General features: G+C 43.1%; 1 protein-coding gene across 1 annotated transcript; it reads right to left on the reverse strand.

Moving 5' to 3' along the window:
- Positions 1–11,040: 11,040 nt before the first annotated feature.
- On the reverse strand, positions 11,041–235,392 carry LOC124711394 (mucin-2-like). Its single transcript, XM_047241444.1, has 4 exons — positions 235,362–235,392; positions 105,415–105,468; positions 35,615–37,012; positions 11,041–14,288 (listed from the first exon to the last, which is right to left on the reverse strand). The coding sequence occupies exons 3-4, from the start codon at positions 36,995–36,997 to the stop codon at positions 12,321–12,323; spliced, it is 3,351 nt and encodes a 1,116-aa protein (XP_047097400.1). The 5' UTR covers positions 36,998–37,012; positions 105,415–105,468; positions 235,362–235,392; the 3' UTR covers positions 11,041–12,320.
- Between the last annotated feature and the right edge of the window lie 52,966 nt (positions 235,393–288,358).

A 288,358-nucleotide genomic window follows, 5' to 3' on the forward strand; every position in this document is an offset into this window, starting at 1 on the left:
AGGCAGAAATCTTGTGACAGATCTGGATGAGCTAGTATTGGCGCGTTAAGTAGCGATTCTTTCAAAGAATTGAATTGCAACTGTGCTTGTTCGTCCCAGTTCCAAAGTATTTTTTCCAGTGAGAGAACAAAGTTTTGGTGTAACAAGAATTTGCATGTTCAGAAAACGACGGTAAAAATTTACGAGACCTAGAAAACTGCGGACTTGTCTTTTTGTGGATGGAACTGGAATGGCTCTGATTGCTTCTAACTTTTCAGGATCCGGCTGAATACCTTCAGAAGAAATAATATGTCCCAGAAACCTCACCTTTGACCTACCGAATTCAGACTTTTCCAAGTTAACTGTAATTCCAGATTCTGCAAAAATACGTAACAAACTGTTGAGGATGCGATTATGTTGTTCCCATGGAGCTTATGCTATTAGAATATCGTCCACATATAAGGTGATGTGACGTTTTAAGAACTCAGGTAATATGGAATTTAGCCCGCGAATGAATGCTGCCGAAGAAATGTTCAAACCAAAAAGAAGTTTCCGAAACTGATAACAAACGCCGAAACAAAGGAAAGCTGTGTATTTTCTACATTCTGGATGTAGTTCGATCTGATAAAAGCTGGACCTGAGATCGATAGAAGATAACACTTTTACACCATTAAAATTTTGAAGCAGTTCTTCTAACGTTTGCGGCTTGTCTGTTTCAGGAATGATGATAGTATTGATTTGTCTCGAATCTAAGACAAGCCTGATCGATCCATTTTTCTTCTCAACAACATGTAATGGATTGTTGTATGAGCTTACTGCAGGCTCAATAATGCCCTCATCAAGCATAGATTGTATTTCTGTTCTAACACAGTCCCTATAATGTGCTGGAATTACGTATGGTCTAACACAAAATTTAGTATGCTCACGAACACGAAATTGGTATTGAAATCCCTTGATTGTTCCTGTTTTGTGAGTAAAAACTGTGGAATGTGCTTGCAAAATCTCAAAAAGGTCCTGCCTATCAGTGTCATTACAATTCTCAATTGTTTGAATTTTATTCTGAATTAACTTATTAGTGTCAAATGCGCCGTCGATATCATCCCTGTCAGTACTTTCAGAGTGATTGTTAGTGTCAAGTTCCGTCGAAAATTCCGAACTGTTGTCTAACAGGAGGTAAAGCCGATTAATTTCTTCGTCATGGTTTGAGAGCCAATCTTCAAATTTCAAAGCTACTGACTTACCTTCTTTTTCTAAAATTATTTCAGCATCGTGAAAGTTTAAGATTGCTTTGTATTCATTCAAAAAGTCTACTCCCAGTATAATTTCCGTCGACAATAATGGAACAATAAGGAAGTTCATAGAGAAGCTGTGGCTTTGACAAAAGAATTCTAAGTTGGTTTGTTGGCGTACATCTACACTTTTTCCCAAGATTGCACCTTGTAATTTAATCTTACGTAACGGAAGTGTGGGGCAATCGTTCGATTTGTTGCATTTGGTAAAGGCTGTTTCACTGATTACTGAAATCGGACTGCCAGAGTCAAGTACTGCCGTAAATTTTACGTCATTTACTGTAATGTGAATCACAGGATATGCAATGTTGTTATGTTTTACGTCATGTTCTTGGAGTAAGATGTCCCTAATGTCTTCCATTTTTACGTAATTACTAGCTACGGCAGCTGCGTCGTTAGTGTCATACGTACGTTTTGTGGCTGCCAGCGGTATGAGTCATTGCCTATTGTCTCTTTGTTGGCGCGCGTCGTTATTGGGGTTTGGAGACCTAACTTCTACAAATTCACCTTGTCGAGAGGGCCCTGCCCTGTTTAAATCCCGCCAGTTCTGATGCAATTCAGGTCTGTCGTTACGATCACATCGTCTGTCCTCATGTCAGTAGTTCCTGTAGTTTCTTTCTTGTCGATTAAGTGGTGGAGAATTTCTCCCTGAATCGTAATTGCGCGCTGGACCGTTGCGTCTAAAGTTATTCTGTCTCCCTTGATAACAATTATTTTGGTTCCCAAATTGTCTGTTTCTCTGATTGTCTCTGTGATAGTCACTACCGCGGAGAGGTGATCTTTCCCTGTAATTATTACTACTCTGCCAACGGTTGTCGTACGGGCGGTGTCTGTTTTGGTCACGATATGTGTTGTGAGAATAGCCTTGTCGTGTCCAGTTATTATTTCTTTCATCGCGGAATTGTGACAGATGTGACCTGTAATTGTTGTGCTCCTGTTTCCGCGTTCCCCGATTGTCAGTGTCAATTTCCAGTTCTTGTAAGAGCCCCTGAAAAGCTTCAATGTCGTCTTTGCAACGTCCTGCCAAAATAATATGTCGTAAATGTTCAGGTAATTTGATTAAGCAAATGCGGATGAGTTCTGAGGGGCTGTATGGGTTTGACAGGTACTGATTCTTGTGCAACATGTCTTCAAAATATTTGACAAGACTGGAAAATGCAGATTGTTCGAAATGTTTCATCATTATGACGCTATGTTTTACTCGGTCTTGTGTAGCTTGAGACCAATATGATGAGAGGAAGGCATGATAAAAATCTCCTTCATTGTGGCAATCCTGAATGACCGATCGCATTCTTACAGCTGGTTCATTCTCCAAGTAGCCACACATAAATTCAAACCTGTGCTCCAATGACCAGTTGGGAGGAAAACAATGAGAGAATTGATGGAGCCACGCTTGTGGATGAATGTCGTTGCCAGAATTCTTAAATGTTTTGTATTTACGTGTAGTAATGAACAGCTTATAGTCAAAATCATCGTGTCGGCGAGTAGCATATCGGTCATTGTTACGTCGTGTCGGTGGTTCCATCTCAAAATTCGGTGCACCTTGCCAATTTCTCTCATAATTTCCGAAATGCCCTGTGTTATTATTTTGTGGCTTTTCCGTATTTCTAAGTTCCTCTACCCGTGTTGGAGTGCGAGTGTCCTCTGAAATATGAAATTTTTGTATTACTTGTGCCAACTGATCTTGTACTTCCCGGATTTCTCTTTTGTATTGCGCATTGATTTTGATTTTGTTTGAATTTGTTAATTTTTTCATACTCTTCTGTGTCAGTGATGGCTACAGGTCTTGTGTCATTCAGATCATCATCTACCTTTGCAGATAAGTTAGTGAACTAATCCGAAAGTTCGGCTACTTTCTCCAATAGTGTACTTATTTCCTCCGTGTGTTTTTCTCAACCAAGTTTCAGAGTGTCCATTTGTGTTGAAATCGTATCTACTGTGTCCTTTAAGTTTTCTTGAGTTTTTGCAAGTTGCGTGACCGTATCGTAGATGCAACTGAGTCAATTTTAGCTTGCGAGGTGTCGTGATTTTCATGAACAATAGTTTGCAGTTCTTTTATGGCTGCTTCGTGATTCTGTAATGCATTTTCATGACGCGAAAAAATAGGTTGGAAATGGTCACAAATTTGTGTTTTTACGTCATTACAGACTTTTTGACATTTCGATTCGATTTTATGTAACTCAGTAGTTAAATCTTCACGTGTTTGTTCAAGTGTGGTGTCTAACTTTTGAAGATTCTGTTCCATTGTGTCTAACTTTTGCAGATTTTGTTTCATTGTGTCTAACTTTTGAATCTTTTGCTGTGTTTGTCTCTGATTTTGTTCCATTTGCTGCATTAGCTGTAATAACAATGCATTAGTGTCTGGAATCTGTTCCTCTACACTTTTCGGCAGCGCATTTGCACCGGCAACATTCACATTTTGATAAGCAGAAAATGTGTCTTGACTTATTTGAGAAAACGGTGAGGACGCAAAACCTGAATCTACAGTATTTGCAAAATTGTGTCCTGTCATTTCGGATTCCTGAGGCGAGCTGTTGCCGAGCGATCGATCGATAATGCTTCCCTGTTCACTAATTGCTTCACTGCCTACGCCATTGTTTGCCGCCCGCTCCATTTCCCTATGCACAATTACCAAATTACTGTGTTGAACATTAGTTAATTCATTACACGGTGGGGCTGACACACTGCTTTCGTCTTCACTGTCATTTCTCAGTTTACTTTGGAGCCTAGTATTACGTTTTTCACACGCCATTATTGTCACAATATTTCACACGACAACACAGAAAAACACAATTTGAAGAGCAAAATAGGGGAACACATTAACATAGCACTGAAAATAATATCTAGTTAATTGCAAGCGCAGCTGCGAAATACTTGGTGCAAATCTACATGCATGCCACAACTGTTTTACTGTACAAGAATGAAAAACTACAACTACAAAGGAAATTCTCTCCACAATTATGCGCTAGCAATAAACAAAGGCTGCACTAATTGCACAAACCACAAGAAGAAATCAGAAGATTCCAGTGAGGTATCCTTGGCTAAGGGTCGACATATGAAACTTCCCCTTAGAACAATTATACACGACTGTCCTTAAACTGATACACAATATTTTTTAGCGCAACGCAATCTGACTTTCAAAAATCCCTACAAAAGAATGGCCCTGACTAACATTAAACTATACCTTTCAGAAATCACTTACCCTTCAAAAATCTTCATTACTCGAACTACTGCAATACAGCGAGCGCCACTACTGCCAGCTAAATGAAAGATTCAAACTATGGAAGGCACTAACTACTGATAGGGATAGTTTTCAAATGAAAGATATTAATAGAGAACAAACAATGTATTTACCTTAATAGTCATAATATATACATCAGTTCATGACAAATTACAAAACTCCGCCATCTCTCTCCCCACATCCACCACTGAAGGCGGCTCACCTCCAACTGCGCAACGCTACGCGCTGTTAACATCCAGCTGCCGCTGCCCAACACTACAATGGCAGACAACAGTGCAAACTAGCCACAGACTGCACACAGCACAGCCAGTGATTTTCATACAGAGCTACGTGGCGTTACCAATATAATACCCTAACAGCCTACTTCCACGGTAACTTAGTACTTCGTCATTTGTACTCGTACTATATTTCCTACCGACTTTTGAATGAATAACAGTTTATTTGGCAGTGACCTATAATGTGTTAAATCATGCGGAGTGTTAAAGTCTGAAGACAACATCACAGTTTTTTATCAGGTTGCCGGCCGCGGTGGCAGTGCGGTTCTAGGCGCTCCAGTCCGGAGCAGCGCTGCTGCTACGGTCGCAGGTTCGAATCCTGCCTCGGGCATGGGTATGTGTGATGTCCTTAGGTTACTTAGGTTTAAGTAGTTCTAAGTTGTAGGGGACTGATGACCACAGCAGTTGAGTTCCATAGTGCTCAGAGCCATTTTAACCATTTTCTCAGGTTTCCCGTCGACTACGCCAAAAGGATGGTGGTAGTGGGGAGGGGGGGGGGTGGTAGGGGGTACAGATTAAGAAATATATTGCTGAGCGTACAACTAAATCCATGTTTGAGCCCTAAGTCATGACACCGATTGTCCTACGGCAAAATTTTATCAAATCTCTAGCTCTCAAATCATGTGTATGACTCTCAAAGCAGGGAGGTCACTTTATCCCATGTTGATTTACTGAACTGCTTTCCAGTAACCATTATTATTCTGCAAGGCAATTGTTTTAACGGAATTAGTCCATTTTCCTTTTACAGTAGGTACGTAATTTTTTTCTTGTATGACTGTTCAAACTCCTGAGTGGAGTGGGAGAAGTAACGTCGAATGGCGTATCCATAAACTATGATAGGAATTGTCGCCACTGTTCAAGAGGGCTGTATAACACATTCCATTTGAATCAACCACCCTGATTCAACTTGATATTTTGTTATTAGTGATCAGATTAGGTCTCATAAAATCAACTACCTATTTGTATATGTCATCTGTGAAAACCATTCTCGATCCTTATTTTGTCAAACTAATGAAACTAATATTCCTTTCTTCTTCTTCTACGAGAACATGTGATACAACTTTGTATCATTCCTGCAACTCACATTCTGTGTTAAATAATAATCCGGTTTGAACTGATTCCTCCTTGTTTTGGTAGTATTGTATAAAAACCTCCGTTCCCGTACTAATGATTTTTGTTTCGTATAATGTTAGTCTGTAAATTAGTGAAAGTAGTCATTTCGGTGACGGGATGATCACGCGTCATAAGCGTGCTATCGTTTGCCCAGTTCAACGTTTGTTAAGTCGGACCTGCTGCGTGTTTTTTAAACGAAGTCCAATTGTGATCATTATTATCATACAAAATTAACTGTTTACGTTAACGACTTGCCACCCAGCTCCCTGCTTTCCAACAACGGCTGCTAAGCTTGAATCAAATGGTTCAAATGGCTCTGAGCACTATGGGACTCAACATCTGTGGTCATCAGTCCCCTAGAACTTAGAACTACTTAAACCTAACCTAAGGACATCACACACATCGATGCCCGAGGCAGGATTCGAACCTGCGACCGTCGCAGTCGCGTGGTTCCAGAGTGTAGCGCCTAGAAGCGATTCATGAGTTCCAAAGTCCTACATCAGTTCAGCTAGCACACTAATTGCGCATAAGAAGAATATGGAACCACAGTGGAGGAGCTCCTCACAAGCCACACATGCAGTCCCTGCTAAGCGATGCTTGAGGCAGTGTATCTGTCGACCCAATTGGGCAGTGAATTTGGAGAGATAATTTACACTATACCACGTGGCAGTCCGATGGGAAGGTTTGGATTTACCATATTTCTTGAAGACTTTACCTTCAATCATTTGAAGCGCCCAAAGGAAGTGGTTCTAGGGTATGGGTATTTTCTTTCCGTGATTACGATGTCTTCCTTTGTTGTGTTGGAAACGGTATAGGCGGAATGATATGAATAGATTTTATACATTGTGCACTGTTTGCCATCTAGGAACAGTTCGAGGAAGATGACTGTAGCAGCACGACAGTGCTCCCTGGCATAAAGTCGCATTTGTAAGGTAATAATTTATGAGCAGTATCATTCCCGAAATGGACTGGCCTGCCTATAGTTCCGACGTGAAATCTTTGGGATGACAAAGAACACTAACTACACTCTAGCGCTCAACATGACTGTCTTGTCTTTTTTAGGTTCTTTAGAAAGACTAGGCCATTCTTCCACAGAGAAACTAATGAAGGATGTCATTACATGTTTCTTATCCCCGCAATACAGCCTATACGTGCCATTTACCCGCTGATTAAGCTGGAGTCCACGCTACACCTTACCTCCCCTCCAACCCCCATGCCACCGTCACAACTTGAACATGCGCTGTACAAGCCACTAGTTCGTCCGCGTCTGGAATACGCTTCCGTTGTCTGGGGTAAAACAGTAGATACTAACACCAAGAGATTAAAATAGTTAAGAACACGTCCTTGACGCTTACCTAACACGTGCCAAGAGACTTTCCGCCGAGAGTCCTTGCCGAGATAAGCTGAGTCTCCCTTCACCATCTCTGCAGACGTTATCAACATATCACTCTTATATTCTACACAAAAACGAGATGGTCAGAGAAGCAGTTATTGAGTAGTAAAATCTACCGCAATGCCCGCCCGCCCGGTTGGCCGTGCGGTGTAACGCACAGCTTTCCGGGCGGGAAGGAGCGCCTGGTCCCCGACACGAATCTGCCCGCCGGGTTTGTGTCGAGGTCCGGAGAACTGGCCAGTCTGTGGATGGTTTTTAGGCAGTTTTCCATCTGCTTCGGCGAATGCGGGCTGGTTCCCCTTATTCCGCCTCAGTTAACACTATGTCGGCCATTGTTGCGCAAACACGTTCTCCACGTACGCGTACACCACCATTACTCTTGCACGCAAACATAGGGGTTACACTCGTCTGGTGTGAGACGTTCCCCGGGGGGGTCCACCGGGGGCCGAACCGCACAGTAACCCTGGGTTCAGTGTGGGGCGGTGGAGGGGTGAAGTGGACTGCGGTAGTCGTCGTGGGGTTGTGGACCACTGCGGCTGCGGCGGGGACGGAGTCTCTCCGTCGTTTCTAGGTCCCCGGTTAACATTCAATACAATACGACCCCCCAATGCCCGATCGAGCTGAGACCTTCTCAGCAGACATTAACTGCAAACATACCAAATGAAGTACAAAAACCCCTACACCAGTAGGCGCAATAATATGGAGAAGACAACACAAACAACTACACAGTGATATTTGGAACCAAAGCCCTAGGAGTTGATGAACTGCTTCATTCCACCGCACAATGATCCAATGATGCCAAGGATTCGGTTGTTTTCCTCCTACATCAACGTGTGTAATAAAATACCCTGTAAGCCTAGTAATTTTTATTGTTATGCATCGTGATACTCCTAATTCCCAAGGAAGCGAAACTAGCAGATTGCTAAATAGTGAAACAAGATGTCAGTTTCAATGGAAAAGCTCAGCTTACACACGAAAATGGCTTCCTTTAAGCAACCGAGAGACACACCAGGCTTCGAATCTCGAAGTGTGAGAAAAACCGAAGTCGTAGTGGGGTAGCGATAATAGTCTATACGGATACACTGCGAGTCGTGAATAAAAGGAAGTTAGTATACACGAACGCCACTGCTACTCAGCCAAGTAGCTCGCCAGCTGGCATCACGAGTCCGAGTGCACCGCGGACCACTCCTCCCAGCAAGGGAACATCCGTGGCAGTGGCGGGAACCGAACCCGCGTCCTACTCATGGCAGCCATCTGCGCTTACCGCTAAGCTACAAGGGCGGACTGAGAGATCGTATACAACAAACGATGTATGGAGCGAGACGATAAGCAACACATACTTTAGGGAATCTAACGTAATCTTGGTGAGGGTTGTACTTCGCAAGTGGCTCCGCCCACTTCACACTGCGAGCGGTTCCTCAAGTCAGTATAGCAGAATAAGCTAGCCAGCGAGTCCATTTCCTTGAGACTGTTGTTAACCAGCGGGAATGTAGTACGTTCAGTTGCCGTACTGAGAAACCTTTCAAAACAATATTCTGACGAGTAACGAACGACGTTGTTTTTTTTTAAGTAAGTACCGTTTTGAAATATAAAAAGACGTGCTAATATATCTCAAAAATTTTATTTTTACATGGAAGCCTGTACCTTAATCTACTTTTCTACATAATTTGCGTCAATATTGAGGCACTTGTCATAACGTTGTACCAGTTTTTTACTACCCTCCTCATAGTAGTCTGCCGCCTAACTTGTTAACTACTGCACAGCTTTTTGGGACAGAAAAGGAGTATTGCTTCTGGAATTTCTGCCTCGAAATGAGGCAATCAATGCAAACAAAAGATGTGGCAAGTTGAGCAAGGGCATCCTCCGTACAGCCCCGATCTTGCGCCCAGTGACTACCATCTGTTCCTGTCCTTGAAGAAACACCTGGGCGGTCAGCGTCTTCAAGACGATGACGAAGTCAAAACAGAGGTGATGCAGTGATTAACAAGTCAGGCGGCAGACTTCTATGACGAGGGTATTCAAAAACTGGTACAACGTTATGACAAGTGCCTCAATATTGACGGAAATTATGTAGAAAAGTAGATTAAGGCACAGGCTTTCATGTAAAATGGTTCAAATGGCTCTGAGCACTATGGGACGTAGCATCTATGGTCATCAGTCCCCTAGAACTTAGAACTACTTAAACCTAACTAACCTAAGGACAGCACACAACACCTACTCATCACGAGGCCTTTATGTAAAATTAAAATTATTGAGATATCTTAGCACGCCTTTTTTTAATTTCAAAATGGGGCTTACTTAAAAAACACGTGTCGTACCTTAAGGAAATGGAAGGATAATTTTGCTTTAACTTTCGGCGACATCATCATTATTAGAACCGGAGTACAAGCTCGGGCTATATCAACCATGGGGAAGGAAGTCGGTTGCGCCCTTTCAGTAGTATTCCCAAGTGAAGGGTCGTATTCCAGTGCCAATAATTTATTTCGTTCATAGCATTTTGGGTTCCAGAAGGTCTGGGAATACCATTTACATATTTTTTTATGAAATGTAGAATCCTTAATCTACCTAACGTCACCAGTAGGTGATTTTTGTGATGCGACCAAACCACCGAAGCATTTAACTGTGTAGGTGATGATTATATCTTTAAAAACTTTAAATTTAATTTACTTACTGGTTGTATAAGTAACACTTTACTCTGCAGGATCTATTGAAAGACTGCTACCGAGTAAATTCGGTTGGAAGGACAATGTTACTCTTTAAAACAAAACAATCACGAATGGTACCCCACCGTGTTCAGTTTCACTCCCTATGCAGGGTGTCCCACCCAGCAGTATCATCTACAAGAACACTGTTAACTTTTATGTGAGTGGAAAGTGGTCCAGATAAAGACTGATTTCTAAATCTTTGCGTGCTTATTCTACCGAATATCACTTCAGTGACATTCAAGAAAGCTCCAGCAATTATTTTCATTTTTTACAGTGGCTATGGTGACTATGGAATTTTTCAGCAGAAAAGAGTCTATGAGGCTGATTCAGTAGTCTAACTGTTTTGCAAAAATATCGACAGTTATCGAGATAAATTACATGGAATAACATGATTTCTATGCTGTTAGTACTGCCGTTTGAATGGCTTGTGTGTTTGAAGTTTAGCCTCTTCTCCGTCTGCAGTGGCAAAAAAATAAGGTACCATTAACCTCAGCGGGGCTTCTTAATATGAAGAGTTAATTTGCGATTGAAGGGAACTGTAATCTCCACAGCCACAACATTGAAGAGGCAAATTACCTCCAATCCTTACCATTAGTGCTATCAGTGATCCAGAAAGCTATTCAACATACAAACTCAAAAGCTGTTGGACTTCCTTAAAATATCATCAAATGTCAGATAGGTAGACACGTAGAAACGAAGATTTCAAATCCAGACTGAGCTTTGTGGATAACTCCTTTCCATAGACTAATTTTTGATTAAAGACTTGTTAGCTGTATAAGCTGTATAAATGTCTTCGGTTTCTGTGTTGAAACGAAGTTTGTTTCCTTAGGAACATGAGGAGTAACTAAAATTAATATGCACTTTTGTATGAAAAGCATTGTGATGTTTAGTAATCTCTTAAGATTCAGCTCGCAGACGTACTCTGCTCGATCACTTCAATAGAAATAAAGACATTATCTGTTGAACATAGATTTCACGAATGAGTTAACAGGAACCTTTGTGGAACTAAATGTGCTTTATTTATCACAAATTACGAGTTTGCTAAAGTTAACATGCCTTCATAATGTACATAATTATAGTGAATAATGTACTGACATGATGCAGTTATTGTTACAATATTTACATTTCATTTGTATATACATGGTAACTACAATAAAGTCTTATGAGTACAGATAAAGGAAGATATTAAAGTGTAATCTCTGTCAAACACAACTACTGAAACTGTACTGAAACTATTCAGAGCATTAGACAAGTAAGGGAATGTTCATTTAGAAAAAAAAAGCATGAAGAATTCGATTAACATCCAATCCCTTCCAGTAGTGTTTCTCCCCATTCACAAAAAATTGTATTTCAATAGCCTGTTCTGTTCGCAACTATAATGAACACTTATTTTAGTTGATTTTATCATCCGTCCTTTGTAGAACATGGTCCAGACATCCATTACCAAATTCCAAAATTCCATAACTACAAATACACTATTGGGAATACTTCAGCAAGAAAACTCCTAAATACTAAATACATAATTAAATTTAAAATGTCATTCGTCACATTTTCAGTAAACATTAGAGCTACAGGAATTAGCTAGAGTTCTCGTCGTAGATGGTGGAGGATCCTTACAAATGAATCTTTTTGCTCCTGATCTAACTGAAAGCAATCTGTATGATATAGTTAAACGCTCTCCATACAGCTACAATTAGTAAAAAGTGAAAAATATGCTGCGGACAGAAATCTTATAAATTAATGTACATTTGACATGGAGGTGGCTCACTTATGTTTTAAAGATGTCACTTTTTTCCTATGCTGAATGAATCGTGCGCTAGTACGGTAAAGCTTAAGCTTCAGTCATCGTGGCTTCACATTGTGGTTTATAAATACGGGTTGTCACTCTGAAAGTGATATTAATCTCAGTTTTATAATGCAGATTCCTTTACTGGGCCTTTTACACTTTACTTGAATCTGGTTTCGACTTTCAGTTTCGACACTGCAATGGAACCTGAAAATCTGTATGAGAGGAAAAAAAACTGTCGCAGAACATAAAGAAAACAGATACTTTCCATTGTAATTTTATGTTCTTCATTTTGTGTGACATGGCGCTCATATTGAACAAAGTGTTGGGCACTGAGATAATAGTGTAGATGAATTGGACGCGTGAAAGTCACCTGTAATACGAAATCAGCATTGAGTAGCTGTACTCTTAGCTGGTTACGCTGTCACATTTTTTGCCTAGGTCACATAGCTTACATCACCAGATATTCTTGAGAATAATATCCAAGAAGCTACGAGGAACTATATACGTATTTCACTCGCATGTCCAACGATTGTTTGTTAGGCCACCGTCTGCGCCCATGACCATCTCGAGGGTTGGCTGTCGCTACTTGAGGAGTGTACCAACGGCGTTTCAGAGCTTTGGCGATCGCCGGTGACATCATCAGTACTAGAATCACTTGCTGCACTCAGCGTGTCCCTCTTTATACCTGCACCAACAGACTGACGAGATTTTGCAATCGAACGGATGTCGTTGGCTCTTTCTTCTTGGAAATATTGAGCTGTTGGGAATATGTTTCTCTGTTGTAAAGATAAACTATTGCGAAGTGAATCCCCAGGGTATTGGAGAGGGGCGGCAGGTTTGGGATACAAGTAACCGACCACATCTTGCTGTTGAGCTGCTGCTGGAAGTGCTTCATCAAATGTGCGTGGCTTCTCCTGCGAGTATCGACCTTCACTGCCTGCTTTCACAGATCTGGAAGCATCTGAAGAGGGAAGCGCCAGGGTGGCAGAGCTGAGGAACGACCCAGCTCCTTCCAGCGGCGAGCTTCCCGAGCGTGGTGACCCTCCTGCTATACCTGGAATCCTTCTCGGAGTTCCAGAGGTCTGTGGTCGCCCGTCGAAACGCCGCCTTGGCTTAGTCGGCTCACAGAGGAAGCTGTGGAATGGATCATCACAGATGTTACCACTATGGTGGTGATGGTGGTGATCGTGGTGGTCGTGCCCGTGCTCTTCGGTGTTATCTGGGAGCACGCGGGCGTCGTCGTTCTGGGCTGCGGCCGGCTGGACGTCATTGTCACCAGGGGCTGTAGTGGATCTTAAGGTCGATGAAGGCGGGCGAAAAGTGGGAACGCGCTCCGCCTGAGCTGGAGTGTTAGCCAATGGAGCGAATGCAAATGGCTGCGGTTTCGTTGCCGCAGTTTCTAGGCATTTCCCACCCAACTTCACACATGATGTGACTGGCTGTGAGTTGGATGCAGCCGGGCTGGGTCTCTCTTGAGGTCTAGAACCAGAAACTGCCGTCGTTGTTGGCCTGATCTGAGGTGTCGGTAATCTGTTGAAAAAATCAGGTGGCACTGCAGGTTTTGAAGGCGGCACTGTTCTTGTTGAGTATGCTACGTTAGATCTGGGACTTGAATCCTCCACTATATATGGTCGTGGCTCTTTGTGGAGCACATTCTGTGGACCTGGATCACTCACGGTCGTCAATAGATTAGATGCTGCTTGTTCCGAACGGTATCTAGGGAACTGTGGCGATATGATGGGCAATGTAGCGATAGTCGGTCGAGGTATGGCTCTTCCCTGGCTGTGGCAAGGAGGAGTGGGGCTTGTCGTTTGTACCGTATCACTTTCAGTTGTCGTTGGAAGTCTTTGAGAAGCTGTTTGATGCTGAGGAAATTGTGAGTATTTATTCTGTATAGAGGGTGTAGGTTTCCTTCGTTGTTGAGGAGGAGAAGTTGTGAGTGGTGAGACACTCGATGTGAAAGACTGTCTAGCTGCCGGAGTAGAAAGACTGCTGGAGGAGACGAAGTTTCCTGGAGGTGGGATGGCAGTAGCCTTGACGAATGTACTGTCTCCCACGAATGAAAGTCCATCCACCCGCGCTCTGTCTGGCGACGATCCGGCTGGAAGGAGCGGCGGTTGCGGAAGCCGACCATAGACCTTCCGTCGTTTGCTGGTGTCAACCTTCTGGCACAGGAAGCTGTGGAAGGGGTCGCTGCAGAGATCCCTGCCCTCATGGTGGTGATGGTGGTGGCCAGCGTCGTCAATCGGCCGTGGTACTGCCACTGCAGGGGCATCCTGTGCTGCCTGAGGCTCGATCACAGGACCACTCACCACTGTTGTAGGTTTTGGGGTCGTAGCTGGTGGCTGCGTTGTGAGCGGCTTCCTCGACGGAGGGGCTGTTGTGGTTGACGCCCTGATCGTAGTGGAAGTCGTCGTCGTAGCGGTAGATCTCTGGGGCTGACGCTTGGGTTCCCCTTGTGTGGTCACTAATGGCGGCGGTGTTGCTTTCCGTGGCGCCGGCAGCTGCAACAAGTAGACCAAATTTACATCAGTATTTATATACACTGCCGGTGGTGTTTTAGATACTCGCTACTTGTGTAAAAGAATATTACTTTGAACAAATCTGCTGACGTAATACATGAGGTGTGTCTCCTCAGCATAGCTTTGAAAACCAATAGTGCCACCCGAAATAAGTTACAAAGGGTGGACAAAAATACGGAAACGCAACACATTACTACACTACTAGCCATTAAAATTGCAACACCACGAAGATGACGTGCTACAGCCGCGAAATTTAACCGACAGGAAGAACATGCTGTGATATGCAAATGATTAGCTTTTCAGAGCATTCACACAAGGTTGGTGCCGGTGACGACACCTACAACGTCCTGACATGAGGAAAGTTTCCAACCAATTTCCCATACACAAACAGCAGTTGACCTGCATTGACTGGTGAAATGTTATTGTGATGCCTCGTGTAAGGAGAAGAAATGCGTACCATCACGTTTCCGACTTTGATAAAGGTCGGATTGTAGCCAATCGCGATTGCGGTTTATCGTATCGCGACACTGCTACTCGCGTTGGTCGAGATCCAATGACTGTTAGCAGAATATGGAATCGGTGAGTTCAAAAGGGTAATACGGAACGCCGTGCTGGACCCCAACGGCCTCGTATATCTAGCAGTCGAGACGTCAGGCATCTTATCCGCATGACTGTAACGGATCGTGCAGCCACGTCTCGATCCCTGAGTCAACAGATGGGGACGTTTGCAAGACAACAACCGTCTCCAAGAACAGTTCGACGACGTTTCCAGCAGCATGAACTATCAGCTCGGAGACCGTGGCTGCGGTTACTCTTGACGCTGCATCACAGACAGGAGCGCCTGCGCTGGTGTACTCAACGACGAACCTGGGAGCACCAATGCAAAACGTCATTTTTTGAGATGAATCCAGGCTATGTTTACAGCATAATGATGATCGCATCCGTGTTTGGCGAAATGACGGTGAATGCACATTGGAAGCGTGTATTCGTCATCGCCATATCGCCATACTGGCGTATCACCCAACGTGATGGTATGGGGTGCCATTGGTTATACGTGTCGGTTACGTCTTGTTCGCATTGACGGTACTTTGAACAGTGGACGTTACATTTCAGATCTGTTACGATCCGTGGCCCTACCCTTCATACGATTCCTGCGAAACCCTACATTTCAGCAGGATAATGCACGACCGAATTTTGCAGGTCCTGTACGTTCCTTTCTAGATACAGAAAATGTTCGACTGCTGCCCTGGCCAGCACATTCTCCAGATCTCCACCAATTGAAAACGTCTGGTCAATGGTGGCCGAGCAACTGGCTCGTCACAATACGCCAGCCACTACTCTTGATGAACTGTGGTATCGTGTTGAAGCTGCATGGGCAGCTGTACCTGTACACGCTTATCAAGCTCTGTTTGACTCAACGCCCAGGCGTATCAAGGCCGTTATTACGGCCAGAGGTGGTTGTCCTGGGTACTGATTTCTCTGGATCTGTGACCCAGATGTAATCACATGTCAGTTCTTGTATAATATATTTGTCCAATGAATACCCGTTTGTCATCTGCATTTCTTCTTGGTGTAGCAATTTTAATGGCCAGTAGTGTATGTCTAATAATTACTGTGTAGGCAACCCGTTGGCATTCAAAATAGCTTCTTCGAAATGCATAAATACGGGTTCGTTGTGGTTTTCAACGGAATATTGTTTCGTTCTTCCTGCAAAATAGCGGCAAGTTCAGGTAAGGATGATGTAGGTGGACGAAGATCACTCATCCTTCTCTCCAAAGTTGACCGCAAATGCTCGGTAATTCTGCGATCGACTGCTGTGGTAGCCAGATTATATTCAAAAATTCATCCTCGTGCTCAAGAGCTGGTCGATGAGCTGTGTGAACACGGACACTGTCGTCTTCGAACACAACGATAGGGAACAAACATTGTACCGTGGAATGGCCATTACTAACTAAAATGGTCACGTAATTTTTAACAGTAAAGCGATCTTACAAAGTGACCATGGGGCCTATGTAATGTCACGACATGGGTGCCCTAGTCACCAATCGAACCCCGCCATGAGACATAAATTCAGCCAGAGGTAGGAAACATTGTGAAACAATATTCACACGAACAAACGAGTTTCTTCCTTTGCTTCCTAGCCCAGGTTCCATGGCTTCGACATGTTTTCATGGGACGGGTATTTGCATCACTGATGACTGGTTTTGGAATTCCCACTCGTGCTGCAGCTCCCCGTTTGTGGGACCCCCTCCCTATTTCGGTGCTGACAGCAGAATGCGACGTTCTGTTCTGCAGTGGTTTTTCCAGTGGCCGTCCTCTTATTTCTCGTCATAATCGTCTTGAATGCCACTCTGTCATGATCACTCAACATCCATTTCCGTCGCGTTGTGACATGGCTGGTGATGATTTTCAGATTTTCCTGTCCGCAGTAGAAATCTTCGGTATGGTACCTGTTGAAACAGCAAATACTGCAGCCACTTTGGTTACAGAAGCAGCCGCCGTAACAACAGCAACAGTTTTCCCAAGACAGAACTCACTAGGTCCGACATAACGCACTCACAACTACACATAACATTGTTCTGACCACCACTGACTCCTACAGCGCATTGAGCACATTGCGCAGGTGCCTCTCATGGTATAGTACAACAGCGCAGCCTGCAGGCTCGGCTAAAACATGCATTTACGGTCAAGACTGCATTTCTCTTTGGTGTTTCCACACTTTTGTCCAACCTCTGTACAATCCAGGCAGCACTCGATGTGATAGACCGATTTGGCGCACGAGCTGTATCATTCATAAGCTATAGAAGAGTGGGAATTCTGCTCGTATTAAGTCCAGATGTTGACGCTGCGTAACGTGACGTCTGTGTGCCGTAGATGTGTCACCACACGGGTGATAACGTTCTATGGAGGCGACTCTCGCAATGTAATATATGGTATAACCTGGGATAAAAGTTAACGGTGTAAAGGCAACTGAAAATGCGCTTCAAGGCTGTATCCACACAGCCGGGATACGAAGGCATTTTAAGAGAAGCTTATCGAACTAGCCTCCACCTTTATTATGATAGTGATGTTTGACGCCTATAGCGTCCTAACACAGGTTCATGGACTGAAAACGCCGCCGCCTCCAATTGGTCACTCTGAAGTCATAAGACTGCTCACATCACCGTGGCTGCTTCACCTACTCCTGTATTGAGTCTCGCCTGTTTATAATTCTATCTTTATGCCACTATTTACATTCTTACTTTTTATTCAACTCGCCTCACATTCATATGTCATGCATTCAGGCTTATTTTAAATCGTCTTTCATTTCCATATAATGTCGTAGACTATATTGTGTCACGTAGAAAGCTGTGTAGCCGCCCATAACTGCGAAACCGTTGCCAGTGCAGGATTATGCTCGCGAACAGACATCTCGGTTATGTCCCACAAACGCACGACGGAGTTGGTGTTGGACTGTCTGGGTGTCCAAATAAACCGTTCGAATTGTCCAGAATGATCTTGAAACCAGTCACGAGCAATTACAGCCCGGTGACAGGGCGCACTGTCATCCATAAAAAAAAAATGCATCTTTGTCTGGGAACATGAAGTCCACGAATGGCTGCAATAGGCCTCCAAGTGTCCGAACATATCCATTTCCAGTCAATGACTTGTTCAGCTGGACTAGAGGACCCAGTCAATTCCATGTAAACACAGCCCACACAGTTATAGAGCCACCACCAGCCTGCACAGTGCCGATCCTCTCGGTCGTTAGGTGAAGGCCGTTGACCACTGCGTTGTTCCTGCCTGAAATTTGGTGTTCTCGGCACACTATTGACACTTTGGATTTCAGAATATTGAATTCCCGAACGATTTCCTAAATGGAATGTTCCATGCGTCCAGCTGCAACTACCATTCCGCGTTCAAAGTTTGTTAACTTCCGTCGTGCTGCCGTAATCACGCCAATAACATTTTCGCATGAATCACCTGATTACATAGGACAGCCCTGCCAATGCACTGCCTTTTATACCTTGCGTACGTGATACTACCGCTGTCTCTATATGTGCATATCTCTATCTCATGTCTTTTGTCACCTCACTGAGTGTAGGTACAATGTCAACTGTCTGTAGCTGCTGCTTTACTAGTGCCGATCTTTGTAAACTTCATATAATGTAAAGATAAGAGCTTCATACTGTACTTTTGTTCTGTTATGTACTGGCTACGCCAGTTTGTGGCGATATTGGAAGTTGTAGGTAGCTTATTAATTTTATCCTCACATTTCATATTCATTTTCTTGTTTTTATAAATCCATTGACTATTATTGTTTATATTTTCCCGTTTTTGCATATGATGATTGGTGCAAACCCGAACCATTAACCAATTTTAATAAGCTATCGTATAACAGCGACACAGAATTCCACAATCTCCTCAGAAGGTTCCAACGACCTCATTTCGTGTTCAAATGTGAAATTGATACTGGAGGGAAAAGTACATTAGTGGAAAGATTTGTTGATGAATTCGCTGTTCTGGAAATGGATAAGAATTAAAGAACTTGCACAATGGAGAGGCCACTTGCAGAATAAAAGATATGGACTGCTAGTAAACCGATGAATGGAGAAATTATTAAAGGAAACGAGGTCATAAGAGACAGAGCACCAGCTTCATTTGTTTCAAGAATGGGGAATGAAATTAACCGTGACCTTTTTGAAGGATGTATGCTTGCAAATGTCTTAAGTGATTTAGTGGGTCGTGGAAATCTTGAGTGGATGAGCGTCTGGGGTTCTGAATCTATGCCACCACGAATGAGAGTTCAGTGTGCTGACCACTACGTCACCAACAAAAACCATAAAATCATTTTAAGGTTGATAGAAAACCAACAATCGCTGACGTATGTATCAACAGCTCATCTTAACATCAAACCAGCATAAGATGGCATATTTTAGATCCACAGTGAATCGCCTACACAAAATTCGACTTGAACCAGACCAAAAAGAAAAAAAAATCAGTCTCATTAAAACCGTAGCCTTCGACAATGAATACAGTTTTCTCATGATAGACAAATTACCACAAAAAATCCAAAAACCTTCAGTCAGCAAAGCTACACACCTGACAGCCATGCAACTAACACAAGACACAGTAACAAACAGCAAAAACAGTATTCCACTAACTTTCTCAGGGAACATATCTCATAAAATAAGCTATCTATTTAAAAACATAAACAAGCTTCCACAAAAACAAACTCCAGCAGTTAGCAGTTCATAACTTAAAGAATAACAACCCCTCATACAAACTCATGGCATATACAAACTCAGCTGTCAAAGGTGACCCTCTTACTATATAGGACAAACTGGAAGAAACATTGCGACTCGATTCAGAGATCATGCAGACGCCATATGTTTGAACAACATTTCAAAATCCACACTTGCCTTGCACACAACAATCATGGAATAAAGAGCACTGAAGACCATGTACAAATGGCTCAAATGGCTCTGAGCACTATGCAACTTAACTTCTGAGGTCATCAGTCGCCTAGAACTTAGAACTAATTAAACCTAACTAACCTAAGGACATCACACACATCCACGCCCGAGGCAGGATTCGAACCTGCGACCGTAGCGGTCTCTCGGCTCCAGACTGTAGCGCCTAAAACCGCACGGCCACTCCGGCCGGCTATATACAAGTATTACACATGCTGAGAAAGGTAGCTTTATGCATTTGTTTGAGGGGAGATAAATATATGTACATAAAAGCGAATCACCACAAAATCTCCTCAATGAACAAATCGAGTTAGCCAGTGTTTCCAATTTAACGTAAAAAAGTTGTAATATTTATATATGCACGTCCATGCCAAATCATTTATTGTGACTTCAATGTATGCCATAATATATCCATAGTTATTATTTGTGTACATCTGGTCTTATCATTTACTTTGGTTCCAATGTATACTATAATATTTACGTGATTGCACTGCAACAACACTTTATAACTAACTGCTTCATTTGTTTATGTTAATTTTAATCATTTCTCTTTCAGTGTGACTCGTAAGTAATGTAATATTATCAGTGTGTAAATTTCTACTATGTACATAACGAAATACCTCTGAGACTTAAAGCCTTTGGCATTGTTACGGTTGTAATGTCGCTATCTTTGTATACATACCTCTATGTGATGAAACTTCTTAGTGTATGAGTGGTGTTTTACATTATGTGCATACATATACTTAAAAAGTGCTCTATATAGTTTTCGCTGCTGCAAGATGATAAGCAGCCGGCACTGGAACATAACGGCGCGAATTCGTCATCGTAAGTAATCGAAACATCTTCCCTTTGATAATTTTTGTACATGAGTTAAAATCGTTGTGAGGCACAATTACAGTTAAAAAGGCATTGTCTCACATCTTGTATTGGTTGTAGGACACCAACACCCCAACGACATTTCGTCTGTTAGGGAAATAAAAGGCGAAATCTAATGTAAAACGTGAACTAGTCGTCTGAAAATGAACCTGTCCGTTTGAAACCGGTAGCAGTGCAGTTTAAATAAATAAATAGCACTGTAAGAAGTGGCTGGTTGCTGCAATCGTCTACGTATGTAAGAGTCAAACTACATTACGTCACCTCGCTCGGTGAAAATACTGAAAGGCAGAAGAAATGCTAGTTACGAATTTAACTTCGAAGTGGCGACCCAAGAAGTAGACTAAAAGGGAAAACTTGGTAAGTGCCTGAGCACTGTTTGCCAGAAACTCCGCTCAGTGGAAGACGAGCAAAATAAGCAAACACGTATCTAGTCTTGTCAGTAGCTATTCGATAGTTTGAGAGATAACGACTCTCAAAGTTTCTTACGTAATTTAGGTGCCACTAAGCGCGCGAGAAACTCAGCCGAGCTGGTGGCACAGTAGCAAGCGTCACGGTTTCTCGCTTTCTGCGTCCCGTGTTCGAAACCTGGTTATTGTTTTTACTTAATTTATATTTTTCATGTATTTACTCATGTCCGCAGAGGACCGGTAGTTGAGGAAAGGATAAAATCATGTTGGATTTGGAGACAAGAAATAGGTGAGTATGACATTGCCATTTCGATGGTAGTGTTATGTACAACGTCGCTAGTTCTAGGACAAGGAACGGCGAGTGCGACTTCAAATTTGTTATGGCCCCTAATCATTTCATTTTAACAACTCTGAACAGGCTAAAAACGTGTTATCTACGTGATACATCAACAACAGACAATTTTCATTGCATTACAACCTGGAAATTTTTTTTTACATGAAACTCAATTTTAAACTTAAATGTAACGGTGAGGTTGTTGTTGATAAGAACTCTCATAGTCAAGCAGCGAGGGTAGATGATGTAGTGTGGAGTCTGAGATTGGTAACAGTAATGAACCCTCAGATTCAGTTCCAATGGAAAATACTGATGTGAATTATGTTTTGGTGACTCAACAGCCCACTACGAATGATTCTCCCGTTGGATACGTTCTTGATCATCACTTAATTCATCAGTATTTGATACTGATGTACTGAAAAAAGATTAGTAAATTGAACGCGAACAGGCACGAATTGAACGGTACAGTCAACAGAAACACGCATGATCTAGACCCAAACACGCTCTAATTAACGGAAATTAAAGACATAATACAGGATGTGACGCGGTATTTATTACCAAATTTTAAAATGGAGTTTCCAGAATCGACAGAGAATTATAATTCCTTTGATTGGCTTAAAAACAACATAAGCTAATGCAATCCGAGATGGCTCGATATCAAACCCAGTTATTTCTGCCCCAAAATGAAGTTGAAAGGGTTTCTGTATCAAATTTAGCTCCCTCGCCGTTTCTCCAAAACCACGCGCAAGAATTCTGAGATGGTACATCTGGAAAAGTAACTATCGATCTCGGTCGCCGTTCTCATCCTACACAGCTAGTTCTATGACCTTGATGAAGTCTATGCAAACACCGAGCGACGTGGAGCAGTGTTCAGAAAATGTGCCCGTACTCGGAAGTACGGCGCCTCAGGTCTTCACTCGGCCTTCCTGCTTGATATTTTGCGCGGTTTCCATACACTGCTTAAGGTAAATACCGAGATGGTTCCTCTGAAATGTACACATTCTATTTCAGTAGCCATCATGCCACAGTCCGAGTTCGTGATCAGTCTCCAATCACCTCGACGTCGACGGAACGTAAAATTCTAACCATCCCTGCTTCCATCATTCCACGTCGATGGAGTTTTAATGCCTGACCTGTGGTCGGAGGTATAGCGAACGTGACAGTAAATTGCCGATTATGTTGTAGTTCTTACAATACGGTTCCCTTAAACAGAGCTGTCCGGTTTTTTGATTCCAATAAAACACTTCAATGTCATGCCTCTATTTCTCTTCTTTTGGATACGGTCGACGCCGTTACGTTCTCTTACACTGATGCGTATCAATGGAAACCGGCCTGTCGAGCAACGATATAACAAAATGCCGGAATTCCATCCCTCAGACTGATTCTGAAAATAGCGACATGTAACAGGCGAAACCTAATTAAAATGTCAGGAATCGTTCACGAATGAAATTTCAACTGCGCTGTGAGATGGGTGCATGGAGGTAGCTGACAAAGGAATTTTACAACAGGACGTATTGAAAACGTACCGGAATTTTTTTCCACTCCGAAAATACATGCAGCCAAACGCACTGTGGGGCTTTTCACAATTAAAACGTCTTCCAGCCATTTTGAGATAAATTGGAAGTCGCGTGAGCGTAACCGAGGTTCAGAAGCATTACAGAAATGAGAATCCGCTCCGTAGACCATTAAAATGGTGACAGAATGACATCCACTTGTAGTAGATTTCAGACTGACATTATATACACTGAACATGTGGATATGCAGTAGATCAGCACTGTAAGGCAATAATAGAAAGCATGTCGCAGAAATGTCATCTACAATCTGTACTTAATGAGAGACTGGTGACTATATGATAAAGTAGTCCAGTAACCGACGTTGCCCTGGTATGTATTTATTACAATCTTCTTTTAATCCATCTCGTCCATTTTCCTCTATCTATGTCCTCCTTCCCCAGTCTGTGTACATCTTCTCATCCTCCTCTCTCTGTCCAAGTGCTCCTCTCCTCTCTCTGTCCATCTGCTGCTTCCCTTCTCTCCGTCCATCACCTCATTCTTCCCTCTATCTCTTCCTCGACCTTCCATCTCCACCTTCACAGTAAGTAAATTCCTCGTCCCCCTCTCCTTTCCATCTCCTCCACCCGCTCCCCCTATTAATCACCTCATCCCATCAATCTGTTTCCATCTCCTCCTCTCTCCTCTCTCTAACCATCTCATCCTCTCCCCATTCTCTGTCCATTTCATTCTCCCCCTTTCTCTGCCCTCCTCCCTGCCATCTGTATCCGCCTATGTCCTCTAAATTAAGACAATATGCATATGCGGCAGTCTTTCAAGCGTCTCATTGTTTATGACGCAGTACCTTCTAAACTGTCTTTCGTACAATGATGTGATTTAGCAGGTACATTCAGTGATAAGTGTGAATACTGTCTAAAAAATGTCTCCTGGATACATTAGTTACAAGGAAGTAGTGGAACAAAACGTTTGGAGGCGATGTGGAACATACTGGGTGGTTATAAAGTGCAAGTATTCAAATGGCTCTAAGCACTATCGGACTGAACATCTGACGTCATCAGTCCCCTATACTTGGAACTACGGCCAGCCGGAGTGGCCGAGCGGTTCTAGGCGCTACAGTCTGGAGCCGCGCGACCGCTTCGGTCGTTGGCTCGAATCCTGCCTCGGGCATGGATGTGTGTGATGTCCTTAGGTTAGTTAGGTTTAAGTAGTCTAAGATCTAGGGGACTGATGACCACAGCAGTTAAGTCCCATAGTGCTCAGAGCCATTTGAATCATTTGATTTAGAACTACGTAAACCGAACTAACCTAAGGACATCACACACATTCAAGCCCGAGGCAGGATTCGGACCTGCGACCGTAGCAGCAGCGCGGTTCCGGACTGAAGAAAGTGCAAGTATTCACAAAGGTTCAGAGTGGGTTGTAATTAAGTATGGCAGCGAAACTTGGTAGATTTGCGAATGCGTTAATGTGAAACCGATTTATGCTAGGAAAAAAACTGGTCCCAGTTTTGGAACCTGGTGCAAATATGGCGCTGTGGATGCAAGAAAGACAAACTGAAATGTTTCCATACGCAACGGATTAGGCACGGGACATGGATAGAAAACGTCAAACAAGAGAAAGGCATAATGCTGATAATTTTATTAACCGTTATGGGTTGTCAAACGACAGGACGGATGTCGTAGCGTCAAACAAACGGTGTACAATGCCAGATTTGGCACCTGGTGGCAAAAATTGCCACTATTTTTTTTTCAGGTTAAATCGGTTCCACATTAATGCGTTAGAATATATGCCAAGTTATACGATAGCTGCAACACTCTCTGCGCCCCCGTAAACAGCTGCATTTTAATTATAACCGTCCATTACATTCGTAAATCAATTTTTATAATATGTATGGATTCTAATGTTGTTTGTTTGTGAGAACGTCTTATTATCATGTACGAAGGACGAACGCTTGTCAGCACGTACTGGAATTCGTTACTGGCAAGATAAGTCATGCAGGAGGATCTTACAGACATAGTATATTTCGACCGTCGCCCATACTCATGTGAGAGGGACATACAAACAAACTTCCTTGGTGATGTAAGCAACTGCCTGGTCGGGATGATATCACAAATTGGTTTCACAGAGAGTACACTCTTGAGGCACTGAGACGCCGAACGAGTTGGCGCAGTGGTTAGCAGACTGAATTAACATTCGGAAGGACGATGGATAAAATTCGTGTCGAGTTATTCACATCTATATTTTCAGTGATTTCCCTAAAGCCCTCCAGGTAAATGCTTTGATGCTTATTTTGAAAGGGTAAGGCCGAGTTTCTTGCCCTATAGTTCAATAATGTGCTCTTGTTTCCCATATATAACGACTCATTGTTGGCGAGACGTTAAATCCTAGTCTTGCTTCCTTCTGTGTTGGTCCCATTCTTATCTTGTATTTATCGCGAAGATCTCGCCTAGTGCAAAATCCCAATCGACAACAAGAAAGCGCAAGTGATTCCTACACTGTCGTGAGGTGCTTCCTAACATTGTTCAAAAATGGCTCTGAGCACTATGGGACTTAACATCTTAGGTCATCAGTCCCCTAGAACTTAGAACTACTTAAACCTAACTAACCTAAGGACATCACACAACACCCAGCCATCACGAGGCAGAGAAAATCCCTGACCCCGCCGGGAATCGAACCCGGGAACCCGGGCGTGGGAAGCGAGAACGCTACCGCACGACCACGAGATGCGGGCTCCTAACATTGTGTCGGATCACCTTTTGCCTGGTGTAGTGCAGGAACTCGACGTGACATGGACACTGCAGAACAAGCGAGCAGTGTCCGCGATATTGCCGACCATAATTGCGGATTGTTGCCGGAGTGGTATTCTGCGCACAAACCGACCTTCAGACGAAGTCCCATAAATGTTCGAAGCCTATCATGTAGGGCGACTTAGGTGGCCAAATCATTCGCTCGAATTCTCCAGAATGTTCTTCAAACACATCGCGAGCAATTGTGATCCGGTGAAGTTCATAAATGGCTGTAAATGGCCTCCAAGTAGCCTCGCATAACCATTTCCAATCAATGATCGGTTTAGTTGGGTCAGACGACCCATTCCATTCCGTGTAAACACAGCCTACATCAGTATGGAGCCGTCACCAGCTTGCACAGTGTCTTGTTGACAACTTGGGTCTATGACTTCGTTGGGTCTGTGCCACACTCGCAACCAACCACCTGCTCGTACCACCTAAAATCTGACCAAGTCTCGGTTTACCAGTCGTCTAGGGTCCAAATAATATAGTCGCGTCTCAGGAGAGCAACTGCAGTCGATGACGTACTGTTCGCAAAGGAACTTGCTCTTTAAAGCCGAATTACGCCACACTGTCTTAACTGATACATTCATCGTGCATCTAATATTGATTTCTGTGGTTATTTAATGCATTGTTGTTTGTCTGTTACCACTGACTACGCAAAAGCCACTGCTCTCGGTCGTTAAGTGAAGGATGTCGTCCACTGCGTTGTCCGTGATGATGGGTAATGCCCGTAATCTGATATTCTCGACACACTCTTGACGCTCTAAATCTCTGAAAATTGAATTCCCTGACGATTTCCTAAATGGAATGCGCCACGCATCTAGCACGAGCAAACATTCCGATTCGAAGTCTGTTAATTCCCATCGTGCGGCCTTGATCACGTAGAATATCTTTTCGTTCGATTCACCTGAGTAGAAATGTGAGCTTCACCAAAGCGTGCCCTTTTATATCTCCTGTACGCGATAACACCACCATCGGTGTATGTGTATATCGCTATCCCACGACTTTTGTCTCCTCAGAGTAGGACAAAATCTCTAGTTGATGTGATGAATGGCAGCTAGCTCTAAGTATAGAATAAAGTAACTTAATTCCGATGACTAGGAAAAACAGTCCCTGAACGTTTCAACACAATGATAGTGGCTGGCTGTTTGACTCAGTCACGTCAATTAAATGCGTGGATGAAACGTTGAAAAGGTGTATGCAATTCAACAAATACTTGAGATTGGTATCAGGGAAGTAAATGATCGATTCATTGGGAGACCGCTAGAAAAGTGTAGCTCATCTGCAAAAGTGCCCACGTGTGGATCACTAGTACAACCCATTATAGAGCACGGCTCAAGTGTTTGGGATCCTCACAAAATCGGACTAAATAAAGATATCGTAACAGTCAGAGGCGTCTGCTACGTTTGTTAGCGGTAGGTTCTGTCAACACGTGACTATTATGGGTATTATCAGTGAACTCAAAGGGAAATCCCTGGAAGCATTTCGTTATCGCCTTAGGCATGATAATGAGTTTTTAGTGTTTCCAAATTTTTGTCGTCCCCTTGTATATACCCATGTGTCACGGACTTTCTGGAGGGTGGACGTTGCCATATTGTACCCATCATCAAAATACGCTCCCAGTAATTGGTGCGTAGGTATATGTACACACTGAGTAAATAGCACGACCAACTGTGAACCGTATGTGTTACGTTTCTGACGTGTTGAGACGAATGGCTATGCCTTGTCTCAGAGACATCGTTATCTTTCAACAAGGTAGTGCAAGACCGTGCTATGCTTGTGCCATGCTGACCTGCATACGGTGTTCGACTAGTATCTTGATCAGTAGTTTCTCTAGTACCATTCGTCACGAACTACTGTTGATGAACCTTGGCAGAGAGCTGGATCAGCAATCGAATGACGTACCCTTTACTTCGTCTTGATGTACAGTGGACTAAGATCCATTGTTGTCACAAGCCGTGGCCACTCATGTATTTTGCCTACTGTATCGCATACTTCGAACTTTCATTATTTACTGTCATTCTTCGTATTGAAACATTAACGGCTAGCAATGTAATTTACAACTAAGGACACAACCAGCATCTATATATTTTTTTGTTTTATTTCTTGCAAAACGTTTTCCTCTCTCCGCTTCAAGCTTACAGAGAAGGAGCTGCCTGTAAACTATTGGTCCACTGAATCAGGGACACCTAATTCCTACTGCTTCTTTTCGTTTTGTCAGCACAGGACCAAATTAATTTCCAGTATTGTTTCATTCTGATACTTTGTTCCCTTCTTTGCGCTTCGTCCCATGCAGATTTTGCGCTGGGTATAATTCTGGGGAGCGACCGTAACGGTCGCGCGGTTCCAGACTGTAGCGCCTAGAACCGCTCGGCCACCCAGGCCGGCCAGCCTGAATATTTTAATTTGAAGTCACCCTGTTGTAAATCTCTGTTTCTCGTTTTGCCATTTCTTCCATATACCTTCTTACCTCCTGGATGCAGCATACTTTGGTTCTTCTACTGACAAAATTGTATTATCTGATGTGTCATATTCTCCATGTCCATACTAACGATGTGTCCAAGGAACATGGTCTTTGTTTTCTTGATGATACCCGAGATTTCCTCTGCGAGAGTACACAGATCTTTGTTAGATCGCGTTTCTTATTAGCTAGCTCCTGTTCTTCGAGGTCCCAATATCCACCTTTGGTTCCATAAGCTCTAACCTTTTAAGTCATACTGTTCTTGCAAGGCGCAGACTTTTAGGAGGCTGTTATAAGCCTTCAGGGTGGGTCATTGTCTGGTAATATCTCAGATTTACAGTTATCGAAATATTCTTTTTATTGTAGATATTGTCATTTCACTTGCTGCTCCTAGTGCTTCTCTTTCTGTCAGCCCAATTTCCGTCTACTACATCAGGTTTTTAAACATCTCTGTCTTTCGAATTTTTTCCCTTCTATTGTCATCCACCAGCGAGATGCCTTCATGTTCTTCATATTCTGTGCATTCTCTCGACGTTTTCTGCAGACCTGCTGTAGCGCAACCACTATTTTTTGGGCCCTGTTATGAAACTAGTACCTTCGCCACAGCAGTTGTGAGAAGCCTTCGAATCCGGTAGAGCCAAAACACTCTCATGGCAGATGCTGCAACCGGCCTTTTTACACACTGCGAGCCGAGCAGGGTAGAGAATTGGAATTCCGATAACACAGCAAGAGGGCAAGGCTACAGCAGGACCGGCTGGTCGGTTTCCTCATCCTCGAGTGACAGACGTGTTACGCCGTACGTGGTTAGAAACAGTCCATTGCAACAACAACTGAGCACCTAACCTGTATAAGTACGCACCAGTTCTAACAGTGGGTGTTACAGTCAGGTAGCACCAGTCACGAGAAGCGTACTAGGCCATGCGATGGGGCCGTATGGTTCTGCATGCAGCCATCGATGGTTTGGGCCTTCACCACCAACGACCCTACTGCAGGCTCTGAGTCCGCCTTCTTGCAGTTGGCGCCATCACACAGATGAGTCATTTCCGATTCCATTTGACCACAGCAGACATCTGCCCTGGAGGGCAGCAGTTCCAGACCAGCGGTCCTAGAAAGCCGTTTCTCTCCTAGGCCTTTATCGATGTCCTGCTTAGTTATTTAGCTAGCTACATCTTCCATAGACAATTTGAACGAGTCCACTATCGAAATATTACGGAACGAGTCACTTTACAGAACATGTATACATGTTTACTGATAATATTAATGTGCAAATTATTATTTTTAGTCGCAACTATTCAACTACCCTTACTTCTTTACCATTTTTTTTTTTTTCTCACTATTCCTCAGTGGAATAGGTGCAGTGTACGAGAAACGATTTTAAATTAGATTTAAATTTTGTTACGCTACCTGTTGGCCGTTTTATATTATTGGACAAATGTTCAAAAAATATCCGAAACCAACCATCAGCTCTTACTAACTGCAATCGGGACTCATCTAACCCGTCCACGTCTTTCCAGTCGTCTATGGTCTAACTGATATGGTCACAAGCAGAGATGAAGCGCCGCCCGCGGTGGTCAAGCGGTTCCAGGCGCTCAGTCCGGAACCGCGCGACTGCTACGGTCGCAGGTTCGAATCCTGCCTCGGGCATGGATGTGTGTGATGTCCTTAGGTTAGTTAGTTTCAAGTAGTTCTAAGTTCTAGGGGACTGATGACCACAGCAGTTAAGTCCCATAGTGCTCAGAGCCATTTGAACCATTTTTAGAGGTGAAGCGCTGCAGGCAACGTCGTGCTGTTAGCAAAGGCATTCGTGTAAATTGGCTGCTGCAATACTGCCATAGACCATTGCTCTAACGGATACTTTCACCGTACGTCCAACATCGATTTCTGCAGTTACTTACCCAGTATTACCTGTCTATTAGCACTGACAATTCTAGGCGAACACCGCTGCTCTCGCCCGTTAGGTGAAGGCCGCCTACCTTTGCATTGTACGTGCTAAGAGATATGCCTGAAATTTGGTATTCTCGAAACACTCTTGACACCATGGATCTCCGAAGATTTAATTTCCATGGAAAGTCCCATGAGTCTAGCTCCAACTACCATTCCTCATTCAGAGTCTGTTAACTCCCATCGTGCGACCGTAATCACGTCCGACACCTGAGTATAAATTTCAGCTCTAGCAGTGCTCTGCTCTTTTACAACTTGTGCTCGCGACACTACCTCCATGTGCACATCGCTATCTCAAGAGGTTTGTTACCTCAGTGCAGATGTAGGCTGGTGCAGCAACTAACCCTCCTAAGCCGTTGCGGGCATCCCGGTGCCAAGAGACTTATCTCGCAAGGGTGAGCTCCGCTTCTGTAGGCAGAAATCCTGTGCGATAATTACAGCGGACTTATGCGGTGCTGCTACGCCTTGTCGCAAGCAGGCGCGCCATGCATAGCCGCTGCACATGCTGGTGCGCGGCTCGGAGCGCCAGCATTCCTCTGGGCTCTGACGTCAAATGTCGCCTCTAGCCGCCCCCTGGCCACAGTGGTCATCCACGTGCTGCTCTCACCACTGCCCAAAAGGGATAGTCATCTTAGCAAAGCTGCTGCGAGTTTCGTACAAGAGTATGAATAAAGTGTCCGACTAATGATGCTGTTTTCATGCGTTATCAACAGCCAACATCCTGACAACGGACCACCACTGCCACCATAGAGGCATTCTACTCCGGGCTCCTATGCCGCTTGTCTCTTAGTAGGATAATTTGATTAACCTCCTTTTGTAATCGTTCCGATAATATCACTTTGTCCGTGGAAGCCAGATAATCAATAAGTATTCCTACTTTCTTGTATTCCAGTATTATATCCACTCCTGTGGTTTCTCATTACCACTCCTTTATCACCTTACCGAGAATACTGTTAAAAAAAGTAGGAACGAAGATTAGGATATAACATACCGTCAGCATTGAGATTATTAGGGACGGAACACCACCTCGTATTGTTTCGAGGATGGTGAAGGAAATCGTGCGTGTCGTTTCAAAAGAACCATCTCCTGTAAATCGCTTAGTACTTTAAGACAAATTTTGATACTTTTTCCGAAGTAATTCTACGTGTATATTGTAAATAACTGTATTCTACGGTGGTATGATTTACGTAAGGTGTAATGTTTGTCTAAGGGTAAGCATATGATAAGGAGCTAGAGTTACTGGTTTGTTTCATATTTCAACATATATTGTTGTACTTACTTTTTCCTTTATGATTTATGACAACTATAGTTGTGTACTCTTATCCCCATCCTCAGGCCAACCTCAACATACGCTTGTCACTAGCTGATTCACTCTAGTTCCTGCATGATGTCTGCACTTGTTGACAGGCTTCTTTATAACATTTTTGCACAGGCATTATGAACCACAAATAGGCATTTGCGAGTTCTTATTGCATTAACGGACACATTATTGAATTACTTATTGTTCTTGTAATTTTGTAGGATCATAGCAATATTCTGCGTGAATCTCATTATTTGTAGTCCCAAATAGTTCCTTTGTTATAAACATGTACCATTTTTACCTTCAAAATCGGAATTTTTTTAAACTTTTCGTCCTTAGTTTGAATATTCCTACCTGACTTCTACTTAGTTGCGGTATATATTTTTGCTTAGCTTTTTGAAGAAGGGCACTGCATGTTTGAAACCGCGTAAAAAATTAAATTTCTTTTATGAAAGTGGCTCTTGATTATTTCGTTATATCTATATATACAGGGTGAGTCACCTAACGTTACCGCTGGATATATTTCGTAAACCACATCAAATACTGACGAACCGATTCCACAGACCGAACGTGAGGAGAGGGGCTGGTGTAATTGTTTAATACAAACCATACAAAAATGCTCGGAGGTACGTTTTTTAACACAAACCTAAGTTTTTTTAAATGGAACCACGTTAGTTTTGTTAGCACATCTGAACATATAAACATATAACTTTGTGATTCAGTATGACGTTCACGCGCATTCTGCTGTGTTGGCGAAGTATTTGCTTCGGTAGTTTAAGCGAAAAGTTTTCGAACAGCGCCTTATAGCCGGGGCTTGGCTCGAAATAATTACCATCTTTTTCCAAAGTTGGACGATTTCTTGCATAAAAAACTATACTGCAGTGACAGTGAATTGAAAGTGGAGATTAGTGACTGGTTCGACATCTTAGTGGCTACTGAATATCCAGAAGACATGTGAAACCCAGTGGAGTTCTAAGATAAATGTTTAAATTTGAACTGCGGCTACATAGAGAAGCAGCTATCAAGATGCAGACTTGCATCAGAAGACAGTGTGAAAACCTTAAGGCATCCAGAACACAGGCACATATCAGGTTACGATGTAAACCATGCTATAGACGAGAATACAGAAAATAAGATTAAGAAAATAAATCAATAAGCGGTGTGATAAATAAAACATTCTAAAGCAAGATAAGGAAGATAACAAAAGTATTAGGTCTACAACTCTGCTTCCGCCGTTTTGCAATAGATGGCAGTAGCGGCAATTGGTGGTGCAGGTGATGGCCATACAATAAGTTTAGACATTTGAAAACATAACGCCATTAAAATATTAGCCGATTTGTGATTGTATCAGAAAGCTATTCTAGATTGAATACGTCAGCTTACGTGCCCTGATATCGTCATTTACGGGAAGTTTTAGTTTTCTGTTTTAATATGAAGATATCTGCGGCTGAGGCTCATAAAATCCTGGGTAAGACTCAAGTTGCGCGAATTACAAGCGAAAAAACCTGCAGACATTTCCTTCACGGCTTCGAGAGTGGTGGTCTTGACGTGAAGACGGACGTGGCGGTGGAAAAGAGAAGGTTTTCGATGCTACTGAAACCGACGGAAAAAATCGGAGTGAATGCTTACCGGAAACAATTGATGCGTTTGAGCCGAGCGGTGAAAGACATGCGGCCACATACTGCATCAGATATGAGAAGATGATTTTGTGGAATTACAGTGCTCGACAATGTGTTGCAAAATCCGTCGAAAGACACTTGGAAACGTTGAAATTGGGAGTCCTACCTTACCCACCATATTCTCCAGGTAATGCCCCCCCCCTCCCCCCGACTAGCACCTTTTTAGATTAACGGCACACGGTCTCGCTGACCAGCACTTCCGGCCACATGAACAAGTGTAAAATTTGATCGACTCATGTATCTTCTAAAAAGACACGCGGTTCTTTCCCCGCGGGATTTAATGTTGCCTGTAAGATGGGAGAAAGTAGTGGGTAGCGATAGGAAGTATTTTGAATAGTGAAGTTTTTGCACGTTTTTCGAAATAGTCTCAAACTTCGAGAAAAAACGGCGAAGGCAAAGTTGTAGACCTAATAAGAATACTAACATTTTACAAACCTGTCGCTACATATGTACTGCTGTATGTGAGACACGGATCCGTAAAGGAAAGTGATAAAAGTAATTTACAGGCAGAAGAAATAAGATTTCTCAGGAACGTTAAAGGTGCTACCACTGACGACCATATAATAAACGTGTATTTTAGAAATCAGGAACTCATAAGAGCAATGAAAATATTGAAGGAAATAAAACATTATTGAAAAATCACACCCAAAGGATGAGTCTAGAGAGGATACCACGAATGCTAGGTCATGCCTTGTCAGCAGAGATAAACGAGGGACATAGGAAGACGCAGATACAGATGGCAGTAAATAGTAAAGACCGAAAAGGCACGGGAGGCTAAACTTTGAAATAGGGAAGTAGAAGAAAATCTGTGGATAGAGAAGCACTCCAATTTCGTTAATGACATTGTGCTCTATGTAGATACCGTTCTTGATTCGAAGAACGTCAATATGTCGATTCGAAATGCGTGCGTAACGAAGAACAAAATTACACTTTTGGAATCTGTTTATTTGGTTGCCTTCTTGCTGTCATAAAGTTAATTTAATGGGATAATATGGAGCACACAATTCGCTTACAGGTTCTTGCACGCCTACCGCCTCGTGATTGCTCTCTTCAACTACGCCACGACGCGAAAACGAATCGAAACCTGCGGAAATACCCTCTCCACTGATGTCTTTGTTTTATTTTTGTACCGTCGTCTTCTGGAACAGAGAAGACATTTATGAATAATACCGTACGCTGTAAAACAAATTTGTTTCAACATCGTGCAACTCCGAGGGTTCTTGACCGGTTACTTTAAAATTGTGACACAACATTGGAAGATAATACGATATATATATATATATATGGATGTCTATGTGTGCATGAGTGTGTGTGTGTGTGTGTAAATTTTTTAGATTTTTGTAACAACGTTTCCCTATTATCAAATTTATATACATTTATGTATTACGTACATAAAAAATAGGTAAATAAAAACAGGCCCGTATACCGATGGATACAGATTGAAACTGTGTGCCGGGCCGAGACTCGAACTCGGGACCTTTGCCTTTCGCTGTTCTGTCTGAGGTACCCAAGCACGACTCACGCGCAGTCCTCACACCTTCACTTCTGACAGTACCTCGTCTCCTACAATTTGCCATTTGGGACATACACTTTTCTACACAAGCACAAACTTGGATGCTTGTTTCTTCGAAATCTCAAATCTCCAAAGATTCTTCATGCATTGCTGTAAAATTTTGACTCAACGTTGCATTCGAGTACTCAAGTGTTTTTATATCCCCACTGGCATAACACCGGTTATGTATGTAATTCGTATGTAATAAAAGCGGGAAACGTTATAAAAATGTAAATATTGGTTTGCTCAGAATCGTTAATCTCCTAATGTTCTCGACCGAGTGCATTGAAATTTTGACAAAACGCTGAATTTCTGACACGGACGTGTTTCAGGTACTGCGTTCTTTAATATTTGTATGTATCTAATTAGTACGATTAATAAATAGTGAACGTTCTTAGCAAACAGCGAAATTGTGCTTATGGCTTATTGGCTTATGATCAGAATACTATTGCAGGATTTGGATTATCAGTAAGTGCAAACAATGCTTAAGGTCAGAGAGGGGAACGGGAGATGGAAAGAGGGATGGGAGGAAATGCACATAGGAAACGCGAAGGAGGAGATGGACAGAAACAGGGGGCAGCAGGAGATGTACAGAGGCTGGGGGAAGAAGATGGACAGGGGGAGGAGGTAGGACGTGGTGGACGTAGAGAAGGGGGAACAGAGAGGGCAAGATGAAGTGGAAAGAAAGAGGGGCAAGGAGTAAATGGACAAAGAAGGTTGTAGAGTTGATGGACAGAGAGAGGGGGAAGTAGGAGGAGACGGACAAAGAAATGGGGAAGGGGATACGGACAGAGACAGGGGGACAAGGAGATTACGACGTGTATCCAGTGCCCACGCTTATTAGAAACCCGCGCTTTCTCTTTTCTTCCTTTTCCATTTAAGCAGACTGAGCCACAACTACCACTGAATAGAAATGTTGGGGGAAACAACCTTTCGTTCAATAGTGAATTATCTTGGTTTTTCCACCGTTTCTAGTGAAGTAGAGTTGCGCGCTCTGATACGTACACTGGCGGCACTTATGAAGGAGCTGTCCCCCTCTATGGGCTGGGCGGGCAACACCTTCCTCCTACTCGACGCCGCCTGGGGCTTCTTGCAGAGGAAGCTGTGGAAGGCGTGGCTGCAGCTGTCCGCCTCTGACCAGGAGGACGACTTGGGTGGCGCGACCACTGCAGGTTCTGGGGCTGCAGCCAGTGGCTCCAGTGCCCGTGGAGAGGGACGCGGGGTCGTCGGCCTCTGCGTAGTGGTAGTAGTCGTAGTAGTAGTAGTAGTGGTAGTGGTTGTAGCAGCAGAAGGCTTCCCTGTGATGTGAAACCGCTGGGGCGCTGCGACTTTCTCTGGGCTGACGAAGGTCGCATCGACGCTGGAGCTGGCGCTGTGGTCGGCGCCGCAGGTGCAGCCGGGTGGATGGTTGGGCAGTATGGCAAGTCTGGCAGACTCGAAGGTCGCCGATGGCTGTGGTGACGGTTCGGCGAAGACGCTACTGGGCGAAGGAGTGGTGGTTGTTGAACTCGTTGTGGTGTGCGAGGAGCAGTTGGTAGGGTCGTGAATGGCAGGTGCAGGTCTTCGCTCCTCGAAAGAAGGGTAAGAGGTTCTCTCTGGAGAAGGTGGTGGCACTCGGCTGAGTGACGACGATAAAGCCGATGGAGAAGCTACTTTAAGAGTCGTCTCTGAAGTACAGTTGTGGTCGCTAGTTTCTTTCTTGATATCATTTGGAAGGGAAAATTTCTGAGGAGTATACAGTTGGCGGAACGATACTACTGACGGAGCTGGTTTACTGTCTTTGATTACTGCAGGTGGGGACGTAAGTCGCGGTCGGACTTCCAGTGTAGCGTGAGATGTGCAGTTCAGATGCTGGGATGGTAACGCATTTTCAGACGGTGGCCTGAGTCTAGACGGCTGCAGGAAAGTCGCCTGGAACTGGGGGTTCGGCGGAAGGGGAGGCGACGTCGACGTAGGCGGCAGCGTTCTCGGTAAGGGTTCGGGCAGCAAGCGAGACGGCAGCTGGAACGTCGCCGCTGGAGCTGGAGGTGGAGCAGGCGCCGGTGCCGCCCCCGGCCTGCGACGCCGGCCGGGACGGCCGCAGAGGAAGGAGTGGAAGGAGTGACTGCACTGCTCGGCGGTCTCGTCGTCCGCCGCCCGCGGGGGCAGCAGCAGAGAGCCGTCCGGCGCCGCCGCCGCCGCCAGCGCCACGTCTGCCTGGGAAGACGCCTGCGGCTCCTCCGCCTGCGGCGGCAGGTAGCCCTGCGGGGGCAGGTAGGACCGGCGGACGTCGATGTCGGGGTCATCGTCCAGAGGCAGCAGCTGCGGCGCTGCAGAGGCTGCGGCGACCGCCAGCACCAGCAGCGGTAGTGAAAGCGGCGGGCGGAGGTGGCGCCCGTGGTCCGCCATGTTCCTAACCTGAAACTGGTGACACAAAAGATCTTTAGTCACGGTTGTTTGTTACGGGGTGTTTCAACATGAATGTATAGGTTTTAAGCCATTGTAGCATATATTAAACTACAGGCCATTAAAATTGCTACACCACGAAGATCACGTGCTACAGACGCGAAATTTAACCGACAGGAAGAAGGTGCTGTAATATGCGAATGATTAGCTTTTCAGACCATTCTCAGCTGGCGACACCTACAACGTGCTGATATGAGGAAAATTTGCTACCGATTTTTCATACACAAACAGCAGTCGACCAGCGTTGCCTGGTGAAACGTTCTTGTGATGCCTCGTGTAAGGAGGAGAAATGGGTACCATCACGTTTCCGTCTATGATAAAGGTCGGATTGTAGCCTATCGCGATTGCAGTTTATCGTTCAGGAGGGTAATACGGAACGCCGTGCTGGATCCCAACGGCCTCGTATCACTAGCAGTCGAGATGACAGGTATCTTATCCGCATGGCTGTAACGGATCGTGCAGCCACGTCTCGATCCCTGAGTCAACAGATGGGGACGTTTGCAAGAGAACAACCATCTCCACGAACAGTTCGACGACGTTTCCAGCAGCATGAACTATCAGCTCTGAGACCATGGCAGCAGTTACCCTTGACGCTGCATCACAGACAGGAGCGCCTGCGATGGTGTACTCAACGACGAATGGCAAAACGTCATTTTTTCGGATGAATGCAGGTTCTGTTTAAAGCATCATGATGGTCGCATCCGTGTTTGGCGACACCGCGCGAACGCACATTGGACGCGTGTATTCGTCATCGCCATATTGGCGTATCACCTGGCGTGATGGTATGGTTACACGTCTCGGTCACCTCTTGTTCGCATTGACGGCACTTTGAACAGTGGACGTTACATTTCAGATGCGTTACGACCCGTGGCTCTACCCTTCATTCCATCTCTGCGGAACCCAACATTTCAGCAGGATAATATACGACCGCATGTTGTCTAACATTCTGCGTGGTCTTTGTTTGTTCTAAGTCGTGTCTCCCTTCCGCTTTCGCGCAACGGCACTCTGGGCGTGTTTTTTAGGGAATTGACTAGTTTGAACCAGGCACCTGTTGCTGGTAAGGAGACGCCAGACCACACATGTCATGTAGAGTTCAGATGAGTTCAGTGAGACTAGCGATGATATAACCAAATACTTAATGATTTCAGCGTCAGCTCCACTGCACTCCCTGTAAAAGAATGTTAATCCTAACTAAATTTAGTGGAAGAGGTTCTAGGCTTTCCTATTTTTAGTTATCTGGTAAAATAACGTCGAAAAAGCAGTTAAGTTTACCATTGGAAATTTTATTCTACTCACAAAACATTGTTTATAAATTGCACTATTGATAAAAGGAAGTGTTTTAATACAGGATGTTAAAAACCAACTGCGTTCAACAAAAATGTGAACGAATATTCTCTGAATGGGTTTCCCAGTTCTACAATGGATCAAAGGAATACCTATGCCACATCACATCTATAATCTAGGTTTAAATTAAGTTTCACAAAAGAGAAAACTATCAAAATGGTCTACAGTGACCCTCAATCATCTTTAATTACTTATCTAACTTGTCGTAAATTACAGTGGCTGATGTGGCTTCTCAATAATTATATAACAGAAAAATCATCGCGTTTCAGATTTTTACTTCAAGTGGCAACTGTGAACCCCATGAGCTTTAATTGACGATCGACACTAGTATTACGCAAAAAGGGGGTGTAACAGATGAGACTTCTGCAGTTCTGAGTGAAGCTTTATGCACTGTTATGAGGCATCGCGTGCGTTCATTACCTTGTCGTTGGCTAGGTAGTGTCAGGGGGCGTCGGTCTTCACAGCTCCGCGCACCTCGCCGACTCTGAAGCAACTCCTTTCTAACTTCTCCTTACTACAATTTACCGAAGTTGGTTAAAAAAAACTGTCTGGCTGTGTTTTCATCAGACCAATCATGGTCTCAATGTTAACCTTAAGCTCCGCCTACAAAAATTCTGTCTATCCAATGAGAAACGTTATACTTTTCGTGGTGGGGCAATGTTTTTAACGTTTGCAACGTAACAGAGACGCGAAAAAGTCTCACGCTAAAACTTGCAGCTGGTGTGGCCCTTTTAGTGTTATCGTAAGATCAATACTGTTCTTCTGGAGGGCTCTATCTTTTAACATGGGCTGGGGGTGATCCTGTCGGTTACGTTTCGTGGTGGGGCAATGTTTTTAACGTTTGCAACGTAGCAGAGACGCGAAAAAGTCTCACGCTAAAACTTGCGGCTGGTTTGGCACTAAGTGTTATCGTAAGATCTACACTGTTCTTCTGGAGGGCTCTAGCTCTTAACATGGGCTGGGGGGTGGTCCTGTAGGTTAGCTGGCAACCTGGGTGTCCGTCCCTTATCGTAGGGCCTTCTAGCTTAACACGGTTCTGCTCTCGGCTTCTGTTCTCGTTTCTCCCCTCGGAACTGCGTCTGTCTCACGGTGGAAAGGAATGACATGCATTTAGGCATTCTTGTGTTAGTCTGTGATATTCCATTTGCTCACTCGTTACTCGTATTACTTTGGTTAATTTAATGTCACGATTTATTCGGAGCTATGTGACATACTACTGGATTTGCTTATCATGTCAGGGTTTTCATGGAAGGTGTTGGATTTGCCAGACACCTTACAGTTGCAGGTCCTTTACGGGCCTTTCTGGATACAGAAAATGTTGGACTGCTGCCCTGTTTGTTCTGAGTACTGATTTCTCTGGATCTATGCACCCAAATTGCGTCAAAATGTAGTCAAATGTCAGTTCTAGTGTAATATATTTGCCCAATGAGTACCCTTTTATTATCTGAATTTCTTCTTGGTGTATCAATTTTAATGGACAGTAGTGTACATTCATCTAATAATTATAGATAATACACCAAATGAAAGAGAAACACAAACAGTTTTTCTTACAATTATTCAGTGTGAACACCTATCACACATCGAATCGATAAACGAGTTTTTCCGAAACCTTGATCAATGCGTCAGGAGTAACTGTTGCAATAACACTGTTCCAAAATTCGGACAGACCATCTGGTATTGGAGGCTCGTACACATGATCGCGTCAGATCGTGTGTGAACGTGGAGGTCATGCATAAAGTGCTGTGTCAACCGGCCCCTTGCGCCCAATCCACCGGTCGGATACAACGTCGTTTAACCAGTCTCGTAATGAGCTATGGCAGTGAGGCGGCGCACCATCTTGTGTGTTGTTCAGCTTCCTTCCATTGAGACACGGGCCATGGCTGTAGCACATCAAGATAAGAAACATCAGTTACAGTTGATTCACTGAAAAAGAAAGGCCCATAAACTTTCCGGGGGGATACTTCTTTGTGTAAGTGTGAAAGTCTCGCACTGGTTCAACACGTTTTTCGGTCACTCTTTGTCATTCCATACTCTTCCCATTGCGCACAGGTATACTAACATAACTGTTTGAGTTGATGTTTCATTTGGTGTATTATTTACAATTGTAACTTGAGTGTAATAAATGCTACAAGGCCTTAAGACCGGCATGTTCATTTTGAAACATCCTGTATTTATTAGGTTGGTCCATAATTCCATAGCCCTATTGTTTTGCTTGATGGTATTCCGTTTCCTATGGGTTTATTTACCGGTCGTCATTTTCTATTTCTAGTTCACTATTACTGTTTGAGTTTTCCTATTGTCATTTTGTCAATTGGAGATTGTAGGTGGAGCTGTGGGTGCTAGAATATGGAGTGACAAGTGGAGAAATCGGGACATCTGCGACACATTTTTCTGTTCGATTTCAGTAGAGGGCTGACAGCAGCCGATGCAGCCAGAAATATTTGCGCCGTAATGGAGATAATGCTATTGGACAGAGCACGGCAATAAAATGGTTTTCTCGTTCCGAGCTTTATGGCATTAGTGACTCATGTTTAGAAAGATCGTCCAGATTTGATGTAGATTGTTTAAAAGCGTTAATCCCCAGTAATCCACGTCAGTATACTCGATAACTGCTGAATGTGATGATCTTTAATCATTCCAGCATCGTGCGACTTTTTCAGGCTATGAGAAAGGTTCAAAAATCGGGTGTGTGGGTACCACATGCTCTAAGCCAAAACCACAGAGACCAGCGGGTGGCCATATAGGTGTATGCTTCTCTGTTTTCTCGTCATCAGTTGCCTCCTAAACAACAACGACCTTTCCTATCCTGTATCGTTACGAGAAATGACATCTTTTCGCAAACAGAACGAAAAGAAAGGAATGGCAGAGCTCAAACAAAGTAGCAACTCCCCTTAAAAAAAAAAGAATCTGCGAGCATAGGCTGGAGAAAATATTATCCATCTGATGGAACAGCGGTGGTGTGGTGAACTACGAATTACTTCCCCAAGTTGTAGCCATCACTGCTGACATTTATTGTCGACAACTGAGACGTCTTGTAGAAGCAATCCAAGAACAACGAACAGTAAGTCTGCATGAAGCGATGCTGCTACATTATAATAGTGAAGACCATACTATTGATGACTAATCCGCTATGTGTAACTCTTATGTGTATCTGTTATGTTTATTAAAATTACGGAAATTCATTCCGAACCTATGCAATAAAATACTAGTTAGCTCTAGGGTAAGGGGAAACACAATGGGCCATTTGTTGTTGTTGAGGACTTCAGCCCGAAAACTCGTTTCATGCAGCTCTCCATGCTACCCTGTCCTGGGCAAGCCTAGTCATCTCTGAACAACTATGGCAACCTACATCCATTTAATCTCATTACCGTAATCAAGCCTTGGTCTCCCTATACAATTCTTATCCCCCACACCTCTGTCCCTTACCAGATAAACGATTCCTTGCTGCTTCACCACTTGTTTTGTCAATTGATCTCTTCTTTTACTCAACTAGCGGTATAAGTTTTTTCCCGCAATTCGGTTCAGTATCTTCTCAACAGTTTTTCGATCTGCCCGCTTAATCTGCAACAGTCTTGTGTTACACTACATTTCAAAAACTTCTGCATCTTTCTTGCCTGTGTTGTTTATCGTCCACACTTCCACACAAGCGTACACTCCATACATATCCCTTCAGAAAAGACGTAACAAATTCCTCTTGTTCAAAAATAATTTTCCTGCTACAGCCTGTCTGCACTTTATATCCTCTCTACTTTTTCCATCATCAGTTATTTCGCTACAAATGTGGTAAAACATATCTACACTTTTCGTGTCTCAACCCCTAATCTAATTCCTTCAGCATTGCCTGGTTTTCCTCGACAGAATTCTGTCATCTTCCTTTTAATTTTTCATCTTTCATCTTCAAATCTATTTTCAAGTTACTACCCGTTCTATTCAACTTCTCTCACAAGTTCTTTACATCTCTGACAGAATTACAGTGTCATAGACTATGCTCAAAGGTTATATTTCTTCTCCCTGAACTTATATTTCCTTTCCATATTTTATCTTGGTTCTCTCAACTGCTTGCAGTGAATAACAACATATTGAATGACATCAGTGATAGGACGTAACCCAGTTTCATTTCCTTCGGAACCATGCGTTCCCTTTCATGCCCAATATTCTGTCAGCAATTCGTGTCAGTATTCTAAGGCCATCAATTATAAAACTGATGATCCTGTAGTATTCACACCTGTCAGCACCTACCTCACTGTGTTCCCTTTCTTGCTTTGCTTAGCACTAGCTTTCCATATGAGTTCTTATATTCATAAAGAGCTACTTCTCTTTTCTCCGAAGGCCTCTTTAACTTTCCTGCCGGAGGTATCTGCCTTTCTCGAAGTAACACATGCTTCTACAGCCCCCCTCTAGTCGTCTAGCCATACCTCCTTAGTCAAATTACACTTTTTCAATCACGTTCTTTGGCGTCTGTATTCTCTTTCGTTTATTTGATGTGCTACATTTTCATATTTACATCCTTCCGTTAACTAAATTCAGTATACCCTGTGTACTCCAAGGATTTCTAATAGTCTTTGTCTTTCTGGTATTTTACCTTTTGCTGCTTTCAGTATTTCATCTTTGAAAGGAGGATCATTACGCAACGATTGACTGAAACAAAGAAACGGAATACTTTTGCGTAATTGCTTGTTTCAATTCACCTAGGCGCCATCTCCTTAATTTCCAATGTTTCTGCAGTATCTTCAGTTTCAATCTGCAGTTTATAACCAATAAATGTCCACATCTGGCCATCAAAATGCCTTACATTTCAAAATCTAGTTTCAAGATTACCAGTCTGAAAACTTCTAATGCCTTCAGGTCAATGATTAAATTATGCTCAATAAAAATTCTATCAACCAGCTTCCTCTTTCATACCCTTCCCAAAATCCCCTTTCTCCCATTATTTTTTGATCTCTTCTTTATCGTTTTATCGAATTCCAACCGCCCTTCACAATGAAGTTTTGTTACCCTTTATGCATATTCTTGTGTATGGACTACGTAATTTTTTCCCCAATGGAGGCTGCCGCTGAGAACGTAACTATTAATTTCGAGAAGTTAATGATCACTTACGAAACATTACTGATTGTAACCAAATGGGTGCGAGAGGAGAGTGAAAGAGATAAGTGGAGAGGAAAGGTGATATCTCCGGGGGGGGGGATTCAATCATCGTATCTCGCCGAGTTCCGTAGCATATTTTTCTTGAATAATTCGAAAATTACGTCCTCTAGCGAAAGCGCATCCCAGAACAAAATATGGCTAAATTAAATTTCCTACAAAAAATGAAAACCTGTTCATTTTTTGTGTAGGACTAATACTTCGGACATATCAAGCGATAGATTATGAAAATCTAGCGCCTGGTGTTTGAACACGTTGCGGGTTGCATAAAACCTATAAGTAGCGGCAGCTGAATCACCCTTCTTAGTAATATTATGAACAATAACATGGATTACTTAAGCCCATCGGAAAAGTTTGACATTAGGCGACTGGTCGGAGACCGCCAGATGTTCCTGGATTAGGGTTGTACCAACGCCGGCTGAAGGCCTGTAACAGTTTTTTAACAGATCAAAGGGATCTGTTAACAAGAGGAGCGAGTCGGCTTCTGGTACTGCGCTGCACTGAGCGTTCCGTTTGCTCTCAAAGTAAACCGTTAAAAACAAGTGGCTAAACGTGGAGCGACACAGGGATTCATCATAATTGCAAATGTTCGGAAGAATAAACGTCAAGGGCTTCACGAGCTCAAACGTTAGCTGCCGAATACGTAAACATAATAACCGTGAGGGGAAATTTGCTTCCGAAAACACAGACCGGCGAGATTTATCAGCCTGCAGCATTTTCCTCGCAGAAGGTCTGTAGACGGTTCTACGATACATGTGGATGTAACTACGAGGGTCACTCGAAAGGAAATGCACACCATTTTTTTAAAATCCATCTTTTATTCTACATGTTTGAAAGTATTACAGTGTGCAGATACATCCTTTAGGAACAATATTTTCATTTCTCCAGATAATTTCCATCCCTCTCAACTGCCTCACGCCATCTTGGAACCAGCGCCTGCATACCCGCACGGTAAAATTCTGGACCAACCTGTTGGAACCACTTGTTGGCAGCGTGCACAAGGGAGTCATCATGTTCAAACCTTGTTCCACGAAGAGAGTCTTTCAGTTTACCAAAGAGATGATAGTCACATGGAGCCAGGTCAGGACTGTAAGGCGGGTCTATCAGTGTTGTCCCTCCGAGTTTTGTGACTGACATATGACCGTGCATTGTCGTGCAATAGCAAAACATCCTGCTTTTGCCGATGTGGTCGAACACGATTCAGTCGAGCTTGAAGATTCTTCAGTGTCGTCACATATGGATCAGAATTTATAGTGGTTCCACTTGGCATGATGTCCACAATCAAGAGTCCTTCTGAATCGAAAGACACTGTAGCCATAACTTTTCCAGCAGAAGGTGTGGTTTTGAATTTTTTTTCTTGGGTGAATTTGCATGATGCCACTCCACTGATTGTCTCTTCGTCTCTGGTGAAAAATGGTGAAGCCATGTTCCATCACCTGTCACGATTCTTCCCAGAAATTCATCTTCTCCATTCTCGTACTCTTCCAAAAGTTCGCTACATATCGCTTTTCTTGTTTCTTTGTGAGCCACTGTCAACATCCTGGGAACCCACCTGGCACAAACCTTTTTTAACGGCAACACTTTCAGTATTCTGCAAACACTTCCTTCCCCTATCCCAACGTAGCGTGACAATACGTTCACTGTGATGCGTCTGTCAGCAGTCACCAGTTCGTTAACTCTCTGCACATTGTCTGGAGTGTGTGCAGTACGAGGCCTGCCGCTGCGAGGACAATCCTCAATACTGCCGTGCCCACTTTCATCACGTAACCTGCTTGCCCACCGACTAACTGTACTGCGATCGACAGCAGCATCTCTATACACATTTTTCAACTTCTTGTGGATGTTTCCCACTGTCTCGTTTTCACAGCACAGGAATTCTATGACAGCACGTTGCTTCTAACGAACGTCAAGTGTAGCAGCCATCGTGAAGACATGCTGTGACGGCGCCACTCACAGGAACATGTTGAACTAAGTTTGAAAACAAGCGGGAAAGATGTATCTACGCACAGCAAAACTTTCACACATGCAGAATTAAAACTGTATTTTCACAAAAATGGTGTGCATTTCTTTTGGAGTGACCCTCGTACATTAAAAAATCTTGTTAGAAACGTCAACGTTCACACTCTGCGAATTATTGTGAAGTGAATGAAGGTATATTTTTGTATCAAACTTTTAGAGTTTTCAAGTTCCGATTGAGAATGGGGAGTGGAATGAATGGTTTCTACTATTCTGTGCAAGGTTTTAACCGTCATTATATCTGTATCCTCTCTGCAGGGCAGATACGTTGGAAACTGAAGATCACTCGTACTTTCTCCTTGGAAAGACGCTGACAATAACTTTTTAAGAGGATTTTCGGTGGAAACACGGCGCCTTTTCTCGAATATATCCCAATTAACGAACTTAAAATAATGAATCTTGTAATACACAACAATCCTCCACGATTCTTTCCAATAATACAAAACCAATATCAGTTATTTAGGGTTTATTTTTAGGCAACCAGTTTCGACTTTACATTAAGTCATCTTCAGGCTCGCATAAATGGAGTAACTTTCATGTTACAAAACACAGCAGCACTGTAACTGGTCTCATGAAGATTAATAATCTTCACGAGGCCAGTTACAGTGCTGCTGCGTTTTTTAACACAAAAGCTACTCGATTTAAGCAGGTCTGAAGATGACTTAATGTAAAGTCGAAACTGGTAGCCTAAAAATAAACCCTAAATAACTGCTATTGTTATTGTATTATTGGAAATTGAGTAGCCGTAGTCCCACACGCCAGACAGAGAATGGAGTTACATTCTTTCCCATACGGACAGTGCGAATAGATTATATTTACTACAGCGGACAATAGACACTAAAACATTCTTGCTACGTTCCGTGTACGTGGAACAGTAAGAATCCATAATAAATGGTACAAGAGGAAGTACCCTCTGCCATGCACTTCAGAGTCGTTAGCAGTGTACGGATATAGATGCAGATGTAGATTTGGTTAAGATTTTTTCAAAATATCTGTTAGACTAAAACTAGCCTGTGTCCATATTTTGTATACGCTAGATGTCATCTGATAGTCCGACCTGATAGGAGTCTCATGAAATTGAGTAGGGCCGGCTGTAGAGGTGCCTCCGTTCCACAGTAAACAAGCTACAGTTTCCCAGTATCCTAGCAACGGATATTGGTCTCCATTTTCCATACCTACAGCTGACGCATTGTATTCTTTCACGTCGGACGTCTACATATTGTTACTACCAAACAGTTCATAACATGAGATTCTCTGAGTTATCCTAAAGCAAAACAACTTTTTTACGTTTCTTAACATTAACAGCTTTGCATATATCTATATTCAGAACCAGTTCCTAATCTTTGTGGGAGAATAATGTTTCCTTGACTCTATCTGCATATTATTGCAGTATTAACTGAATGTAGTTTCCTCCCGCGTAACGTATCAGGTACCACAAGTCTCACATTGCAAGTAATACTATCCATATATATATTACTAACACTATCAGAAAGATTCTATTTTACAGCCTTGAACTACACCACATTTTATTTCGGCTTTCTCTAGATGTCCCTCCAGTGAGGAAAACTTGCTGTTTCCAGTGTGTCAAATACTAGATTTATCGTTCAGATTAATTTGTGCCTGTATTAAAATATATTCTGAGATCAAACAATGATGAGGTGGCATTTTGATTTTCTAGTGTGCCTGCAGTTCTGAGTAGAAGAATATTGAAAGGACGGATGTGTCTTATCCATCACGTTACTGAATTTTTATAAGTCGATGTTGCTTTACGTCCGTGGGTGTAGATGTGAAATTCTTACCACACGTGACTCCTGGGTGGTGCTAAGAAGGCAACTAAACTGGCAGCCTTACAATCTTTCTGGATCTCGTGGCTATTCGAGAAGCGCATAACCGAGAGGAAACGTAATCACATCAAAAGCCCTTCTCAGGGCCAAGCCTCTAGGAAACTTGGAACAAGTATTAAAATATGCCAATTGAACATTGAGTGCATTAGTGAAACCAAATGGCAAATTCTTCAAAAGTTATTGACTAAGCACAACATTGATATGGTTCTCCTACAGAAAACCCTCACAGATAATGAAGATCAACTACGCTCCAGAAGGAAAATAGCAGGATACGATATCATTTGTGCCGGCCGGGGTGGCCGAGCGGTTCTAGGCTCTTCAAACTGGAACCGAGCGACCGCTACGGTCGCAGGTTCGAAACCTGCCTCGGGCATGGATGTGTGTGATGTCCTTATGTTAGTTAGGTTTAAGTAATTCTAAGTTGTAGCGGACTGACGACCTCAGATGTTAAGTCCCATAGTGCCCAGAGCCATTTGAACCATTTTTTTCATATCATTCGTGCAACATACCACCATGCCTATGGAGTAACCACATACGTCAAAAATAAAATTGAGAACGCTCACCTGCTATTCACTTCCAAAATGACAATGTCCACTTTGTGATAATCAAAATATGTGGTCAATATGTAACATTTGCAAACCACAAGAATCCGCATGGCCAGCAGATGTTCTCCCGCAGTCTTTGTAGGGGACTTTAACAGCCACCACACGCAATGGAGATACAGAATAACTGATATAAATGGCGAAGCGTTAGCAAACTGGGCAGAAGAAAACCACATCATTTTCGATGCTAAAGATCGTGGTTCGTTCAGATCAGCAGCTTGGAAACGAGAGTATGACCCAGATCTATGCTTTGTCACAGCTGATGAAATTCACCAGCTGGTCAACAAAATCCGAAATCTTCTGCCAGATTTCCCTCACAGTCAACATCGTCGAGTCCTAGTAAAAATTGGCACAAGTATTCCATTGTTAACCTCAACTCCTCGACCCAGATGGAACGTACAAAAAGCGGATTGGAAAGCTTACTCTGAAGACCACGATAAAAGCCTGGGATGGATCCGTCCATCTGCTGATAGCTATAAAAGATTTGTGGGAGCAGTCATCACTACAGCAAAAAAGCACATACCTAGAGGATACCGCAAAGAATACATTCCAGGCTGGGATGAGAAATGTGAGGAACTGTATAATGACTTCCAAAGCAGCGGTGACAGAGGAATGGCAGATGATCTCATACATAGCCTTGATACTGCACGACGACAGAAGTGGAAGGAAGCTATTCACGCTATGGACTATAAAGCATCCAACAGTAAAGCATGGTCCCTGCTTCGAAAAGTAAGAGGAGCCAGCCGTATCACTCGAGAAGAAAACCCCACAACACCTAACAAAATTGCTTTGCACATTGTTAAAACATCTAAAGGGGTAAACCACCGAGAGACAACAAAACGCATTAAACGTGAACTTAGAAAGCTAAAAGCAACAGCCAGTGTTGACACTAAATATTCATGGCACATCACCCCCGAAGAGATCTCGGCAGCAATAAAGGACACAAAACCACGTAAAGCCCAAGGCTCAGATGACATACTCCCAGAGGTTCTTCTCAGTTCTGGCAAACATACGAATAAATGGTTAGCAAAGTTCTTCACATCACAACTGCAGCAGGAAACATACTCCTAGAACTTAAACTTGCCAAGATAATTGCCCCCCTCAAGCCAGGTTAACCAGGAAATCTTCCGCAAAACTACCGGCCCATAGCACTGCTTAGCATGGTGTACAATCTTCTGGAACGAGTACTACTTAACAGGATAGGTCAGACATCCCAGTAGAACAAGCCGGCTTTCGTCCCAACCGAAGATGTGCAGACCAAGTCCTGACCCTTACAATACATATTGAAGCAGGATTCCAAAAGAAATTAAAAAGATTTGTGGCTTCCATTGACTTGTCAGCAGCCTATGATACCGTCTGGAGACAAGGCCTACTCTATAAACTGATGAAAATAATTCCCTGTTAAAAAGTAACAAAGGTTATTGGTAACATGGATGGTAACAAAGGATACCTGGTCGTCATGAGAAACAAAGTTAGTAGCCAGAAATTCCTTCAAAATGGCTTACCTCAAGGCTCTGTATTAGCCCCACTGCTTTTCAGCCTATACCTTGCTAACATTCCAAAAAAATGGCTCTGAGCGCTATGGGACTCAACTGCTGAGGCCATTAGTCCCCTAGAACTTAGAACTAGTTAAACCTAAGTAACCTAAGGACATCACAAACATCCATGCCCAAGGCAGGATTCGAACCTGCGACCATAGCGGTCTTGCGGTTCCAGACTGCTGCGCCTTTAACCGCACGGCCACTTCGGCCGGCGCTAACGTTCCAGAAACAGCTTGTAGGAAAATTGGCTACGCTGATGACTGGGCTATTGCAACAAGGCACACCGATTTTGATACAATAGAAGAAACCGTGTCATCCGATCTGCCTGCCCTGGCAGCATACTTCCGTAAATGGAGGCTTAGGCCTAACGCCACGAAGTCTAACTTGCTTCCACCTCAATAAAAGAGAAGCCAAATCTCTGGAAGTACACCTACACGACACACGATTCAACCACTAGATACCTAGGGGTCACGTTAGACAGAACATTGTCATCTAAATCCCACCTTACAAAAGCAGCTACCAAGGTGAGAAAAGAAAAAACAGCCTCACCCATAAACTCTGAGGAACCACCTGGGGATCAACTACAACAACCCTGAGGACGTCTGCGCTGTGCTTGGTATACTCTGCTGCGGGGTACTGCGCACCAGTAAGGCTGAACAGTAGTCATGTGAACAAAATCGATGTCGAACTTAACAACACAATGCGCATTATTTCAGGAAACGTTAAATCTACACCTAACATATGGTTACCTGTCATGAGTCGTATACCATCCCCAAAAATACGACGAGGAGCCGTCTTGGTCAGGGAATACAACAATATCGAAGAGAACCCTGAACTACCGCTACACATTGATGTACCTGATCTGAGTATCAAGAGACTTCGTTCAAGACATCCTCCTCTTGCTCTCGACAGTCTCATTGGGTCTGACACAACTACTGGAGAAGAGAATGGCTCCAAAATGCCCTAACAACTTGCCACCTAATGCCATGTATTACTGAGGCTGCTCCTTGGTTTCGTCAGCCCTGTAAGATCTGGTCAACTTTGAACCGACTAAGAACTAGGCATGGAAGATGTGCTGACTTACTCTTCAAATGGGGATTGCTGTCTTCGCCAGCGCATAACCAGACCATCCAACAAATCAGAGAAGAATGCAGTGCTAAAGTGTTCAATGGGGACTTTTAAGAATTTCTCATGGCATCCAAAAAATCCATTGAATGTATACAAAGACTAGATGTTTGTCTGTGAATATGAGTAATGTTATGTAATCTAGAATAGCTTTACCCAATCCTGAAATGTACTTAAATTCCATACGCTAAATAAAATAAAACTCAATCTTTACATGAAGCAAGCAGTAATGAATACCAAGCGGTAAGATGAAAATACTTAAAACTGAGAGAGAGTAAATAAGGATTTGACATTTGACTGTGACACTTCAATTCTATAACGGGTGGTAAAGAGTTAGATCAGTTGAATGGAATGGAAAGCGCCTTCAAAACTAATTATATGGTGGACATCAACGAAAGTTAAGTAAGGTAAATGAAGTGTACCCGAATTATTTTAGATTATTCTAGGTGTAAATGAATAATGGATGCAAATTTCTACTTGGGCATAAATATAGGGAACATGAAATGCAGACTGGCAATGACAAGAACGCGAATCACAAGAAAAGAAAACAAGGTTAACATCGGATGTGAACATTAAATTTTAATATTAGAAACGTAGAGCACCAGGTTCTGGCCAAAGATATCCTGGGTTCAGTGCTGGGTACGAAGGAAGATTATTCCACAACACCTCCAAGACAGCCCCAGACACAGTTAGCCTGCTATCCCTTTGAGTACCAGCAATGTTTCCTGTGTTTGGGGGACGGGTGATGGAAAGGGGGGGGGGGGGGGAAGAATATGAAAGGTGGCTCGGGTAATGGGCTCGTCATTTTCCCCATCCAGTGCATAGCAAATAAAGGGTTAAAGGGTTGTTCTCTACATGCAGTCAGGCCAGGAACCCATTGGTGGGGTTGAGCGCCACAGACATTACCTTTGATATTACTGAATCTTTTCTGAAACAATTTGTCTACAGCAGGAATGGTGAAGAATAAAGTTTACGTGCTGCGTCTTGGCTCATATGCGATAACAGTCAACCTGGATGCATACATCCCATGCCGCGAGGCCACGTTGACTGAGCTTGAGGATGGGGAAGAGGACGAAACTGCGAATGCTCCATATTAAAGTGGCAATGCAGTCACACTCCACGTGGCTTGGTTTTATATTCCTCAATAAGTTACGTTGTTGTTGTTGTTGTTGTGGTCTTCAGTCCTGAGACTGTTTTGATGCAGCTCTCCATGCTACTCTATCCTGTGCAAGCTTCTTCATACCCCAGTACCTACTGCAGCCTACATGCTTCTGAATCTGCTTAGTGTATTCATCTCTTGGTCTCCCTCTACGATTTATACCCTCCACGCTGCCCTCCAGTTCTAAATTGGTGATCCCTTGATGCCTCAGAACTGTCCTACCAACCGATCCCTTCTTCTAGTCAAGTTGTGCCACAAATTCCTCTTCTCCCCAATTCTATTCAATACCTCCTCATTAGTTACGTGATCTACCCATCTAATCTTCAGCATTCTTCTGTAGCACCACATTTCGAAAGCTTCTATTCTCTTCTAGTCTAAACTATTTATCGGCCATGTTTCACCTCCATACATGGCTACACTCCATACAAATACTTTCAGAAACGACTTCCTGACACTTAAATCAATGCGCGATGTTAACAAATTTATCTTCTTCAGAAACGCTTTCCTTGCCATTGCCAGTCTACATTTTATATCCTCTCTACTTCGACCATCATCAGTTAGTTTGCTCCCCAAATAGCAAAACTCCTTTAGTACTTTAAGTGTCTCATTTCCTAATCTAATTCCCTCAGCATCACCCGACTTTATTCGACTACATTCCATTATCCGCGTTTTGCTTTTGTTGATGTTCATCTTATACCCTCCTTTCAAGACACTGTCCATTCCGTTCAACTGCTCTTTCAAGTCCTTTGCTGTCTCTGACAGAATTACAATGCCACCGGCGAACCTCAAAGTTTTTATTTCTTCTCCATAGGTTTTAATACCTACTCCGAAATTTTCCTTTGTTTCCTTTACTGCTTGCTCAATATACAGATTGAATAGCACGACTCACTTCCTTCCCAACCACTGCCTCCCTTTCATGTCCCTGGACTCTTATAACTGCCATCTGGTTTCTGCGCAAATTGTAAATAGCCTTTCGCTCCCTGTATTTTACCCCTGCCACCTTCAGAATTTGAAGGAGAGTATTGCAGTCAGCATTGTCAAAAGCTTTCTCTAAGTCTACAAATGCTAGAAACGAAGGTTTGCCTTTCCTTAATCTTTCTTCTAAGATAAGTCGTAGGGTCGGTATTGCCTCACGTGTTCCAACATTTCTACGGAATCCAAACTGATCTTCCCCGAAGTCGGCTTCTACCAGTTTTTCCATTCGTCTGTAAAGAATTCGCTGTAGTATTTTGCAGCTGTGACTTATTAAACTGATAGTCGGTAATTTTCACATCTGTCAACAACTGCTTTCTTTGGGATTGGAATTATTATATTCTCCTTGAAGTCTGAGCGAAAGTCACCTGTCTCATACATCTTGCTCACGAGTTTTGTCAGGACTGGCTCTCCCAAGGCTGTCAATAGTTCTAATGGAATGTTGTCTACTCCCGGGGCCATGTTTCGACTTAGGTCTTTCAGTGCTCTGTCAAACTCTTCACGCCGTATCATATCTCCCATTTCATCTTTATCTACCTCCTCTTCCATTTCCATAATATTGTCCTCAAGAACATCGCCTCTATATAGAACCTCTATATACTCCTCCACCTTTCTGCTTTCCCTTCTTTGCTTAGTACTGGGTTTCCATCTGAGCTCTTGATATTCATGTAAGTGGTTCACTTTTCTCCAAAGGTCTCTTTAATTTTCCTGTAGGCAGTATCTATCTTACCCCTCGTGAGATAAGCCTCTACATCCTTACATTTGTCCTCTAGCTATCCTTGCTTAGCCATTTTGCAATTCCTGTTGCTCTCATTTTTGAGATGTTTATATTCCTTTTTGCCTGCTTCACTTACTGCTTTGTTGTATTTTCTTCTTTCATCAATTAAATTCAGTATCTCTTCTGTTACCCAAGGATTTCTACTAGCCCTCGTCTTTTTATCTACTTGATCCTCTGCTGCCTTCACTATTTCATTCCTCAAAGCTACCCATTCTTCTTCTACTGTATTTCCTTCCCCCATTCCTGTCAATTGTTTCCTTATGCTCTCCCTGAAACTCTGTAGAACCTCTGGTTCTTTCAGTTTATCCAGATCCAATCTCCTTAAATTCCCACCTTTTTGCAGTTTCTTCAGTTTTAATCTACAGTTCATAACCAATAGATTGTGGTCAGAGTCCACATCTGCCCCTGGAAATGTCTTACAATTTAAGATCTGGTTCCTAAATCTATGCCTTATCATTGTATAATCCATCTGAAACCTTCTAATATCTCCAGGGTTCTTCTATGTATACAACCTTCTTTCATGATTCTTGAACCAAGTGTTAGCTATGATTAAGTTATGCTCTGTGCAAAGTTCTACCAGGCGGCTTCCTCTTTCATTTCTTAGCCCCAATCCATACTCACCTACTACGTTTCGTTCTCTTCCTTTTCCTACTGTCGAATTCCAGTCACCCATGACTATTAAATTATCGTCTCCCTTCACTACCTGAATAATTTCTTTTATCTCATCACACATTTCATCAATTTCTTCATAATCTGCAGAGCTAGTTGGCATATAAACTTGTACTACTGTAGTAGGCGTGGGCTTCGTGTCTATCTTGGCTACAATAATGCGTTCACTATGCTGTTTATAGTAGCTTACCCGCACTCCTATTTTTTTATTCATTAATTAACTTATTCCTGCATTACCCCTATTTGATTTTGTATTTATAACTCTGTATTCACCTGACCAAAAGTCTTGTTCCTCCTGCCACCGAACTTCACTAATTCCTACTAGATCTAACTTTAACCTATCCATTTCCCTTTTTAAATTTTCTGACCTACCTGGTCGATTAAGGGATCTGACATTCCACGCTCCGATTCGTAGAACAATAAGTTATATTACAAACAAAAGAAATTTTTAGTAGTATTTAATTATTTTTGGCTGAAGGCATAATATAATTTTTATCTAGTACAAACTATCCACAAGCCAACAGACGTAGACAGTTTCACAGAGTTTCGCATTTTTTTCGCCACAGGATCTTGACTCATTTAGGTTCATAGTCGGAAAAAGATCTTTCACACATATGTGTTTGTTGTAAGCAGTAGATACTACTTTTTCTGGCCACAATTGTGGAACTGTGGGTTTTTTTATTGCTTTGGGTGAAGTTTCATCAAAACTAGAACACGTGAACTATTAGTTCACTTTATTAAATAAATGAATAAAAGTTGTAGCTAACTGTGACACGTCTTCTTTGCCACAAGAGCGCTTGATGATATGAAACTGTCAGTGACGATAGAAGCATCACTTGATCCACTAACTAACAAATTGCTCCCTTGAAGTACAATGTTCGACATCTACAACAGTATAGTTTCATATGGAAGATTAACAACTCCTTGGTCCTATACTACGATGCTGACTCCTTTAGATGACACGAACCGAGGCAGAGCGTTTGCATGCTCGACACCATATTCATCTCAGTGTGAAGGCGCTGCCACGCTGTGGAGGAGGAGTGCTCTTCTGGAGTACCTCCTATTAGCTGTTCTGGATTGCAGCAAGCACTCGCTAGTGCCTATGGTATCGATCCACGTTGCTGATTCTGGTGTGGCACTGCGATACCGCAGCGCTGATGGTAATACTGCAGCTCTTCTGAAACCTCATTATGGAGATGTGAAAACTCTGTCTGAGGAATTACATTGCAGATCATCCAGTTACATTTGCTTATGCACCGGAGCGCTATCGAATGAAATAGAAAATGGTCTCAAAAAGAGCTCAAAAACAAATATGACTGGCAATGTCTTCAACATTTTTAGGAAACTATCGTCGTAATTCTTTCAGCACCTCAGTGAAGTCTTCAAGCCTTGTGTTTCTTTAACGTCAGCGAACTTAGAGAAGTCCACTGTGTTTGTTAGAAATTTTCTTTCCTACAGCGCAGTTTTCTTTTCAAATGTATCCCCATCATACCAAAGTAAGTTATAGCCCACCTTGCAGTGTTTGACTGCCGTCGGTGTGCAGTTAAATCTACTTATAATTCACAGTCTGCAGTCCATTCCGGATATTCTAACTTTAGTTCCTGCATTCCTTTCTTCTTCATAAACTCAACAACAGTGCGTTTTAAATCGAAAAATCTTTCCAAGCATGCAGCTTGACTTAATCAACGTACTTTGCAGTAATACGTAGTGTCTCCATACTCTTTGTTTTGTTCCATCGGAAATTATTGGAGCTGGCAGTGGGATAATGCGTGCAACTTCAGAAATTTTGCTATTCGTACCATTAACTTCTCAATGTGCTCCAAGATAGCCAATCTAGTCCAGACTTTTTCTTGATGTACAAAAGAATAAATGCAGTGTGTCGATTGTTGTGTTTCTTTGCTCTTTAGTTGTCAATTTAATTGTTAAATTCTTTCTACTTGGCTTTTCATACCGTTTCATAGAAAATTTGCAGTACCCGTCGATTATGTAACAGCGTAATATATGCTGAGAAAACTTATCCCACCTGATGATAAATTCTTCTCGGGTTATCAACCGAGAGCCGGCCGGAGTGGCCGAGCGGTTCTAGGCGCTACAGTCTGGAACCGCGCGACCGCTACGGTCGCAGGTTCGAAACCTGCCTCGGGCATGGATGTGTGTGATGTCCTTAGGTTAGTTAGGTTTAAGTAGTTCTAAGTTCTAGGGGACTGATGACCTCAGAAGTTAAGTCCCATAGTGCTCAGAGCTTTTTGAACCATTCATCAACCGGCTGGTGGCGTCATCTGGTCGCAACTTTTCTATGAGTTTCGTACGCATCATCTTCTGGTGAAGGTGATGGGTATGAAGGTGATGGGTACGAAACTAATCGAAACGTTGCGAAAAAACGACGCCACCACTCGGCTGATAAACCGAGAAGTATTCATCATTGGAATACGCCGAGAAAGACTGCAATCGCATATACTCATTCCATCTCTCTACAGTCACTCTCATTCGTCATTAAAGACTTGTGAAGACAGATAAGTATATTGTTTCTATTTGTCCAAATAGCCTCCGGACCTGTGAACGACTTTAATATGACGAACGAATAGCGTTGGGTAAACAACACGATTCTGCCGAACAAAAGAAAGAAACTGACACTCAGCAACGCTAAATGAAACGCTGCGCTGTACCTGGTACTTCAGAGAATGACGGAGCACAGCTCTTATTAATCTACTGCTCCACAAGTGAAAATATCAACAGCCAGAGAGAATACTCCGAATGAATCTAAACAAGAGGGACTACTAACGCAGTACCACAAATGGTTACGTTTCAATTTTTGCCACCGGTACTCCTAAGAATCGTCATCTTATTCTAAAATATGTATTTCTTAGAATAGCGGCTTTTTTTTTATTATTTAGAAATAAACATTAACAGTCACAACCTCAAGAAACTGCTTTTTTTTAATAAGGTTAACGATTTCGATCTGTTTTAGACCATCTTCAGACCAACCTCCATAATTTCGGATGGTGGCGGTCAAAGGACCAGTTAGCGTTCTTGGAGACATCCTGCTCCTTTCACCGCCACTGTCTACCATCATGGTAGTAGGTCTGAAAATCGTCTAAAACAGACCAAAACTGGTTAACTCACAGAAAAGGAGTGTTTTTGCAGTTGTGACTGTTCATGTTCATTTTTTTAAAAATTGTATGTTCGAATGAAACAGCCCTTATTGGTCTCCAGCAAATGATATCGTCATTTGTGACATTTGGTCATCACGGAACAAGCTACTTTTTCACAAAGACCAATACTGCACCGTCCAACTTCTTACATGGTACAGGTTAGGTGCTAGCAAACTAGGGCGGCATATAACCTAACAGTGCTGACTCAGATGGAGTGTTGCAAGCGACAGTCATACTATGGATGCCACCGTGTCGACTGCCGTTGTGACTGAACACATGCTTCTTGCTACGGTGAGGGGCATAGCGGACTAACGACAAATGTAATGGCGGTACTGGTGGGTGTGTCACTTCTGCTGAGTCATTATCTTTTTAAATAATTTTATGGTTGTAACACTGACGACACCTATATTTGATACTGAATGGTGAAGGCTATTGCTGTGTATGTTGTATCTGAAGTACCACTGCGCTGAGCCCGTCTGATTCCAAAATGCGCTAGTAGATTTCGCGAAGATGAGGGATTGGAGATGTGTGTATATTTTAAGTGGGCAAACTTGTGCTTGGTGTTTCGTGCGTGTGTTATTGGACCTAAAGTAGCGCGTAAGGGTTAACTTCGGCCATTTGTGAGAAGCTTCCAGTGGTTCGTGTCCTAATTTTGAATGAGAATGTGGGGCGAAGTTTGTGTTCTGATTAAAATATTGTGTATTTGCCCTGCGTAAATGATGTGCTGGCCTGAAAGGTCATTCCTGTACATGTTGGTGACGTGACTGCCAGCGCCTGAGATAACACGGAAAACTTTGAAGATATTGCAGTCGTGTTAGTGCTGTGTCTGCCGCCATAGAGAGCACTTCCGAGCCATACAAGATGACCGGAAGCATGAGCCAACGCCAGAAGAGGAGTTTGCACTGAATGGTTGATCCGTCACTTTTCAGGAGGGGATACAACTCACAGAAGAGTGCGCAGACTTTGTTTGCTGCAGTGGTGAGGTGCTTGTTCCAAGTCAGTCGTCGATCTGTTTCAAGGCCCACGTATGTTACCGAATTTCTCCATATCAATTCTCCGTCGTTAGTGGTGATCTGACGATCAGAGAGCTTGATTTTGGCGGTAAAATACATCGCCCTGCACTTTGTGGGGTTGACTTAATCTTCTGTAGACTATACCACTGCGTGATCTTGTACAGGTATTGTTGCAGGTTGCTGTTTATCCGGCAGACGCTGCGACTGCTTTTCTATATGGCATAGGGAGCAATGTTTCCACAGGATGTCCATAATTAAAGTTGCAGTTTCAAAACGCTGTACAAAGAGAACCACTGCTCAGAATGACGTCAAATTTGAACAGCATGTTACTGATGCATGGGTAAACGTCATGGAAGAAAATAAATTTAATATTTTAACGAAAATTTGTCCGATAGATGCCGCAGTAAGCATTAGAATGTGCACGTCACCAGACATGCTGCACACGGCTGTTCCCCAATTTGCGTCCGAGATGCCCAGCATGGTTGTCTCCATGAGGGATCGCGCACTGCTTGTAAAGCTATTTTAGAGGAACGGCGAGTGTGCGCCAGTAGCTCGGCAGAAGTTCCAGTCACTCAAATGTATTAAAAAAGGCATTGTTCCGATGTCTGCTAAGCCATTTGGCAGCAGGGAGAAAACAGTTGATCCGACGTCTGTCGAAGACTTGGCCACAGCATTGCAGTAGGGGTCGAGTGATGGTGTGAAAACATACTGTGAACGGGGACGTGCCTGCGTGCTCGGTTCATAAAATCCTACGAAATATCCTGCATTGCTACCATGCAAAATCATCCACATACAGGAGACGTTCGCTGTGGAATTTCTTGCTTGCGTGGAAGTGGGCAATGAATGTTCATGGAACATTCGGTGGACGAAGAAAGACCGTTTACATCTCCCCAAGGTCACTGGATTGCAAAATATAGGCAACAGAAAATCCACCCACGCATAAATGGTACCACTTCAATCTGCAAAGGTGAGCCTTTGGTGCGGGGTGACGGCATAGTTTATGTTAGGGACGTATTTTTTCGTGGAGATCAGTCCTGTGGGTCCTATCAGCTGTACCGTGAGTGGTAAATGCTACGAGAGTCTTTTGCGCACCAACGTCATTCCAACCCTTCAACAGCGTGGATGTGTGTTTGCGGTTCTTTTCATGCAAGATGGCACTCCTGCGGACACTGTACAGCCAGTGAAGCGGCTGCTGCAGAGTCATTTCGGAAATGCAAGAGAGTATCAGCCACCATTTCCCTACAACGTAGTCCACTAGATCACCAGATTTTAACCATTATGACTTCTGGTTGTGCGGTTATTTGAAAAATGTTGTATTGAACGCTCCATTTACGAACGTAACCCAGTCTGAACGTGACCCCGTCTGTTGTGAAACATTCAGTTTCTCCATTTCAACTCAGTGCAAAAGTTGGTGGACATTCTGCTGAACTCGAGATAGTCTCGCGACAGTTAGAAACCGATGTCATTTGCTTTCTAAGCTGTTAAAAACCGATGTAATTTTGCTTTTTATGCGGTTTTTGGCTCCAGGAAACTTAAAAACCGATGTCTTTTTTGCTTTTAATGTGGTTTTCAGCCTTAGGAAAATGAAAAACTGATTCTTGCCATCCGTTGTGGTAGGACCTTGCCGTGGGTGTTGGGCTTACGTGCAGAGATGCACACTGAACAGTTTGGTTGGTGTAATGTGCAGCTCAAACAGTAGCTGTCGTATTGCGGTTTGTCATTTGTAGCTTACACTACTTACATTAACATGCTGACAGCGCCATCTATTCCTAATTTTTACTTTGTTCCATGACGTTTTCGTCTGCGTCGATAACATTGTGTTCAAATTTGACGTCATTCTGAACAGTGGTTCTCTTTCTACAGCGTTTTGAAACTGGAACTTGAGTTATGGCCCCATATATTTCTACATTTTCAATACTAACACAACCTCAAATGTCATCAAATGTTGTGGACCTTCTTGCATCCATGATTTCTGTAACGTCATTCACCACATGGGTACTAAAAGAAATCCGATAAAATTTGGGTATACGATAAATCGCACAAATCTAAGTGCTGTCAATTCGACTAAATACCCGGGAATTACAATTACGAGCAACTTAAATTGGAAACACCACATAGATAATTCTGTGGGGAAGGCGAAACAGAGACTACGCTTTGTTGGCAGAATACTTAGAAGATGCGACAAATCCACTGAAGAGACAGCCTACATTACACTTGTCCGTCCTCTTTTAGAATACTGCTGCGCGATGTGGGGTCCTTACCAGGTAGTATTGACGGAGGACATCGAAAAAGTGCAAAGAAGGGCAGCTTGTTTCGTGTTATCGCGCAATAGTGGTGAGAGTGTCACTGATATGATACACGAGTTGGGGTGGCAGTCACTGGAACAAAGGCGGTTTTCTTTGCAGCGAGATCTATTTACGAAATTTCAATCACCAACTTTCTCTTCCGAATGCGAAAATAGTTTGTGGACATCCACGCACGTAGGGATAAATGATCATCATAGTAAAATAACAGAGATCAGAGCTCGAACGGAAAGATTTACGTGTTCCTTTTTTCCACGCGCTATTCGAGAGTGGAATGGTAGAGAAGTGGTATGAAAATGGTGCGATGAATCCTCTGCCAGGCATTTGCGTGAGAATTGCAGAGTAACCATTTAGATGTAGATGTATTGTTACAGGGAGCACGTGTGGTCACAAGGAAGTACTGATCGGTTTATGCGACTAACGCACACCGTCATGTGGGCTCTACAGTTCAGTATCCTGAAGCAGCGTCGTGAGACATAATGAGAAGTTAATTAAGAAACGAGCGACGAAATCAAAGTGCAACCCATGTCCGTTTAATTGAAAGTCTTGTACCAGCATGTCAGTCAGGAAACATTCTGTGGAAGAATGGTGCAACAAGGTGCACACTAAAACAGTGTACCGAAGGAGGCTCAGAGAGTCAGTGATTACATATTACCCGAAAATAACACACATTCTGATGTCATTCTTGAATTTTTCCCAGCATGAAAAGTATGCGATGAAGTTTCAGGATTGCAGCCAGAAAACATCGACTTCCCGCCTCGATATTTCGCCTGACAACCATTCAGCCATCTTCTGGTGAGTATTTTGCTTTGGAGGTTGCTAGTTCATGTCGCTACCTTCATACCAAAAATAGGCGCAGAGGTGCACGCGCAAAGGCAGCCCCTACATGAGCGACGTCTGTCGAGCAACGCGGTTCGAATACTGCTCCATATGGAGAGCAGGCCCATGAGGGATGTCGTACTACATGCAGGCTCTCTTACGGAATGCCCACTTGTGGAATTAAAATTCAGATGTCACAAATAATAAAATTAAATTGGTCATAAAATGTTTTCTTTCTGAAGAAACTGCAAAAATCACCGGGTCCTACGTCTTATCCAGTTGAAAGCCGCTATCACGGAAGGTCTTGCCGCAAACGTATTTCCACCGGTTCCTTAACAATTGGATCCCAGAAGGATCTCGGCGAGGCCAAGATTTTCGTGGATGAACAATCCATGGGATGTCCTGTGGAGGTACGATGGACCGCTATAGCTGACTTACTGGGCTGCGAAAGGTGAGTGTGCCCATCATAGTCACCGGATATTCCATGCCCTGTAGGCGTCGTCCAACCAATGTAGGCTTTGCCACACTGACAAAATGTTCGGTAGATTCCACCCTTCTGCAACACGAGATCGTCCTTTGCCGAAACGAGAGGTTCAAAATGTTCAAATGTGTGTGAAATCTTATGTGACTTAACTGCTAAAGTCATCAGTCCCTAAGCTTACACATTACTTAACCTAAATTATCCTAAGGACAAACACACACACCCATGCCCGAGGGAGGACTCGAACCTCCGCCGGGACCAGGCGCGCGAAACGAGAGGAGCGCGAGTCTTAAAAGGTGGGCGAATGATTACTGTAATATGACGTTTTCTTCAGATTCTGCCTAACTTTGACGATATAGAAGTATTGCCGACGTGCAGGAGGAAAGCCCTAGACTTAAACTTGTAATCTGGTAGTCAGGGAGAGGCAGGATAAGGCAACGATAGTGTATAGGGCTATAATCAGCTACCGTTGGCTACAGTATCCACATACACTTTATTTGAAGAAATAACTTTCAACAATCATTTTACAAGATTATACTACACTGATAGCTGAAGGCCTTATGAAGAAGAAATTCAAAAAAGTTTTTGTCGGCTGAAGGCCACAAGCAACTTCAGAATACTCAACAGCTGAAGGCCTGAATTACAAGTGAGGAAGGCAGTTACAAATTATGTCCATTATAATTATCCGGGCTGTTATGCCGTGGTCGGTTGATGAATTCTGAGGTGATTCCCAACGTTTCGTCTCCGACTGCGGGTCAGTAGCGAGCCAGTCTGTGTGTTGGACCTTCCATCAAGCTACGGCCCCCTTGAAGATGTCTCCCGCAGTCGGAGACGAAACGTTGGGAATCACCTCAGAATTCATCAACCGACCACGGCATAACAGCCCGGATAATTATAATGGACATGATATTTCCGGCTGTGAAAGTTTACATTTTAGTTACACATTAACAAATACTAAGACATTTTCTTCTTAAACAATCAAAACTGTTACAAGCTATAGTAACGGCTGAAGGCCTCATTAAGAAATAATTGCAAATTATTTGTCGGCTGAAGGCCGCAAGCAATGTTACACATGATCAACGGCTGAGGGCCTGATAAAAAAATAAATAAAATTAAAAAAAAATTATTCGTCGCCTGAGGGCCACAAGCAATTTCGGAATACTCAACGGCTGAAGCCTGAATTACAAGTGAGGACCGCAATTACACGTTAAAAATACAAAAACCCTTTTAAAGAACCTTAACAAACTGTAACAAGCTATAGTCTCGGCTGAAGGCCTTATCAAGACAGAATTGAAAATTATTTGTCGGCTGAAAGCCACAAGCAGTTCAAATGGCTCTGAGCACTGTGGGACTTAACATCTGAGGTCATCAGTTCCCTAGAACTTAGAACTGCTTAAACATAACTAACCTAAGGACATCACACACAGCCATGCCCGAGGCAGGATTCGAACCTGCGACCGTAGCGATCGCACGGTTCCAGACTGAAGCGCCTAGAGCCGCTCGGCCACCCACAAGCAGTGTTACAAACAATTAACGGCTGAAGGCCTGAATTACAAGTGAGGAAGGCAACTACACGATATAACCTTAGGGCAAATTTTAAACAATTATGACAATTTGACTAAGTAAGACGCAGTGATCCACAAACAGTGCTCTCTGGATCGACCTGAGGAAGGTGACTACAGCTGTGTAAGTGGTGAGACAGACAGCCAAGACTAATGTTCACCTAAGGAGGGCAACTCAAACTAGAGACAGCTTAAACGCCGGTCATCCTTCTTAGCGAATCCACCTAACGCCAGATAACCAGTACAACGATGGAATAATTCAGGCGAGAGCAAAGTGACAGACAGCACTGCATCTCCAGAATCCGGTGTTTAAAACACCAACCGGCAGAAGGAATCACTATAACCCAGGTAGACAAGGAAAATAAATATCCATACCCCAATCAAGGAAGCTGTCAAATTACAACCATGTCGGACAGCCTCGGCAAGATGAGGAAAAGTACACTTCCGCAAAATACGCTAACCTGCAGGGCAGGTAACTGGGGAGTTAGCGGCCACTAGGCAGTAAGATACCGCTGGTTGCACTTCAGCAATAATAACACTAAATCCAAACTAACATCAAGCAGCAGAAGGCCAATCTGACAGACTCCACTTGTTGCGGTCGGTCTCACCGACCCTGGGAGCATCAACACGCAAATAACAGTGAGGTCTAAAACAGTGGAGGTTTCACTACTGGATAAGGTTCATTCAACTTCAAACGTCATGGCTTCGGTCGTCGGCTACAGCCTCTCGGTGCCACAGCTCCTGCACGCCGCCAGCAGTCCCGGCCTGCCCTAGCGCTGCGGACCTCCTAACTGTTACATCCGAGGCCGAACTGCCTGACACACACGACGACCCGGAAATACTAACCGTGGCACCAAAGATAGTACCACAGTACTGGCTACCGATAACGGCTGCTGCTGCCACTCGCGGACAAACAATACAAGCAAACTCAGTAGCGCCGTTAACACAAGAAGGAAACGATACGCCACTACCGCTATTACAAGACGCCAAGATATGAACGGCAAGAACGCGAGACTCGCGCGCCTCAAAACTGTTCCTTCTCCACTTCTTCTTGTGGGTGGCCACGTTTCTTCTTCGTTAAAGCCGTGCTGACCTGACGTGAAGAGTACGCATTATGTTTGAACACTGATTGTAGGTGCTCCACCTCCTTCACGAGGCTGTCTCCATTGCGCGGTGCACCAACGTTCGAAGGATGCCCATAGTCTGCGACGGGTGGTGGTAATTAGATGGCTGATATGTGTGGGTTTCTCCGCACCTAATTTTGGTATAAATGTAGCAACATGAATTAGCAACCTCCAGTGCAAAAAGTAGCCTGAAGATGGCTGAAGATGGTAGCGCTCCTACCACTCTGGTTTACCAGTTTGCTTTCTCCTTCACATCCGCTACTCCATGCTCTGCGCTCGTAGGTAGCACACCGCGCCTCGCACACGTCTACCATGGCGGTCGGGGTCACAGTACCAAGTGTAAGTATCCTGGAATCCTTTGTATATTTCTCTACCAAGGCAGTCGTCCGTAGCACTTTTTAGTGTCACTTTCGCATTAACATAGGCTTCACAGCACCTAGCCCGATCGGTGGTTTTGAAATGTTTTTAAAAATTTTGAAATTTTTTGTTTCTTGTGTGTATTCCTAAGTGTAAAAATTTCCTCCCGCCACTTGCTATTTTCAGTACGACACCTGAAGATGAACGTATAAGAGCCCGAAACCGGTCGTGTGATAATAAAAGAACATTACAACTGTAGCGGTATTTTCAGTCTTTGGTATAATGCTCAGTTGCGGATGTTCCTCCAACAGGGCCAGCCGCTGTGGCCGAGTGGTTCTAGGCGCTTCAGACCGGAACCGCGCTGCTGCTACGGTCGCAAGTTCGCATCCTGCCTCGGGCATGGATGTGTGTGATGTCCTTAGGTTGCTTAGGTTTAAGTAGTTCTAAGTCTAGGGGATTGATGACCTCAGATGCTAAGTGCCACAGTGCTTAGAGCCATTTGAACCTCCAACAGGATTGTTTGGGCCAGTTTTTTAACCACACTGTATATAAACTGTTATTGTTTGTTTCAACATTGTGTTTGCACCAAAGAAGAAAAGCTTCAAGGTTGCGTAGACTTCGCCAGACGTGCACAGTAGCAGCAGTAATATGGGTGCAGTGAAAAGAACAGCGCTCGTGGGAACGGTGAGTGCAGTGAAAAGAATAGCGACATCCGTGCGGTCCGCCTAGCTAGCCATTACGATGCAGGCGACATGATACAGAGCACGACGAAATGCGCCTGTGATGACAAACGCATACGGAGAACCACGCGCAACAGCAGCAGAGAAAGCCCGGTACATGCAAAACGCGTTAGGCGACCCCGGCCAGCGCCGCTACAATGCGTAGTCTGTCACAGAAATGGTACTCATACATTCCCGAGCATGCACTTGACACATCCTACTGTTCCGTATTTAACTCAAATTCCATGAATTTACGTTGCACATCAGGACGGAAGAAGGGTTGCCACTTTCGGCAGAACAAGGGGCATGCATCCAAGTATACTATGAACTCACTGGAGGCCCAAGTATCTACAAAATGCAAATAACCGAAGAGGCAGAAAATAGTTTCGAGCATCATATCTACTTTTCCTTATTAAATCTAAAATGACAATAGAGTAATTTAGTCGTCGTACGTAACCCCTGCTGAGAGGATATTTTACGTATTGGAACATGTCTTGCTTTGAGAGAATTTCCGTCAACCTCAGCCGGAAATCGGCTATATTGCCCGTTCAACTGGACGACGCTATCCAATGATCTAAAGCCTTCTGTGTCCTGACGTCATTTCCCGCAATTTCACATAGAGGAGACACTTAGTCCTGTCAGACACAAAATAAGTTCTGCAACGCTCTAAGTAAGGTAGAACCAATAGCAAGCAAGAACTGTCCCTGCGTCACAAATAGAAAACATACCGATTTGTTTTGTCCAGTAGAAGCCGATATTCGGTGTTATACGTTATACCCTATGAATAAATGATATTTCTAAGCATCAGCACATTGAATGTCCCGAACGAATCGTTATTGGGAAGATTTTTAGTAATAAATGACAGGAAACGTCATATTTCTGTTTAAGGAATTTTCGTATTTAGGTACTTTCACAGTATATTTCGCATGTTATGAAAGATTTTTTTAATTCCACGACACATTGAAGATTAATGAAAAAGTTTCACTATTGTTAGGATTTTTATAATTAAATGTCAGATAATAATATTTCGTTGATTAAAGGCTTTAGAATGCTGTAAGATACAGTACGTGAATGATAGAATCGGCGTTAGAGAGTAGTACAGTTGATTAAGGTGCCACACTAACAAATGGTGGAGGATCCGTGTGTTGATATATACAAAACCTTCTTTTCATGTTCGTTTTGTAGAGGGTTGTGAGACTTCCCTATGAAAATGTCTGTAATATTTGACGTTATGTAAATATAAGTGTGCCTTCTGTCAAGAGGTAGTTTGTTCGTTTTGGTGGACTTTTTTGTGCAGATGTTCGTACTAGCTGAACATGTATCTTTTCTTTTTGTCTTCATCCTACACGGACGTAGAAGTTTTTATTTACGAATACGACTAACAAAACAACATGACTAGCATGTAGTCAAGAAAGGAAATGTACGTTTTAATAGATCTAACACAGGAATTCCAATTTCTCGAAACACTGTACGGTTCGATAGACAAATAAAGCTGACAACTGCCACTGGACAGCGCAAAATCACGTTAACCAGCTTGTGCCGTGTGCCAGTGGCGCCTTTAATCGTGACGTCAGATATCCTGTCTGTGTGCATGTCAACATTAGCTGCCTTGCGCCGACAGCTTAACTCACAACAGTAAACAGAGATTTTATAATTAAACGAACAGCAGTGATAACCAGTCTGTCTGCAAAAGGCCGTAATTATGGCATGATGTCACCTTATCTGAACTGGTATTGACTTGTTCTACATGTGTGTGACACGCCTAGAACTAGTCAACAATCATTCATCGTCTTAGGAAAGTTTCTATCACGCCTGAGATATGAATGGACAAGGCGTGTTCATAAGCGATATCTGTAAATTAGAGCTACATGTTCCTTCCTACCATTACCACCGTCCCATCAAGTGATCTTAATCACCATGTTTATTGCTGTAGATGATATCACAACATGTCGTGTGTTGTACGATTGATTGCTTAGGCCGATATTCGGTTACATATTTCAGATTTTTATCATGCTGTCTGTGTTAGTCACATACAGCTACAGTATGTGATTAAAAGCATCAAGACACACCCAAATACATACATTTTTCAATTAGGTGCATTGTGCTGCCAGGTACTCCATATCAGTGACCTCAGTAGTCATTAGAGATCGTGAGAGAGGAAAATGGTGCCCTCCACAAAACTCCAGGACTTCGAACGTGGTCAGGTGATTGGCTGTCACTTGTGTCACACATTTGTACGCGAGATTTCCACTCTCTTAAATATACCTAGGTCCACTGTTTCCGATGTGATAGGGAAGTGAAAAGGTGAAGGGACACCTACAGTACAAAAGCGTGCAGGCCGACCGCGTCTGTTGACTGACAGAGACAGCCGACAGTTGAAGAGGATCGAAATGTGTAATAGGCACACATCTATCCAGACCATCACACAGGAATTCCAAACTGTATCAGTATCCACTGCAAGTACTATGACAGTTAGGCGGGAGGTGAGAATACTTGGATTTCATGGTCGAGCGGCTGCTCAAAAGCCACACATCATGCTGGTAAATGCCAAACGACGCCTCACTTGGTGTAAGGTATCTTTCAACACGATCGAGCACCTGCCTGTTCATAATGCGCAGCCTGTGGCGGAGTGATTACACGACAATAACATCCTTGCAATGGACTGACCTGCACAGAGTCCTGGCCTGAATCCTATAGAACACCTTTGGGATGTACTGGAAGACCGACTTCGTGCCTGGCCTCACCGACCTACATCGATATCTCTCCTCAGTGAAGCACTCCATCAAGAATGTTCTACCGTTCCTGATTGAACGTATGCCTGTGAGAGTGTAAGTTGTCAGCAAGGCTAAGGGTGGGCCAACACCATACTGAATTCCAGCACTACCGATGGAGGGCGCTAGTAACTTGTAAGTCATTTTCAGCCAGGTGTCCGGATACTTTTCTTCATATAATGTAGATGCGTAGAAGGTGAAGACATTTTACTGAGAATCTCGTGTCTTGAAACTCTTTTGAAGCGTATGAAAGGTGTATAATAACTACTTAGGAACCTGTAACTTTACATGGGAAGTTGTGGAACCACATGTATCAAATTGTTGACAACTATCTACATAGCACAGCAATGTTTAATCAAATGCTTCAAATGGCTCTGAGTTCTATGGCACTTAACATCTGAGGTCATCAGTCCCTAGAACGTAGTACTACTTAAACCTAACTAACCTAAGGACACCACACACATCCATGCCCGAGGCAGGATTCGAACCTGCGACCGTAGCAGTCGCGCGGTTCTAGACTGAAGCGCCCAGAACCGTTCGGTCACACCGACCGGCATGTTTAATGAATCGAACGATTTTAGTAGATTTTTTGAAGCACAGTTATCTTTCTAAGCACTCAAAGTTTCATTCCGTTTCATTTCAAAAGTAACTGATCTGTTACATGTTGATCGTTCCACAGTGCTGCACATGGAAATCTGACAAATACATGCATGTAATCTAAATTTTGTGAAATATTACGTGATTCAGCACAATTGGGAGAAATTGGCTTACTACTTATTAAATATGTTTGTTTTGGTATACAAAACAGTCCCACATCATTCAACGACTCAATTGGCTGAAAAAGTAATTTATGTTGCCTGTGGGCTTGAAGTTTATAAATATGATGAAGTTCGTGGAAGATTATGACAACCCACCCAATACAGCAGCGTCACCTGGTTGAGGAATGACTCCTAGTTAGACACGTGCACGGTGCATGAAATATCAGTGAGCGAGCTGTCTTTGTGTAGAAGGGGCAGGTTGAGCGATGTATCTGCTTTTGACCCTGGGCAGGTTTTGATGGCTCAGACACTTGGCACGAGTATTTCAGTAACTGTACAAAAACCTGTCGGATTTTCGAGGAGTTCTGTGGTGAGTGTCTTCAAACACGTGGCGAAATCAAGGTGAAACCACGTCCAGACGTCGTGGGGTTTGGGGGCCCCCATTCATTACAGATGTCGGACGTCTAGGATCGGCAGGCTGGTACAATACGACAGGTGGCGAATTGTAGCGAAACTAGCATCAGACTTTAATGCTGGGCTGATTATAAGTGTGTCCAGACACACAGTGTACCGAACACTCCTAACGATTGGACTACGCAGCCGGCGGCCATGCAGGTACCAATGTGAACCTGGCGACATCGGAAACTACGACCGAAATGGACACGTGACCATCACCACTGCACATTGGTGCAGTGGCATAGCGTTGCATGGTCTGCTGTATCCCGATACTTTGTTCATCTTGCCGATGGTAAGGAACGAATCCGCCGCCTTCCAGGGGAACAGCTCCTTGACATCTGTACTGTGGGACGGAGACAAGCTGGCAGCGGCTCCATTACGCTCTGGGGAACCAGTTTACCTAGTGGTGCTCGTGCAATACACCATGACGGCCAGGGAGTATCGTACAAAAGTTGCTGGCCATGTACAACCTTTCATAACGATCATTTTTCCCGACGGCAGTGATATTTTTCAACAAGATAATGCGCCATTTCACAAGGACTGTAGTGGAGTGGTTCCAGGAACACAGTAACGAGTTCCAGTTGATATGCTGGTTTCCAGTTTCGTCAGATCTGAACCCAATCGAACATATCAGGGATGTGATTCAACAAGGTGTCAGAGTCCATCACCCCTCCCCTGAATTTATGGAAATTAGGCACCTTGTGTGTGCAGATGTGGTGTCAACTGCCTCCAGTGACCTACCAAGGTCTCATTGCTTCAATGTCACGAAGCGTCGCCACTGTTATTTGTACCAACTTTGGGCATACCGCCGGCCGGTGTGGCCGTGCGGTTCTAGGTGCTTCAGTCTGGAACCACGTGACCGCTACGGTCGCAGGTTCGAATCCTGCCTCGGGCATGGATGTGTCTGATGTCCTTAGGTTAGTTAGGTTTAAGTAGTTCTACGTTCTAGGGGACAGATGACCACAAATGTTAAGTCCCATAGTGCTCAGAGCCATTTGAACCATGTTTTTGTGGGCATACCGGCTATTAAGTTGGTGATCATAACCTGGCTGATAAGTGTATATTCTGGAGCTGATAGTCACAAAACCATTATGTTTCCAGAAATGCGCTTATTTCTTGTGTCAGTGCCAGTCTGTGACATATGACGAAATGAAACCATGATCTAAATATATTTTCGAATCAGTTACGATATTAAGGTTACACAATTTCTAATGACATAAGGAAGTGTTAACATATTTTAGGGTCGGAATAAGATAACTGGAAATTTAATAATCAGTTGCACACTTTTAAACTCTAACTTCGCAATAAAAGTAGATGGTATGCTTGCAGTCTGATTTACAGTTTCGTTTCAGACTGTCGTACCCGTTTATGTACAGCTCAGGATTAAAAAGAGGTACCAGAAATGGAATTTCATTGCTGCAGCACCTCGACTGGTCGCGCTTGCAGTGCTGTAAAACTGTCTCAGCGGCTGCACGGGCGGCTAACCTATTACGCCAACTGTTACATTTTAACATCGCCCGCTGGGTCGGCAAGATGCGCGGAATTGCACCGCTGGCTGTGATGCCCGCGTCCACGATTTGCCTTCGTGTTTGCTGCCGGCACGCGGGATGGAAATTATCGGCCATACGTGTCTGACGCAGTTAGCTGCGCTCGGATTCTCGAAGCATTTGCGCCGGGATCCGGCTGGAAGTAATGACAGTGTATAGCCACTGTCCCCTGTCTGCTGAAAACAATTTGTTTGCTAGCCGTGCGAATATTCATCACACATCGCGTTTTTTAAAGTAACTGAGTCAATTTGAGTGGCGTGGGGTGAGCAACTTTTTGAATCGGTCGAAATTAGAGAAGCGAAGCAGTAACCAATATGAGACACGAGCATTAGCTGAAACGTAAAGAAACTAATCAATAATACATGTGGATATATTACGGTAATGGGCCTACTAGAGAAGTGGCATTATGATTACGAGTGCAGCAAACAATTGAAAGTAACAGTAGCAAGGGAGAAATGAGGAAATTCAATTATTCATATACGACGTTTCAAGTTAATTTAAAACAAATTTTACTAATTTAAATCAAAGTGCGGAGTAAAAATGTTTATACAAAAAATTTAATCATATCTGTCGGAAGTAGCGCTATCCGTGAAAGTTATATTGGAACAATAGTCAAGACTGTGAGAGCGAATTTGATCTGGTAGCCTGAGATGTCTGACAAATAAACAATGAGTTATTTAGAAACCTTACTCGTTATGAATACTACAGTACAGATCATTTTACTAATACTGATGGTTTGAATAGTGTTATTATTCATGATCCGGTTGCGATTAAACCGAATCAAGACACCAGGTTGGGGCTACACAGTCTTTAAATTGTTTTATCCTTCTCGTATGCCGGCCGCAGTGATCGAGCGGTTCTAGGCGCTACAGTCTAGACCCGCGCGACCGCTACGGTCGCAGGTTCGAATCCTGCCTCGGGCATGAATGTGTGTGATGTTCCTAGGTTAGTTAGGTTTAAATAGTTCTTAGTTCTAGGGGACTGATGACCTCAGAAGTTAAGTCCCATAGTGCTCAGAGCCATTTTTTGAACCTTCTCATATTTACTGTACAAGAGCTCTATCCTCGAAACAAATAAATTACATTTGCTTGAAGTAAACTTGCGACCGACAGTAAATTTGATATGTAGAAAAGAGACACCGGGCGTGGGATTAAAAAATGTTAAATTGCTATTAACAGGGATAAAATATTATTTTAACTCTCTTTGTTCGAATAGTTACACGCGAGAACTTCTGACAATTAGTTTGATGTCTTACACATGCAACCAGATGACTGTAATAATATTCAGAAAAATAAAATAAAGACTGGCTTATAAATATTAAACCAAAGAGGCAGTTGTGCTGGTAACTACAAAAACGTCTCTGGTCAACAGTAAATAATTCACGGCAGAAAATCTTTCAAATCGTTTGATACGTTCTGTATTAAATTGTATGTTTATGTTGTTTCCCATACAAACTATGAAATATTAGTAACGTACTTGCCTGCGCAAAAACAGGAAAAAAATTGTAAAACTCAGTCTTCATGGTAAAGGGTCCTCTTACTGAGATAATCTATCTGAAAGCGGGAAAAAACTTTTGATAACTTGTCTAGTTATACATCATTAACGACGGTGTTTGCTAACATTCATGATATAAATGGTAATATAGAATTACAAATGCAGACGACTCCGCGAATCACAATCAACGCGTTGTCTCCATCACAGTTACCAGATCAGTCACATTCTAGTACACTACGTCTTTGTCCTCTCCCACAGCAGTCATTGCCTTGAACAAATTTTCTCTCATATTCTTCAAAAAATTAAAAACAATCATGAAGTTTCTGACGTCTAAACTACGATTACGTCGTTGCTAAAGGCATCGAAATTTCTTAATCATCACATTCTTCCGGAGTGCAATCCTACGCCAAAGACTTATGGGAGGAAGTCTAGCTGCTGTATGCCTCAACTTTATATACGATTAGTCAGCTACTTCATAAGTTATATTCACAGAACGTCTGGAGTACGGAATAACAACTTACTTCATTTTTCATATCAGTCACGGTTCCGCCCAGTAGGTGCTAGTAGGTAGTAGATGTAGAAAAGAACGAATAACTTTGTCCCACCAGTCTGGCGTTTCTGTGAATTAATATTTTCTCTTACTTCAAATTAAATAGAAATATAGATCGTTAACCATAAATGAATGGCCCCTCACTGGACACAACGAGATATCCTGTTGAATATTTGATCCTATGGAATAACACAAAACGACAAAACGTTAATTAAAACTTTATCTCTACTGATAGATTGCTTTCTTTTTCAAGTAGTGAAACAATAAACATGACACTTCGGCTACTTTTGCGAACACCTTTGGGATACGCCGGCTACATGACATCATGACATTAGGCAGGTGTAGCAGTTCCTTTGGCACTTCAGTGTATTTTAGCTGGCGTTCCCAGTATAACGATGCTTCTGTTTGAATATACGCTTGTGAAAAATAATCGATAGTTGTTTTACATAATTCTGGTTATACTGCAATATCTTCCTCGATTTACACCACTCCTACTTCGATTACCTCAAAATCTTTCTATGATTTAAAGCTATTTTTCTGTTATCAACTATGTATTTCAACAAACTGATAACCGTATTAGTGGATGGCTACGTAGCTGTCAAAAAAATAGAATCCGGTGCGCAAATTTTTTATTCAAGTTATTTGAGATTAATTATCTTTTACAAAAATTTTTCTATCGAGGGATTCGGTAGAAGAGTTTTCCTATTGGACAGATACGTACTGAATCCTTGTGACATTTTATTACATGGACAGGGAGTTCCTAGATGCAATCAATCTGTTGTAATATCTCCATAACACACATAGTGGTATGGAATGATCACACTTAAGTCATGGTTGTCAGTCATTTAGTAACATTTAAAAAACAAATCACTGTTTCAGGTTTATTTACTACACTACTGGCCATTAAAATTGCTACACCAAGAAGAAATGCAGATGATGAACGGGTGTTCATTGGACAATTATATTATACTGGAACTAACATGTGATTACATTTTCAAGCAATTTCGGTGCATAGATCCTGAGAAATCAGTACCCAGAACAACCACCTCTGGCCGTAATAACGGCCTTGATACGCCTGGGCATTGAGTCAAACAGAGCTTGGATGACGTGTACAGGTACAGCTGCCCATGCAGCTTCAACAGGATACTACAGTTCATCAAGAGTAGTGACTGGCGTATTATGACGAACTACTTCCTCGGCCACCATTGACCGGACGTTTTCAATTGGTGAGAGATCTGGAGAATGTGCTGGACAGGGCAGCAGTCGAGCATTTTCTGTATCCAGAAAGGCCCGTACAGGACCAGCAACATGCGGTCGTGCATTATCCTGCTGAAATGTAGGATTTCGCAGGGATCGAATGAAGGGTAGAGCCACGAGCCGTAACATATCTGAAATGTAACGTCCACTGTTCAAAGTGCCGTCAATGCGAACAAGAGGTGACAGAGACGTGTAACCAATGGCAACCCATACCATCAAGCCGGGTAGTACGCCAGTATGGCGATGACGAATACACGCTTCCAGTATGCGTTCACCGCGATGTCGCCAAACACGGATGCGACCATCATGATGCCAGCCAGTGTGGCCACGCGGTTAAAGGCGCTTCAGTCTGGAACCGCTCGACCACTACGGTCGCAGGTTCGAGTCCTGCCTCGGGCATGGATGTGTGTGATGTCCTTAGGTTAGTTAGGTTTAAGTAGTTTTAAGTTCTAGGGGCTGATGACCTCAGATGTTAAGTCCCACAGTGCTCAGAGCCATTTGAACCATTTTTTGAACCATCATGATGCTGTAAACAGAACCTGTATTCATCCGAAAAAATGACGTTTAGCCATTCGTGCACCCAGGTTCGTCGTTGAGTACACCATCGCAGGCGCTCCTGTCTGTGATGCAGCGTCAAGGGTAACCGCAGCCATGGTCTCCGAGCTGGTGGTCCCTACTGCTGCAAACGTCGTCGAACTATTCGTGCAGATGGTTGTTGCCTTGCATAAGATGCCTATCATCTCGACTGCTAGTGATACGAGGCCGTTGGGGTCCAGCACGGCGTTCCGTATTACCCTCCTGAACCCACCGATTCCATATTCTGCTAACAGTCACTGAATCTCCACCAACGCGAGCAGCAATGTCACGATACGATAAACCGCAATCGCGATAGGCTGCAATCCGACCTTTATCAAAGTCGGAAACGTGATGGTACGCATTTCTCCTCCTTACACGAGGCATCACAAGAACGTTTCGCCACGCAACGCTGGTCAACTGCTGTTTGTGTATTAGAAGTCGGTTGGAAACTTTCCTCACGTCAGCACGTTGTAGGTGTCGCCACCGGCGCCAACCTTGTGTGAATGCTCTGAAAAGCTAATCATTTGCATATCACAGCATCTTCTTCCTGTCGGTTCAATTTCGCATCTGTAGCACGTCATCTTCGTGGTGTAGCAATTTTAATGGCCAGTAGTGTATCTGTAACGCTGTTCAGTTCTCCATCGTCTTCGTACCTTTTTGCCAGTTTTCAAGCAGTGTATAAAATTCTTTACTGTGCTAAATAGAAAACGAAGATTTGCGGCGAATAAAGTTTAAAGAAATGTATTATACTTCCCTTTAATAACGGCAAAGAACTTCTCTCACAAAACTAATTTTCGAGTTCGCATTTGCGGTATATTTTTATTTAAAAACAGTAAACTTGAAACTTATGATAACGCAATCATTTCTAAATAGGTTACACATTGTTAAATTTTGTAAACAGTTTTGTAATTCAGGTCTGCTTGCTCCTTGAATGACTTCAAAGTAAAATTCACAAAAGCAGTTATTTGGTTATTAATCAATACAATGGCTCCAGAGTTTGTCATTGCTGCAACCACAAGAACATCCGGTTATTTGAATTTGACTTACAACGGAACTCTACTGCAATAGTTCCATGGAGAAGAATGTTATAATCTCCCTAAAAATATTATTTGCCGGTAATCACTGTGCTGTGAAATAGTTTTGGAGATACTCACTTAACTAATGGCACAAAAAGCTAATTGATAAACTATACAATATCGTGACTGCTTATCGAAAGTATATGGCACAATTAGTCACATTAAAAACAAGATAAAAGACAAAAATGTGTGATAAGTACACATAACCTCACCAAATTCTGGAAAACATAACCGCTGTTCTTGTGAGAGATGAGTTTGTGGGGCACAATCCAGAGAAAGGCAATTTGTAATAAAAAGTTTAAGAAGAAGTCGGTATACAAGTATTTGAAACAACAGCAATTAGTGGTACTAAGAGCGACCAGAACTAAAAGTGGAAGATCGTCAGCACAGGACAATTCTGAGAATGGGAAAAAGGAACATAGCTACTGAAAATAACCGGCCGGAAATTTCTCTTTACGTTAACGTGCGCACGGTGTTACTTGGATTCACTCAACACCTGGCTCTGTGACGGATAGTTCTTGATTAATTCATTTGAACCACCGCTCTGACGTACTCTGCCGTGTCTGAGACTAGCAGTCAGCTAGAACACCGCGCAATATCCGGTTCTGCATCCTATTACGACCGCTTTCCAGCCGCTGAGTTTTCAAGGACACGAGATCGCGTTAAGGAGTTTCCTCGTATTCTGGATATTAGAGCAATGCTGCACCTGTTTGATCTCCGCGGAACAAGGTTCCTTTTCCTACCCTGTCGTAACGTCAACAGCATTTCTAAGCTAATTAATGTTGTTCCGCAACATTTAGCATTTGTAATGACGTCGGCCTCTGTGGCCGAGCGGTTCTAGGCGCTTCAGCCCGGAACCGCGCTGCTGCTGCAGTCGCAGGTTCGAATCCAACCTCGGGCGTGGATGTGTGTAATATCCTTAGGTTGGTTACGTTTAAGTAGTTTTAAGTCTAGGGGACTGATGACCTCAGATGTTAAGTCCCATAGTGCTTGGAGCCAATTGAACCGGTTTTGAACTGTAAAGACGATGTTCCATGTAGGCAGCTCTGTTCATGAGGCTCAAATAACAGGTTAAATATAGTGACCATGGATATGCAGAAATAATTTTTTTCTGTTATATTACCAATACTGCGACAAGTTTTTAATGTGTGATGCGTCAGAAAATTTGCATGCAGTTTTGAGTTGAAGGACACGAGATCTGACTGCGCGGAGACAGAATGTGTGGAAACAAAGTGCGAAGGCTTATATAGGCGAGTGTATTTTTCCTCTCTTTTGATAATAAGTCTCGCCACAAGAACCATGGGTGACTGATACCGAAAAACAAGTTCATTTACAAAAGTGAAAATTAAAAGCAAGTAAGTGGTAAAACTGTTCATACGGGACGGTTGTCGGTAAACAGATTGGATATTTATAGAATGAAATTTTCACTCTACAGCGGAGTGTGAGCTGATATGAAACTTCCTGGCAGATTAAAACTGTGTACCGGACCGAAACTCAATCTCGGTACCTTTGCCTTTCGCGGGCAAGTGCTCTACCAACTGAGCTACCCAAGCACGACTCACGCCCCGTCCTCACAGCTTTAATTCCGCCAGTACCTCGTCTCCTACCTTCCAAACTTCACAGAAGCTCTCCTGCGAACCTTGCAGAACTAGCACTCCTGGATGAAAGGATATTGCAGAGACATGGCTTAGCCACAGCCTTGGGGATGTTTCTAGAAGGAAATTTTCACTCTACAGCGGAGTGTGCGCTGATATGAAACTTCCTGGCAGATTAAAACTGTGTACCGGACCGAGATTCGAACTCTGGACCTTTGCCTCTCGCGGGCAAGTGCTCTACCAAGTGCTCAGATTGGATATTTAGTTGTGCTACCATAAATGTATTTTACTGTTTCTGTGTCTTAATCGTTCCTTACGTCAGTCTGTAAAGACAGAAATCTTTGGTGAGCACTCGGTTGTCCGTCTGCCTGTTGGTCTCTCTGTCTGTCAGGATCCCTCTTTCTCACGAAACGGTAGACGTACCAAGATGAAATGTAATTAAAATACCAAGATCCATAGTTGCTTGGTAGTGTAAAACTTTTAAGCTTCTGATACTTGCATTCGAAAGATATGGCCATTTATGTCACAGAGTTTGATGCTCGAAAACTCACTCGTCAAAACCAATAGAGTACTAGCCGTTGACCTAGAAATTTCGCGAGAAGCGAAGATTCACATTACAAGTAAAGGAAAAAAATCCTAAAATCTTAATTTGTAATTATATCACATAAATAATATTTTTTTCCCATTTTTATCCGTCTGCCTGTTTGTCCGTCTGCCGGCCGGAGTGGCCGAGCTGTTCTAGGCGCTGCAGTCTCGAGCCGCGCAACCGCTGCGGTCGCAAGTTCGAATCCTGCCTCGGGCATGGATGTGTGTGATGTCCTTATGTTAGTTAGGTTTAAGTAGTTCTAAGTTCTAGGGGACTGATGACCTCAGACGTTAAGTGCCATAGTGCTCAGAACCATTTGAACCATTTGTTTGTCCGTCTGTTAAGATCCCTTGTTCGCAGTGGCGGGTAGGGGTACCTCTCTATCAAGTTGAAATATATATCAGACACTGACGTCTACGGTCCCTCGATGGTGTAGAAGCTTCTCAGTCAATGTAATCAAAAGATACAGCCACTTATGTCATATATTTTGATTCGCCCAAACTGACTCATCAGCACCTATAAATGAGCTGTCTATATAATTAATTAAGTTGGTATGTAATACCTACTCACATTTAGTTTTTTATATCTAAAAACGAATACTTGGTACAAAACGTCTGGCAGATTAACAGGCGTTTTCGAATTCTAACACCTACCGCAGATGGTTAAGAGACATGAGCGTTCCGAATACAAATGACTACAGGCACGACCAGCATATGTTAGGAAACTTCACGTATTCGACAGCTACTGGCCGCAGTGTCTTACAATCTGCAGGAAATTTGTTCCATCTTGTAAATTTCAATGCTGAACTCTGTGATGCGCCAATCAATCACCTTTCCAAGGCTAATGTTTTCAAAAAGCAACTCCAAAAATAGTCATGATAAACCGGCAGCGTACAGGATTAAATAATTTGAAATGAGTAAAGATTTTGTATCATTTGTCGCAACGGAAGTTTCAATAATATCGCTGTTTCTTGTGGGTATCGTACATGTTTTAGTTAAGAGTAGAGCTTCATAAAGATCCTGAACATTCGTAAGTTCTTACGTATCGTATTTTTTGAATGGAGTAAGGTGGGAACGTAGCTCCAGATATTCTACAGGATAGAGTTTGAAGATGTCGCATCTGGTTCTCTACATCTGCAATTTCTCCTTGGAAATCACTGCCTGAGTCTTTTGGACAACAAACAAATATCTGAAAGTGATTACTGCCAGTCCGATGTAGTTGTCTCAGACGCAGTAATCTCCCTCTGTTCTGCGGAAAACTGAGTCAAGAGCGTGTAATCTAAAAGATTTCGTACACAGCATCACAAACTTCAAAGAATTTGTCATTGAAACATTCTCCGCTCTTTATAAGCGGAATATGTTTTGTCATACAAACGTCCAGCCTGTAACGTAAGTACTTTTCAGTATAGCATGTGTTACGTTACGCATTTTAAGCAATTGTCTATTGCGTAATCCATTTTCCAGAGACTTCCTAGAAAATATACCTCTGGTGTGTGTGTGTGTGTGTGTGTGTGTGTGTGCGTGTGTGTGTGTGTGTGGTGTATATTCTACAACCGTCTACAACCGTTCGATACAGTTGACTGCACAATACACATTGTAGGCTATATGTTTAAAATGAGCTAAATATAGCTAGCGATTCAAATTATTTTGTCTCTCAATGCGATGACAGTTAATTACCAGCCGCTAAAATATGACTAGCAACGGCCTCATTCATATATCGCGACGAGTGATGCTAATTGCTTTAAGTACTTGTTCAAAGTTCGGAAATTAATTCCGTAGGGATTATCAGCAGTATTAGCAACTAAAATATTGTCGAATGTGCCATCTGTATGAACAAGCCGTAAATACATCGGCCACTTAAATCCGGATGGTTATTACGCACCGAGGCTTTTCATAATTAATGTGTATTTAGAAATCAACATCAGGTAGTAACTTTAGGCATGAAGACTCAATTACTTGGTGTTTCTGGTTTTCTTACTAATGTTCGCTTCGTCACTGATGTTTACAATCACTGATAGTAAAGTACACGAAATATTACCCAGCTGTTTAGCAACTTGTACCAAATAGCTTCGGAATAAACACAGTACTCGCCAATTGAACTATTAAGTTTCAACAGTTCCATGTGCTCCATACAGGCAGGTAAACAGTGCAGACCATTCATTATATGTTCCCATCGAAAAAACAACGTTACAACAACTAAATGAATTTAACAGGAAAATAAGTTGAGGAACGGGGCTCTGTGGCATGATTAGTGTATTAGGACATCAGTTAAAAGACATAAATGCTGTTCCCGTAGTGACTGCTACCAGATCGTAACTTGGGAGGTCCCATTGCCTCAAAGTGTAGCGTGGCCAGGTATGTATTATTCAGTCCGTTACTACTCCCTGATGCTCAGACAATGGTATAAACCTGCGTTGAATCTCTATAGCTACATGACTATACAGCTATTCATGCTTCAGTGACTGGCAGTGTGTTCGCTCTAATTATCTACTGCTCCTCTCTCGATGAGCGCGTGGGAAATCCAAACACTTAAACCCTTGCATGAAAACTGTAATTTCTCTTATTTTATTACAATAACTATTCTCCGTATGTAAGTGGTAGCCAAAAAATATTTTCGCATTCGGAGGAGAACATTGGAGTTGGAAATTTCGTGACAGGACCCCACCGCAACGAGAAGCTCAATTGCTTTCACTATCGCCACCCTAAATCGCGTATTATATTCGTGAAACTCTCTCCATAATTTCACGATAATGCGAAACGAGCTACACTTCTTAGAACTTTTTCGACGTCCGTCGTCAATCCTATCTGGTAAGGATGTCATGCCTCAGAGCAATATTACAGCAGAGGACGGGCAACGGTAGTGTAAGCAGTCTTTTTATTAGACGTGTTGCGTCTTCTAGGTGTTTTGCCAATAAAACGCTGTCTCTGATTTGCCTTCCCAACAACATTATCTATTCGGTCGTTCCAATTTGTTTGGAGCTGTAATTCCTACGTATTTAGTTGAACTGACAGCCTGTAACTTTATGTGATTCATCGTGTGACCAAACGTTTAATCTTAAACTCTTCATGGGCTATAAAAGCAAGTTCTGGAACACCATAATCTCGGATTTCTGAGTGAAGTACAATGTCTGACAAAAAAAAATATGGTGGGGAGGAGGAAGCGGAATGAAACTTCAGATTCAAAGAGCATGCAACGCTACGTAAGTGTTTATAAAATGGAATCAGTCACAAAGAAACTGGGTGTATGAGCCTACTTGTCCGTAGGGCATTGAACCCCTCTGGCATAGATGAACGCACTGTCGTCTGGAAATGATAAAGATTTTGTTGCCCCTCTTGCACATTAAATAGCCATTAACAGCCGCTTCGACACTTTTGATTAGACAGATTAGAACGCTGCATGACAGCTTATCTTTTTCTGCGAGCCTTTTTTCATTTATTGTTATTATTATTATTATTATTATTTTATCGTTGCACTAGTAAAGGCCCGTGGGGTAGTTTATAATCCTCTGATGTCTGTTTAACTTTGACCCCGAAGTCGCAGAATACCCTCTGTGCAGGGGATGGGAAACTGTAGACTGAGAAATCCATGATACATCTAATATACAACGGTATCGATTCGACCGCAACATCTGAACTAACGGGAACAGCTGCAGTACGGAGAGCGCCACGGCAGCGGACGTGCTGTGGCAGCCACAACCGCAACTTGCTGTAAGCCACAGGACACACGCCATTCAATACCCCTGATCGCCGCTTCGGTCGCAGGTTCGAATCCTGCCTCGGCATGGATGTGTGTGGTGTCCTTAGGTTAGTTAGGCTTAAGTAGTTCTAAGTTCTAGGGGACTGATGACCTCTGAAGTTAAGTCCCATAGCGCTCAGAGCAATTTGAACCATTTGAACGCCTGATCGCGGAGGGCATGGTGGCTGTGAGGTCGGCGAAAGTGGTAGTAAGAGTGCCTCGCCTTCGTTTCGCTTCTGTTCACATGCAGTGTTCCGACTTGACGCTCCATGGTGACCTTCACTGTACTTGAAAGCGGGCTACAGATCTTATTCGACGACATTGTGCCTCTCTTTCTCCCGACTTCACCATCCCGCATGGTATCACAGTGGTAAAAAACTGGACTCACATTAAGAGCATGGACGTTCAAAGCCTCGCCCAGACACAGAAATACAGGTTTCCTGTAACCTCCTTAAATCGCTACGTGGCAACCATTTGAAACATAACATGGCTGGCGTCCTTCCTCATCAGAGCTGGTTCTCCGATCGATTTCTATACGTTTCCAAAAGTTAAAGATTATCTTCGAGGAGTTCAGTTTGATAGTGATGTAGGAATGCAGGAAGAGATGAGGCTGTTACTCTTTCAGTAGCATATCAACAAACTGGTCTCTCATTAGGAGAGATGTCTTCTTCGCCAGGGTGGCTATATTGGGGAACAAAGATGTAGAGATGAAGAATAAAGACACAGAATGTTAATAATGTCGGTTTTATTTAAAAAGCTTTGAGAGTTTTTGTTGTGTTGGCAGAAGAGCCAACACTGTGTTACGAAGGGAGGCCGAAATGCACGCGCTTTAGCTCACGCAGGCTGGCGTGATGAGGGAAGTACTATACCGACGTGAGGCCTGAACATGCCAAGGAATTACAATTCAGAAAGTGGACTTAATTAGTTTGATACTTAACTTTAATCCATTAATGATGAACGTCGCTCTTGACGGTACATGGTTAACAATATTATCTTTTCAGAATACATTTTGAAGAATATGGCGCCTTGCTAGGTCGTAGCAAATGACGTAGCTGAAGGCTATGCTAAACAGTCGTCTCTGTAAATGAGAGCGTATGTAGACAGTGAACCATCACTAGCAAAGTCGGCTGTACAACTGGGGCGAGCGCTAGGGAGTCTATCTAGACTAGACTTGCCGTGTGGCGGCTCTTGGTCTGCAATCACTGATAGTGGCGGCACGCGGGTCCGACGTATACTAACGGACCGCGGCCGATTTAAAGGCTACCACCTAGCAAGTGTGGTGTCTGGCGGTGACACCACAGTTTTCACATAAGAAAATCGGACGGATTATTTTTCAGCACGCCCTTGTACAAAGACCATCACTGTCTTCTGTGTGCTGACTTCAAAAGAACCAGCCTGGTACTGACCTTACAACGTGGGTACACCAAACACCTTTGTTGCTTGTGCAAACGGATCAGTCGAGCAAAGATCAATGGCGCCGGAAAGGAAAACCACTCCGATCATCCGTCTCCTGGCTCATGAATGTCAAACATGAGCCGCTTGTAGAACGTTATAAAATACGGCTCCCTCCATAGCTCATTAAATTAGGTAAGAATGGTACTGCCTTCAAATATATCTGTACAACATTTACAAGCACGAGCTATGGAAACCTTGCACCTAACATACTACTGGACCCCACATAAGAAAGTTAATGTACGATCCACAGTTTGAGAATATCACGGCAACATTCGGAAATACTGAAATCTGTCTGGCTTACAATATGGGTCCACAGTACAAGGAAATGTTTCACGGACTTCTGGAAAACTTGAAAGTTTATGGTTGCAACATGAGTGCTAAGTTTCATTTTTTACCGGGTCGCATTGACCGTTTCCCTCACAATATTGTTTGCACTGATGAACGTGGTGAACTCTTTCACCAAAAGTTAAAGGGCATAAAAAAAGTTATTGAGGTTGGTCCGTTAATATGACGGTCTACTGTCGTTGGACTGTGGATAGAGACACCGCCCCTAGATACGGTTATGACAGATGGCTAGGTGAAAAAGCTCTTCTTTAAACAGTTGAAAACTGAGTGTACCGTTTGTTTCTTGAAAGATGTTAACAGTTGTGAACTAATTTGTAGGAATTAATATGATACACTGTATATGAAGTATAACTAAACAGCCGGCCTGAGTGGCCGTGCGGTTCTAGGGGCTACAGTATGGAACCGCGTGACCGCTACGGTCGCAGGTTCGAATCCTGCCTCGGGAATGGATGAGTGTGATGTCCTTAGGCTAGTTAGGTTTAAGTAGTTCTAAGTTCTAGGGGACTGATGACCACAGCAGTTAAGTCCCATAGTGCTCAGAGCCATATAACTAAACAGATGTGCGACTGCATAAATTATTGCCCTCATTTCCAAGAAAATGTGACGTGATGGCGAGAAACTGATAACATATTTGCTTTCAGCGACCCAAAAGTATGAGGAAACGTTATTCGGAAACAAAACTTCACTTAAAAAATTTTAAAATGCACAGTTGGGTTGCAACTCCTCTTTTCCATGTGGGCCACACACTACACGCATACCCTGCACTTTGTAGCAAGAACCTATGACAATAAAACTGACACATCTAATCAGATTAGCTGAAATACACTCTAAAACAAAACAAAAACTACTCACTACGAAGGAGTCATCGCTAGATGTGATGTATATTTACAAACATACAAATAACTGAAATTTCAGAAAAAACTGGATAATTTATTCAGGAGAAAGGGCTTCACAAATTGAGCTAGTCCATAACGCACAGCTCCGCCTCTAGCTCTTATGCAAAAAGTTATTCGGCTTGACACTGATTGACAGAGTTTTGGATGTCCTCTTGAGCAATATCGTGCCACATTCCGTCCCATTGGTGCCTTAGATTGTTAAAATCCCAAGTTAACTGCAGGACCCTGCCCATAATGTTCCACACGTTCTCATCTGGAGAGAGACCAGCGCCCTTGTCGGATTTGGCAAGCACGAAGAGAAGCAGTTGAAACTCGCGTCATTTACAGGCGGGCATTATCTTGCTGAAAGTTAAGCCCGTGACTGCTTGCCACTAAAGACAGCAAGACGAGACTCAGAATCTCATCGACATCATTGTGCTGTAGGGGTGCAGCAGATGACAACAAAAAGGATCCTGTTATGAAAAGAAGTGGGACCCCAGAGCATCACACCCAGTTGACAGTATCTGTGGCGCGCGACAGTCACGTTGGCATCTCACTGCTTTACTGGGTGCCTCCAGACGCTTCTTCAGACTGTAATCCCGTTGACTGAATTTTCAGTGATGAGTCCCGCTTTGCACTGAACGCTGAACCCCAACGGCTAGCAAAGACGTGTGTGGAGACGCCCTGGAGAGCAGTGGGCTACCAACCTACTGTCTCCTGCCACACGGCGCAACAACCAGGAGCTATGGCATGAGACGCTATTCCTTTTCATAGCAGGATCCCTTTGATTGTCATTCACGGCACTCTCACAGCACACTGGTACGTCGACGATTCTCCAAGCCCCGTTTTGCTACCCTTCATGACAAGCCATTCTGGGTTTATATTTCAGCAAAATAATTCCCGCCCACACACGACGAGAGTTCCTCCTGCTTCTCTTCGTACTGCCAAACTCTGCCTTCGCCAGTAAGGGCGCCGGTTCTCACCCCAGCTGAGAACGTCTGGATCATTACGGTCGAGGCCCTCAAACCAGATCGGGATTTGGACGATACACCGCGCCAAGTGAACAGAATTTGACTCGATGTCCATCAGCAAGACATTCAACAACTCTGTCAATCAATGCGCAGCTGCTTACATAAGAGCCACAGGTGGACCAATGCGATTTAATTAGCTGAATTTGTCAAGCTCTTCCAACGAAACGTCTGACAGTTGTACTACCGTACACTGACCATCGCTCTCCAACTTATTTCGTTTCCTATTTCCGTTCCTTTTTTTCTATATTTAATTCTGTATGTCCATGACCTAGTCACCATTTTAGATTGAAACCAACTTTAATCTACCACAAATGCTTCTTAAGAACTGTAAAAACGTCTTGTTTTAAAATTTCCTGACACGTTAAAACTGTGCCGGTTGGAATCGATCCAGGGACGTAGAATGTATTCAGTCTTGTGTTACAGATCAGTACACTTATTTTGTCAGAAAGTTTACAAGCGGCTTACACTCAAATACAGAGTGAATCTGCCACCTTGATTCTGGTTTAAAATGTGATTTATTCAAGAGGAGGCTACTGAATGGTAGTATACGGGGGAAACTTAACGCTGAATCAGCGCACTCTATTGCACAATGTAGACTTATGATTCGAGTTCGGCGCAACCGTAGAATAAATTTGTTATATCCTAGCCAGTAATGCCACCCGAGCCCGCTGCCGAAAGGTTGGCAGCATCAAAGTCCGGACGCCGTCCGCATAAGCAGCGCCAGCGAGACAGGAAATCGCCGCAAGTCTGCGCGCGCCACCGCTGGCTTCTGGGTTCTTAAGCGCTGGAGTCGTGAGCGCCAGGACAGTTCTGTATTCGCCGCTCAGTTGTATACTCGCCACCGAATTGTGTACTTGCTGGTCAGTTGTGTGTTCATCGCAGCAGAGTTGTTGTTTGTCGTCAGCCGACGCTGACCTAGCCGCTCCGACTCGAACTAGACAGATTTCTGTAGACACGGAGTTCACTACTGTGTTTCTGTATCTTCGTTATTAAAGATAAGAAACGACTTTTATTTAATCAGAGTGTTTGGGTTTTCATCTTTCTGTTCACTGTTCCAGCGGACCGGTCAGCCCGCTATTAAAAGTGTGGCGGTGACTTCGTAAGCCGTTTCTACAGCGAATTGTTTGTCGCTACGAACACCGCCACAAAAAAATTATTTAAGCAGAGCGTGCTTCCGATCCACGGATCTCTGGGTTATGGGTCCAGCACGCTTCCACTGCGCCACCCTACTACGCGTACACGGGCTGCCTCTTGAGCAACTGACAAGCGACACTTGGATGTGTTGTTAGCGTCCTATATTTGACTGTGTAAAACCTGCTACTGCCTTCTGCTTGACTTGGCTTAGCTCTTACTGGCGTCCCGCCACGGCTTTAGAAGAACTGCACTAATAGCTGTACAAAAATACGTAAAAACCATCAGAAGACTATGTCTGAACATAAATGAAAATGCCAGCCAATCCTATAGGTTGCGGCAAGTTTCATTCGCGGTCGGACAGTGTTCTGTGTAATAGCGCGTCGCGTGCATTATGTAGCAGCTACGTGTTCAAATTGTTGGCGCTCGTACGATGACTTATTTTCGTAATCAAGATGGATGAATGGTTTGCCGTTTCAAAAGGCACAACATCGAAGATTAATAGCACATACAGGGAAAGCATGAAAAACGTCATCCGCTGTCACAACGCGAACGAAAGTTTGTGTTGATTGATCGTGACGAACGATCATTGAAATGATTGTGACGCAAAGTAAGCGAAAGGCAGCTGCAAAAGACAATCAATCTTGTTTTCGCGGGCCCTGTCACCACCGAAACAACACAAAGGGGCCTGCATAGGATGGAAATTGCAGGTCGAACTAGAATTCCAGAACCGCACGGCACGGATGCAAAGGCTCGTAACAGCAAAAAGTGCAGCCGAAGCCATAAAACCGGATTTTGGAGCATTGGAAGAAAGTTATTAAGCCGAATGAGTCTTCTTTCCTATTGTCTAAAACGTCTGGCCGATATTACTTTCAGAGAAACGTGGTGGTGATTCGGTGATGACCTGGGCAGCCACATCGTAGTATTTCATGGGTCCATTGGGTACTCTGCAAAGTCATATTACTGCTAAGTTATTCGGCCATTTTGGCTGATCAGTTCCATCCCATGGCAGAAGGTTAGCTCACACGGCTCTCATCGTCCAGTACTTAGCTTTTTGAGCACTAGGACGACAGTCACTATAACTAAAAATTATTGAGCCTATGTGGTTTACTTTGGAGACGAGAGTGTATAATTACTACCCATCTCTATCATTGCTACCTGTTCTAGGCAGAGTTTTACAGAAAGAATGGTATAAGATGTCTTCGAAAACGAAACTGGACCTGTAAATTGATCAGCCAGAACAGTACACCTACCAAATAGCCGGGATGTCCCCCTTTGACAGCGGCCTTCTTAGGGGACTGGCATCACATCTGCACACACGAGTCACCTAATTTCCTTAAATTCCTGGTATGGGGGCGTGACCTCTGACGCCACGTTCAATTACTTGCCGTGCGTGTTCGATCGGGTACAGGTGTGTACGTGGTCTGCAGCCAGTGTACGATACTCCTTGGCCGTCATGCTGCCTTGCGCGACTACCACATGACACATGAATGTTCCCCAGACTATAATGGAGCCACCGCCAGGTTGGCTCCGTCCCGCGGTACAGATGTCAAGGAGCTGCTCCCCTGGAAGATGACGGATTCTCACTCTCCAAATGGGATGATGAAGAAGTTACCAGGATTTATCAGACTACGCAATGCTCTGCCACTTCGCTAACGTTGAGTGCCGATGGTCACATGCCCATTTCAGTCGTAGTTGGCGATGTCATGGTGTTAACATTGGCAGGTACATGAGTCGCCGGCTTTGGAAGCCCATCATTAGGAGTGTTCGCTACACTATGTATTCAGACAAACATTTACTCTGCACACTATTAAACTCTGGTGTTAGTTCAGCCACAGTTCGCCACCTGCCCTGCTGTATCAGTCTGCCCAGACCACGAGGCCTGACAGACATAGTGGGGGGTGGCCGCCCAACCCCACGACGTGTGGACGTGGCTTAACCTTGGTTATGTCACGAATTGAAGACACGCACTACACCACTCCTCGAACACCCGAGAAAATCGTGCAGTTTCCGAAATGCTCGTGCCTAGCCTCCGGGCCATGACAGTCTGTCCACGGTCAGACTCCAATGGATCGCGGCTTCCCCATTCTACACAGGAACAGCACTCTCATTGATACTACATACACCGTGCGTGTGTGTGACCAGCAGTCATTCGTCGCCAGGTGACGCTGCTATCGCCTGGATGGGTTTATGTCGATAGTTTGTCATGGCTTATAACTTTCCGGTTGATCAGGCCATTTATCCAATCCGAGACGATTTGAATTCCAACGGTTTTCCTACACCATATTAAGTAATTGCTGTTTTTGGTGCTTCTATATATTTGTCAACTACCTGAAGTTACCAATTCATTCATTGAAAACTTTAGGCTGTTCCCATCCTTGCTACAAACATTTCTAAGTTTAGAGTTAAGTGAAAGAGTGTTCGAGCATGTTCACATCTAATTTGGCATTTTTTTTTCATGGGAGGTACAGACATTAGCCACAATTTGGGCACTGAAACAATTTAACGGCGAAAGTTGAAAATTCCTGACGGAATGGGTTCCTGCTTTACGCGAGTGGTCGGCATAACCGTGCGGCCATCCGAACACGCTTCACATCAAAACAAAATTCTCAACTTATCGCTTGCTGCTAAGCAGCCTCCCTGTCCGTTTAGCTCAATGTCCAGTTGCGGCTGTCGTCGCTAGTTCCTTCGAAATATTGATAGTTACGGCTGCTGTATCAAAAATAGCCGGCAGAGCACACACTGCACATACACTGTAATTCATTTGGGCAATCAATCATTACTGTGATCTACATGGACTACATGACTGTGTCTCTGATGTTTTATACGAAATTCCACGTGTTAAGTAATAGAAACAACTATCGTAAAAATGCTGAGTAATATATTGCTGTTATAACTTTCAAAGTCACGTATCCTTGTGCACATCTGGTTATGTTCAGGTGGTATAGTAACAAAATCTCGTGAGTGTCAGCCCGATAAACAGATATTTTTCTTTTGTTTTATAGTAGAAGTGATCATACGAATCAGGGGCAGTAGTAACCGATATCAATAGCTACGTCACATTCCACATTAGTATTTTTGTATGTTCCCTACATCACTTAGTCGAATGCTGAAGTAACTTCTGATGTCGTCAAAAATGAACAGCCGCCTTGAGATCCAGTGCACGGTCCAGTATTAAATCCTAAAAAGCAAGAAGAAAAATTACCTATTTGTTTTGAAATTTCATATATATTCTGAAAACTATAAGCAAACTGCTAGTACTTTCCAGTGAACAATGTTTTTGTAGTGTTCCCTATCATGATACTCTGTTTGTTACTGAACAAACAAGTGTTTAAATATATTTTTGATAATGATGAACCTTCTCTTACTCGTACAGGGAAATGACAAGACGTCTATATTGTCGACAAGAGTTCCTCGGTCCAAAGTGGCCAGGCCAAAGTTAACTGGATGGTTATCGGTCGCAGGTGCGCCAAACTGCGTCTACCATGGGCTGTGAGGTTCGGTCCTCATAGAAGACTAACATTATAACCAAGCGGGTAGGCGGTGAAACTGTGAGCTCGACATCAGAGAGAACGAGTTACAGTTTACGTAACGAGATAATGGCATTTACTTCCTTATTATCGAAGTTGAAGCGTGCGGATACTTGATAAGGTGATTTACGCTCAATTTCAGTACCACTTTGAGAAGCTCTCTCCTCGCAAATGTCAGGAAATACGTGACACAAAGCACGGAAACTGCCTTGAGAGAGAGAGTGACTGAATGTAGGGAAAAATCGTGTGGTGTAAGGCAGATGAGATTCAGCATTGCTGAAATATTTTAGACTGTATTAGGCCTGTATTAAATGTACATAATTTTCTAAATACTGGCTATCGGACGAGTAGAAACGTAACGGACAATTAGTTAACAATAGCACACCAGTGATGTAATTATCTCATGGTGGGTTTTTATAAGGGTCAACTACTCTCACACGTGCAAAACACTGTTATGATATTACCCTCGTTGCTATTCACTCGTAATAAATAGGTGTAGCCTCTTACTCCTAAAGTACAATTCTTCTACGAGAGATCTTTGTTGTTACCAATTGCATTAATGACAATGATATTTACAACGGGTATTATTCCATAAATAAATGCACAGGTATCAAAAAGAGCTGTAAAAGTGTACCTGGCCTTCTGCACGACGGTAGTTCTCAAAGTAGCCTACATCTACCTCCGTCGCCTCTCCAGCCGTGCTACCTGTGCGGCTATTGGCCATGTTAGTTTTTACGCTCATTAATGCACGCTGATGACGGGGTAAGAGTAGGAGAAAATCCACGGCAGGGCTCACGTGTCTTATAATACCATGGCATCATTATGATCCTACCGCAGGTGTGGGGCTTATTTATATGGGCTGAAATCAAGCCCCTTAAGGCCTCTTCACACACGTTAGTGACGCGACAATCCCGTGATTGGCTGGTCACTACACCGGTCGTAATGCCACAGTGACTCTCCTTTCATAGCGGTCGGAGTTTCTTCCAGGGCGCGTGGCAGTGCACTTGGGGGGCTGGGATGGCGAAGTCTCGGACCTCGACCTCACGCTGATCGCTATGATTCTGCATGAAGAAGAAGAAGAAGAAGAAGAAGAGGAGAAGGAGGAAATCGGAAGTGGGTTCATCAGGCGTGGAACAACAGGTGAAGAGAAGGGAAATTTGCCACAGTGAATTGACGGCCGATGCAACAAAGTTTTATGAATATTTCAGAATGTCAGAAAATTCATTCCTGTTACTATTGGAATTTCACCTAAAACGCAAAACGCACACTGGAGAAAAACTGTAACACTAAGAGATCGGTTCACCATTTGCTTGAGATTACACTTTGACAGTTGATTGGTAATTAAAAATATGAAATCAACATCCATCATTATTGGCTTCTGTTGTATATTTTAGAGTGCATTCTTCTGTTTCGCGCGGTACTGATTGATTACCGCTTAAGCAACTTCTGAAATCTTCGTTTGTTAAATCCCTGCTGTCTACTTTTTTTCAGATGTTGGGCTACTGGGGATGCGCTAAACACGATTCCATTTAGTTATAGCACGGGGCATAGCACGGGTCACAAGATCGTACGAGAAACCTGCAAGACTCACAGACAATATGATGGAGGAATTGGTGTGGAAGAACATTGTTGAGGATTTTTATGAAATGTGGCATTTTTATGAACTCTATAGGGGATATGGACGGGCAACACGTTTCTATTTAGGCTCCTTCCAACACTGGATCATTGTTTTTTAATTACACAAAGACATTCTCCATAACTTTGTTCCCCCTTGTAGACGCTCAGACTTACTATGTTGCACTGATTTCAGGACATATGAAAAGACAATGTTACAGCTAGAGCCAGCACGCTGAAACAATAAGATTTCGGCTATCTGTCATCCTTTCTAAATTTTTTATTGGCAGTTCTAGATTGTATTGCAAATCAATGCATTACATGCATTGGTCAAAAGTGATAGTCGTAGAATGATATTTTCACTCTACAGTAGGGTGTCCATTCGTCCCGTTTTTCCCGGGACAGTCCCGATTTTTACCAAAATGTCCCGCTGTCCCGAAAGTTAGTTTGGGTGCGCTCAAATGTCCCGTTTTTTTTATGATTCCGCTGGGCTGGAGTATTTTGCGCTACTGGTTGTTTGACTTGCTCTTAACTGCGCAATTATTTACGCTAGGAAGCGTGTGACGACTTTCAGCATAGCCCAAACATGTACCGAACTGTCTAAAATCGCAAGTAATTTTAAACACGCTATAGGTTACGAATACAACGAAGATTCTTCTCTTCTAAATCGATCCACTGAATCCGTCCTTTCGGTCCAGAGATACTCTACACCACTGATACTTGCTCTCTGGCTTTCGTCACCATACTGTTAATGTTTTGCACTGTGCAATCACTGTTTCATTATGCCAAAACGAAAGTGTAATTTTAACAGCAATATAAAAAGCGAGTTTCCTTTTACCACTTGTAGTGGAGAAACTGTAGAATGTACGTTGTGCAGATCAAAATTTGCTATTGGTCATGGTGGAAGGTCTGACATAGTGAATCTCATTAGGACGAAGAAACATTGCATGAGTGATCAAACGAAAAGAGCAAATAAATGCTTGAGTGACTACGATGTAAACTTAAAATCAGTAACAGAAATGGATAGTTAGGTGGCAGCACAAGAAGCTTCGTTTGCATACCACAGTGCAATGCATAACCATAGCTTTAAGTCAATGGACTGTACTACAGCAGTTGTTAAAGTTTCCAATCCTAAATTCACATGTGGATACAAAAAATATAATGCAATCATTTCAAATGTTATTGCACCGTATGCAGCTCAGCAGGTTTTAGATGAACTGAAAAGTGATCGAATCATTTCTGTAATGATTGATTCATCGAATCATCTGGATTTGAAGTTAGTTCCTCTCCTGTTCAGGTATTTTCACCTTGAAAATGGCATCACGGTGAAAGTGCTCGAATTGGTTAATTTAGCTGGAGAAACTTCAGATTTACTTCAGAATTATGTGCTGGAGGTTTTAAAGAAATATGATCTTGTGGGAAAGGTGATTGCAATTTCTGCAGATAACACTAACACCAATTTTGGTGGTAAGCAGAGGAAAGGAAAAAACAATTTATTCTATAAAGTGCAACAGAACACAGTGAATAATATAGTACGTGTTGGCTGTCCAGCACATGTGGTGCACAATTCCTTACAAACTGGCTGAGATTGCCTACCCATCGACTGCCAATTAATTGTAAACAAAATCTACCAGCATTTCCACATATATACAGTAACGGTTGAATCTCTGAAGTCATTCTGTAAGTTTACTGAAACTGAATACAAAACTGTACTTGGCACAGCAAGACAAGGTGGCTATCTCTGCTACCAGCATTGCAAACAACTGTAGAGATATTTCCTGCTTTGAAATCATATTTCATTTCCCTTGATGTGTCCTGTTATCCTTAAACAATTCTTTGATAACCCTGTGTCTGCTGTTCTTCTACATTTTCTTGTTATTCAACTAAAACCTTTCTCCACAACAGTTAAATGTATTGAGAAACAAGAAATCACAATAGTGGAAGTTTATCAAGAAATAAACAAATTATTGGGCAAATTACAATGTAGAAAATCTGAAAGATTTCTGACATCCTTTGTACATGAGACCCTAAGAAAGCTGGAAGAAGAGGGTGAAATTACTGTAGAACAATTTCATATTTATGCTGACATCTTCTATGACTCTTGCATTTAGTAGTGGTTAGCACACTGGACTCGCATTCGGGAGGACGACGGTTAAATCCCGCGTCTGGCCATCCTGATTTAGGTTTTCCGTGATTTCCCTAAATTGCTCCAGGCAAATGCTGGGTTGGTTCCTTTGAAAGGGCACAGCCGACTTCTTTTCCTGTCATCCGATGAGACCGATGACCTCGCTGTTTCACCTCTTCCCCCAAACAACCCCAACTCTTGCATTGAGTGTATTAAAGAATGGAGTTTACCATTTCTCACACCTTTTAAAGCATTTGACTGGGTTAATACTGAAAAGGAGCAGCTATAGTGAAAGGATATTCAGGACTGTTGATGAAGACGAACTGTTCGATGAATTTTCATGTGCACAGAACTTCATAAAAAGTGAAGAAGGAGACAAAGATAGTGTTAGTGCAACGTGGTGTAAAATATTTGCTTATTTCAAAAGTAAAAACATTAACATGAAAAACATGATTCATTTGGTGGAGTTTTGTCTGGCAATTCGTGTGTCAAATGCAGGTGTGGAACGTGTGTTTTCGTTAGTAACCTCTTTGCGGTCATATGAAAAAAACAGAATGTGAGGGTCTTGCTCGTTGTCAAAACACACTTCAATGGTGTATCGTGTACTGACTTTTATGATACAATTTCCAACGAAAATGCACTTCTTGATAAAGTACATAAAAGTGAAAAGTACGGTTATAGTGTGGCAGAATAATTGTAAAAAGTGATTTGGAATCATCTGAGTGCACGTTGTAAAGGTAAACTTGCATGTGTATTAAATTTAGTCAATAAAATATTTATGCCCCGTTTTATTCTTCATTGTCCCAGGTTTTTCTCTAATTTATTTTAAATGTCCCCTTTTTCAATGAAAATGAAATGGACCTACTCTACACCGGAGTGTACGCTGATATGAATCTTCGTGGCAGATTAAAACTGTGTGCCGGACCTAGACTCAAATTCGGGAACTTTGCCTTTCGTGGGCAAGTGCTTTACCAACTGAGCTACACAAGCACGACTCACGCCCCGTCCTCACAGCTTTAATTCCACCAGTACCTCGTCTCCTACCTTCCAAACTTCACAGAAGCTCTCCCGTGAAGCTTGCAGAACTAGCTCTCCTGGAAGAAAGGTTTTTTTTTTTTTTTGGTCATCAGTCTGCTGACTGGTTTGATGCGGCCCGCCACGAATTCCTTTCCTGTGCTAACCTCTTCATTTCAGAGTAGCACTCGCAACCTACGTCCTCAATTATTTGCTTGACGTATTGCAATCTCTGTCTTCCTCTACAGTTTTTGCCCTCTACAGCTCCCTCTAGTACCATGGAAGTCATTCCCTCATGTCTTAGCAGATGTTCTATCATCCTGTCCCTTCTCCTTATCAGTGTTTTCCACATATTCCTTTCCTCTCCGATTCTGCGTAGAACCTCCTCATTCCTTACCTTATTAGTCCACCTAATTTTCAACGTTCGTCTATAGCACCACATCTCAAATGCTTCGATTCTCTTCTGTTCCGGTTTTCCCACAGTCCATGTTTCACTACCATACAATGCTGCACTCCAGACGTATATCCTCAGAAATTTCTTCCTCAAATTAAGGCCGATATTTGATATTAGTAGACTCCTCTTGGCCAGAAATGCCTTTTTTGCCATAGCGAGTCTGCTTTTGATGTCCTCCTTGCTCCGTCCGTCATTGGTTATTTTACTGCCTAGGTAGCAGAATTCCTTAACTTCATTGACATCGTGACCATCAATCCTGATGTTAAGTTTCTCGCTGTTCTCATTTCTACTACTTCTCATTACCTTCGTCTTTCTCCGATTTACTCTCAAACCATACTGTGTACTCATTAGACTGTTCATTCCGTTCAGCAGATCATTTCATTCTTCTTCACTTTCACTCAGGATAGCAATGTCATCAGCGAATCGTATCATTGATATCCTTTCACCTTGTATTTTAATTCCACTCCTGAACCTTTCTTTTATTTCCATCATTGCTTCCTCGATGTACAGATTGAAGAGTAGGGGCGAAAGGCTACAGCCTTGTCTTACACCCTTCTTAATACGAGCACTTCGTTCTTGATCGTCCACTCTTATTATTCCCTCTTGGTTGTTGTACATATTGTATATGACCCGTCTCTCCCTATAGTTTACCCCTACTTTTTTCAGAATCTCGAACAGCTTGTACCATTTTTTATTGTCAAACGCTTTTTCCAGGTCGACAAATCCTATGAAAGTGTCTTGAGTTTTCTTTAGCCTTGCTTCCATTATTAGCCGTAACGTCAGAATTGCCTCTCTCGTCCCTTTACTTTTCCTAAAGCCAAACTGATCGTCACCTAGCGCATTCTCAATTTTCTTTTCCATTCTTCTGTATATTCTTCTTGTAAGCAGCTTCGATGCATGAGCAGTTAAGCTGATTGTGCGATAATTCTCGCACTTGTCAGCTCTTGCCATCTTCGGAATTGTGTGGATGATGCTTTTCCGAAAGTCAGATGGTATGTCGCCAGACTCATATATTCTACACACCAACGTGAATAGTCGTTTTGTTGCCACTTCCCCCAATGATTTTGGAAATTCTGATGGAATGTTATCTATCCCTTCTGCCTTATTTGACCGTAAGTCCTCCAAAGCTCTTTTAAATTCCGATGGTAATACTGGATCCCCTATCTCTACTAAATCGACTCCTGTTTCTTCTTCTATCACATCAGACAAATCTTCACCCTCATAGAGGCTTTCAATGTATTCTTTCCACCTATCTGCTCTCTCCTCTGCATTTAACAGTGGAATTCCCGTTGCACTCTTAATGTTACCACCGTTGCTTTTAATGTCACCAAAGGTTGTTTTGACTTTCCTGTATGCTGAGTCTGTCCTTCCGACAATCATATCTTTTTCGATGTCTTCACATTTTTCCTGCAGCCATTTCGTCTTAGCTTCCCTGCACTTCCTATTTATTTCATTCCTCAGCGACTTGTATTTCTGTATTCCTGATTTTCCCGGAACATGCTTGTACTTCCTCCTTTCATCAATCAACTGAAGTATTTCTTCTGTTACCCATGGTTTCTTCGCAGCTACCTTCTTTGTACCTATGTTTTCCTTCCCAACCTCTGTGAAGGCCCTTTTTAGAGATGTCCATTCCTCTTCAACTGTACTGCCTACTGCGCTATTCCTTATTGCTGTATCTATAGCGTTAGAGAATTTCAAACGTATCTCGTCATTCCTTAGTACTTCCGTATCCCACTTCTTTGCGTATTGATTCTTCCTGACTAATGTCTTGAACTTCAGCCTACTCTTCATCACTACTATATTGTGATCTGAGTCTATATCTGCTCCTGGTTACGCCTTACAATCCAGTATCTGATTTCGGAATCTCTGTCTGACCATGATGTAATCTAATTGAAATCTTCCCGTATCTCCCGGCCCTTTCCAAGTATACCTCCTCCTCTTGTGATTCTTGAACAGGGTATTCGCTATTAATAGCTGAAACTTCTTACAGAACTCAATTAGTCTTTCTCCTCTTTCATTCGTTGTCCCAAGCCCATACTCTCCTGTAACCTTTACTTCTACTCCTACCCCTACAACTGCATCCAGTCGCCCATGACTATTAAATTTTCGTCCCCCTTTACATACTGCATTACCCTTTCAATATTCTCATACACTTTCTCTATCTGTTCATCTTCAGCTTGCGACGTCGGCATGTATACCTGAACTATCGTTGTCGGTGCTGGTCTCCTGTCGATTCTGATTAGAACAACCCGGTCACTGAACTGTTCACAGTAACACACCCTCTGCCCTACCTTCCTATTCATAACGAATCCTACACCTGTTATACCATTTCCTGCTGCTGTTGATATTACCCGATACTCATCTGACCAGAAATCCATGTCTTCTTTCCACTACACTTCACTGACCCCTACTATATCTAGATTGATCCTTTGCATTTCCCTTTTCAGATTTTCTAGTTTCCCTTCCACGTTCAAGCTTCTGACATTCCACGCCCCGACTCGTAGAACGTTATCCTTTCGTTGATTATTCAATCTTTTTCCCATGGGAACCTCCCCCTTGGCAGTCCCCTCCCGGAGATCCGAATGGGGGACTATTCCGGAATCTTTTGCCAATGGAGAGATCATCATGACACTTCTTCAATTACAGGCCACATGTCCTATGGATACACGTTACGTGTCTTTAATTCAGTGGTTTCCATTGCCTTCTGCATCCTCATGTCGTTGATCATTGCTGATTCTTCCGCCTTTAGGGGCAATTTCCCACCCCTAGGACAAGAGAGTGCCCTGAACCTCTATCAGCTCCTCCGCCCTCTTTGACAAGGCCGTTGGCAGAATGAGGCTGACTTCTTATGCCGGAAGTCTTCGTTCGCCAATGCTGATTATTTATCAAAATTTGGGCAGTGACGGGGATCGAACCCGGGACCGAAGACGTTTTTCATTATTTTTTTTCTTTTTTTTTAAATCAAATTTCTTTTTCCTTTAAGAACAAATTATGAAGAATAAATAAGGAAAAGTTTTTTTTTTCAAAAGAAAACAAAGACTCCAATTATACTTGTTTCTCCTTCCAGTAAACAAAAATGAGTCTCCTTCGTCTTGTTGTCGAAGAAGCAATCTTTTGGAACAAAAAAAGAAAAAAAGTTTCTCAAAGCCAAAATCAAATTTCTTTTTTCCTTTAAGAACAAATTATGAGGAATAATTAAGAAAAAGTGTTTTTTTTTTTTTTGTTAGTTAAAGTTGTCGTGCGACTGGTAGTTAAAGTCCAGTTCTGACAGGAGCTCCTGAAGTGTATCCGCCTACAGCATGCCAGCTCGTCCAAACGTGTCTTCTCATGGCGTAGGCGTGGGTTCTGGGTAGCAGATCTATTCAGTTCGGTTCGGTTTATACAGTTTTCAGCTTCTCAGGGCTCGGACGTTCCAGCTACTAGGTGGGTCATCGAAAGTGCTCCGTAAGAAATTGGAAAAATATTGTTTATAGCGTGGGTTGTGTATCAGGACGCAGTGTCGTTCGTTGAGATAAGTCCAATATCCTAGCGTAGACTTGTCGCCAGAAGTAAAAAGCGGATCGTCTGGCCACAGATCCAATTCACAGAGTGAGTTTTGGCGGAGGGGTAGAAAGTCTTATCGGGGTACAAAAGCATGTGGACGTCGATCTGAGCCGATGTCTGGCGAGTAAGAAACGCCAAAATTCGCCGCGCAAGTGTCCATACGTCGAAAGCTGTGCCACAATGGAACCGGTGGACATCCGTGTCATCCACTCCACAGTGGGTGCAAAGGGGTGAATCGGCGAGATGGATGCGGTGCAGTCGTTCTCGGTTAACTTGTTTGCCATTCACGGTGATGTACCACGCTGATTGAACGTCTGATTCAAGAAAACGCGCATGGATCGCCTTCCATATGTGTCACCACACGTACTGTGAATACTTGCGTTCGATGGGGTTGGACGGGCGGCACTGTTGTAACAATTCGGAGACTGTTTTCGTGAGGTACAAACGTTTAAGTGGTAAGGACCGGTACATATAACTGAACCCCAGGAAAAATCGTTGGATGTAATAAAAGGGGGTTGGAATGGTCGATACCAGTACTGGGGCGGACAAGGAGGCCGGTGCAAAGTTATGAAGCAGGAGGCTAGTAAGGCTCTGCGGGCAACGATGCCAAAGTTTTAGTTGGGAGCTGACGTATAGTGCCTTGACACGAGTCGGCGCGTGGATGAGTCCCACCCCGCCACGATCTCGTGGCAGTGCAAGGGATTTATACTGCACCTTGAATAACATCCCCGAGCTGACGAAGGAGCCGAAAGCCATCAACAGTCGTCGCTCCAGGAGGTTTGGGACTGGTAGTACTTGAGCCACGTGTGGTATACGGGAAGCATGATACATGTTCACGTATTGCGCGCCTTGGATAACGTCGAGAGCTCGTAGCCGGTGATCTGCGAGATTTGCTCTGATTGTCTGTAGCAAGCGTCTATCATTGATAGTCGCTGAGCGGCGCGGGTCTGCTGTGAAATCAAGTCCAAGACACCGTATGGTGGCGGCGACACTAAGGGGAGCAGCGCATCCCTCCGGCAAGCCCTCACCAATGAGCAGGACATTGGATTTGGACACGTTGAGGCAGCTCCCCGAAGCTTCGCCGTAAGTCGCCACCTATGTCAGTGCTGCTCGTACTTCATCTTCACTGCGCAGATATAGTACTATGTCGTCTGCGTAGGCTGTACAACAAAAACGGTGGCCTTGCACAGCCATGCCTTCCAAACGTTGGCGCTGGAGCAGGGATTCCAAGGCGAAAGCATACAAAATCATGGAAAGAGGGCAGCCTTGTCGTACAGATCGTGCGATGACCAGGGACGGTGTAAGGCGACCATTGTACATGATTTTAGAGGTTGCACTACTCAACAGGCGCATAATCACTGTGACAATACCGCCAGGAAAACCCATATGCTGAAGAACTGTCCGTAAATAGAAGTGGTCAACACGGTCGAAAGCCTGGCTAAAGTCCAGTGAAGCCAAGGCGCCAGGGAGACGCTGATAATGCGCTAATGCTATCATGTCTCTGTAACGGCAAAGGGCCGTACGGATGTTGTTGTCGCCTCCTAGGGAAGTCTGGTCGCAGGATGTAACGTAACGTGCGACCTTCTTGAGTCGTGATGCCAGTAGCCGTGTGAATATTTTCATGTCGCTGTTGAGCAAAGTAATTGGTCGATAGTCCTGGATCCTCGATGACCCGCGCGGTTTATGTACGGGGATAATAATGCCTTCTAGAAAGGCGCTCGGGACCACTGTCATCGGTGACATCAGCTCTTGTGCGATTGCCGTCCGCGTGGAAGCCAACAAATAGTGAAAACGTTTATGAAATTCGATGGGTATACCGTCAGGTCCAGGAGATCTGTTATCGGAACCCGCCTTGATAGCATCTACCACTTCATCTGTGGTTACGTCGTCTTGGAGGTCATGCACTGCATCCTCCGGAAGAGTGTTCGTAGTAAGCTGAGCGACTTCTGTGATCAGAGCTGCAGAATGCGGTACGGCTGCGTATAGCCCGGCAAAATGAGCATGGAGAGTACGACCGATGCTTTGTTGGGTGTCGTGCCGGCGCCCTTCCACATCAGTGAGGACTTGGATCAGAACTCGTCGTCGTCGTTGTCTTTCCTGAAGGAGGTGGTACATCGACGGACATTCTTGAGGGATGCGATTAGAAGCTCGAGAACGGACTACAGTGCCTTCCAAGTTACGCCGCATGATCAAGGAAATCTGCGCCTTCGTGCGATGGACCATCGACTGCCGGGCTGGCGAGAAAGGCATCGTCGTACAGCCACGGAGAATGGTGTAGTAGAAGTGCAGGGTATGAGTTTGCCACGCCTTTAATTCCTTCCCATAACTCATCAGAGTCTTCCTGAGGGTCGGCTTTGCACAAGAGAGCCACCATGATAAGGTGGAGTCATAGGCTTCGATGGTGGCAGCGTGCCCACGCTTCTTCGACCAAACGGCGACAGTCGGAGGAGGTCAGGTGAGCGACATTGAGTTTCCACAAACCACGACTATGCCACACTTGCTGTCGGGCGAGAGTGACGTCACAGAGGTACGCATCATGGTCTGAAAAGGACAAGGGCCAGACTTCCGCATGACGTGTGCCATCAGCAAGGGAGCGGGTAACGTAGATGCGATCTATGCGGCTTGACGAGTGAGCGGTGTAGAATGTATAGCCCGATTGAATTCCGTGGAGCTTCTTCCATGTGTCAACAAGTCGTAGACGGTCGATGACCACTGAGAGAGATGCACAAGGGGAATGTCGCGGGAGTTGGTCGGCGGGTTCTTGTGTCGAGTTAAAATCCCCACCGAGTACCAAATCGTCCTGCGGACCGGTGAAGAGGGGTGTGACGCTTTCGGCAAAAAAAGTTTGTCGGTCATGACGGCGGCCAGTGCCGGACGGAGCGTAGATATTAATAATACGCACGCCGAACTGTGTGAGGGCCATACCTCGCGCAGTGGGGAGGTAGATGACGTCCTCTGCAGGGAGTCCGTCGCGTAGCAGGATGGCGACGCCGCTACCGGTATCGGATGCGGGGGAAACATGCGCGTTGTATCCGGTGGGAACTAGGAAGTCAGCCACAAACACCTCTTGTAAGAGTGCTATATCCACATCCGCAGAGTAAATAGTGTCCCTGAACATGGCCAGTTTATGGGGGGCACGAATGGTGGCAAGATTCATCGTGGCGATACGATATTGCTGTGTACGGCCACCCTCAGTATTTGCAGAACGTGCGGTAGAAGTAGCCGGCAGGTGGAGACCCGCCGGTGGTCCCCCAGTGGTGCTTATTACTGGCGAGGCGCCAGCCCCAGTGTCGCCGAGGTGGACTCCTGCGCAGACACGCCGGCAGCCTGTTCCACTTCTTCTTCAACGTCATCGGCCCAGGAAGCTGACAACGTGGACATGTGACGGTCACGTACTTCCGGAACGGGTGTTGTGGATTCCGCAACATGAGTGGCAGGGGGACCGCCGTCATCATTCGTTGACAACGGCGAGGACACGTCCCTGGCTGGGAGAGTAGGCGTCACAGGAGGGGCGCCTGTTGTTGCCACATCGCGTGACTGGACGCAATGTGGGAGATCACCGTCAGACATCAGATCGGCATCTCGCGGGGCCGTCTGAGAAAGGGCGTCATCGGAAGGCGTTCGTCGTCGTTTCCTGTGTTTGTGAGGCGACCGTTGTTTTGTGATGTGGCCTTCTGAATCAGAATGTGGTCGCCCGTCGTCGGACGCCGAACCCGTCTGGACAAAGGCAGACGTCGGCACGACACGGACGTCGACGTCCATGGTTCCAACAGGAACATCAGTTTCGGTCTGCAACCCGGACGGTCCTGAAGCGAGCACTGGAGGCGACGCCGTGTTTGTGTCCTCGGCGCGTTGTGCTGCGGCGGGTGGCGTTGACGATGCTGCTGGCGCAATCGAGATTGGTACGACGGGGTCCTGTGCAACCTTGGCGTAGGTGATGGGTAAGGACGTGACCGTCGAAGCCTGGGTCTCTTCACGTAACGGCGTCTGTATTAAACAGCGGTGTAAGCATTCGGAACGCACATGTCCCTCCTGGCCACATCCTGCGCACGTTCGTGGCTGTCCATCGTACATGACGATGGCCCTCACACCGCCAATCAGCAGGTATGATGGGACATGTTTCGTCAGCTCAATTTTTATTTGCCGGATGCCATTTAATACGGGGTAGGTCGTAAATGTTTGCCACTTCTCCGCGACGTGACCCAAGACGGTGCCATATGGTTGGAAAGCGGCAATGACCACATCCTGAGGCACCTCGAACGGGAGCTCAAACACCCGTAATGTCCGGAGACCGAATCCAGCATGGGCGACTGTGACAGCACCCATATGTCCATCAGAGTGTTTAAATTTCAGTCCGGTAGCATGACGGTGAATGATGTCATTGCAAATTTCCTCCGTCGACATCTTGATGTAGACAACACTTCCAGTGATGGAAAAATGTAGGCCGATTACGTCCTGGGGATTCAAACATAGATCCTCACGTATGAACTGTTCGACTTCGAAAGCTCTAGGTCGTGGATGTTCGGCCTGAAACGTTACTTTGATCGTTGCACGGCGTTACGAGTGGCCATGGTGTACGTTAGTACTGGACTCGATAGATACAAACACCGCGACGCGGAAGTAAACACCGCCGAGAGCGGAGCGTCACACGGCGCACGGAGCAGCTCCGCACGCTAGCACGGCTGCGAGCCGGCTGACATTTTGGATCAAAGACGCTACCCCTGTACCACGGGTTTTATAGCGGAGACATATCCTTTCTTCCAGGAATGCTAGTTCTCCAAGGTTCGCAGGACAGCTTCTGTGAATTTTGGAAGGTAGGAGACCAGGTACTGGCGGAATTAAAGCGTGAGCTGTGCTTGGGTAGCTCAGTTGGTGGAGCACTTGTCCGCGAAAGGCAAAGGTCCCGACTTCGAGTCTCGATCCGGCACACAGTTTTAATCTGCCAGGAAGTTTCAAAAATGATAGTGCATTTAGAATAGCTAGTTTCTAGCTGAAATCTAGATCTGCCAATAAAAAAAATTGAAAAGGACGACTGATAGCTGAAATCTATTATTTACAAGTCAATATAACAGTCGCTGAGGGGAGCAGCATTCTGAATGGAAGGTAACCTGAATAAGATTTTACTTAGCTAGTAGTATTCACTGATGTAAAATCAGAAATACACATGTAGGTATTTATTAGTTTCTTTACTTCTCCTCCAATTTTATTCCAGAGTGTATTCTTCGACTCTGTGTTCATGCACTTTTTTGGGATTGAAAGGACCATACAACATATGAGAGTTGCACACTATTTCACTAAGTTTTTCGTCATTCATCTTTATGACGATAAACTGCTACACGGCAACACAACACCTCCGTGAAGTGAAAAACATCGGCGGCAAAAAATACGGCGATCGCGGTACGACGTCGGCGAGAGCATTGTTTTTAGTGTCAGGTTGCGCCACGGGTGAGTGTGAAAACTGTCCTTTAAAGTCGTATAACAACACTTTCGGACACGTCGACGGTAAAACTGGCCAGCCCATACACTAGTAACAGCCCCATTCCGAGACGAAGACGTAATCTTCGACGGTTGCAGTGCACGAGGTCGGCATCTGGAGTGAACTGAACTTCGGGTCTGGTTCTAGCCCCTAAATAGCTGTCTCCAGCCAGTCAGATTTCGGCATAGTGATACTTCCTGCAGGCCGTGGCTTGAGCTCCCCCTGCAGGAAGTAGTGCTCGGAATGTCTGTCTCCATTATCTTGTGTGTAAATAGCCGTTGATTACCATGGTGTTTTTGGGTACGCTTTTGGCCATAGACAACCTCGTCCTCTGTAGTGTTATATGGGTTGCCGGCCCTCAGGGGCTACCTTTGCTCTGGTATAACATTTCTAATGTGGGCATCAAATTTAACTTTGTTTCATACAACCAATAGTAATGATTAAAAATATGTTTGGAATAAAATATCATGATTGAGTAGTTGTTAATTAACATTTACATTTGCTAACAAATATGGAACTAAAAGGGAAGTACAGGTTATCTGCTAGAGAGATCTTAAACCGTGAATTTATGATTGTAAAACGAAAATGGTGCTGGCGGTACTGCACGCAAAATGATCGCCAACAGCATAAAATAAGATACTTACTGCAAGTGAATTCGCTGAAGAAAGTCTCACAGTAAGGTGGCTGTGGTCGGAAGCCTGCAACAGCAGAAAGAACAGGCTGTAGTGTGAAACATCTGGACAGCCAGAAGATAATGCCTGTTTATATTTGGTCAAATACTCTAGCACTTTATTGTCGTTGCACTGGCGGAATTTTAAATATCTTTAACGACTGTGAAGCAATTATAGTCACTATGACCACATAAATTAAGAATTTAATAATGTCTTTTAAGCATTCCCAGTAGGCCCCTATTCTCAATTGAAGAAGATCCATCTTACACCATCAAACATTTTTCAAATCATAAAATTTTATAATCAGTTACTGTAGCCATAATTATATTATACCAAAGTACAAACAGTTAAAGATCAAATAGAGTTCGAAGATAACGAAAGTACCTGGATAGATTAATCAAACAATTTCTCAGATACACGAAAATAAGTCACTGTATTCAAACACACAAACCCTAAACCAAAAAATGAATCAAATCCATATCATAGCATATCAATTAAACAAGCCTGCTGCACCGGTACTCACTTTCATCACGGAAAAGAGACGAATGCTAATGGCAACCAATAAAATACGACTTAGGCACAACAAAAACTGCAGACCTCAAAATTCGCCTTACAAACCAGCAAGACAAAAAATATATACACATATACACCTCTTCTGTCAAAGAGTTGTCAATTTTAAAAACAAAACGCTAAATGTTAACGAAGAACAGGTATTAGCAAAAGGTTTAGAACCAAATGCAGCCCTGTAACAAATGAACAACAGCTAGAAATCTAAGTACTAACGTAAATACAGGGTTACTAGACTATTAAAAACAGAGAAACACCAACTAAAAAGAAAAACCTTGAAATTAAAAATAATTGTCATCAACTAAAACTTGAAAATCTTAAGAAGAAATCGCAAGCAGATAATGCAACTGTAACAAAATCCGGCAAAAACAATACTGCAGTTCTTACAGCAGCAAAAGAATACGTAGAGAAATAGAGGAATTCAACAGCAAAACAACATAAAGATGTTAAAACGCAGTTCAAAAAACTGATTTCAAGTACAGTATGTTAAAAACACTCTTCAAAACGTAGTGCGTACATTTTCAGACAGAGGGAAACAGAGACTTGTTCAAAAAAGTCCAAGACACGCAACACGAGATGCCAGTCCAGAATCGTAACAACTTCTACACACCTAACGCTAAGTGCAAACACTGTTCGCCAAATATTGTAAAACTGAAAATTATGGGATAGTAAGAAATAACACTAACCTAATAATGGTGATATAAACACTCATTTTTAGTAGCTTCATTGATGAATTTCAGACGCTTTTAGAAATTGTGAAGTACCAGTGGTTGACTATGGTTACACAAATTTAAAATGTGATCTTTAAAAAGTTCTACTGCACCTCTTAGACATTTTTAAATTATAATAAATAGTACGTTTGTACACCTCAGAATGGAACTAGTATAATTTATTGTTTATTTGAACTCAAGACATAGATACGTGATTGTCATGGAACACTATGTAATAAAAATGAAGAACTGCTTTTAATTTATTCATTAAATTCCTTGAAACATAATTATCACTTGCAGAATCGTCTTCTTGCAAATAAGACAGTACTGGAGCAGTTGACAGAAAAATTCAAATAACGTCCGTTATCTCACGTAACTTTTGGTATGTAAGGTATTTGAAATAATTTGAGGACTTCCTGTGAAGGAAATAGACAAACTGGAAATGATGGCTGTGTATACATTAAACAGGAAAAAGAATGCAGAGAATCTGTGAAAGGTTCTTTGAACATATCTGCGTGATATCGCCGCTGTTTTCAGTAAGGAAAATTGGAATTCAGCTAGAAGCAGCCGCCATGAATCTTTCTGTTGTTTATTCACCATTCACTGTCATTTGCAATGTGAGGTCTCGATTACAGTACACAGAGAGCGTTGAAGCAAGAGGCACAAAGCATTAATGCTGTTGTTCTCTGCAGACTAACAGGAAGCGGAAAGTTCTGGCCCTGAGGTCTTAAAATCAGAGTACTCCTAAAATATAGTGCCGCCTTTGTACTCAAAAACTACTCGTTTGGTCCTCATCGAATCATAATTACTTTCGTACAATGGGGCTCATTTTCGGAATGAGACACACAATACGAGATGCCAGTCCAGAATCATAACAACTTCTACACACCTAACGTCAAGTGCAAACACTGCTCACCCTATACTGTAAAATTGAAAATTATAGGATAGTAAAAAATAACAATGTCTGCAAATGTAATTTATTTTTTCAGCGGATATGTGACTACAGATTGTCACGAAAATTTTATGTTTAAAGTACGGTGTGCATTCAAAGTATACTTACATTGCGTACAAACAAACACACAAATATTATCCATTTAATCCTATAGCAGGTGGGCGAAACTAATACAGCGTCCTTAAAATTTGGTATGGAAAATCATAATACTAAGAAATAACTAATTCATAATCAACATTTCCGAAAGATAGTTCAGCAAATTTGCACTGAAGTCACAGAATTAGTCGACAATGTTGCGTTTTCTGAGTAGCTGTCGACGACAACTAAATACACAGGAAATTCAATAAAAGCAATGTGAAAATGTCTGGAGTGCCTCCAGCAATTTAAATATTGTTGAACATTTTAAAATTTTCTGTCAAATGGAATACTCAAGGAAATTTCAGACTCGCAGCTAGGCGTCGATCACTGTGAAAGATTGCCTGGTGGCGAGCTGAAACTAGTCCCCCTGATTTGAATAAGGCCTGTATCCCACAATGTTGTGAAGATACATATCACACCCAGGAACTGTCACTCTCAATGTCATGCAAAAGGTTGGCAGAATGCGTAAGAATCTTCCTGGAACTGTCTTTATCGACAATTCATAGGTTGACCCTCCTTACATTATATTGGATAATCTCTCCCAAAAATGTGTTTAAGTACAGGCTTTCCTAAGTGGTTCTATAAATTATTAAAATGATAGCTAGATTTAGTATTATAATGATATTTATTGATTTAAGGCACAAATGAATCAAAACTTCAGATACTGTGACAATGCATAACTACTCGAATATATGATAAGTACAACAGGCTTCCATGAGTAATTAGTTGCCACAGTTGAAATGGGTGCCTATCAGTTGATTGTAGCTCCATTTCCTCTTCATGAGGGGGCTGATTATTCTAACAGATAGCTAATTGCCTAACTTGTGGCTATTGATCGAGTAACTGGACTCAACTATAAGATTCCACATGCAAATTAGACCTGCTTTGGGCACTGTGTGGGCAGGCGTGGTATAGAGGGCCATCAAATTAACTGAGTCTCTGCTTTTCGGGGGCTGCCAAATACTTTACCAAACTCCGTGCTCGATTCGTGTGGATTCAGCTATCAGCGATGGGCTGCACTGCAAACTGCAATGAGAACTAATCATAACGTGCTGGTTTTTTCGGCCTGCGTCTTCATTAATTAAAACTCCCTCTCTAAGAGCCAACGGCCTCTTAGCCCGGAAGTTTTAATTAATGCAGTCAGAACTGCTGACCACACCAAAGATCTGCAGCCATGGGCAATATTCCAATTAGATGCGATATCGAACCCGAGTTATGCTGATCCCCGAAACGTTTCTCTCCACAAAGTCCTAAAAAATTATAATACGCCGATCCCACTAAGCCCACCTCCCTCAATGTTGCTCGATGCCAGATCTAAGCCCAATCACAAGTGTACAAAACGCCATACACCATCCCTCCAAAACACCACGAAAAATCTTACTCAAATTGAAACATTTTCCGCCAAAAGCTAGGGGTGCCTTATTACATCCACAAGCGTCACGCACCGTCCGGAAATTAACTTGCTTCTTTTAACTGTACACGGAAGACTGCGGTGTGGGAAGCACAACTGACATAGCAAAATACAGTGTGTACGTGCGACGCCTGCTTCTCCGACGCCTCGGTGTCACCCAGCTTCGATTCCAGGAACGCAATAATACAAAAGCCCATCCGTTCTGGCCCAGGAGCGTACTGGTAGATTCCAATCAAATCCACACTGGCTTCCCTCCGCGCGAGAGAACACTAAGGGCCCATCGACCACTATTGTCATCAGGACCCGACCTTCCTGGAACCCAGTTGGCCCGGCCGCGTGCATCTCTGCCTAGCACGCCTCTCCTACACCGAAAGTACACCAGCGGATCTTTGAAAATAGTGAATGTATCGAGACCCGTCAATCGATTTAACTGGAGCAGTGAGTAAATACAGTCGTTGCTATTCAGTCACTTTCATATAAACATCCCTTCCCCCTCCTCCCTCCCCCCGCCCCCAAGACAGAGTAATTAACGAAAATAACTGAGAGAGGACAAGCTTAAGGGGTTTTTCGTCTCTCAGCTGTACCTCACGATTTACGATTGGTCACCTGCCACTCATCCTCAGGTGATCCATCGAAAACTGATGGAGACACCTCTCATCCCGCAGTTTATTATTTGAAAGCTTCTCCTCCTTCATGCAGTGCACAGGAACCTCTCTTTGCAGAGATGGCAGCATTACGAAATCTCTGACGTGAGCCTATATAGTGCTACTGAACTCCGATAACAGCAATGCAACAATACATGTTATCTCATAGTCTGTGCGCCCGGGCTCTTCCTCCCGTGGTGGCACATTGGAGTGTGAGTTATAGTGTGAGAGGACTCTCTGTCCTCCCCTTGTTTCCACTCACAATAACTGGACGGAACAAGTTGTCTGGTATGAGTGTTTATTACATTAAACGTTACAACTTGCACAGGCAGCGCGCCGACTGCGGCTCCTGGCTTAGTTGGAAGACATACACGCCCGTCCGCTACGGGGTCTCGCAGCTACCTGCTCGGCCGTTACAACGGCTAATCCTACCTGCGTGCACAAAGGACCTGGGAGATCCACTTCTGCACGTAGGTTGCAAAGTCTCTCGACAGGGAGCAGACTATACTGGACAGTCTGACCTGTCCAGTTTGAAGCTGTCACTAGATGGCAGTTGGGATGAGTAGCAGACTCCAGAGTCTGTATTTGCACCAGATGGAGAAGATGATTCTCTCTAAAGGAAGATTAATTCCGACCCTACAGTACAGGAGCAACAGAAAAGTTAACTCCTACCCATTACGTCAAGAGATCGCTATGTGGTTAATATCACATACTTGCATGCCACCCAGACAGTATGATCATTCAAAAATTCGTAACAGTGGATGTAGATTTGGTAAGCAACATTGAGTCGCTCAAATACGATCTAGCATCCTTGCTGAGGCCATTGATGGGGAAATACCTCATATATGTAACTAGGCTGTCTCTATCAGTAGACTGGAACCTCACGGTCTAAGAAGTGAAGATTGTTTCTTAGCTTTGAGATAATGAGTTTTTACTAATATCTCTTTCACAGTATCTATGGCATCAATTTCAGACAGGCTTCACTTCTGTATATCAGCACACTCCTCCTTCAAACTACTTTATGTTCAACCAAGAATTTTCTGAGCAGGCCGACAGGGTCGACACGTGTAGCCCTGTTCCAGTACTGGTGCCCAACTTAGTTACTGGGGAGGTAAGAGCACTGGAATCAGTGACCCTGGAAACAACTCTAATAAGAAGGTTTACAGACGATCCTTTCATAGTGTGGACTCATGCAGAAGTTGAACTGATGTGGTTTTACGACTTATCAACTCCATTCGTGAGAACATTCAGTTCACTATGGAAACAGATAAAAACAGTTGTCTGCCTTTCCTGGACCTATTAATTATACGGAAGAATGGTAGCTCTTTTGGTCATTCTATTTATTTTAACCCTTTCGATCACGAATTATTTTTTCCTGAAAAAAAAAACATGGCTTTGCCATCCAGTCCTTCGAATTAAATTATGAATTTTCGCATGTATAAAATATTCCGTGGTGCCCACCAAGGGGGGATACAACGCGTCCCTAAATGAGGACAATGTGTTCAAGTGGGTGTAGTATAAGTCGAAAACACTAAGTATTTTATTTGATTTTTATTTCATCAAAATACATAAATTACAAAAAGCTTACTTAATGATTGTATACATAAACTACTCTTTTGCCCTTGTGAAGAATGATAATCAAAGAAACATTTTTTCTATCCCGATGTAATTGATTGTCACATTTTACACAATAAAATTTGGTTTTGCCTTTCCAACCCGGTTTCCTGCACCTATCAAACGATTGTTTGTCACTGACCACCGGAAGATGCTCAACGTTGACCAAACGAACATCAGCTTCGGGACGAACTTCCACAGTGACTCGTTTTGAAGTACTTGGGGATGGCATTGGACTCTGACTAGTGGGACGCCCACTTTTCTTGGCAGCTGGCTTATCTATTTTTGTCAGTAGTTTGACCACACTTGCCCTAAAGTGAAACAAATCAAGTGTCTTATTTTTAGTAACATCTATTTCTGATGCATTTTTCTTGTACTCAGTCCATGCATTTACACATGCAATATCAACTGCATGAACAAGCATGGCTGCCGAAAATCGTGTTTGGTTTCAAAAGCAGCTAACTGCATGTTGTCACCGGGTGTAAAGCCCGCTAAATGCCCAATAGGCGTGGCTGTCGCCATGCCATGTCCGGACGCAAAGCACGTGAACAGACATCAGACTTACGAATCTGGACATTGAAAGCTACCTTTCAGGCTGTTACGATTAGAATGAGTATTTTTCTAATACAGCTTTAGGTTGGGTGCGCTGTAACAAAATCGTACGCAACAATAACATTCTCGCTGCCAATGCATTGTCGTTTGGATGGGAAGAGTGTTTCGTGATTATCTCAGTGTCACTTATCGCGCAGTTAGAGGTCTTTGGGTCTAGGCTACTCAGCTTACAGCATACCGTTTGGTATAAAACGTCTAACATTACCTCCATCATTATTCCCTTGTTCACATTTATCGCCAGGATCATCGGATAGATCATCAGTTCCAAATGAATGAAGATGCTCTATAACTTCTTCTTCTGTAAGTGGCCTTCATCTGTCTTAGACTCGGGGCGTTGTGAAATCACCGTAAGATGACTGAAGACAGCGAAATAATGTTCTAAATTTATATGCAAATACAACCTTTCAATCACAATGTCCTCATTTGGAGACGTGTATAAAGTTATAAATACGTTATTTACCTTTCGTTCTTACATGATGACGCCATGACCGAAAGTGTTAAACCCACTTACACCGCCGCAAACTATGAGCGTGCTTAAAGTAAATGCACTCAATGATCACACAGATCCAAACAGATTTGTCTGCAGAGATAGCCGTTCTAAATCAGTACTCAGGGAAAATTTATATTTTACTCGGCAGAATAACAGGGCACTATCAATTAAATCAGCAAACCGGGAAGTGAGTAATAAGTGACTCTGGACAAACCCTCCTACCTTTTCTCCTCCTTGTTCTCAATATTTCGTTCAAAATATCCAGCACCTTGGAGGAAATATAAATGTGGAAGTATACTGCTCGCCAAAATGTGGAATACCCAGACGATATGGGCGGCAGTCGTGTAACTTCGTACGTGTACACACTGTCAGCAGGTGCGCTAATAAATAGAGTTCTGACAGGTAGAACTTCCACTAGAGTGTCTTTAGTATTGTTATCAGGTCAGGTAGGACACATAAATGGCGTGAGCAGCGTCAGACGCTAACGGAACGCTGTGAAAGCACTGTAATACCATGTACAAGTGTGAGACGCCGGTAGACTTTGAGACCTCGTTACGGGCCTCTATTTCGCCGTCAGGTCTATTCGTATTTATCAACATTTTAATGCATTTGGAAGGGAGAGTGGCTCGATATTGGACTGCATGGGTATGCGACGGCAGGCAACTCGTTGTCAATATTCCGGTCGGCCACATCGGACCACCACAACAGTATGTAACCAAATTGTGCACATGCCTTTGCCCAGGAATGGACTCCCTGCAAAAATAAGTGTCGTTCCTCCCCATTGGTTGGAGAGTAGAAGAAGCCAGAATAGGGAATTGCCATACCATGAGTGGTCTAGAGTAGACTCCTCAACACAAATTGTAGCATTTAGAAGGGACTGCTGATGAATGACACCGTATTGTATTCTGTGATGAATTGCAGATCTGTTCTACCTCAGATCATCAATGTCGACGAGTTTTGGTGGGATATAGCTCTAGGTGTCATGGTGTAGAAGACACTGGTTATGACTTCAGGTCATGGCTGATAGTGATTGAGGGAAACCTGGTGACATAATCGTACCTCAGGGCATCGTGGGTCCTCATGTGTAACTTCTCATGCGACGGTATTGTGGTGACATTTTTCAACAGGACAGCGCTAGTCCACACATGGGACGTGTCTCTATGAACTGTCTACGTAATGTTCAACTAGTCCTGTAGCCAGGAAGATCCCCAGTTCTATCGCCAACTTTAAACGGATGCAAAATCCCCATACTGGCGATATTTTACAGAAGCTCGAAAGTTAGCGCGGACTTCAATGCGAAATGCTTATAATGGTTTCCACAACGAAAATCCACAGAAAATCCAGAGAGATTCTGGTCGTAAGTGAAGTATGCTAACGGCAAGACACAATCAATGCCTTCTCTGCGCGATAGCAATGGAGATACTATCGAAGATAGTGCTGCCAAAGCAGAGTTACTAAACACAGCCTTCCGAAATGCCTTCACAAAAGAAGACGAAGTAAATATTCCAGAATTCTAATCACGAACAACTGCCAACTCGAGTAACGTAGAAGTAAATATCCTCTGAGTAGTGAAGCAACTCAAATCACTTAATAAAAGCAAGTCATCTGGTCCAGACTGTATACCAGTTAGGTCCCTTTCAGAATATGCTGATGCATTAGCTCCATACTTTACAATCATATACAACCGTTCGCTCGATGAAAGATCCGTACCCAAAGACTGAAAAGTTGCACAACTCACACCAATATTCAAGAAAGGTACTAGGAGTAATCCACTTAATTACAGGCCCATATCATTAACTTCGATATGCAATAGGGTTCTGGAAAATACATTGTGTTCGAACATTATGAATTACCTCGAAGGAAACGGTCTATTGACATACAGTCAGCATGGGTTTAGAAAGCATCGTTCTTGTAGAACACAACTAGCTCTTTATTCGCATGAAGTGTTGAGTGCTATTGACAAGGGATTTCAGATCGATTCCGTATTTCTGGATTTCCGGAAGGCTTTTGATACTGTACCACATATGCAGCTTATAGTGAAATTGCCTGCTTATGGTATATCGTCTCAGTTATGTGACTGGAGTTGTGACTTCCTGTCAGAGAGGCCATAGTTCGTAGTAACTGACGGAAAGTCATCGAGTAAAACAGGAGTGATTTCTGGCGATCCCCAAGGAAGTGTTATAGGCCCTTTGCTATTCCTTATCTATATAAACGATTTGGGAGAAAATCTGAGCAATCCAATCACGTATAGCGCGCGGAAAGAACGAGCACCTACATATTTCTGTAGCATGGCTGACAGTCCAAATCATAGGCACATTGTAAGAGCGCGGCATCATCTTTTTGAGATTCATTCCTAACGACCCGTGAAAATACTCATGGCTGCAAATTTGATGATCCGCGATATCGGTTACAATTTGGATAATGCGTGAATCCCCATCCTTTCGACGGTATGGGAGAATGCCTACAGCCACGGCTAGCGACAGCTCAGGGAACAGCTGAGATCCACAAGTCCACCAAAGATGGCGCTACCCTCTGGGTAGTATGGTCATTTTGTCATCACGTTCATAATGCTTGCGCAGAGTATACACAACGCGCTGATACACTGCTCGATCTATTTTTCAAAGAAAGTAATTTTTATAGAGTCATCACTACTTTTTTGGAGCTCAGAACCAACAAGTCAGAAGAACGTAAAACTAATTAAGTTATGCGCTCCCGCCGGAGATTCGAGTCCTCCCTCGGGCATGGGTGTGTTTGTTGTTCTTACCATAAGTTAGTGTAAATCAGATTAAGTAGTGTTTAAGTCTAGGGACCGATGACCTCAGCAGTTTTTTCCCTTAGAAATTCTCACACATTTGAACTAATTAAGTCATGCATTATAACTTTGACGGTATGCAGATGTTATGCACCTGCTTCAACGAAGTGAATTACGTTAGTTACAAATGTATGAATGTTTTCATTAATGGACCAGATGAAAGTGAGCGGTAACTATGGAATCACTATTCTTCCCGTGGACACAGCCGAAAGAGGAACTTTGCTCTGTCTCCGAGTGCAGATGGCGCATTTTCATATAAAGTAAAATTAATATTATTAAAGACCAAAATGAATGACTTGGAGCTTAAATTAGTCTATCATTTACTGGCTGCCTAGAAACATGTTTGCCGACTAATTACACCCACACCTAAACCTAAATAAGTTTCTACTATACTATTCCAGATTTCCCACAATCCTCGAAGCTCCGATACATCCATGTGGGTGGCAACTGCTTTTTTAAAATAGTTTTCCGCAATTCTATTTTATTCATACTTACCAGTCTCTGCAATGAAGCTAACTACATTACTGTACAGTAACCTACATTAACCCCCACCCCCCTTCCGGGCTACGGGAGTCCTTGAGTCCACGCATTCCCATGTGTGTAGCCATTTCTTTTCTGGTATTTTTCCTTAGTCATATTTTATTCGTGCCAAACGTTTTGTACTGTGGAGGTAACAGCTCTATTTACTGCAATGCGAGGCTAAACAGCAGTGGTCTTAGCCCACTATTTCCGGCATTGAAACTGAGTTTATTTTGCGATTTCTCTCTCTGTGACTCTAGCAAAATCAGAGTCGTAGCAGACCTCCCGCTAGTTCTTCATTAGACAACATTTTTTTCAGAAATTAATGATCTGTGAATCCGATATATCGATATTCAGAAAGGATCGTATCTACCCTCGCTGAATCGTAAAATGATATCGATATGTCGTGTTACGGACACTAAAAATGTCAGCTGCACATTGTAAATATACTGCTGGTTTTAGATCTGTATATTTAAGTACTGATTTGTCATTAGATATTTTGAACATCAACAAGCTCACTGCCTGCTTATCCCCCCTTAGAGAAAGAATTGGATGGAAAAGGATGCATATACACGCTTGGCGATAACCACTTTGCTAACGATGGTAACTGCATGTAAGTTGCACAATCAAAGGTGTCCGACAGCTCCGTCGTTCGATTTCATCACATATCGAATTTGTCTGGAACACTGCATGCCGACTTCCCTATTTTTTCCCATTTTTGCAAATGCCACCGACATAGCAATTCTATTGTCCAAATTGCGTGGTAAAGTTAAACGTTGTAGTTTCTGTTGGTAGCGCCGATTACGTCAGCATATCCCCTCAACGTCTCCGGCCACGGCAGAAACCAGTCTTGTCATTTACATTATAGTCATCTCTCTCACCAACTGTTTTTGAAGAATGTCGATGTGAAGAAATAGCAGGTCAGTTGCGTAAAAAATTGTTTTTTGACATAACGGGTGTACTGTTTCTTCATATCGGAAATGTTGTTGTTCTACTGACATGGCCACCCCCCCCTCCCCCACCACCACCACCACCACCACCACCACCACTCCCACCCAAGTGCAATCAGACTTTTTCTTTGTGCCACCTATACAATTGCCCACACAATCAAAGAGAAAGACTGGACGTGATAGGAGCTCTAAAAGTAGTAAGACTCCTTCACACAGTGAATGTATAATTATTTTTCACCACGGTTTCAGAAGAACAATTTCATGTATTTGCCAAAAACTGCGAAAAAAATATATAGTAAAACAAAAATGTAGACACGCGATATTGTGATTTGGGTAGCGATATATTGATATACAGAGTAAAAGAAACAGCGCCGATATGTATCGATACTTTTCCAAACATATCGATGTATCGTTTCTTTCAACAGCACCAGATGGAGCAATTTTCAAAGAGAGCGCGTAACTCGACAGAGGTCGCTCATATAGCGGCTGCCTCTGCAGATGCGTCTTCACACCTGTTTTTGGTTTAAGGGCAGAGACGTCAATTAGTAACTGCCAGTGCAAAAACTCACCTGAAGATGGCTGGATGGTTGTCACCCGAAATATCGTGGCAGGAAGTCGATGTTATCCGGCTGTAATCATGAAACGTCATTCCATAGCCTGCCATGTATTTGTTTGCGCTTCGTCCAATATTCTTCGCACTGCCTCTTAATGCAGGTGCATTGTTTTGGTTTTACCATCGCCGTAGATCACGGTTAGAACAGATTGTGGTCCAACAAGTGGAGTCGTCGCACCTGGTCTTGGCCAGCTAATCAGCTGGTTCATTGCCACAAATTCCAGAGTGACCACGGACCCATGGTAAGTTTATCATGCCGCTTTCCCATAATTTTACAAGAGTTTCACGGCATTCTCCAACGATGTCGTTCCACACACTGGTAGGGATATGGGAGCTGGGTTATCTGAATGAATGTTGATGTCACGATCTTCGTAGCACCGACGCAGATTCTCCTCCGTGCACTCTCTGATAACACATGATGCCCCCTGCAATACCGTGTCCAGGTGCCTAGAGAGACTGCTGTTTGTAGACTAAGCTGAACCCGGTGTACTGCAGCCCCAGCGCCTGCATCTATTTTCGACCCGTCAGTGATAGAGACTACGTTCCCTTCACGATGAAGTGGTTCGTGTTTACTCTGCTCCCTACTTTCGACTGCTACCTTGAAAAGTTTATTGCAGCTGCTGGGTTATTATTTTGTCAACTAGAATTTTTCCGACTTTTCCTATGTTTTCCACGTTCACTATGTTGTCATATTTTCAGTTTCCAGTTTTTAACCTGTATTCCCTTGCCGCTGCCTCCATTCTAACCGAAAGGTCTCCATCCGATCAGTTGGTTTACAGTTAATTCCACAATCAGGCGAACCTCTGTACCATCCCAAGCTCCTTAGCAGCCACCTACTGTCTACCTTATTCCACTGCAACGTAAGCACCACAAATTATCATAAGCATTATTACAACCGGTGACTGATATGTTATTACATCCTACTCGATGAATATTATTAGGATATGGACTATGAGTTTATGAAACGTCCCCTTTTGAACAATTATACAAGACTGTGCTTAAACTGACCCACAATATTTTAGCGCAACGCAATCTGACTTTCTATAATCCCTACAAAAGAATGGCCCTGACTAACATTAACCTATACCTTTCACAAATCACTTACCTCACAAAAATCTTCATTACTCGAACTACTGCAATACAGCGAGCGCCACTACCGCCAGCTAAATAAAAGATTCAAACTACGGAAGGCACTAACGACTGATAGGCGTATTTAGCAAATGAAAGATTTTGATAGAGAACAAATGATGTATTTACCTTAATAGTCATAATATATATAGCAGTTCATGACATCCAGTCTTACAAATTTCAAAACTCCGCCATCTGTCTCCCCACATCCACCACTGCTGGCGGCTCACCTCCAACTGCGCAACGCTATGCGCTGTTAACATCCAGCTGCCCAACACTACAATGGTAGATATTCCAACAACAATGCAAACCAGCCACAGACTGCACACGGCACATACAGAGCGCTACGTGGCGTTACCAATATAAAAACTTAAACAGCCTACATACAACTTGTTAATGGATGCTCTAAGCCTCAAGTAGTGTCAGTCAAGCTCACTGAACTTGCTCCTAATACTCGGGAATGCGCAGTACACCGGCCTTGCAATGCTTCTAGTGAGCTGGTCAGGCTGCTATTCGCCTAATCTCCAGACTCATAGCAGTCTGTTATTAGAAATAGGAGATCCTTTGTTGTCGAGTACTCGTCATATCATTCACTTCCCAACCAATATGAAGCTGCCCTGTAACATGCCATGATACCCGACCGACATATATAGAGAATAACCGGTTAGTCGTCAAAAAGTGAAACACGAGAGGCACCAACGAGCCTCAGGAATACGCTATGATGTATTCGTCATGATATTGCTCTGCAGCTCTCCAGTCGAATCTGATGCTCCCTGACACTAGCAGCGAAGCCCGCAAACGCCTTGAAGATAGGTTCCTGATATGAAGGCAGATAGTGCGATGATTTATAGTCAGCAGTGCCAGCACGGCAGTCTTATACGTAATTTTGACCTCTTCCTGAGTAACGGGTTTTACGCGTTCTAGAAACATCGTCTTTCTGCTGAAGAAGAGTGCCTAGATATTCGTAAACAGTGCAACGTTGTGTGGTGTTCCCTCAATTATCAGGGATAGATTTCTTATGAGAGAGAGTCTTCCTTTCAGAAGTATGAACGTAGATTGCTGGACAGCTACAGCCAGTTTATACACATGCATAACCGCTGCATGTGCACGTGTGGTCTTCACTCGGAGGTCTGGTTTCTTTCTCATGTTTCACCCTGGAGTTCGCCCACACAACTATTAGGAAGTCAGCCGCATACGCAACACCTTCAAAAGTGTCTAGTCTGTCAAACAAATATAGATTCCGAACGATCGACATCTTATGAAGAGCTGGCTACAACCCTTTTTGATTACACTGATCTGCTTCACACACCTTGCCACTGACGCAACTAAATATGGGAAGAGTAATTTTCATCTGAAAATTATTTGTGTTACCTGTAACAGATATTTCCGTATGCGTAAAAAAGTCGCCTGTGTGTGTGTTCACACTACGCTGTTTTAGTGAACTCAGTAAATTAGTCTAGTACGTTGTTGACATAATGGTCCCATACTTATAAAATTTGTGGTAAACTGACTGACGACAGAGAGTGAACGTTTTGGGTTGCCTTCATAGATATTTGAACAGAGTATATGGAACTGCTTATTGTTCTTAAAGGCAGAATTCTGAAAAATAAAACTAGGTTTAGTATACAGTGACAAGCGTAAACAAAATCCCATAGTTCTTACAGTACACTGTAAGAAATAAAAGAATATAAAATAAAAACTACGACGCACGAAGAAGGAATTACCTCAATAGGACGGAATTCGATAAATGTGACGCACATGTACAGACAGACGAATGATTATAATTTCTGTAGAAAACTGGATGATTTATTTAACAGAAAGAGCTTCACGAAATGACCAAGTCAATAACGCGTTGGTCCACCTCTGCTCACATTCAGGCAGTTATTCGGTCTGGTATTGGTCGGTAGAGTTGTTGGATGTTCTCTTGAAGAGTATCGTACCAAATTCTGTCCAACTGGTGAGTTAAATCGTCAAAATCTCTAGATGGTTGATGGGTCCTGCCCATAATGCTCAAAACGTTCTCAGTTGGGATCCGGCGACCTTGCTGATCAAGGTAGGCTTTGGAAAACACGAAGACAAGCAGTAGAAACCATGGCCGTGTATGTGCGCGCATTGTCTTGCTAAATTGTAAGCAAAGGATAGCTAGACATGAAGCGGAAGAAAATGGTTCGCAGAGTATCACCGATGTATCAAATGGTTCAAGTGGCTCTGAGCACTATGCGACTTAACTTCTGAGGCCATCAGTCACCTAGAACTTAGAACTAATTGAACCTAACTAACCTAAGGACATCACACACATCCATGCCCGAGGCAGACCGTCCGCAGCTCGTGGTCGTGCGGTAGCGTTCTCGCTTCCCGCGCCCTGGTTTCCGGGTTCGATTCCCGGCGGGGTCAGGGACTTTCTCTGCCTCGTGATGACTGGATGTTGTGTGATGTCCTTAGGTTAGTTAGGTTTAAGTCGTTCTAAGTTCTAGGGGACTGATGACCATAGCTGTTAAGTCCCATAGTGCTCAGAGCCATTTGAACCGAGGCAGACCGATGTATCGCGTTGCTGGAAAAGTGCTGCGGACGACAACGAAACAGCCCCTGCTATGAAATGAAATGGCATGCCAGTCACTCCTGGTTGTCGAGGCGTCAGGCGGGCGGCTGTCAAGTTGGTTATCCAACCGCTGTCCAGGACGTCTCCAGACATTAGTCCCTTGTCACTGGAGCTCATTTCGAAGTGGGACTCATCACTGAAGGCAATTCTACTACAGTCAACGAGCTTCCAGACCGGATGTACCCGAGATGACAGCAAAGATGCCTGTTGGTGTACGACGTCAATGGTATTCGGTGCAAAGGACGCCATGAACTTAACCCCCCTCCGGTGAGCCGCTTATTAGTAGTCCTTGTGGTGACTGAAGCACCGACTGCACCTTGGGCTCTGAGTCCCTTTTGTTGATCACTCGGACCTCACGTGCTGTCGACTCTCTAGGTAGATCGCTCCCTTCTTGAAGCTGTGTTCGGCCATGGATCACCCAACATCGTCGAACAGTGGCATCACTGCTATTCAGTTGTCGAGCGATTCGCCGATTACTCTCTCCGGCTCTTTCGAGCCCAGCTGCACGTCTTGTCCCAAATGCTGACGTCTGCGTCTTTTGTATACACTCCTGTCTGCAAGGCACAGTTACTGTCCAGCTGAGCAGACGGAATGAAAATCGCGAAGGCTGTATGCTCCGGTATCGACACGTGCCCTGCTTACTACTCTTCCCAGAATTGCGCTGAAGTGTCATACATTTATCCATCGGCCACCGAGGTTCACACTTTAGCATTTTCCATCGATACCTGTGTGAATATAAATTTGTGATATAAATTTATGACGTATCTGCATATCTCTTTCGTGGTGCGTCGTTTTGTTTTTTATCTTAGAGTGTACAACTTTTGATAATAAGCATGAACAATATTTCTTTAAAACGTTTCTGTCGATAAATTTCTTTTCACAGTCATCGATAGATGTTGGGTAGTGCGCATCACGTGAGATCGTAGTTGTGTAGGACGTTTTTGGCGATCCAGCAACGGGCGGCAACGGATGGTCCTGGACGGAACTTGACGCTTCCACCAGGTGCTTATTTGCATGCACGGCTGCCTCACGGTTCCGTTAATCCATTATGCATGCTCACCCTGAACGCTGCCATTGCCGTTTCGTCGCGAATGATTCATAATGGGTCCCCGTAAACGCGCCGTCATTAACTGCCGTACATTCCTAACTCCCCTGTCCGCTCATGTTATTCGTGTTTACATTGTCACCGAGAGTGGGTGTAAATAGCCGACTCCGGCCCCTTCGATGAAACACAGCATTCTTAACGCATTTGGACGCTACTAAAAGAAGACTTAATGAAGTTCGTATTTATGCAGGAATTTCGTAGTTGCCTTTACACACTCCTTCGCCGAGAAACATATTCTGCCACCGCTTCAGTGGCAGGAGCTATGCTGAGAGTCGTGAACTGCTCTGGCCAGGAAGACTTATGACAAAAAAGATCACTTCACTGAAAGATCAGCCTTTCCACAGACTAACATTGCTGCCGTGAAAAGCTGGGTTACACGAATTAATAAAAGGAAAGAGATGGCGTTCCATTAATTTTCGTACAGTAGTCAACTGCTATGAAAAGTCACATTCTTTGCGAAATTAAATTTCATTTGAAGTGAGACTAGTGATGTGAGGGCTCATCTCCACCATATATCACTATGCTGTATTTTTCTCTTCAAAAAAATTTTAAAAAATAAATTCTTCCAGATGAGCCATTTTCTGAGTATGATTTTACTGCCCGAAACTACTTCTGTGAATCGTACGCGTACTGATCCGCAATATAACTGTTGGCCTTCGTTAAGATCACCCTCAATTCAGATTTCGCAACACAGGATCTCCATATTTTCCACGGCCAAAATTTCATTTGAATACAATGCTCAGCTGTAGTTGTCCCTTTCCGGAAATCGTTTCGTAATTTGCGTTCTGCAAATCTGAGATTAACAAAGCTCATTTTCCAACAGAAATTTTCTTCATATTTCGCGTGAAGCGAAAAACTGCACTTCTGACTTCTGTACTTCGGACAGCTTGTACGAATTGCATCGTGTAGGAAGCACTTAAGTACTTTACACCATTTTGCACTTCTATGTTTAGCAAGTCATTGTTTTCCTTTCAACTACTGTGATTGATTTTAATAATTGGTTCAATTATCTCTTAAGTCTACGATTTATAGTTTATCACTTCTTCACTATCTTTCTCATTCCAGCTATAAGCCCCATGTCATTTGCGGAGGTTATCGTGGTTATCAACTTACTCTTCTTTCAATGGCTGTTCAGCAAATAGCGTACACACATGCGACAGTAAGCTGCTAGCCTACTACATGTTGTTGTTGTCGACATCTTCAGTCCGAAGACTGGTTTCATGCTGCTCTACATGCTTTTCTATTCTGTCCAAGCCTCTTCATGTCCAAATAATAACTGCCATCTACATCCTTCTGAATCTGTTGACTGTGTTGATCTCTTGGTGTTCCTCTACTATTTTCATCACCCAAACTTTCCTCCAATACTACATTGGTGTGATCATTTGATAGAATATGTCCTCTCACCCGATCACTTCTTTTAGTCAAGTTGTGCCACATATTTGTTTTATCCCAATTCTATTCGGTACCTCTTCATTAGCTACGCAGTCTAGCCATCTAATCTTCAGGATTCTTCTGTAGCACCACATTCCAAACGCCTGTATTCTCTTCTTGAATAAACCGTTTATCGTCCATGTTTCGTTACGATACATACACATCATGACTCGAGCTTCCCTCTCCCGAATTTCCACGCTTACTATCTTTAGTACGCTTCTCCACATAACAGAGATTCTGTGTCTGCCTCTATGTTTCATCCACATTTTTTTAAGATTTTCAAATATTTTATTGCGCCTTAGAAGGTGTTTTCGGTTACGAAAAATTGATACCTATCATATACATCCAGACGCTATTATCTTTTTTGTCTCTCTTTTCTCCCAAATCCAAACCCTGCTTTTCCCTGCCCTGACTTTCGTTCAAACCTACATGAAACGTCATGAAGGTTTACTTTTGTGTAGTATATTTCGCACATCCTGTACTCAGCAGTGTTTTGGATTTCCTGTTCCTATCCTGCTATTGCATTTTTAACTCTCGAGGTTACCCGTTTTCTTCGAGTTTATCGTATTTTACGTAATTACGCTCTTCTTTTTTCTTTAAACAGAAAAAAGACAACGAACCACGAAGAAATTATCCAAATAGGACGGAAATCGGTAGATGTGATGTTCATGTAGAGACAAATAAATGATTACGATCGCAGAGATACTGGATGAATTATTCATGAGAAAGAGCTTCACAAACTGAGCAAGTCAGAAATAAGTTGGTCCACTTCTGGCCCTTATGCAAGCAGTTATTCGGCTTGGCATTGACTAATAGAATTTTTGGGCTTCCTCCTGAGGAAGATTGTGCCAAATACTGTTCATCTGACGTGACAGATCGTCAAAATCTCAAGGTGGCTGGAAGGCCCCGCCCATAACGCTCCAGACGTTCTCAGTCCTACTCGGATAATTACTTCATGATGCGTCGTTTCTTTTCTTTTTCTGTCTTAGAATGTATTTTATCCTCACGTATGTCTCTATCTTGTTACCAATCCCTGACGAGAGCCCCTAAACATGTGTAATGGCACACCGCTCCTTCCAATTTATATCACTGATCACAGTCGGGTGGAGCATATATGTACAAAGACACCATGAAACGGGATGTCCGTTTTACAGCATCCACAGTTTGACGCTGACCATACCACGAGACACTTTACCACCACCTGTTTGTTAAACCGTTACACTTAAAACACATCCTTTTCATTTCGTAGGGGATGGTTGTCTATGCGCCTCAATGAAGAATAGGGCGTTGAACAATACCTCGAGTCTCCCAGTCAGGAAAACTATATTACTCTGTCCGTTAAGAAATGTCAGGTGTTTCTCAAACTTAAGGTTGAATGAAGAAACTCTGACTGAAGTAGAAGAAAATAGTCATCAGTCGATGTACTCGTTTTATCCATCCTTGTCGTCAGTGTTGTAATGAGCAATAATGAACATGCAATAGGAATCTTAAAGTAAAGCCGAAGGTAGACAGCTGCAATATTTATGCTTTTTGTTATAAACAGTTCTTCTAAGGTACCCAGGTAACTCTTTGATCACTGGATAGAAAAGCGCTATCAATTTGAGGCGAATTTTTAGTCAATAAACTATTTGAAGAGTACTGGTTTCCAGTCAGTAATCCGTTCTACATATAAACCTTGCCAATCACGGAAATACGAGGCAGAGAGTATTTTCTACTGTCTCAAATATTAGCGTTCCTTTCCAATTCACTGACGGGTGGAACGTCGGGAGAATGACAGCTGCTACGCCTCTGTGCGAGGTTTTGTTTGCCTAATTTCATCCTTCTCTGCAGAAGCTTGAGGAGTATTCATAGCTTTTGTTATGAAACACATTTCCTGAAGTTCACTCAGCATGTTCTCGCAGCATGCATGTCGTCCTCTTTTGGTTCAAAATGGTTCAAATGGCTCTGAGCACTATGGGACTCAACTGCTGAGGTCATTAGTCCCCTAGAACTTAGAACTAGTTGAACAGAACTAACCTAAGGACATCACAAACATCCATGCCCGAGGCAGGATTCGAACCTGCGACCGGAGCGGTCTTGCGGTTCCAGACTGCAGCGCCTTTAACCGCACGGTCCTCTTTTGGCAGACGTCCAGTTAGGGGCTATGAAAATTTTAAGAAGGGATAAAGTGGATAGGCAAAGTGACAGATGAGGAAACATTGAGAATAGTGTAAGAAGAATGAAATTTCAAAGGGAATCAGGAAGGAGATACACAATTGCCTTGGACATTGCATGAGAAAAGGTTGTTTAGTGACGGATACTGTGGAAGGAATGGTGAACGGAGAAGAAGAAAAAGCAGAAGAAGGAGAAGAAAAAGTGGAGAAGGACTCAGTAGATACCAGGGTGCGACTACATGTGAAGACCTGCCAAAGTGCGGAACACTGATGACGATGATGTCAAATAATACGAATAAAATACACCATCCGCCATGTTTTAGATGCAGTAACTCTGTTCCTCATTGACTGTCTCTCACCACTGTTTAAAGCCGACGTCACCACTAGTCAGGTGTCATATGGGAACCTGAGAAGTAATCAGTCACAGGCTGTATAAGCATTTCGCGTACATGCTCTCTCGTCTGTAGCAAACTGTGCTTTCCCAGTATCCTACAAATGAATCGTAATTGGCCATTTACTTCAGGCACAACTGAGTCATTAATGTTGCCATTCCGCTTTATACCTGCTCCCTTTACACGCCCAAGTATTTATATGGCATGACTGACTCTAGCAGTGATCCATGGTTCTCGTTAGACGAGGTTACCACGCTTTTTCGTTTCATGAAGTGAAGGCCTTTACGTTTCTCTACATTAGAATCTAGTTGTCAGTCTTCTGACCTTGTCGATATGTGGCTGGGTGTTATTCCAACTTTGACCAGGTTAAATTTTCTCAAAGATACCTGTAGTTGACTTAATGATTTCTGCTAATCCATTAATCCATAACATGACTACCCAACAGTCCTATTAAACTACGCGAGACAAACAGGACATTATCTTAGCGTGTGTAGATAAGGCAACACGTGCTGCTTTTCGTAAAATTTAGTTGTTTCGTAGCAAGTTTTTTGATGTTTTTAGGTAGGGGAGTGGGGAAGTGTACACACGGGATAAGATTGTAAGTTTGTGAGAAGTCTAGAAACAACGAATCAAACGGCCTTTTCGATCCACAGAGTTGTTCGTACCATAAGTGAAGAACTAGAACTGACTTTCGCAAGTTTCTATTTGTTCCAGTTCGATCATAGCATTTGAACTCGGGGCATGTTATAAGATTCTGATAAAAATAGATGTCAGTGACAAACGACTGTACATCTATGATTAACTTCTGGTTACTTTTGTAATTATGTATGGTGTATGACCTTATTTCACAGCGAGGAAATTATCTCTGGTTGGAGAATATCCTGATAAAATAGCTCCATATTTAGCAATTATATACAACCACTCGCTCACGGAAAGATACGTACCTAAAGACTGGGAAGTTGTTCACGTCACACCAATACCCAAAAAGGTAGGAGTAAACCGCTGAATTACAGGCCTGTATCACTAACGTCGATTTGCAGTAGGGTCTTAGAACATATACTGTATTCGAACATTATGAAGTACCTCGAAGAAAACGATTTATTGGCATATAGTCAGCACGGAATCAGAAAATATCGTTCTTGTCAAACATAACAAGCTCTTTATACTCATGAAGTAATAAGTGCTATCGGGATATCAAATTGACTCCATATTTTTAGATTTCCAGAAGACTAATCAAACTGCGTGCCTATGGAGTATCGGCTCAGATGTGCGACTGGATTCGTGATTTCCTGTCAGAAAGCTCACAGTTTGTAGTAATAGACGGAAAGTCAACGAGTAAAACAGAAGTAATATTCGGCGTTCCACAAGGAAGTGTTATAGGCCATCTATTGTTCCTGATCTATATTAACGACATAGGAGACAATCTGAGTAGCCGTCTTAGATTGTTTGCAGATCATGCTGTCATTTACCGTCTTGAAAAGCCATCAGATGATCAAGACGACTTGCAAAATGATTTAGATAAGACATCTGTATGCTGCGAAAAGTGGCAATTGACCCTGAATAAAGAAAAGTGCGAAGTTATTCACATGAGTACTAAAAGAAATCAGGTAAATTTCGATTACGCGATAAGTCACACAAATCTGAGGGCTGTAAATTCAACTAAATACTTGGGGACTGCAATTACAAATAACCTAAATTGGAACGATCACATAGATAGTATTGTGGGTACAGCAAACCAAAGACTGCGATTTACTGACAGAACACTTAGAAGGTGCAACAGGTCTACCAAAGAGGCTGCTTACATTACGCTAGTCCTTCCTATTCTGGAGTACTGCTGTGCGGTGTGGGATCCGCATCAGGTGGGACTGACAGATGACATCGAAAAAGTACAAAGAAGGGCAGCTCGTTTTGTATTATCGCGAAATAGGGGAGATAGTGTCACAGACATGATACGTGAACTGGAGTGGCAATCATTAAAACAGAGGCGTTTTTCGTTGCGACGGGATCTTCTCATGATATTTCAATCACCAGTTTTCTCCTCCGGTTGCGAAAACATTCTGTTGGCACCCACCTACATAGGGAGAAATGATCATCACAATAAAATAAGAGAAATCAGGGCTCGCACGGAAAAATTTAAGTGCTCGTTTTTCCCGCGTGCCGTTCTAGAGTGGAACGGTAGAGAGACAGCATGAAGGTGGTTCATTGAACCCTCTGCCAGGCACTTTATTGTAAATAGCAGAGTAATCACGTAGATATAGAGAATCTGCAATCAATTAATATCAAGAACAGAACTCATTTACTTGCAAAGCCCGATTAGAAATTGGCAGTGAAATAAAAGCCCGTGCGTCCTTATGTAATTTTAATAATTTATGCTTCTCGTCAACAGTTCTGGTACTGATCACGATGTCGCTCATTTTCACAGTGATACTGCTTTTGAATGATGGTAGCTTCCCTGGATTTCATTTTGCGAGAGAGCATTTGAAATCAAAATGGACGTATCAACTATTTTTTCACTATTTCTTCTTTCGCTTTGTATATAATCGATAAGTTTCTGAACATTGATATTTCCACCGTAGACAAGCTTAGCAGATGACCGTAATGTCTTGGTGTTTTGTAAAATCTCCTGTAATAACATTTTGCTACGGTACTTACTGAGGACCTTACGCAATGGTTATTGGTAACGTAAGGCACTGTGGTGAGAATCGCAGAAGGTATTTTCGTTTCTGTAGGCAATTCGTGCTGCACCTCTGCATAAAGCTGCCTTTGTATCAAGTATATTTCCAGCAGTCGTAATGCAGTCGTTCATCCGTGGAGTACCGGGATGACGTGGCATTTTGTAGGAATGCTATTGGCTCGCAAGACAGTGGGATCCTCCCGTGTAGTGTCAAAGATCGGCTTCTTCAGGAGGTAACGGCCGCACTAGCGATCGCTGATAACCCCTCGGTGTACAGCACGGGACGGGGCAGGAGAAGCATGTAATGACGTCACGAGCTGTGCGCAGGCGGGGAAAGCCGATAGGCGTCCCCACTGAGGCTGGCGGGTGGCTCGCGAACACCTCCTGACCCACGGGTCAGGCGCGCCGCTGTGTCTTCTCGCGTCCTCCCACTCCGGAAGTGGCACACAGGGCGCACGACCGTGGGTCGCTGACCCCCGCTCAGAGCACAGCTGAGCCTGCGTTTATTGCTGTTATTGCAGCGTCTTCTTTACACTAAAGGTCTGCATGTAAACCACTCCCCTCAACATTCACGGCAAAAGTCACGGGACAGCGATATGCACATACTCTGATGGCAGGAGTATCGCGTACACAGGGAGTAAAAGGGCAGTCCATTTGGCGAAACTGTGATTTGTGCCCAGGTGATTCACATGAAAAGGTTTCCGACGTGATTCCGCACGACGGACATTAGCAGACTTTGGACGCGGCGAAGTAGTTGGAGCTAGCCGAATGGGACATTACATTTCGGAAATCAGTAGGGAATTCAATATTCCGAGGTCCACAGTGTTAAGAGTGTGCAGAAAATACTGTATTTCCGGCATTATCTCTCCCTGCGGTCGACGCAGTAGCCGATGGCCTCCACTGAAAGACGGAGAGCAGCGACGATTCGGTAGAGTTGTCAGTGCTAACAGACAAGCAACAGTGTGAAATAACCGCAGAAATCAATGTGGGTTGTGCCATGTAGGATACCATGGCGAAATATGAACTTCAATGAGCTATGGCAGCAGACCACGGAAGCGAGTGTTTCTGCTAATAGCACAACGTCGCCCGCAGCATCTCTCCTCCGCTTGTAATTATACAGGCTGGGCTCTAGACGACTGGAAAACCTTGCTCTGGTCAGATGAGTCGCGATTTCAGTTGGTAACTACTGATGGTGTAGGCAAGTGTAATGTGTTGCGAATACATAGAAAGTAATATTTTTATCATTTAGTTACTATATAGCAGGTCAGCAACTAGAAGCAATTAATTCCATAAATTATCTGGGACTAGGCATTAGGAGTGATTCAAAATGAAAAGACCTTATAAAATTAATCGTCGATAAAGCACATGCCAGAATGAAATGCAGTCCGAAGCAGGCCGAAGTGGCCGTGCGGTTAAAGGCGCTGCAGTCTGGAACCGCCAAACCGCTACGGTCGCAGGTTCGAATCCTGCCTCGGTCATGGATGTTTGTGATGTCCTTAGGTTAGTTAGGTTTAACTAGTTATAAGTTCTAGGGGACTAATGACCTCAGCAGTTGAGTCCCATAGTGCTCAGAGCCATTTTTTTTGCAGTCCGAAAACAAAGGAAGTAGGTTACAGTACACTTGTTCACTCACTGCTTGAATACTGCTCACCGGTGTGGGATCCGTACCAGATAGGGCATATAGAAGAGATAGAGAAGATCCAACGGAGAGCAGCGTGCTTGGTTACAGGATCATTTAGCAATCGCGAAAGCTTTACAGAGATGATAGTTAAATTCCAGTGGAAGACTCTGCGAGAGAGACGCTCAGTAGCTCGGTACGGGCTTTTGTTGAAGTTTTGAGAACATACCTTCACCGAGAAGTCAAGCAGTATATTGTTCCCTCCTATGTATATCTCGCGAAGAGACCATGAGGATAAAATCAGAGAGATTAGAGCCCACACAGAGGCACACCGACAATCTTTCTTTCCACGAACAATACGAGACTGGAATACAAGGTACCCTCCGCCACACACCGTCAGGTGGCTTGCGGAGTATGGTTGTAGGTGTAGATGTAGATGGTGGCAGGTGCCTCAGACCACACAGAGTCATGGACGGAAGTTCTCAAAACAGCACTGTGCAAGCTGGCGTTGGCTCCATAATGGTGTGGACTGTGTTGCCACGGAAGGAACCAATCACTGACTGGAAATGGCTATGTTTGGCTGCTTGCAGACCATTTGCATCGACTCATGGACTTCATGTTCCCAACCAGCAATGGAATTTTTATTGATGATAATGCATCGTGTCACGAGGCCCAAGCAATTGGTTTGAACAACATCCTGGACAATTCGAGCTAGTGATCTGGGCATCCAGATCTCCCAGCATGAGTCCCATTTATGGGACATAATAGCATAATCAACAGGTCAGTTCGTGCACAAAACCCTACACCGGCAAAACGTTCGCATTTAAGGACGGCTGTGGAGGCAGCATGGCTCAGTACTTCTGCAGGGGACTTCCAACCACTTGCTCAATCCATTTCACGTCGAGTTCCCGCACTACGTCGGGAAAAAGGGGGTCCGACACGGTATTAGGAGGTAATTCACGACTTTTGTCACCTCATATAATATTCATCTTACACAATATTTGCGGTCTTTTTTTGTTCGCTAACGTCGATTCGTGAGCGTAGAAGTATGTAACTGGCTTCGGTTGCCTTATTAAAAATATATTCGGACTTAAATTTCGCTCTCGTAGATGTGAATAAACGCTCATTGTTTACATCAGTCTTACGGTAAGAAGCTTCACATACTATCGAGAATTACTATTTGAAGCTAGATCTGACTGAAACGATTATAACCCATATAGGCCGCTGCCTAGTATCTGATCAAACGTACCTGGATACAAATTAATGGATATTAGTACGGAGTATGTCCACTCTACACCCTTACGACGGCTTGAAATGTGGTGGAAACAATTTCAGTGGTTTGAATGTCTGTGGAATAACTGCACCCTACCCTTTCTCGAGAACCGAAACCAGAGAAGGTATCGATGTCGGACGCTTAGATCTGGAGCGAAATCGGCGTTCTAACTTACCCCAAAGGTGTTCATTTGGGTTCAGGTCGAGACTTTGGACAGACTACAAAATTTCAGGAATGTTACTGTAAACAAATCATTGCCTCACAGGACGCTACGTTGTTATACAAGCAGTAATCGTATGCTCTACGGTACGCAGTATACAGTTCTGTAAACTGTCTTCATATGTGTCCACATTTTGCGTTGCCTAGCCACGAATAACATCTATACAGCCGCGTGGTCTTAGGCGCCTTGTCACGGTTCGCGCGGCTACCCCCTTTGGAGGTTCGAGTTCTCCCTCGGGCATGGGTGTGTATGTTGTCCTTAGCATATGTTAGTTTAAGTTAAATTAAGTAGTGAATAAGCTTAGGACCGATAACCTCAGCAGTTTGGTTCCATAGGCTCTTATCACAAATGTCCATTTTTTTTTTCCAAATCATGCGATTCCTGTCCAGTGGCGTCTTTCTTTGCACAAAACCAAGCTTCGCATAGAGTCAAATACAGAAATTTGTGGCATGTGAGGAGTTGCTAGACCACTGTACCGCGTTTTTCTAACTTCCTGTTGACAGTCAGTACGCTAGCTAGACTGCTGGTAGCGCTTTGGAACTCACTACTCATTGCTTGCGTTGGTTTTATGCAACATTTTACAACCATCCTCTGCTGTGCTTGACAGTCCCTATCCAGCTGCATGCGAGGTCTCCTTCTATGCCAATGCAGTGGAAAGATACGGCAATTTATGTCACATATTTTCATATCTTGTCGGTATGGATGTCGATAATAGGCAAAATCGTGGAAAATCTTTATTTCCGGGTTGGGTGAACTATTTACGTAATTAAATTTGATTTTGATCGGAAACCTCGGCGCGCGAATCTTACTCGCACTTATTCCCTTTTTCCGACCTTTTTTTTTTTTTTTTTTTTTACTGCTGACACTATACTGACGCTTCACCTGCACGATTGCTCAAGTGCTCAAGAATTTGCTTCTGTCCACAGACGCGTGGCTTGACAATTTGCTGTACCATCTCTTGTGAATCCAAATGCGACATTATTTATCACAAATAAAACGCCCTTATCTCTACTGCTATCAGTTCCAAGACGTATAATTACCACTTTTCTTGTGGTTTTCGCCGTTACTAATTCCAGAATGAACAAGAGACACTTTTTAACACCTTTTATAATATTAGAGTTAGAACGTGACTGAATCAGAAAAGTGTGTTGTTAAGAAAGGTTGGGGACGGTTCACATCAAAATGTCTATTTATCTTACGTCTCTGAATAAATATCGTTTTCTATGCCCTTCGCATTATTAAGCATAGTGAGAAATGTTTTATTTCATACTGACTGAGATATTTGTGATCAGCTGAATTGAAGACATCTTCTGTGTTTTAGAAAGATTGTGGCTAGTCGTAAGTTTCAGTCTACAGCAAGAAAAATAAAGTTTCATTACTAATTCATCGTTTAGTTGCAAATACATATATGCCGTCCCTGTGCCAAAGCACCGTAGAACGTATCTAAATCAGCCGTGAAGTGATTCGTTTTCTACGCTTCAATGATAATGTTGCTGTAACAATCCATACAGAGCTGGGTGAGTATATGTACGGTAAGAGTGACGAATCACACGACACAATTGATACTTGGGCAGGGCGCTTTCAGCACAGTCAATCAAGTCTGAATGACGAAGAATAAAGTGGCAGACCATCTCTTTGTGAATGTGTGGGTATCGCATGCTCCTTGCCTGGAAGAACAGTGTATCACAATTGAGGCTATCGTGGAAAATGTGAATATGTCTTGATGTCTTCTACTGCCGCCTGATCACCATGAACGAATGCTGAGTGTTTCACTGTGACGCCGAGACCAAGGATCAATGCCAGTAGTGGAATCAACGGGATTCTTCACTGCCGAAGAAGATGGAGATCCTATCATTACCGAGCAAGGTAGCACTGGGTGTTCACAAAAGCGCCCAAGGTCTATGAAACTGAATCCACGTATTAATTTTGGTTAAGTATACACCAAGCGCTCGAACACAGATGCGGTAGTGAGGATTATAATATAATGTTAAAATCTATGTAATCGTTACAATACACGGAGATATGGTAACACACAATACAAATGGTATGTACTGTACACGTAAGTAACACGGAATGATTCACGCGTTCGTAATCATATGACAATATACGATTATGCAATATGTGTTATACATTGGTATCAGAATAAGCACTTGAAAAGTGGCAGATCGTCGAAATCATCTAATAATGCGTAGCCCGGGTTCGAGAACATTTTTCCACACGAGCGACTTATCATTTAGCGCCGCCCTACTCCTCCCTTACCGCTTCTCCATTCGAACACTTTCACTAATCACTTATTGTGATACGCACTGTCAACAAATCTTGCACTTCGGCGGTCCTCTCAACTTGGTGTCCCAAACGGCCACTTCTAATTATAATACATCCTTAAGACCAGACGTCATACCACTACTATAGCGCGCATCCAGCTTGGCCACGGCAATTATCCTTCACACCTTCTTTGTACGATGAAAGTTCAGCCATCTCCGTATATTGCGAAATCCAAATAAATGCGATTGCAGGCCTCAATCATGTCACAGGATGTTTATGCTATGACAGACAATGCCGCTGATTTATCAAGCCTCTGATCAGAACTCGAATTCCCCAAACTACATCTGCGACGGACTTGTTTCGGCAACTGTCCACAACGGGGTATGTTAGTATCGCTCGGTTTCTGCAAGGAGCACATATCTAGTTACAAGTCCGAGACAAAGGATCCAGCGTTTGAAGTTGTGATCTATGGACTGTGTTGACTGTGTAAAAGTACAAATTTTACTGCGAAGTTTAACTGGAATATACACTCCTGGAAATGGAAAAAAGAACACATTGACACCGGTGTGTCAGACCCACCATACTTGCTCCGGACACTGCGAGAGGGCTGTACAAGCAATGATCACACGCACGGCACAGCGGACACACCAGGAACCGCGGTGTTGGCCGTTGAATGGCGCTAGCTGCGCAGCATTTGTGCACCGCCGCCGTCAGTGTCAGCCAGTTTGCCGTGGCATACGGAGCTCCATCGCAGTCTTTAACACTGGTAGCATGCCGCGACAGCGTGGACGTGAGCCGTATGTGCAGTTGACGGACTTTGAGCGGGGGCGTATAGTGGGCATGCGGGAGGCCGGGTGGACGTACCGCCGAATTGCTAAACACGTGGGGCGTGAGGTCTCCACAGTACATCGATGTTGTCGCCAGTGGTCGGCGGAAGGTGCACGTGCCCGTCGACCTGGGACCGGACCGCAGCGACGCACGGATGCACGCCAAGACCGTAGGATCCTACGCAGTGCCGTAGGGGACCGCACCGCCACTTCCCAGCAAATTAGGGACACTGTTGCTCCTGGGGTATCGGCGAGGACCATTCGCAACCGTCTCCATGAAGCTGGGCTACGGTCCCGCACACCGTTAGGCCGTCTTCCGCTCACGCCCCAACATCGTGCAGCCCGCCTCCAGTGGTGTCGCGACAGGCGTGAATGGAGGGACGAATGGAGACGTGTCGTCTTCAGCGATGAGAGTCGCTTCTGCCTTGGTGCCAATGATGGTCGTATGCGTGTTTGGCGCCGTGCAGGTGAGCGCCACAATCAGGACTGCATACGACCGAGGCACACAGGGCCAACACCCGGCATCATGGTGTGGGGAGCGATCTCCTACACTGGCCGTACACCACTGGTGATCGTCGAGGGGACACTGAATAGTGCACGGTACATCCAAACCGTCATCGAACCCATCGTTCTACCATTCCTAGACCGGCAAGGGAACTTGCTGTTCCAACAGGACAATGCACATCCGCATGTATCCCGTGCCACCCAGCGTGCTCTAGATGGTGTAAGTCAACTACCCTGGCCAGCAAGATCTCCGGATCTGTCCCCCATTGAGCATGTTTGGGACTGGATGAAGCGTCGTCTCACGCAGTCTGCACGTCCAGCACGAACGCTGGTCCAACTGAGGCGCCAGGTGGAAATGGCATGGCAAGCCGTTCCACAGGACTACATCCAGCATCTCTACGATTGTCTCCATGGGAGAATAGCAGCCTGCATTGCTGCGAAAGGTTGATATACACTGTACTAGTGCCGACATTGTGCATGCTCTGTTGCCTGTGTCTATGTGCCTGTGGTTCTGTCAGTGTGATCATGTGATGTATCTGACCCCAGGAACGTGTCAATAAAGTTTCCCCTTCCTGGGACAATGAATTCACGATGTTCTTATTTCAATTTCCAGGAGTGTATGTAATTTCTAATGCCTTTGCATACATGTGATACTGTATACAAAATCTCTAGTTGCTCACTTTCCTGACTAAATCGTTAATACCAAAGGCGAATAATTTTTTTTAAATAAAGTCCTGTAATAAATGTGCAATTGTAACGCCTTCTCAGTTTGGCGCTCAGACCGGTGGCTTGTACCACTTGTTCGTTAAACTGGCGCTTATAGTGTGAAAGTACATGACTGTGGTCATAATACGTCCAAAGTGGAAAATGGGATTGTCTTTTAATAAACTTGTGACTGTTGCGCCCGATATGAAATAATTTAGCTATTTTTAATAGTGTAACACAGACGAATAGCTTGTAAATCAGGTTATGTTTCTTGTTGGCATTCTGAGTGATGCCTTATAAGCCGTTGTGTATGGCTAGGAACATGGAAGGCCAAAGATTACAAGGAGAGCAAAGAGTGTAGTCTGCTGTCGATGCTTACTAAGAGGCGCTAGGCACGTATTGTACACAGCCTGTACCTTGTTACGTCATGCCGAACACTGGATAAATACGGAGACCGTCACGGAACAGCATAAGCGTCCGATAGGTGAGCTGTTACTTAGACTCTGTACATCACTGATTATGTATTAAGCACATGGGATCCATAATACCTGTCAAAAGTACTGATGACGTACATAGTGTAGTGTCATTATACTGTAACAAGTTACAGACTTACTATTAAAAAAGACCCACACATATGTGGTGTGCCGGCCGGTGTGGTCGATCGGTTCTAGGTTAGTTAGCCCGCATCTCGTGGTCGTGCGGTAGCGTTCTCGCTTCCCACGCCCGGGTTCCCGGGTTCGATTCCCGGCGGGGTCAGGGATTTTCTCTGCCTCGTGATGGCTGGGTGTTGTGTGCTGTCCTTAGGTTAGTTAGGTTTAAGTGGTTCTAAGTTCTAGGGGACTGATGACCATAGATCTTAAGTCCCATAGTGCTCAGAGCCATCTAGGTTAGTTAGGTTTAAGTAGTTCTAGTTCTAGGGGACTGATGACCTCAGATGTTAAGTCCCATAGTGCTCAGAGCCATTTGAACCATTTTTTGTGTGGTGTACCATTTCGTTTTAATAAATGCTGCTTTGTAGGCTACAACATCATTCTAGTGCAACAACGTGGTATACAGTACAGGCAGAGCTCCCTATCAGTAGTATATCAATTACGTAATACAACATGTCGACAAAGTGTACAGCTAGCTGTAACAGCGCTCCACTATCCGCGGCGATGTAAAATCTCTCTCAGGAAAAAATTGTCCCATTCCATAGTGGCAGGCTGTTACAGCAAACGGTTTAGAAGTGTTTGAAAACAAAAACAGTCCCCGCTGCGATATTATTAATGTCAATGACGCGTTTCACTCTTTTGAGACATCATCAGATTGTGTAAAAGTTGCTGGATACGTGACGCTTCAGTCATAAAACAACGTCTAATGTAAAACAGACACCAAGGTAGCCCGATGTTTCATGACGGATGGATTATATATCCGGTTATCCTGGTGTCTACATTGTATGCTTATAGTATAGATCTCGACGGAATCTCTAAGCCTAACAAAAATATTTTCTTAATTTTATATGTAGCCAGACCTACGCCTGTTCCTTGGCTTTGTCGACATCTGGCAGGCACAATTGTTCGTTCAGCACAAATGCCAAAATTATGACACTATGACAGTGCTGGATTAGCTGCCACTGGCGTATTGGTATCGTGAGCGGTTCATCCCGCTTGCCATCTTGCCAACCACTTTAAATCGGACTATACGAGGGAAGAGTAGGTGCCACAGGGTTCTGTTCTGGATCCGTTGCTTTTCTTGGCATGTAATACAACACGACAGGTGACTCAAAACTGTTTCCGTTAGCAGATGATACTAGCTAGTGTTATAGTGGAAGATTTGCAACGAGTAAATGCTCTAGCTGAAGGGCACGCAGCAATATAAGTACTGAGCTTTCCCAGAATAGTTTAATGCTTAGCTGCAACAAATCACAAAGCATACAGTGTCTGACAAGAAACTCTCGTAAAAACGAAATTTTATTTAGAGAAGATTTAAAAACAATCAGTGAAGTCTGCCGTTTTAAATTCTTAGGACTGGGGGTATTGGCAGAATTTCCTGGAAGTACGACTTTCAAGATTTTGTGCAGAAAATTAATGCTGCCATCTTCATTGTAAGATTGATCTCCGCTGTTTCTGACACTGGGACGTGAAGGTTTGTTTACTTTGATCACCTTCACCGTGTTACCTGGTACAGTGTTATATTACGCTGCTGTTCTCTGCACTAGCCTTGAATATGTTTTGCCCAGAAGCGGGTAGTGAGTCTTGAACTGACGCGTGAGTTCACGAGCTTCGTGAACGCTGTTGTTCAGGCGTCTCAGAATCTAGTTCTGCCATCTCTGTGCATGAGATCTGCTGTCGACAATACTAACTCATTCAGAAGCAACTTCAGCATCCGGTAGACGAAAAAAGTGTGTTCGCTTGGACTTCCTTTAGCATTGTAAAGAAAGGTGTTCAGTATTCAGAAGGTTTAATTTTCAACAGGCTTCTACCACAGTTGAAAAGAATGGCGTCATAAACACCTGTTATCAAGTCAAGCTATAAGTCCAAGCTTCCTTATGACGAGATTGTCGCAGAACACCCTCTCAAAATTGTTTTCGTGCTGTTATTTAATCTCGAGTGGGTCAATGAAATACCACATACCAGTTTCAATTACTAATTCGTCGTTATTTTCTTTGCTTTCATTACTCTTTCTATTGTTACCTATGTTTTTTCTTCCTGTCTAATGACCATGTCAGCGCAGTTAAATTTCCTCATTTCGTCATCTTACCTCGGAATCGCTCCATATTCAGTACCGTTTTCTTAAACACTTCTGTCAGTTACTTCTTTAGATTTCAAACATTTTTTTTTTTTCAAAAATCCTTTTTCAGTTCGTAGATACAAACTGTCGTCGACTTCTTATACCACAAATATTTTAAGATTTTTTTCTTTAATTTGCTGTCGTACATTCGATATGAAAGTCCAAACAATGTCTTCTTTTTCTCGTTACTTTCGATACGTTTTTTTAATATTTCAATGAATTTCATCGCCACTTAGTAATTTCCAATATTTAATAGGTTCGGTGGGCCTAATATCTTTCAAATGATTGTTCTTCCTTGTATTTATAATTTATTTAAATAACGGTTTAATGCTACATATCGCTTCCATGTAGAAATTCTGGTTTCACAACTGTATTTTATTGCTTTGGATTTTTTTTTCATTTTCGTGTTTTATTAATTGTGTAATTCTTTTTCTGATAGCTTTCACCCGAATGGTCCCATCGGAATCTAATAAGTAAATAGAAAAGAAAATATGAAATAAATTATCTAGCGGATATTTAATTTGCTAGACCGGGAAAAGAAGACTCCCGTTCAACATTCCGACTAGCAGCAACGAAGAGTAAGGCAATCGGCCGTGACTTTTTTGAAGAAATCATGCAGGCATTCATATTAATCGATTTAGGGAAACCATTTCTTAGCTAAATCTTGAAATTTTCTCTTCCAGATCGTGATTCCAGTCCTTTCACCGCTGTGTGTGTGTGTGTGTGTGTGTGTGTGTGTGTGTGTGTGTGTGTGTGTGGTCGGATTTGTGTTTGGGTTTGATTGTGCGTGCACAAGGGAGATCGAGGGACGGAATTTCACCAAGACTTACTGTAATTATATCACGGAATTTAAGACTGTCGAATCGGTGTGGGCGTTGAGCACATTCCTACCGCCAAGCCTCGCGGAACACTTATCATAAAGATCGCTGCAGGCTCCATAGCTCACTTTGTCATCGAGCACGGCATTATGGCCACCAGCGCCGCGTTCGTCTGTTTGTTGTGTGTTTCTTAATGCGCGATGCGCGCGCGCTTGGCGGTAGGCCCGGCAAACGCACGGCTGTTGCCGGTAAGCGCCGCTGCATAAATCAGCGAGTGGTGGCAGGGGGTTTGGAGGGGGAGGGGGGGCAGAGGAGGGCAGCCACATTAATCACGGTGAGCGTGCGTGCTTATCTCACTCCGGGATAGCCGGCATTTTACACCTCCTCCTCTCCGCCAAGAAATCTGTCGCCTACAGCCTTTTTACAGTGTCTTTTATTTTCGCCATTTTACATTGCAGAATAATGCAGCAACTGCGGCGAGGTGGTGTCACGGGTCTTTTGGAAGAGGTGGCGGGGAACAGCTATTGCAGTGGCGGGACAAGGGGCAAAAGAGGTGGGGAGGGGCAGAGAGAGGAGGAGGAGGGAGAGACCTGAAAATCTGGTGCTCCTCTGCGTGAAGATGCGTCTGCGGGCAGTAATTTATGAAACCGCAAGTGGAGGTGGCCAACTCGAATTCGAACGAATATTTTGCCGTTATAAATTTGCTAGTATGTACTCTGCTGGCTAGTAAATTTGCAACGCCAGGATGAAAAGCTAATAACGATATTTTGTTTATTGTGCATATACTGATCAGTAGGAGCGTCATATGAGGCACTGGAAGAAGAAGAAGAAGAAATGTAGGAAAAAGGATTAAGGATGTAGAATGAAAATATTTCAAAGGCTGTTCAAAAAATATAAAGAAGCCACAAAATATTCCAGTAGTATAAACCACCGGAAACGGGAGATACGTACACGCAAATATGGAACCATGCCGATCAAATAACTAGGCTCACTCACCAAAAGTCGTGGGATCATTTTGAAATTAAAATAGACCAGGATATAAATCGAAGGCAAAGTTCTGTCTACAAACTAGTGAAATACTTAAATAGATCCGGCCGGAGTGGCCGTGCGGTTCTAGGCGCTACAGTCTGGAGCCGAGCGACCGCTACGGTCGCAGGTTCGAATCCTGCCTCGGGCATGGATGTGTGTGGTGTCCTTAGGTTAGTTAGGTTTAATTAGTTCTAAGTTCTAGGCGACTGATGACCTCAGAAGTTAAGTCGCATAGTGCTAAGAGCCATTTTTAACTTAAATAGAGCAACAACAAAAAAGTACTACAGAACTACACACAATTAGCAAAGAACAGTAGTAAGTATTATATTAACTTTGACAAATAGAAGATTCAGAAGATCACGTTATGTAGTACTACTGTAGAATCAATCACATTAAAGGAACTGCAAATAGTATTAAAAACTATGAGGAACAGTAAAGCATGTGAAGCAGATGATACTAGTATCGAACTTTTAAAATATGCCAGTCCCTTATGTGATTTTAGGTTATTACATCTGTTTAACGAATGTTAAAATTAGTGTGAAATACAGAACTCGTGGAATATTTCACAAGCGATATCAATTTTTTTTAAAGGTCAGAGAAACAGCTATGAAAAGTAAAGATGAATAAGCCTTCTAAACACAGATTATAAAATTATGAAATATTTGCAAAAGTTACTGACAATAGTATGAAAGCCATAGCATATACTCTTGTATTAGCAGAACAAAGTCGATTCCGGAATGGGAGTTCGTGTAAAAATGCTATATACCATAAAAAGAATTTTAGCGAACTCAGTCAATACATTTACATATGTGGAGCTTGTTTTCAAAAGGTACCAAATCCCACTAGCAGATATCTGAGTAGAGCAGAAAAAATCCATGTAGTCACAATAGTTCCCGATACAAACCATAGTTGATACACTGTTTGTCTGGGACTCACTGACGTGTCTTCTGGAAATATTTAAGGTATTCCTCATTGTTCTGTACGGTTATTAGGAGTTTAGCTTTGGATTTGGTACTTTTTCTCATGAAGCTTATTTTAAAACTGTAAAAATTATACTTCATGAACATATAAACTACTTCTCACAAAAGAAATTGCACATGTTACGTATAGTTAATTCCGGAGGGTAGTATTTTCTTGATCGTGTCTTTTTTCTCCGCTATTCTCTGCATTCCGAACTTGTTATGTGAACTATAATTTTAGCCTGTAGGTTCTTCAAATCACCACCAAACCCTACACTACCTCTTGTTCCTAAAACTGCTCCCCCACTATTCAATTTCTCATCAGCTCATGACGAACCTTCCCTCCTCCAACATAAAATACTACTCAGGAATGTAAATAATTAAACATGGACCTTCTCCTGAAGAGCAGTTTGTATCCTGTAACTTATAGTTGTCTCTTCACTTGAACAGTCTTTTCACATTGATCAGGCCTTCTTCTTTTCGAATAGTACACATCAATATGCCACAGTAATGAGTTTCCATGATTCAAAGCATCTATAGCAAGTATTATGTCATCTTCCAAGCATAATGCTTTGTAGAAGTTATCATTATGTTTACATGTGATTTGACGTTTTGCAGTTGCATGAGCATTATGTTTTTCGTGTTTCAAAACACTTCGCTTCTACATATGTCGAGATCTTTCATGTTATCTTGGCTTTTCTATAAATTCAGGCACATCACCATATTCATCGGACATATTATAAGTGTTCACCTTAAGCAAAGGAAAAACAGTAAACACAAGAATGTTACATGAAATAACACAATGACAAACTGAAGTTAGCTGAGAGATTTTGTGACGTCACAGCACTCAGCCATATGCGTGCAAGAGAATTTGGTATTTTTTGTTATGAAACTTGAAAGAGATTTGGTTTGTTTTGATGTAAAATTCTGGACTTGACTACCTCTGTATAAGAGATTTCGTACCTTTTGCAAGGAAGTATTTACTGGTTAGCTCCAGCAAGCTATTAGGTAGGGGATGCCAAATCTAAGTATTTTTTTGATTTTTTTGGTTTTGGCATCTTTTGGAGACAGGCTTCAAATACAACTTTTTTGTCGTCGAAAAATCTCTCGACATTGTGAACAGAAAGACAACATGGGATATAACGACTAAAGACGGATATTTTATATATCTTATTAAAGCAATAAAAATTTAATACAAGGATACAAAAGTTGGCAATAATAAAAGTGAAGAAGTCAGTACCAATAAGGAAATGAAACAAGTCACCTACTTTCTTTATTGTGTACATAAATGATTTGATTAAGAGCTGGAGGCAGGAAATAAATCTGAGTATACAAATTATCACAAATATATACGCGTAGGTTAATATACGTAGTTTCACAATTTTGTAAGAAAGTGAAGATGAGCTACAAAAAAGCAGTGTGTAGACTATATCAGTTGGGGAAAGGAAATATAAACGTCGCTTATCAATGGAGAGAACAAGAGTTATGGATCGTCATGACAAATACCGTATCCGCAAGTGAATAATAATAAATACTACCCCACCTGACCAGGTATGGATGTGGTGTACGCTGTGCTCTGGACAAGGATACAGGAACTGAGACTAGTAAACATTTAACACTTGGCCGAATGATAAACAAAACAGTCAAAGACAAAATACAGAAGGAAACAAAACTAAAATTTTACAGGACCATGGCTATATGTAAATGGAAATGAATAAAATATAAGCAGCAGAAATGAGAGTTCTCGAAGAGAGACATGTCACCATGGAAGACCACATCAGAATCAATGATGCTAGGAAATCAACTAGATATGTATAATATGTTCTAAGACGAAGAAAAGGGGCGCGCCAGAAAAGAATTATCCAAATGGGACTGAATTCGTTAGATGCGATTTTCATGTACAAACGAACAAATTATTACAATTTCACTACAAATGGCTGATTTATTCAAAAGAAAGAGCTTCACAAATTGAGCAACTCAATAACGGATTGGTCCGCCACTGACCCTTATGCAAGCAGTGATTGGTCTTGACAGTAAAATGATTAATCCGGGGCTCTGAGTGGCTCTATGCAGCCTGCTTGGTCGTCTCGTTCTGTCGTATCTCTAGGTCGACCATTTCCTTCTCGACCCTGTGTTCGGCCATGGTTGAACCATTCCTGCCAAAGTCGCCGAACAGTCGAATCTTTCCTATTCAGAAATCGATCAATTCGCCGATTACTCCAACCGACGTTTTTGAGCCAGACGACACCTCTCAAATACTGATATCTGCGTACATTTTTCACGCATACAATGAAGGTGTAGTTTCTGTCCAGCTGAATACACGGAATGAAATTCGCAAAGACTTAATGCCCTGGTATCGACATGTCCCCAGTTTACTACCATTGCCACCTGCGGGGTAAAACTTCTCTTTAGCGTCACATATTCACCCATCGGTTTCCCAAAGTTTACAGTTTTCCATTTTCCGCCTATACGTGTATGAATATCAATCTGTGACCAATCTGCAGAACTCCTTCGTTGTGCGTTACTTCTTTATGTCTTAGAGTAACGAGCAAGAACTCAAATCAGTCACGCAATTACTTGTAATATATATACTGAAGTGCCAAACACATTGGTATAGGTTCAAATGGTTCAAATGGCTCTGAGCACTATGGGACTCAACTGCTGAGGTCATTAGTCCCCTAGAACTTAGAACTAGTTAAACCTAACTAACCTAAGGACATCAAAAACATCCATGCCCGAGGCAGGATTCGAACCTGCGACCGTAGCGGTCTTGCGGTTCCAGACTGCAGCGCCTTTAACCGCACGGCCACTTCGGCCGGCGCCATTGGTATAGGCACGCGTATTCATATACATAGATATGTTAACAGGCAGAATACGACGCTGCGGTCGGCAACACGTATAAAAGACAACAAGTGTCTGGCGCAGTTGTTAGATCGTTTAATGTTGCTGCAATGGCAGGTTATCAAAATTTAAGTGAGTTTGAACGTGGTGTTATAGTCGGCGTACGAGCGATGGGACTCAATGTCTCCAGGGTACCGGTGAAGTGGGGATTTTCCTGTACGACCATTCCACGAGTGTACCGTGAATATCAGGAATCCGGTAAAACACCAGATTTCCGGCATCGCTGCGGCCCGAATAAGATCCTGCAAGAACGGGACAAGCGACAACTGAAGAGATTCGTTCAACGTGACAGAAGTGCAACCCTTCCGCAAATTGCTGCAGATTTCAATGCTGGACCATCAACAAGTGTCTACGTGCGAAGCATTCAACGAATCATCATCGATACGGGCTTTCGGAGCCGAAGGCCCACTCGTGTACCCTTGATGACTGCACAACACAAAGCTTAACACCTAGCTGGACTGTTGATCACTGGAAACATGTTGCCTGATCGGGCGAGATCTCGTTAAAATTGTATGGAGCGGATGGACGTGTACGAGTATGGAGATAACTTCATGAATCCATGGATCCTGCATGCCAGCAGGGAATGTTCAAGCTAGTGGAGTCTCTGTAATGGTATGGGGCGTGTGCAGTTGAAGTGATATGGGACTCCTGATACCACTCTGACAGGTGACGCGTATGATCACCTGGATCCATTCATGTCCAATGTGATTTCCGACGGATTTGGGCAATTCCAGCAGGACAATGGAACACCCCATACTTCCAGATTTAGTACGGTTTGGCTCTAGGAACACTCTTCTGAGTTTAAACACTTCCGCTGGCCACCAAACTCCCCAGCCTAGTGGACCAGCACTTAACTTAATAACTCCTATTAATAACATCTTTAGGCCTTTGCCTTTTCTAATACCGATCGTTATCTAACATATCCCCAAACGTCGTTTCCATTCATACGGATATTATTCTATCAACTTTCAAGAACGAGCTGTTAAGTGACTGCACGATACTTTCGGTACTTATCTTGCAACCTTTTGGATTCTGGCTCGATACACCTTTATCATAAGTACGATAAAGTCACAAATTATGTAGTGAGTCAACTCCACGTCTGCCTTTCCCAAAAGTGAGAAGGTATGTATCCTGTACCATACATTCAGTGCACCAACCTGAACAGTAGTTTGGTTGTCACTTCGTGCAATATTTGCAGTGTTCGTCGCAAGTCGTGCAAAGTTCAGTTATACTCTTAATACTGAATCCGCTATGTTTTTCACATCGTCTCATCCACTATATTCTACTATGTCATGAGGCAACTCAGCTTTACAGTAGTTCCGAAGCTTTATTTTCCTTATGATTTCGTGATCCAGTATGTTTCTCTGTCTACCTCAGACTCCAATTCAGTGTCAACGTATCTTGAACTGCGACTGTTTGATTGCAGAGCGTCACGATAGCCAAAACTACGTAATGAATCACTTCCATTTTGGTGGTTTATTAGAAGAACTTTCTGTGCGTTTTAAGACGGTAAGTGACATATATATAGTTTGTTTCGTATACATTATTGCCAGTGTTACGCATTGCTTAATGATATACATCGGTAGTAACAACCTATTTTGTAGTAACCTTTTCTAAGCCGAACATCTGTAGAAATTGCAAAAAATAAGGAAAGCAGTTTTGCGTGTCGCAGGTATCTACATTTTGAAGTAGGTTTTTTTTTTTTTTTTTTTTTGAATCATCCTTCAATCTCCACATGTACCCTACGATGATGTTTAATGGAGGAACGTACGAACGTACAACAACTCAACAGCAATTTTTTTGGGAAGTTGACTCTGTAAGCAATATATATAACAAAATGTATGCGACGAAGCAAATATGCACCTAATCTTGCGAATCTGCTGCTCATGTAAGTCTTTTAAGTGGTATGCTTCTGTACTGTTTAATCTCGTTATCTTTCAGATATCGATTGTCAACACATTCGTGGGTTTTACGGACGCGTGATCTTCATAGTGACATAACAAACACGTCGGCGTATTTGAAAGTAATTTTCATTCCAAATTGGAATGCGCAGCTTCCATTATTAGTAACCTATATCACAGGAGCCTTCCTGCAATGGTTGCGGATGAAGATTTGTATAGCATATGATGATACATTATTCCAGCTATAAATGTGATATCCTGAATGAAGGCTTATGATTTTTAATAGTAATTCGTTTACCATCAGTATTCTCATACACACTTCATGATTGAATCAAACCTTCATTCAGCCAGAAAGTTCCATACCTTAGCCTTAAAAGGAGAGTTAAAATTCATTTTCAATGATTCAGCAGTAAGATTTTGATAAAACGTTCTATTTTCAATTAACTAAACGAAACACTATTTGACCTTGTCTTACGAAACATTTTTCCATTTGTACGACTGTAATCCAAAGTTCTAACACACAGCTGATTCCAAACATAGCAACAAAGCAAAGATAAACACAAACTTCTTTCTCAATTTAAACTATAAAAATTACATTTATTGCTTACTTTGAAAGGGCTACATTTGTACTGTAGAACCTTATGACATTCGTTAGGATAATATATATTCCAACTATAGCAAAAAGTAGACTAAAATAGAGTTATATGCATAGGAATGGGTATTTATGAATGAAGGCATAGAAGTGTTCGCTCCCACGTTGAAGCTGCAACATTATCTAAAAGAGACAAATAACAGAATTGAATCTACTCCGTCAGTAGTAAATCTGAGGACACACACATTCGTTTTATACTTTCTGATATTTCTGACTAAGTCAGTTTTGTGTCCTTTCCTGCTACTTGTAGGACGTCTACATCTACTACATATCTATCGGCAAAGAATAGATTTGATTACTTTAATCTCCATCTTTGTATGGGTTGTCTGAGACAATTACAGATTGTATGCCCAGACTGTCTTACACAACAGGTCAGGCATCTTTGGCAGATTATATAAACTCCACATTTCATGATGGAATGTTCTTAAACGTTTCAACTGAAGAAAGATCTACATAACAGCTGTGGCACATAAATAAACAGAGATAAATCATTTTCGTTTAAAATGATAGCCATCCTACTCGAAATGTTAACCTTAAAAGCAAACTGCACCGTTTGCTTTTCGGACTATTTACGTCGTCCACTTCGTACAGTAGGGATTTGGCTTGCTTCCTCAGATCTTTTTCTAAAGAATGATATCAATGGCGTCGCATTTAAATTCATTATTTGTAGGTATTATTTCCATTGTGTCTCAGGAAGACTACGACCAGTAACTTATCATAATAAAAAGAATATGTCCTTGAAGCTGAGGAAAGTGTCCTACGCATAGTAATGGTGGAACTGAGGTACATGATTTTTATTTATTTATCCCTCCATCACCATACTTGCTTGTACTTATAGACAACAGATCCCGGGAAACTTATTGCAAGAAATTATACATTTCAAAAACATTAAAATTGCGTTTGGATATGATGACTGAAAGTATTGTTCTATGTAACTGAAAACCAGCCAGTAACAGAAAATAATTAAATAGACTTTTCTGTTAGTGGTCTACTGTTATCCGGAGGTGTGTTAGCAAAATACAATATTCTAGCTAGATGAACTTTTATCATAAGTGAAATAAATTCACAAATTATGTAGTGCGTCATCACCATGTTTGCCATTCGCACTAGTTTCTGACCAACACTGTCAGTTACATAACATTCATACGGACCTAGCACCGTATTATTAGGCGTAGCCGCAAAAGACTAGTTTACATACAGAAACTAAGATGAAAATATTCAAATCACAGATGTTTTTAAAAACTGTTTTCCTTAATACACATTTTTATCTGGTTCAAAGGGCATCAATATTTCTTCAAAACTGACTCATTTCCAATAACTTTCTCCGGAGCATCCATCTCACGTTTATTTGTTGGCTGATAAGATGTTGTGGCTAGACACTGGTAACTGCTGTATCGATGGTTTGAGCCTCATTTAGGTCATTAGGTTTTCGTTTAATTAGAATACCAACATCACTTAAATATAAAATTTATCACGTATACGCTCATTGACAACTATCTAACTAATATTTTTATGAAAATTGTTTGTGAGTTGAAGGAGAAACGTGATACTAGAGCGCCGTGACACAGAGAGACTCAACAGTACTCGCTGCAATGCCGCCAAGTATCGAACAGCGCAGAGATACTGGACAGCAAAGCGGCATCACGAGGCGCCAGTAAGATCTGTATCTGCAACTACATGGATACTCTCCAAATCACACTTACTGCCTGACAGAGGGTCATCGAACCATCTCGACAATAATTCTTTACTGTTCCAGTCTCGAACAGCACGCGGAAAAAACGAACACCTATATCTCTCCGCACGAGCTCTGATTTCCTTTATTTTATTATGATGATCATCTCTCCCTACGTAGATTGGCAACAACAAAATATTTTCGCATTCGGAGGACAAAGTTGGTGATGGAAATTTCGTGAGATTATGCCTTAGCGAGAAACACCTCTGTTTTAACGATGTCCACCACAAATCCTGTCTCATGTCAGTGACACTCTCTCCCCCATTTCTCGACGGTACAAAACGTGATGCTCTTCTTGGAACTTTCTCAGTGTACTACCTGGTACGGATCTCACACAGCGCAACAGTAATCCAAAAGATGACGGACAACCGTATTGTAGGCTGTCTCGTTAGCAGATCTGTTGCATCCTCAAAGTGTTCAGCCAAAAAATCGAAGTCTCTGGTTCGCCTGTCTCACAACATTTTCTATGTGTTCTTCCCAATTGTTACTAATTGTAAGTCCTAGGTATTTAGTTGAATTTACGACTTTTAGAACTGATTGATTTATCATGCAGCCGAAGTTTAACGGATTCCTTTTAGCACTCATGTAGATAATTTCTCACTTTTCATTCTTTTACTCAATGACTTCCCGTCAGTTGTTACGAACTGTGACCTCTCTGACAGGAAATCACGGATCCAGACACATAATTGAGGCGATATTCCATAAGCACACATTTTGATTACAAGCTGCTTGTGAGGTAAGGTGTCAAAAGCATTCTGGAGATCTAGAAATACGGAATCGGTTTGATATTCCCTGTCAATAGCACTTACCCCTTCTTATGAGTAAAGAGCTAGTTGTGCTTCACAAGAACGATGTTTTCTAAATCCGTGTTGACTGTGTATCGTCCGCAGCTCGTGGCCGTGCGGTAGCGTTCTCGCTTCCCACGCCCAGGTTCCCGGGTTCGATTCCCGGCGGGGTCAGGGATTTTCTCTGCCTCGTGATGACTGGGTGTTGTGTGCTGTCCTTAGGATAGTTAGGTTTAAGTAGTTCTAAGTTCTAGGGGACTGATGACCATAGATGTTAAGCCCCATAGTGCTCAGAGCCATTTGAACCATTTGATTGTGTATCAATAGACCGTTCTCTCCGAGGTAATTCATAGTGTTCGAACACAATATATGTTGTATTATCCTGTTGCATATTGACGTTAATGATGCAGGCCTATAGCTTAGTAGATTACTCATATTGCCTTTGTTCAAATGTGTGTGAAATCTTATGGGACTTCACTGCTAAGGTCATCAGTCCCTAAGCTTACATACTACTTAACCTAAATTACGCTAAGGACAAACACACACACCCATGCCCGAGGGAGGACTCGAATCTCCGCCGGGACCAGCCGCGCAGTCCATGACTGCAGCGCCTCAGACGGCTCGGCTAATCCCACGCGGCCCTACTGCCTTTCTTGGATATTAGTGTGATCTGTGCAGCCTCCAAATCTTTCGTCGAGTGAACGGTTGTATATGATTGTTAAGTATGGAGCTCCTGCATCAGCATATTCTGACAGGAACCTAACTGCTATACTGCCTGGACCAGAAGACTTGCTTTAACGTTGTATTAAGTGAGTTAAGCTGCTTCACTATTCCAAGGATATCTCATCTTGGCAGCTGATCTTGATTCCAATTCTGGAATGTTTCCTTCTTCTTCTTTAGTGAAGGAATTTCGGACGGCTGTGTTTAGTAACTCTGCTTTACAGTACTGTCATCGATATTATTTCCTTTGCTTTCGGGCAGAGAAGGGATTGATGGTGTCTTGCTGTCACCATAGTTTATTCTTTGCATTTTCTGCCAGATTTCCAAGCAGGGTTATAAACATTTTGCATTGAAGTCCGCGCTGAATTTCGAACTTCAGTCAAAGATCGGCTATCTTGGGGATTCTACGTTCGTTTAAATTTGGCATACTTTTTTAGTTGTTCCTGCAACACTGGCCTCACCAGTCATGTGTACCAAGGGGTATCAGATCAGTCGTTCGTTAATTTATTTGGTATATATCCCTCAGCCGCGCGGGGTAGACGCGCGTTCTCAGGTGTCTTGTCACGGTTCGCGCGGCTGCCCCCACCGGAGGTTCGAGTCCTCCCTCGAGCATGGGTGTGTGTGTTGTCCTTAGTGTGAGCTAGTTTAAGTTAGATTAAGTAGTGTGTAAGCTTAGGGACCGATGACCTCAGCAGTTTGATCCCATAGAACTTCTCACAAATTTCCAAATTATAAATTTCTCAATTGCTGTCGATACTATTTTTCTGGATTCAAATCAGAACTTACCGATACATCGTTAACATGGAAAGAGCGGAGATTTCCTCTCAGGACGGCGTCAACTGAGTTTTTATCTGCTTTGTTGAATAGGTATATTTTTCGTTTCCTTTTGAGGGACTTGGGAGTTACAATATTCAGTCTTGCCACGACAACCTTTATTTACTAATCCCTGTATGCGTTTTGATGCTCGTTATTAGCTCAGGGTTATTTGTTGATAACGATGGGAACTCCCCATCGCAGCCCGCCCCCCCCCCCCCCAATCTCTAATATTTACTGGCAAGCGTGCACCGTGGACAGCCCGTCCAATACTGAACACAGATCGGGCATGAAAACAAGAAGACAGTGTACCGAACGATCCAGTATATAGCACCCTGAAAGCGCAACGGTGTCATGGATACGTGGTCATGGTGTAGGACTGAAAACCGGGCGAGCCGTTTTGAAACCTCCACGGTGCAAATTTTCTTTTCTGCATTTAAATTTGTGTCTGTGTCGTGGTGTACCGTCGGTTTGCATCAGCGAGGTGTAAGGTAGGGACAGTTGCTTCTGCACAACTACCCTATTACCAGCTATCAGGAATGGGAACAGCAAACGTTTGCTGACAATGCGGCTAGTCAACTGCATCCTCAATCGTAAAACACATAAGGTGTGTCGTGCACGGCATTACTGACAGTACGTGTGTCGTATGATAGGAATCTCTTAACGACGCACCTGATTTGGAGTGAGTGCTCTCGTAGGACTGCGAATGTGATCGCTCCAAGGAAATCATCAAAACATAATACACTCCTCGAAATTGAAATAAGAACACCGTGAATTCATTGTCCCAGGATGGGGAAACTTTATTGACACATTCATGGGGTCAGATACATCACATGATCACACTGACAGAACCACAGGCACATAGACACAGGCAACAGAGCATGCACAATGTCGGCACTAGTACAGTGTATATCCACCTTTCGCAGCAATGCAGGCTGCTATTCTCCCATGGAGACGATCGTAGAGATGCTGGATGTAGTCCTGTGGAACGGCTTGCCATGCCATTTCCACCTGGCGCCTCAGTTGGACCAGCGTTCGTGCTGGACGTGCAGACCGCGTGAGACGACGCTTCATCCAGTCCCAAACATGCTCAATGGGGGATAGATCCGGAGATCTTGCTGGCCAGGGTAGTTGACTTACACCTTCTAGAGCACGTTGGGTGGCACGGGATACATGCGGACGTGCATCGTCCTGTTGGAACAGCAAGTTCCCTTGCCGGTCTAGGAATGGTAGAACGATGGGTTCGATGACGGTTTGGATGTACCGTGCACTATTCAGTGTCCCCTCGACGATCACCAGTGGTGTACGGCCAGTGTAGGAGATCGCTCCCCACACCATGATGCCGGGTGTTGGCCCTGTGTGCCTCGGTCGTATGCAGTCCTGATTGTGGCGCTCACCTGCACGGCGCCAAACACGCATACGACCATCATTGGCACCAAGGCAGAAGCGACTCTCATCGCTGAAGACGACACGTCTCCATTCGTCCCTCCATTCACGCCTGTCGCGACACCACTGGAGGCGGGCTGCACGATGTTGGGGCGTGAGCGGAAGACGGCCTAACGGTGTGCGGGACCGTAGCCCAGCTTCATGGAGACGGTTGCGAATGGTCCTCGCCGATACCCCAGGAGCAACAGTGTCCCTAATTTGCTGGGAAGTGGCGGTGCGGTCCCCTACGGCACTGCGTAGGATCCTACGGTCTTGGCGTGCATCCGTGCGTCGCTGCGGTCCGGTCCCAGGTCGACGGGCACGTGCACCTTCCGCCGACCACTGGCGACAACATCGATGTACTGTGGAGACCTCACGCCCCGCGTGTTGAGCAATTCGGCGGTACGTCCACCCGGCCTCCCGCATGCCCACTATACGCCCTCGCTCAAAGTCCGTCAACTGCACATACGGTTCACGTCCACGCTGTCGCGCCATGCTACCAGTGTTAAAGACTGCGATGGAGCTCCGTATGCCACGGCAAACTGGCTGACACTGACGGCGGCGGTGCACAAATGCTGCGCAGCTAGCGCCATTCGACGGCCAACACCGCGGTTCCTGGTGTGTCCGCTGTGCCGTGCGTGTGATCATTGCTTGTACAGCCCTCTCGCAGTGTCCGGAGCAAGTATGGTGGGTCTGACACACCGGTGTCAATGTGTTCTTTTTTCCATTTCCAGGAGTGTATATTCCAGTTAAACTTCGCAGTACAATTTGTACTTTTACACAGTCAACACAGTCCATAGATCACAACTTCAAACGCTGGATCCTTTGTCTCGGACTTGTAACTAGATATGTGCTCCTTGCAGAAACCGAGCGATACTAACATACCCCGTTGTGGACAGTTGCCGAAACAAGTCCGTCGCAGATGTAGTTTGGGGAATTCGAGTTCTGATCAGAGGCTTGATAAATCAGCGGCATTGTCTGTCATAGCATAAACACCCTGTGACATGATTGAGGCCTGCAATCGCATTTATTTGGATTTCGCAATATACGGAGATGGCTGAACTTTCATCGTACAAAGAAGATGTGAAGGATAATTGCCGTGGCCAAGCTGGATGCGCGCTAGTATGGTGGGTCTGACACACCGGTGTCAATGTGTTCTTTTTTCCATTTCCAGGAGTGTAGTTTGTCACGTAAGCTGCAACAAATGAAGGAAACTGTTTCCCAATCATGCAGTTCTGAATTTGTATTCCGTTTCGAAAATTTTGGCTCTTGAATTCCTTTGCTGTGACATAGTTCACACTCGTTTATTTGTTGTTTTCATTTCTTTGAAACGTCTATGTGGTACGGCGCCAGCTCTCACTATTCATCACACTTATTTGCAACTGTTACACGTTCTTACCAAAAGACTTATATTCTACAAACAATGAACTGTATGACAGCTGCCGGCCGCTGTTGCCGAGTGGTTCTAGGCGCTTCGATCCGGAACCTCACTGCTGCTACGGTCGCAGGTTCGAATCCTGCCTCGGGCATGGATGTGTGTGATGTCCTTAGGTTAGTTTGGTTTAAGTAGTTCTAAGTTCTAGGGGACTGATGACCTCAGAAGTTAAGTCCCATAGTGCTCAGAGCCAACCAATTTTTGTATGAGACGGGTACGTGTTTTCTTTGAACTTCTCAGCAACCGTATCATCTGAGCTGGGAGGTCGGTGGAAGAATCCAATTATTAATTTATTCTGGTTGCGGAGGATGACCTCTACCCCTACTAACATGCTAGGAAGAAGCGGTATCTCCCATAGTTCCGAGACGCCAACGCCCCGCCTCTGCCACGAAACGGCGTCGCCAGACGCCAGCAATCCTGCTCGAGGCCGGGTCCCAGCCACTTCCAGGCTCTTCCTGTCGGAGTAACGTCGTTGTGCTTTCTGCTCGTGGTGACGCAGCCCGTCTCAAAAGTCGGGGCGTGAGAGACTTTCGTCTCCTATAAACTGTGCCTACGCGCCAACGGTATCAGAACTGTGTCAACGAATTGTCTCCGAACTTATGTTTTGTAGTGAGTGTAGTGAAGCCACAGTTCGGCCATTTTTCACTCTTATTAGTTCGCCATTCACTAAGTGTCACTCATTTATTGAGTTCTGAACCGGAAGCCTACTTGCGCAATTTCATAGCAACAGCCGAGCCTGGAGAGGAAAGATAAGTTCTGATGTGATTGACAAAATATTACTTATTCAGAGCGTTCTAATTAACTGTATCATTGCTAGCCACCTCAATGTCCAAGAAGTCGGATACTTGTTATCTGCATTTGTTTACAAACTATACAGTACACACTTCACTACTAGTTGAGGACACTGACGATGATTGACATACGAACAGGGAATTGTGAAGGTGTTAATCAGCATTTGTGTGAAGAATTTTATATTTGAATGACATGGGTACTCTAAGTGAACGATGAAGAAACACGAAAAATATATGGTAATGACTGAAACGAAACTCGAAGCAGAGAATACCAGTCTAATTGAGCTACCGATTTTTTGGCATGTATTCTACCCTTGACGGAAAATGCTCATAAGACATGATTTTTACTTCAAAAACTTCCAGCTGCTGAGAACCGAATCTAGGCCCTCCAGGTGGCAATCAAAGATTCCACCACCCAACAAACGTTTCAGTTTTATTTAATTAATGACGCTCGGAAAACTTCAAAGCAGACATTCCTGGTGATTTTTGAGAGTTGCATCGAACTGGTTTGGGAGAGGTATATTTCAGTTTAGAAATTCACGTACCGAAAATACAAAAAATTATAAAAATCAGAGTTGCGAGTGGTCTCCTTGTCAGTAGAAAACTGCATGTGTTTTTATCTTGCTATAATTAAAATCAAAGTTGCGTGTGGTCTCCTTGTTAGTAGAAAACGGTATGTGTTTCAGCTTTCAATAATTGTTAGTTCCACGTTGAAGTACCGAGCCTTCGTTACATTCCTCTGTCTTTCCTCACTCTAGCATCTATGCACACTTTTTTTTCACTATGGTACTTAACATCTGAGGTAATCAGTCATCTAGACTTAGAACTACTTAAACCTAACTAACCTAAGAACATCACACACATCCATGCCCGAGGCAGGATTGGAACCTGCGACTGCAGCAGCAGCGCGGTTCCGGACTGAAGGGCCTAGAACCGCTTGGCCACAGCGGCCGGTACACGTTGCTGAATATGATTTCATACTATATTTCAACTATATCAGTTAAATTTCTTAGTGACATGTGGCTTTTTAGAAATTTCTTTTCTGTGAGAACCTAATCGATTGGTTAAACGCGATGAAAGTATCCACCTAGAAGCCATTCTTCTCGATTAACATTTGTTACCAAGTTGTGGGAAAAAGATCACTGCGGTAGTACTGGAAATGAAACGGTAAAGAAACTCCCGTAAAGCAGTCACTTAACAACTATCGTACGATTGAGAGAAGGAATGTTGAGTACCAGCTGCAGATATTTATAAAGTTCTCAAACTACAAGTCCATAAATATCAGCAGTTATGCACAAGTTATCTTTAGGTTGGCCCTAAGGCTTTTATATGCGCTCCAGCCACTAGATGGAACCGTTGTCTTTGCCTGTGGTAGGTTTCAGCGTTATCAAATCACTCCGCTTTGCGCTGTTGCGAAGTGAAGATGGCTACGTCACTCTCTTGTAGCTCCATGGAAGAACAGCCTCCGTTAATCCGTTTCTACAGTATGAAGGTGTACAAGGAGGGGCAATTCACAGAAGACTTTCAGCACGATACGAGGACGATTGAAACACGTATGTATTCATTACCAGCGATCGCGAGGCATGACAGAATCTCTGACCAGAGAGTTATTTATCGTTGCTAGTCTGCGCTTGACCGCGCGAGTGTTCAGTTGCGAGTAGTCTGTTGCGAGTGGCTCTCAGTCGGCAGTAGTTGTAGCGAGTGGACGGTTGCACTGAGCGGGCGTCGGCATGCGTCGGCGGCGTGCTCTCATTCCATCTCTGGTCACGATTCAGGACGAGGTATATTGTTTTAGAAGGTAATGAAGCAGCATTGCGCTCAGCAAATGACATATGTTAATTGTAATTAATTTGTCCAAGAATTGCCCCAATAATAATTTTCTTATAAAGTAACTGTTTTAAACAAAAAGATTCATTTCAAGTCAAGTAATACTTCCTACGCATTCCCTCCAAGAATTAAAATTAAACATGGGCCAGCATTGCACGGAGCTGTGCCGAAAAATAAGAGCAGATATTGATGGAGTTTACTGATGTAAGAATTTTGGTTTTTGTGTTCAGGTTTAACTATTGCACAGGGCCGAAGGTCAGCGCCGCTGCCCTTATAAAATTTGTCAGGTTTAATTATTTGTGTTCAGATGTTACCCATAGTTTATGCTTCATTATTTAATTAATTTTATTGTGGGTTTAATGAGCAATCTTCATTAGTTAATGTTTGTGGGGAGTTTACATTTGGGCCATTATTATTCTTAATTTTGCAAGCAGGTTACGCTTGGTTCATTTTTATTATGCAGTTTTGTGAGAATATAAGATTTCACTTAACATTGACTTTTATATTCTTGCTGGGAGGTTACAATTTCACTATTATTGACTTTTAAAATTTGTGCGGGGAGGTTACACGATGTCTTAGCACATCGAACTGTTTACCAATGAGTTGAACAGTTTGAAAGTGGTCGAAGGAACGTGAAGGATGCAGAAACAGAGGGGCATGCGGCTTCAGCCACGACTGATGCCGATGTTGAACAACTCTGTGACTTAATTCTGAATAAAAGATGAGTGACTGTTGATGATGTGGCAAAAATAACGCAGAGTTGGTCCACTTAAGGAATTTTAAGAGGCCTCCCATTCAGCTCTGATCAACAGGTGAAGGAAGCGGTGCGTACGTGGCTCGCTGCGCAACCAAAAACCTGTTTTTTGGAGGGCAACAGACAACTTGTGCAACAGTAGACCAAGTGATATGAAAAGTAGGGTGCTATGTTGAAAAACATTATAATTAAAACTGTGCACTACTGTGGTACTAGAGTATAAATTTGATTGCGGATACCTACTGACTTATTCACGTAATAATAGGAGAGAGTGAGAAGCAAAATGAGAAGGGTCATTCAGTACACAGAGGGGAAGATTATCCCGAACAATGAAGGACGCTTTTCTCTTCAGTTTACTATGTTTCGGGCCGTGACCATTTAGCCATTTCAATAATAATGTCAAGTGTGCCGATACGAAAGCAAAGACAACACCCGGCCCCGAGCGAAGGAAATCTCCGACCCGCCCAGGAGTCGAACCTGGGCACTATAACTAAATAATCCGTCGTGTTAACCCGGCAGCTACCGAGGCGCACAAAAGAACACAGTCACATGTCTCGTTTACAACCACTGCAGCTACTTTAACCCCTTACGTCGGCTTGGTCTTAGTGGACTTCTCATTCGCGGCTGAGCTAGAGAAGAGGTAGAAACCACATCTGCTAAGGCTGTCCGATCATATACGGTACGAAAGGTCAACTACTTCAACATTTTCTCAATGTTTGACGTCATCTGCCGACATTCAAATGGCTCTGAGCACTATGGGACTTAACATCTGAGGTCATCAGTCGCCTAGAACTTATAACTAATTAAACCTAACTAACCTAAGGACATCATACACATCCATGCCCGAGGCAGGATTCGAACCTGCGACCGTAGCGGTCGCTCGGCTCCAGACTGTAGCGCCTAGAACCGCACGGTCGCACGGCCGGCTGCCGACATTCATAAGCATGCTGGTATGGCCAATAGACTATAGAGTGTATTGCCTCTTACATGCAGTTTTTATTTAAACGGAGGTCAGTTTTCAAAATACTGCAGCTGCTTTTCTTTTCTAAGACGAGATTGATAAAGTTTCATAAAAACCTGTGTGTGTATAAATGTGTGTGTGTGTGTGTGTGTGTGTGTGTGTGTGTGTGTGTGTGTGTGTGTACGTGCTATTATGTGAGTGAAACAGGTTACACTATATCCACTATGTCTATCAGGATAAGGATACGTATCGTAAGGCCCGCCCGGTTGGCCGTACGTTCTAACGCACGGCTTTCCGGGCGGTAAGGAGCGCCGGTCCCCGGCACTAATCCACCCGGCGGATTTGTGTCGAGGTCCGGTGAACCGGAGAGTCTGTGGATGGTTTTTAGGCGGTTTTCCATCTGCCTCGGCGAATGCGGGCTGGTTCCCCTTATTCCGCCTCAGTTACACTATGTCGGCGATTGCTGGGCAAACAAGTTCTCCACGTACGCAAACACCACCATTATTCTACCACGCAAACATAGGGGTTACACTGGTCTGGTGTGAGACGTTCCCTGGGGGGTCCACCGGGGGCCGAACCGCACAATAACCCTGGGTTCGGTGTCGGGCGGCGGAGGGGTGAAGTGGACTGCGGTAGTCGTCGTGGGGTTGTGGACCACTGCGGCTGCGGCGGGGATGGAGCCTCTCCGTAGTTTCCAGGTCCCCGGTTAACATACAATACAATACGTATTGTATCCTTACCACAACACCAAATAATAATAAAAAAAGTCACCTCACATATGCATCTATACACAGAGTGAGCCAGCACGCCACCGAGAAACTTTTCTGGAAGTTGTACTATGGACCAAAAGAGGAGAAAGAAAAACGTGCAGTAACCGTGGACTCTAAAAAGAGTACCTTAAGAGCTATGAGAACTGGTTGATCTTCGCTACTGTGAAATACATCCCTTCTACTGTACAAGGCCTCACAGCTCTTAAGGTATGCAATTTAGAGCTCATGTTCACCACAGATTGTTTCCTGGGTTTTGATCTTTAGTACCAGTTCCCAGAGTATGGAAAGCAAACAGGTTTCAGTAGAAGAGATGTGTTTCGCAGTATCGAAGCTTAACAAGTACTCATAGCTGTTAAGGTATGCATTTTATAGCCCATGTTTACTAGACATTTTTGTGGTGTTAGTCCATAGTACCAAAACTGAAAACTTTTCGGCTGAGTCCTGGCTCACCTTGTATATACAAGATGGTCGGAAACAGACTGAGAAGCATGTGAGTGAGTTGATGGATAGGCTGGGCTGAGAAATAAAGTATGCGCGCAACGGTTCGATTGGCTGACGTCAATGCTAATTAATTAACATTTATTTCTCAGTGCAACCCACCCTGAATTACCCTCAGACGCCTTTCAGGCAGTTTCTGACCGTCCTGTGCATTCCACAAGACACTATACAGTGAATAGCGGACAGTCCATGATCGGAATGTTATCGATTTTATTTGGTAGTCCATTCGCATACTGGGTGACAGAAAAAAGTCTGTCTGTATGTCTCTGACCGCACCTTAATTTTTTGTATTTTATCCATATGATCCTTGCGCGAGATATACAATGCTGAAAGCGTAATTATTGTCGTACAGATCTCTTCCAATACAGCTTCTGCAAATTGTAGACAACAGAGTTTCGCGAGAATGCTTCGTTTTTCTTTCAAGCATTCCGGTTAAAGTTTCATGAGCATTTCAGTTACGTAGCTGGGCCGTACCGACCTGTTGTGACGCTCACAGTTCGTATATGAATTTTCCAGTCGAGCTCTGCAGTAACTTGTACCGGTCTGTCAAGACGTCATACGTGTTCCAGCTGGTAGATGAAAGAGAAAGCAGGGGCGAGAAGTGCCCTCAGCTGGGAACAGGAAGGGCCGTGTTTTCGGCGAGTTACTGTCTGTCACGGAGCCCGTCCGCCTCTTTGCCCGCGTCCGTCTCACGCTGGCGGCGTTGCGTAACTGCTGGAGAAGAGGCTGGAGTCCGGCTGGCTTTCTCCAGCGAAGCCGCCTCCAGCCAGGGCGCGTGCGATGCGCGTGGCCGCCTCCACGACCCGGAGCGCGGCAGGACACGCGAAGTGCTCGCCAAGGAGCGTAGCTAACGGGAAAAAAGGATGCTGATAAGGGCAGATGCGTTAAGTTTTTGCTCCCTCCGGTTGTGCACCAACATCTTGATCTCTACCCTGCAAATCAAGATAGCGGAAATAGGTCTAAACACGTCACTGTTAACGGGGAGACATCCTCGGACATTAAAACGGCTTCAGGCGCATAGCAGAGCGGCCTTAGTGAGTCGTTACTAATTACGTTATAAATCGCATTCTGATAAAGTGTCATATTGTAACTGTAGCTTGTACTTATAAAAATTGAAAAAAAAAATTCTATGAATGCACAGTCCAGTCACATCAGTGTAGCCACCACCTAAGTTCGACGTAAACGTACATTCACAACTCACAGACAGAGAGTGGCAGAAAAGCAATGGAGGATACATATAACAAGTGGGGAAGGGGGGGGGGGGGTCGGGGGTATTGGGGGACAACAGTCGTTCGTTGTCATAATGTGGAAAAGGAGCGATTTATCATACGTACAAAATAGCTTGATAATGGCTTTCTGGCCAAGGGTGGAACCATTTCTGGAATGAGTCAGTTAGTGAACAGTTTGCGTGCTACCGTAGTTAAAGCATACAGTGCATGGCAAAATGTTCTATCCAAAGCCGACGCCGAGGCAACTGCGTTGCACCACAGGCACCAGACGACAGCTAGTAAATGTGTAGGGGCAAACAGACGTGCAACGTTTGAGCAAATGACTACCCGAATGAACAAAGGAGCTACCAACAGCGCCTCTTCAACAGCCGTTCCTTTAATGTTGCTGCACCAGCAAGCGCCTGGTTAATGCATCCCCGTTGACTGCTGTTCATCGTGACGAACGCCGGAATTAACACACCAGTGCCGCAACTGGATGTGTACTGAGTGGCGAGAGGTAGTCATTTCACATGACAGATGGTGTGTACAGCGCGAAAAGTTTGAAAGCAAACACCCAGCAACAGTCGTCAAAAAGGTCGAGGCTGGAGGAGAAATCATTGTGGTTTTGGCCATGTTTGCACGGCAGTCCCTGGGTGATCTCATCATAGGAAGGCACAATGGATTAACACAATTATGCATGTGTCCCTGGAGACCATGTCAAATCTACAGGCAGTTTGTTTCTCCTGGCACGATGGCCACTACCAGCAGGACAATTCAACGTGTCACACAGCTCGCAGTGTACTTGCGTGGTTGGAAAGGCATTGCGGTGAGACTACCAAATTTCACTGGCCACCCACCTGGCCAGATTTGAAGAATTTCTGGTACCATCTGGACAGTCTGTTCTTGCCACGGGTCCTCAACGGAGAAACCTAGCGCAGCTGTCCACAGCAGTTGAGTCAGCACTTCCTTGTTGGTACGTTCCACAATCTCACCGACACCCTTGCTGCAAGTTCACAGCGGACAGCACTCAAAAATGTGGTTATTCAGGCTTTTGACAGGTGGTCACATTACTGTGACTGGATATAGCGAATGGCCGAAATGATACGAGTACACTTGTTCAAATATGGGCAGTTTACTCTTGTCGGAATGGTCAGTAGTTGCGTAGACTGCCGTCCTGTTGACCTTTAGGACTCATTTGTTATTTACTGTGTTTGTACCTGTACTTCGTCGATTAGCTGTGATTCTGTTGCCACATAAAACTCATCAGTAGTCAGTACATGCAAATGCATATATATTACTCGACAGATCGCTGAACGGTGTATGGCAGAAAGTATATCGTAGCAGTGTTCTCGTATCTCTGATCTGTTCCAGTCCCGAACTGAGTGAAGTGTGACTGGATTCTCTTTTCGTATTTATTGCCTTGGGCAATAGGTAAGTGATTCATCACTGAGTCGGCAACTGAAAAGGCAAAACTTAAATGAAGTTTACGTATGTTAGTCTCCAGATAATGATGTCATAGAGAAAACAAAACGGATTGGTGGGATACTATTGGTCGAATCTGCTGCCATAACTGTAAGTTATCTTAGATAACAGTTTACATGAGAGATCCTCCTGTCTCCATCACCATGGCAGCATCGGGGAACCGAACCTACAGCAGGTGTTCAAACTGAAAAATGATACAGAATTAGAGGTGGGAGTGATGGCCAGAGACAATTAGTAGAGAGGCAGGAAGTTAATTAATTTTTGTCTTGAACCATAAACAGTACTGAAGTGCAAACAAGCCCAATGGAATACCTTTGGGATGAGTTAGAACGTGGACATCCTTCCAAAACCAGCGTCTAACATTTCTAGACTCGGCGCAGGATACGGTGGCTGATGCGTAGCGACCAACGTTCCTCCAAAGTGCTGGACGACTTCATTCGTTCGTATGGAAGAGGAGGCCAACACTGTTTGCCCACTTTCGGCCGGTCGTTGACGTGCTGTGACGCCAGAATCGCGAAGCCCACCTTTGGATCTGTCTCAAAAGTTTTTAGAGGAACTAATCGTTAAAAGGGTCCAGTTTTGTCTTACTTATAGCTTTATATGTCAGCTTCATGATGAAGTGCTCATCAGTTCCTTAGTGGTTATAGTTATTGTGATATTTGCGCTTAAGTAATCCGAAAAAGTTTGCAGTGAAAAATAGGGGTCTTTTGATTTTGTGTTTGTTTCATATTACATAATATGTTGCTGTATTTGATATTTAGCCACCATATTGAAGTATTCTTTAAACTTGAGTGTAGGTCTCTATCTGTCACCAATCTCGAGATAATTGGTCTCGTGGAACCCATTCATTTGCGATCTCGAACGCCAGCACTGAAGCCAGAATGAAATATCAACAACATTCCTCAAATTTCATAACGATTTGAGGTATAGCAATGGGATTTTGAGAAATGATAGCACCTAAAAATGAAAGCATTTGCTGTTTGGTTGTAATGCAAAATTTCATTATCTACCATGTTATTCCACTAACTACAGACTTTTCTAGGAAAGAATGTAATTTTTAAGGGCCATCGAAATGCTGGAACAACGTAAGTGAAGATATTACTCGTTTATTTTTCTATCGAGGATGTACTTTTATCATAAGCTTAGGTCCATTCCTCAGTTTCTCTCTTACTGAACTTAATAAAGAGTGTCTCAGAATTCCCTCTCAACTACGTCTACACAACATGTTAATGAGGTGACATTGCGTTAACTCCGCTGTGTTTTGGCAAAATAAGAAAATTTTAACACGAGAGCAAGGGAATTATAGGTTTTACTCAAAATCAGCTACTCATCACGCTTCTCTGAAAGTTTAACTGTAACACGCCAGGCGAAAATAAGTCGCTGGTTGAATTTTGAGCGGAATTCTTTCTAGATACTAACCAAAGTCACCATGCCAGGGAGGGCTTACAAGGGGAAGGCCTCAGACACGGCCAACCGATTCGGCTCAAATTTGGCAGGTCGCTTGTGTAAAACCTAAAACGAAGGACTAAGATATTTTGGCTCAACACTCCCCCCGTTTCTGTGAAAATCACCCCTAAAGGTTATGATGAGCAATCGACTCAAAATTGGCGGAGTCGATAGATAATTGTAAATAGAATGTTATTCATCATCGGGTATTGGGTCCGCAAACGCATTCTTTTCCAGAAATTGAGGAAAGAAACATTTACAACTGCCGCTTATGTACACAAATGATAAATGCTTTTCTTCCCCGAGAGCACCGATAGCGCAACGTCCAAGGTAACTGGCTGGGAAGTGGGGGGGACTGGTTCGAATTTGGAGGAAACTGAACGGTTTTCACTTTTTTTTAAATTGTAGCTTCTCGTATCAGAATTCGTAGGGATAGGAGGGTTGATAAGGTACGCAACTCAACACGGAATAATAATAGTAATAAGGAAGGCAACCTAATTTCCCAAACGACGTAAGTTAGCAAAGAATTAAACTTTTAAGCCTCGTCACATGGAAACAGATCCGAGTAAAAGTGCTGCGAATTCCTCACAAGGGACCACAGATAGCCAACAACGCGATGCTTGTTTACAGCGAGGCATGAGACAGAATGCACGCGGGGAGCGTTACGTTGTGTCGGTTGCCTGTCTGTCTTATCATAATCGTGAATATAGAAATTGAGGGTGTCAGTACGAACCTTATAGAAGTCGATCGGAAAGAGTTGTTTCCCGTCATTAGGCTGCAACGAACCTCGAGGATACGTGTAATGATTTTTCATCGTTAATCCACCAAATAAAATATGTGAAATAACACAGTGATCGTCCGTAGGTAACATATGACTTGTAGTGTATGTAGTTTGTAGTAATTATCTTTTCTGTTCATGCCTTAGTATTTAGTTATTGTTTGCGGTCATATCTTTCAGCTGCATAATCTGGATAATGGAGGATGTACACCCTTCGGCCAGCGCTGAAATATATATTTGGGAGTCTGTCACAGACGAAGGCAAGCAGAAAGTTACCGACGCTGTGTTTTGGTTTGTTAAAGTGTTGCAAAACAGATGTATTATCAGTGCACTACCGGAAGTACGCAGTTCTGTTTCTCAGCGTTCCAGATTGATAGGAGCGGCTATCGTCGAGCGATTTCTGGAGCTGACGAATGAAATGACTTTTGTTGATACACAAGAACTATACCATGAAGGAGAAGCAAAAGATGATTCAGTGTAAGATATCCCGACCATTGTATCGCAGAATGGTCATAACACTTCGGAAATGTCCACGTCGCAGGCAATCTGTGCTTTATCTGTTTCCGATGAGTATTACGAACCGGTTACTAAACAATTGGACTATGAAGTAAAAGTAAAGGCGGTAGCGCTAGATAGGAATCATGTAAATTGGAATCTACAAACACTGCAAACGAATGGAGCATCAACAGCTCTGAAGAGGAAGAAGGGCCTAAAACTGTGGGAAATTATGTCGATAAAAGAGGCACAAGATACGACCAATATCAGGCGTTAAATAAATGGACATACGACCGATTTGTCGAATCTCGTCGTCGGAACGAGAATGTAACAACGAGAATACTCCAGGAGTGGGCTGCAGGTGCAGCGCTTCAGTATACGACCAACAAGGATTTTACGTTTGCTGCGTCATTATCTTGGTCAAGGAATTTCAGATGGGAAAATAATATTCGTCAACGACACGTCACTAAATACGTCTCCCACATGGAGGTAGAAAATATAGAAGATATACTGAAAGTGGCGGCTCTTTTCAGCACGTAAAGGGCGTAACTTATGACCGGTTTTAATCGTGATTACGTGATCAACACCGATCAACAGGATGCGAGTATCGGGTGAACATTCGAAGCACGTTATAGTATAAGGGAGAGAAAAAAAACCAACACATTCGTACGGCCTCTGAAAAAGTGTTCCCTAAGATTTTCCTGTGTTTACAAGGAAGAAATGTTACATTTGGTCTTCGGGTTATAGAAGAGGCCAATCGCTTAAGCTACTTGTTGAAAAATGTTTACATTACTTGCTCCAAATCGGGGAAACTGACAAATGAGATTTACTGAACATTTCTTGGAAATGTTTGAAAACCGTATGTTGCTGATAACAAGTTATGTCTAATACAGGATTCCTGCGGTTGACAAACTAGTACTCTAATGTATAACACCATGTTTGTAGACGACAAAGATCAACCGACGTGCACGGTAAAAGTAATACCGCCAAACTGCGCACCTGTGTGCCAGCCGTGTGACGTTTATTTCTATCGCCAGGTTAAAAACTTTATTTCGAGGCTTCAAAATTGTTGTGTGCTTCTGGAATCCCAGCGGGAATTGCACAACCGCACGGATGCTATAACTATTCACAGCATAATTCATAACCAACATTCAGCACAGATTTTTCAGGCAATGGTATCGTATGCGTGGTAAGCATCAAAGTTAATTCCCGAAAAAGACATATTTTTAAATGTAAACCAATTTTGTTTTCCGACGACTCTTAGAAAGGAACAGTGCAGCTTCTAAAGACTGCATTCATTACATGTTCTTGGTGCCGCGAGTATATTTGTTTCGAATGTTCATATGACAAGCCCCGTCCATCTAGTTCTTCGAAGAAAAGTGAGGGCACGTAACAGTGACTGGAAGAGCCATTGTAAAGTGACCATGAGTAACGTTTTAGTTGTTTACTATCCCAAGAGGTCTGAGAAATCTATTAGCCTACCTTTTTATCATTCCCAATTGATTTGCTTACCTTATTAACCCTCCTATGACTGCCATTTGGGACATGGGGCAATACAAACGAGAAGAATAACACCCGCTAGCTTTCTTCGAGATTCGAGACAGTTACCTTTCATTGTTTGTTAAATTCATCATTTTGTTTGTTTTCGTTAGTTGCATTTGGTCGCGGCGGACGTCACAAGACACCCGTTCAAGTTCATCGTTTGGCCTTTCGCTCAGTTTTTTATTGCAGAGAACAGCCAGCCCTTTTGACCGAACATGCTGAGATACCATGCCGACATTATCTTGGCAGGTGCGATATCGGCGCTCTCGGCGAAAGCGTTTACCATGTGGGTACATAAAGGGCGGTTGTAAAAGTTTCCTTCCTCGATTTCTGGAAAAGTATGCATTTGTGGGGCCCCATAGTTGATGATGAGAAACGCTCCATTTACAATTATCTATCGATCCCGCCAATTTTGAGGAGATTGTTCGTCATAACCTTTAGGGGTGATTTTCTCAAAAACGGAAAGGTGTTGATCCAAAATACCTTAGAGTCCTTCGTTTTACGTTGCAAACAAGCGACCTGCCAGATTTGAGCCGAATCGGTTGGCCGTGTCTGAGGCCTTCCCCTTGTTAGGTGGGTTCCAATAATATTTACAAAAGATGTGAGCGTAGGCTTCAGTTTAGAATTGCACTTCCCCTCCAGTGCTCGGCATTTCCCATATAGTGCCTGCCCGGAATCCCTCTCACTTCCGCCTTCCCCATGCGTGCCCTGGCGATTGCGCATCTACTGGCCAAGATATTCTGGGTGCAGTCCTCTACCTTCTCCGGTTTCGGCTCTTGTCGAAGAATAGGCAATTATTCTTCCACAGACATTCGTATACCTAACTGACGGTGGCCCCAGAAGAGTTCAAGTTATCACAAGCGAAAAGATGAACACACCCCATATTAATGTCAGTTAATAGTTATCCCGATCCATTTGATCAGATAGTCTACAAGTTATGACAGAATTAATATAAAATGGGAAGATGGAGTAAGAAGTTTTATGGACAGAGTGGGTGAAGATGAGAAGCGATATCTTTGTACGAGTCACATTCTTTGGAATCCGCGATCGTGCTGTGGCATGAAAGTGGGTGGGAGGGGAGTGGAAGACGGGGGTGGTTGCGACTGGGAGACGTCGCGGCCTTTGTCGGCGGCGAACACAATCAAGACACGACGGCGCCGCAATCGGGACACAGTTAGAGTGTCGAACGCAATTTCCTCCTGTCATCGTATCGACAGCACTGCAGTTTCCCGTTCTGAGGAAGGAAATATCGTTACTCTTTTGAAAGACTACCGCCAAATTGTATTCTTACCACACATTCTATGAATAAAAATCCGACAACTGTATTACGCTTGTTATTTGCTGTCGGATTTCAGATCGAAAACATAAAGTGATATAAAAACGTAGGCTTCCGCGGCCGGTGTCATAGTGATTAAAATTCTTCTGGGTATTATGCCGCGTCATTATTAAAAACTAACAACAATAATAAACTAAAACCGACGTTTCGGCCGAATTGCAACGGCCTTCCTCAGGGCACGACTGGTTTTGCATGGGGATAGGTACGTCTTTTTATTACAGACTATCGATGTCTGACACCACTGTTGTAAAACTTTTAATAGGTCCTATAAAATGATTGGCTAGTCATGACGTAAGGAAAGATAGAAGATTTCTTTCCATATTCCCTTACGCCATGACTAGCCAATCATATTAGAGGGCCAATTAAAAGTTTTACAACAGTGACGTCAGACATCGATAGTCTGTAATAAATAGAAGCACCTATCCCTATGCAAAACCAGTCGTGCTTTGAGGAAAGCCGTTACAATTCGGCCGAATCGTCGGTTTTAGTTTATTATTGTTGTTAGTTTTTAGCAGTGACGCGGCATAATACCCAGAAGAATTTTAATCACTATGCGTCATAAGTGTTTCCTGGTTTCTCATGGAGCTTTTCGCCATAGCCTATTGAAGCTATCTACATAGTTTTTCTTCCGGCATTCGTGAAATTTTGCATGTCCCGAAAGGAAAATGATGAGTACTAATCTTTTAGCATAGTACTCATCTCATTACTTTTCGAAAAGTTTTTTCTGTGTCTGGAAGTGTTTGGAAAATACACTGACGGAAAAAATTTGCAACACAAAGAAGGAGTTGTGCTACGTAAACGATAATAGGTATGCGTGTTTCTTCATCTGAAAGACGAAAAGAGTGGTAGTAGCCACTATGAGGAGGTAAATCAGGTTTGCTTTAAATACAGACTGTGATGGTCGTGAGAGTTAGTTACCTTTGAGACTGGACGTCGTGAGTCGATGTAGTCAAGAATGCCTTTAAGGCGACAAAGACGTCATTATCAACGCCTCACGGAGCCTGAACGAGGTCGCCTAACAGGGCTATGAGAAGCTGGATATTTCTTCTGCGATGCTGCAGAAAGACTTGGCTCGAATGTAGCAACAGTACATGATTGCTGGCAGCGGTTGTCACAAGAATATATGGTCTTTTAAATTCTTCTATATCGACTCCTGTTTGTATTCCTCTATAACATCAGACAAGTCATCCTCCTCGTAGAGACCTTCAATGTAATCTTTCCACCTATCCGCTCTCTTCTCTGCGTTTAACAGTGGAAGTGGAACTCCCATTGCATTCTTAACGTTAGGGCTCTTGCTTTTAATTTCACTGAAGTTTGTTTTGACTTTCCTATATGCTGGGAATTGCTGACAGTCATTTCTTTTTAGATTTCTTCACATTCCTCATGCAGCAGTTTCGCCTTAGTTTCCCTGCACTTCCTATTTACTTCATTCCTGTGCCACCTGTATTTCTGTATTCCTGAATTTCCTGAACATTTCTGCACTTCATTCTTTCATCGGCCAGCTAAAGTATTTCTTCCGTTACTCATGCTTTCTTCGTAGTTACCTTCTTCGTACCTATGTTTTTCTTTCTAACTTTTGTGATTGCCCTGTTTAGAGATGTCCATTCCTCTTCAACTGATTGGAGGAGTCAAAGATTCCGAGTCCTGGTCCTAGTAACTCCCCCATGCCTGTCACTGACTTACTCCGTTACTCCCATGTATTCCCATGTTTGTTCCCATATATGCCATAGATTGTAAACAAATCTGAAGTAGTAATTAAGGCAAAATAAATAACAGACTGCGACTTCCAATGGCGTGAGTTCCTTGTAGGGCATAATTCATAGCAGGCTAAAAGGTGACGGAACAACCCATAACAAACATTCAGTCGGAAACAATTCCACAATTTAAGTTATTATACACTGAATGCGTGTGATGTCTGTAAGGATGCCATATATTTTTCAACAAATGAAACTAAATTTCGGTGCCGGAGGAGTTTTGCCGAACTAGAACAGTTCTCATTTTAGAACCAACATAAGAAAGAATCCAGGAATAACAAAAGAGACAAAATAAGTATTCTGCGCCTAATCAAAAATGGTTCAAATGGCTCTGAGCACTATGGGACTTAACTACTGTGGTCATCAGTCCCATAGAACTTAGAACTACTTAAACCTAACTAACCTAAGGACATCACACACATCCATGCCCGAGGCAGGATTCGAACCTGCGACCGTAACAGTCGCGCGGTTGCGTCTAATCAACAAAACAGTCCTCCTTTTTGTAGCCCACACAAAGGAATATTAAGAAATTTTGAACCATTCGTTATATTTGTTATTCTTCTTCAAATTAAAATGGTCTTCTGCAATGTAAAACATGTACTCTTCTAAGTTCGGAGTTTTGTTTGATGAGGTCGAATCAAAGCAAAGACCTCTAGACCACGGGCACAACTTTATAACACGGTCGGAAAAGCCGCGTTGTCCTCACTGTTAGTAGAGTCCACCGTCGGGAAGTGCACAATATCGAAAATATTAGATCTAACACCGGAAAAGAACGTTCAGTCAGTTATAGTATTGTTGAATAAAGATTCATTTCGCAGTAACTAGTCATTGCTCTTAGATCACACACAGATTAGAACTTATTGTGTTTCAGCAGTTGAACAACCTGCTCATGTAGTACGAAGGTAATTTTGTTCAAGGGTGGTGTGTATTGATCTCAATATGCCCTTAGTTCTGAATTAGTTAAGGAGGTAGAACTATGCGTAAATGCTGTGTATTCACCATTGCTAAGAAATTAATTTTTTAGCACTCTCACTGGACCTGTAAGGACAGCAGGAAAATAGAAAAAGATTTTTCGTGGTTAAGTTACTGCTCCAGTCGGCTTTGGTAGCTTGCCAGTACCTCTTGAGACCCCTCCTGAAGGTATTTTCTCATTTCTTTAACGGTGGCTTTCCCATTATTTAGGCTTGCATTCCACTCTGGTTTCCGTTATTGTCAGAGGCAAGGCTTCTGCTGCATGTAAACTTCCTAGTTTCATAACAGTGATGTGATTCTAAATGTAAGAAAAGTTGATGCCTTTTGTGACTTCTTTACTGCATTTGTAAGGACAGGTTAGGAAATGGAATAATATTATGAAGAAGATTCCACGAATAAGTTCTGCTTGTTGAGGTCTTCAGTCAAAAGATACTCTGCCTGTGCAAATTTCTTCGTCCCTGTGCAAGTACTACAACCTACAACCACTTCAACCCTCTTATTGTTGTCAAGTCTTGCTTTCTCTTTACGTCTCTTCCTCCCCCCACTTCTTTCCGCTATCAAAGTGACGATTTCTTGGTGAGTCAGGATATGTCGTATCAACGAAGAGCTTCTTTTAATCAACGTCTTTTTCCATAAATCGATTCAGTAGCTGCCCAATAGTTACCTTATCTGCCCCTCTGCTCGTTACAATTTTGTAAAGCTGCTATTCTCTGAAAAGAGACGTTCATATTTCACCTCTGTACAAGGCTACACTTCAGACAAATACCTTCAGAAATCATTCCCTAATCTTTAAATCTATAAGGAGTGTTCAACTGAAGAGGTACGAAACGTCGCAACAACCAAACGGATATATCTGCATATGCCGTTTTGGGATAACATAGTGAGACACCTAGGGACGCGAATGTACTGCCGCCATCTCCCCCTAAGGAACTCAAAGCTGTGGCTTCGGCAGGCAAGTTACATACTTACCGTCTTTTTCGATGTTCAATGTCCGATACTCATCGGACCCTCGAGCACGCAAAAACCGTTAACAGTCACGTGTGCTGCGAGACACTCCGCAGCCTACTCAAGTCCGTCAAGAGCAAACGGCCTGGACTGCTCAGGAGGGGGTGATTCTGCTCCACGATCACGCGCGTGCACATGCCTCCAACGTGACCGAAAGTGAGACAACTTGAGCATCTGCCTTACAACTCTGACATGTCGCCCCGCGACTTCCATACTTCCATGTGTTTGGTCTGCAAAAACAACATTTCGTAGTGAAGCACTTAAACTTCGACGGCGAAGTGAAGGACATTGTGGAAGACTGGCTCCTGTAATAGCCAGAGGAACTGTGGGAATCCTTCAGCTCGTGTGTTCACGCCTCTGAATACAATGTTCTATTATAACCACAGCGTTGTTTTGTACCTTTTCTTTCGAATATACCACATATCCTTTCTTCGAGGATTCCTAATTATGCAAGGTTCTCAGGAGAGCTTCTGTGAAGTTTGTAAGATAAGAGACTGGTAGCTCAGTTGGTGCCGGCGTTTCAACTACTCACCGCCCTCCAGCAGAAGCTGACGTCTATCGTCTCGCTTGTAGAAAGCGTACAAACAGCTTTTCAAACACCCTAAATGGATAGACGGCATCACACGAGGAATGTTAACTTTTGCATTTGGAATGCCAACGGCCTGAAACTGAAGAAAATAGAATTCACGGACTTCTTACATCGCCACAGGATAGACATAGCATTTGTCTCCGAAACACATCTCCGCGAGTCAACCGACCACCGCTTGAGGAACATGTACATCTACCGGACGGATAGGCGGGACCAACGGGGTGGAGGGACCGCAGTTCTGATCAAAAAACGCATTCGTCACCACCGAGAACGTTTACCCCAACTCCAGACTTTAGAGGCCACGGCAGTAACAATCCACACGACGCTCGGAAACATTACCTGTACTGCGGCTTACCTTAGCCCAAAAAAGCCTCTCCACCCAGAAGATCTTTACGCCGTTACAGAGGGTTACGACAAGATCCTCCTTGGAGGGGATCTTAGTAGTAAACATGTTGCCTGGAATTTACGTAAGACTAACCCAAAAAGACATATGTTGTTTGCACTGGCTGAGAACTTACATGTTTCCGTCCATGGCCCACGGGAACCGACGAGGATACCTTACGTCCAGACACAAGACGTTGATGTTCTAGACATCGCCATTATCAAGAACATCAACCCAAATCTCCATCTGCGGACGCTGGATGATCTTTCGTCGGACCACAGACCGGTGTTAGGAGTCATAGAGAGGGCTACTTTGCAACTCCCACTGCCGACGACAAGAACTTACGACTGACAGCAGTTCGAAACGTACTTCAACAACAATGTGCGACCGACCCAGGTTGTTACTACCAGAGAAGCGATTGATGTGGCAGTCGCAGTACTCACGAAGAAGATTAACAGTGCGAAACAACGAGCACTCACGGAGCACCTGCAACCAAAAGTCAATTATGACGAGTTTCCACCACCACTGCAGGAACTTAAGACGAGGTGCAATCGATTTCGGAAACGATGGGTCCGTTACCGCCATCCGGATGATAGACGGGAGACTCACAGACTTACCCGACAAATCCGGCGGAAGGTTCAGGACTGGAAGCAACACACGTGGGAACTCCGAATAGACAACTTCCTATTACGCACCAAAGATGAATGGCGAATATTTAAAAGTCTCAGACAGCAACAGCCCCCCAAAAGTGCAATTCGAGGACCCCATGGCCTCTTGTACGACTCACTGGCTCAGGCGGAGCTGTACGCGGATACATACCAACAACAGATGACTACGCCCCCCACGGAGGATGGAGGTGACGCACTCCACCGTGCAGAGGAGGACACAGCGGCGGAATGGGAAGCTATTCGTGACGCCCCAACTAACACTATGCCCCGGCTGACAACGCCGGAGGAAATTCGGAGGATTATCAAGTATAGCAAACACACCTCACCTGGAACAGATAGAATCAGCAATACGGAATTGAAACACCTACCGAGAAAGCCTATTGTGCTTCTCACCCGGATAGTGAACAGCTGCCTCAAGACTGGATACTTCCCAGAGGCATGGAAGATTTCCAGAATAGTGCCAATACCAAAACCGGGCAAGGATCTCTCACACCCTGACAACTACAGACCCATAAGTTTGCTGCCAACGCTGGGAAAGGTACTGGAACGTGTCCTACTGGAACGCATGCTGGACATCCTTGTGGCACACAACATCATCCGACCGGAGCAGTTTGGCTTCCTGGCGAAGCTATCGGCTGAGTTACAACTACTGCGCATCACTGAATCTATATCCAAGACAATTTCAACCAGAAAAAACATACCATTGGAGTCTTTCTCGATATAGAGAAGGCTTACGATAAAGTACGGCGACGCAACTTGATCGTCAAGCTCCGACGTACCACTCCCCTACCAGACTGCTATTTAAAACTTCTCGACAATTTTCTTCAGGATCGCAGATTATATGTTCGCATTGATGACAAGAATTCAACAACACGGCCTGTCCTTGAAGGACGTCCACAAGGATCGGTCATATCTCCACTGCTGTTTAATTTATACATTAATGACCTCCCGACGATGCCACATGTTACTGCCAGTTTCTATGCCGACGACACAGCGCTCCTGACTGCAGGCACCGGAATGGACCACCTCGTCACACGGATGCAGCGCCAACTAGATTTAGTGGACCACTGGGCCCACAGGAACAAAATAACGGTCAATGCAGAGAAACCCAAAGTTATTGTCTTAACGCGTCGGAGACCCATCGTCAGTGAACGCCTACGGATATCAGACCAGCCACTCCCCTGGGGAACAACTGTAAAATACCTTGGAGTGCATCTGGACGCCAAACTGCTGTATAGTCATCGCATTATGGAGAAGACGTCTAGCCTGAAAATGCTGGGAGCTCTCCTCCCATTTCTGAAGAGCTCGTACCTCAGCCAAAGCACGAAACTCCAGTTGTACCACGCCACAGTCGAACCATCTATTTTGTATGGATCGACCTCTTGGGGTATTACGTGTGCTACTAACTACCAGAAGTTACAGGTTGTACAAAGCAGATGCCTACGATGGATCACTGGAGCCCAATGGTGGATCCGGAATCATGATATTCATCGAGCCTTAAGCGAAACTTACCTCTCAGACAAGGTCAAGGAGAAGGCACGAACCTTATTTCGGAAGTTGGACATGATACGTGACAGTACACCACAACTCACCACAGTAGGTACGGTAGAACCCTTACGCAACCACAAATATAAAATACCGAAGGCGATAGTATTTGAGCCTCCGTAAATGATATCCCTACGTAATTCTCCATAATTTAAGGACATAAAGCCCTTTAGCACTTCTACACACACATAAAGCCCTTTAGCACTTCTACACACATGTTTTCAAATACACACCAAAAGCAGCGAGTTAAACGACCCTTCTGTGTGCCCAAACTAAAGCTGAAAGAAGAATAAATAAATAAAGAGAAAATTTTTACCCTTTCCATTCCATACAGAAGTAAAAACCAACGAAGTTGATCAGACTTCAGCACCACCACCACACAAAATTAAAAAAAAAAAAAAAAAAAAATGGTGCCGGCACGGCAGCTCAGCGTGTTCGGTGAGAGAGCTGGCTTGTGTCTGTAATACAAAAACTGAGTGAAGAAATCAACAACGGACTTCAACGGATGTTATGTGACTACCGCTACGATCAAATATAACAAAAAAAAGTTTCTCGCGAAGGCAAAGGTCCCGAGTTCGAATCTCGGTCCGGCATGCAGTTTTAATCTGCCAGGAAGTTTCATCCCACATTTATTCTGTGTTATCAAAGTCCTCTTCTTCAGAAACGTCTTTCTTGCTATCACTAGTCTACAGTTACATTCTACTATCAGTTGATTTGCTGCCAGAATAACGAAAGTCATTTAATACTTTCAGCGACTAATTTCCTAATCCATCTCCCTCGACAACGCTTGACCTGATTCGACTACATTCCATTACCCTTGTTTAGCTTTCGGTGATATTTATCTTATACTACCTTTTCGAATCGATATCCGCTCGTGAGTAACGTAGATCACAAGTGTATTAAGACTGACTACAAAGTACGTAAAAAAGAATAGTACAAAGAAACTCTTAAGAAAGAAACGTAAAATTTAGAATGCACAAAATGACTGGAAATTCTAAGGTAATTCTCATTTATTGTTCCACATCAGTTACGTATTTTTAATTAGATTACGTGTTTCCATCACTATGGATCATCGTCGGATATAAAATACGGTAAAACTAAATATGTGCCATCTAATATTTTACAATAAGTAGAAAGAAAAGAACTGTACATACATGTACAATTTACCTAAGTGTATTGAACCGGGGACATAGAAACGACGCTGAGGCTTCGTCCCGCCGTAGCCCTCAGTGGTTCACAACCCCACAACAGGCCACAGCAGCACACCCGCCGCACCGCCGCCCCACAGCGAACCCAGGGTTATTGTGCGGGTGCGGTGTGCGGTTCGGCCCCCAGCGCCCCCCCCCCCCCCCCCCTCACTGCCCCGGGAACGTCTAACATCACACGAGTGTAACCCCAAATGTTTACGTGGTAGAGTAATTATGGTGTATGCGTATGTGGAGACAGTGTTTGCGCAGCAATCGCCGACAGAGTATAACTGAATTAGAATTATATATTAATACCTTCAGCTGCTGACGGGCGTTGATATATATCAACGGGGACAGGTGAAAATGTGTGCTCCGACGGGGACTCGAACCCGGGATCTCCTGCTTACATGGCAGACGCTCTATCCATCTGAGCAACCGAGGGCACAGAGGGTAGTGCAACTGCAGGGACTATCTCGCGCACGCCTCCCACGAGGCCCATATTTTCACCATATATGTCCACAGTCTACATTCGTAGTGTCCCTACCCAACATACTCATTACTTGTGGAAGACATTCTTACCAAGTCCCGTAGGAGTTCGGATAATATGTGTGCATCCGCACAGAAGAGGAAGGTCATGGCCGGTATTGCCAGAACTATATCCTTATATGGATATAGTATAACTGACGTGGAATAAGGGGTACCAGCCCGCATTCGTCGAGGCAGACAGAAAACCGCCCTAAAACCATCCACGGGATGCCCCGCAACCCGGACCTCGACACTAATCCGCGGGGCGGTTTCGTGCCGGGGCCCAGCACGGCTTCCCGGGAAGCAGGGCGCTAAACCGCATGGCTAGCCGTGCGGGCATTTACCTTTGTAGTTGCGTCACCAACCTGTCTTGTCTACTCAGAACCACTATCAGAGTACTGTGTTTTCCAACTGCGGTCAGTGTTTCAAATAGGTATGTATTGGTTGGTTGCGGGGAGGGGGGGGGGGGGGGTGGAGGGAGGAAGGGAAAATGAAATGAGGCTGACTGGGGGAGAGGAAATGAGGCATGGTGGTGGGGATAACAAGAGAGATCTTACTAAAATTATAGAACGTATAATTACGTAAAATTTTTAGTTGAAAAGCTAATAGTGTGGAACGCTGGGTATGCATAATGTAAAGCAGTATAAAGCTGTCAAATTATAAAACGGAGCAAAGAGGGAATGATAGTGGGCAAAGAGTGGGTTGGGGGGGGGAGGGGGCGTAGGAGGGGAGAGTTGCTAAGGGAGGCATAGTGGAAGGGTTGTTAGGGGTTTAACAAGTGGGGATCTTGTACTAGCCTTAACGTATAAAAATAAAATTGTGCACGGACTTTTTCTCGTTAAAATATGAAAAGCATAAGCCTAGAACAGTGGATGTGTAAATGTGAAAGAATGGAAGACCGTAAAATTCCAGAAGTGGAATTATGTAGAGGATCTAGAACTACATAAAGTGTCATTAAACAATATGAATATTTTTAAAAAAATGTAGAATGACTCAAATGGCTCTGAGCACTATGGGACTTAACATCTGTGGTCATCAGTCCCCTAGAACTTAGAACTACTTAAACCTTGAAAGGGTGCCGTACCGCCCGACATTGAAAATAGGTACAACATTCTTCGTTATTCTTGTCAGAACAACATATTTTTCGTAATAATAACTCAATTTCACTTAATACACCGAAGCCGGATACCAGTGTAGTAAAGAATGACAATTTATTTATTTAATTGATCACATGTGCACTCCCACAAAATAAATCCCTACATCCAATTTGGTGAGATCTGCGAAATGAATGAATGTATGGTCGTCTGCTAACCACAGATAGTGAATGTGCAATATATGATCATCTTTGAGACGGTCCTTTGGTCACCTTTGGTGGAACCAAAGAGATGAAATATACCTGAGCTTTGAGCGCCTGAAATGTGGCTGACCAATACGGTAGCAAGGTGCTCCCCCATCTTGACGAAGGTGCGAGCTGACCTGAAGAACGGCCACGTTTCAGCATTCTGGCGCTGGATCTTGTGTTGGTAAGACCTGTCTTAGGTGTGCTCCGTAAAGACAAAAGAGTGGACAGAATGGTATGCACGTGGAATACTTAAGAGTAGTTTGGAATAATAATTTCTCTATTTCAGGAACTTTTGTGGGCAGAATTAAACGTCAGGCAGGTAATATTAAGGGGATCGTAGTAATCTTCGGAAGTGACCAACGGTCACAATGAAACCACGTCTAGCAATAAGTTGAAATACTTCCGAGTGCATAAGTTAAGCTGAATTACTGGCGTGGCGTGTGTACTATAAGTTGGAAATATTTAAGAAATGGCGTGTGGAGGACTTGAAATTAGAGACGAGTACTTCCACATGGTGAGTACTGTGTGAGTCTCAATCTGTTTACGAGACAAAGGATAAAGAGAAGTACTCGTCCATGGTATCAGTTGAGGACTCGCGTGTGTGATGAATATGTTCTTAATATTACTCTGCATGTTATGTTTCCGTGTGACGCTTGATTCAAACTATAATACTCCGAGAGAGAAGCAAGGTGAGTCGGCCGTCTATCCAGCAACGCCACTTGGCTTGCATTGCACAGGAAGACGTGCGTATATCCCCCAGAGTTCATAGAAGGAAAGAAAAGTTACGAAGTGGGGCAGTGTCGTGTGAAACTGGGATAAATACTAATTGAAGTGGGAAAGCTGAAAGTGATATGATTATAACGTTGTGGCTATTCTTTGTATTGTATGTTGCCAGTGTGATGTATTTCATGAAATTTAAGTATGTGTGGTTGGCATGGGAGAGTAACAAGATAGTTTCAGAGGCAGTGGGTTATGTATGTTCCTTTTTTGTACCACTCGGTCTGGAGGAAATTTTCGTGATGATGGGTGTGAGAGTCGAAGTGTGAGATACAGCAAAAGATCCACCATCCTGTCCAGAAAGCGCACTGTAGCGTTAAATAATTACGAGACCATAAGATAGAGAATCACCAATGTAAAGCCATGCATGCCCACTGGACGGAATTTCTCATGTGTTATTGTTGTAGGTCATAGAATTTGTGTGTTTAGGTTATAGAATTTATCGGAATAAATAAGATAGTGAAAAGAAAAAGATTGGTGGCCTTTTCCTTCGAATAGTATGTTGTCATGATACCCACAAATTATAATGTGTGCGCCATTCATATTCAGTGCATTGGCCACGTGTTGATGAAAGCCGTTAAATAAGAAAGAAAATGTGGTATTGCCAGTGCGTAGTGAACAGTCAGAGTTGGGTAAATTACTAACAGTCAGATGTGCGTTTCCGTTTCCGTTTCGTAATATTCAAACAGGAGAATAACTTGTAACTTAATTGTGAGTACTAGAGTTCATGTTACTCGATAAATAAGAATGAGTCCACTCGCTTGGCAGACCACTCATCTTGCAGGCCTGACTGCTTGATGCCACAGTATGAACAAGGCATGTGGGTGCCTCTCAACCTAACTAACCTAAGGACATCACACACACATCCATGCCCGAGGCAGAATTCGAACCTGCGACCGTAGCGGTCACGCGGTTCCAGACTGATGCGCCTAGAACCGCACAAATATAGAATGTAAAAAGCCGTAAAATAAATGAGAATTATCTTAAATATCCGTAGAGTTGCTGAATCTTTAAAGACGATTATGTCGGCTATGGTGTGATTGGAAAGTCGACAGCAATGGATGGGTGAAAGACAATTACAAGATGGAAATAATACGCAGAATTAACTGAAACGTAGCAAAAAGTAATGAATCTTGAGTAACTGAAACTTTTAAGTGTTAGCAGTTGCTAAAAAGAAAAAGGCACAGCGTAACTATGTATCGAGAAGCGTTTGTTATTGCCCTTGTTGTTGAAGAAATTGTGCTCTTTCCTGGCAATTTAGCTAAAACAGTGCAGCAGTGAACTTGGTAAGAAAAAGTCGAAACTCGAACGACAGCCTTAGGACGCAAAACTTGACACGCCCAGCGTGGGGGTAGAGAATCTAGGAGGATGTTGCAAGCTTCAATAGTAAGAAGAAACATGGAAGGGAGAGGAGATGAGGAAGAGTTATGGTAGTCGTTAGCTACGCACCGCACGCTGACGCTGGCCACAGCCAATCTGGAGGGCCACAGCTGCCCATCCGACTACGGTCCCAAACGACGGCGTCCCGCCTTACGGCGCATGCGCGGCAGGTACTAAACAAGGCCCGCCGACGCTTTTACGATCGCCACCAGAAGGTTTCTGCGAAACAGCCGGTATCTTTAGGCGTTACGAAACACTAGAGGGGCTGTGTGAAGCCCGTAAATGTAATTATGAGGGGACTCTAATAACTGCTTGGCCGCCTCGCTTTTTGCCGTAAATAATAACGAACTGCTCACACGCTGCGTAACGCAGGGAGCGGCTCCCCGCGGCTTCGAACGTTAAATACCGTGATTTTGCGGCCATCAGTGTCGACGAGGTACTGCGTTTCCAATGGAGCAATGGCTGACTGCCTGTGCTAGAAAAATTTCCTAACCTGTTAAAACTATTCTGAAATAGAAAAGAATTAGGACCCCAGAGGTAGGACGCTTCGAAAATACATCGGACTTTTGCAAAGAAACATGCCTTTCTGAAGAAACCATACAACACAGAAACCTACTGTGCGAGGGGCGTTCAGTAAGTAATGCAGTAATGCAAGACCTTTTATTTCTCGGAACGTTTTGATTAAAAAAGTTCGGGAATTGTTGAGGGCCATCCTTGGATATTCCCGCTTCAGCCCCTAAAGTTTCTTAAAGTTTCGGTGGGTGACGGATCTCTCCGTGGCCTTCAAAATGGAGTCTGTATCGGGGAGGTACGTCCCAAGTAGAGAGCTGTCATTAAATTGCTTTTGGCCGAAAACCAGAGCACCACTGATATTCACAGCCGCTCGCAGAGTGTTTGTGGAGACCCGACAGTGAGAAACTGCACTTTGATTCCTTGGGTGTGGCGTCTGTCATCATCGCATCAACGTCGCGCGTGAAGGAAGGGCGGCCTGATACAGTAGTGACTCCTGCAATATTAGAGTGTGCACAGACTCTCATTCAAGGTGTGTGCGGACACTCAAACATCTGAAGTTAAAGGCCTGCAGACTCAAACATCTTTCTGCAACAACTGGACGTCTCAGTTGGTAGTACTGACAAACTTGTCCACCAGTTGGGTACTCATAGACGTCCTCTACGTCCAACAGAAGACTTCCATCTGTTTGCCTCAATGAACGACGCACGCCACAAGCCACAAGAAGCAGTGCGTGGATGATGGGATAGTTATTGACAGAGCAAGACGTTGCTTATGATTTCGATCGGTAGAGTAGTACCACGCAGGCATAAAGGCCTTCTCACTAACGGGGCGTAATACCGTCGGATTGAACTGAGATTATGTTGAAAAATAGGGATTTTTATCCATAAGAGGAGGGAGTAAATGGTGCATCGGAATACTGAACAAAACCAACCTGCTTTGAGGAAAAAATGTGTTGCATTACTTATTGCGGACCCCTGTTATACTGTATATGTCCGAGGAAAAATTTGTGCATTCTTCACTGTGTAGCATGTTGTGGGTAGCTGATCTTTGAACTTTAGTCCATTTAAGTGTATGCTATTTCCGCAGAGAAGTAATAACAATTGATATATCGAAAGTAAAACAAGCTTTTTGCAGGGGAAATAATACTTTGACACGTTTTGCTGTTTTGGGGCAACATCAGAATATTTCGAAAACAAAGACCGTGCATAAATTGTGCGACTCGTGTTATTTTTGCATAGTCAAGACTTGTGGCAATGCAGTAGACGTGAGAAGTTTGTTGTATTGGTACTATAATTACTTCTTTTATTTTTAACCTCTTAATGTTGTACATAATAATTCCTCCTTATTTAGTTAAGTTGTAGATTATGAAGATGACTATTGCTAAGCCGAAATGGTAATTCCGTTCAAAAAAACCTTGCACTTAAGGGAATTACGAGGGTTGAATGAAAAGTAATGTCGCAACCTTCGTCAGTTGGGTTTGGATAGGAATATTTTTATAAATGAAACACAGTAATAATGTCAATGTATGCTTTCCCGGCGTATACAGCTGGCGAAGAGTTCTCGGGCTTCCAGCCGGGTGGCGGTGTCTTCAAACTGCGACGTTTCGACGAGTGACATACTCATCTTCTGGCGAAGTGCCGAGACTTTGCGGATGCCTGTCCCTTTATACCTGCGGTGTGCCCCCCACCACCTGGCCGCGGGAGGCTGGGTCCAGAGGAGCCGGTGGGCGAGGTGGAGGGGGAAGCGGGTGCGCCGTTCGTGTCTCCGTCAGAGCACTCTGATCGCGTCTCGTGAGCTGGACGGTTCTTGTTGCGTTCCTGGCGTATTGCGGCTAATGCTGGATTCCTGGCCGCGCTCAGTTGATAGCCTTCGTCCCTGTTCACAAGATTCTCGTGGACCCGTATTTCTATTGATTCTTTAATGACGCTATCCCAATAGCTCCCGGCTCGGCACAGCACCCTGGTGTTTTCGAAGTCAAAGGTGTGGTTTTCTTTGATGCAATGTTCAGCTATAGCAGATTTCTCTATCTGTCCAAGTCGAACATGCCTGATGTGTTCCTCGCACCTTTCAGAGATGCAGCACTGCGTTTGACCAATGTACTGCACACCACATTCGCAGCCAATGTTGTATATACCAGGTGTGTTTAGTTTGAGTGGGTCTTTAGCTGAGCCCAGCAGCTCTTTCGTCTTCGGCGGTGGTCGGAAGACGGTATTTATGTTAGATTTTCTTAATAGCCTCCCGATTTTGGCTGATGTGGGCCCCAAATATGGAAGAAAGGCGAGTCTCTTGTTAACTTCCTCTTCCTCTTCCTGTAATTTGTCAGCCTGTCTCCTCTTGAAGGCATCTAACATTTATTCAGCTGCAGCATCTCAGAGTGAGAATGTGACAAACGTCTGGAGATAAATACAAAACAATCGATTCAGAGACTGGGTGTTGACCTGGAATCAGTTTCTGTTGTGAATTATACTACAGGTTCCTTGCTCTGGCTTATATGAGACAGAATGTAGTAGTGATGACCACAGGTCATCATCTCACCCTGAAATTCCTAATCACACCAAGGAATCCATTTTCCTCCGGGTCAGTCTCAGGAAAAAGTGCCTAGTTCGTAAAGGTCTGCGCTTTCCTGAAGATATGAAGAAGGGAAAGCTGCTCTACTCGATGACTGGCCTAGATTATCGGTTTCCTAAACCGCCAAGCTGCAAATACTGATTGGAATCATTTCCGTAATTACTGGGTGGTCAAGACGTGAATGAATGGGACTGAATCCTTTGCACAGTCCGACGTGATGTGTAAATTGGCCTTAACTAGAGTAAAAAACCGCCTAAAGAGTACATGTTATTGCTTAAGAATCTGGCATGTTAGATATTTGCCTCATGGAGAGGGACGTCACAAACAGAATATAGGAGCCGCCATATTGCATGGCGTTAAACATCGTACTTGGTGGGTTTCCTTAATCACAGACGTTACGAATACAAATTGTTTCACCGGTCGGAGTGGCCGAGCGGTTCTAGGAGCTGCAGTCTGGAACCGCGCGACCGCTACGGTCGCAGGTTCGAATAATGCCTCGGGCATGGATGTGTGTGATGTCCTTAGGTTAGTTAGGTTTAAGTGGTTCCAAGTTCTAGGGGACTGATGACCTCAGAAGTTAAGTCCCATAGTTCTCAGAGCCATTTTGAACCAAATTGTTTCAAAGCGTCAGGAAATCGAAGTCCTTGCGAAAACACCTATTTCAGCTACGATTCGTTATAACAAAATGACAGAAAACTACTTGTGAGTAAGTAACGACTTCCTGCAGTTGATGTTTTTAGTTTTGTAACTAGTGTGCTACGAAAGTATACTGTTTCATTGGTACAGCACAATGGTGAACTATCAAAATCGCGTCTTTCTGACACAATTTGCATATTATATATCTAATAATTACATCTGTAGATACAGTCGTTAGATAGTGTACATCATATACAGAGACTATGCACCTGTTTCTAAATGGTACCACAGTCGATCGCGTCGTGGCCTGTAAAAAGAAAGGTAGCATATTAGCCGCCTCCTCCATCCAATTTTTTCACCTTTTGTTTACTAAAAGATCCTCGGCTTTGCTTACTCATGTAATAGAAATATTATCTCAAAATCCTATGTTATTTATTATAAATAATGTGTTTGTTGCAATTCTTATTGGGAAGGCAACGACTAGAGTGTTTCCCCAGCGGCCAGGAATTTTAACGTAACTGCTAGCCGATTCCAAAAAGTAAACAGAAGTTACACACTGCAAGCATTTTTGTATTACGTAATTGCCTGTAAAATATATGTAACTATCTCTGGGTTTATTGGCGGGTTCATCTTTCTATCTTGCCGATAAATATCTTTTTCAGTGATGGTGATCAGCTTTTAAAAAAATCTTCTCTTACATTCGAATGAAATTACGAAACAAACCTCGATCTCGAAATATATACTTTATTCCAGAGCGCTGGTAATCAATGTAACATGAGACACACGAGAATGCGCAAACTGACATTAGACACTATATCTTAACTGTATTGCACTGGGATGAATTGCAGTTGAGTTACCGAATAATTTCTACTCGTATGTATCTTATACCGTTTCACAGCGTCACGCAATGCTCCTCTAGCAGCAACTCGCTGTTCAAGCCATCGACTTGACCAGAATCTTCGTCATGATTTTCTCGGCTCTTCGAAAATCGCTAACGGAGTTAAGGCAGCCACTTTACGCGCGTCCATTCCCGTATAGAGGCTGTTTGGTTTGCGAGCCAAATGAAGCCGACGACGGCCACTGGAGAGCGCAGAGCCACAGATCACGTTCACCATCTCGCCCCGTCTCCCTCCGGCGCTGTCCGGACCCAACGCGATACACGGCGATACTTGGCTTCTCCGCCACACTTCGTAAAAGCTCGCCTTCGTGCAAGGCCCAAGGGAATCAATATTCAATTGAAAAGATACCCACTAAAGGTCTTAATTTTGTCGTGTGCTATGGACAACTTGCATGCATTTAAACTTGTAGTAAAGGATTATTAAACTCCTCTGAAATAGTTACTCGCTCCCCGCTAGAGACTGCTTCTGGCACTCGGAAGAGCAACCGTGTTACGTGCTGTGACGTACTCACCGCGGCTCGCGTTCTCTTCGTGAGGTCGGAGAGCCCGTCCACGTCCACGTCGACGTTAGCTGCCTCATCTCGTGTGAGGGCGACTATAGAATACAGATTATGCTACGTGGTTACAAAACGTGTAAGGGAGGTCTTATGCCACCAGTACATTTTCAACAAACCCTGGTATGTTTAAAGTACACACAACAGTCCCCACAGACGTGACGAATCCAACAATTAATCATAGGCATTCAGGCAGTTGTCAAGGATTCGTATGTATGAATATACACACATCAAAAAAAGGTTTGCGTCACCTAGTTTCAACCAGTTCCGCAACCTGTACAGAAAATTGGAACAGAGATCAACATAAACACCATTTCCGACCTATTTATTGCTCATGAAAACCACACATTGCATGTTGTACCGCCAAACAGCGAGACCTTCAGAGGCGGTAGCCCAGACTGCTGTGCACACTAGTACCTCTAATACCCAGTAGCACGTCCTCTTCCATTTATGCATGCCTGTATTCGTCGTGGCATAGTATCCACAAGTTCATCAACGCATTATTGATCCAGATTGTCCCACTCCTCAATGGTGATTCAGCTTAGATTCCCCAGAGTGGTTGGTGAGTCACGTCGTCCACCCCAGGCATTTTCGATTGGGTTCATATCTGGAGAACATGCTGGTCACTCTAGTCGAGCGATGTCGTTATCCTGAAGGAAGTCGTTCACGATGGGGGTGCGAATTGTCGTCCATGAACACGAATGCCTCGTCAATATGCTGCCGATATGGTTTCGCTATCAGTCGGAGGATGGCATTCCCGTATCGTATAGCCGTTACGGCACATTCCATGACCACCAACGGCGTACGTCGGCCCCACATAATGCCAAACCAAAAACAGCAGGGAATCTCCACATTGTTGCATTCGCTGCAGTGTGTCTAAGGCGTTCAGCCTGACCGGGTTGCCTCTAAACACGTCTCCGGCGACTATCTAGTTCAATGTAAATGCGACACTCATCCGTGAAGAGAACGTGATGCCAATCCTGAGCGGTCCATTCGGCATGTTGTTGGGCCCATCTGTACCGCGCTGCATGGTGTCGTGGTGGCAAAGATGGACCTCGCCATGGACGTCGGGAGTGAAGTTGCGCATCATGCAGCCTACTGCGCAGTTTGAGTGGTAACACAATGTCCTGCGGCTGCACGAAAAGCATTATTCAACATAGTGGCGTTGTTGTCACGGTTCCTCCGAGCCATAATCCGTAGGTAGCGGTCATCCACCGCAGTAGAAATTCTTGGGCGGCCTGAGCGAACCATGTCATCAACAGTTCCTGTCTCTCTGCATCTCCTCCACGCCCGAACAACGTCGCTTTGGTTCACTCCGAGACGCCTGGACACTTCCCTTGTTGAGAGACAATGCGGACGCGATCAAACCGCGGTATTGACCGTTTAGGCATGGTTGAACTACGCACAACACGAGCGGTGTACCTCCTTCCTGGTGGAATGAGTGGAACTGATCTACTGTCCGACCCCCTCCGTCTAATAGGCGCTGCTCATGCATGGTTGATTACATCTTTGGGCGGGTTTAGTGACATCTCCGAACAGTCAAAGAGACTGTGCCTTTGATACAATATCCACAATCAACGTCTATCTTCAGGAGTTCTGTAAACTGGTGCGATCCAAAACTTTTTTTATGTGTGTGTATAAGTGAGAAATGTAGTATTCTGTCAAATCTTATGCATGTGTACTTTGTAACATGGGAGTAATAACGCTCTTAGATGTTACTATTGACATACAGATGACCCAAAGCTTATGTTGGATGGCCGTGACGCATATATAAGAGGGTCTTGCAAACTTTGGTAGGTGATTCGCAGCAGACCTCAGTTAGTCAGTGAACAAAGTTGTGTAAGAAATGTGTGTGCGAATTCCTAAGGGACCAGACAGCTGATGTCATCGGTCTCTAGACATAAACACTACTTAAAATAACTTAGAGTAACTTGTGCTAATAACAGCACAAATACCCATGCCCAATTCCCGCCTTCCGCAATATCAGATCGTCTTTCACTGATCCCAGCAGGTCGGAAATTTTCGATGGTGGACGGAAAATTACTTTCACTTCGAAACCGTGGAGGATTCTCGCAGTTTTGAGGGAAATGTTGCCAGCAAAGGGAAGAAAAGCTAAAGATTTAGTAGACGTGCTCTCCTCTTTCTCCACTCCCTGTTTCTTTGGTTTAATTGCAAGTGCCTTACTAATTTGCCGGGTAGAATATCCATTCTCTTCGAACACCCTCTTCAGATGGGCAAGCTCTTCAGGCACACTATCTGCATCTGACACTACATGAGCTCGGTGTACAAGTGTTTTAAGTACACTCATTGTTTGCGATGGATGATGGCAGCTGGACGAATTTAAATACAAATCAGTATGTGTGGGCTTACGATAAACCGAATGCCCCGAAGAGCCATCACTCTTCCGTCTAACTAGCACATCCAAGAAAGGGAGGCAAACATTCTTCTCTAATTCCACGGTAAACCGAATGTTTTCATGAATGGAGTTGAGGTGATCTAAAAACTCCATTAATTTTTCCTCTCCATGAGGCCACGCTACGAAAGTGTCATCCACGTACCTCCAGAAAACAGTTGGTTTGAGGGCTGCTGATTCAAGTGCTCTCTCCTCAAAATCCTCCATAAAAAGGTTGGCCACCAAGTGAGACAAGGGGCTACCCATGGCGACGCCGTCAATCTGTTCAAAATATTCTTGGTTGAGCATAAAATATGTTGAGGAGAGAGCGTGACGAACAAAGCAGTGATTCCCACCTGAAACTTAGTTCCAATCAGTGCCAAGGAGTCTGCAAGAGGTACCTTTGTAAAAAGAGACACCACGCCAAAACTAATTAAAAGATCATAAGTACTTAGGCGGAGAGCCCCCAGTCTGTTGACAAAATCGGTCGAGTTACGTATGTGATGTCGACATTTGCCCACAAATGGCCTCAGCAGGGATGCAAGATGTTTGGCTAAATCGTAAGTGGGGGCCCCAATATTACTCACTATTGGCCGTAAGGGTAGTCCGTCTTTATGTACCTTCGGAAGGCCATACAGTCTTGGAGGTCTTAAGCGCTTGATCGTCTCTGGAGGCAACGAGGAAGAATTCAGGAGTGTAGATGTCTTCCGTTGAACACGTCCTGTAGGATCGTTATCAATCTTCCTGTAGGCAGAATCATTTGGGAGACCATACATCTTATCCACATACAAACTCCGAGGTAACAGAACAGTTGAATTGTCTTTATCAGCCTTCAGTACCACAACGTCCGGATCTTCTCGGAGATTTCGCAGTGCAGCCCTTTCTGCGGAGGTAATGTTACTGCGTTGAGGAGGAGCCTTCAGAAGAGCACGGCATGTTTCCCTCCTTACTCCCTCTGCAGTTTCCATAGGAAGGCGTCGTACGGCTTCTTCAACACCACTCACAAAACTTATCAAAGTTGGTGCTCTAGGTGTAGTTGCAAACTTCAAACCCTTACTTAATACCGACAGCGTCGCGTCGTCCAAATTCTTGTCCGTGAGGTTAACAATGGAACGTCGTGCAGTAATCCCCTGTGGCGGCGACTGTTGTGGCACCAGACGTTCAAATTTCGACATCTGTCGAGAACTTGCATCTTTGTGTACCCACTCAGATTTGGCGGAGGTTACTCCATCAATCCAGTCCCACGATACAGTAGACAGATGTGCCGCAATCTTCAGATGCAGATGGAACAATTCTTCTGAAATGGCATCCAATCTTCGTCGTGTGTGGCAAATCCTCTCTTTAACAGTAGCGTGACGCCTTTTCCGTTATCTTCCGTGCAGTGGCAGTCTTAATAAAATGCGTCACTCTGGCAAATTTTGGTATTATGGCATGGTCCCGACATCTCAATAAAAAGGTCAAAGAACACAAAAGCTTAGCTCTCTTACCACGTCGTTTGCCAAAACTTATTACATGTGAGGCCATCTCCTCCCCGTAAAGGCGACTGATGAGAAATTTAAAATTTTCCCGGAGAACTGAATAATCAAAAAGATTTCGGGCTTGCAGCCGGTCGTCGTTAGCTTCACATCACATACGTAACTCGACCGATTTTGTCAACAGACTGGGGGCTCTCCGCCTAAGTACTTCTGATCTTTTAGTTAGTTTTGACGTGGTGTCTCTTTTTACAAAGGTACCTCTTGCAGACTCCTTGGCACTGATTGGCACTAAGTTTCAGGTGGGAATCACTGCTTTGTTCATCACGCTCTCTCCTCAACATATTTTATGCTCAACCAAGAATATTTTGAACAGATTGACGGCTTCGCCATGGGTAGCCCCTTGTCTCCCTTGGAGGATTTTGGGGAGAGAGCACTTGTTCAACAGCCCTCAAACCAACTGTTTTTTGGAGGTACGTGGATGACACTTTCGTAGTGTGGCCTCATGGAGAGGAAAAATTAATGGAGATTTTAGATCGCCTCAACTCCATTCATGAAAACATTCGGTTTACCGTGGAATTAGAGAAGAATGGTTGCCTCCCTTTCTTGGATGTGCTAGTTAGACGGAAGAGTGATGGCTCTTCGGGGCATTCGGTTTATCGTAAGCCCACACACACTGATTTGTATTTAAATTCGTCCAGCTGCCATCACCCATCGCAAACAATGAGCGTACTTAAAACACTTATACGCCGAGCTCATGTAGTGTCAGATGCAGATAGTTTGCCTGAAGAGCTTGCCCATCTGAAGAGGGTGTTCGAAGAGAATGGATATTCTACCCGGCAAATTAGCAAGGCACTTGCAATTAAACCAAAAAAACAGGGAGTGTAGAAAGAAGACAGCACGTCTACTAAATCTTTAGCTTTTCTTCCCTTTGTTGACAACATTTCCTTCAAAATTGCAAGAATCCTCCACGGTTTCGAAGTGAAAGTAATTTTCCGTCCACCATCGAAGATTTCCGACCTGCTGGGATCAGTGAAAGACGATCTGATATTGCGGAAGGCGGGAATTTAAGAAATACCTTGTCAGTGTGGCATGTTATATATAGGGCAAACATTGCGAACTGTAGAACGTTGCACTCAACATCAGCGCTGTACTCGCCTTTTGCAACCTAGCAAGTGTGCAATTGCTGAGAACTGCATTTCCACTGGACACTCAATGGAGTATGACAAGACAATAATGTTGGCCACAGCAACGTCCTTTTGGGACTCCGTCATAGAAGAATCAGTGGAAATTCGCATGACAGACAATCTTATCAACCCTCACAATGGCTACCAGCTAGATAATGCGTGGAACCCCGTCATCTCTAAGATCTGCTCCAGACGAAGACGTCAGAGTACTCCGATGGCCGCGGCAATTGGCAACGCCGAAGACAGCTGAGTTCTGCAGCTCCACCAGCGAGGGCGCTGCTGGCGGGCGGTGTGGTTCGTCTCTCCACATGATTTTGACGCATGCGCGGAATACTCGCTGCACGCTATATATTACGGAACGGAGGGCGTCTTCGTCAGTCTTCGATGGCTCACCTGAGGATGGCTGGCAGTTGTCCTGTCGAAATATCGTGGATGGAAGCTGACGACGACCGGCTTCAGGTCTGTAGCGTCATGACAGGTGCCTTCATTATACTTCCGCGGTTTACAGCGTAGTCTAAAATAAGAGCCGCGATACTCAGCCTTGTTTTTTGTTACTCAGTGAGATAGCAGCGCTCTAAGTGGCCCGCAAGCTACATCTATGAATACAATATCAGTTGAGTGCGAATTATGTTTATTTATGTTGAGTTGTAACATAGTTTGTACAACAGGGCTTGTATGTTTTGCCATAAAAACCGACGGTAAAAAATGACACTATTTTTGCGATTTTTTAGTTTCCCAAGTCCCCTGGGATGTACGAAGCGATACATTACAGAACAGTTTATTTACAACTTTCTCGTAACGTACAGGATGATTAACGTGTGGAAACTGTGTGAAATGTAATAATTACCTTATTTAACGTACTAAATAAGCCACCACACCTGTAGCACAAGAGAACATCGCACAGACGTCATAATACAATGTCAATAGCAACAACAAAGAAAAAACTAATTCCACAATTGATGCTACGTGTCAGCGACAGACGGCAAGAACCTTCACCACAATTGCTTTGAAGCAAAATTAATTATATTTACAAGTACATTTGTGTATTAGAAAGTTAAATGAAGTCTAAGAATGGGAGAGTCATTAGACTCCATAAAAATGTCTAACATAGTAAGAACAGAGAACAGAAATTTATGCTTCGTATACAAGAGATGTGTATTTATATTCTCTTGCTGTCAGCGGAGTAAGTTCCATTATAGACATATTCAAAAGTTTTCCCTCATGAGTAAGTTGTAACTTATGTCACGTAATCAGTGAGATCAGGCTGCTGTTATGTTTATTTTATGATAACTCATGTGTCTTGGTAATTTATTAGTGCGTGTAAAGCAAAAATATAACAATCATATCGTGAATTAAAAAGAAAAATAATTTAAAATGTACATTATCCTTATGACGCTTGTGACTTTTTGATTTCTCAATAATTGGAGGATTAGTGTCACTTTATGTGTCAAATTGCACCAAATGTTACATCAGAGAGCGTCGCGAGTGTGTGTATTAGACGTATCTGAATGTCCATGTATGATACTTTTTAAATGTTACACATGTACTGTGTTCTCTTTGAATTTGATTGTCAGATGTATTCTTATGACGACCTTGAAAGGTGGAAACCAGATAAGGTGATAAATAAGTACTGTAAAACTTCCACAGTTTTGTCCTTTTCATTTATACGACATTGCAGTGCCTGAGTTGTTAAGAACGGTTGAGTCTTCCTTCGGACATGCCTGCATGTTGTAATATTATTGGATTTCATCTACTTTGCATGTGAGATATTTGTCATTAAGGAAAAGGGCAGCCACCGAGCTGTAGTTCGTAAAGATGCTAAGCATCACAGCGCGAGAGGAAAGAGATGAAATATTTTTTTTAATGTCCGCCTATAGCAAAACACGCGTCCAGCGTTTCAATACTCTAAATAAACACTATGACCCGCTGGGCACAGATATTTAAAATCATTGCCGCAGCGCTTGATAGCAAGAAGCTTCGAAACAGAAGACAGAACAATCTACCTTTTGTTAAGAAATATTCTAGAGACTTCATTATACCTTGTACTTTTGGTCGCCGACATGTTAAGACGTACTACATACCATTGCTACAAGTTGTATTTTTATTTTGTGTAAAAACTATGTGAAACGACGAACCAACATTTCGGCAAATCGGGATACAATGTACTTACGCAGACGCAAGGACATTTAATTTTAAGAAGGGACGGCCTGACAAAGCAGCGATTATTGGACTTCGCCATTTACAAAAGAAATATCAGATGTAAGTCATGCATTTATTGTGTATTTGTCAATGTCTAGAAATTTAAAGCCAAATTGTTCAAAATATATTAATATTTTACGATGCAGTAATTTTCTTCTCATTCTTTTCTTTCACTAACCAAAAATGATGTTCAAATTTTATATGAGCTTTGTTACAGGTTCGCTCTTTATCGCGGTGCCTCGATTGTATTTGGAAAACCACTAATGTGTTCAGCTTCCGATCTGTTAATCTTTCTCTTACGGAATTCCGCTAATTTGCTTTCATTTCCATTTTTATATTCAAATAGGTCCCTTAGGTATTTTCGTCGAAGATTCTGATCGCATGAAGGCAATCCGGGTCAATTATTCGCGTAATCAGTCCGTACTTCTCCTGAGCGCAATCGAGAACCGACGCATCGGTGATCAATTAATAATCTCTCTCTCTCTTTTAAAGTCGTACGAAAAAACGGCCACACAGGACAGCCGTAAGTACGCAATCTAGCGTTAGGTTGCATTTTTTCAGTTAATATTACCGACCAACATTTACAGCATCACTTATTAATAAGCAAGTTCGTAACGCCAAAATGTCCGAAGACCAGGCACTGCAGTGACTACAGCCGTTACGACATACATGAAATCTGCTCGCAGCAGCGATTACAAATAACTATCATGCGTACAGCAATTACGTAACGTTTACCGTTGTAAGTTACACGCAGGAACGACGATGTATGGACGTTTGATCGTGAAGAGGTTAAGACGATCGCTCGCGTACAGCGGGAAATCAAAATTCGAGTCGCGGTACGGCATAAAGTTCCATTGTTGTCATTTCCTCATACAACTGAAGGTTGCTCGTACTCGCAATTCCGATTACATGTCATACCTTTCATTTATAGTCGTTTGTAATGGATACAGTCGGAAAAAAGCAGGAAACAGTGACAAGACGCTTCTAGGGGAGCGGCCAGCCTTGTTGGCCAGCTAGCATGCCACAGAAGGGAATGGCCGGTGGGCGCACGGCGCGGCGCGGCGCGGCCCGCCCCCTGTCACAGGAAGATGAGTGGAGGCCGGAGAAAGCTGACGGATGGCCCGGCACCCAGCCGGCGCCGCCGCCGCCGCCACAGCCGGTGAGCCGCGAGGCGGCGCGAGGCACTGCGCTTGCGCAATCGCGATCCACGAGCAGCCCGGCCGCCGCTCCCGCGAGCTAACGTGTGTGCGGCACGGCACGCATACCGCCCCAGCTGCCATTTAGCCGCTGTTCGCCCGTCGCTATTAATATGCTGAATCAGTGTAGTACCCACGCAGCACTGTAATACGAAGGTGCCCTGAAAAGTAATGCCTCCGAGCTTTTTGAGTGAAAACCTCTTAAGCTTTTAAAACAAAACAAACATTATAAACATCCGACATCTTTGTTCCTCATCTCTACATATACATTCCGTGATGCTACTCCAGGCGGGTGTAAAATGAATGTGCGCAACGGAAAATAATAAATGCTAAAATGAAGATTTGGCCCTGTCTGACCACCCCCTGAAGCAGATCTTAGGATCTCTTGATTCTATAAATTACAGTCTAAACAAAAATGAATGATGAAGACACTAATCCTACTAAATGACAAATGTTGTTCCTGTTTATATATTTATTGTAGATTAAAAAAAACTTTATATTGCAAAGTTTACATTTTCCAACTAAATTACTGATCAATTGCCCAACTCTGCCCCTTATTATGACTGCGCAGTCTAATATCAATAACGCGAAATGACTGACATCATGTAAGTACCAAACACTAGAATACACTACTTTCAAAGATGATATACGGTGGTGTGGAACCTCAGTGCAAATAAACTAATGCGGTCACAGCTGTTTAGCTGTTATAGCCCTAATAAGCCCAAGCAATTTGCGATATCACCGTATCTACTGCTTTCCCTGCGTCGAAGCGATGGTGCTCGTACTCGTCTGCGACGATGGAAGAACTCCAGCCACAAATAAACTCTTTCAAACACTAGGACGGCAGAAGGCGATACTCTAATATACTCTAATACTGTCTTCTGCTCTCTGTGTTCTACAGACGAGAAACGCGAACTCCCAGCCACAAGGACGGAGTTCAGATAACGTTTCAACGTAGGTATAGGCTGAGGAAGTGCTCTCAGTTCCTGAACGCTGCGACTCAACGACGACTTCCAACCCAGAAGTGAAGTCCAGAAACATATAAGTTCGCAACAGTACAGTTCCTAACTGTTGTAAGTATAAACTCTAGCCGGCCGGAGTGGCCATGCGGTTCTAGGCGCTACAGTCTTGAACCGGGCGACCGCTACGGTCGCGGGTTCGAATTCTGCCTCGGGCAGGTTAGTTAGGTTTATTTAGTTCTAAGTTCTAGGTGACTGATGACCTCAGAAGTTAATTCGCATAGTGCTCTGAGCCATTTGAACCGTTATAAACTCTACTGAGAGCAAAGACAGCAAGTCCGTGTGTACTAACAAAGGCTGATATCGAGCGACCGTCACACGTGGGCGCTCACACCGGAAGACCACGTCTCACCAGCGCTGGCTTTCCAGCTAGGCTTGGCGCCCCAGCATCGTAATTCCGAAAACGAATCATATTCCCGAAACTACGCAATATTTTCCCTCTCTACAGATTCTTCCGAATGCCGACTAACCGTATTTCAATCTTTTGTCGTCCAGCGCGGAAAGTTTGTGCGGCAAAACCTATACTCGTACAATGGTACGGTTCTGAGTAAAAATCCTTGGAAATAACCCAACCTGTGTGGTTTCCGAGGTGCCGCTTCGTCATTCCTCTCACCTGCGTCCAAGATTTTCAGCGTTCGGAAGTATTATCTGGTTATCCTTCCGGCCCCTACTACAATAGTGGCCGGCCGTCACCCTATTGTGCTCCAGAGCTCAGGTGTCACGACGTCCGTCTAGCTACTTCTTCTGCCTAAGCAGGACCAACACCTGTGCGGGCCTTCCACCCAAAGCTTGAGTTCTGCCTGCCGTTTCATCTCCACTGGCGTTCCAACATCTACTAGTATAGGCAATCATTCATTGCGCCGTTTTTATAATAAAGACACTCCGTAACCTTCCATGCAATATGACGTACGTGACAGTGCCAGTCTCCTTTATATATTCATATACACGATGTACAACCTATCAAATGATACCTAATTGTGTTTGTAGATCACGGCAAAGTAATTGGATGAGTTCTTGTATGGTGCGAAATTATAGCCACCTTACAACATTGTAGCCCTCCGCTCTAAAGAGCCTCGACTTGTTGAGTGTAACACGGCGGTGTGTAAGGCTGTCGTCACACAGTATCAGGCAGCTCACGTTGACGTGCACGCAGACGTGATGTCCCAGATCACGTCGCACAGCGCCGTCGGCACACGCCACGGGCTGGTTGGCTTGACTGTTCCTCTGAGCGCTCTCCAGCGGCAGTTGTAGGCCTTATTTGACTCTCAAACCATACAGTTTGTTCATAGAAATGGATGCACGTAAAGTTCCTACGTTAGCGCTATTAAAACTCCAATTTCCTTTATTGACCATATGCTAGTCTTATTGTTCAGTCTGTGATGTACATAAATAAAAATTTCAGTATCTGTGAACGGGTAATAAGACAAAAACGAAAGATACATGTTCACTTAGGAAGTACATCAGCTTATAAAAGTTCACTAAAACTGAACAAACTCACTGTGGACAGAGACCACACTCACATTTACATAACACCAAATATTTCAGAAATTATTTCCGTTAGTTTCATTGGAAACTCTCACAACCTTTTAGAAAATGCGAAGACAGTGGGGTGCACACCCTCTTCTGATCCACCTTCAGTTCCGGATGGTGGCACCTCAGCTAACTACGCTATGTTGACACCAACCTTCTATCGCCAGCATATTTTATGTTATAACCTTCTTAAGGCTTTAATCCCCGAAATGTTATTTGACATTTAAATAAAACAAACCCTAACAAAAACGCTTATTCTCGTAGTACACGAAATATAACGCGAAAATAACTAAATAAGAAAATTCATTAACCTCAAGTATGACCTCTAACGATTCATTCTCGAGAAACAGCATACACCCATGGAGTGTAACGTATATCATAAAGTGCAACATAAAATCTACAAGATACGTACTTTTACTGAACATGACGAATACAATATGGCGTCTAGCTTTCTGCTTATGGTATAGGGATCGTTCTAGCTTCCCATAGGTTTTACTTTACGTGCCACGTTATCGAAATATCGCATAACTAATTTGGTGTTTCACGTGGCAAAATTGTTCCTCAATGAGAAGTAGCAGGAAGTGACGTTATAAAACTCGTAGAGTGCCACGTCAACGTTAGCTAATTTGTCCCGTGTGCCGACGGATTACCGTAACTCTGTCGGTGCGTGAGAAACTGCGTTCTGTAATCCAGTTTAGAATTCAAAGAGTTCGTTCACACACAGAACACCCTCTCCTTCTGCAAGTGAGTGTCACAAAACTTACGAGTGCTGCGAAATCTGCAGCAGTCCGACGCCTTGGCTTCACTGCCATCGATCATATGGTTCAAATGGCTCTGAGCACTATGAGACTTAACTTCTGAGGTCATCAGTGTCCTAGAACTTAGAACTACTTAAACCTAACCAACCTAAGGACATTATACGCACCCATGCCCGAGGCTGGATTCGAACCTGCGACCACAGCGTCGCGTGGTTTCAGAGTGTAGCGCCTAGAACCGCTCGGCCACTCCGGCCGGCTGTCATCGATCATCCATCGTACAATTCGACGTGGCTCCATCCGATTTCCATCTGTTTCTGAAACTTGAGGAACACCTTCGAGAACTTCACTTTGATAGTAACGAAGTGATGCACCCAAAAAATAATTTGACGCTCAGTCAACAAAATTAAACGATCTACAGAGACGGTTTCAACAAACTAGTCCCTCGTTCGGAGATATGTGTTCGTCGTCAGAGTGAGTACGTTGAGAAATAAATATGGAGGCGTCAATAATAAAGATGTAGGATGTTAATAACGTTTCTTTTATTTAAAAAGCTTTGAGAGTTTTCTCACAATAAATTAGGAGGCGTTATAATTCAGTAAGCGCTCGTATAATGCTCAAGAATTCACCGCTTTAAACATTCGAAAAATTAAAATCAAGCCCTTCATTCTGACTCAACACTCTTTGTTCGTTCAGATCAAATTTTCACGTGTTAATCACGGGGTCTGACGCAATACGAGTTTACTTTCTATAACCGATGTTGTCAAAAGTGAACTCGTATTACATGAGACCCCGTGATTAACACGTGAAAATTTGATCTGAACGAACAAAGAGCTGACACCAATTACTCCACAAAGCAGATTGCTTACAAAGCACTCCTCCAACACATCCTAGAATACTCCTCAAGTGTATCAGACCGGTATCATTTAGACATTAAAGGGGACAATGAACAATAAAAAGAAGGTTTGGAAGAACTGGTACAAGTTTGTTTCGCTCGTGGTAGATCGTTACGGAAAAACTGCAAAACCTTAGTTTCCGAACACTTTTTGATAGACGGAAATTATTCACTGAAACTCAGAAAGTTTAAAAACCTTTTCGATGTGAAGAGTCTAGAAATATGCTACAACCCACTACGTATCACTCCCATACCTATGTCGGAGACAAGGACAGACTGATTTCGGCAGGCACATAAGTGTTAGAGCAATCGTTCTTCGCCTGCTCCATACATGAATGGAATGGGAAGAAGCCCTGATAAATGATACGATGCGATGTATTCTCTCCCATGTACTTCACACTGCTGTGTATCTATCAGTTGCCACCATGCGTTTCATATTTTTGCTTCCTGTTAACCTCTAGCAGTCAACGTTGGTAACAGTCTTACGTTGATAACATTTTTTGACAGACAGAAACAACTTTTATTCACAGTACGAGAGACTTTCGTGAGGCGTACAAAGCCTACTAAAGCAATGAAACTAAATTAACAGTAGTGAGAGGTCACAATACTTCGCTCAGATTCCTAGTTTCTCTGGACGACCGTAATTTAATTCTTACTGTCTTCACTTGATTTGACTTCAGACACATATTCCTCAGATCAAATTCTATCATGTGATATACATAACAACTTTATTCCATTTTTTTTGTTTTCTTTTTTGTAAAATAATCATTATTTTGGTATCTCTTATGCTTTTAGAACTTTTATGCAACTGCTTACCAATTTCAACAAGAATCTTGTAAACACACTGTGCACTCATGCAGAACCTACGTAGTTGGGGAACTTCCTTTTATATTATAAATCACTAAAAATAGTTACAAAGTAAGCTGAAATACAGGGTATGTTGACTGTATACAGAACAGCAATTGAATTAAAGGATTCTACTCTCTACTGATAACATAATGAGTGAGTGCTTAAAAAGTAGCTTCCTTGGTTGAAGGTGAAGACTTATGACAAGTGCAGGTTGAGAGACCATGCCTGCCACCGGTTATATGTCTATAGATACAAGTGTGATGGTGTGATACAGATTTTTAGTTAGCAACATTGATGTCTGACATATTTTCCCTATCATTTTTCTTTTATATTTATAAGTGAGAAAGAAAAGTATTCACCCCCAAAACATTTTTTAGGTACTTTATTCATTGACAACATGATACAGAAACAACCTCACATAAGCCGTGAACCTAAAGAGAAAAAGTGGATCTGCGTGTTCAGAAGAGACAAACAGCTGAAAGACATAAAAACGTATGTGTATCCATGAAAGTGGCTGATTAGTCAATTTATTCACTTACGTTCGTAGTGACTCTGAATTTGTGACACCAAAAGTTACCAATATCGTAGCAGTCACAGGAGTACATCACCATTTTGCCTTATTTCTCTATTTCTCAACACTTTGACTCTCATTGCAAATGTATGCAGTAGATGCCTAAACTGTTGAACTGAACTGAGACAGAGGACAAAGCTGACAGCTATCTACAATGGCACAACCTGTCTTGTTCTTTCGTACTGCTTACGCGTGTTCCAGACAGCAGCGGTGAAAGATGTAGTCATCCATTTAGCCAGCAATATTTTAGATTATCACTCGGTCTTATTTCGACAAAAACATCTCACCAGAAAAGCCTTGCGCTTCTTCTTAAAGATCAAATTGAAGCAACAGTGACCGCACATTTACTTGTCCGGGAGATTATCAAACGCTGTGGATCATAACAACGCCTGGCTTTTGTTTCTGATAGTTTTGGACGATTGAAAACACGAAAGTACTGAGGTCGATGAGCTTGATATTATTCTTATTGAGCTTTCTGCCTACAGTGTATAGAATTTCCCCTCTGACATGTATGGTGGAAATTGTCGTCATAATCAACATGACGAAAATTGTTATACACAGCCATAACGCTCTCATAAAGCACGATAGTCATTCTTTCATATAGTTACAGTGAGTTGTAGGTTGACCGCATAAGAAAATTTTTTTGATGAGCTATACGCATCGTCCATACAGTGACGTCGTGTTCTTGAGTATGGTGTAAACTAAAGCAATGGTTTTGTCAGCCACGTAGGGTACTAGAGCGGTTTCTACTTTTATGAAAATTAAAAAAAGGGTGCAATACAACAGTCACTTTTCCCCCTGCTCTCGATTTCCAGTCAAAGATAAGCGCTATTGTCTCCTACCTTAAGTTCTGGTTCAATTCCAGTTTCAGTTACTCAGTTTTAACGTGACGTCTTCTGAACTTTCGCCTCTAGCCAGTCCTGTAACAGATGTTTAACATATTTTCTGCTTTTATTTTTGACTTTTTATGTGCTGTAGTCTTTCTCTGAGCTTACAAAAACTACCGAGGAAAATTAAGGTTTTCCTAAATACGAAAACATGTACCAGCGTCAAACATCGTCATATGCCTAGAAAGAAATATTCTACTGAAATGGTTTGCAAACGAGAAAGTGTTCTCAGCATTGAGTTTAATAGTTCATCTGTTACACTGCTATTCTAAAACACCAATTATCATTAAGTTTAATCACTTTAAACCGAAGTATTACCAATAACCAATTAAAAAAATACATTTTGAAATATAAGTTATTGGAAAAAAAAAAACAAAAATTTCCATTTTCAAGACTGGTAGACTTGTTGAGGGATTATGGAAATGCCGTTCATTTGCGAGTTCTTCGGTGAAAGATTTTCTTTTGATTCAAGGAACACTTCTGCAACTGAAGAATTAACAATTTATCCCAAACAGCTGAAATACCTACCACAAAATGAGTTCCTAGGCACAATATGCTTTAGGTACATCACTCTCACCTAATCCTCAGCAGCCATCAAGACATTATAAAGTGTGTTCGATTGCTCGAAATAGTTGCTGCATTTCAATCGATATAAAAATTAGTATATATAGAATATGAGTGTTGATCCAAACGTTAGTTCAAAAATATTTCAGTCTCTTTGTTTTATCGTGTATAGGCACTTTGCAGATTCATGTACGACATACTCTCAATTTGAGGAAGCGCATAAACTTCGTGATCTACATGCCTTTCACAGAATTGGGAACAAGACTGGACAGTCCGAAGATTATTGTAGTAGAGATGGATAGAAGTCACAAATGTAACAGCTATAACAAAAAACAGTGCGGAAACTGGGGCAAAAAGTCGATGAAGCAATGGATTTATAATAAACAGACCCGCAGGAGACGAGAATGCTTCTATTTACATATTTACGAAAAATTGTCATGAACATCAAGTTTTGAGCAAATCATTTCCGGCAACGGAAGCACAGACAATGTGAAAATTATAGAACAGGAAACTGGAAGCATTTTTAGTGCTGTGTTACGGAATTTTGTAAGAACTGATGTGAGAGGACAACGTGTGAAGAGAAGAGATTCCCTCGTAAACTCTTATAACATGAAGGGGCAGTTGCTACTGAATCTTACAATAAGCGACTTCATACTGAAAGGCAATTAGAAGGGAAAGTTTGGAACTGCAATCAGATAGTAAATTTATGCTTTAAACGTGCAGTGCATCGTATCAAAAAAGGAAGCGCGACCAATTCTTGTGAAGCTTTGATGGGTAAATTTAGAGAAACAGCGTTCGAGGCAGACTGCCAGCATAGTATAGCTCTCATAGGGATTTGGACACATAGATTACAGAATGTCTTCCTTCCCTATGCCGGAAACTGCTAGCCTCCACTGCAATGACTCACTGACTCGTGATATATACAGAGTGATTCAAAAGTATGTTGCCACTCAATCTATGTCTAATATCTATGTACCGACCATATATTTCATGAGTGGGAACATAACTAGCTTTTAAATGATAATAAAACTTTGAATATGGCTGTATACTGCAACGAAATAGGTCGTATATCAGGTACTACAGTACTATTTTGTAGGCCCAAATGTCGGCAAATAAAACCCGTAGGCGAAGGAGTATTCATCAGATTTTTATCCTTGATATTTATTCTCACAGAACTACACAATATTAACTTCATAAATTGGCAAAGGAAAGAAAAATATCTGTTTGCGACCACTACATATCTAAAGAGAATAACCTGGGAAGCAGTGTAATTTTGGAAATTGTTTGTTTTACTTTGACAATGATCGCGTCTTAGGAAAAAAAGATCGGTAAGTCAACCTAATTAATCAGGAATACAAATTGTTGAAACACTTAGCTTCAAAATTTACATATTTATAAACACGTTAGTACTTTCAATATCCCACACCTCAGTGAAAAGATTAGAAGTCAGAGTAAACACAATGCATTTTAGAACATGTCCAATCTGGTTAACTTGAACAAAATTCAGTTATTAACTACATAAATTTTGTCTTAAATAACATTTTAGAGAAAATTAATTCACATACATACTGTCACTTGGGTCATATTTGTATTTTCGGAAAACTAAAACAATATTTGAAAACACAGAAGTCGAGTGCAGGAAAAAAAGACAACAATACATTGTAAGATATCTTTAAAAGGCTACGATAACAACCCTGATGATATTGGATGGACTATCGGAAATTGGAATACTGAATCGTATAATTACATAACGTGATAATTACGCAAAATTGAAGATATAAAATTAAAGGCATCGATATCTGTTTAATATTTAATGTACATTTGTTCTGTAAGAGTTTCATAAATAAATCCATATGTGGAAACTGTCTTGAGTTACGAAAGGTGCGTCATGTTTGACACGGGAAAGGTAATTTAGGAGTTGCCATCAGGTGTATTAAATGAAAGACATTTTCCGCAATTTCTACGTGTGTCATAGAGTATTATGCAATGTTAACGCAGATGTTAAAGTTCATTGTGTATAACACTTAAGTGGAGCCGAAAGCAACAGCAAACAATGAAGCATACTAAGACTGATAGCCTTTTCTCGATTTGATTCGATTAATTTCATAAAATACATTATGTAAAATTTCTACTGAGGTGCTACTTTGAACCTAGAGATCCTGACTAAGCGTTTGCGACTTCTACGAGACCGTTAAAGAACAATACTAAGCGTATCGTCCCCCGTAGTTTTCTTGGACATAAAGAAATCTGTAGTGCTGATCTCACGTCTGGAGTGATGAAACATGCAAATTCGACTGAGATTTCGATGGAAGCCTGCAGTATGTAAACGTAAATTTAGAAGCCGAATATAATCCAACAATCACGCTATTACACTAGATAACAAAATATGACAGAAAAAAGTTAACATGTCAACCACATTCGAGGTATCAAGTCATGACACCCTATCATTGTCTGACATAAGGTGTCAGTGGACGGCACTGAGGAGGTTTATACTGATCACTCTCCTGGCTGTTAAGGCGCATTTTGTTTCACAAATTACTGTACGTTCCAAAATGACAATTATGTTATCTTACACAAAAAAATGGCTCTGAGCACTATGGGACTCAACTGCTGAGGTCATTAGTCCCCTAGAACTTAGAACTAGTTAAACCTAACCAACCTAAGGACATCACAAACATCCATGCCCGAGGCAGGATTCGAACCTGCGACCGTAGCGGTCTTGAGGTTCCAGACTGCAGCGCCTTTAACCGCACGGCCACTTCGGCCGGCTATCTTACACAAACTATATATCAGTTACGCGAAGTTACTTAGTTATTCTCATAAGAATGACTTTCAGTCGTTCAAACCTTGCAAACTACTTTCTGAAACGAAAGATTGAATCAGAGTATAGACGGCAACCAGATGAGTTGATCGATAAACAGCAGAGACTGACAGTAACTGGACCGATCATCTAATTATTGTTACCAGTATTTGTGCATCAGTCCGCAACACAGCTTCTGTCGCTACGCCCAGCCACAATACAACATCTCTGATCTAGTACCTTCACGCATTGCAACGTCTTTTATACGTAATACTAATATAACGTATGCGCTACTTTGCTGTCTGTGGTTAAAAATATGAGTGAAACAAATCCTCAGCAGTTTGAGAATCGCTGAGTATAGCTCAAACTTCCATGTTCAAAATGTCTTGTAGAATACAGTTCGTCTGTACTCGCTTAATAATATCAGTAATATGGACCCGGACGAAAAAGGGATGCTTCTGCCAGTAGCTCATCTCCTACCTACCAAACTTTACAGAATCTGTCTTGCGAACCTTGCAGAACTAGCACTCCTGAAACAAAGGATATTGCGGAGACATGGCTTAGCCACAGCCTGGGGGATGTTTCCAGAATGAGATTTTCATTCTGCAGCGGAATGTGCGCGGATATGAAACTTCCTGGCAGATTAAACCTGCGCGCCGGACCGAGACTCGAACTCGGTACCTTTGCCTTCCGCAGGCAAGTGGTCTTCCAACTTGCCCGCGAAAGGCGAAGGTCCCGAGTTCGAGTCTCGGTCCACCACACAGTTTTAATCTGCCAGGAAGTTTCATATCAGCGCACACTCCGCTGCAGACTGAAAACCTCAGTCTGCAAAAAGGGATAGCTACCGAGAACGAGTGAAACAGTACATATGAAGGTGGTGAAAATAAGTAAGCTTGGAGTTTAACGTAGTGTCGACATTAGTGTCATTCATTGTGTTGTGTTAGGACAGAGATTCATCATTCTATTTATCAATTTTCGAATTCTACGTGATGAAAAATAAAACTTTTCTCCACAGTCCAATTTCTATTAACTCAATCCGTAAGGCTATCGTAATTGACGATGTCTTTGCGCCAACAACATTTGTGTCAGAAAGGGAGCACTTGAGAGTTGTCTGTTGGGGAGTCCTATGTCCAACACTGAGACCTGTACGGTGTACTGTGGAACACATGTGCCTTCATCAACGCTATATTCTGTCGCCCGCTTTGTTGCTGATGCTCCTTTGTCTAGCGGACAAGACTCCTACGTCCAGGTTCTGTAATGAGGTGTGGGCGTCCAGTACCTTGACTAGTCATAGTTTCACCGCCCTTTAAGCACTTTCTACAGATGCTCACGAATGCAGCACGTGAACAGCCGACCAACTTCGTCGTTTCCGAGCTGCTCACTCCTGGGTCCCAGGCCGTAACAACGTGTCCTTTGTCAAATTCGCTTGTATCAATAGATTCCCCGATTTGCAACCCTTCGCTGGAAGGATTCCGCATTCGTTTCTTCTCCACTTATAGGAAGGCTGATCAACAAATTATTCTTGTCATATATGTTTATTACTCAGTTTCAATGCGTACACGATATTTTTCAAAGTCATTCCCTCCCATGTGAAGGAACCTTTTATACAGTCTCTGCCAGTTACGTGGTACAAGCCATTCGTTGTCACGTCCTTGAGAATCGCCTTACTTTGGAGGACAGTTTCATAGTTCTCAAACTGTACGCAAACATTGAAATAGATAAAAAACCATAGGGTGAAGGATTGAGCTACAAGGCGAATTACACAGGTAGTGTTGAATTGAACCAGTAACAACATGACTTCATTTGCAACGTAAGGCAGCGCATAGTCATGATGAAGCCACATCCCAGTGAGAGAAAGTTCTGTTTAAAGTTTCCTTGCAAAGTGCTTTCTGAGTTTAGCCACTAATGATGTGAAGTATGCAGCTGTAGCAGTAGTGTGAGTTGGAACTGCATGCTGATACCTCGTTCTACGACAGTCAAAATGTGATCACCATCACTTTCCCTGTATATTAAACTACATTCGTCGCCCTGATTCATCACTGGTGATAATCAATTCTAGAAACGTATCCTTTCCATCAGCATGGCTTATCTCCACTCGTATAGCTTTTGATTCTGGAGTCAACAGACGTGGCTCCCAACGAGCACAAACACGAGTCATATAGAAACGATCATGCATAATCGTAATATGAAATTCTGAAAACTTCCCTGAGGTTACGTAATGTTATCTGCCGAACCTCACGCACCGTATCAACAACCGTGTTGATGTTGATTTCTGTCACAGCAGAATCAGAAATCCAGGCCCTCCGTGCTTAACACAGACAAGTCGGCCTTCTTTGAAGTACTTGAACCACCTAAACACTGATGCTATACATAGTGCATCATCATTGTACGCTTGCTGCAGTTTTTCGTAAGCTTCATTGGCTGTATGATTTAAAGCAACGCAAAAATTTTATTGCTCCTTACGGATTCTCTCGCTTCACCAGCACTGTTTGGTATGTGAAATGCAAAAAGAGTCTACAAACTAGAGCATTACCATCAACCTACAGGCATGAGAGTGCAGTTGCCTATGGACGTTATACATAAAAACGCGCTCTTTTCAAATATTCATGGTACTGATCGGAAACTGCCACGGAAGCTACAGGAAATAATCAGTCCCAGTCACTGTTGATCAGTCCTCGTATTCTGTTCTTACAGGATTACGTGCCCTCGGCGCCACCATGTGGTATCCCATTATGCAGTGGGCAGAGGTTATAATTAATTGATTCATCAGTGCATCTGCATGGCGCAAAAAGTGGCACCCGGTTCTGAACAATTAAATGTGTGACGTCCTTTTCGTGTGTACTAAAATAATGAGGCTACTTTCGGTTACACGATAAATCATGAGAAGTTAATGCAGTAAGTGAAATGGTAGTAAATCGCCACTTGGTGTATCTTTGAATGCAAACACAATCAAGATTATTGGTTTATTCGAAATGTTGTTACCTTAAACATCTTTGGACGGTGAACACATGAGCGATACATAAAATCTGGCTTCTAGAGGATGCATTGTTGAATAGAGAGCAGGAAGGCAAGTTACTAACAGTCGAGTCGAGGCACAGCCTTGGACAGTGGTACTTACAGAGAGGTGGGCACACGGTGTTGGCTCATGGCGGAATGAGCGCCCTGGATAGCGCAAGTGCAGCACGGCTCCTCGATGTGCAGCCTGAGAATGAAGGACGACTTTCAAGACGACTGTGTAAAGAAACAGCCCATCAGAAAATCTCAACTTATTCTGAGTCTGTTATCTGTAAGCGTGGGTTCAGTAATTATTGCTGTGCAAAGATTTCATTGTGTCCAATAGTATCTACGCGTTGATAATCAGGGAGAACTATCAGTCACGTGTTCAGTATTCTAATTACCCTTCCGCCAGTATGGTTGTTAAATAACATTGCGTTTGGAATCCAAGAAAACAAATTTTTTTAATAGAAATATTTTGTATAAGCAAAAATGATGGTGTGTGTAAATACGGAGAAAGAGGATACTGATTATTCGCATTAATCTGAGTTTCTTTTTTGTGTCATGAAAACGACTGAATATAATTTCCAATTACTTCCTGGCGTCGTATATAAATAACTCACGAAGCATATCCCCGTTGTTCGAAGAAAAATGTTTGGCAATATTTGCATTGTCACGCCTTACACTTTTGCGTGAACCATTATTTACTGTAATATAATTGACAGAAATTTATGCATTTCAAATCAATTAAAATCACTTTCATAAATAGATATTTGCGTAAATAAGTTCAAAAGTAGAATAGCTACGCCGATTCTACATTTGAATCTGTAATCGGAATTTACGAATTAGACTGTCTCAGATTGGTAGTGAGAAATTTAGTTAAATATAGTATCAGTATACAACTTACATACATTTCGCAACCACGCAACTTCATAGATTATCAGTTAAACTAAATGCCTCGTGATTACATTTATTATGAACTTAAATTGGAAGCATCACACAGTAATGTTGTAGAGAAGTCGAACCAAAGATTGTATATTATTCGAAAATCAACTGAAGAATGAAGGAAGGAAGATTCGTTTAACATAGCGTCGACGACAATGACATTCGTCACGGAGTACAGTTAAAGATCAGGAAACGATGAAGAAGTAAACCGGCTGTGCCCTTTTCAAGGGAGCCATCCCAGTATTTGACTTAAGCAATTTAGAGAAATCAGAGAAAATTTAAATCTCAGTGTCCGGTGAGAAGTTTGAGCCGTCCTCATCCCGAACCCGAGTCCAGTGTGCTAATCACCGCGCCATCTCACTCGGTAATCAACTAAAGGCACTGTCCTGCCTCTTCTAGAGTACAGGTGCGCGGGCGGTTTGGGTTCCTTACCAAACAGGATTGACGGATAGCATGGAAACAGATAAAAGGACAGATCGTTTTATATCAACACGAAATAGGGTGAATGTTTCACGGATACGATAAACGCATGGGGATGACAATAATTAAAACATAGGCGAGTGAAGTTACTGTTCGGTCTTTTTGCTGTGTCATCCGAGCAAGACACAGTCAGGACAAAAGCACCACAGGCGCAAAGACGCGAGCTTGTGGCAGTGCCATAGAGACTCGCCACTTGAGCGTGTTACACCAGCGCCTCGGGCGGCGCTGAGGATGAAGATATGGACCTCGCCTCGGCCAATTGCTGGCAGAGTACAATCCGCCAATGATCGAACGTCAACGGACAGAAGCCTACTCGGAAGACAGAAGAGGAGTTCTCGCCCATTTCGTTATAGGTAATCGTCCAGGGCTGACTTAAGACAGGGAACTTTCTGTTCTCTTCAAAGAGTTCTCTAAACGACATCGTTTGGAGAACTCTTAGAAGAAAACAGAAAGTTGTTGTACATAGCATTTGCTATGTACTGTGAAGCTTACCTACGATTATTTGCACCTAGCCATTGAGGGCCTATTTGGGTTATATTACAAACAGTGTTGCAGACTTCATTATTCAACTAGTCACAAAGATAGGTAAACCTTTTAACTCATCTGTGTGTCTTTGTTACTAATTAGTTGGAGTGTTGTAGAACCTTCGTTCTCCTGTCCTGTCACCTGACCCTGGCAAATAGCTCTACAATAGTGTCAGTGAGAAATTCTCTTAGCGGTGTACTGCACCAGAAGCTGTTGCACGAACTCACCAGCTCGGCCTACCGTAACAATAGTGGCAACTCGGCCTCCACAGCAGTAGAGACGAGGCCTTTACAAAACTGACGACGAGGGTTTACAAAAATTTCATACACCAAGTCTATTCTCTAAATGACAAAATAATGTTGTTTGTCCCACCTATAGATGGAGAAATGACGATCGTGATTAAATAAGAGAAATCGGAGCTTGCATTGAAATGCTTACGTGTGCATTTTTCCCAAGAATTTATCGAGTGTGGAAAGGTAGAAAGGTCCTGTGAAAGTAATTATTGTATTATGTGGCAAACAGTTTAAATATGAACAATAATTTATTCGTTTTATTGGTTGTGGATGTCAGTAGCTGCGAATTATATTATTTCAAGAAGTATAACAACCAGCGACTTTCTTATATATTTTTATTTATGACAATTTTTATTTATGCCAATTGGCATCCATTTTCAGTTCCATTAATACACACACTGGTGTACAAAATTAAAACAACAAACTGCGGTCTGCAGCTCGTGGTCGTGCAGTAGCGTTCTCGCTTCCCGCGCCCGGGTTCCCGGTTTCGATTCCCGGCGGGGTCAGGGATTTTCTCTGCCTCGTGATGACTGGGTGTTGTGTGATGTCCTTAGGTTAGTTAGGTTTAATTAGTTCTAAGTTATAGGGGACTGATGACCATAGATGTTAAGTCCCATAGTGCTCAGAGCCATTTGAACCATTTTTGAACAAACTGCGGTTTCTCCCTAATGTGTTTAAATCACAACATAATCTTACAAACTGTCAACAGATGTCCGTATGATGGTGTTCAGCACGGAAGATGGCTTTCCCGCCAACGGTAAATCACGCCAACGACGACGTCAGGGCACCCACCAAAAGGGCTAGTGTTTGCTGCGCGGTCCCACATCCACAATCGTTGTGTACACAGTCAGAGGCGGTGCAGTATTGCAGAGAGGATGCCCACCAGACCTTCTGCTGTGGATGACCACACGAAGAATGGAAACAGGACAGTCGGAAGCTGATGTAGTCCGATAGGTTAATGTGAATCGTTCTGTTGTTTCTTAGATGTGGCGACAGATCATAGAGACGAAAACTGTATCCCGAAGACCACGGCATGGCCGACCATGTGTGTCATCAGAGAGAGAACCATTATTTGGCTGTAAGGCCACGACGGTACTGACTTAGCAATGCACGGCAACTGGCATCTGACCTAGCAGCATCCACTGGACGTGTTGTATCGAGGCAAACGGTGTGCAGAAGGTTTCGGCAGAGTGTCTGTTGTCGTCAGGGACCTGCTGCAACTGTACCTCTGACACGTCGTCTTCCTATAAGGGAACGTCCAATGTGAAACCGTCAACATGCCACCTGAACGGTCGAACAGTGTGCCAATGTTCTTTTCACAGGTGAGTTCAGATTTAGTCTGGATAGTGATTCTCGGCCGATTCACGTCTGTAGGGAACGTGGAACACGATTTCAAGACGCAAACATTCTGGAAAGAGACCGATGTCCAGAGCAATCCCTATCGGTATGGGCAAGGTTTATGTTGACCACTCGAACAGCTCATTGTCAAATTGTACCGGTGTATCGGCGAGGTTTCATTGGTGTCAGGTAACGTGACAGGATCTGGCGACCTCATGTGCGGTTGCTGCGGGTCGCAGTGGACCCATACTTCGTAGTGATGGACGATAATGCTCGACCTCACAGAGCATGGGCTGTTGTTTTCTTGGGAACGGAAGGTATTGCACGTACGGCAGAGGCTGCTCACTTTCACGATTTGAATCCCATACAGCTCGTCTAGGATTTACTAGGGAAATGGGTTGCATCACGCCAGCATCCGCCCACGACTCTGCAAGACTTGCGAGCAACTGCGCCGGAAGAATGGGCGTTATTGCCTCAACGTGAGACTTTACAGCATGTCCCGACGTTGTCGGGTCCATATTGCTGCCAGGGGTGGTCACAATCCATACTGAGCACATAGACTACCTGTCGGAAAGTGTGTGTAAATCCGTTAAGTTGGAAAAAACAAACGAGATTTTTGTGTACCGTTATGTATGTCGAAGTTGTTTACGTTCTTTATTATTTACATTGTTTCTACTATATCATCACCTGTATATACGGTTTTGTAGAAAAACAAACGCAACCTTGCATAATTTCCGTTTGGTGCTTCAATTTTGGGCACTAGTGTACTTCATTCTGAGTTTACATGTCGTTAAAACAGCAACAGCAGTCTGGATGCTGCAGGTGGCCTTTGTAAATGAACCGTTTGTTTAGCTCTTGTACTTCGCGACTTGTATATTAACGCTATATTACTGGTTAGGTGCACTTATTTTCTACTCCGCTTATTGTTCCTGTAGCCGCCTTTATTATAAGTGTGCACAAACATTTTTCAGCTACATCTTGCTCAAAAGCAACACAGTATCTGCCATGCTGGCGACTGACGTTATTGTCTGCATGGAAAAAGTTGTATCTATGGTCAAGATCATATTATACTTACTGTCGTTGAAAGTACTATTTTCAGTTTAAGCTTCTTAATGACTGCTCGTACAGAAGCTTAAATTGTAAATCGTGCAATAAGCAGAGTAGGAAGTAAGTTCTAAATAAAACATGAAATACACAGTCCAGTCACATTATTGTGACCAACGTCTAAATTCGACGTCAACCTGCAATAACAACTCAGAGACGGTAAGTGGCTGCACTAGCAATGGACAGTATATACGAGTACAGCATGTCTGGGGGAATCGGGCAACTGTGCAGTCGTTGTCGCAATGCAGAAACGTTGCGATTTATCTGACGTCCAAAAAGGCATGGCCGTTGCCTTTCGGGCCAATGATGCAAGCATTTCCGAAACGTCTAAGTTAGTAAATTGTTCGCGTGCGCTGTCGTTAAACTAAACCGTGCATGGTAAAATGGCACTAACCAAAACCAACACTGAGGCAACTGTGGTCGTACATAACAGGGGTGAAAGACGGCTGCGGAGATGTGTGTGGACGAACAGACGCGCAACTGTTGTGGAACTAAAAGCCTAGATGAACCAATGGGCTACTAGCAACATCTCCTCAACGATCGTTCAACGAACATACACTACTGGCCACTAAAATTGCTACACCACGAAGATGACATGCTACAGACGAGAAATTTAACTGACAGCAAGAACATGCTGTGATATGCAAATGATTAGCTTTTCAAAACATTCACAAAAGGTTGGCGCCGATGGCGACACCTGCAACGTGCTGACATGAGTAATGTTTCCAACCGATTTCTCATACACAAACAGCAGCTGACCGGCGTTGCCTGGTGAAACGTTGTTGTGATGCCTCGTGAAAGGAGGAGAAATGGGTACCATCACGTTTCCGACTTTGATAAAGGTCGGATTGTAGCCTATCGCATCTTATCCGCATGGCTGTAACGGATCGTGCAGCCACGTCTCGATCGCTGAGTCAACAGATGGGGACATTTGCAAGACAACAACCATCTGCACGAACAGTTCGACGACGTTTTGCAGCCGCATGGACTATCAGCTCGGAGACCATGGCTGCGGTTACCCTTGACGCTGCATCACAGACAGGAGTGCTTGCGATGGTGTACTCAACGACGAACCTGGGTGCACCAATGCCAAAACGTCATTTTTTCGGATGAATCCAGGTTCTGGTTACAGCATCATGATGGTCGCATCCCTGTTTGGTGACATCGTGGGGAACGCACATTGGAAGCGTGTATTCGTCATCGCCATACTGGCGTATCACCCGGCGTTATGGTATGGGGTGCCATTGGTTACACGTCTCGGGCACCTGCTGTTCGGACTGACGGCAGTTTGAACAGTGGACGGTACATTTCAGATGTATTACTACCCGTGGCTCTACCCTTTATTCGATCCCTGCGAAACCATACATTTCAGCAGGATAGTGCACTACCGCATGTTGCAGGTCCTGTACGGGCCTTTCTGGTTACAGAAAATGTTCGACTGCTGCCCTGGCCAGCACATTCTTCAGATCTCTCACCAATTGAAAACGTCTGGTCAATGGTGGTCGAGCAACTGGCTCGTCGCAATACACCAGTCACTACTGTTGATGAACTGTGGTATCGTGTTGAAGCTGCATGGGCAGTTGTACCTGTACACGCCATCCAAGCTATGTTTTTACGGCCAGAGGTGGTTGTTCTGGGTACTGATTTCTCAGGATCTATGCACCCAAATCGCGTGAAAATGTTATCAAATGCCAGTTCTAGTATAATATATTTGTCCAATGAATACCCGTTTATCATCTGCATTTCTTCTTGGTGTAGCAATTTTAATGGGCAGCAGTGTACAGAAAAAAAAGGTTCAAATGTGTGTGAAATCTCATGGGACTTAACTGCTAAGGTCATCAGTCCATCAGCTTACACACTACTTATCCTAAATTATCCTAGGGACAAACACACACACCCATGCCCGAGGGAGGACTCGAACTTCCGCCGGGACCAGCCGCACAGTCCATGACTGCAGTGCCTAAGACAGCTCGGCTAATCCCGCGCGGCAGTGTACATAAAAAGTTGCTTGTTGCTGTATTGCTTAGTATAAGTGTGAATGGCATAGTAAGCACATAGACGAAGTTCTTTGACATTCGTCGCAGCCATTACAAATGGAAAGGTACATCGGCATTGGTCTTCAAAGAATGGTCATTGTGGCGAACCGCGGAAGAGGTAAATCAGAAAGGCAGGACGGGAATACGAAATCCAGTCATCACAGCGACAGCCCAGTGTCTTACTCAACTACTGCGTGGCACCGTTCAGTTTGAGGATGACTGCGCTGTTCGCATTGATCCCGCACGGCGAGTAGGCAGGCAGTCACTGGGTGTGACCAGCAGCTTAGTTTGCGCAACGCACGGTGGGAGAGCATAGACGACGCGTGACCCGGATGCCTGCCGCTTTATATTACGCGCTCCCGAAATAATGAGGCGCGACCTTTAGGGGCTGGCGCGGCCGCGACCGCCCCCACTGCCGCCTCCCACCAGCCGCCTGTCTCACCTGTCAACCAGCGCCGGAGAAATTTCCCTGCGTGCAAGACAAATCGTGGGCTGCCAGTGGCAGAAGCTGCGAAGCCGCCTACTTGCGGGGAGCCTCGTGTGACGCGTCGAAGCAGCTGCCTTCGTGTAAGTGACACAAATTTCCGGGAGAGGTAGAAGAGCGGAGATTAAGGTTATCCACGCAACGAGGTCGTCAATACATACGGCAGCCTCCAACTATGTGCTGGACAAGGTAGGAGCCCAAGAGATAGCGAGTGACTTGTAAGGAAACTATGGACAGAAAGGGGAATTGATATTCGAACATTATTTCATCCGAATACGCCTCTGGTTTGCAGGCCAGAGTGGCCGTGCGGTTCTAGGCGCTACAGTCTGGAACCGAACGATCGCTACGGTCGCAGGTTCGAATCCTGCCTCGGGCATGGATGTGTGTTTAGTTGGGTTTAAGGTGTTCTAAGTCTAGGGCAGTGATGACCTCAGATGTTAAGTCCAATAGTGCTTAGAGCCATTTGAACCATTTGTTATTCCTGATCTTTGTAGCAGCGCTAAAAGGCTTCTGATGGTAGCGCGTTTAACATGTCGGTCTCATTCTTTTGAATATTCTCCATAGTCTGAAAATGAAATCCTTTTTAGACATTTTTCAGTTTCGAGAAAAGAAAACAGTAACAAGAACGCAGATCAGGTGAACAGCACGGCTGTGGAACAAGGTCTCAGAAACCCTGTGGCTGTGTGACAGAGGGCGTTGTCTGTCTCACTTGATTCACCCTTTGCCTTTGCTTTTCAAGGACATCGTTGCAAAGTAACTGGTCGACATTTTTTATGGATGACCTCCCTGCTGTCAAAAAAGCAAATCAGTATTTTGATCTTTGATTTGCTCATTCGAACTTTTTTTTCGGTCGAGGAGACGTCTCTGTGTGATACTCCTCACTTTGCTCCTTTGTCTGAGGTTCGTCTCAACAATACAGGATTCATCACCTGTGATCACATGACTGAACGATTCGTGGTCACTGGCAGTCACTCCTCTCAACAAAATCAACGCACATGTTTCTTCGACTGTCCTTCTGCTCAGTTTTGAGGTTTCTCTACAATGTTTTGGCACAAACCTTTCGAATTTGTCAAATGTCGGTCAAAAATTCATGTCCGGTGAAGATCTTTATTTTTAGGAGGTCCCCATCATCAGTCTGGTCTCGTATGAGCACGCACACGTTCGACGTCTTCATGGGTTTTTGAAGCTGAAGGCCTCCCTGAGCGATGTTCATCTTCAGCGTGTTCGCGGCCTTTCAAAATTGAATTGTGCCAGCGAAAGACTTATGCTCTTGATAAGGAATGTTCCCCTTACGCCTGTTTCACCTTTTTAAAGGTAGCAATCGCCAATTCCCCAAGATAGATACAAATCTTGATGGCTTAATATTAATCTAAATTCCGCTATTCTATTTCTGTAACTTGCAACAAAAACACATCAATCATGACATTCTCAAAAATCACATGATGCCTGTACGAAACTGAAACTCGGACTGGGTATCTGAAACGGATGAAAACACCGATCTACACAAAGTAGCCGGATCGCTCACAGTATTGTCAGTCTTATTACTTTTCTCACACACCTCGTATACATATGGGATTTCAAGCTCATATTGTCGCGAGAATAATTCCATCTATGCTCAGCATGCCTCGTTCCAGACGGCATTCAACCTCGTGGTGGGCAGTGTTTGCTCTCATCATCGTAAATTGCCCCAGAGCTCATATAAACAATATGGCATATATTAGTGTATATTTTTTTGGAAGAATTGCTCTCGAGCTTTTGTTAACCGTAATTCAATGTAATAGTGACTTTTCAACTGAAAAATTCGAATGACTTTCTGACATATGTCCATAACTTTGTGGCACATCTCTTTTAAAATCGTTACCAAATGGGAAAATCGTAAGTTTTAATTTTTGCAGATGCTATGTAGTTACATACGTCGAATACGGCTTCAGATTATCGAATACAAGCCGTCTCCGTCACACCATCCTTTTCTGATAGCCCTTCTCAGATACTTCTAGAGCTACACCGTGACATACCTCATCGGCGTATACAGCATACTGAAATGTCAACTGTTCTCAGCATAGCCAGCTGTTCATGTAATATACTCATCACACTCCAAGAATGATTATGCGGAAGTTTTCTGTCCATTTGACTGCCGTTTGAGCGGTGCTTGCGAAACACGAGGCTCGGTTTCGGTTGTCGTGACCAGTTTTTTTCGAAATGTCATTTCATTCATCGTCAAACGATCTGAAATTGCGAAACCTGATTTGAAGCACTGGACAGAGTGTGTTCCTGCATCAATAAGCGTCGAGCCGTCTAGTTCACGAGCGGGAGGAAAGAAACCGGCGGATGATGATACGCCAGCGGCTATTACGTGTGGTGAAGATGAAATAAATTGCGGCCTGCATGCTGGCAAAATACAGTGGTCCGCCACGGCATAAGGATTACGATTTCAACAGGTGTCCATTGCATCACTTAATTCACGTTCCACATGATATCCTCATTAGCTTCCGGAATTATTTTGATGTTGTGGCCGGAAAAGAACACTAGCCTCGCGAACCTAATGAAAAGGAACATTAGATGATATCATCACAGCCTTTTATTCAAAATAAATCACAGGCAATGCTAATGCTCATTCACAGTTGAAGCTAAACTTGCCGCAGGCTGAAAACACCTAATTTACTTGTGTCGTGCGGTACCAAAACTTTGGTTCGGATGTTTTGGTACACTGTGGAAGTAAATGGTAGGGTTACAGGCAGAAGTGGTAGAGCTGGTAGGGAAAGAAACAGAAATGAATGTCTAAGAGAGAAAATAGCAGACGACAACTTCTCTTCATTTTTTCGATTATTTGGTTGTTTGTTTCGCATATGATTAGAACAATTCATCATTCAGTGTCAGCCCATTGTCGATTTTATATCCTTACAAAATATAAATGGCATTTTATACGTAATAAAAATTAGTTAATCGCGTAACTTCTGCGTTTTTATGTAACCAAACCAGTTACTTTTAATGCAAGTGCAGTTCACATGCATAAACATAAAAATATACATATTTGTTATTTTGCAGTCAGTAGAATGTTCTTCTTCATGACCAAAGACAAGTGCATCCTGTTATTATTGATAATGTCGGAATTGTGTATGAATAACAGAAATATGTTGCATAGAGGAATTTAAAAAAGGAAGTGTCGAATACTTTGAGAGACAGTAGTACTCATCGAAACAAGAGAAGTCAGTCCAATTAACATCGCTCCGAATACGTATATTTTCCGAGATATACATGTGTTTGTAGGAATGGCTGAACGACGCTTGCTTGCGGATATTGGCACATTCGTTGCATTGGCGCTCCGTCAAATGTGGCGGCAGGGTATTACGATGTCTTACACACAGTAGTACTCTACCTACCACTAGGTGGTCCGTTCAGAATGGTTCAAATGGCTCTAAGCACTATGGGACTTAACATCGGAGGCCATCAGTCCCCTAGACTTAGAACTACTTAAACCTACCTAAGGACATCACACACATCCATGCCCGAGGCAGGATTCGAACCTGCGACCGTAGCAGCAGAGTGATTCCGGACTGAAGCGCCTAGAACCGCTCGGTCACAATAGCCGGCCAGAAGGCATTTTTCACTCTCTTTTCTGAGGGGTACTCCATGAATAATTGCTGTACCCATATCACCTACAGCACGTTTCGGCCGTAAGACCACAGGATCATCATGGCGGGCGGCGGTACTGTCAATGGCTTTTGTGGAAGTGTGGCGCTGATCCACTGTTCGCATCCATGATTTTATTTACCGATGAGGTAGGATTCACAGGAGAAGGTGTTGTGAATTTCCATTACCAGCATGTATAGGCAGATGTAAATCAACAAGTAATTTAGGAAAGTGGGCTACACCGATTCTCAATCAACATATGAGCACCCGTACTTGGCAATGGATTGATAGGGCCATATATGCCACCATAAAGGTTAACTGAGGCGCATTGCCTGGACTTTTCTATTAATGTATTGATCACCTATCTGGAGGCTGTGCCATTGCAGCAACGAGTACAAATGTGGTTCATACATGATTTGGCACCAGCACGCTTTCGTCACAATATGCGCTGACATCTGACCCAGAACCGCTGGACGGATCAGGCAAAAGGGGGGGGGGGGGGGGCGACACCTTAGAGCCCGCATCTCGTGGTCGTGCGGTAGCGTTCTCGCTTTCCACGCCCGGGTTCCCGGGTTCGATTCCCGGCGGGGTCAGGGATTTTCTCTGCCTCGTGATGGCTGGGTGTTGTGTGCTGTCCTTAGGTTAGTTAGGTTTAAGTAGTTCTAAGTTCTAGGGGACTTATGACCACAGCAGTTGAGTCCCATAGTGCTCAGAGCCATTTTTTGAACACTTTAGACTGCTCTTTCCCTAAATCTAAATCCCCTAGGCTATTGGTTATGGGGACACCTGAAGGGATTGGTCTACGCCACGCCAATTAACGATGCGCAGACACTACAGGTTCGCGCCTTCAGTGCGTGCCGGCAGGTACAGCAACAAAGGGTGTACTTCAAAGGGTGCATCGTTCGTTACGCCAGAGGGCAGAGGGTGCATTTTCATGAACAGACACCAAATTCAACACCTCCTGTAAACACATGCTTATCGCAGAAAGTAGGAATTTCCAAACCCATGTTTACTGCACTCATTTATCTTGTCTCGATGAGCACTACCACATCTTAAAGTACTCGACACTTTTTTTGAACGCCCTGTATAAGTTCGACTTAGTATTCCAGGGATGTTTGATATATTTTTGTTTTCGCCTTTTCTTATTTTACCTTATTGTTGAGGAAATTGCATTTCCTAAAGTTGTTTGATAAATCTATACTATTTTCTTCATTTTTACTACAACATCGCTCTATTCCACTTTACAAACCAACAACTTTGGAATAAAACCTGAATTAAACATTGACAATTTCAGTTTTGAAACAAGTAACGTTTGTACTGATGAGGGTAATAATGTAGAACAAAAATGTTCCATAGGTTACCTGGCCCATTATATACCATCACTCAGTTTCCATACAGTTCACCACTTCTAGTTTTTAGGGGAACCTAGTAAGGCCATGATCACATCTGGAAGAAAGCGATCATTATGAAGTACCGCCCGATAGGTATGTAACAAACCCAGTGTACAGGTAACGCAGTTACGACCTTAACTAACAAAAGCCACTAGGAAAGCAACCCTAATCTACACTTACGTTCGTTAGTCAACAGCAACCTACGGTAGTTTTACGATTCCACAATTTACTTTTTAACATTACCCTGTCTCATCAGAATTCACAGCAGGAAGAATTTTAATGTGCGCATGTCGTGGAGTGGTCTGATAAGAAACGTTGTAGCTAAATCACACTTACTGTACATAATATAAATTACTGTTGCTGAAATTGAATAATAAAGAATTTATATAAATTTGTGAAATCTAAATTTTTGCTTATGTTTTCAGTACCGTATTGCTGGCAGAGTGACTGGCAAATGAATGTATGACAGAAATGTTCTATGCACTGAAAACTGTGAAATTCTTATTAACAATAAGCAGAGACATTTTACTCTAACTCCACAATTGAACGAGGGGAAAGAAACAACATGTGTGGATTTAGTTGTCTAATAATGGTGAGTTGAGGCAGGTGTGTAGGAGGTAACATAGCTTTAGGAATAACTGGTCAGAGTAGAACGTTACCACGCTGATGTCTTTGTTCTTCGAGACACGTGGAATGCCCTTCAGTGGAATAACTGGAGTGATTATTTATTCAAAAATAATACAAAGAAAATACATTCAACGCTCTTCTAAGGAAAACACTCTACTGTGCCCCGTGTATCCACTCAAAGAAACTAACGCACTAAACATCTAGACTAAATCCAAAAATTTCACACTTGTTCTTCTTTCAACTACCACACTTGTTCCGCAAACTTTGTCGTCATATGGAAACACGAGCACCAAGATGGTTTACGTCATCCACAATAAATTCTCACTTATTGCAAATTATGATTTTTGATGTATAAAATAAAGAAACCTCGCTTATATACATAGAACTGCAAATCGGCAAAATTCCTGAAATTATTCTCAGCGAGCCCATAACTTTCACATCAACTTTTAAATTTTGCACCATCTTCTTGCCCATAAGATTGACGACATCCCACACGTCCTAGATCGAATTTATCCGACTGATTCGGAACGCCAAATTCAGTATCTAAATTGTTTCATTCTAAAATTATGCATAAATTGGGCGTTCAAGGATGGACGGCATTAGCTTCGCACAGTATGCTGATACTGTGAAACGTTGTAGACTGAAACGTATTGTACAAATGGTAAATGGTGCTGACCTGGTGGCAGGAAACTAGGAGACAGGTCATGTTCTTTTTTTTGTTTTGATTTAAGTGACATCTGGAAAGACAAAAATAAGAACGTCCAGTGTGTTTTTGTTGTATGTGTGTGTGTGTGTGTGTGTGTGTGTGTGTGTTTGCGCGTGTGTTGTGTTTTTCTGTGTAAGTGCATTAGTTAATGGGTGTAATAGACTGAAATCGAAGACTTATCCGTCATTGCTGCAATGTACCCGTGTCCAAGTCCGGTATCGTACTTTCAGCCCTGCCACGTCTTCATCGTTGTTTTCTTTTCTTTTCATTCCGCCTTAGAGATGACAGTCTGCAAAAGCATCTTGTCCCGCTCATTCATTCATATTCTTTCTCTTAGCAAAGCATATAATTGTTGCTCAGAATCACATTTTAAAATAAATATTATGTTTCATTTTAGTTTAATGATGTCATTTTTGTAATGTTTCGCCAGGAAGTTTCGTGGAAACGGGGCAGATTTGCCAGTTTTGTATTTCCTGATTTTCTCTGATGTATCCGTACTTATTTTCACATCACGCGTTTCTCTCTCTCTCTCTCTCTCTCTCTCTCTCTCACACACACACACACACACACACACACACACACACACACACACACACACTTTTTTATTTTTTAGAAGTAACTGCAATTCCGAAATCCGTTAGAACCAAATTGCTATGCTGAAAATTTTACAATTCTGACGATATCTTTGTAGCGTACTGTCTGTATACTGGTTAATAAGGTTATAAGCAGTTGGAAAACAGCTCAAAGGTAATATATTTTGCTTAGGATCATTCGAAGAAATCTTCCTCAACTCTAAGACACCATGGCGGCAGGCTGCATTGACCGACGCAGGACAAAGAGAGCGTAATACAAATTTTCGTCGCTTCTGTGATGACATGCACGGTGGAGCAAATAAAAGTTGCACTGACGAGTGGACGTGACTAGACGTCAATGTATGCATTAACGGGGAAGTAAAAGACCTGCAACTACTTCCAACAGGTTGGAGTTACAACCTCTACAGCCGGCCGAACCTTGGAGCACATTTACACAGTCTTCACACCTAACAGAGTTGTTAGGAGAGGTCAGTCTGTTCGCGGCCCTAGTTGACGACCCAGGTCTATTAATTTAGCAGTGAGAGATTACTTTGTGTGGGGAGTCCTGAAGTCTATGGTGTATCGCAAGAATTGCAGAACTTTGAAATTGTAGCAATTCCAGCAGTCCAGCTGACCAGGAAACAAAAGTGGCATAAGATGAATGGAGGTCACTTTCAACACCTGGTGTAGTCAGGGCAGTGCGGTATTTCCTTTCCTCTGCTGTGTTTCCTTTTAACCTGGAACTCTGTTCTCCAGGTCACTTTTATTTGCCCCTCCCTGTAGATTTCGACGTTTTTATGACTTCTACGAACTCGTGACAGAGGGAAACGTTTTTACTTCCCATGCATGTCTGACGAAGATTTACCCAATGTGCAAGACATTGCGCATATAGAGTGCGCAACAGAATTGAGGGATCACTTTTTCGAAAGCCCGTGATTTTCTCCACTTCCAACCCTTAAGTTTGAAGATTGGCTCAAAGGTGTCTACTCTCTTCCTCTCTAACGGTCCGAAAGCGTGCCGCCCTGCGATGTCATCCTCGCGCTGGACGACGTTTTAAGCAATAAGGTGTCGACACAGGCGTTAAGAAGGTCAGAGCTGAGAAGTTCAGGTGACTGGTAAAGTGGGTTAATGATATCACAATGGTACGACAATTCTATCTAACGCCGTAGTGGAGGAATCCGACGATGGGAAGGTTGTCACAGCCCCTCTTACCCACATTTCAGCCCTTCTTATGATGCCTCCATGCCGGAGGTCAGAACCGTGATGCGCAGAAATCACGCGGTTTTCTAATGGGAGGCCCAAGAAATTTCGGACACAGCGCCGGTCAGAAACGACATGAAAAGCCCTCAGGGGCTGACGTAAACGGTGTCAATAGAACCACCTCTCTCCTTGGGACTTTCATTCCCAGTCACATTTTGGTAGAAAACAAAAGTTCGCAGAGCGATGAGCAAAGGAAGACGTTCTTGACAACATTTCGCACAGTTCACGCCTCCAGGGTATTTCAGGCCTTCTCGACATACGAGATGCAACGCCACTGAAAGTGGCCAGTCCCCTATTGAGTGCAGTCCCACAGCAACTTTTGCTGTGGTGTACAGGGTGGAACCTTTAGGGTCCATTGAAAACTATTCGACGAAATTTGAACGTGATTTGTAGCAGCAAATGGCCCTTACATTTTTTCAGTGTTCCTGTTCCACGCACTCCCATGACGTGATCACGGAGTAGCCGGTCTGAAACCTTTCCCTCGGCCACCCTAAGGAAACTTCGTGATTTCAACGTTATGCGTCGCCGTTCCGATCTCCGCGCAAAGGCGTCGACCGAAGTTATGAAGTGTGGGTGAGAGGAGCTGTGACGAGCTCTCATCGTGTGACACACCCGTGGTGGCATTGGTGCCAATCTGACGGCATTAACCCACTTTACACGTCATCCGAGCTTCTAAGCTGTGCCCTTTTTTCGTATGTGTCAACACCTTGCTAAAAGTGCCGTAGAATCCGTGGGTGGACTCCATAGGTGCCACGCCTCATTACAGAGGAAGATTGTAGGCGCCCTTAAATCAAATTTCAAACTCTGAGTGGGACAAAATTACAGGATTTCGAAAAACTGATCGTTTAATTATGTTGTGCACTGTTTATTACCTCCTTTCAAAGAAATGTGAGGAAAATTTGCTTATGGTGATAAAAATTTCAGAATATTTTTAGAAATTTGAAGCGTGTATTGAAAGCTGCATATTTTATTGTTTTGAATACATCTATGTAACAAATCAATAAAGAGTTTTCATATTTAAATAATCTTTCATCTCGTAATCTGAGGTAATATCTACTTGTTTTAACATAATTGCAATGCTCTTCCGATTCCACGGTAACTTTTTCACTGCTGTTTGTAGTCATTTTAATGCACAAATTTTTTCTTTCATTGCTATGTTTCCACAGATTGTGAATATGTGGTCAACGCTATTGGTTTTTAATGGTTTCAAGAATTTTCTTATATATGAATTAACACAAAAGTCAAAAGAAACAAAAGAAAAGTGGTGAGACTGTCCCTTTTGATATTAACAAGTCTCCCTCAGTACCTGAACAGACTCCTGATTGGAGAACATCAGGAATCTGCACAAAGATGGACAGAGTTCCCTCGGACACCCATGTGTCCTGTAGTGTACTAATGAGCTTTTCAGGAAAAATTCAAATGATGTGTACTTTTGTTATAACACGAATACATTTGTAACAGTAGCTGCAGTTCTCCTACATGTTTTATAAATTACACGTTTAATGCGACGAAGTGTTATTCGAAAGTGATTCCACTAATATCTGATTGGATATTTAAACATTTTATTTCTTTGGATAAACTGAAAACTATCCTCAGCTGTGAAGAAATGTAAGCCTGAAACCAACTAGAAACGTAAAAGAATAGTTAACTTCGATCACAGCGCTATTAAGTCGCATAAATGTTTGGATATTATAAAGAAGTAGATACACATCATATCTTCATTTATGTGGACGTCTAGCTGCAGTCCTCAGTTTATTATCACTGTTCAGGGTATCTGTATCTTTCTCCGAAGGCGATTAGTTACAAATTATTTTTGCTGCCTTTGGTAGCCGAAGGTATTGGACCATTATAAGGATGGAGCTGTGTGTTTGTTTGTTAGATACACATATCACGGTCGATATATGACAAAGATTTAGAATGAGTTAATTTACAGAACATTAACTTAATTATTATTTAAATATGGCAACATGCTCATCATTTACAGATGATTCCACATAACAGAAGACAACATTTAAGCATACAACACCAGTAAATTTTTAACACTTTTGCAGATAATAAGCTACAACTTTCTAAAGAAGAATTTTTTAAGGAATTGAAGGGACTGAACAGAGGGTTTTTATCAGCTTCCTATCCACTTTAGCTTAACTATCTGTTAGGTATTTGACAGCGAACGACAAAAATTTTTTTTTGCAGAATTATTCACCTCTTTCAGAGCTAAAATAAATTGTAATGAAGACTATGAAAGACGCTTTTCCTTCTAGTATCGTAATGATGACTGTTATTATTACTTCTCAACTCTAATCGACTGCTACAACAAAGTTCATGAAAGGAATTATATGCAGTGTTGCTGTAGTTAAAGTAGCCAACACCATAAACAGTTGTTAACGAGATGATGGAGGGCGAGCCCTACACTTTTCTTTCAAAAAATGGTTCAAATGGCTCTGAGAACTATGGGACTTAATATCTGAGGTCATCAGTCCCATAGAACTTAGAACTACTTAAACCTAACTAACCTAAGGACATCACACACATCCATGCCTGAGGCACGATTCAAACCTGCGACCGTAGCGGTCGCGCGGTTCCAGACTGAAGCGCCTAGAACCGCTCGGTCACAGCGGCCGGCACAGTTTTCTTTGATGTAATGGAAGACTACCCCAAAATACATGTGTGCTGAATGAAACTAAACACAATTTGCTGATTCCAAGATTAGCAATAACGAATAGTAGCAAAGTGACTAAATTTAGTTGTTTAAGAAGCTTTTAATTTTTTTTTCGATTGACATTCTCGTAAGTATGTACATTCACAAATTCGGAATATTCTGCCTAGCTTACTAGTTCCTGGTAATGCTTTCAATTTATTAGTCGTGTTTTACTCTTTAATGTGCAGAAGTGTGTATACAGCCATCTATTAAAACGAAAAGAGGAACAGTATGCAGAATTCAGTCAGTAATCGTTATAAGGACTTTATAATTTTCTTTGTTGCCGCTTCTGTTATGGAATTGATTTCTCAACTGCAAGAAGAACAATTGTTACGTTAAGTAGGCCGAATTAAATGTAATATAATTAACACACATGAAGAGCAACCGAGGGAACAATAATCAACCATGAGGGATTCCTAAAATCATTTCCCTTTCCACCCCGCACCCCTGCAATCAGAAAAAGATCCCCTGTCTCTAGATGATAAATTATGAAGCACAATAATTTTCCGCTTTCATTTTTTTCTGTGACCTGAGTCACCCTTCAGTTACACCATTAATCTTACCAAAAATTCAGTTTTTGAAACAGAACATTGTGGTGTATGTGAATTGCTGCACACGAACATTACAGGGAGATATAGCACATTCAGATGCGCTCCGCTTCTGCGAGATCGTGCCTAGGTAAAATGAAGAAATAAAATCCGGGTAAGTTCAAGTAGAACTCGCACGCCGGAGGTTCAGTAAAAATTTAATTAGGTGTACAGATAGTTCATCCATTACGAAATTCCAGAATTTTGATGATTTTTTCGTGTTATCAATATCGATAGTGAGAAGATCTCAAAATAAGAGTATGTGACCTAAATGCTCCTATCTTTTGATTACACTGGCTTAGAATCTTAAATTTTTCCACCGGCAAGGCAACGAGGACTTTAGCATGAAACATAAATTCTTACTCGATGGGTCCACCCGCTCTTGAGCAAAAGGTTTTTGAAAACGTGGACAGACAGCCAGTAAACGGGTAACCAATTACAAACATATTTTTTCTTACGGTGCCATACAAATTGACAATTTCCTCACCTTTTTTTCTTTATGTGTACTGTGGAATGCTGCTTCATGGAAAATTTCATGATTCTACGTCAACGGAAAGTATCCTATGGTTTTTGATGAGTGAGTTTGGGAGTATCGATGTATATGACGTAAAGAGCCGTATCTTTTGACTGCATTGACGTAGAAAGTTTATTTATTTATTTTTCTATTTATTTATTTATTTTGCATCGTCAAGGTACTGTGAACATTAGTATGCGACATAAATTTCACCTTCATACGTCTACTCGTTTCTGAACAAAGGGTTCTTCACAGTCCGACAGACAGATGGACATCAAAGGGCTCCTATAACGGGTACCGTTTCCACCATTGGAACCCTAAAAGAAATGCTCATGTGAGAATTGCACGCAAACGCTCGGATGCTCACACAGAAACGGACGTTTACAGACTGCTACCGACATGAGACCACCAATGTAGCGGCTGCTGCTTCTTCGCGTAGTGCCGATCGTGTTTCTCCATTTCTATTCCTAAAACAGAATAGCTGTCAGCGTGTACTGTGTGTTGCTGACGGCCGTGAAATCTCAAATTCTCAGGAGAAGATAATACTTGCGGGTCGTTTCTATAGCCGATTGTTCGAGTTCTCATTACTTAAGTTTGTTCAATGCTCGGTCGGCTATGAAAAAATTAGAAAGTCAGTTGACGAGTATTAGGATTTCATAAAATTCTAAGGTAACCAAATTCTAAAGAACTGTTATACAGTAGATCACACAAAGCACGCTTTATTGTAAAGACCTTAATGGGAAGAAAAATTGGAAGAACGTATTTTCGAAATAAAACACAACGGTTACCCGGCAGAATTGCCTTCACTCTTGTAGACACATAAATAAACATTCTTTCACATGAACTAGTATTTCAAATTTTTTGTGAGGGAGTCACTGATCCAGGGACCAAATAAAAGCAGTTCCTCTACATCAGTTTCGTCCAAGGCTGCCGATGTTTTTTGTTGATTGTGGGACAGATGTTGCAAAGTGTAATCCCCTCTCTAATATTCGCAGTTGCCAGCACTTCTCTTCCGCTTTTAGCTCTTCTGAATTTAGCATAAATGAACAGAGTCCTACAATGAGCCTGTTCTATCCTTCGAGGAAGCTAATAAAACTTTTTCAAAAAGAATGTTCCGAATACACTCGAAGTATCAAGTGTAACAAGAAGTTTGACTGGATTGCTGCCGTGCACCATCCTCTTCCTGGTATACGTGACCGTTTGTATTATATAATCGATATCCATTCTGCGCCCATATTGTTAGCTTTTCACATTTCCTTCCAACTCTGAGGCAAATATTCTTTAATATCTGACCTGTCAAACTAGTGGTTAGCTCGGTCAAAACCGTTTACTTCATGTTACAGTAACACTTTCTTTGGTAACCTATTTAAGTCTACCGACCAACATCTGGCCGGTCTTGTGTTTAAAACAGTATTTTATATTGGCAAAATAATGATGTCAGATGTGTAGCCTTCAGGCTGTTATTGTTTTAGAGATTTATGAAATTCTGTTTAACCCAAGATGGGCACTTCGCGTGATGGGAACGTGGTTGGTGAAGGATTATCTAATGTAGTGCTGTTTTAAAGGTAGCGTACGGTGATATCTAGATGAAAAAAGAAACTATTTTATATGTATGGAGAAAGGTGTCTCATATGTACCTTGTATTTCTTTTGGACACAGGAATATGGTTTTAATAGTGACTGGCTCTACCATTTATTGGTGACTGAAGAAAGCCAATGTGTGGCCTAATCTAGTCATAATAAAGAATGTGAAGGGTCCCAAAATGTCTGAAAAGAGTGCAGCTTAACTACAGTTCCTTCTAATACCGATTACGTAATGTATCTGCTCTTGTAAGTTTTAACATCTTCCTTTCATATTGTGTTCTAACAACTTCAATTAGTTTTTCATCACATTATATAAAAAAAGCGGCAGCAAATGTTTTCCATTTATAAACGTATAAAAGTCACAAGACATTGTGCCATTTTTACAAGAGTATGCGGTAGCAAACATCACTTTCTCATTAACTCTCCAAAATTTTTTAAAAAGTTTCGATGTGAATACGACTTAAAATAATTAAATTCATTTCATCCTCCTAACAGTTATTCCCGAGACCAGGTAATGTCTTAGAAATTTAAGGAAAAGGTGATCACTATCATTTAAGTCATTTATTTTTGTATTACAGTCTCGATACGTTTCAATCTTGCAGGTAGTTCTATATTTTGTAGTGAATTTGTTTCATATTACGCTTTCTCATTGCAGCGCTACCCGGTTTTGTTGGAAAATCGAGCTGCGGGGAACGTCGGTTTTTGACCAGGCAATATTTGCAATTAGTCTTTCCTAACCGACAGTGGTTCTAACATTCCGTTACACGTGACAGAGCCATTCATACGACCTTCGATGACTGAAGTTTGTTCACAGTTTCAGAATACGAGTCGAGAAAAGAGTCAGCATAAGTTCCATTTCTCGGAATGTGCCGTGTCGTTGCATGAAGATGATGATGCTTGTAAGACATTCGATATGCATATTCCTCTTCCCGTCTCAATGAAACAGAGCCAATGAAAGAAAGCTGGATCACAAGAAAGGGGATACACACTTTAAGAAACACTGTGTTTGAATATTCGATTCTTTAATTCTAAACTACGGAAGTTTTTCCGTTCTTGACTCAAAGCAATGGTGTATGTGTCTTTTCGTAAACACTGTAGGTTGATTTGCTGTTGGACGTATTATGTGGAGGTTACTTTACTATACAAGATGTCAGGAAGAAGGTACATCGTTTGAGGGGTGAACTATTAGTGATTCTGAATAAAAAAAGTTCAAAAGGACATTTGTCCTGTTCGGAATGATTTCCGATATTACTCTTGTAAATTTCTCTTGAGTAACTCGGAAACAGTACCCCCTAACGAAAAAGTGTCTCAGTGCGAAATTAAAATGCATTAAATTTTCTATAAGAAGTACTATTAGTTTTTTTTTCTCTAGGACTAATATCTCGCTCGAAGAGGGCGCGAAAATATTTAAAATTTAGTACCATGTGCATGCGTTGTAGATCAGACATTTTTCGTAGGTCAGTTTAAGAAACTTTCCTGACTTGATATACCACAAGTATCTGTGTATCAAATTGTTCATCTCTTCGTTTCCCCTACTCTACAGTAGTGCGGTACGTTGTAAACAATAATAATATTTGAATAATACAGAAAATGATAATGTACGTAAATGCGTAGTACATATGGCCATATAAAGACTTATGTTCAGAATCACTAATACTATCAATGCATATACCTTTCCCCCTGACTCGCCCTATATCTTACGGACTATAATATATCCTTTCATGTGACTTCATTTCACACCGCTATTGAGAATTTTTATTCTGGTTTATCGATCATTTTTTGACTGCAAGGTAACTTCAGTATCTTAGATGATTTCATTCTGCTCACAGAGTCATGTAGCAGCAGGTAGCTTCTGGAAAAACACATTACACAGGATACTCGAAGCAAGGATGATATCAGAAGTAGCCTGGCGCACACAGCGAGAGCGTTCCACGACAGAAGAGCTCTAATGGTATCTGATAAGCAGGAGAAAGACATTCCTCGAAGTTTATATCTAGACATGGAAGTGGAACGTGGACCACAGTAATTCTAAGTATTAGAATACTGAATGCATTTCACAATGGTGATGCGAGGAATGTTAAATCAGTGAGACAAACATTACTAAATCAAGAAGCACTGGAGGAAATAGATATGGAAGTATCTACAGGGTGTATCATTTATCTTGACCACTCAAAATAAGTTACCGTACATGATCAAAGTAAACGCAAATGTTTTCAGTTACCAAGGGTACATTAAAAACCATGACTGCATTTCTTGATACTTGGTTTGTTAGGATCATACGAACAACAGTGTGACCTTTTTAAATAGCAACCTGTGATTTTTATTAGGCAGTTCATTTCCGACCCTCAAGACTCACTCCAAAACCTATCACAGTGTGCAACTGAAATAACAACAAGGTGATTAAAAACGTAACGGTAAATAAATGGAATTACAAGGGAAATTCACAACTAGCATTCAACCAATGTTATCGCGGTACCTTCACTTTGCGCTAATACAAAACAGTAATAGTCATTTTTGTGTTAAGTTTTTAATAAAGTCATGTTTATGTGAATAAATATATTGTGGTACGTTTCCGAACAGGTCTTAAGGAAGTGGGCTACCGAATAAAAACTGTTGAGTGATATTTAAAATTCCCTTACTGCTCTTGATGCCTTCAACCGAACGAAGGTAGAAGAAAGGCAATCATGATGATTAATGTCCCTGTGGCAGCTGAAGAACATTTGGTTGAAATATTTCTTATCTTGATATTGGACACAAAGTTATTTGGATTATTCAAAGCACCCTGTAAATGGACGACTAGCGTGACCAATCATAAATCTCCATATAAAAATGCAATATCCTGACTGATTGACTCATTATGGACGAGCCCAAGGATAGAAACATGAAACTTGGAGGTGTGGATAAATATACTATGGCTGTCGTGTAAGTATGGATTTTTCGAAATGTCACCCACAAGGGGGTAAAATAGGGGATGAAGCATTTTTTTAATTGCGGTATTAAGACAATTTTGACGCGAGACCTACCAAATCTGGTATTTTGTTTCTCGGTCATAAATAAGGAAATACTTGTTCCTCTGGTTTTGTAAATTCAACTCCTAAGAGGGTGAAATGGTGTCAGATTGATTCACTGACTCATTATTGCCCAGCCCACTCCTTAGATGAAACAGGGGATAAAAGACTAATAAAGTAACTCTTAAGCTAGATCTACCAAAACTGATATTTGGTTCCTCAGTTAGAAAATAAAAAAGGCGTGTTTAGCATTTTTGGAAATTAAACCACTAAGGGGTAAAATAGAAGAAGATAAATAATTTTGAAGATAAATAATTAGTAAATAACTACTAAAGAACTTTTAAGGCTATATGTATGACGATTGGTACTGGCTTCTCGGTGAGAAATAAACAAAAACGTGTTTCAGTGTTTCTGGAAAATCAACCCCTAGGAGAGTGTAATAGGTCATGAAAATTTCTAAGAAAATATTGCGTTACATTAAAAAAATTTTAAAGCTAAATTTATAAAAAATTGTATATCACTTCCACTGGGGGGAAATATCTCCACGAAACGCAAAACACATGTGTTACAAAAACTTTAGACTCCAGTTACCAGAATCGCTTTTTGGTCAGTACTTACGGAAAAGTCCATGCTTATACGGCCGTAATTAGCATATAAAGCTTAGAAGATGTTGCAATTTGTGAACAAAACAAAAATTCGGTTAAATAGAAACAAAAATGAATACTTACAGGCCATAAAGTGTAGACGTGCGAAACAGCGGGCGCTAAGCTAGTGTCGTATAAGGAGCAGTGAAATAAGAACGAGACAGATGGAGAAAGAAAAGTAGATAAACTGTGTACTACTTCAAAATTAATCGCCATTACTGTAGTACATTTGTCCCACTATGAGACAAGGTGGCCAGCGCCTTCTTTCAACAATGATTGCGGTTTCCTATGAAACCAAGATTGTATTTGGGCATGTACCTCTTCGTCCGAAGTAAATCGATGGCCACGAATGTTTTTCTTCAGGTTCAAAAAATATGGGAATCGCATTGGGAGAGATAGAAACTCTATGGAGGATGTGTAAGGGCTTCCCTGCAAAACTTCTGCAGCGTAGTCGAAACGACATCGTGCTACAGAAAGTCAGTGAACAACGAGCCATTGGCGTCAAAGGAAAAGGTCATCATAAGCTTCGCGGAGCTGGAGTACCTGTTGTTTCGACTACGGTGCAGAAGTCCTTACACATCCTCTATACAACCCCAAACCCTCCCCAAGTGAACTTCATAATTTTGGAGGCATGAGGAAAGACATTCGTGGACATCGATTTGCTTTGGGCTAAGAGGTGCAAGACTGGGTACAAACGATTTCATGGACAACCGTAAACATTTTACCGTGAAGACATTGTCTTATAGTGGGACAAATGTATTAACAGTAATGGCGATTAGTATATTTTGACTAAAGTTCAGTTTTGATCACACCACTTATGTTTCAATGATATAGGTAACCGGTTTCGGTTATTTTTACATAACCATCATCAGACCCATGGCTCCCATAGGAAGGTAGGCGGAGCTCTCCTCAGCTGTTACGAAGATAACCGAAACCGGTTACCTATATCATTGAAACATAAAAAGTGTGATCAAGACTGAACTTTAGTCAAAATGTAATAATTTATTGATCACAGTATTCCAAAAATGTTTACCAAAATTGTAATGGCGATTTGTTTTGAACTAACAAACAGTTTAGTTATGTTTTATGGTTCCGTATCTCAGCCGGTAAAAACGGAAATCGTAGAGGATCACTTTGCTGTCCATCTGTCTGGCTGTCTTCGCGACTGCTGAAAACCCTTTTCTCAAGAATCGGTAGAGGTATCACGTTGAAGTTTATGTCACGTACAAAGGTCTCCAGTCCTTGACGGTGTAGTAAGTGTAAGCTTTTGAGTCAATGCGTTTATGTCACGTATTTTCATATTCGTAACCTAACTCATCGAAACCTGTACGCTACTTCCTTTGACCTAGAATAATGACAATAAGAAGAAGCAGGGTTTCACAATACAAGTAGAGGAAAAGATGTGGCACCTGTTATTTTGTTACTATAACACAAGTCAAAAAATTTCTTTTGTTATGTTATCCGACTTCAAGTCGGACAGTTTCGAAAGCCTTGGAATTTCTGCGATCGGTAGCTTGCCACTGGAATGTCGGTAACAGACAAAAATCTTCGAGATTCTCGAGTACGGGGATGGATTAACTGTCTATATATACAATTACGTCTGTGCGTAACGCTCAGAGCCCGAGACCTACTTGCATCTAACATCATTTTTTTCCCCTGCGTCTTGTTTTTATTTGACCGACGTTTATAGGATTAAGTGGTTGTGTCCAGGTGGGAAGGTTAGCATAAGACATCAGGAGGCGATGGTCAACATCAAAGTGGTAGGAAGACTGATGGCTCTGCTGATGGTCCAGAGTAATGCCACGGGGAGGGACTGTGTGAATGGGAGCAGTAGGGATGGTGAGTATCTCTGAAACAAACGTTTTTCGGCTATAGGGATTGTCAACACTGCTCATAATAACTAATTTCTGTAATAACCGATTCACGGTTTTTTTATTCCTTTTATCTTCAACAATAAACGGAGTCATCGAACAAAGATTGAAAAATTCTAACACTCCAGCAGACTTCTGCATTATATGTCTGAAGATCTGCAGGATCAGAATACCAAACAAAACAGCAGATCAACAAAGTTTTGTAAATTATAAAGTATCGTTGATAAAAATATCGATAAAGTTTACTATGGTCGTAGAGGAGGAGGGATAAAGAGAAGAATATAGCAGGTATAGTGGAAAAACAAAGGGAGAATGGACGAAAATTATGAAATAAGGAAGAAAATGTTCACGACTTCATGAGGAGGATTCAAAAAGGAACAAATAAATGTTACCATTACACACACACTCCAACACAGGCTCCTATCAGCCCATTTTCGTAAAACTGGTGAATCAAAGGCAAACAACAAATCGTTGTCTTTGTTTCTGGGTGGCAAAGGTCAATAGGTACGTTCTTTTCCTCGTATGTGTGGCAACATTGTTCGTAGTCGCTTTAATGTCCCTGAGGCATTTTTGGTCCGTCCTTACAACTAGAAGAAAATCCGTGTTTTTATCACCTGACGCGTTTCGCTTTCTTGAAGTAAAGCATCATCAGTGGCCTATAATTAAAGATATTTTAAATCTGATTTGTTTTTAAGATCGAAAAATAGTCCGTTTAGAATTAAGTAAAAATCAAGAACTGTTAATGAACTGTTTTTAGATCTTAAAAGCAAAACAAAATGTAAATACTTTTAATTGCAGAACACTGATGACGCCTTACTTCAGTAAAGCGAAACGCGTCTGATGAGCAAAATATGCATTTTGTTGTAGTTGAAACGAAAGAACAAAAATGCCCGCAGGTACACTATTGCCTCAGCAATGCTGCACCGATTCTTACTTGATATGTGTGTTGTTCATCTTTAATAGTCGGCACTGTTATTAAAATAACACTGATCGTTTCTCCCATTTTGTATAATATTTCAATATTTTAAAGGAATGAAAATTTTACGACTTGCCATTTCTAGTATCAAAAAATAATTTTATTTTCAAAGCAAAAATTTTCCCACCACTCCTACGACAAATTGATGTACCAGTTTATTACACAGTTATTTTTAAAAGATACTAAAAAGTGCCATAACCGAGACCTAAGAAATACTGAATAGTACCGGTTATCTCAATGGAGAGAGTGTCTTCCGAAGTAAGAGTCATTTCAGGTGTGCCTCAGGGGAGTGTCGTAGGACCGTTGCTATTCACAATACACATAAATGACGTTATGGATAACATCGGAAGTTCACTGAGGCTTAATGCGGATGATGCTGTAGTATATCGAGAGATTGTAACATTGGAAACTTGTACTGAAATGCAGGAGGATCTGCAACGAATTGACGCATGGTGCAGGGAATGGCAATTGATTCTCAATGTAGACAAGTATAATGTGCTGCGAATACGTAGAAAGAAAGATCCTTTACCATTTAGCTACAATATAGCAGGTCAGCAACTGGAAGCAGTTAATTCCATAAATTATCTGGGAGTAGGCATTAGGAGCGATTTAAAATGGAATGATCATATAAAGTTGATCGTCGGTAAAGCAGATGACAGACTGAGATTCATTGGAAGAATCCTAAGGGAATGCAATCCGAAAACAAAGAAAGTAGGCTACAGTAAACTTGTTCGCCCACTGCTTCAATACTGCTCACCAATGTGGGATCCGTACCAGGTGGGGTTGATAGAGAAGATCCAACAGAGAGCAGCGCGCTTCGTTACAGGATCATTTAGTAATCGAAAGCGTTACGGAGATGATAGATAAACTCCAGGGGAAGACTATGCAGGAAAGACGTTCAGTAGCTCGGTACGGGCTTTTGCTGAAGTTTCGCGAACATACCTTCACCGAGGCGTCAAGCTCCCTCCTACGTATACCTCGCGAAGATACCATGAGGCTAAAATCAGAGAGATTAGAGCCCACACAGAGGCATACCGACAATCTTTCTTTCCACCAACAATACGAGACTGGAACAGAAGGGTACTCAAAGTACCAAAGAAGGGTACTCAAAGTACCACTCCGCCACACACCGTCTGGTGGCTTGCGGAGTATGGATGTAGATGTAGATGTAATAGATATCCAAAACTATGATACCGTTATCTATTTTAATCGACCAGTTTTTTTCCCATCTCTGGTGAGCACCGTGCCGTGTTTCCGCAGCGGGTGGAGCAGGCGGCTGCCGCTACTCACCTGTGCCTGGTCCGCTCCGCCGTGGTGTGGGCTCGCGCCGGCACTGCCCGTCGCCCACGCGGCGCATCTTTTATACGGCGGGATGAGCCGGCCGGTCGGTGGCCCAGCCGCGGTCTGGACCAGGTGGGAGGCGGCGCTACGGCTCAGCCACAGGCGCGAGGCGGCCCGTCCAGGGCCCACACGGCATACGTACACAGCTATGTACGGCCACCGTCCCGCTCCGCGATGAGGACCGCCAGTACACAGTGGCTACCGTTGTTCCCTTCAGTAAGAGGTCTGGTCTAATGCAGCTCTCCACGCAGTGCACTTTTATTGTGGTAATCTTTCGTCCGAAGAGTGGTGTGGTGGCGCTCATCACGCTAGTCTGTTCTGCGTTACACCGTTTCTGCATATCTGCTGCAAGTCTGCTTACTGCTGTTGAGTCTTGGAGTCCCTGCACCCTCTGATGAACTACCTCTTCTTGCGAAACCAAACTCAATGAAAAAAGTACACTGCTGGCCGTTGAAATTGCTACACCACGAAGATTACGTGCTATAAACGCGAAATTTAACCGACAGGAAGAACATGCTGTGATATGCAAATGATTAGCTTTTCAGAGCACTCACACAAGGTTGGCGCCGGTGGCGACACCTACAACGTGCTGACATTAGGAACTTTTCCAACCGATTTCCCATACACAAACAGCAGTTGACCGGCGCTGGTGAAACGTTGTTGTGATGCCTCGTGTAAGGAGGAGAAATGCGTACCATTACGTTTCCGACTTTGATAAAGGTCGGATTGTAGCCTATCGCGATTGCGGTTCATCGCATCGCGACATTGCTGCTCGTGTTGGTCGAGATCCAATGACTGTTAGCAGAATATGGACTCGGTGGGTTCAGGAGGGTAATACGGAACGCAGTGCTGGATCCCAACGGCCTCGTACCACTAGCAGTCGAGATGACAGGCATCTTATCCGAATGGCTGTAACGGATCGTGCAGCCACGTCTCGATCCCTGAGTCAACAGATGGGGACGTTTGCAAAACAACAACCATTTCCACGAAGAGTTCGACGACGTTTGCAGCAGTATGGACTATCAACTCGGAGACCATGGCTGCGGTTACCCTTGTCGCTGCATCAAAGACAGGAGCGCCTCCGATGGTATACTAGACGACGAACCTCGGTGCACGAATGGCAAAACGTCATTTTTTCGGATGAATCCAGATTCTGTTTACAGCATCATGATGGTCGCATCCGTGTTTGGCGATATCACGGTGAACGCACATTGGAAGCTTGTATTCGTCATCGCCATACTGGCGTATCACCCGACGTCATGGTATGGGGTGCCATTGGTTACACGTCTCCGTCACCTCTTGTTCGCATTGACGGCACTTTGAACACTGGAAGTTACATTTCAGATCTGTTACAACCCGTGGCTCTACCCTTCATTCGATCCCCGCGAAACCCTACATTTCAGCAGGATAATGCACGACCGCATGTTGCAGGTCCTGTACGGGCCTTTCTGGATACAGAAAATGTTCGACTGGTGCACTGGCGAGCACATTCTCCAGATCTCTCACCAATTGAAAACGTCTGGTCAATGGTGGCCGAGCAACTGGCTCGTCACAATACGCAAGTCACTACTCTTGATGAACTGTGGTATCGTGTTGAAGCTGCATGGGCAGCTGTACCTGTAACGTCATCCAAGCTCTGCTTGACTCAATGTCAAGGCGTATCAAGGCCGTTGTTCTGGGTACTGATTTCTCAGGATCTATGTACCCAAATTGCGTGAAAATGTAATCACATGTCAGTTCTAGTATAATATATTTGTCCAATGAATACCCGTTTATCATCTGCATTTCTTCTTGGTAAACGAGGTTGGTAGGCCTGTTCCATCATATGGCAGATGGTGTCTACTCCAATTTGACGCAAGTCGCATAGGAGTGTCACTAGTAGCGCCACTATCAGGGTGAAAATAGTCGGTCATAAGTTAGTTACCTTTCAAGCTGGAGGTAGTGTCTTTAGAGCGACAAAGATGTCAGTATCCTCACTGAACAAGGACTACGTGAAGGTGGATATACCTTCTGAGATACTGCAGAAAGACGTGGCAGCAGTGTAGGCTCTGTATACGGTTATTGACAGCGGTGGCCATCGGAATGTACGGTCACAAGATGTCCACACGTGGCACTGGCGAGGGGGAAGACCATTGTGTTCGGCGCACGTCTCTGGCACATTTTACTGCATCTGCACCCAGCAATTCGAGCGACAGTTGGCGCCACAGTGACATAACGAACTGTTACAATTCGATTACTTCAAGGACAGCTTCGACCCAGACGCTCTGTAGGGTGCATCCCACTGACAGCAGACTACAGCCATTTGCGACTTCAGTGGTGTCAATCGAGAGCTCGTTGGAAGGCACGGTGGAGGTCTGTTGCTTTTTCTCATAAAAGCTGGTTCAGCCACGGTGCCAGCGATGACCGTGTGTTGGTTTGAAGGAGACCAGTTGAGGTCTGCATCCAACCTGTCTGCGTGCTAGACACACTGGATCTAAAACTGGAGCTATGGTCTGGGGTGGCTTTTCGTATGACAGGAGGAACACTTTCATAGCTATCCCATGCACCTTGACTGCCAATCTCTACGTCAGTCTTGCCAATCGACCTGCTGCACAGCCATTAATGAACAGCATTCCAAGGGGTATTTCCAACAGGATAACGCTCGTCCACATACTGTTGCTGTAACACAACGTGCACTAGAGGGTGTCGACATGTTGCCTTGGCCTGCTCGATAACCAGATCTGCCTCCAATGGACCACAGATGGGATATCTTTGGATGACAATTCAAGCGTCGTCCACAACCAACATTAACCTTTCGTGCACTGACCGGGCAAGTGCAACAGGCACGGAACTCCAGCGCATTAACTGACACCCGAAACCTCTCAACACAATGCATGCTTGCATTCATCATTCTGGCGGTTATAGAAGTTATTAATGTACAAGAATTATACATTTGCAACGGTTTATCTCACGCTTTAAATTTGTGATCTTGCAATGTTAATCATTTAAACATGTTACCTTGACAAATTTCCCAGATTTCATTACTCTACATTAATTACTTTTTGGTGTTGTGAATTTTTCTCCCGCCAGTTCACTTATTTTGCTCATAGCTGTAGTCCAGCAGCTGCAGAATATTTCAACAAAGATAAAAAGTCAGTTGACAGCTGCACAAGAATAACTTTATCTCGCTCACTCTGCCGGGTTCAACAGTTTAATCTGTCATCTTCAGAAGTGAAGTAGGCTCAAATCATTTCTAAGCCAATATTGAAATAAGAACAGATCCTGCAAAGTACTGGCAAAAAAATATACATATAAAGCTAGTATCTTCATAAAAAATATACGAAGATTAAACAGCACAAGCAAAACAGGTTGTATGTATGTATGTATTAAACCGGGGACCTAGACACGACGGAGAGGCTTTGTCCCACTGAAGCCCTCAGTGTTTCACAACCCCACAACGGGCTACAGCAGTCCACACACCCCACCGCCGCTCCACATCGAACCCACAGTTATTGTGCGGTTCGGCGCCCAGTGTGTTTCCATTCATCAACAGTCCAATTTCGGCCGAGGCGGGACGTAAAGCTTTGTGTCGTGCAGTTATCGACGGTACACGAGTGGGCCTTCGGCTCCGAAAGCCCATATCGATGATGTTTCGTTGAATGGTTCGCATGGTGACACTTCTTGATGGCTCATTACTGAAATCTGCAGCAATCTGCGGAAGGATTTCATTTCTGTTACATTGAACGACTCTCTTCAGTCGTCGTTGGTCACGTTATTGCGGGATCTTTTTCCGGCCGCAGCGATGTCGGTACTTTGATGTTCTACCAGATTCCTTATACTCACGTACACTCGTGAAATGGTCGTACGGGAAAATGCCCACATCATCGCTACCTTGGAGATGCTGTATACTATCGCTCGTGCGCCGACTATGACGCCATGTTCAAACTCACTTAAATCTTGATAACCTTCCACTATAGCAGCAGCAACCGATCTAACAATTGCGCCAGACACTTGTTGTCTTACATAGGTGTTGCCGACCGCTGCACCGTATTGTGTTAGGTGTCTCTGTATTTGAATATGCGTGCCTATATCAGTTTCTTTGACGCTTCAGTGTAAAAAAATCTGTTTTAGATAAAAACCATTCGTACATATTGGATAGAAACGTTAAATAAAAATGCTTTAAAAACTGTGAGCAGGCCAGTTTTGAATGTGTAATCAAATACGAGGGTTGCAAGTGAAGTAGGTCACTATAGATCATTTAACAGAGAAGCTATACAATCCACAATCGATCTACACTCCTGGAAATGGAAAAAAGAACACATTGACACCGGTGTGTCAGACCCACCATACTTGCTCCGGACACTGCGAGAGGGCTGTACAAGCAATGATCACACGCACGGCACAGCGGACACACCAGGAACCGCGGTGTTGGCCGTCGAATGGCGCTAGCTGCGCAGCATTTGTGCACCGCCGCCGTCAGTGTCAGCCAGTTTGCCGTGGCATACGGAGCTCCATCGCAGTCTTTAACACTGGTAGCATGCCGCGACAGCGTGGACGTGAACCGTATGTGCAGTTGACGGACTTTGAGCGAGGGCGTATAGTGGGCATGCGGGAGGCCGGGTGGACGTACCGCCGAATTGCTCAACACGTGGGGCGTGAGGTCTCCACAGTACATTGATGTTGTCGCCAGTGGTCGGCGGAAGGTGCACGTGCCCGTCGACCTGGGACCGGACCGCAGCGACGCACGGATGCACGCCAAGACCGTAGGATCCTACGCAGTGCCGTAGGGGACCGCACCGCCACTTCCCAGCAAATTAGGGACACTGTTGCTCCTGGGGTATCGGCGAGGACCATTCGCAACCGTCTCCATGAAGCTGGGCTACGGTCCCGCACACCGTTAGGCCGTCTTCCGCTCACGCCCCAACATCGTGCAGCCCGCCTCCATTGGTGTCGCGACAGGCGTGAATGGAGGGACGAATGGAGACGTGTCGTCTTCAGCGATGAGAGTCGCTTCTGCCTTGGTGCCAATGATGGTCGTATGCGTGTTTGGCGCCGTGCAGGTGAGCGCCACAATCAGGACTGCATACGACCGAGGCACACAGGGCCAACACCCGGCATCATGGTGTGGGGAGCGATCTCCTACACTGGCGGTACACCACTGGTGATCGTCGAGGGGACACTGAATAGTGCACGGTACATCCAAACCGTCATCGAACCCATCGTTCTACCATTCCTAGACCGGCAAGGGAACTTGCTGTTCCAACAGGACAATGCGCGTCCGCATGTATCCCGTGCCACCCAACGTGCTCTAGAAGGTGTAAGTCAACTACCCTGGCCATCAAGATCTCCGGATCTGTCCCCCATTGAGCATGTTTGGGACTGGATGAAGCGTCGTCTCACGTGATCTGCACGTCCAGCACGAACGCTGCTCCAACTGAGGCGCCAGGTGGAAATGGCATGGCAAGCCGTTCCACAGGACTACATCCAGCATCTCTACGATCGTCTCCATGGGAGAATAGCAGCCTGCATTGCTGCGAAAGGTGGATATACACTGTACTAGTGCCGACATTGTGCATGCTCTGTTGCCTGTGTCTATGTGCCTGTGGTTCTGTCAGTGTGATCATGTGATGTATCTGACCCCAGGAATGTGTCAATAAAGTTTCCCCTTCCTGGGACAATGAATTCACGGTGTTCTTATTTCAATTTCCAGGAGTGTATTTTAAGATCGAGTTAAAAAGTTTTGAGTCAAGACGGAAATGTTTATAAATTTCAGCTTCATCTAACCCTTTGTCAACCACATTCAAAATTTCCAGCTCGAGTAAACATGGCGGGGTTACTGTGTTTTCCAGTTTTCAGATGTTCCGCTAAAGATGATATATAAAACTTCTCACCATTTTTTTTTTGAATAAGTTATCTCTAAAACGCATTTTAAAAAGCCCCCCACCCCCGTCCGTCCGTCCTATGTAGAACCACCGGCAGACATTATTTTGAATTTTATATATCCCAGATTTGAGACATTTGTAGACCTCTCATTATCCATAAAAAGCAGCTTAGAGAATGTGTTGGTGGTAAAAGCTACAAAGAGGTCATATTTTCTTAACAACGTGACAATCCGAAATGACATGTCATTTCGGATTGCCTCTAGCAAAGGAATTGTATATTTTTGCAGTGGCACTATCTTTATCAAGTAAAGAAGAATTGGTGTCCTTACTAGTTCTGTAGCTTAAATTTACTAGCGGAACTAGCAGAATCGTGAACCTTCTACTTGATGCAACCGTCTAAAGGAAGGTATGTTTGATAGTGTCATCGAAATGAAGTGATGTAGGTGAAAGATGTAGATGAAGACAGATGTTCACTAATGCCTATGTTCCATGAGAAATATGCTTCATACCGCTATAAAGTGGCGTGACAAGAGAATTGTGGCGTTACTCAAACGTTTTGTAGTGGCAAATCCAATTACTGAAGTAGAAAGAGGTGGCAAGAAGTTATAGAAAATAGTCAAAGTATCTACCGGCAGGGCAATTGTAGAATATAATAATTTCATGGGGGCTGTAGACCCTGTGCAATTAGTGATAGTCTTATCCAGAATCCAGGGACATTAAAGATGTGCTACAGAATATTTTTTTCACATACTTGATCGGCCGGTAGTAAATACTTGGTGTCTTTACAGAGTAAATGCACTCTCAATTGCAACGCATCAGTGAAGCATACGTGCCATAGCGGAGATGAAGAAGCTAATAGGCAGTTGTTTCCAAAATGAAATTTTCACTCTGCACCGGAGTGTGCGCTGATATGAAACTCCCTGGCAGATTAAAACTGTGTGTCTGACCGAGACTCGAACTCGGGACCTTGAGTCTCGATCCGGCTCACAGTTTTAATTTGCCAGGAAGTTTCGTAGGTAGTTGTTTGCCGTTTCAGGGTAAAAATGAATCAAGAAGGCAAGGAAGCCCTATGAGTAGTACTACTGAGAAATTTGTTGCCACAATAATAGACAAAGGAGCCGCTGTTGTACTAACTGAAGAAGACACGTGACAGGATGTCATAGGATATTTGCGTAATATGGTTATGGAAGGATGGTCCATTGTTCCATGATACTACTGAATAATTAGAGCGAAGTGTGTGAAACGTGAAGTGCAGTTATTTATTACTGCAAATAAGAACTCTTTCCTGATTTTGCCGCGCGGCGTTGCCTAGCGTTCTGAGGCGTCTTGTCACGGTCCAAGCGGCTCCCCCCGTCAGACGTTCGAGTCTTCCCTCGGGCATGGGTGTGTGTGTGTCGACCTTAGCGTAAGTTAGATTAAATAGTGTGTAAGCTTAGGAACCGATGGCCTAATAAGTTTGGTCCCATAAGACTTTACCACAAATTTCCATATTTTTCTTGATTTTTCAATGTGACTAATGATCTGATATATCAAATTGTTCAAGAGCACGACTAAAAAATTTGTGAACAATTGTAAATAAAATAAGAAAGCAACAATTTTATTCGTACGAGAAACTTTTTCCTGGTTTATTTAGAAGTACATTCATGTCTGTGATATAATAATTGAGGCGTTCGGTCGTACAACATGGTAACCAACAAAATGAAAACTTACGGGAAATCGGCTGTTTAGTTTTGAGGAAAATATCAAATAGTTTGCTCTAACAAAACTCACATAGTTATGTTGCGCAGATATTCTATGTGTACTGAAAAGTAAAATTCGTCTTAGCTGCTCCTCATAACATTTTGTTTGCTAATATAAGAACTAAATCCAGAGGAAAGATGCCCGTAGATAACATATTTTTCATTCACCTATGTGACATTGCTACCTTGTTATCTGCCAGATACCATGTTTCACAACAACTGACGTTAAATGTTGCTTCTGGTACGTGGCAGTTACCACATAGATGGAACCTTACCAAGACGTTTACAGTGCAGTGTTGTAACATGATAATCACATTGGAAATAAAATAAAGTAGCCAAAAGTTGCATTACCAATTTTTTTATTAGTAGTTTTTAGGTACAATAATTTTACATTTAATGCTTAGGAACTAAGCTCGTGTAATATCCGTGATATGCCTTTCGAATATACTTGAACAGGCTGAGGACATCGCGCAATTTTTCCTTATTGACTGGTGTATTATACAGCAGTGGAAGAGGTGCGTTAAATTTGCCCAGAAAATCTTCTGTAAGAGGACGACCTTTCAGATTCAATGATATTTCTTCACCAGATCCGAAATATGAATTATAAACAGTCAGAGAATCTGGTTCTTCGCGGACCAACAGAAGCTTGACAGACGCAGCGATTACATTCTTGGGTGCTCTAAACAGTGCCTTCAGTGAAGAAACTTGAAAGAAATCTCCCTGCTCCATTCTGTACACATTAAAGGGAGGCGAGAGTTGGGCGTTTTTCAAGATCTGTCCTCATTCCTCCGGGCAGTACACATACTGAATGTGATCCTTCACATACTGCTCTACTTGGCCGAAATCTCTATCTGATGGCAGCATAGTATGTCCAACTACTGGGAAAACATGTTCAACACGTTTTACGCGGCCACTTGGCAATAATTTAAGCCAGAGAGCGACTATTGTCCAGTTTTTAATTTGACCACAGCAGTTATCTGATATTACTATCAGTTTCTTGCACTGTATGTCATTCACGGTTAAGTGTTTCAATATGCAACTTGCAATTTCATCACTTTCTCTGCTAGCAGTAGCCTCGTCCCAGTATTAAAAGTACCCTACGTTATTGGAGCAATCATGAATGCTGAGGTTGTAGCAAAACAATTTTCTTTTGTAAAATGCAGGTCCAGTGGATAATTTTGGAATGGGCAACGCCTGTTGGAGGTCAAATGTTAGAACAAGGGCTTCTTTGTCCTCTGGGGCAACTTGCAAAAATTTTTGGCCGGCAGCAGCATGTAGGTGGTGTCTATCGATTTTGTATCCAGTTTCTTGGACTTTAGCGTCATTTTTATCGTTTTCGGCTTGTTGCAGTTCAATTCTCATTGAGTCGCAGTCCTTACATGTGTCTGTCTTAGGAGACTTGAATCCTATATTAAATTCTTCCGTAAATATTCTTCTGAACTTGTCTGAAGATACATAACTGCTACCACTTTCTGAACAGAACTGAGTATATTCTTTAAATCAACTTTATCTGTGTATTCCATACACATAAACATCTTAAAAGGATTTTTGCTTCTGGTGTAATGACTTTCGTATTTGGAAGTTTTGATACAAAAGTATGCACATTTTTTATATCGTCTTCTGAATACTTTTTCTTGTGATGTCCATGTGCACCTCTTTTATCTGATGGTGACGTATGAGCGCCATTGCTTTTTTTTAAACCAAAATTTTGACTCTCCCCCTACTTTTTTGCAGTCCGTGGATGTTGAGGGAAGCAATTTTACATACTTCTACTTTTTGCCCTTCAACCAAGATATTTTAAGGAATGGTAAATTTTCTTCGAGAGGGACTTCCACTTTTTTTCATACTTCTGGCAGTTTTTTGAACATCTATTAGACCAAATAGATAAGCGTTTTGAATGTTGTAGTTTCTCATTGTATTGAACTCTTCAACACCGAGTGTCATTCGTCAGCATCAATCTTTGAAAAACATTTTTTCTTACAAAGGCAATCTGGGCCTGCTTCTCGAGGTGCTTATGGATTTCCTTTTCCTCGATAAGACACATAGCTTTTACCTAAATTTCTTAAATTTTTTTTCCTGTTCGTCTACCCCAAGTTTTCTTTTTCTACCTTTTTTGTTTGATTTTTCCTGGTCATCTACAGCATCCTTTTGTTCAAGAGGTACCGACGATCCTGCATAACGGACACTACTAGGCGGATTAGATTTTCCAGAAGCAGTAGGTGACCTTACATCCGCATTGTTTTCATCATGATTGTTGGTTGTAGACCTACTGGTACATGGTTCCGATTCACAATCCTGGTTGATATTGAGCGCGGTCGATTTCTGCAACAAAACAAGGAATACTTGTATCGAAAAGCTCATTACCCTTCTTTCTAAAAAAAAGAGTGCAAGGAACAATAATAAAAATTTCGTGTGCCTCCAGATTCTGTTGCTAGTCTATCAACTTGAAGCCACTTTGGAGGTTCCCGTATCCCCAACGTGCAAGAGAAGGGATCTACAGTTCGTCGCGGAAGCCGAAACGCGGCTTTATCTGACGTAATTCGTATCTTATCCAAAACGATCGGTCCGAAGATTAACTGAAAACGCTTCGTGACCCGACCAGGATTCAATCTCGTGATCCTTGGCTTGGTAGTCAAGCGCTTAAGTCGCTACACTACAGGACGTAAGGTAAAAGTGTTGTGTTTACGTTTCAGGTAGACATTTCTTCTGAAGAGCTGAGTTACACCATGATAACAGAAAAAATCCTGAACGTTCAGAATTTCCGTTTTTGGAAAGTTTCAATACGGAAAAGGCAGTAAAACTTGGTAAGTGCAGTAAATACCATCTTTTACTTCAAACAGATTAAGAAATAAAGGCATGTGTTCTTACATTTTTAAGGAGTAATTTGAATCCCATTTGTTTGCACTCATAAACAGGATAATACTCTGGGCATTCATCTTCGTCATTACAGGAAGAACTGTAGTCTGAATTATTGTTAGCGCTTGAAACGTTCGATTAAAGTTCTTCGTCACTAGCGAACAGACTGTGTCGGGCCGCCATATTTGTTACTTACAATGTTTTACCTGCAGTCAGCTGTCACCATAACGTAATACCAACATAATTTCTTACAACGTACACATCTCCCACAGATTCCTTCACCAACCTACGAAATCAGCTGTAAGGAGTCCGACGTTGCCAAAAACGCCAATTGGCAAAAATTGTTAGATACCATGTTTTACGACCGAGTGCCTCAATTTATATAGCCGCGCGATCTTAGGGACCTTGTCACGGTTCCCGCGGCTCTCCCCGTCGGAGGTTCAAGTCCTCCTTCGGGCATGGGTGTGTGTGTGTTGTCCTTAGCGTAAGATAGTTTAAGTTAGATTACGTAGTGTGTAAGCTTAGGGATGCACTACTTAATCTAACTTAAGCTTAGGGACAGGGCACTCTCTTGTCTTAGGGGTTGGAAACTGTCTCTAAAGGCGGAGGAATCAGCAATGATCAACGGCATGAGGACGCAGAATGCAATGGAAACCACTGCATTAAAGACACTTAACGTGTATCCACATGACATGTGGCCCGTAATTGACGAAGTGTCATGATGATCTCTCCATTGGCAAAAGATTCCGGAATAGTCCCCCATTCGGATCTCCGGGAGGGGACTGCTAAGGGGGAGGTTCCCATGAGAAAACGATCGAATAATCAACGAATGGATAACGTTCTACGAGTCGGGGATTGGAATGTCAGAAGCTGAAACGTGATAGGGAATCTCGAAAATCTGAAAAGGGAAATGCAAAGGCTCAATCGAGATATAGTAGGCGTCAGTGAAGTGGAAACAAGATAAGGATTTCTGGTCAGATGAGTATAGGGTACAGCAGCAGAAAATGGTATAATGAGAGTAGGATTCATTATGAATAGGAAGGTAGGGCAGACATTGTGTTACTGTGAGCAGTTACGCGACAGGGTTTTTTTTATCAGAATCGACTGCAAACCAACATCGATAACGATAGTTCAGGTATACATGACGACGTCGTAAGCTGAAGATGAAGTAATAGAGAAAGTGTGTGAGGATATTAGAAGGGTAATATAGTTTGTAAAGGGGGAAGAAAATCTAATAGTCCTGAGGGACTGGAATGCAGTTCAAAAATGGTTCAAATGGCTCTGAGCACTATGGGACTTACCTTCTGTGGTCATCAGTCCTCTAGAACTTAGAACTACTTAAACCTAACTAACCTAGGGACATCACACACATCCATGCCCGAGGCAGCATTCGAACCTGCGACCGTAGCAGTCACGCGGTTCCGGACTGAGCGCCTTAACAGCGAGACCACCGCGGCCGGCTTGGAATACAGTTGTAGGGGAAGAAGTAGAAGGTAAGGTTACAGGAGAATATGGGCTTGGGACAAGGAATAAGAGAGGAGAAAGACTAATTAAGTTCCGTAACAAGTTTCAGCTAGTAATAGCAAATATTCTGTTCAAGAACCAGAAGAGGAGAAGGCATACTTGGGAAAGGCCAGGTGATACGCGAAGATTTCGGTTAGATTACATCATGGTCAGACAGAGATTCCGAAATCAGATACTGGATTGTAAGGCGTACCCAGGAGCAGATATAGACTCAGATCACAATATAGAAGTGATGAAGAGTAGACTGTAGTTTAAGACATTAGTCAGAAAGAATCAATACGCAAAAAAGTGGCATACGGAAGTACTAACGAATGACGAGATACGGTTGAAGTTCTCTAAGGCTATAGATACAGCAGTAAGGAATAGATCAGTAGGCAGTACAGCTGGAGAGGAATGGACACCACTAAAAAAGGGCATCATAGAAGTTCGGAAGAAAAACATAGGTACAAAGAAGGTAACTGCAAAGAAACCATGGGTTACAGAAGAAATACTTCAATTGATCGATTAAAGGAGGAAGTACAAAAATGTTCCAGGAAACTCAGGAACAGAGAAATACAAGTCGCTGAAGAATTGAAATAAATAGGAAGTGCACGTAAGCTAAGACGAAATGACTGCAAGAAAAATGTGAGGACATCGAAAAAGAAATGATTGTCGGAGGGACATACAGCATACAGGAAAGTCAAAACAACCTTCAGTGACATTAAAAGGAAGAGTGTAACGGGAACTCCACTGTAAATACAGAGAAGAGAGAGCGGAAAGAATACACTGAAAGCGTCACTGAGGGGGAAGGTTTATCTGATGTGATAGAAGAAGAAACACGAGTCACCTTAGAAGAGATAGGGGATCCAGTATTAGAATCAGATTTTAAAAGAGCTTTGCAGGACTTAAGATCAAATAAGGTAGAAGGGATGGATAACATTCCATCAGAATTTCTAAAATCATCGGGTGAGTGGCAAAAAAACTATTCACGTTGGTGTGTAGAATGTATGAAACTGGCGACATACCATCTGACTTTCAGAAAAGCATCTTCCACACTATTCCGAGGACTGCAAGAGCTGATAAGGGCGAGAATTATCGCACAAACAGCTTAGCAGCTCACTCATCAAAGTTGCTTACAGGAATAATATACAGAAGAATGGAAAATTGAGGATGCGCTAGATGACGATCATTTTCGCTTTTGGAAAGGTAACGGCACGAGAGAGGCGATTCTGACATTGCAGTTAATAATGGAAGGAAGGCTAAAGAAAAATCAAGACACGTTCATAGGATTTGTCGACCTGAAAAAAGTATTCGGCAATGTAAAATGGTGAAAGATGTTCGAAATTCTGAAAAAAGTGTGGGTAAGCTATAGGGAGAGAGGGGTCATATACAAAATGTACAACAACCAAGAGGGAATAATAAGAGTGGACGATCAAGAACGAAGTGATCGTATTAAAAAGGGTGTAAGACAAGGTTGTAGCCTTTCGCCCCTACTGTTGAATCTGTACATCGAGGAACCAATGATGGAAATAAAAGAAAGATTCAGAGGTGGAATGAAAATTGTTGGTGAAAGGATATCAATGATACGATTCGCTGATGAAAACTCTGATAAGGAGAAGGGTCACGGATGGTAGGACATTTGTTAAGACAGGAGGGAATGACTTCTATGGTGTGGAGGAAACTGTAGAGGGAAAAAACTATAGAGAAAGACATAGATTGGTATACATCCAGCAAATAATTGAAGACGCAGGTTGCAAGTGCTACTCTGAGATGAAGAGGTTACCGCAGGAGAGGAATTAGTGGCGGGCCACATTAAACCAGTCAGAAGACTCATGACCAAAAATAACTGAGGGACCGATGACCTCAGCAATTTGGTCCCAAAAGACCTTACCACAAAAATGCAAAAAAAACTTATAGAATTAAGTAAATAAAATTATTGTCAGTCTTCTGGAAAGTATGTTGCTATAAGAATGAAGTTCAATCTGAAAGACTAATTACGTTTGTCCACTTAAGAACTATAATTTTTTTGTCTATTACAATTTGTTCAAATGGTTCAAGTGGCTCTAAGCACTATGCGACTTAACATCTGAGGTCATCAGTCCGCTAGACTTCGAACTTTTTTTTTTTTGTCATCAGTCTACTGACTGGTTTGATGCGGCCTGCCACGAATTCCTTTCCTGTGCTAAACTCTTCATCTCAGAGTAGCACTTGCAACCTACGTCCTCAATTATTTGCTTGACGTATTCCAATCTCTGTCTTCCTCTACAGTTTTTGCCCTCTACAGCTCCCTCTAGTACCATGGAAGTCATTCCCTCATGTCTTAGCAGATGTCCTATCATCCTGTCCCTTCTCCTTATCAGTGTTTTCCACATATTCCTTTCCTCTCCGATTCTGCGTAGAACCTCCTCATTCCTTACCTTATGAGTCCACCTAATTTTCAACATTCGTCTATAGCACCACATCTCAAATGCTTCGATTCTCTTCTCTTCCGGTTTTCCCACAGTCCATGTTTCACTACCATGCAATCCTGTACTCCAGACGTACATCCTCAGAAATTTCTTCCTCATATTAAGGCCGGTATTTGATATTAGAAGACTTCTCTTGGCCAGAAATGCCTTTTTTGCCATAGCGAGTCTGCTTTTGATGTCCTCCTTGCTCCGTCCGCCATTGGTTATTTTACTGCCTAGGTAGCAGAATTCCTTAACTTCATTGACTTCGTGACCATCAATCCTGATGTTAAGTTTCTCGCTGTTCTCATTTCTACTACTTCTCACTACCTTCGTCTTTCTCCGATTTAGTCTCAAACCATACTGTGTACTCATTAGACTGTTCACTCCGTTCAGCAGATCGTTTAATTCTTCTTCACTTTCACTCAGGATAGCAATGTCATCAGCGAATCGTATCATTGATATCCTTTCACCTTGTATTTTAATTCCACTCCTGAACCTTTCTTTTATTTCCATCATTGCTTCCTCGATGTACAGATTGAAGAGTAGGGGCGAAAGGCTATAGCCTTGTATTACACCCTTCTTAATACGAGCACTTCGTTCTTGATTGTCCACTCTTATTATTCCCTCTTGGTTGTTGTACATATTGTATACGACCCGTCTCTCCCTATAGCTTACCCCTACTTTTTTCAGAATCTCGAACAGCTTGCACCATTTTATATTGTCGAACGCTTTTTCCAGGTCGACAAATCCTATGAACGTGTCTTGAATTTTCTTTAGCCTTGCTTCCATTATTAGCCGTAACGTCAGAATTGCCTCTCTCGTCCCTTTACTTTTCCTAAAGCCAAACTGATCGTCACCTAGCACATTCTCAATTTTCTTTTCCATTCTTCTGTATATTATTCTTGTAAGCAGCTTCGATGCATGAGCTGTTAAGCTGATTGTACGATAATTCTCGCACTTGTCAGCTCTTGCCGTCTTCGGAATTGTGTGGATGATGCTTTTCCGAAAGTCAGATGGTATATCGCCAGACTCACATATTCTACACACCATCGTGAATAGTCGTTTTGTTGCCACTTCCCCCAATGATTTTAGAAATTCTGATGGAATGTTACCTATCCCTTCTGCCTTATTTGACCGTAAGTCCTCCAAAGCTCTTTTAAATTCCGATTCTAATACTGGATCCCCTCTCTCTTCTAAATATACTCCTGTTTCTTCTTCTACCACATCAGACAAATCTTCACCCTCATAGAGGCTTTCGATGTATTCTTTCCACCTACCTGCTCTCTCCTCTGCATTTAACAGTGGAATTCCCGTTTCACTCTTAATGTTACCACCGTTGCTTTTAATGTCACCAAAGGTTGTTTTGACTTTCCTGTATGCTGAGTCTGTCCTTCCGACAATCATATCTTTTTCGATGTCTTCACATTTTTCCTGCAGCCATTTCGTCTTAGCTTCCCTGCACTTCCTATTTATTTCATTCCTCAGCGACTTGTATTTCTGTATTCCTGATTTTCTCAGAACGTGTTTGTACTTCCTCCTTTCATCAATCAACTGAAGTATTTCTTCTGTTACCCATGGTTTCTTCGCAGCTACCTTCTTTGTACCTATGTTTTCCTTCCCAACTTCCGTGATGGCCCTTTTTAGAGATGTCCATTCCTCTTCAACTGTACTGCCTACTGCGCTATTCCTTATTGCTTATCTATAGCGTTAGAGAACTTCAAACGTATTTCGTCATTCCTTAGTACTTCCGTATCCCACTTCTTTGCGTATTGATTCTTCCTGACTAATGTCTTGAACTTCAGTCTACTCTTCATCACTACTATATTGTGATCTGAGTATATATCTGCTCCTGGGTACACCTTACAATCCAGTATCTGATTTCGGAATCTCTGTCTGACTATGATGAAATCTAATTGAAATCTTCCCGTATCTCCCGGCCCTTTCCAAGTATACCTCCTCCTCTTGTGATTCTTGAACAGGGTATTCGCTATTACTAGCTGAAACTTGTTACAGAACTCAATTAGTCTTGCTCCTCTTTCATTCCTTGCCCCAAGCCCATATTCTCCTGTAACCTTTTCTTCTACTCCTTCCCCTACAACTGCATTCCAGTCGCCCATGACTATTAGATTTTCGTGCCCCTTTACATACTGCATTACCCTTTCAATATCCTCATACACTTTCTCTATCTGTTCATCTTCAGCTTGCGACGTCGGCATGTATACCTGAACTATCGTTGTCGGTGTTGGTCTGCTGTCGATTCTGATTAGAACAACACGGTCACTGAACTGTTCACAGTAACGCACCCTCTGCCCTACCTTCCTATTCATAACGATTCCTACACCTGTTATACCATTTTCTGCTGCTGTTGATATTACCCGATACTCATCTGACCAGAAATGCTTGTCTTCCTTCCACTTCACTTCACTGACCCCTACTATATCTAGATTGAGCCTTTGCATTTCCCTTTTCAGATTTTCAAGTTTCCCTACCACGTTCAAGCTTCTGACATTCCACACCCCGACTCGTAGAACGTTATCCTTTCGTTGATTATTCAATCTTTTTCTCAGGGTAACCTACCCCTTGGCAGTCCCCTCCCGGAGATCCGAATGGGGGACTATTCCGGAATCTTTTGCCAATGGAGAGATCATCATGACACTTCTTCAAATACAGGCCACATGTCCTGTAGATACACGTTACGTGTCTTTAATGCAGTGGTTTCCATTACCTTCTGCATCCTCATGTCGTTGATCATTGCTGATTCTTCCGCCTTTAGGGGCAATTTCCCACCCCTAGGACAAGAGTGTGCCCTGAACCTCTATCCGCTCCTCCGCCCACTTTGACAAGGCCGTTGGCGGAATGAGGCTGACTTCTTATGCCGGAAGTCTTCGGCCGCCAATGTTGATTATTTATCAAAATTTAGGCAGTGGCGGGGATCGAAGCTGGGACCGAAGACGTTTTGATTACGAATCAAAGTTGCTACCCCTAGACCACGGGTACGTAAGACTTCGACCTACTTAAATCTAAATAGGCTAAGGACATCACACACATCCATGCCCGAGGCAGAATTCGAACCTGCGATCGTAGCAGCAATGCGGTTCCGGACTGAAGCTCCTAGAACTGCTCGGTCACAGACGCCGGCTACTACAATTTGTGAAGGAAAGAAATAATTTTTCACTGTAGTTTTCTAACCAGAAAACATTTATGTTACGATTTACCCTAAGCCATTGTCCACCCTTGCAAAAATTTGAGTCTTCGTCTATACTTATACAGATTTGTTATGAACCAAGTACGCTTTTCTTTTTATTTTCTTTTTTTTTTTAAAAAAAAAAGAGTTCGTATTGCACTGGGCGCATGTCAGTCGTGAGTTGTAGCTCAGCAAATGCGACACACTTTCAAGAAAAGAGCACTGTCACGGTGTTTCCATTGTGCAACAGGTAAGTGAATATTAAATTATAAAAGAAGCGAGCACTGAGTTCACGTAGGGCCAGTTAATCATTTGAAAAGTTTACTGTTTCACAGTGCTGAATTCAACGGTATTCTTGCCATTACGAATGTTGGAACAAACACGATACTAGACAGGAACTTTTAGGCTACTTTCTGGCAGTCAGATTTTGCATCTCATTCTCGCTATCGAATTATTGATATTCAAAGTTTACGAATTACTATCTTGAAAGTTTACGGAAGTTTACAGATAGCTTACACAGACAGCACACTGAATTTTTAATGAATAACATCTTCTTATTTTTGTTAAAATGTCACTATGGGACATACACACTACGACCTATGGAAGCTTCGGAGACGTGCCCGCACAGTAAAAGTTGTTAAGGCGGGATAAGCGAGAAATCCAGGTTCGAGTCCCGGTCCGACAAAAATTTTCATGTGGCTATAGCAAACGATACTGTTCGTGTAATACCATTTCGCAGTTATCGAATATATTTCATATTTTAATATCGCTGTAGGTTTTCAGCATTATACCTTCTGAGAGGCATCGAGATATACCGACACCTTCAAATACAGGCACTGCCACAACTACAGATGTGATATCTTGAGTGGGTCAATAGCTAACACTGAAAAACCTTGATTTAACTGGTCGGATCCTCTTACCCTCGATTATAGATGTGACCATGGATTACAGGGCTGCCCGAAGCAACCGACATCTTATATCGGAATTTCTCATCGTCGGTATAGACAAGAAAACAACTACATAGGGCCTACGACAACAGATTCGGAAACTCCACGTGCAGCAAGCACGTGAATAGACACCACATGCAGCAAGTACGCGGATAGACGCCGGTGCATGTCAAGGGAAAACTACAATTTAGATCAGGAAAAGTACTTACAGGCTAGGTGAATGCTGTTGCATTGTATGACAGACGATTGAATTGTATCATAGACGATCGTCTTTGTGTCCCACAATGCAAAGGATTATCGCAATCAGTTATGGAAGACTAGAAGGCGATAAAAGCTTTGTTAAGGTCTTATCGTGGACCGTAACTCAGATTGGAAGGCGGTCGCAGCTGATGTAGCTACAATTACGTGTATGATTATTGTCGATTCAAAGGTTCGATAAATAATGGTTATAAAATAATTGTGCGGCGAAATTTGGCGTTAATGATCTATGGCAGCAGAAGACCTACGCGAGTGACTTAGCTAACCACACGAAATCGCCTGCAGCGCCTCTTGTGACAACGCCGGCTGAACTCCAGGCGACTGGAAAACCGTGGCCTCCTCAGATGAGCCCCAATTTCAGCTGGTAAGAGCTGACGGGAGAGTTCTTGTGTGGCGTAGAGCCCATGAAGCCACGGACCAAAGTTGTCAACAGGACACTATGCAAGCTGGTGGTAGCCCCACAATGGTGTGGCCTGTGTTTACATGGAATCGACTGGGTCTTCTGGTCCAAGTCAACCGATCATTTACTATAAGTGATTGTTCGTCTACTTGGAGGCCATCTGGAGCCATTCCTAGCATTCATATTCCCAAACAACGAATGAATTTTTATGAATACAATGTGCCACGTTACCCGTCAACAATTGGTAGCGATTGGTTTGAAAAACATTCAGGAAAGGTAGAGCGGATGATTTGGCCATCCAGAAGATCCGACATGAATTCCATCGAACATTTATGGGACGTAATCGACAGCTCAGTTCGTGAACAAAGTGCTGCACCGTCAACACTTTCGCAATTATGGACGGTCTTAGAGACAGCATAGTTCAACATTTCTGCAAGGGACGTAAAACGGCTTGTTGAGTCTATTCCGCGCCGAGCTGCTGTATTAGGAGGTATCGCATGACTTTTGTCACCTAATGGTGGATCTACATTTACATCTACATCCATACTCTGCGAATCAGTGTAATGTGCGTGGCAGATGCTACGTCTCATTGTACCGGCTATTAGGGCTTCTTCGGGTTCCTTTCAAGTACATACCGCAAGACGTAGGACAGTTGAAAGCTTCTGTGCGTGGTATAATTAATTTAATATTTCCTCACGATCCCTTTGGAAATTATACGTAAGTTGTTCTAATATGTTCCTAGAGCCGTCATTTAAAGCCCGTTCTTTCGTCCTTGAAAGTATGCTTTTTCAGCACGGTCTTAACTGTCTGCCTGCCTGTTCAGTTCCCTCAGTATTCGTGTGACACTTTCATACGGATGAAACAAATAAGTGATCACTCGTGCTGTCAGTATCCCCTGTTCGTCCTACACTCCTGGAAATTGAAATAAGAACACCGTGAATTCATTGTCCCAGGAAGGGGAAACTTTATTGACACATTCCTGGGGTCAGATACATCACATGATCACACTGACAGAACCACAGGCACATAGACACAGGCAACAGAGCATGCACAATGTCGGCACTAGTACAGTGTATATCCACCTTTCGCAGCAATGCAGGCTGCTATTCTCCCATGGAGACGATCGTAGAGATGCTGGATGTAGTCCTGTGGAACGGCTTGCCATGCCATTTCCACCAGGCGCCTCAGTTGGAGCAGCGTTCGTGCTGGACGTGCAGACCGCGTGAGACGACGCTTCATCCAGTCCCAAACATGCTCAATGGGGGAAAGATCCGGAGATCTTGCTGGCCAGGGTAGTTGACTTACACCTTCTAGAGCACGTTGGGTGGCACGGAATACATGCGGACGTGCATTGTCCTGTTGGAACAGCAAGTTCCCTTGCCGGTCTAGGAATGGTAGAACGATGGGTTCGATGACGGTTTGGATGTACCGTGCACTATTCAGTGTCCCCTCGACGATCACCAGTGGTGTACGGCCAGTGTAGGAGATCGCTCCCCACACCATGATGCCGGGTGTTGGCCCTGTGTGCCTCGGTCGTATGCAGTCCTGATTGTGGCGCTCACCTGCACGGCGCCAAACACGCATACGACCATCATTGGCACCAAGGCAGGAGCGACTCTCATCGCTGAAGACGACACGTCTCCATTCGTCCCTCCATTCACACCTGTCGCGCGCCACCACTGGAGGCGGGCTGCACGATGTTGGGGCGTGAGCGGAAGACGGCCTAACGGTGTGCGGGACCGTAGCCCAGCTTCATGGAGACGGTTGCGAATGGTCCTCGCCGATACCCCAGGAGCAACAGTGTCCCTAATTTGCTGGGAAGTGGCGGTGCGGTCCCCTACGGCACTGCGTAGGATCCTATGGTCTTGGCGCGCATCCGTGCGTCGCTGCGGTCCGGTCCCAGGTCGACGGGCACGTGCACCTTCCGCCGACCACTGGCGACAAAATCGATGTACTGTGGAGACCTCACGCCCCACGTGTTGAGCAATTCGGCGGTACGTCCACCCGGCCTCCCGCATGCCCACTATACGCCCTCGCTCAAAGTCCGTCAACTGCACATACGGTTCACGTCCACGCTGTCGCGGCATGCTACCAGTGTTAAAGACTGCGATGGAGCTCCGTATGCCACGGCAAACTGGCTGACACTGACGGCAGCGGTGCACAAATGCTGCGCAGCTAGCGCCATTCGACGGCCAACACCGCGGTTCCTGGTGTGTCCGCTGTGCCGTGCGTGTGATCATTGCTTGTACAGCCCTCTCGCAGTGTCCGGAGCAAGTATGGTGGGTCTGACACACCGGTGTCAATGTGTTCTTTTTTCCCTTTCCAGGAGTGTATTTAGTGCAGGTCCCACACACTTGGACAGTACTCTAGGTGGGTCACACGAACCATGTGTAAGCAATTTCCTTTATTGACTGATTCCATTTCCCTAGTATTCTACCAAAAAGCCGTTTTATGCCAACGACTGAGGCTACGTGATACTTCCATTTCATATACCTACAAAGTAAAGACAATTGTATGCACTGACCGATTCCAACTGTAGGTGATACCGTAGTCATAGGATACTACGTCTTTTGATTTCATTTTCCAAAATGCACATTTTTTTTAATTTTTGAACTACCAATATTTGCACCACTTTGAAATCTTATCAAGATCTGATTGAATAATTGTGCAGACTTTTGAGACCGTATTTGATTATAGGTGAAAAAGTTGAAGTTGCTGTTCACATGATTTGCAAGGTCAGTAATGTAAAACAGAAACAGCAACAGCCATCTACAGCATTTGATAACTGTCCAGTAAAAAATTTTGTTTGATGCAACACACGATCGTTTTGTTGGCAAAAACTGTAGAAGCGGTAGTGAGGCAAATGCTTTGAGGAAATCAAGAAATGCTGCATCTACGTGATTACCTTGATCCATGAATTTCAGAATACCATGTGTCAAAAGTGCGAGCTGGGTTTTACATGATCAATGTTGTCGTATCCACGCTGGCTGACATGGAGGAAGTTGTTATTTTCGAGACACTTCATCGGTTTCAGCTCAGAATGCGTTTTATATGTCGACAGCAAATGGATGTCGAGATTACTAGACGGTATATCTGTTGATTACTTCTGCTACCCTTCTTGTAGATCGGTGTGACCCGTGCTTTATTCTAACCACTGGGCACAGCTTTTTAATTAGCGTACCTACAGTAGGACAATATAAAAAAGGGGGCTTACTCAAGAGCAAATTCGGTATAGAATCTGATATGGATTTCATTGGAACCTGTTGCTTTGTTCATTAACAGCCTTTATTGGAGGCCAGTATTTCATTGGGACTATGAGACTCCATTCGATAGTTTTCTGCTACGGTAGACGTTGAGGGCTTCAAGACTTCCCCTATTGATGGCCAACATCTCCCTACCTGTAGACCTATGGTTTATGTCTATTAAGCAGTATTTCTATAGAAGTTTCTTTACGGTTGCTGTTTATCATGGAGGGTACTATTCACATATCTATCAAGTGTATTATCTTCTTCTAAAACTGACCCACAGTTTTTACTATCAAAAACAGTCTTGATCACAATTTACTTATTACGGTGACCGGTTTCGACCACTACTGTAGTCATCTTCAGACCAATGAGTAAGAACCTCCTTCTGGTGGTAAATCACCACAGTAGTGGTCGAAACCGGTCACCATACTAAACAAATTGTGATCAAGACTGTTTCTGATAGTAAATATTTGTAACACATTGATCACTGTTCACTCCCACGATGTATTCAAAAGTAATGACCCACAGTTCTTGCACTTGCTCCTCGCAGAACTAAGTGTTTTGAGAGCCTTATTGAGGTACGAAACTACCGCCTCTTTCTCTCCTCCGACTTGCTTTAGTTGCCTTCGTACTTCGGTACAATTGCGTCACAGTCACTGATACTTTTATCTATGTGGACGTCCTCAAAGAGGTCTGTCTGTTACTATTAGATCCAACATTCGATAGTGATTGGTCTTCCGAACCATCTGTTCTAGACAGTTTTCGGTGAACGAACGTACTAAGATTTCGCAGGACATTTTGTTCTCCTCACCACTTCCAGAGTTTTAATCATCTCTGTTTACCGCTGGATGATGAAAGTCTCCTCAAAAGATGATAGTATGATGGGAGAACTTACGTACCAGTGAACTTAGCTTTTCTCCGGTTTCCGATTAAATCAGCGGGTGAGTCAGGTGGCCGACAGAAGGATCCAGTTATAAGTTTATACCCATCTTTCATACACTGGGTAGCAAAACCCGTATGATACCTCTTAATATCATGTCGGATCTTCTTCTGCCCGGCGTAAAGCTGCAACTCGACGTGGCATGGACTCAAAAAGTCCCCTGCAGAAATACTGAGCCATGCTGCCTCCATAGCCGTCCATTGTCCCTGAAGTGTTGCTGATGTAGGACATTGTGCGCGAACTGAAGTCTCGATTGTATCTCATAAATGTTCGATGGACTCATTTCGGATGTTTTGGATGGCCAAATAATTCACTGTAACTGTCCAGGGTGTAGTTCAAATCAGTCGCGAACAATTAAGGCCCGGTGACGTCGCGCATTGTCATCCAGAACAGTTCCATCATTGTTTGGGAAGATGAAGTCCATGGATGGCTGCAGACGGTCTCCATTATAGCCATTTCCAGTCAATGATTGGTTCAGTTTGAGCAGAGGACCCAGTTTATTCCATGTCAACAGAGTTGGAGCCCCACCAGCTTGCACAATGCCTTCTTTACACCTTCGGTCCACTCGAACCTTTCCATCAGCTCTTACCAACTAAAATCTGGACTGTTCGGACCAGGCTATGGTTTTGCAGTCGTCGGAGGTCCAATAGACACGGCCACGAGCCCAGGAGAGGCACTGCAGCCGACGTCGCGTAGGTCGTTTGCTTGCACAGCCCCTTTAAATATCAAATTTCGCAGCACTGTCTTAGCGAATATGTTGATTTCTGTGGTCATTTCACACAGTGTAGCTTGTTTGTTAGCACTAACAGCTCTATGCGAACTGAGCGCAAATTACAGCTCCGCCAATGCACTGCCCTTTTATATCTTGTGTACGCGGTACTACCACTATCCGTGTATACGGAATACATTGCCGGCCGAAAAATTTAGTGGACTCCTACCCATATTGACATCTCTGAGGCCACCCGAGACGACATCATCTCAAAAATATTAAAATCTCCTTTGATATCCACCAAACGACTTTTCTTAATTCAGAGACTTATCATTTGCCTTTGCGATTGGAAATAAATAGCTTAGCTTGCGATGGAGTCACATCACATATCCTATCCTTATTTAGTTCTGTTAGTTTTAATCTGTGTTACAATTAGCGCCACTTAACAGTAATTTTTGTTCTGCAAATGTCACTTTGGTCTTGTTATGTACTCGTCCATAGGTCAAAGAATTTTTTTCTACTTCCTTTGCCATAATAGTCAGTACAGAGTGTATTACCAAATATTCAACCAACACAGATACCAGGTATCTTTCTTTTTTGTTCTGTTGTACATTGATATGTTTCCAAGCTTTGCCTTTCATTTCACGTTTTTAAGCCCCAAATTTCTGATTCACCCATTTTTTATGTCCTGAATGCAGAACTACCAGCACTGCATTAGATTATTTGCGATGTGCCGTCGCACTGAGTTCGTTTGGTACATCTTTTGTCTTCGTTATTCACATTTAGACATGCAACACCATTTACGATGCGACCCCAAGCATTTTCGTTATCCTTTTTTATTCATGCTCGAACTTTATTTCACTTCCTTCACTCTTCCTTCTATCCAAGAGGTGAGAACTAAATTACAACATTGTCTTAAATCGCAGTAAACAGGATTGTTCTTACAATGGTTCTCATTTGACTATGTCGTCCCTAGGATGAATCTGTGTCTGTTTCCAAACAATATTCCGTTTCTCATCAATACACCAAAGAAAGTATTCCATCGTGCACTGTTCAAGTTTTGCTGTAAGTATTAACTAAATGTAAAGTTAGAATTGCTGTCGGTTAACTTTAATTCCTGTGTTAATAACTTTCATTCAAGTGCTGTTTAAAAGCTTACACGCAGTTACTTCTATAAAAGTATTTTTTAAGCGCGCAGCGCGAAAAATGTGGATGCATGTAAATCTTATTTCTCCTTGTTTTTACTCTTATATTTAATATTACTGTGTACTTGCTTCGTAGTCCTCGCATACATGCGTTTATTCAAAAGTAATACAAACCTACAAAAAATATAAATGTTCTGCATTTGTTTCATTTTAGAGTGCCGATCCTCTTACTAGTCTTCAAGCGAGCGGGATTCATTCAGTCCTGCATCCTGACGGAGCCCATTAGTGATGAGGGGCTCGTGATGTTCACCAAGATGTCGCGCTGGCGTTCAGTGAGTCGACTCCCCGTCTGAATACTTCCAGCAGCCGTTCTCACACGGTAGAGTTTGCAAATATGCTCTCCGCCCGCAATGGCACGGTGTCTCCTAGCGAATGAGATGCCTCACGGAGGGGGTGGTGGTGGGGGGCGGGGAGTGGGGGGGGGGAGGGGGGGGGGGAAGAGGCACAAGGCAGGGCGTACTGCTGAAATGAGGAAAGTCCGTCCGACCAGCGTCACGGTTTATAATCCGAGTGCCAGGGGACACATTCCAGATTTCCTAATTCCTTGTATTCATCTACTTGCCCTGCAGTTCGGGAGAGATTGGCAAGACGAAGTCCATATTCGAACTTGAGTACTCCAATGAGCATCAGTAATTTCAGCAAAGAGTTAATCGTAATAGAGCTAAGAAGTCATACATTAATATCTCAAATAAGAGCATCAAACTGCTTCTTTTTTTTCTTTTGCGCTCCTACGTATCAGCGCTTTCATTTTAATAAGAAAATTAGGAAGTAAGTACACTCATGCTCATAACTTAAGGATAATTGCAGAATGTGGTGCCACACAACGTGGCACTATCCAAAGGGGGGCTAATAGCATAGGTACATAGGGAACACACACGACACAGATCTGTAAGTTCACGGTATTGGTGATAAGTTGAGAAAACCATCCCGAAACACATGTGCTACAAAACGCCAGTGTTTTCTGCGCATGTACCCCGACATCAATATGGGATATGATCACCATGCACACGTACACGGGTCGTACAACGGGTTGGCATACTCTGGATCAGGTGGTCGAGCAGCTGCTGGGGTATAGCCTCACATTCTTGCACCAGTGCCTGTCGGAGCTCCTGAAGCGTCCTAGGGCTTTGAAGTGCAGCGATACGTAGACCGAGAGCATCCCAGACGTGCTCGATGGGATTTAGGTCTGGAGAACAGGCAGGCCATTCGCCTAATATCTTCTGTTTCAAGGTACTCCTCCACGATGGCAGCTCGGAGGAGCCGTGAGTTATCATCCATCAGGAGGAAGGTGGGACCCACTGCAACCCTGAAAAGGCGGACATACTGGTGCAAAATGACGTCACGATACACCTTACCTGTTACAGTTCCTCTGTCAAAGACATGCAGGGGTGTACGTGCACCAATCATAATCCCATCCCACACCATCAAACCACGACCTCCATACAGGTCTCTTTCAAGGACATTAAGGGCTTGGTATCTGGTTCCTGGTTCACGCCAGATGAAAACCCGGCAAGAATCACTGTTCAGACTATACCTGGACTCGTCCGTGAACATAACCTGGGGCCACTGTTCTAATAACCATGTACTGTGTTCTTGACACCAGGCTTTACGGGCTCTCCTGTGACGAGGGGTCAGTGGAATGCACCTTGCAGGTCTCGGGGCGAATACACCATGTCCGTTTAGTCGTCCGTAGACTGTGTGTCTGGAGACAATTGTCCCAGTGGCTGCGGTAAGGTCCGGAGCAAGGCTACCTGCAGTACTCCGTGGCCGTCTGCGGGCACTGAAGGTGAGATATCGGTCTTCTTGTGTTGGTGTATCTGTGGACGTCCCGTACTGTAGCGCCTGGACACGTTTCCTGTCTTCTGGAATCGTTGCCATAATCTTGAGATCACACTTTGTGGCACACGGAGGGCCCGTGCTACGACCTGCTGTGTTTGACCAACCCCCAGTCGGCCTAGTATTCTACCCCACATAACTTCATCAATATGTGTTCTTCGAGCCATTTTCAACACATAGTCACCATAGCACGTCTGGAAACGTCTGCACACTTACTCGCTGCACCGTACTCTGGCATGCACCAACACACCTCTGCTTATGTGGACTGCTGCCAGCGCCACCGTGCGACAACAGCATGTCAGATGTATCGCATGATCATACCCCGAGGTGATTTAAACCCACAAACCACCCACCAGAGCGGTGTTTTACCATGTATCAGCATTATCCTTAATTTATGAGCATGAGTGTAGTTTCACATATATGAGCTACGTTGCTTGTTGCCAGAGCGATATTGAAACTTCCTGACAAACTGTGTACCAGACCGAGACTCCAACTCGAAACTTCTGCTTTCCACCGGTAAGTGTTCTACCTACTGAGCTACTCGAGTGCGGGTAAGGAGCTGTCCTCACAGCAGTACTGTACAGCCGGAAGTAAAGCTGTGAGGCGGGCTTGTCAGTCGTGCTTGTGTGGCTCAGTCGGTAGAACATTTGCCCGCGAAAAGCAAAGGTCAATACTTCGGGTCTCGGTCTTGCTCACATGTTTACTCTCTGGACATTTTACGTAGCATGTGTTCAAAATTACGTGCTTCGCTCCTAAGGCTTTACACAGTTCATATTTTTAATGTCACAATGTTTCAGCGTTGACATCATTCTAGCCAAGTTAAATGTATTCATCTGACGTGCTGGATTTAATTTCCGTCACTACAGATCTAATACTGGAGGACACATCACCTGAAAAATAGCTAGATGATTTCCTTTCGAAAAATCGTTAAATATCAAGTACGTCACTTTCAGTAGTGGCTCATCTCACATGAATTCCGGAGCTCTGGACTTTTTCTCGCATATGTTGACACATTTCTGTTTGAAGGTTCGCTGAGCCAGAGGATGATGTTGCAATGCGTCACTTTTGCACCATTACAAAAGAAGGTTGTAGCCTCATATCAAACTTGTACGTCGAAATGTGAAACAGTTAGAGGGTTTTGGAAAAGTGACCCTTTAATTTTGCTGTGCTGTCTAGAAAGCCACCTGGTGGCTATGCCGGGACGTGACGAGGTAAGCGAACACTTCTAAGTGGGACAGAGACAAATGGGAAATTGTTGTAGCTACGATACGGGCCACAATCTTAGAAATCCAGTGACTTGAGCTAACTTTGAGTGCAGATCGCCTGTTCGCGTCCTGATGAATGGCGGGTGGACCAACGGTGAGTGACAAAGTTAGTTTTTATTTATTTATTTATTTATTTTTTGCGCAAAAACAACAAAGGTCATAGACGCTCATGTCAGAACCTTAAAACACAAACACGAACAATGCGTTGCACGTCAGCCCTTAGTCACAGAACGCTTACGCCGGTGGTCTGTCAAGTAGGATACGTGGCGATCTGTTGCAAAGGCGAATCATAGATAATGCAACAGTACTGAGGATGTACGTTGCCAGAGCGTACCGCTGAGCATCACAATGGACGTATGCTACTTCATTCTTTCAGTGGCCGATTATCAGAATGTGCTGGCTACCTTCCCCCTGGACGTATACAACAACATGAAAAATGTGTGTGACGGGTTTACGAAGTGATAACTTGGTAAAGTTACAGTTCTCTCGCCAATCTACGGACAGAAGTAGAGAGATCTGACAAAGTTCGACGAAGAACCGAAACCTCATTTCACAAATGGCGCAGTGAGATGACGTCATACATAGCGAGGAGCTCAAATGAACAAGATCTTACTTCCAAGGGCACCGAAAGCATTGCTTTGGTCTTCGAAGAACAAGACTCTTAAAAAGTAACAGAATACGAATCCTGTCCGGTGTTACAATTGATATTTCCTCAACAAATGAGTAAAGAAAAGGAAAAATGCCTAACAGACAAAATGGAGATTAATAAATGCACATCAGTTCTCGCAAATGCGCCCAACTCATTATTAATTACTCTGTTGTGTAGCAATTGAAGGTACTTCTTCGCTCTACGCTGTAATCACAAAGTCTTTCTTTTGTTAGAGCGTTGTAATGCAGTTTGTAAAAACTGAGACAAATATGATATACGCTAACTTAGTGAACATCAGCCGTTTACTGTTACCCGTTCTAGTTAATATGTGATAGATTGACCAGCAACCAATGTGATTACTGCTCTGATGGAAGCAGCTGATAAACACAACGTGTGAAAATCGCATCCACTAGCAATATAGCTTAACACGAAGTGATTTCCGTTTGCATAAATTAATAATGTTTGACGCTCGAGCTGCCTGCAATTTCTGAATTTCTGTGCAGCTGCATTCAACTCTCACCCACTGTCCCAACTGAAGAACAGCTGGTACATTGTTTCTTAATTTAGGAAGAACAATTAATGCTGTTGGAACTCTCTTTGCTTATAAACTGCACAGTATGGCAGGAAGCATCAGCGGATTACATCAACGTCTGAAAGCGTGCTTTACATGCATGTGTCTGCCAGACGATGACCGGCTCCTGGAAATGTAGCTCCTACATGCTTCTGTCATATTATAATTGGCTGCTAATTATACACACGTACAACTGGTAGTCTTCTCCGATTTATTTTCTGTGTAAATACTTTGTGAATTTATTTCAATGTGCAAAATTCATGTGACCCTAACCGTGAAAGATGTAGAGTGTGAGCATTAATAAAACCAACACTGCAGGAATGGGTTCCTAGCTGGAAATGATAAACGGTCTTACGGTCATACGAGGGGCGTTTGAAACGTCCGTGCAAAATCCGAGAGATCACGCCACCGGCGCTTATCGAGGTCATATTTAGTTAGTAGCATCTGTGGAAAGAACACACCCAAGTTTCTGACATGTTGGTCTATTTCTTTGTGTTTGGCATTCGTGTGAATCAAGAAAGTCGAGTGAGTGTCAAAAAATGGACGAAGAAGAATTTCGTGTGGTGATTAAACATTACTTTATGAAAGGCAAAACACCACAGAAGACGAAAGAGAAGCTTCATAAACATTACGGTGACTCTCCACCTTGGATTATAACAGTTTGTAAGTGGTTTCAAAATTTTCGGAATGGTCATATGGGCATAAGTGATACTGAACATTCTGGACACCCTGTGGAGGTTAGGACTCCAGAAATCATTGATAAAATCCATGATATGGTGATGGATGACAGAAGAGTTAAGATGCGTGAGATTGCTAGTATTGTGGGCATCTCGAATGAACGGGTACATAATATTTTGCATAAACATTTGGGCATGAGAAAGCTATCCGCAAGACGGGTTCCGCGATTGCTCACGCTTGACCAAAAACGGAATCGTGTGAAGTGTTGCAAGGATGGTTTGCAGCTGTTCAGGAATAATCCGCAGGACTTTAATCGTCGTTTCGTCACTGTGGATGAAACATGGATGCATTACTATACTCCTGAGACCAAACAGTAATCTAAACAATGGGTTACCAAGAGAGAATCTGCACCAAAAATGGCAAAGACCAGTCCTACGGCCGGAAAGGTTATGGCGACTGCCTTTTGGGATTCGCAAGGGATAATCCCTATCGACTATCTGGAAAAGGGTAATACTATTACAGCTGTATATTATTCATCGTCATTGGACCGCTTGAAAACCGAGCTGCAAGAAAAACGCCAGAGGTTTGAACGCAAAAAAGTCCTTTCCCTCACGACAATGCACCAGCGCACACCTTAGCAGTTGTGGTCGCAAAATTAATAGAAGTAAGATTCCAACTCGTTTCAGATCCACCCTATTTTCCAGACTTGGCTTCCTTGGACTACTATTTGTTCCCCAATTTGAAGAAATGGCTGGCGGGTCAAAGATTTTATTCAAGCGAGGAGGTGATTGCAGCAACTAATAGCTATTTTGTATACTTGGACGATTCTTATTATTCGGAAGGGTTCAACATATAAAGAACAGCGTTGGACGAAGTGTATAAGTCTTGAAGGAGACTATGTCGAAAAATAAAAAAGGTTTACCCCAAACACGTAGGTAGCTTTTATTTTTGCATAGACTTTTCAAACGCCCCTCGTATGTCCGGGAATGGACGGTGTGCGAGCAGCGACAAGTCGTACCGGTACACGGTACAGAGCAGCATCGCATCCACATTACGCATGCAGGATACACTAACCGTACTTTGGCACATACCATGTTAGAGGGTCAGTTGCCTAGAGCTTGTATTAGGGTTCTCTTCAATATCCTGTGGAAACCATACCTCCATATCAGATGTACGAACAGTTTGCCGCCGCCCTGCACGTTCGTCTCACAGGATCCATAATCACACAAACGCCCAAAAATGGCTTGAAATGTTGTTTGATGTGGTTCTTGTCTGTGAGGGTACTTGTTTCGGTACAGCCGTGCTGCCTCTCGACCGTTTCCATCTGCTTGGCCGTAAACCTCAGCTTGTTCCCGACATGAATACCGGAATATTCTGCTGCTTACATTACGCTGCGTCAATCACACAGTCTGCAGCATACAAAAAACACACGGCTCGTAGTCAGAGAGCATTTCATTCGTCAGTGCCATTTACCGTATGAACGCTGCATTTACAGGCACATGTCCATAGGACCATTTTTTCCTCCATTTCCAGTCAGAAATCCGTCCGTGCAGTTTGTCGGTGTCATTACTGTTCACCCTGTACACGACTGTCTCTTGTCAGGCGTCACTGGCTTCTGCTGGGAACAGATGTCGACACAGCATGGCGGAAGAGGCTGCAGGTACAAATACACTACAACACAATTAGTAATTAATTGCTCACCGTTGTATCCTGTAACTAATAAAAGGATATTTAATCAGCTGCAATTTAATATCTACTATCTCTGCACCTTTGTATATCTTCCACTGAGATGCTGGCATTTTCCGTGAAGCCTGAGTCATATTAAATCCTCGCAATTCAGTGACAAAATAATGGGTGAGAAGATGTTACCATTAGTCGGTACTATTACAAAAGAATTTAAAATTGATTCCCAACTACCCAACATGGCTTTCAATCCATCCGTTCAATTGAACTGTGTCCGAGAAAATGAGGGTGCAACATTTCATAAGATTTGTAAGACAATGACTAGCCTCACCTCATCACACACATACACACACACACACACACACACACACACACACACACACACACACACACACATTAGCAGGTCTCAGTATCGTTTTATTACAATTTCTGACATTATATTTCCATTCAGATACGCCAATCGGGACAGACATACAGCACGTTATACTGTATCCATGTCTCGTATGACAGTCGAATCAGCGACTAATAAAACGGAATCCACTATTCCGATTTTCACATATCCTGTGTACATATACAGACAAACAAGCACGATAGCTTACCATGCCACGCCACACGAAACACGTGAATTCTTGTAGTGTAAGAGCGCGATTCTTTAATATTTTAAATGTACCACTGGGCCTGTATTTTTATCTCGACGACGGTCTCCGGTCGACTACAAGGTTTCTAGGGTCCATGACAACGCTTGTAATTTGTTACAATTTAGATTTCTTGGGCCTGTCTGCTCTTTAGCTCCAAAAGAGTTCCCAAGTGTCTTGCCCATAGTCACATTTATTTGATGAACCTCTTTTGCAGGTAACTATAACACAACACCATTAACCAAAATGTAAAAATAACCACAATATAATGTATCTCAAGGGAAACCTGAATATTCTCTCCAGTAGAAATTTCCCCGAGTGTGAAACTATAGCGACATCTGGGATAAATTTCCTATCCCTCAAAGTCTACTGACATAAGAAGTATGCGAGCTCTCGTACAGTTCACAGCATCTCCATAAATTCGTGGCCGCGTAAACTACTACCGAGATCTCCACTGTGCATTTACATTTAGAGCATGTAGAATTACTGACTCATTAAAATCATGGCCGGATAATTAGTCCTCCGTTACCGCATCCCTATTGGCTGTAAACGATACGCCACAGTGCCTCACATATTTGGTGACGGAATGGACATTCTGCAATGGGTAGAAGCTGCTCGACAGCCATAAGCTTTAATGAAACTGCAACAAAAGGTGACTGATTTTATCTTCATGGCCTTAATACATTCCTCTCCCCATCCAATCACTAAAACTCGCATGTGTCATGTGTTTATAAATTCTAAAAATCAGGGACTCCCGTAACCGGAACTTACTTATAAGACAAAGAAATTAGGTAAATATTTGGTGCTAAGGCCGAAATGGAGCGGTAGCCAGGAGCTAGGCGGTGAAGTGGAGAGGGTCTGAATTAGCTGATACACATGTAATATGTACTTTAAAACACATGTTGCACATAAAATTTTCCAGAGGATAAATAGGATCTTACTTGCACCTTCAACTAGAAGCCAAAGAATTCGTTCAGTGACAGAATTTTTCTAGTGACTAAAATAAAATTGCAAGACACTAGCAAAATTTAAAACCAGTTAGAACCTTACACGGCATTCTATTAAATGGATTACTTTCCGAGCACTTAAAGAATAAGAATTTACACGCCAGTAAGGCTGCACGTTGTCTCTAGAATTGCAGCGAAAACAGGCGTAGCTGCTGGTCTCAGGTGACTGAATAATTACGCTTAGCGGTAACAAGGGGCCACTAAACTACGGCGTATATAACGCTCGTCAGCCAGTAGTACAAGCTCTAGGATGTACAGGCACAGTTATTAAGCTACTTATAACACTTCAAAGAAATATAAACACAGGCTCAGACCAAATGAAGACACACGTTTTATAAGGAACCCTTTCAGATTTCCACAAATGAACAACATCTAACTACTTGGTCCTTAGCAGCTATCTTGCTGATAAAGGAACTGACTCAGACCAACCATTCAAATGTATCAACAACTCCAACCAACCTCTTACACAATTAAGCAATTATTTAACCACTGTGACAATCTCTGTCACCAAATTTTCCCGCAATCAGGACACTTTCATTACTTCACAAGTATGAGATCAAATTTTATCACAGCCCAGATAGCTGCATCAACTCGTTCCCGGACTCTCTTCCTTTATGTATAAAAAAAAGAAAAAAAACACGTGAGATACGGCGAGACTACTGGTAGGTTCCCATATGAGAATAACAATTCACCAGTGAAATTTATCAAAGCTTACTATCAAACAAAGGAAGTCTCCGCAGAAAGCGGGCAAATCAAGCAAGATCCACGGGACGTGAGTAGTAACCATCGCACTGCCGTATCACAACAGCCATGGCTCCTCCCAAGGCGTATAGTGCGCGCAAAATCCCGTGTCGCTAATTGCACAGTGGCTGGTGAAACGGAGGGAAGGTGGCAGTGGGGGGGGGGGGGGGGGCGCTCAGAGTGCTGCAGGAGAAATGCCGTTCTAAACTAAAGCCTATGCTCACATCTTTCGTAAATATTTAGTGGGGCCACTCCAAGCCCACATTTGCATTGTGACCATTCAAAAAGATTTCTGTCACATCTGCTTTCGTTGGTATCGACAAAGAATTCCGCCGAAAATGCAGCGATTTATTTTCCCCTGGCTTGTTAACCATTTGTAAATTTCGGAGAAACGTGATGAATAGCGAAATTTGAGTGAAACCTGCACATTTCTGTGGCTGCCATGTCAATATTTGATCCTTTTGCCAAAACACAGCGGAGTTACACGGTCTCAAATGGCCCTGAGCACTATGGAACTTAACATCTGTGGTCATCAGTCCCCTAGAAATTAGAACTATCAAAACCTCACTAACCTAAGGACATCAGACACATCCATGCCCGTGGCAGGATTCGAACCTGCGACCGCAGCGGTCACGCGGTTCCAGACTGAGGCGCCTAGAACCGCACGGCCACACCGGCCGGCGACACGGTCTCACCTCAGTAACATGTTGTACAGACACAATTGCGAGAGAATCCTGAAACAGTGGTTTATTAAGTGAGTAACTGAGGAAAAGTAAATTCAGTAGCTTATAAAGAAGCACATCCTCGGTACAACAAAACGTGCCGTAACACTTCTTGTTTCACCTGCTATCGACGGCTCTTAAAAATTGGATTCTTTCTGTAGTAACGAGGTAAATAAGTTTTACATCATAACGATATAGTAAAACTCTCTCCTCTTTGGCTACTGTCAATTGCCCAAATCTCATTTCGATATCTGAAACCGTTTATGAAATATGAGGAATGTTTTGGATATTTCACTGTGGCTTTATCGCTGGCACGGCGCGATCACAAATGAGTGTACTACATCAGATCAGTTTCCTCGAGATTGGTGACAGACTCTACCCAAGTCAAAAGAAAAATTCAATATGTTAGCTAAATTTCGCACGCAACAACATATTGCGAACCAAATGCAAAATCATAGCGATCTCTATTTTTCATTGCACATTTTTCCAAATTTCGAGAAGTGTCAAACTTACACGTAAATAACACAATAACTGTAACTACTAATGAAATGATGGGCACATCATCATTAACATCACATTTAAAGCTACTTGTAAACTGAAATTTTCCACCGAATAGTTTCTTTAAAATCGATTGAGTAGGGTTGCAGGGAGGTGGGAAGGTGGAAAACACTTATCAGCCTCTCGTTCCAGACAGACGAATGAACTCGCCCAGCGCTTTAGACATAAAATGGTCACTGCGCATCGGCCACCGTATCCTCTGCGAGCTGTTGTTGTTGTGGTCTTCAGTCCAGAGACTGTTTAGATGCAGCTCTCTTTGCTACTCTATCCTGTGCAAGGTTCTTCATCTCCCAGTAACTACTGCAACCTACATCCTTCTGAATCTGCTTAGTGCATTCATCTCTTTGTCCCCCTCTGCGATTTTTACCCTCCACGCTGCCCTTCAATACCAAATTGGTGATCCCTTGATCCCTCAGAATATGCCCTACCAACCGATCGCTTCCTCCTGTCGTCCCACCAATTTCTCTTCTCTCCAATTCTGTTCAGTACCTCCTCATTAGTTATGTGATCTACCCATCTAATCTTCAGCATTCTTCTGTAGCAACGCATTTCGAAAGCTTCTATTCTCTACTCGTCTAAAAGAAATTGCGGCTGTAGTTTCCCCTTGCTTTCAGCCGTTCGCAGTACCAGCACAGCAAGGCCGTTTTGATTAGTGTTACAAGGCCAGCTCTGCAAGCTATGTAGTAGAATTTCCGACAGCTGTGCCCCAGACCAGTGAACTCTCTCGCCGCGCTGCGCTTCAAAACACAGGCAGGCGTGCTCCATCCGTTCACCACTCAAGCCGGCAGCAAGTGCACAACTACCCCTCGGAGAGCACCAAAGCTCACGCCATCTCAACGAACGCCATCCAGCCTCGTTTCTCTCTCATCCGCTCACCAAGAGATCTCTACTAATCATCCGCTGCCCTCCATAGGACTCTCAGGTCCAACCAAAGAGTTGGCCACTATGGATATATGTGGCAAAGAGGATATTTGCGCGAAGGTAAAGCTATCTGCCGCGGCAATGCTAAAACGCAAATAATGAGAAAAAAAAATATTATAGAAATTTAGAAAACGCTCTGTAGCTATTGAAAAACAAATATTGAAATAACATACATTCATCCATGTACAAATTACTGTCACGTTAAAAACCAAGGCATAAAATAAAGAAAATGACCAAATATAATGTGCTAGGTAACGCAGAGTAAAAATAATCTTTGACTTCAGAGCTGTTCTGTGTGCGGCGTGGCTGGTTATAAGCCGCGTTGCGTTGCGCATTTGTTTGACCACTGTCTTTCGTCGTACTATCCACTACAAAAAGTTCCACCTAAACCCCGTACGGCATCTGGTCTCTAGCCCGATTCTCTGTATACGTAGATACTGTTCAGACGATGTTAAAAGCAGCGTTGAAGAAAAACATCGTCAATTCTTACGTTTGCAAAGTTCGCCTAAACTCTGGTAGCAAGTTATCCTGTAATATCTTATAACGATATTTGGGTGGAGGGCGATTGTTTCATTCTTTTAGAAAAAAATGTCAAAATTCCGCAACAAGTTTTTTATTTCTTTAGCTTCAAAATTAAATAATTAAGCATCAGCCTGTATTTATTTAAACGACTAACATCAATGACCTCAGTTCACAGTTCATACAACCCAGTGTATACGCAAGACAGCCAGAAATGTACTTAAGTCCAACCTCAATTATTACGTGATCTACAGTCAATGCTCTGCTACAATATATGAGTTTTACATTCGGTCTTTTTTTCCGTGGATTCCTAATAAAGAAACTGCTCACCAACAATTCCATAGATGAATATGAAACATGCCACACGGAATTCTACAAAGGCCGAAGGTCCATACGCGTTTATCTTTCCAACTAAACACTTCACAAAGCTCAAATTTCCACAATCTCTCATTAAATGCAGCTGCTTTCGCGGCAATACCATCCGGACGCGAAATACCAACGACTCCCTCTCTGCTGTTCCTTCCAGGGCCTATAACTACTTGATAGAGTGCTGGAAATGCTTAACTCTGATTGGTTGTTCAAAATGACCAGCCAATCAAAACAATCCATGGAGTTCTATCTTGAGCCAAAACTGCCTACGCCAATAAATATTCACAGATACGTTTACGTCACTTCCTCATGCAAATATTAATAAAATGTTTAACAAAACCAAAAAAAAAGAAAACTAATCTTGAAATGAGTTCAGAAAACCATTACTCTGCAAACGGCTATTGTGGCAGCCTTCTGACAAAAGCAAGTACCCTTGGACATACGTCATCAGCAAGGTAGAGAAATTACAGCTTTCATTCCAACTGCTTGCTTCACACTTTCCCATGACATAGTTACATAATGCTTAACATCAGATAATATTGAATCTTTTCTTGTCCCACATATACAGTCTCACACACTTTTATTCACACAACAAAATGGTTCAAATGGCTCTGCGCACTATGGGACTTAACTGCTGTGGTCATCAGTCCCCTAGAACTTAGAACTACTTAAACCTAACTAACCTAAGGACATCACACACATCCATGCCCGAGGCAGGATTCGAACCTGCGACCGTAGCGGTTGCGCGGTTCCAGAATGTAGCTCCTAGAACCGCTCGTCCACTCCGGCCGGCACAACAAAACAAATAGTTATTAAATAAGCATTTATCCTGTCTGAATTCTATGTTACAAAAATAAAAAATAGTGAACGTCCTTAGTTATAAAAAATTTAAATAAATTGTTCTTCCATTTAGTGAACTTCAGTAATAATTCCAAATGATACTAAGAGACAAACTGCTATGAATCCTAACTGAGTTTAATCTTATAAGTGTCGGTTTTTGGTGTCTTAGGTAATTGTCTCTACATCTGAAAGTATCTCAGATAGATAGCTGAGATTTTAATACAGCCTTCCTTTTAATAACAAAGGTCTGTGTACTGACTTCTAACAAAATTGAATAATATTTAATACTGTTTATTCAGATTCTAAGGGGCTTGAATATTCTGTCGATCGAACTAACACAGGTTGCGCTTCCCATGGCTATGCTAGAGACATGTGCGAGTGAGTTACGCTAAGATACCAGCGGTTGTATATTGCCACCGCCAACGGCTCCAAAGCTACGAGCCCGAACTTGGAAATAGCTTACTGCAATAAAACGCAATTTCGTATTTACTTGTGACGTTACATGTGGTCTTGACTCCGAAGACTGGTTTCGTGCAGCTCTCCACTTAGTTTGTCCTCTGTAAGCCTCTGAAGAATTTCTGCGACCCACATCCATTTGAAGCTGCCAATTGTTTGTGCGCATTCGCGGAGGACATTTTTAAGGGGGATCGTAGCTTCTTTGAATGTCGGATTCACACCTTGGTTCGCTACTGACTGCAGCAAAATTCCACTCCCGCGTGCTTCCGTGCAGTTTCGTGACGTCACATGTTCTGAATGAGCAAGTACGACCGGCCGTTGTCAACTTCCGTCGTCCGCTGTTGCTATCACTCCATGCTGGTAAACATCTTCTTCAGTCCGAGGTGGTTAGCGTTGCTGTCTCTGGATCACGGGGTCCCAACTTCGATTCCCGGCAGGGTCGGGGATTTTTCTCCGCCCGGGGCTGGGTGTTGTGATGTTCTCATCATTTCATCATCATTTGGGAAAATGGCAAGAATGGACTGGGATAAAGCTGGGAATTTGTACGGAGGCTGATAACGGCGTCGTTGGGCGTTCTATAAACCAAACATCGTAGTCACATCTTCTTCAGCACCGGAATCCAGATGTCATCCAATTTCACATTGTCCTACTACTACTGAAATTGTTGGAGTATTCTACAACCTCTATGGCCTCTCTGTGTAGCCTTTCATGGCATCCCTCTGTGGCTGCCAGTACTTGAGTCCTATCACAATGAATGCGGTGACCTCCTGGCTGCAAAGCATGTTCCGCAACAGCTTTTCAGTCTCCATCTTCTGCATTTTCCCATGTGCTCTTCTACACGTTTTTTGACCGTTCTTCTTGTTGTACCAACGTACACCTCCCCACAACTACACGGAATCCTGTAAACTCCTGCTTGTCCCATAGATTGGCGAGCATCGTTGTCTGCTTTTAGGTGGTCTTGTATCTTCCGGGTGGGTTTGTAGATTACCGCGATGTCTCACTTTTTCAAGATTTTTCCCATGAGGGCAGTAATGTCCTTTATGAAATGTAGGAAAAGTGGATTTCACCGGCACCTTCAGTATAGATATGATTACTACGCGGTCGTGTTACCACTCTTTTCACCTCAGCAGACGAATAATCATTCTTAAGCAACGCATTAATGAGATGTTTTAATTCTGTGTCAAGCAGCTATGGTTCGAAAAATTTCCTTTTTATATCCCCCAAAGTTTATTTGATGCCTTGTCTTTGTTGCGCTTAGTGGTTCGAATACCGGTGGGATGATACAAACAGCGGACGATGGCAGTCGACAACGGTCTATTGCGCTCGCGTATTCGAAACACGTGACGTCACACCACTGTGCGGAAGCACGAGGAAGCAAGGTGTGAATCAGACACTGAAAGAAACTACGGTCCCCATTGAAAGTGTCCTCCGCTGACGAGGGTGAAACGTCGGGTTTTAAGGTGAAATCCATTCGACCACGGCATAATAAGTCTGAATATTTTATTGATTGTGACCCTTCCGGCCACGAAAATTTACATTTTGCACAGTTTCCTATATTACTGACTTGTCGGCTCCTACGGGGTATATTCTTTAAAATTTGTCCCACCAACTGTTTTCATTTAGACAGGTTCTGCCATGAATTTCTATCCCACCAGATAGTTTTAGTACTTCCTCATTAGTTATCCGATCTACACGTCTAGTCTTCAGCACTCCCTTGCAGCACAAGAACTGAAAAGCTATTATCTCGTTGTCAAAAGTGTTTAACGTCCACATTCCACTTACGCTCGAGCGACACACCGGACGGGTACTTTCAGGAAAGACATAAATAAGACAGTAAAAAATTCCACTAATAAGCAATCATAGAAAAGTAATTCTGTCATCAACTTCCCAGGTGACGTGGTGTGCCTTTGCCTTCCTCCAAACTTTAAATTGACTTACATTACAGCAACAGGAAAACATTTTAAAGTAGTCCCTGAGACAACGTGATGATGGGAATTTTTTCAAATACGTACACACTGCCGAAAGAGACCACAACACAAAGAAGCAGTTGTGTGACATAAACAAAAATAGATAGACATGTTTCTACATCTGAAAGATGAAGTATACTTAGATTTATCACCAGTCACGGAGAATGGCGTTAGTAGGGCTACTCTTAGGATGCAAATCGAGATTGCTTTTAATAATGAGGAAGTACTAAAACTATCTGGTGGGATCTAAATTCATAGCAGAACCTGTCTAAATGAAGAGAACAGTTGGTGGGACAAATTTTAAAGAATATACCCCGTAGGAGCCGTCAAGTCAGTAACATAGGAAACTGTGTAAAATGTAAATTTTCGTGGCCGGAAGGGTCACAATTAATAAAATGTTCAGACTTATTATGCCGTGGTAGAATAGATTTCACCTTAAAACCGAACGTTTCACCCTCGTCAGCGGAGGACACTTTCAATGGCGACCGTAGCTTCTTTCAGTGTCTGATTCACATCTTGCTTCCTCGTGCTTCCGCACAGTGGTGTGACGTCACGTGTTTCGAATACGCGAGCGCAATAGACCGTTGTTGACTGCCATCGTCCGCTGTTTGTATCATCCCACCGGTATTCGAACCACTACGCGCAACAAAAGCAAGGCATCAAATAAACTTTGGGGGATAGAAAAAGGAAATTTTGCGAACCATAGCTGCTTCACACAGAATTAAAACATCTCATTAATGCGTTGCTTAAGAATGATTATTCGTGAGAGTTAGTCAAGAATGCCTTTAAGGCGTAAAAGACAGTATTATCGACATCTCACTGAGATTGAACGAGGTCGGGTGATAGGGCTACGACAAATTATATGTTCCTTCTGTATTATTGCAGAGAGACTTGGCAGGAATGTAGCTACTGTACAAGACTGCTGGCATCCGTGGTCACTAATATGTACGATACCAGGAAGACTGGGCTAAGAACGGCCACGTGGCAATACGGAGAGGGAAGACCATTGCGTTCGGTGTATGGCTCTGGCGCATCGTACTGTATCTACAGCAGCAGTATGAGCAGCAGTTGGCACCACAGTGACACAACACACTGTCACGAATCGGCATGGAAAGTCAATTGACTTCGAAGATATCTGAGTGGGCAGATATACAATTATTTTCAGAGTGTAATAAAGCCATGATGGTCACACATAACATTCAAGCCCACATGTGGTACAAAATGCTTCAGAACGTGAGATCTTGAAACAAAGAACACCTATGTACATAGCTAAACTCTGAGTAAGGCTGATTGGCAAGAAGTATGACGAATTGAAATGTTATTCCTCTCCTCTGCATCGAACTCTGTCATTTTCACATAGCCACAAAGACCACAATTCAACAATTCGCAGTTTGTGCAGCGTACAGTTTTCACATTTCTTATTATATTTCTCGTTTACAGGATATTTCATTCTTTTGCTAGCAAAGATTGGTATTTCCGTGCAATACGTATTGCGGCCTTGTTTCCTCATCATTTATGAGCGGAATTTACTTTGTAAATACTCAGAAATAATTGTTCGTGGGCGGATGTACTGCTGGTGGTTATCTGTAGATACGAGGCAAACAATCAGTTTCTTTCATTTCACCAACTCGATGACGAAGCTTAATATACAACTGAGCAGGATTCCCCCTTTAAAATCGCCGATGCTTTTATATGATGTTGCAAATTTACACAACTTTGAGTCGACGAAATTTGATGTTACGAAAAACTGATTGGTAGTCTTCCCCTTTACGGCCCTAAAATAGCGTCTGTTCGATCGCCTAAGAAAATTCCGTTGTTACCGTAAAGGCCGGAATTATACTGAAAAGTGAACAATTACTTACCGGGTTTGTGTGTGGATTCTGTGTAAAACAGATATCGTTGTCAAGTAATTATAATAATAAATAGATTAGAAGGCTTTACATCCTGAATGACCTTCAAAAATTAACTGGTGTTCGGTAGCTTGATTTGTGGTCAACTCCGCAGGTTGGAGATACGTGATCATACGGTGAGCACGTTCTGTGCCTGATCCATATCAATAAATCTATCGACGATTAAATAATTTGTATTCGTATATCAACATCCCTCTAATATAGGCGAAACCAGTTTGGGATCATAGGCAGCATTAAACTTTATGTCGCTCAATTTACTATTTTTTCGTCTGTTTGTACCGCTCCTGCTCTCGCCTTGACATATCGCAACGGACTTATTGTTAAAAGCTGTATATATTACTTACAAATAACAATGGCTTCTGTTTCTTACGCCACAAGTTAGATGCGTCTGCAATCGACGTGGAAGTAGGGTATTGAATAGGAGAGGAACGACGTCGATACATTAATAATCTTAACCAAGAGAGTTTTGATTTCTTACAATTTTGTTTTGAATTTTCCAGGCGATGACGCAGGTTCCTGGATCGTGTACTAAAAAAAAATAAATGAGAAAAAGCTTAGAAAATAATTAAGGTATTTTCCGTTGCCCAGCAAGCACGTCTAACATCATAGCTTGCAGCGTGCTAATTGAAAGCTCATCGAATACCGTGCATGGTGTACGAAGTCATCAGTCTGGAAAGACACCTGGAAATTCACATTCCAGCAATCACGTAAGCTCTAAAACATATCTCAAAGTATGATGTCACTTCGCTGATGGGCTCGCAGAAAGCATAACTTCTCCAGGAAGTAGCCAGAGAAAGTTTTCCGAAGCGAACGTTCGACGGCAGCCAATTGCAGACACGTCACGAAATACTAAAACGTGTCGGCTGGCCGGAAACCCAACGGCCATGTTGCCAATCGCGTGTGAGTTACGTATATTCATGCTCGAGTCGCTGTGAACTTTGCCTGGATACCTAATGTCCAGTGTATTGCACGTCGAAAATTATGAATGACCCTGTAATATCGATGTAGTATCTTCAGTTGTGTAAGTTAATAACTACTTCCTTGAACTACAATTCAGTTACAAGTAACGAGACCCCAGTGCGTGCATACGCAACAAGCCCGTGTACTAATAATCATGCAGGAGTGGACAACTTACAGCGATTGCAGGAAAGTGATTAAATTTTCCGAGCAACAACATAACTGAACTTCCAATAAACCAGTACAAGATAAAGCCACAAGTACTGCGATGATATTTCTACACATCGTCCTCATATGAATGACATTCCAGAAGACTTCTGCCGGAGGTCAGAGTTCATCTGTATTAATTACTGCTTGAACGTCGGAAGCGAAACGTTCCTCACTGAAAAATAAGAATGAGAATTGACAAAAATAGAGAATATTTAAATAATTTATTTAAATGGCTGTCAAAACATTCTCGCAAACCACGACTGAGCTATCTACCTCTATATTGACGAACGTGAACAGCAAGCAAATGTATGGTGTGTGGTGGAAGTTAGACTGTAAAGGTCCAGTATCATTTCCTCACCACGCTGTTCCAGTGGCGAATGAAACGCAAGATGAAAGACGGTGACTATCTTCCTATATCAGGCAGTATTTCTCTAATTTTTGCGACGTGAGGAAACTCATATACTTAAAGCGCTCATAATGCTGCTAGTAAAATTAGAAATTACTGGTAAGCTGCATAACAGAAAAAGCCGAAGTAAAACCTCCCGTTATTACGTCGATGTTATCCTGCAAGGCCTTTTTCGGGGAAGCTCACTGCCCCTGGAACTGGTTATGGATAAGTGTGTTCGGTATATCTGAGATATTCGACTCTTTGATCATATTTCATCATGATACGCTACCCCGGCTGCGTGTAAACAAATGCAGAGATTTCCGTACTCTCTCTGATCTACTGTCTTCTCAACGTAAACTGTGCTCATATCTCTCCCCAACCTTAATGTTCTTATCTGATCAACATGACAGAAGCACCCGATCACATCAGAGCAAAATCCTTCTGTCCTGTTGCATTGTTCAGCAATTTCCTTGAACTCGTTTTCAATAGTAGGAAACCAACTGTGGAATAAACTCCGTCATTATATTAGAGGAGTGATAATATGTCCAGCTTCAGAAGACAGTTAATGCAACAACAATGATGATTGTCATTACCCCTGTACACGCACATTACCGTTGTACATCCTGCTTTCCAATCAGATCTTCCCAATTTCCCATTATTCTTAACTGGTACTATCTCCTTAAATTCCCATTCACCAGAACACGCTATATCATAAAACATCTATTTTAAATGTTAAATCAATAAGTAAAGAAAAAAAGAGAGAAATGAAATGAAATCTGTATGATGATCAGGCAAAAGAGACTGGGGAACACAATATGCAAACTTAATAACATGGAACACCAGAGGGATATCCATAAGAGAAGGAGAATTACAAAAAGTACAAGAAGAGAGGACATGTCATATATAGTTTATAGAAGAAAACGACAAGAAAACGAATGGCTGTATCGATCTAGAAAGCTGTACTATAATATATATAATACGGTAGAAAAATGCAGAAGAGCGTAAACTGGAGTTGCTGTAATAACTAGTAAAAAATGGAAGAATAGTTTGGTGGGCTACTCATGGCAAAGGTCCCGGCAGAGGTTCGCGTCCTCTTTCGGACATGGGTGTGTGTGTTTGTCCTTAGGATAATTTAGGTTAAGTAGTGTGGAAGCTTAGGGACTGATGACCTTAGTCGTTAAGTCCCATAAGATTTCACACACATTAGAACATTTTTTCATGGCAAAGGAACGGGTATGCAGTTTAAGAAATAAGATCTCTAGTGGCTATTAAACCTTTATAGCAATCTATGCCCCAGAGAAAAGGAGCAACAGGGAAAGTGAGTTTTTTATGCAGGCCTACTGAAAACGCTAGATAAGATAAACAAGAACGACAGTATTGTAATGACTGGAGGCTGCAGTGCGAGAATAGTGAGGAAAGGGTAAGTAATACAACAGGTAGTGCTGGAGAGATTACAGTCAGTAACAATTGGAACCATGTTAATAAATATGCAACTTTTAACAACTTTAGAGTCCAGAACTCTTTCTACAAACACGAAGGTATGCACAAACACACATGGTCTGCAAGATTATCTAAAACTTTAATTGACTAATTACTGACAAACCCGAAGACAGCTGTTGTGATTCAGACTGTAGGCGTACGTAGAGAATATGGCACAAATACGCACCACTTCTTACATGAAGCAAAAGTAGTCTTAAGCCAGAGATAGTACAAAATACACAAAAACCCCACAAATAACGAAGAAAGATATTTAAAACATACTTACTAGAACACGAGTATATCTAGAATTTATACCAAAGACGGCTAAAAGAATAATGAGTTGACTCGTACAAGCTGACCTTATTGAGCAACAATGCAATCAGATTAAGAACATTATGGGAGCTGTAGCCAGCGAGGCATTGCATACAACAAAGCAAAGGAAAAAGTGGAAAGAACTCATCTTTGAACGGGAGACATGGAACGAGCAGTTGAAGTAAAGTGGAAAACCATGACAATAAGCAAAGAAACGTGAAGCAAACGAAAGAGGTGAAGAAACGAACCAGGAAGCTGCGTAAAGATGGGTGGCATAACTTTGTAACCAGGATTGAAAATGATACTCACGGGAGGCAAACATTTGCGTATAAAATAGCAGGACACCTCAGTAATATGGAAAACAATTTGCCAGACGTTAATATCGTAAATAACAAAGACTGGTTGCAGTATTACAAAAAAATGTGGACTGATAAAATAAATATAAAATATGAACAAGCCTTAGAATCAAGTGCAAATCACATTGACCAGCAATATCTGCTAGTACATTATTGTTGTTATTGTTACTATTATTATATCATCATTAGTGGCAGCGGTAACAGTAGCAGAAGTACTGTCAGCTTTAATTTCATTTACCACAGTCAGTATTATTTTATCACACTCTCTCTGTAAAACCTCAGCTCATTTTAATAATATTTTTCATCTTAAAAATGATATTTATTAAGTACCTAGATTTAAAAAAGTTACTACGTGGTTTGAATAACGATCCGATGTAAGAGAGCCTCGAAGGCCCTAATCAAATCAGATTAAATAAAAAATAAAGAATGAAGGAATTCTCTCATATTTAAAAAGAACAGATCCACAGTAGCGGGACTATACGCCAAGGTTCCTTAGGTTTTGAATCATTGCTGGATAAGGAAGGAAATATCAAAAAAATGGGAGATATCAATTATGAAAGCTATATTCAGGAACGATGATTGATGAAATTCCGAAAACTATAGAATTGTATCGCTGCTGAACTCGGCGTATAACATACACTCCTGGAAATTGAAATAAGAACACCGTGAATTCATTGTCCCAGGAAGGGGGAACTTTATTGACACATTCCTGGGGTCAGATACATCACATGATCACACTGACAGAACCACAGGCACATAGACACAGGCAACAGAGCATGCACAATGTCGGCACTAGTACAGTGTATATCCACCTTTCGCAACAATGCAGGCTGCTATTCTCCCATGGAGACGATCGTAGAGATGCTGGATGTAGTCCTGTGGAACGGCTTGCCATGCCATTTCCACCTGGCGCCTCAGTTGGACCAGCGTTCGTGCTGGACGTGCAGACCGCGTGAGACGACGCTTCATCCAGTCCCAAACATGCTCAATGGGGGACAGATCCGGAGATCTTGCTGGCCAGGGTAGTTGACTTACACCTTCTAGAGCACGTTGGGTGGTACGGGATACATGCGGACGTGCATTGTCCTGTTGGAACAGCAAGTTCCCTTGCCGGTCTAGGAATGGTAGAACGATGGGTTCGATGACGGTTTGGATGTACCGTGCACTATTCAGTGTCCCCTCGACGATCACCAGTGGTGTACGGCCAGTGTAGGAGATCGCTCCCCACACCATGATGCCGGGTGTTGGCCCTGTGTGCCTCGGTCGTATGCAGTCCTGATTGTGGCGCTCACCTGCACGGCGCCAAACACGCATACGACCATCATTGGCACCAAGGCAGAAGCGACTCTCATCGCTGAAGACGACACGTCTCCATTCGTCCCTCCATTCACGCCTGTCGCGACACCACTGGAGGCGGGCTGCACGATGTTGGGGCGTGAGCGGAAGACGGCCTAACGGTGTGCGGGAACGTAGCCCAGCTTCATGGAGACGGTTGCGAATGGTCCTCGCCGATACCCCAGGAGCAACAGTGTCCCTAATTTGCTGGGAAGTGGCGGTGCAGTCCCCTACGGCACTGCGTAGGATCCTACGGTCTTGGCGTGCATCCGTGCGTCGCTGCGGTCCGGTCCCTGGTCGACGGGCACGTGCACCTTCCGCCGACCACTGGCGACAACATCGATGTACTGTGGAGACCTCACGCCCCACGTGTTGAGCAATTCGCCGGTACGTCCACCCGGCCTCCCGCATGCCCACTATACGCCCTCGCTCAAAGTCCGTCAACTGCACATACGGTTCACGTCCACGCTGTCGCGGCATGCTACCAGTGTTAAAGACTGCGATGGAGCTCCGTATGCCACGGCAAACTGGCTGACAGTGACGGCGGCGGTGCACAAATGCTGCGCAGCTAGCGCCATTCGACGGCCAACACCGCGGTTCCTGGTGTGTCCGCTGTGCCGTGCGTGTGATCATTGCTTGTACAGCCCTCTCGCAGTGTCCGAAGCAAGTTTGGTGGGTCTGACACACCGGTGTCAATGTGTTCTTTTTTCCATTTCCAGGAGTGTATATGATACAGTAACAACAAAAAGACTGAACACTATAATGGGATGCATTCTATAAGAGGAACAATGTGAATTCAGAAAAATGGTAAGTTGTGTAGACAATACATTAATACTAAAACATAATATAGAGATACACAGGAAATACAATAAAGAACCACACATTCTTTTCAGTGATCATATAAAAGCCTTCTGCAAAATAAGTACACAACTATTACGGGAGACATTAGAAAGAAGAGGCATAACACCATCTTACATAGGTAATAAATAGAACATCTGTAACAGTACAAGAACCGAAATAATTGAGGATGATGAGAAAAGACCGGATAACATTAGTTTACGAGTTCGCCAAGGTTGCAGCCTTTCCATTGCTTTTTAATATTCGTATACACTGAATAAATTGTACGGAAATTAAAACTGAGATGGAAGAATAACACGTACTATTTCGATCAACAGAACTATATAATGCCGATGCTACTTGTACATTATCATTTTTTCATTCCGAACACTAAATATAAACTACAGAGAGCGGCTTTTCAATTCCATTAAATGCGTCAGAGAAATAACATGTCAATGTCAAAACAAAATAACAATGGCGTTATTTCACTAGCATGCGTTATGGATGAAAACCACTGCATTCGGCTGCACTGTTCCTTTTTTTCGTGTGATGAGAAGAAAACATACAGTATCTTCCCAAACTATTTCACTTCGTAACAAAATATGTTCACTAAACATGTTTTATTGGTAAAACCTGAGAAAATTTAATTTACCTTCCGGTACTTCCATCTAGGGCAGGTGGCCTCTTTCTGTGAATCTTGTACGAGACCACGAGGGAAACACATGACAAAAGTTAACTATCTGAAGTAATCTTCTAAGGAAACGTGCAGAGACGACATAGTGCAGGCTTACATCCTGAGACCCGCAACCTTGGTCTTGGTCTACGGTATTGCGGAATAATTCGCACCTGTGTCAAGGTAAGAGCCGTTGCCAACAACCTAGCGCTATGGAACATTTCCAGTGGTGCATACACGGCCCAAAAGATAGCATGAGTGATATGTGCCGGGCCACCGGTGAGCTGGATGCTAAAAAGTTTTGTAATTGTTTGCAGCGTGTGACAGACATTTTACTCAGACTGAGAAACATAAGAGGCTAGAAGAATGTCACAGAATCAAGTACCAAAGGGCCTTGTAAAAGTTATGGTGAAAGCGACGGCTATCTATTCATTGTTGTTTATACTGCTCCAGTCTGAGAACTATTTTATTTTAAGAAGGCAACCGATACACGTATTAAGGCAACGATAGCAAATATCTCCACATGTAACTGGATTCAAGTGAAAAAATTGCACGTGGTGTCGTCAAGACGAGAGCAATGTTTAACTGATTTCATGACTGGATGACCTAAAACATTTTCATGTAAGGAAGTATCACCGATATAATAAAGATCTCTGTTTGTCGTTACAACAATGTAAAAACAACCTATCAGCAGAAAAGAGAAAGGATCTACAACAGATGCTGGCTAATTTGAAAGTTGCTGATAGAACATTTTTCGAACAGTTAATCTATTAAATTTGCTTTGTGCTGTGTAAAATTAAAAGAAGGATTGAAAATAATTTAATCACAGGATAGTTTATCTGTAAAATGTTTGTTTTTAACAGAACTGTCCGATACCTGTACGGCATTTAGCGCGTTATGTGTTTTTCAAAATAGAATGTTTATTTTCATTGATGAAAGGTGGGGAACTTAAAAATTTTGCAATAGCTGGATGACTCTTACTGTAGGCAATAAATAAAAAAAATGCTGTTGAGGTTTTCTCATTAAAATATTTTTATCAAAACAAAAATCTCGGAATCAGTCTTTTGACACTTAGCCTGCTATTGATATCCACTCTACAGTTGTAAAGGGCCGACATACAGAACAAGCAAGCACTGTTGGAGTTACACAAACACCTTGGCTTCCATTGCTAGCACACATGTATCCTCCCAAAGTCAGACACCTACACGCATTGCGGTGAACAGGAAGGATCATTCACTGTCAGTCCAGCAGTTTCTATAACAAAGTAGCCACCTTAAATCCGAGAGGGATTAGCAGGTGAAAGAGGTGCTTAAATGTGTGCTGATTGATGACTGACAGGTACACCTAGGCCTACCCGGCTTTGAATCCCGCTGAAAACACATTTAAAAGGATTAGATTTAGAGGGGAAAGGTGGCAGGTGGTAGTCTGGGACCTTATCAGATACCCAACGTTTGACTTTTGGGAGATGCTGAGGACAGACAATTTCTGCGATATACAGAAACTGATTTTAAAGTGGGTGATGTAATAAACTCGCACAAGTTAACCGAAAACTACTGAGTGTATCCGAATTATTTGAAAGTTTATTTAAGGATTTATTGGGTATAGTCAAACATACAGATTTTGAATTTTTAATTACCGTTATAACGGTTACTGTTGTTGTAGTCTACAAATCGAAAATCAGTGCCTTGCAGCACTCCCCGCTAATCTATCTTTTTTCTTCAGCTCTGTATCTTCAACAACTTCCATGCACATGAACCTCCTTACTGTGTTCAGGACATGGTATCACTTACAAGTTTTAATCCCCCACCTTTCATTTCTCTCAATTAAATGGTTAACAATTTCTTGACGTCTTATAATGTGTCCTCCAACCTAACCATACTTTTATCAGTTTGTGGCAGGAAGCTCTTTTATCGTCGACTGACTATCTTATTAGTTATTCGATCTACACACCAATACTTCTAAATTCATATTAAACGCTGATTGCAAAATATTTGTTCACTTCTATGTTCGTTGCCTGCGTTTCACTCTAGACCAACTGTTTGAGATGAGGCATGGTAATAACTAAATCTACACGATCCAGTCACATCAATGCGAGCACCCCTATGTTCGACGTCAACGTGAAACAACCTATCACAGACGGGAGATGGCAGCACTGTTAGAGGAACATATTGAAAGTGTGGCGGGAGGTAGTATAAAACAGTGTTGTATTGCAAAAACGGAGAAATTTATCTGACGTGCAAAAGGGAAAGATTATTCGCATTCGGGACAAGGATAGAAGCATTCCCTAAACGCAAATTGTGTAAACTGTTAGCATGCCGTCGTGGTTAAAGTATTACGTGCACGGCAAATTGGTGCTATCCAAGACAGGTGTCGAGACAACTGTAGTGCCCTACACACCACAGAGGACAGGGGTGAAGGCATGAGTTGTGCAACCGATCGCCCAGAAGAACCAAGGGGTCACCAACAGTGTCTCCTCCACGTTCTTTCAGCGAACGTAGATGCGTATGGGGCTCTGCAACAAGCACCTGATACATGTACCCATGCTATTCATCGATAAGAAGGCTGGAATTTGCACGTTAGTAACGCAGCTAGACGTACACTGAGTGGTGAAAAGTGCTTTTTTCCGATGGATCACGTTTCATGGTCCATCGGACAGATGGCCGTTGGCGCGAACGCCTTCAATCATATTCGGAACGGTCCAGGCCAGAGAAGAGAGCATTATGGTCTGGGGAATGCATTCGTGGCATTCCCAGGCTGCTGTCGTCATTGTGGAAGTCACAATGGATCGATACAAAAATGCATCTATCCTCAGGGATCATGTGCCACCCCTACATGCAGTTTGTTCTTCCTCTGTGTGATGACATCTACCAGCAGGATAATGCAACGTGTCACACAGCTCTCAGTGTGCTTGCGTGGTTCAAAGAGCACCAGGATGAGTTTATCGTATTCTTCTAGCCAGTGGGGGAAGTGGCAACAAAACGACTATTCACGTTGGTGTGTAGAATATATGAGTCTGGCGACATACCATCTGACTTTCGGAAAAGCATCATCCACACAATTCCGAAGACGGCAAGAGCTGACAAGTGCGATAACTATCGCACAATCAGCTTAACAGCTCATGCATCGAAGCTGCTTACAAGAATAATATACAGAAGAATGGAAAAGAAGATTGAGAATGGGCTAGGTGACGATCAGTTTGGCTTTAGGAAAAGTAAAGGGACGAGAGAGGCAATTCTGACGTTACGGTTAATAATGGAAGCAAGGCTAAAGAAAAATCAAGACACGTTCATAGGATTTGTCGACCTGGAAGCGTTCGACAATATAAAAAGGTGCAAGCTGTTCGAGATTCTGAAAAAAGTGGGTAAGCTATAGGGAGAGACGGGTCATATACAATATGCACAACAACCAAGAGGGAATAATAAGAGTGGACAATCAAGAACGAAGTGCTCGTATTAAGAAGGGTGTAAGACAAGGCTGTAGCCTTTCGACCCTACTCTTCAATCTGTACATCGAGGAAGGAATGATGGAAATAAAAGAAAGGTTCAGGAATGGAATTAAAATACAAGGTGAAAGGATATCAATGATACGATACGCTGATGACATTGCTATACTGAGTGAAAGTGAAGAAGAATTAAATGATCTGCTGAACGGGTTGAACAGTCTAATGAGTACACAGTATGGTTTGAGAGTAAATGGGAGAAAGACTAAGGTAATGAGAAGTAGTAGATATGAGAACAGTGAGAAATTTAACATCAGGATTGATGGTCACGAAGTC

Source organism: Schistocerca piceifrons, chromosome 8 (assembly GCF_021461385.2).
Source record: "Schistocerca piceifrons isolate TAMUIC-IGC-003096 chromosome 8, iqSchPice1.1, whole genome shotgun sequence".
NCBI classification, from domain to species: domain Eukaryota; kingdom Metazoa; phylum Arthropoda; class Insecta; order Orthoptera; family Acrididae; genus Schistocerca; species Schistocerca piceifrons.

What these genes read in the sequence shown, in the direction of transcription:
- LOC124711394 (XM_047241444.1), bottom strand. Translation starts at nt 36,997, where the DNA reads ATGGCGGACCACGGGCGCCACCTCCGCCCGCCGCTTTCACTACCGCTG. An exon ending in CCTTCATAAGTGCCGCCAGT is followed by an intron (nt 14,289 to 35,614) that starts GTACGTATCAGA and finishes TACTTGTTGCAG; the next exon opens with CTGCCGGCGCCACGGAAAGC.